The sequence below is a fragment of the Rhipicephalus microplus genome, chromosome X, assembly GCF_043290135.1.
Source record: "Rhipicephalus microplus isolate Deutch F79 chromosome X, USDA_Rmic, whole genome shotgun sequence".
Lineage (NCBI taxonomy): Eukaryota > Metazoa > Arthropoda > Arachnida > Ixodida > Ixodidae > Rhipicephalus > Rhipicephalus microplus.
The window spans coordinates 411,861,152-412,149,509 of record NC_134710.1 but is presented as its reverse complement, the minus strand read 5'-3'; the positions used below and the strand labels follow the sequence as shown (position 1 = coordinate 412,149,509).

Below are 288,358 nucleotides of genomic sequence, written 5' to 3'. Positions count from 1 at the left end.
CTGTGTGGTCGGTCTGCTTCGCCATCTCGCTAAACAAGCCGACCCGGAGGAATTGCTTGTAGGGACATTGGCTCACGGACCGTCTTCTAATCCTTTTGTCGCTCCCCGCCGCTGGACGCTGGTTCCGAGAGAACTAGGGTTCAATTGTGGGAGCGCTGTTTGGCTACATTTCCCTGCGATAAAATGGCGCCTACTGACGAAGGTCATAACAGCTTCCCCCTCGCCAGATGAGTCACGGAGGGCAGCAGTCACACCTGCTGCTCGAAGGGATGACGAAAGTGTCCGTAGTTGAATGCCAGGAACTCGTCTTCGCTTGTCGCATTGTCTGAGTAATTCCAGAAAACTTCGACAGCGTCTCTTAAACTCGACCACATGCACAAGCAAGCACTCGGCCCCCTTCGAACAAGCGAAGCCAGAAGAGGGATGGCAAATCAGTTTTCCTTACTAGTTTAGACAAGAAGCTCACACTCAAAGTTCTCAGTACTCACTTCTGCTGAGAAACCAGACGTGCTACCTTACACATTCACTTAATACGTTGGGCAAAAAAGAAAACTCAAACATCAATTTTGATACATTGTGAAGAGCACCTCTGAAAAGCTTAGAAAGAGTGGCTGAGCGCGTTTCAGTTTGCTCTGATTACACTTAAGGTCAAAATGATATTTTTGAAGAATCAAGCTCCACCTCACAAGGTGACGGTTTGCAGCCAAGGGGACAATAGTCTGTCTCTACTTTAATATTAGCACCTCTGAGATAACACTGCAACTGATGAGTGGCCTACACAATGCAAGCGCACTCCTTTCCTGAGGCGCAGTATGTTATCTCACGGGAGCTCAATTTCTAGCTCAAGTAAAGCGAAGCTTTGCTTGTTGCCACTGTTGTCCTGACATAGAACGTCACCTAGGCCTCGATCTCCCACGTAACACTGAACCGTTAATTCTCGGTCATGAAAGGGAACTCTTAAACCCGTACGACGATCAGTACGGCCCCTTTGCTTTCAAGAAGGCTGCCTGCTCCTTTAAATCACTGACCACTTTCATCGGTTCTGTCAAGCTGAGAGCATCGGTCAAGTACGCAAGCGCTGAACAAACTTGGATTCAGCGAGCACTACGACTGTCCTAACCTCTGTCTTTGTCTACGGCCGCCAGTAACTATTTACTGCTGAATCATCAGGCTCGCTAGCCTCCCAAAACCTTAACCTACGCTGTGACCTAACGGTTTACCTCAATGTCTAGGGAAAGCTCAATGATCCGCTCAAGTGATCATACGATCAATCAATCTTCAAAAAAACAACAACAAAGCATAGAAGACAAACGCTGCTTTCTAGCAGGTTCAGTGGGTTGAAGTTACCCGTGTATGCTAACACGTTTGATAAAAAAAACCGCTGAGCTCTCCTATGCGTTTTCAATTATTCTCATTTCTACAGCGTTGCAAATTACATGGCACTATTAACGGAATGCATAATCCCTCCCAGTATGTGTAAATGCTCCTTCATACGTAACTTTGTAACCCCCGTGTACGACAACAAAAAAACTAACCCTAGGTCAATGCACATCAAAATGTACCTCGCAACAACTGCAGTCGTTTTATGATAAAACCATTTACTAGAGGTCCCCAATTCCCATAGCGCGTAACAACAACTCTACCGTGTCGCGCCAAGCTTAATCATATTACAAAATCATTCGCTCCATGATAAAATGTTTCCTCAAATGCTTATTACCTCAAAATCCACATGGCATTGAAGGCATAAGATATTACACTAAACCTTAAAAACTCTCGAAAATAACACTTTTTTGTTTTAGGGGCGAAGCTCCTTAGGGCGTGGGCTGTGCGTCCCCTGTAGCCTGTATGTAGCCACCTCTAGTTTAGCTCTTGCAGTGTTCACTAGATGTCGGTACCGTCCCCTGTATGTAGCCACCTCTAGTTTAGTTCTTGCAGTGTTCACTAGATGGCGGTACCGTCTCCTGTATGTAGCCACCTCTCGTTTAGTTCTTGTAGTGTTTACTAGATGGTGGTACTTGTAGCTGATGATGAAAAGATGCAAGATGTTATAAACTAGAAAGCGGTACTTGTAGTTGATGAAAGACGCGAGATCTTATAAAATAGAATGATGTCACATATGGTGCGTGTCATTGGTTGAAGGCAATCGTTCGATTTAGTGCGGCGACGTACGCTAGGGGGAGTGTTGTAATAAAATCCGTTCGCTGTTGGCGCGCGCTCGGAGTCGCCGGATGGATAAGGCTGCACAGCGGAGAGAGCGCAAGGCGTCAGCAGCGCGCGCTCGCAGACAGAATCCCGATGTGCGAGCGCGCGAGGCAAGGGACATCGCAAGCCATCCATCGTCTAAGAACAAATAAAAGTTGATTTGTGTATATACACACACAGCGTTTCTCACGTCTTTACATGATGATTGACTGGGCGAATTACACGGAAAATTCACAGTTTACCGATGAATCCCTCCGGAGCTTCGCCCATTCATCATCATTCACCCCGTGAATATGCCGTAATTTTTTTAACTTCTCGACATATTCCTACTAGTGACCAAAGCACTTCTAGTATGGTGGTTTTTCTCCTGAAAACATTACACCGCAACTCGTACCCTATAAAAATTAAAATGACTCAAATATAATCTCCAATGTTACACTAAATAACCATAGTTACACGCGCGTGCAGCACTTGCTCAAACTGACCACCCCATTTTCTCAACTAGACTCTTTTCTACACCAAACGATGGGGTCACGGTCCCGGCGCTTTTCGAACACGCCAGAGGCTACAAAACGCACGTACACTAGGCTGTGTCCTGCTGTCACGCCTCATTCTGCACTTCGGCCGTCTTTCCTCAGGAATGTGTAAGGGACGCCAGAAACAGGGGGAAGTTGGGGTCATTGTCTCTTTGTGCTCACCCCACCGCGGTTCTTAGCCCCTGTGCTTTTTCGAAGTTCACCCTTCAGACGTCGCTTTCCTGAAGTTGTCAACTCGGGTCTTTCCTTGGGATGACGCACCAAGTTTTCCTCCTCCACACCAGCCTCGCCGCTGGCGGCTCCATGAACGCCACCATGGACGCTTCCTGAAACTGATTGATGGCCTACCCCAATGCCTTTCTCCCGACAAGGTGTGACCTGTCGTGGGCTTAAGCAGTGCCGAACGCTTCCGCTTCTTCTTCCCGTTCCTGCGATGTTCGCGAAGCACCTCGATCGTATCGCTGCACTGCTGAAAGGTGGCGTTCTTGCTCTCATCGGCCACTGCGCTAATTATGCCTACATTTGGCGATCTCTAAACGTCCTCCTGAGGCACGGGGAAGGCTTCCAGCTCCTTACTGAGCACATTAGGGCAGCTGGCACTCTCGTAATCCACGCAAGGAGCGTCTTTTGACATCGTCCCTACATCCAGACCGGCCAAGGCCTCGTTCTCAGCATACTTTACCTTGATGGATTCTAGAATACGCGGGCTTTTCTCTGGTGCGATTTGTTCCTCTCGCGCTTAATGACGCGCCTCAACTTCCGGTGCTTTGCGACGCTCCTCACTTTGAGACTCCGGTCTGAGTCTCTGTTTCTTTTTGATAACAGAAGTTCCGAATCTCCTGATTAGCTCTGCTTTAACTACTTCGTAGTTCGCGTCCTGCTCACTGAGTGGCGCAGCAACATCCGCTGCTGCACAGGGCAGAACCATGAGTAGCTTCTGAGACCAGGTGTCTCAGAAGAGTCTAAGATACAGGCCCATATCCCATGATACCTCCCATGGTTGCATGTACCTAGACATCTCGAAATCTGCCTCATTGTCGAGAAGAGGTCCTCCTCGCTGGGGTCACAACCTCTTACTCAACTCAATATCTTGTTCGAAAAACTTTATCTTGAGGCCTAGTCTTTTGTCTTCTCCCTTTCCTTCCATTTGGGCTGCTCTTAACTTTCTTTCAATGATGAGGTCCCGTTCTTCGCTTAGTTCCTCATCATCGGCCCCCAAATCATGAATCGCTTGTATGATTATGGGTTTTCGTGCCAAACCTTTTGTTTCGATCCCAATTCCTCACACATCAGCAAGAAATGGTGATCATCGATGGGATACGAAGCTACAAGTGACAACAACAGTCGGCCCACGAGAAGCAGCTGTCTTGAGACATGGATAATGTATAGGTGAGTGCTTGGCTTGGTAGCGTGGCGTAATTTCGGGTGGAGGAAACGAACGTTTGACATGCTGGATACAAAAAACAAACAGGTTTATGGCACTATTTACACTTATTTGCAGCATAGAGACGTTAGCAGTTTCACAAACCACAAGCGTGGTGGTTGAACCGTTATATGGTTCAGAGCCACATCCAGCAAACTCTAGCGTCGTTTTAAGCCCTCTCAGGCTCCTCCTCCCTGATTGAAGCACCAATCACACACAAGCACAAGACAGCGCTCTCCAGAGCAACATTCAAATACACGTGGTCCGCCGAATAGTTATTGTATCTCCCAACGCAATGCTCCTCCGGGCAGAGTTTCACTGCGAAGAGGTCGTCACAAAGATCGTCAGTTTCACAGACGACCTTCGACGACAGTGTAGCTCTGACCGACTGGACTTGCTTTACGCCATCTATCGACGCCGACAAGAGCTATCGCAGGTGTGCCCCATCCTCGGACTCCAGTGACCGTGCTCCCATCTTTCCTATCTCTTCTATCTCCTCGGTTTGTTGTTGCTCGCTATGGCTTACCACTTCACGTCTCTTCCTCTTCTTCTTCTTCTTCTTCTTCTTCTTTTGTACACCTTTTACTCCAACTCTTTTATCCCTCCTCACCCCCATCCCTTGTGAGCTACTGTTGAGGTGTCGCTCACTGAAGCAAACAGTTACGGGGCTCACTTTTCTCTTCCTTTCTCTCTTAAGAATCACTTCTCTCTCTCTCGCTAAACAAGCCGACCCGGAAGAATTGCTTGTAGGGACATTGGCTCACGGACCGTCTTCTAATCCTCTTGTCACTCCCCGCCGTTGGACGCTGGTTTCGAGAGAACTAGGGTTCCGGGCGTGGGAGCCCTGCCTGGCTACGTTTCTCAGCGACAGCGTGGCGCCTACTGACGAGGGTCATAACAGTGTGAAATGAAGGGTGTTTTTGTGACACACCCAGTGCACCTCTTCTTGTGTTCATTCCCCTACCTATAAAAACGTTCTGAGTAAGAACATATCGTCACAATATGTAGACCGACATGACCACTTCAGACGGTAATTTTATGTGCCTCGCAACAGTGGCAAAGGCAGGGGGGCTGTCTTATGAGGCTTCAGCACACACCCCCTCTCCGAAAATTTTCCTGCTTTCATGCATCACCTAACCAGCGGAGTTGCAAGGGCGGGCGGCGACTTATATAGCTCTACTCCCCCCCCACCCCTCCCATGCGTTTGAAATTGTTTTTTCGTGCTCTAATACCCTGCCCTCTCAAATAAACACGTTCACTGAAAATCACCTGGCATGACGTATAAAATGAATTTTTTCAAGCTCGACAAACCAATGAAGTTTGAAAAGTTCTAGAAAGGGCCTTTCTGCTAAATTTCTTTCAACCATGCAGCTTGTGAAACGGAGTTTCTGTGACGGAAAGTCACTTCTTCAATCCATGGTCATGTGGAATACCGCGCACCATGCTCCCTCACTGAGCGAAACACCGGCTCCGCCACAAAAGTACTTGTTTTTTAGAAACGCGATTAGCAGTGAAAGGGGGTGTTCTTCCTCGACTGTTGCTGTTAGGGTAGGTTCATTGCCCCGCCGCGGTAGTCTAGTGGCTAAGGTACTCGGCTGCTGACCCGCAGGTCGCGGGTTCAAATCCCGGCTGCGGCAGCTGCATTTCCGATTGAGGCGGAAATGTTGTAGGCCCGTGTACTCAGACTTGGGTGCACGTTAAAGAACCCCAGGTGGTCAAAATTTCCGGAGCCCTCCACTACGGCGTCTCTCATATACATATGGTGGTTTTGGGACGTTAAACCCCACAAATCTAGGGTAGGTTCGTTGTTCTGTATCGCATAATGGCGACAAATGCTTCTGCTGCAAGGGCACAGTGAAAGTTTTGACTGCAAAAAGCTTGGATAAGAACCGAGGCAAGATACCGTTTTCACGCAGGAAGCTGTGCGTGTGCGAGTGACCTACGTGGTCAACTTAAACTGCCTGTCTCTCTTGATTGCTGGAAAATCCTCCCCTAATTACAATGGGGCGTCGGCAATGTTCTCAGAGTAGAGTTTTTTTTTTACATTGACACGTGCATAACTATACCCAAGATCATAGTCTTCTTTTTCACCCAGAAGAGAATGAAGGAACACGAGGGCAATTTCAGCGCAGGATATGGTCCTGTTATTCAGTCTAATTCATTTTACAACAAGGTGTAGTACACCTACAAGAAGCTATAGTGTGGGCTTCGTATTGGCTGGCCACCAAATCTTTGCCGTTCGGGACGCGCAGTGATTTGGCACTTCAGTTGTGCTGTCATGTCGCAGAACAGAATATTGTGATTTTTTTACCTTTACCAAAGCGCCCAAGTCGTGACTCCAAAGCCAACGAAAGTGAGCACATTATATATAAAATGCCGCATTCAACCTGCAGAGGAGAGCTCGCACAGCCAGAGAGGAAGACGAAGCGCTTGCCTGGTCCTCTTTACGAGCACCTTTCATTTTTAATTAAAGTGAGCTCTTCTATATCAAACTCCTGCTGTGTCTGCGTCGTGACACTGGTGGAGGAGCTGGATATATGTTCAGGACACCTTCCAACAGCCCGGGATCTAGTCCATAAAAACTTTCGCTCGTCGAAACACCCGTTCACCGCACCAGCCGCCGCCTGTTAGGCCTGAGCCCAGAGTTCGGTCCTTGGACGGAAAACATCACCGCGTCGAGAAGCAGTTGCCCCACCATGACGAGCCCAAGCACGACACAGGTGACTCTTTTCACCCCTAAAACTCCTGTGGACTTCCATGGCAACACATATGAGGACGCAGATGACTGGCTTGAGGAGTTCGAGCGCACAGCCAACGTTAACGGGTGGAACGCCGCACAGAAGTTGGGGTACGTATATTTTCCTCTTCAAAACGGGGCTCGCACGTGGTTCACGAATCGCGTGTGGTCAACGTGGGACGAGTTCCGGCGGAAGTTCCTGGACACCTTCGCAAACACCGAAAGGCGGAAGAATGCACCTTGAATCACGGATTCAAAAGCCCAACGAGTCTGTTGCTATGTTTGTTGAGGACATGGCTCGTCTCTTTCATCGAGCCGATCCCGATATGTCTGAGAACAGAAAGATCAGCCACCTCATGCGTGGTGTTCAAGAGCAGCTGTTTGCTGGTCTCGTACGAAACCCACCTTCAAGCGTCGACGAGTTTTCGAAGGAGGCGACCGCCATAGAACGCGCGCTACAGCTACGGTACCGCCAGTACGACCGTCCAAACAACAGCGGACAAATCAGCGCAACCGCCGTGACCACCGTGACTTCTGACGAGCGTTCTTTGCGTGACCTGATACGCTAAATTGTGCAAGAAGAGGTGAAGAAGCTCGCCACCACACCGAATGACTGCGCGATTGCGTCGGTCACGGTCACAGAAGTTGTTCGCCAAGAAATAAGGCAAACGCTTTCACTTCCCGAGCCGAACACTGAAATAGTTAGGCCAACATATGCAGATATTCTCCGTCGACAGCCTAGATCTAACGTGCCGCCACCTCAAAAGTACCACCAGCAACAGCCACCGACAGTGCCTTGGTACTACAGGGAAACGTCCACGCCGATGCGACCCCCACTCCACAAAGCCGACATATGGCGTACCCCTGACTACAGGCCCCTGTGCTTCCATTATGGGGAAGCAGGCCACATCGTGCGGTATTGTCTACATCGCGTTGCCGGGTATCAATAATTTTCGTCCACTACCCCTCGGCGCTATTTCGATGGAAGACGTAACGTTGAAAAGAGCGCGACGATCCCGCGAGACGTTTCTCCTGGGTTCCGGTCACGCTCGCCCTCCCCAGGTCATTTTCCTCGATCAAATAGGGGTAGCACCACGGACATGGCGAGAGGAAGATCTCCCAGTCCACGCCGGGGAAACTAAAAGCAGCGACCTTAGGGGGGAAGGTTGCGAATTGCCGAAGATTTGAAAATCCCCCCTTACCGCCGCATGAAGTGCCGCACATTTCGAATGAACCGACGAAAGACGAGATTGTCATCGCCGACATTACACTTTCAATTGACGGTCACGACGTGACCGCACTGGTCGACACTGGTGCGGACTTTTCAATAATGAGTGCGAATCTGGCCGACCAACTCAAGAAGGTAAAAATGAAATGGACGGAGCCGCAAATTAGAGGAGCCGGAGGCCAGCTGCTGACACCTACCGGAAAGTGCACCGCATGAATCAAGATCGGGGATTCATCATTCGTGGCGCCCTTTGTTATTCTTTCTGAGTGTTGTAAACAGGCCATTTTGGGTATGGATTTCCTGCGGGAGTATGGTGCCATTATAAATATACCGGACGGTGTACTGACCTTCTCAGCGGACCATAGCGCAGCGCTGCAGCGCAAGCCCATGCGCGTGATTGACGACGTGACTATGTCACCATTGTCATGCCGCCTCGTCTCTGTCACATGTAACACACAGCATAGTGGAGAAGGTGTCGCGGAACAAATATCGACGCTTTTACTCTCTCGAGGAATCGCTATTGCCAGAAGTCTCGTCAGTGTAGTGTATGGGCAAGCAGAGGTCCTGTTGACAAACGTCATCAACGAGCGTCGACACATTGCAGAGGGTACCTTAGTTGCATACTTCGAAGAAATTGTAGAATTCCGCGAGTGCTTCGCAGTACAACAGGCAGAGACGCCGGCCGCTTCAACACCACTGCCTGTCGACGTGAGCACAGATTTATCGCCAGCGCAGAGGCAGAGTCTTCTAGATATTCTCGGCCAGTTTGAAGATTGTTTTTCGTCGACCGCGAGGGCAAATCAAACGCCACTGACAAAGCACCGAATTATAACGGAAGAGACGGCAAGACCAATTCGACAAAATCCATACCGCGTGGCACCGAAAGAACGCGAAGCAATCCAAGAACAAGTCCAGAAAATGCTCAATGATGACATCATTCAGCCGTCAAAAAGCCCTTGGGCATCACCGGTAGTGCCAGTTAAGAAGAAAGACGGCAGCTTACGCTTCTGTGTGGACTACCGCAAGCTGAACCGCGTGACAAAGAAAGACGTATATCCACTACCGCGTCTTGACGATTCACTTGACTGGCTGAGGCATGCACGCTTCTTCTCGTCGATGGACCTGAAAAGCGGTTATTGGCAAATCAAGGTCAATGAGCGGGACAGAGAAAAGACTGTGTTTGTTACGCCTGACGGGCTTTACGAGTTTAAAGTCTTGCCCTTCGGATTGTGCTCAGCCCCAGCAACATTTCCGAGACTGATGGATACCGTCCTATCAGGTCTTAAGTGGCAGACGTGTCTGGTATACCTCGACGACGTCATTGTTTTCTCACCAACATTCGAGGAACATCTAAGACGGCTGCTATTAGTATTTCGAGCAATACGGTCTGCTGGCTTATCGCTGAAACCTGAGAATTAAATTTCGGTTTCAAGGAACTCCGATTCTTAGGACATGTGGTGAGCCATGAAGGTGTTCGTTCGGACCCCGACAAGATCGACGCCATCCGAAAATTTCCGGTGCCAACAAAAAAGAAGGCCGTAAGACGTTTTCTTGGCCTTTGCGCCTACTACCGCAGATTTATCGCCAATTTCTCGCACATAGCGTCGCCCTTAACACGCATAACGAGAGACGATGTTCCATTTTTATGGAGCCAAGAGGAACAAGCAGCATTTGACGGTCTACGACAGCGCCTGCAGACACCCCCTGTGCTTGCTCACTTTGACGAGGATGCTCCAACCATGATCCACACCGATGCCAGCAACGTAGGTTTAGGCGCTGTACTCGTCCATTGGCAAGACTCAGCCGAGAGAGTGATTGCATATGCAAGTAGGACGCTTTCCCGTGCCGAGTCCCATTATTCCACAACGTAAAGGAATGTCTTGCTGTAGTATGGGCAGTTCTGAAGTTTCGCCCATACCTCTACGGCCGTCCCTTCCACGTAGTCAGCGACCACCACTCTCTTTGCTGGCTGACCAACTTGAAGGACCCATCCGGTCGGCTAGCGCGCTGGAGCTTACGCCTACAAGAATTCGATATGACGGTCGTGTATAAGTCGGGACGACAGCACTCCGATGCTGATTGCTTTTCCAGGTCGCCCATAAAGCAAGATGATGTCTCAGAAGATGATGGCATGGCATTTTTAGGAGTGGTCGCAACGGTCACCATTTCGTCTAAGCAGAAAGAAGACAGTGAGTTGCTCCCTCTTATTAATTTTCTTAACGGCCAGTCTACAAGCGTTCCCAAAATATTTGCAAGGAGCCTGCCATCATTCTGCTTGCGCAGTGGTGTCCTATACAAGAAGAACTTTGCCCCCAGCGGAAATGCCCACTTACTTGTCGTCCCGACATCCATTCGCGATGAGATCCTGAGCGCTTGCCACAATGAGCCAACCTCCGGCCACCTCGGATACACGCGCACATTGGCCAGAATCCAACAAAAGTACTACTGGCCGAAGCTTCCAGGCAATGTAAGGCATTACGTCTGCACGTGCCTCGACTGTCAACAACGAAAATCGCCACCTTTAAAACCAGCCGGATTGTTGCAACCAGTTCAAGTGCCCACCATGCCTTTTGCACAAATCGGAATGGATATCCTTGGACCATTTCCGACTTCGCATACTGGAAATAAGTGGGTAATTGTCGCCACGGACTATCTTAGTCGCTACGCAGAAACAAAGGCTTTATCAAGTGGAACCGCAGAAGAAGCGGCACGATTTTTCATTGAAAATATCGTTCTGAGGCATGGTGCTCCTAGAATTATAATAACAGACAGAGGTACCGCTTTCACTGCCATGCTCCTCAAGTCTGTGCTTGGGTTGAGTGGAACAGCGCATCAAAAAACTACCTCCTACCACCCACAAACCAACGGCTTAACAGAATGCCTCAACAAGACAATTGCTGATATGCTTAGTATGTACATCGACGTGGATCATAAAAATTGGGACAACGTTCTACCATACGTGACGTTTGCCTATAATACGGCGCAGCAGGAAACTTCACGGAGCACGCCATTTAGTCTTCTTTATGGCCGTGAAGTGACGACAATGCTTGATGCCATGCTTCTGCACGACTGCGAGGATACAGACACGGATGTTCAAGCCTTTACCCAACGAGCTGAAGAGGCACGGCAGCTAGCACGCGTGCGAATCGCCCGACAGCAGAGTTACGACGCACAACGTTGTAACCTGCGACACCGACACGTCACTTATCAACCAGGCGAGAAAGTGTGGGTCTGGAGGCCTCTTCACCGACGCGGCCTTTGTGAAAAGTTACTCAAGAAGTACTTTGGTTCCTACAATGTTGTACGGCGCCTAAGTGACGTGAATTATGAGGTCATCCTTGAAAGTTCCTCGCGAGCTCAAAAATCTGAAATCGTACACGTTGTGCGGATGAAGCCATATTGCAGTGAGCCAGTTGCGTAATACGTCAACTACATACACCGCGTATTCTGTAGCTGAGCATCGGGCCGATGCTCTTCCTGGAGGGAGGCGAATGCCGCATTCAACCTGCAGAGGAGAGCTCGCACAGCCAGAGAGGAAGACGAAGCCCTTGCCTGGTCCTCTTTACGAGCACCTTTCATTTTTAATTAAAGTGAGCTCTTTTATATCGAACTCCTGCTGTGTCTGCGTCGTGACAATATGCGTACATAATTTTGTTGCACTGCAACTTTCATTTCTTAGAGCACGTGAACCTCTTCGAATTTCATATGGGAGGGTTATGTAAGATGTTTTTGTAGAAAATAGATTTTTTTCTAAAAGTGCTAACATAGTCCGACTCTTGTCGTCTGCGCAAATTGACCCTGAGTCGAAGCGAAAATACTTAGGTGTGGCTCAGCTATTGTCACGGGATCATGACATTGAAGAAGAAACCACTTGGCGAGTATAGGATGAAACTCTTTATTTAGGTGAACCTTCGCCCGATAAATACCAAAGCCAGACTACAAACGCCACACACTGTGCTTTGAAAATGGCGCACAAATTTGGCCGTCGATAAGCAGATATTTGTGGCGTCGTGCTGTCTTTTATCCAGAACGCATCAAACATTCCAGCCTTATTACTGGTTGTTGCACAACCTCTGGAATAATCTTGGTCGTTTGAGTCATGCGCGCATCCTTAACAAATCGATCTACCACAACCGTGAGGAGCCATCTGCCCCGAGCATGGCGGACACTCTGTGGGTTTTAACCTTCCGTATCAAAATACTACTAAAGCAGAATTAATAAAGTACTTAATCGAAAAAATGGCAGATCCCACGTACCTTAGAATCAACGTTATGCGCAGCATGTGGAGGGGAGGTGAGCGTGTCAAAAGTTTTTTTATTGAGCGCACGTTGTAAAATGACGATAAATATATGTACAAATGTCGCACGCAAAGACATATTTTAAGTGTTGCAGATGTTTATATGACCAGTTGTTTGCACTTCCGCAACAATGCCAACAGGAGCATGCGTATTAGCAACACCAGAAGCTCAAATGAAGCGCTGATGCTCGCGAGGATGCTCGCCCTGGACACTTCTACTTCCATAAACTTCAGGGCATGACACCTAACCACAATTAACGTCAACCCGACGTGACGGTTGTATCAAAGGAGTACATATGTAATGTTTATAAAATTAGATAGGCAGCACTGTGATCACTATTGACGTTTCACGAAGATTAGCGTCCATTTGGAAAGTAGTTCCTAGACCTGGCATAGCTTTGTGGTGAAGTTCTTCCTTGCCACGCAGAATGCTTGGATTCGATTCCAGCTGGGACCCTTACATTTATTCTTTGCATTCATCGGGTCCACACTAATGATGTAGGGTATCTCTTAACGCTCGCGCGTCAAAATTGCCCGTGTGTATTTTTGTCGATTGTCGGTAGATACTAAGTGTCAATGACGTATGGTACATTCACGCATATCAGTGGCACATACTCGCCAGTTGGTATGCGCCAATGTCTGGCGGGAAGTTTTTGATGATGTATGCGATGGGAATGTGTTATTTTTCATATTTTGACTAGTGTGTTATATTCGTCAAACTATCTGACTCTCTCATGCTAATTTTAGTTCACACTATATTCAGAAAAAGATAACGAGAGCCCCCTAACCTAAGCGGCTAGATAGATAGATACGCTCAAAGTGGCCGAAGTTCCCTAAAAATGCTTCAGATGTGAAATCTCAGAGGTAACAAAAACAAATCAGCGAAAAATAGCATTCATTAGCGCGCATCATAACCCTGAGCGATTGCTCTTTATATCTATTTTGTTTCTTTCTGAACGTGCAGCTTACTTTCAGCGTGATCGTGAGCGCCCGCGGGGCACATGGCAGCGTTCAGCAGCGGCCGCAGTAACTGAGCAGACCACGCATCAACCAACGGCCTCCGATTGTATTACGATTCCATGGCGTGGTCATTTCTGTCCATGGCATAATTTGTAGATCGAAGAGGAAACGATTTCTTGCTGACTGAGAGCTAATCGTAAAATTGAAGCCGTGTGTGGGCGATATAACGTTTTGCTCGCTTGTTCTCGAGAGCTTAGACAAGCTATATCGGTAGTGATTTCTGACCACGCTGGAAAGTTGCTGCAAGGCCTTTTCAGGCACAAGCAGGTAAAACAGGGGGTGGGAAATGCTCTTGAAAATTTCTTTCTGGTATGGGTAAAATACATAAGGATAAAAGAAACTTACGTTTAACACTTAACTTCATATCTGTTCTTGAACACTGTGACAGTGGACAGCACCACCTGATATAAACATAGGAATAGGAGCGTCAAATGGATCTTAACAGCTAATAGACAGCTTCACCTCCCTCACTGTGAGGTCATCATTCGCGGCGTTACCAAACGAATTCAGCTATTCGGCATGGTATGTACGTGTCTTTTATCTACGGTTTCTATTCCTCATTTCCTAAACTAAATGCGAAGCCCCTGCTTTTACATTCAGTGCAAAATAATGGTTCGCCCTTTGAAAACAGTCTTTAAATACATTTTGTCTTTACTTCTGTGAAACTTTTTCGTAGTTGTGTCCACGTGGTGCGTCCGTGGCAGCATCTACACCCAAGGACATCACAGTTTTGACATTGTGTATAGTAATCCTTGTTAATTTAGTGACATTGATTTTATATTTAAATGCTCGTTTGCAAGTACTTGTGTAAGCATACAGCAGAGTGTGTTTCCGGTGCCCTATGTTTTGCCCTTGTTTGCAGGGTACTTTGCTATTCTTTTTTTTCTTACCGTAGAATGAGCGAAAAAAAGATTAACATTTTTGTGTAAAGAATCTGCAACAAAGCGGTTGTCCTTGTTACGAATTTTCGTGGGCTGCATTTTTTTCAGGCTCTTCTTGAGTTTAAAACTGATCAGTGTCTTAATTAGCGAGATAATCGGGATACTTTCTGTTCTTTTACTCACAAAAAACACAAGAATTAGAAAATATTAATGACAGCTATTTTTAGAAAGATTTCATGTGCATGCTAATATTATATGTCTTCTGAATAAAAAGCCATTTTTTCTTTCTTGATTTTTCCCAGGATGAAAGAACTGATTTGTAGTGTCGAATACGAATCGGCACTGATAATGCATCTGTTATTCCTGTACTTAGTGTTTCGAAAATTTCAGTGAGACAGCCGCGATGTGACGTGAGCCCCCTTCCTTCCCCTCTTTCACTGAACAGAATTTCTGGCTACGCCTCTACGCCACTGACTCGCAAACCTTTTAAGAGTTTATGAAAGACATGAACTTAGAAAAGACTGATAGCAAACAAGGTATGAAATTCAGAAGGCATGCGCCATAGCAAAAAATTTACATCATGATACCATCATCAGTGTATTCCAAATCACTGTAAAAACCGGCAAGGTCACAGCTGATTGTTTGGCACATGCAGCGCATCAAAAGAGCAATTTATCCAAACCTTTCGCGGCCGAATGTTTCTTGGACAAACCACGTGGTCGATTGCACAGAGAGACTTAGCTCGCAAGCCAAGCACGCAGCTCGCAATTATATATGATTGATCATGGAATGGACTTTCGAAGTACAATAAAAATTTAGCGTTTTGTATTTGATCCATTTCGTCTAGGCACTGCCCACACGAAGGGCTTCCTATACAGGATAAATAATGTAACTGTGCGGCATGCACGTGTGAAAAGGCAGATGAAGATGTGGAACACTTCTGTCTACATTGCGAAAACTACGCTGTTTTCAGGGAAAAAAATTATAGAATCTAAACAGGTTCGATACACCACCGCTATCACAAAGGTTTAGGGTGCATGGCCAACAAAAACACTTCAAAATATTGCTTTGCATGCTCTAGTACAGTTTTTAGAAGAGTCAGAAGTATCAAAAAATATTGATTCACTTTTATAAATATGGTTTGCATTGAGGTGTTTCTGGCCTCGTGTTTCGCGCTGCTTCTCGTATTTCAAGACAACTGTATTTGAAAGTGAGGGTAAGGGCCCAGGGACTGCTGTGTGATTGCATTATATGAAGGACTTTTTCTCAAGGTGCGAACGTTTCTTGAATGTATTGTATGTGAACATTGTTGTTGACACGTAGAAATTCTTCATGATGTAAGGACATATACTTTAAAAGGGCATTTTCGAGCGTGAATTCTACTGTACTGTTATTTGTGCCTCAGTTACACAAAATACTACCTAAGGAAAGAGGAATAGCCGGAGCCATGTATAGGCACTAACCTCTCCTTAAACACAGTCAATGGAAAAAAAACACAACCTCGCCCCACAAACGATTGTAACCAATTGAAACTCAGTGAATAATGTATGGTGCTGGGAGTACCACTGTTATTCACCCCTAATTGCGTTTGTTCAGCTGTTGATGCTGTGGGATGTACAAGGAACAAATTGTGAGAAAATTATTGAAAATTGTGGCTCAAGTGGCCACTGGCTCTAGGACTGTTTGTCGGTGCACAAAACGTTATTCGACACGTTTATAAACTGTGATAGAAATACCATAAAATGATACAGCACTATCATCACGATATTTACAAAAAACAGCATACTGACTGAAATATTCGTGTTTAGAGTTGTCCCACTTATTGTAGACACAGTACATTTGTACTAAGTTCACATAAAGGCTATAAAGAATTATAGACAGATTATGGGACCTCTGACTTTCTATTGCAGCATTAGGTCTCTATATAATTTGAATTTGTGCTGTGTGGTGACAAATAGAGATATTTTAGCTCGCAGCTAGACACCTTTTTAGGCTCTGAAATGTGAACTGCGATGAGCCGTCGCCCTCCCCGCTCAGGAAGAGGAGGGCGAAGATTCAACACGGCCCCTCTCTCTTACCAAGTCAAATTAAGGAGCAGCTTTATCGCCCCTTCTCTTTTCCTACATGACTAAAGGGGTGACTGCCTCCCTGCCAACTTACGCAAGCCAATGTGTGATGCACCAATTCCGTCGCATGTTAACAATATGAAAATACCTAATGTACACAAAATCCTCAGTTGTAGTATAATACCCCTGTAACAATATTGCCAACAGTTTACCTTGTAGAATCACGATTCAATTACTAGGGACGCCATAGTGGAAGGCTTCTGAATAGTTTTCCTACCCAGGGTTGTTTACGATGTGCATACATCCAGGCACACTGGTGTTTTTTGCATTTCTTCCTAACCTAAATGCGCCAGCCACGTCCGAAAATTATTTTTCTGTTTGGAGGGATCGCAAGCTGGCTAACGTTTTCTTTTTTTTTGTGCAGAACAATTCTCTTCAAGGAAAGGCTCAAGATGCGCACGCAAGGGGAATTTCGTGGGCTTTGAGTGCTGCCCGGAGAGATTTGTTTTCCCGACATCCACACCTTAGGCGAGGTATTTTGATAAGAATGAATTCTCAAATCTGTACACTTTTCGCTTTATTTTTAATTAAAAGAAGGCTTCACGCTTTGTAGTGTTTCTCACACCAGTACGCGCAAAAACGATGGAGAGGCAGAGAAATTTCAAGTCGCCACCACTGTTACGCTGGGTTCGTTGACCGCAGCGTCATTTGATTTCTCGCTGCAGAGTGCACCCAGGAGACCGAACCTATTGTGGCCGCTATGTGCGCGTAGTGTCAGCACTTGAATATTTTTACATCGGGTTCATAATGAGCGAGAAAGTGTGTCGAGTATGAAGTTTAAGATGTGGTATCTCTGTTGGAGCCTACCAAAAATGTAACAAACTTTTAAATGCGAAACACTTCTTAGCAAATCTACCTAACCTAACCTAACCTTTTGAGCTCTCTTTCTCTCTTTTTTCTTTACGTATTTCTTCGTTTCTTTTTTTCTTTGTTTCTTTCCTTCTTTCATCTATCTATCGATCTTTCCACCTACATCGGAGTGCTGCTGCGACTGGCCTTCGCCGGCACCAGAATGAAGCATATTAAGAGGAAAAGAACGGCAGGGAGGTTAACCAGCCTATAGGCAGCCGGTTAGCTGCCCTGCGCATGTAAGGGGATGGGTGAGACGAAAGATAGAGAGAAGAGAGGGAAGAGAGATAAACACAGCACATTAGGCACCACACGTGCGCACTCTCAGTCATAGTCCAGTCTTGCCTTTCGTGGTGTGTGACATTGCTGTTACAGCCGCCTGTTCAAATCCGTGTCGCGTAGGAATTTCAACGGTGCTTTTGTCGCCTTCTGTTGCAATGTCTTCTCTCAGGCACTTGAAAAAACAGCGTCCACAGACATTGGGCTGTCGTCAATGTGCGGAAGAATAGACGCCAGTGACTTTCTCTGGATGTCATACAACGGACAGTCGCACAGGATGTGGTGTAGCGTCTCTTCGCAATGGCAGGCATGGCAGAGAGCGTTGTTGGCCATTCCTATGACAAATGAATAAAATTTCATAAATGCCACCCCTAGCCTAAACGATGAAGAAGGGCGGCTTCTCTTCGGCCTAGCACAGTGGACATGCGGAGAGCCATCAAAGAGGACCGGTGGTGTTGACGATACGTCTCGTTGCTTGGTGAGTACCATAGTGAAAACGTGATTCCACGCACAAGTCATCGAAGATTACTGGCAGCATCGGTCCGCAAAAGTGGTATGGTTTATTCTCGTGTTGCTTCAAGAGCTGCTCGAGCGGCAGTATCGGCATGTTCGTCCCCTATGACGCCGCAGTGACTTGGCAGTGTTACGACCGTCGTAATTATTAAAGTTTTTCGGCTTTTGTGAACGGGACAAAAATATTTGACGCATTCCAAACAAGGGTGTGCCGTCAAGACGGATTGATTTCCTCCCGTCAAAACCTGAACGAGGGGTTCGGGACTGGTTCGCGCAAAATAAACACACGAGCCAAGGAAAACCATTGTGAGCTCGACTCAAGAAAGGCCACTGTGTGTGCTGCTGGCAAGGCTTTCGAGGCAGACAAGGAGGCAGCTGGGCCATTTTAAAGGTCACCGAGGATCTGAAAATCTCAGAACCAGCATGGTATTTGCAGTTCAGGCTGCAAGCTAAGGCCAAATTGGTTGTGGCTGCATCTTGCGAGGTCAAGCGGAGCCCCGGGGTATGTGCAGCTAAGCCACAGCTTTAAGCAAACAACCAGGAATGGAATGCGAGGGTGAAGAAAAGGATAATGCGCTATGTGCTGCAGCCCTTGCCGGAGCCCGCCTCGACGACGACGACGAGGGATTAGTCGACCCCTCCTCCTTTCCCCTTTCTCCATAAGATAGGCTGAATGGGGTGGCATATTTTGACGATATGCCGGCCCACCACTACATTGTCCTACCCAAACAGTCAAGCAAGTTTGACACGTGTACTGGCGGCCAATTTTTCGAACCTCACCCAGCTGCCAGAAGAATCTTGGAAACCAAAATCATCGGACGTGCGCGAAACTTGGTGACGTGTACGAAAACGTCGGTGCAGTGCTTTGGTGAGCATATTTGGACATTGTGTGGACTGTGCCCTCTCCACATGAATTGTGTGGTGTCTTTCCTCTCCTTCGTGGGTGGAGCACCTTGACCATGGAGTGCCGTATTGGCTGAAGCCGCGGACAGTGCACCCAGTGTTGGCAACGCGGCACTATAGAAACGGAAGACTCTTGTGTATATTCAAGCTCTGCAGTTCAACAGCTCTCATGTACTGTTCTGATCACTTGATCACCTCTTTTCTAACTCTCAGTTACTAACCATGTAAATAAGTTGTTGTCGTTTTTACGAGCGCCTCATCTGACTTGTTCGACGATGGGTCCTAGGACGGGGGCCCGCTACCAAACTGAGACCCGCGGGACCCGGAGTAGCAACAACTGGTGGCAGCAGTGGGATAGCTTCAACCCAGGTCATCACCACTAGATGGCAGTGGTGGGATAGCGTCAACCGAGGTCGCAACCACTGGATACAGCGGAGAGATGGCGTCAACCCACGTAGCAACGACTCGACGACAGCCGCCAGATGCTACGACCCCATCGACTTAGAGAGGCGATTGGACGACAACGGTCAGATGATCCGAGCTCATCGACTTGAGAGGCAGCCGAATGACACTTCTGGGATGACGCGAGGTCATCGACTGCGAGAGGCAACCGGAAGACTCTGCTGAGATGCACGACGCTGGAGGTACGACTGCGAGCCGGGTGAGTGCCGACTTTCTCTGTTAAACTTTACCAGGCATTTACTAATGGGTGAGTAAAAGCTGGTAGGGAGCATAGCTTATTTGGGTCATTATGTAACTGTCCTCAGACTGATTGTGAGATGGCTTGGTCAAGTCATAGTCTGTGGGTGACGGCAAGGTTAACAGTGACCGAGCTATTTTAATCATCGGGTTAACAGATAACTTACGTCGGGCAGATAATTGTGAGATAGCTTGTTCAAGCTATAGTCTGTGGGTGACGGCAAGGTTAACGGTGACAGGGCTGTTTTAGTCATATGGTTAACAGATAACTTGCGTCGGGCAGATAATTGTGAGATAGCTTGTTCAAGCTATAGAGCTATAGTCTGTGAGTTACGGCAAGGTTAACGGGGACAGGGCTGTTTTAGTCATATGGTTAACAGATAAATTGTGTCGGGCAGATAATTGTGAGATAGCTTGATTAAGCTATAGTCTGTGGGTGACGGCAAGGTTAACAATGATAGAACAGGATTCCGTGTAAGAGCTTAAGGAAGCTTTTGCAGACTAAGTTAACAGGTAACTTGAGGCAAAGCAGAAAACTAGGGCTTTCGTTGTTGCAGGGTTAATTAGGTTGCAAGACAGGAATCATTCGCGGAACAGAGAAAGGTACCGGAAGCAGTCATGAATCTGAAAGCACTGCGAAAACCCATATTGCTAGCGATCGCAGTGGAGTTGACACTGGATGTGTCAGACTCCCCAAGCAGAACAGAACTGATCTAGCGGATCGTCGGGACAGGGACAAGCAATGATGACCTCTCAGAGTATGTCGAGAGCAATCAACAGGCAGAAGCCCGGAGAAAAGAGGCAGAAGAAGCCGAAAGGATACGTATACATGAGGCTAAAATGCGAGCATTAGACGAAGACATTGCAAGGATGAATCGTATAACTAGGGCACAGCATCGGAAGCGTCTTTGGTCGTGTATATGTGAAGTATGTGTAGAGCCCGAAAGGTCTGAAGTGGTGAGTATGGTGCAGTGTGAAGTCACCGAAAAAGCCGCTGTTTGCGAGGTACCACCCGAGAAAGGTTCGCGTCTCTATCAGTGCGACATGCAAAGTGATCTTTCGGCGGAGAGAAAAGAGCAACAGGTCGTTGTTAGTGAAGTTGCGCCTAGGGAAAGTACGCGACTCTCCGAGGGTGCGAAGGTAGTGCATGTAGAGAGCGGGACGGGGGATGGTATGCAAACTGTAGCAAGCCCAAAGAGTGTTCCGTGTGAGACCGAGGCTCGTTCCAGTTGCCCTGATGGGGTCATTAAACAGATTAGTGAGCTGGAGACCATGCTCAAGCCTCAGCAGGGCAATTACTTTTCGGACGTTGAAAGAGAGGACAACGAAGCTAGTCCTAAATGTAGCGAAGACATAACGCTACTATAACTCGACAGTACTGCCAGCGAGGGCGAGCTACTATTGGAAGTATTTTCAACAGATAGCGTGGGAAATGCCTCAGAGGGTGAGAAAGTACATTGCGAAGCTGTCGTAGGTGTACAAACAGGCGCAATTTCGGTGGAGGATCATTTCGAGGAAACGTCTAATCCCAGCAGCATGAACCGAGATTGTGGGTTGTTAGAGACCTGCCTCGTGCTGCGGCACGTAAACGATCGGCCGGACGGTAAAAACTACCCAGAAATTGAGCAGGACGCTACTTTCCAAGAGTTCGGATCTGTGGAGGGCCCAGAGTCTGGTTTTGTGAGGGGTAGCACAGATAAATTAGCCCGTCAGAGCAATGGAGTGGGGAAACCGAAGGGCAAAGGCTGCAGAAAAGGTGGTGCACAGGCACACCTAAACTCTGGGGTTGCCGATGACGCAACCAGAAAAGTTTGTAACAATCAAAGATAGGTTGTACGTAAGCGTAACCGCAAAATAAGGAAGCGGGGACGTGCGGCACCACAAAAGGTGGAGGCAGAGGGCACGCCGCAGCGAAAACGGAAAGGTTGGCCATCGGGCAATTCAATAAACAGTCCTTCGACGCGTAGGGTCAGGCGAGAGAAGAATAGCGGAAAGGGACACGCGTCCTCAAGAAGGAAGGTGTGGTTGAAAGGAACAGGTTTGCATAGACAACAAGGTCGACAGGTTCTTAAAAGAAAGGCTTCTGGTCCTAAATTCAGGGAGGAACAAATTGCCAAAGGACCGTGGCAAGTCTTTCACCCACACTTCGGGAATTTTCGGTGTTACGAAGAAAACCACTCGAAATCACGAATGAGGCGAGATAGCAAAGTTGGGCTAAGAGCTCGCGCTCATTGTGGCCACTGGCGATCACGAAAATGGCAGCGAAAACGACCGCCAGGAGCCAGACTAAAGCATGAACGTCAGTTGCAAGCTTTTCACGGAATGAAACCCATAGTTTGTGGAAAGGAGCTTTTCTAAATATTTTTGTAGTTTTGAACCTTTGAAGTAAAGTTTTCTTTTGTATGTAAGGTTTGATAAGAAAACAAAGACTGGTTTTAAAGGGTTCATGCTAAACGCGGATTGTGTTACGTTGTCAATCAAATGCGCGTTTAGAAGATTTTCAGATGGAACGGAAATGTACATTTGGTCGGGAGATGCTACAACGCTCTATAAGTGCGAATAGAGCTAAAGCATTCGAAAGAACCCAGTGCGCTCTTTACCCAAGTGGCTGGCATGATAATGTAACAATAAACAAACAATACCGTTACGCAAGGTTCAGTTCCGTCCCTTTGCTTTTGATAGGATTCTTAAGTATAATGTGATAGTTTAGGCGGAGCGTTACCGGAAGTCCAGGTAGGAGAGACAATTTTGACAGTTGTAAGATGCAGATGAATCTAATCTGAAATATTTGAGTCTGTAAAGGTGTGTCCTACTAGATACGTGGAGAAACGGTAGCGTTTGAGCTTGGGTTATAGCATGCGCAGAGAGCTGGCACGAAGGCTTAAGCTTTTCTTCGTGTGTAAACGGAACTCAAGCGAGAATTCTTCGTTTTAAGGTTTCATTGTTTTGCAAGTGTCCTGTTTAGGAGGTGGAAAAGCCTAGTGAAGGCAGCTCGAAAACTAGCTTACTAGATACCAAGTAGGTTATTCAGAGGTGGAGCATTGGCCTCTCTCGAAGCTACTGCCTTTGTTCTATAAGAATGGCCGCCTTCTGCGTTAAAGCCTCGTTTTGCAACAGAATACGTTTGACATGTGTTTCAAAAAGAGGGATACCCCATGGCAACGCTGAGTGTTTAAGTCGTCGTCCTTGACGCGAACAGCATTCTCGAGAGTTCTGAAATATTTCTTTCCTGACCCAGCCGAGGACCATTGATTAGGTTTTGTTGTTGTTTTGTTGCGTTTAGAGTTCGTTGAACTCATGGTGAGTACTTTGAAGACACCACTATTCAATGTTTCAGGTGGGGTGTGCTTCCGGCACTGTTATTCTGTTTCACTCAAACGTGGAAGAGGAATGCAGAATAACTAGAGAACTTCTTTTAATTATCTGTAAAAGGGTGAATATTCCTTGTGGGGTTTGACGGAATTGTGGGGCGCTCACTAGGTGAGTGGTTGTGTTTTATATGCGTATGTGATGTCTGTTGAGCCAAAATAAAGCAGGTGGTCACTACTTCATCAAAGACAGTATTCACCAGACCAGACGTCAGCGCTGATATCTCCGAACAGTGGCTGCAAACCTCAGTCCATCGAGATCTTCACCCCACCACGCGAGAGACGGTTACGACAGTCATAATTATTGAAGTTTTTGGGCTTTTGTGAACGGGACGAAAATATTTCGACGCAATCGAAACAAGGGTGTGCCGTCAAGACGGGTTGATTTCCTCCCGGCTAAACCTGAACGATGGGTTCAGGACTGGTTCCCGCAAAAAAAAACGCACGAACCAAGAGAGGCCATTGTGAGCTTGACTCAAGAAAGGCCATTGCGTTCGCTGCGAGCAAGGCTTTCGAGACAGACAAGGAGCCAGCTGGGCCATTTTCAAGCTCACCGAGGATCTGAAAATCTCGGAACCAGCATGGTATTTGCAGTTCAGGCTGCAAGCTAAAGCCAACTTGGTTGTGGCTGCATCTTGCGAGGTCAAGCGGAGCCCCGGGGTATGTGCTGCTAAGCCACAGCTTTAAGCAAACAACCAATAATGGAATGCGGGGGTGAAGAAAAGAATAATGCGCTATGTGCTGCAGCCCTTGCCAGAGCCCGCCTCGACGACGAGGGATTAGTCGACCCCTCCTTCTTTCCCCTTTCTCCAAAGGATAGGCTGAATAGGGTGGCATGTTTTGACGATATGCGGTCCACCACTACATGGTCCTACCCAAACAGTCAAGCAAGTTTGACACGTGTACTGGCGGCCAGTTTTTCGAACCTCACCCAGCTGCCAGAAAAATCTTGGAAACCAAAATCATCGGACGTGCGCGAAACTTGGTGACGTGTGCGAAAACGTCAGTGCAGTGCTTTGGTGACCATATTTGGGCATCGTGGGGACTGTTCCCTCTCCACATGAATTGTGTGGTGTCTTTCCTCTCCTTCGTGGGTGGAGCACCTAGACCATAGAGTGCCGTATTGGCTGAAGCCACGGACAGTGCACCCAGTGTTGGCAACGCGGCACTATAGAAACGGAAAACTCTTGTGCATTTTCAAGCTCTGCAGTTCAACAGCTCTCATGTACTGTTCTGATCACTTGATCACCTCTTTTCTAACTCTCAGTTACTAACCATGTCAATAAATTGTTGTCGTTTTTACGAGCGCCTCATTTGACTTGTTCGACGATGGGTCCTAGGACGGGGGCCCGCTACCAAACTGAGACCCGCGGGACCCGGAGTCGCAACAGCAGCCACTGAAACGTCACATGATGCCCTTTCTCGTGTGAAGTGTGGAGAAGGCATAAAATTTTTAAAAAATGCTCTTCGTACCACTTGCGACGCAGTGCTGAGAGCACAGGTTGTAGGGCAGACATTGTGTCTCTAAAAATCGACCATTGTTGCGGTGATTCCCGATTAACCACACAAAGTGCAGCGCGCATAGCAGCTAGTTCTGCTGCTGTAGAAGCCGTGCAGTGGTCAGTCTTAAAGGTGAAGGTAACACCTCTTGCTAAGAAAACTACTGCACTTGATGAACACTGGCGGTTTGTGGAGCCATCGGTATATATATATATATATATATATATATATATATATATATATATATATATACATATATATATATAGATATATATATATATAGATATATATATATATATATATATATATATATATATATATATATATATATATATATACTGTCTGAATATTTCTAGTGCGAAAGAAGAGGAGACAGTTGTTTCGGCATCGGCGATGAAAGCTCAGACAGATTTCCTCCGGATCCCTGGTACACTAAGATGCACTGTGGGTCGGATAAGTCACCGGGGGGGTATCGATGGTTTAGATGCAGGAGTGCGGCCCGAGGGATGTTTCTCGTTGTGCTTAATCATTTTAGCTAACGAAGCTTGGCGCCTCTCTGAAGGCAACAGTGCAAGGTGATGAGAGTGAGCTCGTGCAAAGTGTCTGATGTGCCTTCTCAGGACTTCTACAGCAATGTGAGTTTTATTAGATAGTCACCAGCAATTGCAATTGTTGCCTATGTTGACGCACATCTGGGCAGACCAAGGCACACTCTCAGTGCTTGGGCTTGCACTGCCTGTGAAACACGAACAATGGTCTTGCAGGTATTGCTCAGCACGGGCAAGCTCTATCTCAGCGAACCAAGAAACATGGCTGTGTAGGGTTCCATCATTGCGTCTACTGACATCCCCGACGTCTTTCCTGCCAGGAACTTGAACAGTTGGGAAATAGCGGTCAGGTGCTTCTTCATATAATCCACATGCGCACTCCAACAGAGTTCCCTATCAATAATGATGCCCAGAAACCGGTGGGTTCGGGCGTAAGAAATGGGTCACCCGCAGATTGAGATGACATAAGGGGTCATTGATTGGCGAGTGAAGGACACCAGCGCGCATTTTTTTGGTAATATGCTGAGACCTTGTTTTAACAAATAGTTGGCAATCATAGTTGCTGCTCTTTGAAGCCGGGAACGTATCTGAGGACGTGTGACTGCCGAAGTCCAGACACAGATGTCATCTGCGTATATTGAAGTCTTAATGGTACTTGGCAAGTATTCAGCAGGGCCAATTAGTGCAAGATTGAATAGAGCCGGGCTAAGAACTCCGCCTGGAGGAACACCCCTGTAAGTATAGCTTCACCTAGTTGGGCCTTCTTCTGATAACACATGGAATGATCTTGCAGCCAGGTAGCTCGAAATCCACCGAAAGACTCGACCACCAAGGCCAACCTGCGCAAGAGCACTTAAAGTAGCTTCATGTAGAACATTATCATACGCGCCTTTCACATCTAGAAACAAAGTTGCAAAGTCGTAGATGGTCGCTTTCGGGATTTTTTGGGCTGAACGTACGAAACTAGATCAACGACATTGTCAATGGAAGAGCAGTCGCGTCGGAAACCAGCTATGAAGTTCGTATAAATTTTGTAGTATTCAAGAAAGCACTTTAGGCGGCCTAGTATCATCCTTTTCATTATCTTTCCTTCGCAGCTGACCAGTGCTATTTGGCGGTATGAGGCGAGTTCGTGTGGGGATTTGCCCTGCTTCAAAATGGTTACCAAGCGGCTTACTTTCCAGTCGTCATAAACATTGCCATGCTGCCACGCGATGTTGTAAAGGCTCAACACTTCTCTCCTTGCTTCCTCCCCAAGGTTGTACAAGGCTCGTTACAAGATGCCATCTGGACCTGGAGAAGTTTAACGCCGGCCGAGAGCTACTGCCACCTCGAGCACCTCCATTGTAAAAGGGAGGTCCATGTGGTAGTGACGGGAACGGGGGCGTCACCTCTCACTGGAGAATCTGGACGAGTGCCTTGGTTGGCGATCTCCGCACAGAAATCTTCTGCGACATCGATGTCTTGCCACCCTTGAGAGAGCGCGAGTGCTTTGAGTGGAATACGCTGTTCCGTAGGGTGACGCAGACCTTGCACCGTTTTCAAAATGTGTGAGAGTTGCTTGCGAGGGTCTAGTGACTGGCAAAATGTTGTCCATTGTTCAGACGCTAATCTATCCGTGCAACGCTAAGTCTTCTTTTGCATCCTATTGGCTGCCCTAAGATCGTGAATTGATTTTGTGCGCCGATACCGATGCTTCACCCGGCGTCGAAGTGCTCGGAGTCGCTACAACTCTATGTCAAAGTCGTTTCATGCGGAAGATATCATCACCGTGCGAGTGGCGTTTTGAACTGTGCTCTTAGTTGTTTGCTTTAACCTAGATCTTACGCCATCGCTGCAAGCATCTTCCATGACAGATTTGAAGTTGGTCCACTGGACTGCTCGAATGGTCGGCCGTGGACCTAAACTATACAAGCCTTTGATGTTAAGGTAGATTGGAATGTGAACACTTCGTCGTGTCTCAACATCTGGAAACCACTTCATGTACCTCGCGAGAGAGTTGGAGGCAAAAGCAAGGTCGAAACAGCCTCTTTATGTCACCCCTCAAAAAAAGTGTGGCTACCGTCGTTCAGGAGAGTAAGGCCATAGTTGTAGGCGACATTTGCTAACCTTCGTCCTCTTGTATTTGTCCGCGTACTTCCCCATGCGAGATGGTGCGCATTAAAATCTCCTATGATGACCCATGGTGCCAGACACATTCTTAAAATATCCGCTGATCTGCTGGAATCGAGAATATTCGAACGCAATATATAGACGCCTATGAGGGTAAACAGGAGTATGTTCCTTTTCACAGTGATGCAGACATACTGATTGTCATCGTGATGCGTAATTGGTTGTACAACATCCGTCAGTTCACAATGAACAAAGACGATGATTTTGCTGCACGCACCGTTTGTTGAAGACATGACAGCTTCGTACCCCAAAAGTCTTAATGTTTTCGACAAATCGGGTTCAGAAATCACGATGAGTGGAAACACGTTGGTATACATAAACTGGCGAAAATCTTAAAGGTGTCATTTTACTGGCGTTCCATCGGATGACAGATGCAGCCTTGACTTCTTTACGAAAGGATGAAGCGTGTGCAGCCATCTTCCTAGTCGAGAGAATCAAGCACTAGGCTTATGGCGTCCAATACTCCAAGTGCGCTTCGAGCAGATGCTGTCTTCATGTCGCGTAATATAGCTCGGATGGCTTCTATGAGAAAACGCAGCACCGAGATCACTTGACAATCTGTTTTAGGCAAATCTTCTATAGCTGGAGACGGCTCTGGTGGGGCCGCAACCTGCGGAGATTCCTTGGCAGAAGAGCAGTTTGGGAGCGTGGGCCATTCCTCCAGATAAGGAGGCTTCTCCACTCCTTTCGTGGCGTTGTTGTGTGGAACCGCAAAAGAGTGAGAACTAGCATTTCGGGAATGAGCCTTCTTTGAACACGTTCGATGATGCCAACGTCGATGCCGACGCCGGACTACTTTGGCTGCCTCCCTGTGTGTCGAGTTGCCTCGGGCCATTTGAGAATCGCGCGCTCCTTTTGGATTCGAGGACAGTCTTTCGACGAAGCAGCGTGAGGACCACTGCACTTGGCGCACTTCATAGTAGTCGCTCAACAGGTGTATTCGGCATGAGTTTCAGCGCAACGAGGCCACAGGCACCAGAGATCCGGGATCAAGATGTAGGAAAGTGAACTTAACAGTGGGTTTATTTACATTTTGCGGCAAGCTCTCTCGTATGAGTTGGCTGGGTCCTCATAAAATGTACGTTTATCCCAGAACTTTAGATTAGAGAAATGGTGCAGATCGCACTGTCCAATGACTTGAGAGGCACAACTTTCGAGGATGACGCCCACACCCACCTAAGTAAACTTCCCCTGTTGGGGCATGATTACGGCACTGCAATGTGGCAGCAGCGTGGCTCTTCCCTCTCATATGAGTGCTGTTCGGTTAGGGTTCCCACACTCAAACGTTCCGTTCCATCGAAAAGGCTCGCCGCAGCAGTGTTGAAAAGCGTCCCCCGAACTTCTCGCTCAATTAGCGGGGTGAGTTGTGGCTTCCGTCGATTTCTCCTCCAAGGAAGATGTTGGGTCCGTGGAAACCATTGTGGTCATCTCGGGGAACTGTTTACAGCAACTGATGGCATGGCACCTCACTTTCCGCATACGAAGGACAATGCATGGCGTACTTGGGCCAGCAGTCCTTCAGCGACATTTTCGACAAAAAAATCACAGCATATTCACGGAGTGAATGATGATGAGTGGTGCGAAGCGCTGGAGAGTTTCATCACTAAACATTGAATCATCCGCGAATATCGCCCACTACATCAACAAAAACGTGGCAAGCACTGTATATATTTACATAAGAAATTTTATTTTTCCTAAATGGTAGCTCTACGTCGCTTCCGTTCTCCATTCATTATAAACGTTTTATAGTTGGTGAAGTGGCGTATTGGTGATGAGGCGCAGTGGGATATTTACAAGGACGAAATAGTAGACAGTTTGCAAAGGTCAAACTATAGGCGGTCACGTACAACAAGGGATAAACACAGTCGGATAATCTGTGGTTGTTTAACACGCACCTGGATACAAGTACACGACCATCATGTATGTCGTATCGGCTACTTCTCAACAGTGTTTGCTTTAGGGGGGGGGGTCGGTGTAGTGGTGGATCGGTGATAAGGCGTAGTGGGATGCTTGCGAGAACGAAGTAGGCAGTTTGCATAGGTGGAACTATAGGTGATCACGTACATACAAGGGATGAACAGACCCACGTCACTAGGAGCTTCACCCCTAAAAATAACGCCCCTCCCTCGTCGGCCCAAGCGCCGGTTGCAACAGTGCTTTCGTGTTCAGCTCCTTAGCCAACTGTTCACCAACAAGTATATCAGAAGGTGTCAGGGTTGCACGAACGGGATTCTCTGCTCATCACATGAATAACATGAAAATTGTCCCACGTGCGTCGCCACTCCCTCTCCTCCAGACAAGGCCAGAAGTACCCTTATACCAGCGGCCGGTGTGCGTGGGTAACCACCAAAATTGATTAACACTTCATATCTTCCCAGAAACGGCCGGAACATACACTGACAGTTTAGGTCGAACAGAATTTTAAAACGTCAATACTGGCAGCGTTAACCCAACGAACTTTGATAATGAAAAATAGTATCGCCACGCGAATCCAACCTAAGCCTTCTGCGTGGCAGTGAAATATTCCCCTACAAAACCACGTCATATCTCGAGACTGCTTGTAAAGTATTTATGGAGGCGTAATATCATTGCAACGACAACTCTGGCCAGACTCTAGCCGTATTTGCCGACACCGTCGTGCACACAATCTTGCCTGCGTTAAACATGGCTCCACTTTCATTCACGGCTCAGAACTGCCTGCCAGCGCATGTACGTTTGCTTTCCACGCTTACCGATGTACAGAAAATACAGGCTGATTTTCTAATATGGCAAAATTCTTATCAGCAACAGACCTATCAAAACCGAGCAAAGCACCGGGACCAGAGGGCATACCTTATGAACTTCACAAAAAACACGGAAGCCAAAGTTCTACTTGTCCTGTTAGTGGTCATAAACAAAGCTTGGGCTACTGGAACCATTCCTGACTCTTGGCGGCATGCAGAAATGGTTGCCATTCCTAAAGCAGGAAAACCTCCAGGAGATATCACACATATGCGTCCGATAGCTCTCACATGAACGTTGGGAAACTGACAGAGCATGTGCTAGCGACACGCATTACGTGGTGGCTTGAGAGATATTCCTAGTATCATTCGTGACAAATTAGGTTCCGCCCGCATCTAGGCACTGAGGATGGCTTTGCCTACCTCTCATTCATATTTCTCGTTGTAGGTCGAGCTGGACGGATTCGCAACATTCTGTCTATGGACACTGTAAAGGATATTATAATGTCAGTTATGATGCTATTGTGGAAATTTTCCACTGGCTCAAATGCCCCAGTAGAGTGTGCGCATTCGTTAAAGCTTTTCTTCATGATCGTAGCTTCCCCATTCGCCTAGCTGGTCAGCCAGTTGGAAAGTTTTTTTCTAGTAGCGGTGTCCGACAAGGATTTGTGCTCGCACCATTTCTTTTTAGAGAGTAGTAGTGCTGGGTACGCATGCTCTTGGGGCGTTGCGGGCTTGGGGGCGCGCGGCGTTGCGTACCCAACTCATACCCAACTGGATTGCTTTGTAGAGACGCGCACGCAAACGCAAGCCGCACGAAGGTCACACGCGCTCGCAGCGCCATAGCGTCTTAATTGTCGCATAAGTATTGTTTAATTATGTTTACGATTTAAAATGTTAAATTAAACTTACATAGTGATATCAAGTAAACTAATTTCAATAAATCATTTTTAAATGATATAACAGTTATCAACACAGAACAAACAAACAAAACTTTTTCGTATTCGCCACACTTGCAACTGAAGCCGTCACCGTCAATGCCAAGCAATCCAGCCGGCTGGTCGTAGTCCGACAAGCGCGACGACAGAGCAACGTTGTAACGTGTAACTCTGTGTAACTTTTAGCTTGTACGTATACTTCTTTACGTTAACGTGTTACCGAATACCAGTTTGCGTTTACCGTCCTACCGGAACGTGCCTCTACCAACGTTTTGAGCTCATCATACGTAAATATCTATGCCTTTACGTTTTCGCAAACCATAAATAATGTAGCTAACTGCATTTAAACTCCATTTACCTTACACAGGAATCAATCACCGTTGCGGCAAAGTCACGAGACCTTTTTACCGCAAAAAATTAAAAAATGCAAGGTTGCTGTAACGATTGTGTCCATATCTTGTGACACTTCGTGCAACCACAGTCATGAACATGTTGGCTTACATGTAATGTTTTTGAGAATAAAATGAATAAAAAGATTACTAATGTGTAACAACCCCGCTGCCTGGTTTTCGCACCAGTCGTAGAATGAACAATGTTTCTACAATAACAATGTTGTGATTGTGTAGTTCACCATGGCCGCGCTAAATGGCGCCACCTATACAGCTTGTAGCAGGGCTCGCATGTTTTTAGTTTTTATGTTCCAGGCCATTCTATCTTTGGTAATCTGGCTGAAAAATGTAATCGCTATTGGTGCTCGCACTTTGGACTATTTTAACTAGAAGGATATAGTATCCGCAGTGCGGATACCGTGAGTTCTTGTGAAGGTGGACCTTACAAGGCAGCCGATCCATGTTTTCTGAGATTTGGTGCTTTTGTGCCATGATACTTGTATAGTGGATATCCACTATAATATTTGTGCTTAAAACTTATAGGTGAAAGTGGTGGCGCTGGCCAGCCTAGGCTTTGCTCACCGTGAAGGTGAGTGACATCACGGGTAACATGATGCGCCAGGGCAGCTTATCTTCGCTAGGAGGCCAGTGGTGGCAGCGTTGTTTATCGCCCCGCGGACGCATCGCCTCATCGCCCCAGCAATCTCGCGACGCATCTGTTTGGAGTTTCGCGCATGCGCAATACCGCCGCCCCAACGTCCTGGGTACGCAAGCCGCTCGGGTACCCAGCACTAAAGCTCCCTTTTAACATGGTCCTCCTCCCACTGTCGTGGAAGCTGGTAGTAACACGCCACGCAAAATACATTGTGTATGCAGGCGACATAATGCTTTAGACAATGCACCCAGAAATCAGCTGCCAAGAAGAGTCATTGCAAGAGACACTCAACATAACCCACAATGGGTGCACCCAGATTGGTCTCAAAATCTCCAAAGAAAAAACGAAGTTCATGTCGGTTGCGAACAAGTATGGACGTCGTAAATTAGAAGTCCGGCCTCTGCAGTTATTTTTGGATAAGCAGCCACTACTCAAACCCTCAGATCTTCGCGTGCTTGGCCTGAAAATTCACGCAACCAGATCTGTAGGATCTTGTGTCAAGATTGCCAAGCAGCAGGCATCAGAAACAATACACCTCATACGAAGGATTGTGAAGAAATCTGGCGGTGCTACCTCCAACATGGCTCGCCTTCTTGTCTGTGTGATAGTGCAGCCAAGGCTCGTTTACCTCACTCAGTTTCGTCACCTCACGCTGGCAGAGTGGGCCCGTCTAGAGGCGATCAAGAACGAAGCCATGCGTGCCATAACTGGACTGCCACGCATTACTCCACTGAGAGTATTTAGACAGGAGTCCCAACTAAACACCGTTGATTAATTAGTGCATCAGCGTCACTGTGCATGCAGCCTCAAGCTATGAACGTTGTGTTCGGCTACTCCATTGGCGTGGTACATCGGCAAAGAAGTTCACCACACACCTTCATAGACGACCACTATTGCCCCGTGGAACAAAATGCAACTGGCTGAAAACAAACCCCTTGGTCGCTTATACAGCCCGGTTCCACGCCAGGTGAACGCCCAAGTATCCCACCTGATTCGTACAGATAACGTAGATGCCGCTAATGTTGTCGCTTATATGGATGCAACTGTGAGCGGCATCACCATTCATACCACACTTGTATGTCCATTAATGCCAGAGGCTGGCCAGACATGCTCAGTTTTTGCGGATCCTACATTACCGGCTCACCTTGCTGAGCTGGCTGCCATACGTGATGTAGTGGCCGCGCTGCTACCTCTTCTACAACCAGGCAGGTGCTCCCATTACATCATTCGTGCAGACTCGACGCAAGCTACTCCCAATATACGGCGAGTGTATCGCTCTACGTCACTCTAGAATACTATTCACGTTCTTGCTGCCTCCACATCTGTGCAAATACGTGTTCAGTGGGTTCCATGGGCAGCTTTGCTGGACCTTGTAAATACTGATTTGGCAACGCACCCTCAAGTTACTCAATACCCGCTACCACATTTTCCTAAGGATGCTCAAGGACAGATGCTCCGGGAAAAAGAAAGCCTCCGACGTACCACACGAGCCCTTATACCTCCGTGTGGGTCAGACTTCCCGGGGGATTCAACCCACCGAGAGGAAGTTAGGTTGCGGAGACTTCGTATTGGGGTTGCTTTTACCCCATCCGTGACCATCCTTTGGGCGCAAAAGTACCGAATCCCGTGTGGCACATCATGCCAATTTTGTGTGCTCCAATTCATGATGTAACTACCAAACACTTACTGTGAACATGCACTGGCCTACAATTAGGTCATCGCCATCACCTCTATGCAACAGGTCTCAGGCTTGGCCAACCACTCCACATTAACCGCTGGCTTCGTGGACCACATCACCGTTCTCTATTATACTCGTAGGTGTATTTTTGAAAATTTATTGTGCTTAGAGGCAGGCTTTCGAAATAAGAAAACTATATTACAGTTCTGACTCTCTTATTTCATAACTAAGACGTAAAAACATTACATGTGGGCTGTTATGTTATAGGTGTCATGTCAGGTTAACGGCAGTTGTGGTTTCAGTATGGGTTGTGCTTCAATAGCAGTTTATTAAACATTTCATTTGAAGTGCTATGACTCAGCAAGCTGCATTGTAGTGCTGTTTGGCCGCGGAGGAATACGCCAGCAAAATTTTCGTGTGAAATTCACATGATCGCCGCCGAAAGTGCCATTTGTTTTGATGATACTGACGTCATTGCTTTAACGTGAATACTGGCGTAATGTCAGATCATTTGTTACCTTTGAAAGGCCAGTCTATTCAACCTTCCAGGTATAGCCACGTGGTGCACACAACTAGTGCTCTGCCAGCAAATTCAACGGCTCCAGCTACCCATGATAAAACCATGTGTGTTCCTATTATTGTGGAGTTATACGTTTCACCGCTTGTCTCCTCGTGGGCCTCTAGATTGATTTGTGCGGGCGTGCATGAGAACTGACCCAGCTGGCTTTGTACAAACAAACCAGCGTCGGAGCGTGGCTTACATAACGTGGAGCAAAACTTTTCGGCAAAGAGTGTGGGGCTCCGAGGTCTTAAGATCTATAATTATGACCCGAGCGCGCGGCATTCAATGTCAACAGAAAGGAAGAAGTGCCTTGCTGCAAAACCAAAACGAGATCTTGTTTTTTCTACGAACACAAAGTCATAACCAAACATAGGAATGCGTACTTCTCTTGTTTTCACACTATGTATCCATTTGGAGCCAGCTTACGGATTTCAAAACAACGAACGTGTCGTTTACTTGAGGAATTGGTTATTCTAAAACAATGATGAAGACCTAGTAAAAGTACAAGAAAATAAATCACGCACTTTATGTCTGGCTGGGGAGATTACTGCTTCGAAAGTGTTAGCTCATCCCTTGTGTCAACAATATGCACCGAAAGCTACTGCGACTGCATTTAGCACATTGATGCAAAGGGTCCTACATAGTTAAAAGTGTGTCAATGTTTTGTATTCTGTTCTAATCATTCACAAAGTACTTTATCGTCTCAAACAACTTTCGGGTAAACCTAAGTGCTCCATAATATACTATTAGTTTGGAATGAATGGAATGAAAAAACTTTATTTCTATTAGTTGGGACGTTGTTTTTTTATCCAGTCATTAACTTGATAAATGATACCTCTCAGCATTGGGTAGCTCCTTGAAATGGAGTCGTGGAGCACTATAAGAAGTTATTATGTTCTACAACATCTTTTTAGGAGTTACAACAACAACAAAGAACATATATTGGAGGCCGAGCTAAAATAAATAAAAGTTGATTTGATATAGATTGATATGTGGGGTTTAGCGTCCCGAAACTATCATATGGTTATGAAAGACGCCGTAGCGGAGGAATCCGATAATTTCGACCATCTGGTGTTCTTTAACATGCACCCAAATCTGAGCACAGGGGCCTACAACTCTTCCGCCTCCATCGGAAATGCAGCCGCCGCAGCCGGGATTCAATCCTGCGACCTGCGGGTCAGCAGCCGAGTACCTTAGCCACTAGACCACCATGGTGGGGCTACATAAAAGTGTAATTTAGAAAAATAGTCAGATCTCACGTACAGTGGGAATCAATGGCATGTGAAGCAAAAATGAGGGAGGTTGATATGCTCCTTTAAAATCAGCACAAAGTTACGAGGCAAACAAACGTAAATTATGCCGTATCATTTGATAAATCAATCAAAACTTTATTTCCAACAATACTTTACATTTTGTTGGGGGTCCTTTAGGCAGAAATCTGTTGCAAACAGCGTGAAAGTGCCTGAAATTTCTTTATGGCAGCGCACACTATACACACCGTACCACTAAATAAAGTAGGTAAGTGCATATGAGTTTTAATAATAACACATAATGAGAACATATAAGCGATGAGTTTTTGTACAACGATGGTCATTTGCAAGAGTTATTTAATAACTAAAGGCAGCGAAACAATGCAACTTCATATGTGATAATTAAAACTAGAAGTGAATACCATAAATATAGTACCACAGAAATGAATACCACGAAATGATGAGAGCGATACTTGTAGCAGTGGTTTTCTAAGTCTACATAATTGTTCTCACGTAAAAGTGTCATGCATCATTGGGACCAAAAATAGACGTTTCATGTCTTTCCGGGTAATGCATGAGCATCAACATTTTCGTTTTCATACTTATTTACAAGTAAAGGGACAGTGTAGACGGTTGATTGCATCGGGTAATTGGTACGCCTTTTCGGTACAAACAATTTGTTTTGTCTACATATGCATTGGTAACTGAACTGCTGTCGTAGTCTAGACACTGATTTTAGAAGTGAAAAGAACTTTTTGGGGGAAAAGAAGTATGAATAGAACAAATGAAACTGATACACCCCAGTAACTCTGAATATGTTAAATTTAGCGAAAAGAGGTAATGTTGCGCGGAGATGTGGAACGTCGGCTATGATTCGAAGTGTAAGTCTCTTAAGAACAAAAACTTTGTGTCTGTTAGTATTAGTAGTAGTTCCCCACACAAGCGTTCAATAGCTGATGTGGGATGCAATAAGTGTCTGATAAATTTGCAATTTCCAGTTTTCAGGAAAGAAAAGGCAACATCAAGACAAGGCACCTGTTGATGATATCAAGAATCTTGACAATATGCCAACATGGGGTATCCAATTCAGCAAATAATTGAAAAGTACACCAAGTACCTTATGCTCGCTAACAATCTCAATCGACACATTATCAAGTAGTAGTTCATTCCATAATAGTACCTGTCTGTCTCTGGGCCTAAAAAGAGTTGCTTTTTACTTTTGTTACTGATTTTAAGGCCGTTGCGGGAGAACCGTTCGGATAATGTGGAAAGGAGCGCGTTTTGTGTTCAGGCGTGTATAAGGCACACATGTCATGATTATCATGTTTGTACGTGTCATCTACCTTCGTCGCCTATACACGTCACGTGATACAAAATTTGGTACATGTGGAGCTAGCCAAATGGCTGCGAGTGTGCTATGAGCGTAGCATGCAGTCATGTTTTACACGGCATGCATTGCATGATTATCATGTTTGAAAGGGTCATTTACCTTCGTCGTCTATTCAAGTCACGTGATAACACATTTGGTAAATGTGAAGCAAGCAAAACGGCCGCGAGCACGCTAGGAGCGTAGCCTGTGTAATCTTTTACATGAGGCGCATATCATGATTATCATGTTTCTAAGTGACAATACTCTTCGTCATCTATTTCCGTCACGTGATACAACATTTGATATATGTTGAGCAAGAGAAACGGCAGCGAGTACGCTATGAGGTTAGCTAGTGGTCACGCTTTGCACGACACGCATGCCAGCATTATCATGTTTTGACGTGTCATTTAGCTTCGTTGCCTATTGAAGTCAGTTAATACCAAGTTTGGTATTTATGAAGCAAGCAAAACTGCCGCGATCTCTTCATGAGCGGGACATGTTACCATATTCTTACGTGACATGCATGTCATGATTATCATGTTTGCACCAGGCGTATAGACGTTTTTTCGTTGGTGCCGCCTTGTTGCTGGCGGGCGGCCGTTTTCTTGTCTGGCAACCTATCTGGCAGGCGAGAACACTGATCTCCACTAGGGTGCTGGATGGCGCTTCGAGCTCTCCGGCGTGCGGCCGCCGGAAGTTCGAGCGCTTGTCCCAGAAGTCGGACAAATGGCCGCCGTTCCAGCATAGCGCGTGCTACGTATGGGCTGGTTTCGCGCGCATTCCGCTAAAAATGCCTGCTTGTTGCGCCGTCAACTTCACCAGCAGACCAGAGAAGTCGTCTGGGAAGACGTTCCACTTGTAAGTATTACAATATTCTGTGCGACGTGCGTGATACGCAGCGAAACGCAAACGTCATATCAGTGTCGTTGTTAAGCTGTGGCTCTTGTTACGCAGGTTCCCACGCTCTAAGCCGGATTTATACCAGCGTTGGGGGGTAAACTTAAGAAGGGACAAATGGACTCCATCCCCAGGTAGCAGACTCTGCAGTGACCACTTTACTGACAACTGTTTTGACAGAACGGGCGCAAGAACTCGGCTACAGCCTGACGCCGTGCCCACCTTGTTTTCTTTCCCGAAGCACCTGGAAAAGGTATAGTACGACATCTCGGCATTTTGGTATAGCGGCCCGGAAAAAAAAGCATACTGTTCGGCCATCGCAGTTCACTCGTTTAGCGTTCGTATAACTACCCCTACAGTTGATGCTACGTTTATTCGACACTGAAATCGCCTGAATGGGCGCTACCTTTTTTCGTAGTTCATCTGCTGAGTCCCTTTAAAAATGACGCCCTACAAATTAGCTCGGAGCACAATAAAATCTACATGTAGCTGTGAGAAGCTGTGGTTGAGGAATTGTTTGGCAGACTTACTCTGAAAACCATGTACTGTAAGCAATGAAACGGAATTGGAAAAACATGTCCATTACGTTACAAAGCGCAAGGTCTTGAATTTTAAGTGCCCAATTTTTTCTTTCAATTTTTGAAATGCTCCTATCTGCGTTATATATCTCAGTGGTGCTACGATAGCTGTCTAAGATGCTAGTGGTATAATTCAGAAACTGCTAGACGGCTATAATATGCTTGACGCCAGCATATTTTTTTGCTTACAACATTTTGCACTCGCAGTAACAAATAGGCATAACTGTGAATGAAACACGGCTGTTTCAGAGGACTGCTGAGAGAAAGCCGCCTAAGCAGAGAACTGCCATTGTGGATGTGACTCCAGTGGAACAGCCAAACGACAACACTCCAACCATGGTGCAAGAGAACTCAGCCCATGCAAGTTGCCTTTTTTTGTACTACGCTGCCCGAGTGCAGCTACTTGGTCCGTCCTCGGTTGAATGTAACTAGTCCGATGTTAGTCAGGCCACTTTCTTGCAATCTCGTGGTAACCAACACGATAACTTTGTATACATTATGCACACCAGGATAGCATCCAATTTGAACCAAGTTAGTAGTCCTGGTATGTTCTGTAGTCATAGCAGAACATTGGTTTTATTCATGGCTGCAGCACCAGTTTTTCTAATCCAGGGAAAATATTGAAATTCCTGTCTGATGTGGCATTTCTCGAGTGCACCGGTAAATGAAGGGGACAAAGTTAATTTCTAAACTCCCCTGTGCACCTGGTTGCTTATTTTCTGCGTTAAACCACGTAAGCTACGAACAGATGCCTGCTTTACAAAGACTGTCATATGATGAGTGGTTTTTGTGAAAGGTGTCTTTTTCAACAGCTTTAACTTTCACTGTTTTGTTTTCAGGTCGCCGAGCACAGCTATGCAGTCCTTGACACGCCAAAAACACTGAAGAGGAAACTGGATGCTTGCACAGATTCAGCGACTACAGTGAAAAGAAAGCTGAAGCTCAGCCTTGAACGAGAACATCGGTTAAGAAGGAAGGTCAGCTCATTTAATGAAATAATTGATGACCTCAAGCACAAGCAGCTCATTTCAGAAGATGCCTTGGCAATGCTTGAAAGGTGCTTCACGGGGATCCCCTTGGAAGTTACGAAACGGTTGCTCAAGCAAACATCCAGTGAAGGCGACAAGTCGTCTGTTAAGTTAAGCCGAGACAAATATTCTCCTGCACTGCGTGCATTTGCACTGACGCTACAGTTTTACTCGACAAAGGCATATAACTATGTCAGAGAAACATTTCAATGTTCCTTGCCACATCCATCGACTATAACTAAATGGTATAGCTCCATTAACGGAGAACCTGGATTCACAAGCGAAGCTATCAATGCCATCCGAGCAAAAGCCAATGAGGCTAAGAAGAACGACAAACAGCTTCTCTGCAACCTTGTTGTTAATGAAATGGCACCTTAGAAAGCACCTTGAATGGGACGGCAAAAAATTTCGAGGCTACGTGGATATTGGCAATGAAGTGGACGATGACAGTAACGCAGTTGCGTCTGAAGCCCTTGTTTTCATGCTCGTATCTCTGGACTCTCACTGGAAGGTACCGTGTGGCTATTGTTTGATCAATGGTCTTTTAGGAAAAGAGCGTGCGAAGATTGTGAAGCTCTGTCTGACAAAGTTGCATGAGACAGGAGTGCACGTGACATCATTGACATGTGATGGTCTCCGTTGTAACTTTACAATGTTCAAAGACCTGGGGGCTTCCGTTGAAGATGCATCAGCGATGTCAACATCATTCCCTCACCCTGTAACACAAGAAAAGGTGTACTGCCTTTTAGACGCATGTCGCATGATCAAGTTAGTTAGAAATGCTCTTTCTGCTCTTGGGTGCCTCAGGGACGCATCAGGCGCATCGGTGAGCTGGGACTACATTGTCCAGCTACAAGAACTTCAAGAAAAAGAAGGCCTGCATGCAGCAACAAAACTACGTACACATGCTGTACACATCCAGTGGCAGAAACAGAAGATGAAAGTCAATTGACCTTCCTGTCCAGACTTTAAGCACTAGTGTGGCTGACGCCATAGATTTTTGTCGTGAAGACTTGCAACTCCCACAGTTCAAAAATTCAGAAGGAACTGTGAGATTTATTCGAATGTTCGATAAACTGTTTGATTTCCTCAATTCACGCAACCCAGTGGCCAATGGTTTCAAAGCGCCGCTCCGACCTAGCAACAAGGGAACCTGGATGAACTTCTTCGAAGAAGTCAAGGAGTACATTCGGGGGCTGACTGACGGATCAGGTGTTCCCATTTTCAGGACGCCCAGAAGAACTCCATTTCTAGGATTTCTGGTGACCATTCAAAGTGTCATCGGTCTGGCATCCGCACTCCTCCTCTCGGACAATGCTCCACTCCGTTACTTTCTTACTTACAAGCTTTCACAAGACCACATTGAACTGTTCTTTGCCACTGTGCGTTCTAAAGAGGGCTGGAATAACAATCCCACAGTCTCACAATTTGTGGCGGCATACAAGCGACTTGTCACACACAACCAGGTGAAGGGTGGGCGAGGGAACTGTGAGTCTCTTGACAATACGCGCATACTGTACGTGAGCAGTCAGTTTTGCTCCAACGATGAGCTCGACATGGCCACAGCAAAGCGAAGCGGCACACAAGACCTCATGCAAGGCATAGACCTACCCGACGAGAGCGAGCTGGATGTCATAGTTGAGGATCTCCCTGCACTGTCTCCGTACCTTGGAAACGTCGTTGGTTACATCGCCGGGTTTGTTTGCCGAATGGTCAAACGTAAAATACCTTGCGCAGTATGCTACTCGGCCGCCATTGCCGAGACATGTGGTTCGGCACTCCTGAACAGAAAAAAACCGTGGAGTTCTTTCCAAGCCGTCGTCATCGACAACGTACATCTGTCAGCTGACTGAAAAAGTTGTTCGACTGCAGGAGAAGGTTCACGACGGAGGCCTTCCAAAAAAGAATGCAGCTGACACTGTGACAGCCAAGGTTATGGCAGAACTTTCGGGAGTGCTGAGCACGAACAAGCTCTATCCGGAGCTGCATGGCCATATGTTCGAATCAGCAGTTGACTCCAACCACTTTGTGCGTCTTGTTAAATGTGTCATCGGCTGCTACGTGAAGATCAGGATGCACCATGCCGCGAAGCAAGCTACTGCAAAGATAACAGGACCAAACATCCGCAAGCGACTTGCAAAGTTGATTATTTTCAGTCACCAGTGAAGTGACGTGACGTGGCATTTCTTAAGTGCTTCAAGCGACTTGCAGAGTTGATTATTTTCAGTCACCAGTGAAGTGACGTGACGTGTCAGTTCTTAAGTGCTTCAAGCGACTTGCAGAGTTGATTATTTTCAGTCACCAGTGAAGTGACGTGACGTGGCAGTTCTTAAGTGCTTCAAGCGACTGGCAGAGTTGATTATTTTCAGTCACCAGTGAAGTGACGTGACGTGGCAGTTCTTAAGTGCTTCGAGTACAATAAACACGTGAAATCCATCTTTGTACATGTATGCCTGTTTTGTTTTCAATGACGAGGCAGGCAGCATACTTAAATATTAACCTGCATGCACTTTTGTCAACCATCTTCAGGCACTGCATTGTCAGTAACAAGGACACGTGCACAAACGTTCTGAGTAAATGAGTTTTTCGTACAATTGCAGGCCTCTCAATTCGAATGAAGCAGTTCCACGTGTCCTCCTTTATCATTCTTTAAGGGTTACACTAAAATGTACAATTGAAGCCGTAACCACTAGGCAAATCTAAATCTAGATAGACCAGTTTGCATTAGGCACTGCGTGTGCGCAATGGGTGGGTGTCCCTGAAAACTAGCAATAAATGTGTTCATAAGCTAGAAATTTTCCTTCAAGAGAAAGGGCGATACCTTTTGTCAGACAATGATGAGAAAGCGCGTTTTAAAAGAATTTACTTTGACCTGCTGGTTACACACATATACTTGAATTCATATTGTGAAGGGTTCCGATGTACTAACCTTCAAAGGTAAAACAGGAGCAAGCTGCGCACAGCCATTTCAGGATTTTTTTTTTTTTGGCCGGCACGTAGCAAACATCAAATCGGTTATTCTGTTTCAGGCAGCTTCCTCCGCGTTGTTATCGAACTCGCTTAGCTAGTTGATTTTCCGATAATCCAAGGCCTTTCACGGCTGTTTATTTATTGTTTTCGACTAATACAAGCCCCTTCATGACTGTTAATTTATTGTAAGACGTGCATCCTAACACGAATCATAAAGTCCACTCGCCAGCATAAATTGCGTTCGAGCTGCGTCGTCTCCTCTCGAACCGATACCTAAGTGACATTTTCGTTCTCCTTCGCAATTATAAACTGCTTCATATTAACGTCGCATGTTTCGGTATAGCATAAGTTGTGATCTGAACGCGATGTGTATCACCAAAATGCAATTAAGTGAGAACAAAATGCAAAATGCGTCAATGGGAACGCTGATCAGCGGTTGAGAAGCGTAGCAGACGCTCAACTTCCGGGACGAGCCATTGAACTTCCGGTGGCCGTGCGCGCGCCAGGCCGCGACAGCGGCGAAGCGCCATCCAGCAGCTCTAGTGGAGATCAGTGGGCGAGAAGCTTGCTGTTTGCATAGAAGATAAGCATGCGGCTGCAGTTTTATCGTTCCCTTCCTGTTTTAACGCGGTGAATTTCAACCTAAGTGGTGCAGCTTCTTCAGTAAATCACTCTATGAGACGATCTGACAAGGTTCAAGACGTTGAGGTTCAATTGTTTTGTTATACAGTACCGGAAACGTGTCTGCCTGTGTTGATGCATTATATTTGCAACACCGATTCTCTGCTCGAAGAATGCGTGTTATTTTGGGGTCTTTCTTTTCGAGAATAAGCAACAACGCTTCAAGAGCATAGTGAATATTTTTTTCAGCTGTAGTCACCCGCTTTTCTAACAAGATTTATTTTTTACGCCACGCCGTCGCATCGGCTACCAATCTTGCATCAAGCCGTACATTGGAGTGTAGTGGTTCTTCTTTATTTCGTGGCATTGACAGTTTGTATTAACTGCACACTAACTGTTGTCCAAATTATTTCTGAACTCTGAAGGAGTGACCGTAGCTTACTCGCTCGTTTGTTTTTTACAGGTGTGCACTTGAAGGCAGTTCTTACATAAAACGACGCTTACGTTTCTTCTTTTAATAGAGATATTTGAGGGACTCTCCATGCCGCGGTATACTCTGACTAGAGATAGAGAATATGTTACGTAGGAATCTTTATCCGGGAAATGTTGTCCTCGTTGAAATAGCTGTAGGCTGCGTACCTCCCGCCCATAGTCGAGGTTAGGCATCAATGTCGAAGTCGTTGCGGATCATTCGCCTGAGAATAAGTACTCTAAACATACCCGAGTACCCACAGAAACACAGTTTTTTCTAATAAAGCTTACAAGTCATGGAAGCAGCTGCTCCTCGTCCACAAAAAAAAACGATGGAACTTGAAGAGCCTACACCCAAAAAAACTCCGCGTCTGGTGAGGCACATGACATATTTCTTCCGACAGCAGTTTCATTTTTCTGTAGTTGGTACTGCACCCAAAAACAGCACAGTGGTTTCTTGATGACCAATTCTCGGCCGTCATTGCAATGAAGAAAAACAAAATCCACAGGTAGGCTTAATACTACGCAAATCGCTTGAAAACTCCACACATACCAGCTTCAACGCACACACACTCCAAGCCGTCGCCCACACGCCAGGGAGGAGGATTGCGTTGATTGCCAGACCAGGCCTCCTCGCCCGATGCAAAGGTCTATACCTACGTCGTCTTTCATGACACGTAACGCCAAATGTGGTATATTTCAAGCTAGCGAAACGGCAGCGAGCTCACTATGAACGCAGCATGTAGCCATATTTGACATGAAACGCATATCACGATTATCATGTTTGGACATGTCATTTACCTTTGTCGTCCATTCTGGTCACGTAACACCAAATTTGGTAAATGTGAAGCCAGCGAAACAGCCGTGAGCGCAGCATGAGCATGGCATGTAGTCATGCTCTTACATAACATGCATCTCATGATTATCATGTTTGCCCCAGCAATATACCTTCATCATCCTTTCACATCCAGTAATACCACATTCGGTATATGTGAAACTAGCGAAACGACCGGGAGTGCGTGGTGCGCAGTCATGACTTACATGACAGGTATGTCATGATTTCCACGTTGGGGTCTGTTGCTTATGTTCGCCATGAAGTCAGGTCACACCAGATCAGTTTGGCTATATGCCATGTGAACAAAATCACTGCACTGCAGCAATATTATGAAATGTAAATCATGATATTCATGAGATACCTTTCATAATTTTCATGTTATGACTAGTCACTCATGTCTCTCTTCATACAGTCATGTGTTACCATTATCGAATAGCCAGGAGAGCTGAAAGTCGTAGATAGATAGATAGATAGATAGATAGATAGATAGATAGATAGATAGATAGATAGATAGATAGATAGATAGATAGATAGATAGATAGATAGATAGATAGATAGATAGATAGATAGATAGATAGATAGATAGATAGATAGATAGATAGATAGATAGATAGATAGATAGATAGATAGATAGATAGATAGATAGATAGATAGATAGATAGATAGATAGATAGATAGATAGATAGATAGATAGATAGATAGATAGATAGATAGATAGATAGATAGATAGATAGATAGATAGATAGATGCGCTTAATATCACCGAAGTTGGCAAAGAAATGGTTCGCATACAAAACCCGAAGAAACCAGTGAAAAGGCTGTATAGGTCAAATGGCACAATAATATGCACGTGGCAAAAGTGCCGTTCAAAATGAAAGTTAAAGGGTATAGAAAGAAGTATTATATATACAATGGTTCTTTATTTTCGCTTCGTTTGAAGAACTTCCATAATCATTTACAAACGTCATAACTAACCATTTAGATCGCATGCATTACTCATCTGTACCAATTAAAGCGCTAATCATTTTAGTCTAAAGGCGCACTTCAGCTCTGTATGATGCAGGCTCAGACATTGTTACAGTGATTTGCTGAGAAAAGGCGAACAGGCAATGCATATTTAAACAAAGAAGAACGACAAATTAAAGATACACTAAAAGAAAGTGTTAAGACGAGGTTTATGGCTGAAATGGTGATGAAAAACCTCGTGCTGCGTTTGTGCCAAGAAAGGGTTTCTTTTAAAATAAAAACGTGTTTTATTGCCGAATTGCGTTAGCACACTTGAAATTACCCGCCTTAAGTGGAAACTGTCATCACAATGTTGCCGTGCAGAACATTACCTGGCTATACTGCGCGGCCCTGACACTAGCAGCAGCAGAGCGAAAGTAGCAGCAATCAGAGCAGCAAGAACGGCCATTCAACAATTTACTGTCATGGCCATCCAGATGGCAGGCGTAAATTGCTCAACTGGGCCCTGCTAAATGGCACGACCTGTCCAGTTTAACCAGGCGAAAATTCAACTAATGAAGCACTCACGTCAGTCCCCACAGTAACGTTCGATGATTATTTTTTCCTAGTATCAAACAGACATGAACAAGCATCATTTTATTTTGTCTCTTGATGCACGGAAGATTTTCCTTTACGAAGATAGTTCGATTACTAGTGATTATTTGAAGGTGGTAATTCTGACGTCATCGGGATCCTTTTCCGAATGACCTACTCGTAGCGCATGGGCTCTTGAGCATTTATAACATTATAATATTTATTGTTTCTTCAATTACAAATACTGCAACATCATTAGGAATTTTCGCAGGTTGGGATACGAAAATCTGGTACAACTAGCAGGGCAAACAAAAACAATAGAAAACAAACTACATGTGGTACAAAATCTATGCAGACATAGATAAATTTGCAACAACACGTCGAGTACAGTTATTCACACAACGAAAAAAAAATAAGCTGGTTACACAATATGGGACATGAACAAATTCAGAGATGGCTGCAGCACCACATCATTGGACAGCTTATTCCATTCATTTAAGACCCTGGGGAAAAATGAGTACTTAAAGCGGTTGTTGCGAGCGGTGAAGAAATTGATTGTTAGCGCATGCAGCTGTCTTGTAGCATAACCTGTAGAAAAGGAGGTGATGTCGGCAATATTAGCGCTGTAGTGTCCCTTAATTTGTTGATAGAAAAATTTCAGTCTGAGAAAACAATTTCTTTGTGTCAAGGTTGGTAGATTGGTTCTTCTTAGCAAGACTATCATTGAAGTGCGTCTAAAGCTGTTGTATATATATCTAACCGCCCACTTTTGGAAGCCTTCTACTTTATTGATGTGTTTTTTGGTGAACGAATACCAGATTATGAATGCTTAATCTACTACAGGCTGCACACTTGCGTAAAATGCAAGGAGAGGAACATCGGGAGTTGTGAATCTCATAGCCTGTCTAAGTAAGAAAAGCTTTTGATTGGCAAAATTATACATCATATTGATATGTGTGTCCCATCTGAGATCTATAAAAATCCAAATACCAAGATATTTTATGTGGTCGACTTCAGAGAGCAAAACACTGCCGAATAATGAAAATGCAGATCGGTACGCTTGTGCGACATTTTCATAAAAAAACTGTTTTGTCAAAGTTGATAGCCATCTGCCAATCATTACACCATTTCACTATTCTAGTAAAGGCGTTATTCTCTGTAAGTTGTGCAGTACTGTTGATGATATTGTCGTTTTAGACGTTGTCATATATCGAACCTTTCCTATTACATAAATTGTTATTTAAATTTAGTGTTCCTTTGATGTTATTTCGCGAGGAATTCAATTTTAACCCTGTTCATGAGTCCAACCACTATGCGTTTTTCGTGAATCATGGTGCTAACAGAACAGTAACGCTAGCGTATTTAGCAATGTACAGACTAACCTTTGCCAATACAAATATTTATTGAGGACTGTTTTACGTCTCTGTAGGTGGTCCGCAGTACAGTTAAACAGAAAGAGACACTTCAAAATTAGGTGCGACTGAATCATTGCGAAGAATCTCCAAGTGAGCAAAGTGCACTTTATTATCTATCTATCTATCTATCTATCTATCTATCTATCTATCTATCTATCTATCTATCTATCTATCTATCTTGTACTCACGTTTACTGAATGCAATGTAAGGCTCGACGAGTAGCTTTTCCAGTGTGTTAGGACCTTTTCTTTTTCTAATATATAATAACGATATTGTTGATCTTATTCACCCTAGTGTAAATGAGACTATCTGAACACGATCGCGTTTTGATGATTTTGGCCGCCCTGAACGCTTACGATCTGCCTATTTAGCCTTTAATCCATCTCAAATTTAAACAATCACCTGTTATTATTATTAATATGTTCCTAAGTTATGTAGTATTAACAGGAAGAACGTAATATTTCTTATATGAAAAATAGCACTACAGCCGCATAGCCAAGAATATTGCTCAGGTCGGGGAGGCGGGGTGGACTCATGTCGCAGTGTGGCTTCGTCGTTGAAATTTTCGAAACATTAAGTCCATGAATAATATATTCATTATCAGTGCCAGTTTGTATTCGATGCGGCAAATTACTTCTTTAATGCTGGTCACGATCGAGAATGACACGAAAATGTGTTTTTTATGGGAAAATTATATTAGCATGCCCGCAAAATCTTTCCAGAAATACCTGTCATCAATAATTTCATATTCTTATGTTTTTGCGTGTAAAATGAATGGACAAGATCACGATGATCACGTAAACTTCAAACTGCATCAGTTTGAAATTTTAGAAGAGCCTGATAACAATGAATTACCCTCACAAAATAACAAGAACAAAGATAACTACTTTATTGCAGATTTTTTATACTAAGATGTTCATCTCTTCCCACTCATGCTGTGGCCAGAAAAAAAAATATAGGGAAAGTACACTTCAAATATGGGTAAAACGGGGTCCACCGAAAGCACAGTGGGAAGTATGCTTACGCGAAAACGTGCGACCGTGCATTTAAATATACAATCAATGTGGATAACTAAGCAAATATCTTAATACACATTGTCCCAAAAAGGCAAAATAACATGCTGCGCAATCACGGAAAGTCTGATGTTCTTGGGTGCAGCTGCTGTCACGGGCGAAGCACGTGAACAGAACTATAAAAGAAAATAGCAGAAACAATCAAAGAAGTATTTCAAAGGTGTTTTAAAAGTGCGAATTTTAACTCTGCAAGAATTTAAATGTAGGAGTGTCACAAATAGTTAAAACAATTCACAGATTTGCCGGAAAGGCGAAGCAATGAACGCAATAGCAATGAATTGAAAGGTCGCGTGCACAATGGAAAGCAGATCGAAGCATACCCCGCGTTCCTCACGCACATATTACGCGCAAAACGTACTCACAGGTACGGATGCACGTGAATAAGCGTCTCATTTGTTACTTTGCTGTGTCTGAAAAGCGCGTGCTTTTCGCAAATGGAGACTGCAATGATTGCAGTAACATTTGTGCGCCCGGTAACTACAGCAGAATTGTTCCAGGTAAAGCGCAAGGCCAGCCAAGGCATACAACCTTCCCCCCCTCACCACCACGAAGCAAGGGCGCGTGAAGGAGCGTCACTTGCTGTCTCTAAGCCGGGCAAAGTACGCGTAGGATATTAGAGCGTGCGCCGTCGCGCGATGTGGCGACATGCGCTCATTGCGACATCTTGCTGGTAATGCTGAAAACACAATCCCTCCTCCCCCCCGAGATGCTTTTGTGCAGTGGTAGTGGTAGATCTAAGTAGGTTGCCATTCGAACGCTCAAGCATGTGCTCCGTGTTGGCTCAGTAGAGGTTCCACGTTCGATTCCGCTCGCAGAAGTGTTTTTCTGAATTTTTTTCTTTCTTGCGTTTTCATATACATAGATATGTATACATATACGGTGAATAACATCGACGCCAAAGCCGAGGCCAGCGGCTAAATCCAGCCGAGAGTGTCCATATAGTTCCTATCGCAATAAAACAAGTAGAAAGTGCACATCACCAGGTTGACCCAGCTAAGAATTTTTTCTACTGATTTCCATTTTGTTCTTGAGTACGTCCGTCGAAAACTTTTTGAGAAATGCAACTTTGTCTTCAAAGAAAGCACTTTTATTGAAATTGACTTTGAGTTGAGAAAGACTCAAAGCACGAAGTACTTTTGAAAGATTATCCCGGTTTTCGACTTTGTCTTCGAATAAAAGATGATGTCGTCAATGTAGTCGTCACAGAATACACCAAAATAGGTTTTCAGAATATCAGTCATAATTTTCTCAAACTATGCTAGAGAATATTTCCTACCAAACTGTAAGCGGTTGTACTCAAATAATTAAAAAGGGGTTTTAAACGCGGTGTACTTTTTCGTTTCATCGGTGAGTGGGATTTGCGAAAAACCCTTTGCAAGGGTCTATTCTTTAAAAACAATGGCAACCGCCAAACTCATCAATATATCGTCGATATTCGGCAATCAATAGAGTGTCAAACAATCAATCAATCAATCAATCATTTTACTTCCTTTAGATAAGGTGGAGGACAGGACTAAAAGCTCAAGAGCTTGACGAGGTCCTGACTCTGTTCACAAGTTGACAAAGCAGCAGGAATGGCAGTCAATCATGCACAAGAAATATGAAATAAACATATAGGTATAACATCACAAAAAAGAAATACAAAAAGTTTATGAAAACAGTGCTAAGATAAAAAAAATTGTTCAAATGTATGGTCATGAAGTGGCATGAACATGAAAAGCAATAATAAAAAGGAAAGAATGGGCATTAATTCTGAGAAATCTATTTGGCAATTAAGAGCCTGCTAATATATGCAGATTCTGAGTGTGTCATTTTATTTTGGGGCAATAGTAATAGAATGGCAATAGTAATAGAATAAGCAAATGTAGAAACAGAAGGGCGGATAACCCACCACCCAACATTCTTGCGACTTTTTTTTCAATCACACCTTTTTATCTCGTGGCGTGCTATGGGGAACTCTGTAGACAATGCCTTTGTCACTCAGGTGGAAAGGGACGCCATTTGATTTCATCACGGGAGGGTAGACGCCCATGCACGTAAGTTCTGGGTACTTAATTTAATGTCCTCCGGGTCGGAAATTATCCTTGTTTTCTTAGGTGCCTCAGGGAGATCCGCCGGTCCGACGTTGTCCTCGACCATTAGTCTGTCATCCCAATAGATATTTATCTAAAGTATCTTCATGTCGGGACGTGACAAAAGAAAATGGATGCTGACATCAGGGTTAGCCAATAGAGAACCTGTGGCACCTACAAGTGGCGCGCTAATGCAGTGCGCCAGCGCGCCGCCAGGGCCTCGAATGGATAATGAGTTGTTAACTGGCATGCGACGAATTCTCCTCTCTCCTTCTGCTGCGCCCACAATAAGCGGACGTGCGTGCGCGCGGTCGTTACTGGTGTTATAAAGCAGGCTGGCTTCAAAAATTGGAGTGAATGGCCTTTCAGAGCCTTGAACGAAGAGAAAGTAGACAAATAATACGGAAGCAGGCACATTTTTTACGTGACTGATGAGACCACAGTCGGAAAGAGTATATTAAAAGGGCGGTGTTTGCGACAAGCCAACGTGAACCAGAAAGCACACGCCGTCATCATCGAAGTATTCTGCGAACGCATTTTCATCTTTTTATCTGCTTGTTAGCGAGAAAACGATGACATTGCCGTGAGACATATGCTGTAGCGTGATGTTGCCTTAAGGTCCATCGAGTGCGATTGGCGCAAGTAGTGCGTACGATCGCCTCCCACCTTGATTTCAGGTACTGCGCTGTGCACCCGACCGGGTCGCAGAAAATAGGTGCCTTTTCTCATCGTCTAACCACTACTACCACCTTGAGTTTAGTGATGCGGTAACGATTGTGCAAATCTTACTGTGCCGCAGTTTTGTTTATGGACGTTGCTCCGGTGGCACGAGTGATTGAGTGAATCTGTTACGTGTCATCTTTGCAAGTGATATCTCACCGTCACGTACCATAAAAGCAGCATGACGTGGCACCACTTGCATGCGCAGTGCTGTTAATGAGAAAATGCCATACAGGTGTAATGAAATATTCGCGTGGTCCCCTGTGCCACGAATTCGGCTCTTGCTCCTAACTGTTGCCGTTTATGAACGGCGATGTGTACTGGTACGTATAGGGCGTGCGAGTAACATTTTGCACTTAAAAATGAGTGCGGTTGAATAACGCTCACCTTTATGCACAAATTTAAAGATCCGGACTGGGCTCCATGTAACAATAACGCACGTACAGAGACGTCCACTTCAACCCTGAAAACCGCGCCAGGCGGTCGGTGCTCCGCGGAGCGCCTTTGCCGGGTGCTTCGGAAACTAGCGCGCAAACAGCTGTAGGCGGAGCTTTCGCCGTTTCGTCTGTTGCTGATGCGCTGTTGCAGCTGCGAAATTTTGGAACCATCTAAACTCCCTAAGAAATGAGACGAGCCTAGAGCAGAGCTTTATATCTACAGCCCAAGGTGCTAGGCTAGAAGGGGACGAAGCTATTGAATATATAAGAACAAGGGTGACAGAAAAATTTCAACAAAGAAGTACTTTATGCACCACAATAGACAAAGACGAATCAAGTGGTGTAATGGCTCCATTTTCACAACAAGAGTGGGAAAGGGCTGAGAAAAGGGTTCCTTGTAGTACATCAACAGGCCCAGATGGCATTCCAATTAGGCTGATGAAAACATTAGGTCTGAAGTCTAGGCAGGCTTTGAGAGAGGCAGTGAGTACAATAATAATCGACGGTGAAGTTCCCGATGGATGGAAACTTAGCAGGATGAGCATGATCTATAAAGGAAAGGGGGACAAAGCTGACATAAACAACTACCGTCCTATAACAGTGACATCAGTGGTCTACAGGCTGGCGATGCAGATTATAAAGGAAAGACTGCAGGCGTGGATAGAGGATGAGGGGGTGCTGGGGGAACTGCAGAATGGGTTTCGAAAACACAGGAGGTTGGAAGACAATCTGTTCTCACTGACGCAGTGCATCAAAATAGCAGAAAAAGAACACAGGCCCCTGTGGCTAGCATTTTTGGATATCAAGGGAGCGTACGATAGCGTGGTTCAAGAGGAATTGGGGGGAATACTGGACACACTAGGCGTGGAACATGTAGTCACTAATCTTTTAAAGTGTGTCTATAAAGGTAACAAGGTAGTTATAAAGTGGGAAAAACAGGTATCCAAGCCTGCAGAGGTAAAACGGGGGCTTAGGCAGGGGTGCCCCCTGTCACCCTTATTATTCATGATTTACCTACAAGGATTAGAGGCAAAATTAGAAGGAAGTGGACTGAGCTTCAACCTCTCTTTAGTCAAACAAGGAAACTTATTGATCAGGCACTACCAGCATTAATGTACGCAGATGATATAATGCTAATGGCCAACAACAAGGAAGATTTGCAGAGATTGATGGACATCTGCGGTAATGAGGGAGATAGGTTAGATTTTAGATTCAGTAGAGAAAAATCAGCAGTCATGATTTTCAATGACAACGAAGGTAGTGAGCTTAGAATACAGGAGGTCACGCTAGAAATAACAGATAAATACAAATATCTGGGCGTATGGATAAGCAATGGGACCGAGTATCTGAGGGAACACGAAATATACGTAACGACTAAAGGTAACAGGAATGCAGCAGTCATGAAAAATAGGGCACTGTGGAATTACAATAGGTATGATGTTGTGAGAGGAATATGGAAAGGGGTCATGGTACCTGGGCTGACGTTCAGCAATGCGGTCTTGTGCATGAGATCAGAAGTTCAAGCAAGATTAGAAATTAAGCAACGTGGAATAGGTAGGCTTGCTTTAGGAGCTCACTGGAATACACCAAATCAGGGAGTACAGGGTGATATGGGATGGACATCATTTGAGGGCAGGGAAGCTAGCAGCAAGATAAAATTTGAGAAGCGATTGAGAGAAATGGAGGAAAAGCGTTGGGCTAGGAAGGTTTTCAGCTACTTGTACATGAAGAATGTCGACACAAAATGGAGAAAGCGAACCAGGAAGTTGACTGGTAAATACTTAGAAAACAGCAGGTGGCCAAACCAAAAAGAACTATCGGTTAAGAAGAAAGTGAAGGAAATGGAGACTGACATGTGGAGAATGGGCATGATTAAGAAGTCCGCACTAGAGATCTATCGAACTTTTAAACAGGAAATTGCCAAGAAAAGGATCTATGATAATACTCGGGGTAGTTCTCTACTGTTTGAGGCCAGGACGGGAGTACTGCGAACCAAGACATATCGGACCGAATACGAAGGGGTCGACACAGTGTACAGTGCGTGTGGAGAGGAAGAAGAAACTGCCGAACACTTGATAATGTTCTGTAAAGGGCTTCACCCTATAGTTCAGGATGATGGCGCAGAGTTTTTCAAAGCACTGGGATTTAGGGACAGCGAGGGCAAAATAGACTTTAAGCGGGTAGACTTAACTAGAAGGAGATTATCTGATTGGTGGCTAAAGTCAAGGCACGAGTGAAAATTAAACCATTCACTGCGAAGTACGAATCCTCAACTTTATTATTTAAATAAAAAAAAGATAAATATAATGGTTAGTTCACTAAGTATTACAGCTAGGTGGCGTTAGCCGCCGCCCGATCTAAAGGGTACAGCCACATCCATCCATTCATCCATCCATCCTGTTAGAGCGCGGCCGCTCGACCGAATAGCGGCTGCTTTGCGGTGAAGCAAGCATCACTCTTGTTATGTGCGCACGCAAATTGAGAAGTTGGTGTGGTTCTCGAGAAGCTCCCAGACTGTGGCTTTTTTGCAAGCGATCGTACAAGTAATAAACCTCGGCCCATACATGAGCAAAACTTTCAAGCCGCGGCCGTGCTGGTACTGTCACAACTAAGCTATTCAGTGTAACAGAAATATCTCGCAGCTCACACGACTGTTTTTGATCAGTGAAAAATTGAGCTCCTCTGAATCGGTGATGTATATATCATGCAAGGCCTGACATAAAATCTTGCAATGTTTGAAGTTTTTGGTTACTTACTAACCTGCAAACAATGGAATGTAATTAGTCCGTTTATTTTAGAGTACTGATAACATAAGGTTTGTGTGTTACCAAAAGCGCTGCTCTCATGTGCTACTAAATTTAACATCCCAATATTTTACCCTTAGTCACTGCTTACCATCCGCCAGGTTTCTTCGTGCCAGTCAAGCAGACAAATTAAAAAAACGCTCTAATTAAGTTTTCAGTAGAACTCCTAAGGGGCAATCAGTGCACCAAACAATCGCCGATGATAAATTTAAGTGCTGTGATTAGGTGCAGAATAAATCTTCAGACTTTTTTATCTCTGGGCGACACAAGGCCCACTTATTGCTTGATATCTTTCTTGGCTCGAAACGTTAGCCCAATGCGGTAATTTTTTGTCAACCTTCCATTCCTAGCACCGTCACACTTTTCTCTTTTTCATCGCCACGTGATGAAAGGACTGCAGATGTTCGTTAGTACTTCATTCCAGTATTGCCTCCCGATTGAAGGACAATGCCGGAATACGGAAGACGTCGCATCGTAGATTTATGCCTGCAAGAATATTCTCAACGCGTTATATCTGCGATGAGAAACCGTCCTCTTGCAAGTGTCATCAGGATCATTCAAGCGTACAGGAATAAAGGACGCATTGAAGACACCCCTCGACAGCCTCGTCCCCGGGTGACTACAAAAGACCAGTACCTGCAAATTGTGGCAGCCGTGGCGGTACAGCGGAAAACTACACTCTGAGAAGTACAGGCTGAGCTTGGACTCAACCACGTTTTGGCTATAACCGTGAAGCGCCGCCTCTACGAAGCAGGACTTAGAAGACAAACGGAAGCCACTCATGCGAGCTGAGAACAAGGCGAAGCGGCTCCAGTTTACTCAACATCACGCCCACTGCACTGCATCTCACTGGAAACTCGTGTTATTCACGGACCAGTCCACGTTCAGGACTCGGTGGGATCAGAGAACACAAGTTTGGCGCCCCATGAAGACGCAGCATGTAAAGCAGTGCTCTTAAGCTTTCAAGAAGCAGTAGTATTAGTGTGAATTTCAGCCGCTACTATTAGCAGCACTACTTACCTGTGATATGACTGTGCAGTTTGCAGTAATACTTTATTGATTCCAAGTTAGCAGCTAAATATTGTCAAAAATCGTCTTCGGGTTACTTAATGCAAGGTGCGAGTGATATCTAAAAAGAAGGTAATTCACTGGAGTTTATTAGACACTGAGATTAGCCCTTCAAATTTTCCTTGTTATCTACAACACTAAACAATGTTATTAAAACACCTTATTGCCTTTTTCAGTACGTGTGATGAAAAGGGTATGTATGGTTATATTGAAATTTTTTCGTAAATCTATTCCAACTCATGAGGTAACCCTCAAAGGCGACTTTCAATTTTAAAGTCAATGCACGTGTGACTCACAGGTTTCGGAAAGCACGCCCACAACCTTTGTAGCCGACCCGCAGGCCAACTGGTCGGCGGCTATGGTATCTCAGGCCTTGCCTGCTAAAGCTCGCTTTCTCTATTTTAATGGGAACCTCATTTTGCCCTCGGAGTCTTTTTCATCATACCCATAACACAATAAAAAATATGAGTAGCTACCACGAATGTTTGGCCCCAGCACCTAATGTCACCAAGGCAACCACAAAAAAATCACCTGTTATTGACTCAGTCGGTACTTTTTGGCGCTCCCATTCTCAGCGTTTAAATTTCAGAGCATCATAAAGCCATCTTTGTCCGGTAATGAACTATACTTCTTCATTTCCTGCAGATATAATCCAGGATACATACGCTAGTTTGTATCCCAGCATATATCGAGTGGATGAAGTTCAGTGGCTGTCTGGAAAGGAGGGGGGAGGCAATCACAAAAGATGGCCTCAATCCTTTCGTCAGGTTGCAGACTATTTCACGGATGAGAGCTACTGCTCCATTCTAGACGATGTGGCGTTGCCAATCCTTTAGGGGAAGCCTTTCCAGGTGGAGACTTCATCCTTCAATAAGACTGCACCTCAGTACACACGTCCAAGCTCACTTCCTTTTCCTGCAAGACCGTAGAGTTGCCGTGCTGAAATGATCCCCACAATCTCCAGACATAAACATCCTTGAGTACATATGAGGAAACATGAAGGCAGCGTTGAGCTCCCACAGCCTACACGGCTTGTCTTCAAACAACCTGCGGTCAGCAGTAGATGACTGCTAGGAGAAAGCCATGGCGAACGGTCAGACATGCGACTCCTTGAACACGTCTCTTTCGGATGGGACAAGAGCGGTGAGGCTCATGGCGATGCCAATCGCCTCTAAATAATCTAATTATCTACAGTTGAGCTAACTGAAAAGCATACGCAAATTTCCCAACATTTTAGTTTTACTTTCAGATAAACTTGAACACAACTGTTTTTTTTTCGTTTCTTGCCCAGATAAGACTAAATCATGGTTATTCACTCTTCTATGAGTTCTTCCATGACAGTGCATTGCAGCAGGTTCATTGCTACAGCGTTCACACTTTATACCTGGTGTAATACATCCAGTTTTATTTTTATTGTAGTTTTTGCGGCAACCATTTTTGGGTGATCATAAAAGTCGCGTGAGCTGGGGGAATATTTTTTCTGTTCCGACGAATCGCTTTGTTTTAGCAGTGGCAGCATGGCTTGAAAGTTTTTCTCATGCATGGGGCGAGTTTTAGTTCTTGTACGACCGCTTGCAGAAAAGGCACATTCGCTTCGCTTCTCGAGAACAGTGCCGGCTTCTCAATTTGCGTGCGCACATAAGAGTGATACTTGCTTCACCGCAAAGCAGGCGCGATTCATTTGAGCGGCCGCACTCTAGCAGACGATGCGGTGAAGGCCCCGCCTACAGCTGTTATGCACTTGTGCATAAGTTTTCGAAGCACCAGCAGAAGCGCTCTGCGGAGCACCGGCCGCACGGCGCGGTGTTTAGGGTAGAAGTGGTCGGCTCTGAACTGCCAAGTGCGACTTCTTCTTCTCTGCGACCGCCAATGTTTTGCAGTACGTTGGCGGAAAAGTAGCACGAGAGTACCAGGGAGAAGCTGAATCCGTGGATGACTTTCCGCCAACAAAATGTGCACTGCAGACTAGAAACCACTTTGCCGGCTGTCACACGATCCTGTTTGCATTGTAAAATAAACCAGTTGACTTGCTTGGGCGTAAATCTAAAGCGAACTAGCTACAACATGTACTCCAGAACCATGCACAGGTTGCCTTACTTCAGACGGCATACGCTGCGAATCAACTGTTCCCGCTGGTGTAACAGGCAGTAAAACCTCAGAAAACGAACGAACTTTGTTCCATGAGGGCATTATTTGTGACTATTAGCGCAGTAAACGACGCAGCAATTCATGCGCGACATCGAAAAGTTCCTCCACCAGCGTGATACGGCCTCGGCACGTGGAGTTGTTGCTGAACGTATCATGCCACTTTGTTTCGTTCTCTCCCGCGGAGCAGCGCCACATTGTCAATGCACGTTCCCCATATGTCAGGCGTTATTGATTGACCTTGAAATTCTGTAGTTAAGGTAATTCATTTGTTATGCGTGCTCACTAACCCATCATAGATTTGTACGCGCGACGCTCTACCAGCATGCAGGTGACCGCCACTCACTCAACTCTTATTTATGATAGCGAAAGAAGCCGCACTATCAACAAGAGCCGTCTGTCTATTCAGTGTCGTGTATACCTCACAAGCTGACGGCTCCGCCAGAACCTATTATCACACTATGCAACAGGCGCAGTCTTCTATCAGATCTCTCCAAACAGGCCGAGTCAACAAAGCATAACGTGCTGGCATATTACAGCTACACACTGAAGCTGATATCAATTATTCTACAGCAGGAAGGAAAGCGCTCGCAGTCTTAAAAGCAGTTCAATAAATCAAAACCTACCTTATGAAGCTCAGTTCGAACTATTCACGGACCATCGTGCACTGACAAAACTTTTGAATATGACAAAACCAAGAGGACCCACTGATACAGAGATGGGTCAACTACCTCTAACGACTTGACTTCACCGTTTCGCACCGTCCTGGTCCACTTCTAACCGATACTGATGCACAATCTAGATTGCTTGTTCATGAGACCCCAAAAAATTCTGAAATTATTGATTATAATAAGGTATGTGAAGATGCAGAAGACCTGCAGTTTATGGATGGAAAGTATCAAGTGCCACCCACCCTTGTTTTAATGATTCTTCAACTTTACCATGGTTCCCCCGATTCAGGTGGACATAATGGTTTCGGGCGCACATACAAAAATTGCTTATGAGGTTCAAATGACCAAGTATGAAAAACGACGCCACTAATCATATCCTGACATACCATCTTTGCCTGGTAAACAGTGTACAGCAGTCAACAGACGTTATCACGAACACCGAATATTCAAAAGTATTGACTTCGCAGATCTTAAAAAGAAGGGGGAAGGATTTAGAAGAAGGAAAGGTTTTTTTGTTTTCCATTGATTAATATACCGGAACTATTGTGTCCAAAGCGGAGAAAAAATATGTGAACAGTGTCATCAATAAACTGAAAGATGCCTCTGTTAAGCCCACCAAGACGATAGTCTACGATAATGGTCCTACTTTTCGTAGTGCCAACCTAGCAAGTTGGGCTAATGACCAAGGAATGGTTAATAAATATTATTCTCCGTATCACCCTGCAGCCAATGAAATAGTGGAACGGGGAATACGAGACATAAAAGAGTTTTTGAAGATAACATTCGAACTTGTCGGGGGCTGTAAGTACTGCCTCGAGGACGCTGTGAAGCACTATAACTAGTCATTTTCCATGGGTTTAGACTGTAGTGCTCAATTTGCTACAACCGGAGTAGCACCAATACTACCAGCAAATCGTCATTTTGGCCTACTAGAAAAAAAAACGTGAGGCCTGCGCGAAAGGCGCACCACAGTCACAGCGAAAGCTAGAAGAGCGGCTTTTCGGAGCCTTTTATAAACCCTTATCGCGTAACTGCTGCAATCACACTTGCTCTGTACACACTACGACATTAATATTAATAAGTTCTGGATAGTAGACCAGCAATCACTATGCTAGTTTTCGTCATTCTTCTGAGAAGCGTTGTATCCGCTAAACACTTGTAAGGAATGTTGTGCCTATTGTTGATGCAGTGGCTGATGGCGATGAGAAATTATGCCTGAAGTTGATTTATAATAATATATATGTGGGGTTTTCCGTTCTAAAACCATTATGTGAATATGAGAGACGCCGTAGTGGAGGGCCCCGGAAATTTCGACCACTTGGAGTTCTTTAACTTGCACTCAAATCTGAGCACACAAGCCTACACTATTTTTGCTTCCATCAGAAATGCAGCCGCCGCAGTCGGATTTGATCCCGTGACCTATGGCTGAAGTTGGTGTGCGCCATCATTATAAGGTGATCAGAAACAAGATTTTGCAATGGGTTGGGGCATAGGACGATCCAGTCGTTATTGTGTGATGCCTCTATTTTCTTTTGCTGTTTTAAAACGCTTTATTACTTGTATTAGGGCGATCTCATTCCCGACATCAAGCCTGTCTAAGGCAATATTGCGAAGAAGTTCCAAGCACCAGCGTGGCTCCGTGGTGGAATGCTGAACTGGCATGCAGCTGACCCAGGTTTGAGCCCCGCTGTTTTCTTGGTACTAGTTTTTCTTTTTCCTATTTCGCGATAGTGGTTAGGTACAGCGGCGGTGTGCGTGACCCGAGTTTTATTCTTATAACAGCTTTCGCATTGAAACTTAAACTTACTGAAGGCGAGTAAAAAACCAAAGGTCAAGAAGTATACAAGTGCCGGATAAAAGGGAATTTTGACAAAAGGCACAAGAGCGGCATACCACCCATCCAGCCTGGAAGTTATATCTTTGTTAGAAAAGCAGTTACACATTCAAATGCCAAATAATATGGGCAGCTCAAAGTTGACCAGACCGCATCTCAGCGCGGCATTCTGAAGAACGTCTAGTACACTGCATCTTCGGGTCAAAAAGACTGTGTTTCCATTCGGAACGTATTTATAATTGATTGATATTTGGTGTTTAACGATCCGAAACCCCTATATGATTATCAGAGATGCCGTAGTAGAGGGCTCCGGAAATTCGGACCACATGGGGTGCTTTAGCGTGCACCCAAATCTGAGTACGCGGGCCTACAACATTGCCGCCTCCATCGAAAATGCAGCTGCCGCAGCCAGGATTCAATCTCGCGATCTGCGGGTCAGCGGCCGAGTACTTTAGCCACTAGACCACCGTGGCGGGGCCGTATTCACGAATTACACCTGGAGGTATCCTCAAAGAAGTCCGGAAGAGTGAAATGATCTGCAATGAGGGCACGAAAGAGGATTATGTGCAATGAGGTGGCAGTGAAAGAAGAAGTTAGAATAAAGTGGCGGATGATGCCCGTCTATCGTAGAGTATGTCAATGTCATGCTTTAGTTCTGAGTTGGAATGCTCCCCTAGACTTTCACCATTTCTGTTGAACTTAATCTCCTCCAGTGCCACAATCAACGATTCAAAAAGGATCACAAAACAAAGCACTGCACCATGCTTCTCGACCAAGGGCGTTTCACATAATCCCAAAAGCCACTGCCTTGTGGACTTCGGACAGTTCAAACTTATTACTTTTCGCAAAAAGTGTGCGCGGCTAGAAGTTTTACGGAACACGACAGACGTTGCATTCAGAGTCTCAAAACAGTTTCTGATATCTGTGATGAAGCTTGTCGCACACAGAACTTGATTAGGGAGTGACTGAAGCAGTCAGTGTGGAGAGCGGTTGGATATTTTTCAAGAACAGCAGCTTGAACCCCATTCGTTTTGCCAGGCAGTGAGCATGCATCATCGTAGCCTTGATCACGAAGATGCTGCATGTTAATAGCCATGTCTAGGAGGATGGTGTCAGCCAAGACCGGCTACTTTGATCGTGAATTGGCAAAAAGCATAAGGACACTTCTTCGATTTTGTTGACATCCTTATTAATGCACCTTGCACAGACACGAAGCTATACTCGATACCAGCAAGAACCGTCGTTTCATCAGCCAGTACGCAAAGGCAGCCTGCAGCGTTCACTTTTGCGACTAAGCCTTCCTTGATGACTGCCGCAGATATTTTATAATCTCGTTTATCACATCTGTTCCTAAATCAGAGGCACTATTTGGGCAACTTTCACAATATTTAATACTATATGCCGCCACAATCCGCATGCATGCGAAGCAGCTTTTTGAAGTTGCCTGTATTTGTAGAGGAGGTTGTGCCCAGATCTATGTGAACACTTTCTCTATGCCCCTGGAGAGCCCGACCTTGCCTCCCGTAAAACAGAACTGTCTCAAGAATAGGCTACAACTTTCTTCGGGTTTCTAGAATTTGATTTTGCCTGCCCTGGTCCAGTTGATCAATAACACTTGGTACACATCTTTATAAAAAGGCTCGAAGAAAATCATCGGCTGCCTGCTGGAAGTCACTGTGATATCTAATGGTTTCATGTGTATTGAAGACATCGAGGGCGTGCTTACATTTTTGAAATGGCTTGGATGATGAAACACGAGGACTGTCACCATTGCTAGGCGCGATCGCGCTTCACGATTGTGATAGATTGTTTTGTTAAGATTGCTGGCATGACCTGAAAAACCAAGCTTATTACAGAGCTTGCGCAACAACCAGTGATAAGGCTAGAAAGTTCAATGCGTGGGGTATAAAGTACAGCACAACCCCGGGATGATCTGCTTATCGATGGCTGACGCTCTTTGCGCCACTCTCAGTGCACAGTGTGCGTCGTTTGTAGTCAGGCTTTGCATTTCTCGGACAAAGATTCAACCAAATAGAAAGCTTGACCTTGAACTCGCTAACTGCTTCCTTCTTCAATCTCATGACCACAGGACAATACCTCAGTGGTGGTTACGTATTTTCGCTTTTACTCAGAGTCAATGTGCGCAGATGACAGGAGCCTGACTATATTAGCATTTTCATTCAAAAATATAATTTCTACAAAAACACCTTCTATAAGCTTGCCCATGTGAAAATTGAAGAGGCTCACATGTTCTAAAGAATGGTATTGAATAATATGTGAGGATTAACGTCCTAAAACCGCCATATGATTATGAGAGACACCGTATAGAGGGCTCCGAAAATTTCAATTACCTGGGGTTCTTTAACGTGCACCCAAATCTGAGCACACGGGCCTACAACGTTTCCGCCTCCACCAGAAATGCAGCCACCACAGCCGGCATTCGATCCCGCGACCTGCGGGTCAGCCGCCGAGTACTTAGCCACTAGACCACTGCGGCGGGGCCTAAGGAATGAGAGTTACAGTAAAACAAACTATATATTGGTTGCATAAATTATAAACACAAATTATATATATTGATTCGGGACCTTCGTTGAAGAGGGGTAGAGGAAAAAGAAAGTGAATGTGTTCTGTGCCAGGCCTCACTTCTGCAACCATCTATCATCCCGCCTGTACAATAAACATATCTCACCCGTAACATAAGTGGGGGAGAGTGCTGGGTAACGCAGTGGAGCAACGGAAGAGTACGGCGGAAGACGTGGCCGGCAGTTTGTAGGCGATGTCGTGGAAGAGTTGATTCGCCGGTCTGCTTCCCAGTTTCTTCACGCAACTTCATATCATCCACAGACCAACGGTTTGACTGAGCGCGTCAACAGGACGTTCACTAACATGCTCGCTATGTTATGTACGTTGATTCCAAGCATAAAAACTGGGATGAAGTTTTACCGTTTATGACCTACGCCTACAACACTGCGCTACAAGAGACCACCGGCTTTAGCCCGTTTTACCTTCTCTACATCCGTGAGCCAAGTACAACCATCGACACAATTCTCCCATTTTCAGAGCAAGAAAACCCATTTCTTGCAGAGACACTCTGCCGCACAGAGGAGGCACGGCGCATCATGCGTCTCTGGACTTTCAAAGCCCAATACCGTTCAAAGGCTCGCTACGATAAACGACATCGACATGTGTCGTACAGCGAAGGTGAAATGGTGTGGCTGTGGACTCCATATCGCTAGAGTGGTTTGTATTAAAAGTTTTTGGCCCGCTATGCAGGTCTTTTCGTCAATTTGACGCGCTTTAGCGACGTTGCGTACGTGACACCACGCCTCACATCTTCTGGCCATAATTCCAGGAAAACTGACGTCGTACATGTCGCCCGGTTGAAGCCATACCTCGCGTGACACTGACAAACTAGCCCAGTGGGGAGCGTCTGCAACAGGGGAAATGATACCAATTTTTTGTTGAAGTGGGATAGAGGAAAAAGAAGTGAATGTCTTCTGTGCCAGACCTGACTTTTGCAACCATCTATCATCCCACATGTACACTAAACATCTCGCACCCGTAAGAATATATATATATATATATATTTATGTATATGGGAAGTTATTAGGCCGAATTGTATTGTAAAATTGTAATGTAAACTAATTGTTATATATATATATATATCTATATATATATATATATGTCTTGCTCACAACAAGTTTACCTTACAATTTTACATTACATTCACATTAAAGTTCGGCCTAATACCTTCTCCTATACATTCCTTGGCATTATTGCCCGTTAGATATCAATATTATTGCGTCAAAATACGGAAAAATCAGCCCTTAAGTATTCACTTTTTTCCTTTATTCCTTACCGAGGGTCTTTTACTGGCAGACTTGTTGCCTTAGGTTGTTTAAGAGGAATGGTTGGTCAGCTGCCAGCTCGCAATAAGTTCACGTGCTACATGACGCCACATAGGCTCATAAAAGATTGTGCCACACTCGCCGCCTTGGCTAACGATGGCGCTGACTGACACTCCCACGTTAAAATTCACATATATACCCAATAAAGTGGCAGGGAGGATAGCCGCCGTGGTAGCTCAGTGGTAGAGCATCGAACGCGTTATTCAGAGGTCGGAGGTTTGGTTCCAGCCCACGGCAAATTGTCTTTTCACACATTTTTCATTCTTCACATTAACATTACAATTCGGTCTAACAACTTCCCCTATACTTTCCTTGACACTATTTTCTGTTTGGTCTCATTGATAATGTGTCAAAACACGGAAAACCGAGCCCTTAAGTGTACACTTCTTTCGCCTATATATATATATATATATATATATATATATATATATATAAATATATATATATATATATATATATATATATATATATATATATATATATATATAATGTGCTCTCGTTCATTGCCTTGAGTTGATTGAATTGTACGTTTTGGTGCAGGTGAAAAAATGATGACAATCTTTTCTCTGACGTGACAGCACAACTTATGTACCGAATCGCTTCGCGTGGCAAATGACTACGATTTGGTGGCCAGTCGATACAAATCGCACAATATAACTTTTTGAAGCGATACTACACCTTGTTGTAAAACCAACCAGACTGTTTAGCAGGGTTATATCCTGCGCTTAAATCCCCATCGTGTCCCCTCGTTTTCTTCTGAGAGAAAAGGTGGACTATCGACGCGGGTGTTGTCATGCACGTGTCATTGTAAAAATACACCGCCCTGAAATATTGATGACGTCCCACTTTTTTATTTACGGGATGGTTCTCCAGTGAACAATAAAGACAGCCCGTTTAAGGTGACTGCGTCGCTCGCACACGTGCAGCTTCTACCGTGGGAAAGGTATCTTGCCTCGGTACTCCGCCGAGGTTTTTGTATTCAAAACTTCCATCGTGCCTTGCAACAAAAACTTTCGTCACCGTGCCACGGTACAGAACAACGAGGCTACCTCAACAACAGCATTTGAACAATAACACCCCCTTCCACTGCTCTTCGCGTTTCTTAAAACAAGTATTTACGTGCACAAGCCGGTGCTCAGGTCAGCGAAGCTAGCACGGCGCGCGCTAATCAGCATGAGTATGGGTCTAAAACGTGGCATTCCGTGACAGAAAGGGTTTGACAAAGTGTGTGGTTGAAAGAAAACTTGCTGAAAAGCCCTCTCTCAGAACTTTTCAAATTCTATTGGCTTGTCAGGCTCGCAAAAATACATTTTTGACGTTATCCTGGGTGGGTGGTTTTCAGCGAACGTGGTTATTTTGGACGGTGGTGCATTAGACCACGAACAACAATCAAACGCGGTGGGAAAGAAGGGGGGGGGGGGGGGGCATTAGCACATTAAGTTCCTCCCACCGGGTGATGCCGCTGTTCGGTGGTGCATAACAATACAAAAAATTCGAGGGGGGTTGAGCTAAAGCTCCGTAAGCCCACCAGCCTGGCTACGCCGCTGTAGCACTGCTAGCGTAAAGCCAATCTAGCCTTTCCCGTCCGTCTGGAACAGCGCACTGGCAGGTCACGGAATCGAATCCCGGCTGTGGTGGCTGCTATTCCGATGGAGGAGGAAATGTTGTAGGCCCGTTTGCTCAGATTTTGTTGCACATTAAAGAACCCCAGGTGGTAGAAATTTCTGGCGCCCTCCTCTACGGCGTCTCTCATAATCATATGGTGGTTTTGGGACGTTAAACCCCACATATCAAGCAACAGCGCACTGATATTTTTGCCGCTTGGGTTTGTTGCATAAAATACAGCAATGTAGTGGCCTTCATTGCGTATTTATTTTATCAGCGGACTATATGTCCCATCACTTTAGGCATGGCTGTGAGGTATGTATAAGCTTTTCTACCGTGTGCGGCAAACGAGTAATATCGGCTTCGTTATCAATCATGTGTTTATCATCAACGTCTCCGTGCGGCAGGAACTACGATTCCACGAGTACTGGTCAGTTGGAAGTATTGCTGGCCTCCTAACAGCAAGTTGATCTGGAAACATCGTTCGCGCAGTGCACTAGTCTGTCAATATACGTCAGCACTGCAAAAAACCAGGAGCGTAATGCTAATCGAAGTCACTGCGTTATTGAAAGCGCGCAAAATATTGACTAGCCCTGCACGAAAGCGTTCATTTTGACAGTAGACCCGGCCACAGATTGCTCTTTTTTTTACTCACTGTATTTCCGTCACCCCCCTTAAAATCAGATACTTTGTTAGAAAACTACAGGCCAACGAAATAGGTCAGTCGTAAAACAAGCACCCTATAAGGCACCAGATGAGCAGTACACTCTCTTACACATCGCATACCGAGAAATGCGATCATACGTTGTACATTTTGTATGAATACAATCATAACAAGATTCTTGACATGTACCATAACTTGTTCTCGAATTTCTAACCATGCGCAATGCAGGAAGATAATACCGAGGCGGCAAAAATGGAAGGATACGTGCAGCCCATAGATCAGTGGCGGATCCAGAGGGGCGTTGGGGGGAATCACCCCTGACCCCCAAACACTGTGTCAGTATTTCCCTTCAGTTCTTGTAGTTCTATACGTAGAGTTTCTCACAATCATGCCTAGAGAGAAATCTGGTGCTAGTGAACTGCTGGTTGCAAGGAAATGACGGGATACGTGAGCTTGGAACTTGACTTGAATTTCTATACCTCGAAGACTCGTCTGGCTTTACGATAAAATGATCAATCTATTTTATAAAAAAGCACGTAATAATCTATTTATTTTTTTCATTGCACAGAAACGCGTTGTATTTAACAGTAGAACCACCTACGTTAATGTACAATTTTACAAAGCGTAAGAAGTAAACAACGGCTGCGAAACTTGGCAGGCAGACGACAAAGCGAGCGTTCTTTTCGCCTCGTTTCTGTCGTCTGTTTCTTTCCTTCGCTGTTTGGTTGTGCCGTCAAGGTGAGTGGACTTTTATTTTAGAATATATTACGCGCGATTGAGATCCACTTATAAATTTTTGCTTTAGATAAGCTTCATTTACGCAGCCGTATTCGCTTTTGAGCCGAAACCTCACTGAACACCAGCCAACACAAGCCTCGCAGACACATATACCATCATTCCCAGTGCTCCAACATCGCCCCTTAAGAAATTCACTTAGACAGTGGCGCCACACCTCCCTCTAGGTATTTGTGAGAAACTCTATGGTTGTAGGCTTGTAGTCCGCCTCCTGTTACCAATTAGGGGAAATGAGTCAAACCACTGTGAGCACAGATTACCAGTATTTGTGCTATGAACAGGTGTTCTTGCTTGTAAAAACAAAAGGTCATGACCACGCCCCTCGGGTAGCCGCCCCCCCCCCCTCTAGAATGAGTGGCTGGATCTGCCCTGCGATGTATGTACAGCTGGATGAAATGAACAAGCATGGAGGAAAGAAAATCTCTTCTTCCTCCGTGTGAACAAGTTTCATTTTCCGCTCGGGGATTCACCTAGCAGGGCAACGCAGAGCTGCTGCTTCGCGCTGCTCAAGACAGATGGCACTACGTTTCCTATTGACTAATAATGTGAAAACGGTCGCATGATGCGAGAATGAAATCGCTTATTTTTTTCTGACTCTGCGGCTGCTTTTATTTCTCGCGCTGTCCCGTGGACACTTTTTGCCATCTAGCGGTGCTTAGGTAGAGTGAGAGCGTTGCGCGAGCTATAATACATATTCGAAGCCGATGTTTTTTGTAAATACCCCTCCTTACCTTTTGTAATATAGATTACTGCCAGGGACTGATATAATATGCTCTTGAAATCCAAACTAGGCTTTATCGTAGTAGAATATTAGTGCTGTTAATATACACAAAATGAAATGCACATGCTAGTATTTCCCTGATTGACTAAATTTGACATAATAACATTAAAGCAAACTATTTCGTAAACCATTAGAGAATCATTAAGTTTCATCATATGACAACAAAAGTCACATTCTCCTGCAATACTAGCTTTAAGGTGAGTGTTTCCCAAGCTCAGCTGGAAATAATTTGTTCTTTCTGTATATTTTACCCTTGAATATAACAAAGTTTTGTTAAAACGCACGTAAGTATTACGCCCCCTGAAAAGTTGTACTGCAATGTAGGTGCACCCTCAATGGGTGCGTCCTGTATCAAAAAAAAAGAAAGACGTATCAACATATGAGCTTCAGCTTGTACAGTACCATTCACTGTAATAGTTAGCCCTCTAATGAGCACCAGCTGTCATATTGTGGGCCCCATAACTTCACCTAGACGTAGCAACATTGTTCGTGGATAGCACTGGTGTATTAAAAAGAATCAGAACCGTCAAGCAGCAATATAGTGTCATCCAAATCTAAGCCACTATACTTTTCCGGGAGAGAAAAAATCCGGAAATAGTGCACACAAAAGTGTTCTCTTTAAGAGTGAACCCGTCCGTAAATTTCAATTTTTGCGCAGATCTAAATTGTTAGTTCAGTGGTTTGTAATATTGAGAAAGTTGTTTAATTTTACAGCGTGAAGGATGTCCTCTTTGGGCCTGATCCCGCTCAGTGAGTGCGATGTGACTCAAGTAAACAAGAGGTTTCACCCGTCATAATAATTCAGCTAGTTCAGGAGAAGAGTTGAGTAGCCCTGAGAATGTGACAAAGAAAAGAGGTGCCGAAAGTTAAAGATTGTGTAAATTGGTAAACAACAAAGAATGTGTTCAAGGTGTCACTTATTGTCCACTGTCCACTAACAGCTGCTTGTGTATTTTTTAATTGCATGATATGATGCAGGAGCCTAGTTCACTATCGCATGATTTGCGGCCCGTTTAGGTAAAATGACACTATGTAGCCCTTGCGACCACTTGCAATTTTACGCATTAAGAACAATGAAAAAAAAAGGCGGATGATAGGCGGCTCGACTAGATTTCAGTCCGATCCACCGCTGTGGAACAGTGGCTACAAGGCTTGCTTGCTGACCCTAAGGTCGCGAGTTTATCCCGGTTTCAGGGGTCGAAATTTGATGGAAGGGATATTGTAGAGGCCTGCGTGCTCTACGATGTCACTGCACGTTAAAGAACACCACATAGTTGAAACTTGCGGAGCGCTGCACTACTGCATCTTTCATAATCATATCAAAGTTTGCGATGTAAACTCCACATGCTGTTGTTTGCTTTGGCCTAGCCTAATGAAGGCCGTGTGGGTAACGTGAATGAAAAAACACTTAAAAGTGTATTAATTCCGCATAGAAGTAGTATACAGTGTCGTAAAGAAGCAAACACCCATTGACAAGATAAAGGACATGGTTCTCCATTCCAAACATGAAACTAAGTTAGGATGATAAGGAAACAGAGAAAGCAAAATTAATTAACTTAGAGGGCTTGATAATGATGACAGAAAATAACACATGCGCTCCATGCCAGTATTTAAACGGGATGTGATAATTTTTTCAACACTGCCTCCATCTCGTTTCAGCAGTGCTCATTTCTTTCTTACTGTTCTATATACCATTTCTCACTTCTTTAAATCTAGAATTGTGAGGATAATAGTATAGTTTGTGAGCAGTTATAAAACAAGTTTTGCGGAAGAAGGATTCATGCAGTCATCAAAACATTGGCTCCTGCATGTTCACATTTTTTTCTGTAAAACTTTAGCTGTGTGTTTGATGACCTTTCCTTCAGTCGACGTCTGAAGTCTTGAAGAGCACGTGTAAACAAATTTGTCTCGGTAGGTGGACTTTTTGCTGACTTTTGAAGGACTTTGTTGCTCGAGCACGCCATGGCTTGCTAGGCCTAACGTTACACTTAGCTAAGCCTAACGCAGGGCGTAGCGCGTTTGAGCTATCAAGATATCTATGCAAGTCACTGTGCAATGAGAGGACGTTTGTCCCGAATTCTAGTGTTGAGGATGGACAACAGCGTTTTCTAAGCGTAAATCAACTAAAGAATTCGTGACGGGTGCTGAAGTTCAAGGCCCACCATATGGCAAGAACAGTGGCACCTAAGCTCCCGCCAACATGAAGAAACGCCTCGCCAATGCATCACGGCTGCCCCAACTACGAAGAGAGCATTTTAGAATCACTGTTAGGCCTCGGGGAGGCCTAGAAGTTAAGAACACCAGTAACGTCCGCATTTCTCAAGCCCTCACGACAGCGGGGCGACTCTCCGCTGAGGATGTCACAGAAGACACCATTTGTCCTAACAATATGCAGAACGTTTTGGGATTAGTACGCCACCGCAAGCCAACGCCAAGGCCTACGCAAGTATAGAGGCCATCACCATAAATAACGCAGGGTACAAGGTTAGCTCATACGTTGCTGCGCCTGACTACACATGCAAGGGCATCATCAGAAACGTCGATATGGAAAGTGACGACGAAGAGCTCAGAAGACTTCTTATTCAGCCGAGGAATGAGACTGTTCTCGAAGCGTGGTGAATCAAGAATTCTATCACAGTCGTTTTCCTTTACGAAGGACTTTGATTCCCAAATTACGTCAAGTGCGGTCCCAGCATAGTCAAGTGCACCTACTAGCGGCGGCAGACGGATGTCTACTATGCATGTGGTAGGCTCTGCCACAGAGCAGACGTGGGCCTTACTCTAGGAAATATTATCTACCGGGGTTGCGGAATGACCTCCCCTGGCTACCAGCACGTTTGCTCGCAGAAGTGTGTCTTCTGTGGAGGGCCTCATCCAACGGCCGACAGAAACTGTACACGAAGATTCGAAATACCTTACATCGTCAGATAGCGCAGAAGAGAGAGACACGACTTTGACAAAGACTTCCCACCGATACATGAGCTGTTCGAATCGGCCAACAAGTCCAGGTCCAAGTCCAGGAGCTCGAGGGGGCGCTCCCGATACAGGAGTGGTCCTCGATCCACAAGTCGTTCCCAGTCCCGGAAATGTTTCCAATTCCGGGGCCCTGCCATTAGCATTCATGTGCCTGCTGCCTCGGCAACCGAGTGGGCTGACTGCGTCAAAGGATCCAGGAAACAGGTAACGGGGGGCGCGCTGCCAGAGCGAAACAATGGTGGAATAATTCAGCTTGAAAGGGAGAACGCTGCGCTAAAAGAAGCAATTTCGCAACTTAGAGTCGGGATGGTCGCACTTGAGAATGCTAATAACAATGAGAGTGAGGCTCTACAACCTCCTTAAGTCACTAGACTCTAAACGCCTGTTTATATGCCCATGAAAACGCCCGTGGAAACACCTGTAAAAACGGCCACGGAAACGCCCGTGGAAAAACCCGCGAGATGCCCGTCGAAACGCCCATGAAAGTGCAGTGTACCATTCATCCAGCCAAAAAGAGGGCTTTGATGAAGCCCGCACTTGATGATGAACTGTATAGATTTGAAACGGAGATCAGAAAAATGTACCTGTCGCTTAGCCAAACAACCGCGTTGGTTCGTGCTAAGGTTGATACCTTGGCGGACTAGTTCAACGCGCTGGATGCTAAGGTCAATACGTTGGAGGCTAACGTCTGTGCATTGGATGCTTAGGTCAACGCGCTCCAACGCAGGCACATATCTTTCGAGCCTTACCATCGCGCGTACGCCTAAAGAGTTCAGGATTTGGCAGTGGAACTGCTGGGGGTTTACCCACAAGAAGGCGGCTTTTCGGCAGTTCATTTGTTCTCACTGTGAGAAGCCGCACGTCATTTTGCTACAGGAGACGCTTTCGGGTTCTGTAATTCTAAAGGGTTACAAATATCACGCTCCTCATGAAGACGGACGAAGGGGCATTTGAACGGGCGATTCTAAAGGATACAGCTATATCTCCCACCGTTTTTCCATCGACAGAAGTAAGGTGGAACACTGATTGGTAGAAATTATTCCGCAGGCTCATTTCAAAAGTAATGTTTTCATCCTTCATATTGATAGTTCACCAGGTGACTCGAGACAAAGGTCTGCGGCGCTTTTAAGTAGGGCTGCCGCCAGGGCCGGTATCTCCCCGCTTGTGGTTCCGGGTGATTTCAGCGCTCCTCATCAGGCTTGGGGTTATCTTGGGTCATCCCGTAAAGGCGAGGATTTGTGGCCAGCAGCGGTGAATTTGAACCTCACCCTAGCCCCAGACCCAGCATTTCCGACCAGGATGGGTAGCTCCTGCATGAGGGAAGCCACGCCAAATTTTGCCTTTAATAAATATGTTGAATCTGCTACTTAGCACAACTTGCATGTGAATCTGGGTAGTGACCATTATGTCCTAGCTACCCCTAGCTACAGTGTAAAGGGCAAGCCCGTAAGAGGGTTTGGTTTCACAGATGGGGATTACTTCTGACATATTTGAAAAGAACGCGCGCAAGCTGACTACTCAACCCCCAGTCTGGATCAATAGGCCAAACAGCTCAAGGGAGATGCTAGTGAGGCGACAAAAAGTATACACACGGATTTGGAAACGGATAGGAGGAACAGCTGCCTTGCGCACCTGTTAGAGGCCAGGAAATCATTACTCAATAGGTGGAAGGGGCAGAGGCTCTATCGTCGGCTCCACAAGAAAATCGCAGAAGTTAACCGAACCATCGAGGACCACTTCCAGACCCTCTCTAGGCAGCAGTGGGATGAGTTGTGCAATGCTGTTGATGGCCTAATGAGAATAGGAGGGACATGAAATTTTTTAAAGCACCTTTTCACGAACCGAATTCCAAGAGTAATCAAAGGCAAGCCATTGCTAAACTCATACATGCCGCCAGACAGTCTTATTCTGAAGACGCTATACTGGATGGTTTGGCTCATATATACTTACCCATTGGCTTCTCGGACTGTTCCGACTATCCGTCTTACACTAGACCACCTCGCACTAAGCTCGGAAAGCCCTTTATTACCAGCGAAGTTTGGGACGCTCTTCAAAACCTCAATGGACAATTGTCTCCGGGGCCAGATAGCATCTCTAACAAGACCCACACAAACCTGGAAGACGAATCCATCAATTTTCTTACCAATGAGGTCAATCGCATATAAAGAGAAGGTTCTGTTCCAGACTCTTGAAAAATGGCATCAGTTGTCTTCAATCCCAAGACGGGGTGACCTGCAGGTTCAGCCAATGTTAGGCTCATATCGCTAACGTCCTGTCTCGGCAAGTTGGCGAAGCACGTCATTCACAACCATGTATCTAAGTGCATCAAGAAGAAAGGTATTTTTCCTTACAATATGGTTGGATTTCGTCCGTATTTGTCCACACAAGTCACAATGAAGTTGCTCAATCAGATCAAAAACATGAACGCAAGGAATTTAAGAGGCATCCTGGGTCTTGACTTGAAAAAAGTGTTTGACAATATCTGTCACGCGCACATCCAAAACTTCATTGCAGAGCTTGGACTGGGTGAAGCCTTCCACAGATACGTCAGCTCCTTTTCGAATCCACGAAGGTCACGCTAAATGTCGGGGACCTCAAGTCCTCTTCCATAGCACTGGGCCCTAAAGACACGCCGCAAGGAGTGGTGATATCCCCGCTTCTCTTTAACATCGCTGTATACAAGTTGTCCACAATGCTGTATAAGGTGAAGGGCATCAGCCATACGCTTTACGCTGATGATATTGATACACAACAGCCGGCACAGCCTGGCTGCAAAAAAGAGAAAGACGACATTGGTGGCTGGTTGTTGATGAACTGTCGCCATCTTGTTCGCCGAGCACGGTGCATCGTATTTAATTTATTAAATATATTACCAGTAACATTATTGTTGGAGGTGGATGACTCCCGTACCTCGATGGAGACGCGCAGCGGTCGCAACACCGGGGACTCTTCGGCTACTTCAACTGCCAGTGCCTCTTCCCCACCAGTCTCTCGATCCGAATCGACAACGTATAGTCACCCTGCCACCCCTGCGGGATCCTGGAACTTTCTCCGCTGATGGTACCATCGGCGTTGACTCCTGGCTGCACCAGTACGAGCGAGTCAGTGCTACCCACCGCTGGAATCCCACGCTCATGCTTGCCAATGTTGTGTTCTACCGCGACGGCACGCCGCGGACATGGTGCGAAACCAACGAAGCCAAAATCACAAGCTGGGACCTTTTCAAATCGAAGATCCGTGATCTTTTCGGCGATTCATCTCGTCGTCAGCTCGCTGCCAAGAAGACTCTCGCCACTCGCGCCCAGACTTCTACTGAATCGTACGTCTCATACATTCTTGACATCTTAGCGCTTTGTAGCAAGGTCGACCAGCGCATGTCAAAAGAAGAAAAAGTTAATGACGTCCTCAAAATGGTTGCTTACGATGCCTTCAGCCTGCTGGCTTTTAATAATGTCACGAGCATCGACACGATCATGACAGAATGCCGCCGTCTAGAACAGGCTAAAGCCCGCCGCGTCACCCACGGCATCACGCGCCTGCCGAACACAGCTGCTATTTCCTCTTGTGATGGCGCCGTCCGCCCAGTTCCCTGATGTGACAACCTCACCCACATCATTCGTCGCGAGGTCGAGGCAGCCCAACCAGTAGCTACTCCATTTCCAACGCCTGATCCTTCACCGACCACAATCTCACTGATACAAGCCGTCGTTCGTCAAGAATTATCGAACGTCAGCCCACTCCTCATTCAACCAGTCTACTCTGCCGAGCCGTTTTATCGTCGTCCCTCCGCTCCTCGATTTGGTTCCAACTACTCTCGACAGCGCAATTTGTCCTAATGGCGTACACTGGACGACAAGCCCATATGCTTCAAGTGCCGACGTGTCGGTCATATTGCTCGCCACTGCCGCAATCACTGGGCTCCGCAGGCACACTATGGGCCTCCTACCCAGGCAACTTCTGTCCACCAGTCATCATCGACATTTGATTTTGATTCCCCTATGCCGACCACATCCTCTGATTCTGCCGCACCTCTGACGAGAACTCGGTACGCCCGCTCACCACCCCCTGCTCGCCGTCAATCTCGTTCGCCCCTAGAACGCCGTCCGGCCTCTCCGACCTATTCGCAGCGCCCCCGACCAGAAAAATAGGCAGCGCAGCTTCTGGAAGTGAGGCTGCCTTGACGACGACCTCTGCAAGAAATCCTCGTGTAACATTACTGACCACCCAGAATCTGTTGAACGTTACTTTAGACAATGGACCTATGCGCGCATTGATCGATACCAGCGCGCATGTGTCCATAATGAGTGCTGCTCTTCGTCGCCGCCTGAAGAAAGTTCTCACACCGGCCTTGAACCGAGCCGTTCGAGTCGCCGACGGGGGAACTGCCGCGATTATTGGCATGTGCTCAGCCCGTGTGACTATCGCCGATAGAAGCACTGCTGTTCTTTTCACCGTTATAGAAAATTGCCCTCATGAAGTATTTGTAGGCATGGATTTTTTAACCGCTCACTCGGCCCTTATAGATTGTTCAGCCGGCTGTCTTGACCTTCAAATGCCTCTACTTTCTAATCTGACCAACCCACCCCAAAGTCGCCTTTGCTGCATTGATTTCGCATGCCTTCCGCCTAATTGTGTCACACATATCGACCTCTTCTCTACACCACCTGTACCTGACGGCGATTGCATGGTGGTCCCAATTCATGCCGTGATGCTTACGCATGGCGTCGCTGTTCCGCACACCATTTTCACAATCGTTGAAAACCGCACATGCCTTCCTATTGTCAATTTTGCCCTCACTGCCCAAATTCTTCCACAAGGTTACTTCCTGGCCAAAATTACTGCTCTACAAGACCATACAGTTGAACCCTTCAGAGTGGATGATTGCTGCACCTCAGACCATGAACCAACTCTATCACGTTCATCGAGCGTCGACGTTGACCACATGGTACCATCAGACCTCGCTCCTGATCGAGCGGAAGCCCTTCGTCATGTCCTGGAGTCCTGTAGTGACATTTTCGACTTCGCCAGCACGGCTTTAAGCCGAACGAGTGTTGTTACTCATCGCATCAATACTGGTGACGTGAGTCCCATTTACCGACGTCCATACCGTGTTTCTGCGCCCGAGCGCACAGTCACATAACAGGAAGTCGAAAATATGCTCGCAAAAGACATAATCAAGCCCTCTTGTAGAGCCCCTCTATGGGCTTCTCCAGTCGTCCTGATAAGAAAGAAGGATTGAACATGGCGCTTTTGTGTAGATGATAGGCATCTCAACAAAATTACAAAGAAAGATGTTTACCCGTTGCCTAGAATCGACGATGCCTTAGACTGCCTTTACGGTGCTACGTATTTTTCCACTATCGACCTTCGATCTGGCTAACGGCAGATCGCTGTGGACGAGATGGACCGTGAGAAAACCGCATTCGTCACTCCTGACGGGCTTCATCACTTCAAAGTTATGGCCTTAGGTCTCTGTAATGCGCCATCCACATTCGAAAGAATGATGGACTCATTGCTCCAAGGGTTTAAATGGTCAACCTGCTTATGTTATTTAGACGACGTTATCGTTTTCTCGCCCACATTCGACTCTCATCTCAAGCGTTTATCGGCGATTCTTGAAGTTTTTCGTCGAGCCGGACTTCAACTGAACTCGTCGAAATGCCACTTTGCCCGTCCCGTCGTCGAATAACCGTACTCGGCCACATCGTCAATACCGCAGGAGTACGCTCGGATCCCGAGAAAATTCACGCCGTCACGGACTTTCCTGTTCCGAAGTCAACAAAGGACGTTCGCAGTTTTGTGGGCTTGTGCTCCTACTTTCGACGGTTTGTTAAGGACTTCGCCATCATTGCATGCCCACTCAAAAACCCCCTGAAGAAGGACACCCCGTTTTTCTGGGGCGCTGATCAAGCCTCATCTTTTTCCCAGCTCACGACGCTCTTTACAACACCGCCGATTTTAGCTCATTTCGATCCATCAGCTCCAACCGAGGTTCGAATTGACGCTAGTGGGCATGTCATCGGGGCAATGCTATTGCAACACCAACGCGGACATGACCGTGTTATAGCATATGCAAGCCGACTGCTATCTACAGCCGAGCGAAACTAGTCAATCACGGAGCGTGAGTGTCTCGCTCTTGTGTGGGCAGTCGCCAAGTTTCGCCCATACTTATAGGGGCGGCCGTTCCGGGTAGTCACCGACCACCATGCGCTCTGCTGGCTGGCCTCACTCAAGGATCCCACAGGACGCCTCGCTCGTTGGTCCCTACGATTACAAGAATACACGTCCACCGTATTGTACAAAACAGGGCGGTCGCATCAAGATGCGGATTGTTTATCACGCTACCCTGTGTAATAGGCTGTCCATACTAACATCTTTCCAGACCTTCTGTCTGTGACGCAGCTACTCAACCTTGGCCACGAACAACGCCGGGATGCTTCCCTGGGAACCATCATTGACAAGCTTGAGTCAATTCCTCGCGACGCATCTCTACAAGTGTTCCTGGTAAAAGATGGCATCCTGTATCGCCGTAACCTCGATCCATATGGCCCTGACTTGCTCCCCATCATACCAACACATCTTCGTGCGACTGTTCTCAACCAACTTCATGACGCTCCTTTGGCGGGCCACTTGGGCGTGTCTTGCACATATGACCATGTACGTCGTCGTTTCTTTTGGCCTGGTCTTGCCCGCTCTGTTCGACGCTACGTCGCCGCTTCTGAGCCCTGCCAGCGCCGCAAAAGATCCATCTTCCCTACCAGCTAGATTCCTTCAGCCGATCGACATTCCCATTGAACCTTTTTTACGAGTTGGCCTCGACCTGCTTGGCCCATTCCCAATCTCCAGCTCAGGCAACAAATGAATCGCTGTCGCCACTGACTATGCGACACGGTACGCTATCACACGAGCACTTCCGACGAGTTGCGCAACTGATGTGGCGGCTTTTCTGGTATATGATATTATTTTAGCACACGGAGCTCCACGCCAACTTCTCACTGACCGGGGCCGGACCTTCCTATCAGCTGTGGTTAATGAAATCCTGCGCTCTTGCTCTGCCAAGCACAAGTTTGCCACTTCGTACCATCCGCAAACGAACGGTCTTACGGAGCGCCTTAACCGCACCATAACCGACATGCTTTCTAAATACGTAGTGGCCGACCACCAGTACTGGGATGTTCATTTGTCATTTGTGACGTTCGCATATAATTCGTCACGTCACGACACTGCCGGCTAATCACCATTCTATCTACTAAACGGCCGAGAACCCGCCCTACCATTTGACACCTTGCTGCCCTCGGTCACTCAGTATACCGGCGAAGCCATCGCGCGAGCCGACCGCGCACGCCAACTCGTCCGCAGCCGCCTACAGGCCTCACAGCAGCACCAAAGACAGCTCTACGATTCCCATCATCGAAACGTGCGCTTTTTCCCGGGTTCCCTTGTTCTCCTCTGGTCCCCCACTCGGCATGTAGGGCTTTCTGAAAAGCTGCTGTCACGCTACGCTGGGACCATACCGCGTCGTTCGCCAGGTGACTGACGTTACATGCGAGATTGTTCCAGCCGATTCAACGTCATCATCGTCATCTTCGAGTGACATCGTGCACATAGCTCGACTCAAGCCTTATCACCCTCCTTATACGGCATCCGAGATGCTCAAGCACCGAGACGGTGCTTCTACCGCCGGGGGGTTATGATACACAACAGCCGGAACAGCCTGGCTGCAAGAAAGAGAAAGACGACGTTGGTGGCTAGTTGTTGATGAACTGTCGCCATCTTGTTCGCCGAGCACGGTGCATCGTATTTAATTTATTAAATAAGTTACCCGTAACATTATTACCATCTGGTGTCCCGAAGGTAGTGAAGGGGAAGTCAAGACTGCACTCCAGGAAGCTGTTGATCAGACGGCGCTCTTCCTTACTGACACAGGGCTGAGGTGCTCCTCAAGTAAATTGGCGCTGATTTTATACAGGCCCAGTAGAAAAGGAGTCAAGACCAAAAACTGGAAGTCTTAATCAGAGGTGGACTTTGTACTTCACACCCAAAGTTGCGCCCCCATTCCGAGAGTGGACGCTATTACAGTGCTGGCCATGATTATAGAGTCGCACGGGTACAACAAAAAAACCATCGCTAAGATTCCAACCAAGACATAGAACATGATCAGGTGGGTTAATAGGGTTTCGAACAGAAGGGGGGGACTCAGAGAGGACAATCTACTTATGCTCCTTCATGCATTCTTCATGAGTCATATAAGAAGCGGTGCTCTCATGCACATTTAGTACGGATTCGAAAAGAAGAAGCTGGAAACTCTGATCAGAAAAAGCAAAAAGAGAGGGTAGGGCATCCCAGTGTGGACAAGCACTCAACGGCTTATGCAGCCAAGAGTTCATAACACCCTAGATGAGATCACTCAAGCCCAAGAGACCACACAGCTAATGCACCTGTCGTCTACACCGGCTGGTACGAAGATCCTGTCCGTTCTAGGCCTCAGTCCGGTGCTCGTAGAGGATCACAGTCTTAAACTGTCGGATGAACAGCATACTGCTGTCCAGGTCTCTTCGTTTCCGCGAAAAGTCCATCCTCAGCACAACGTAGGCAGGCGCCGGGCTAGGGCCATCACACTTCTGGAGAGCATCAGGAACAATCCTCATTCAGTGTGTTTTGTCGATGCCGCTCAGTCGGTCCCTCAGCTAGGTTTTGTTATTTCCGTCAATCACGTGGGTTCTATTATCAATGCTGCGTCAGTTAGAGAATCTACTCTCTCAACAGCCGAACAGTTGGCTATAGTCCTTGCCCTTTGGGATTAGAGTAGCTCGCAAATCTGCACCAACTCAACATCAGTGGTCATGGGTTTTGCCTCTGATTCCGTCTGTGTCGAAGTATTTAAAATACTTGGAAATAGGACACTTTACACACCTGCTTTTCGGCACCTCTCTAATCCCTACTGGACTCTCTAGTAAACTTGAATGACACTGCTCATTCCCGGGCGCGCGCACTAACCCTCCACGCTGGGGAGAACGTAGGTCCGCAGGTTGGCAGTGAGATGTTCAGGGACGCTTTACTTACATTCAGTTAAGTGGCTAAACACTACCAGCTGAGTAGGCAGTCATTTGCTCCTCCGCACAGCAAGTTGTTTAGACCTCAGGCCATCACGTTTCTAATGCTCCAGACAAGGTACTATCCAAGCCTATCTTTCCTCAGCATGGTCTCCTCAGAGGCTTTTGACTCTACTTGTCCGGACTGGGGTGAGTTTAGTGACTTAGCACATATGCTCTGGCAGTGCTTTTCGTTACGGGGCCCAAGTCGGCTCATAGAAGATGATTGGGACTCTGCCTTACGAAGTTCAGAGTTGCTACCACAACAACTGGTTGTCCAGAGAGCCCACGATGTGGCGGTGAGGCTAGGCTTCCCCGTTACTACGTGGGAGCGGCCCGCGACGTTGCTCTAAAGAAGTTTCATTTCTCAGGACACAATAAAGTTCATTGTCTGTGTGTCTGTTGTGGAAGAAGTCTGTGGTTGTAGCGTTGTACCCACCATCGTAAACATTACAAGATATCCTACTGTGCAACGAAACAAAGAATATTTTTGTAGAGTAGAAAATAAAGTTGTACGTAAGGCATGTTGGTAATTGTTAACACACGAGCAGAAAAAAATGTAATCAAATGTTTTAAACTGGAACACCGTATCTGCTCGCAATCTGCGTCAGGTTGTGGGTGCCTTCATGCATATGGGGTATTCTTCCCGGTCTTTTGTGCGTAGTGTTGGCCCTGCTGCACATGTCTTTCAATTTCTTAAACAAGCTCTCCCAAGCTCTAGTTATGATGGAGCAAGTCAAACAGTCCCGGCAGTACAGCGCTTTGCAATAAGTGGTGAGACACTGGAAGGTGTGAAATAATATGTCTTCTTGAACAGGTAGTAACCACGGAGGCTAACCAGGAAAACAAAACCACTAGAAGAATAAAAACGGGCTGATTCACATGCGGCAAGCATTCTGAAATCACGAGTTGTGGTCTATACCACTATTCCTCGAAAGGGAAGTATATTACAACTGTATCTTGCCGGTACTTACATACCTTAGCCGAAACCTGGAGGCTTACAAAAGGGATTCTGCTTAAATTGATGACGACGCAGCGAGCGATAAAAAACAGGTGTAATTTTAAAAGACAGGAAGAGAGCAGAGTAGGTCGGAGAACAAACTAGGGTGAAGGATATCATTATTAAAATAAAAAAATTAAGGAACATGGGCTGAATATTTGTTGCGCTTAGGCAGGATAACCATTGGTCCTTGAGGGTAACTTAGTGAATTCCAAGAGAAGGCCTATATGAGACGAAAAGACAGAAAATTAATTGGACCGATCAGATGAAAAATTTGCAGATATAACGTGGCAGCAGAAAGCACAGTGTTGGGTTTACTAGCTGAACATGGCAGATGCTTTTGCTCTGCACTGGTGCAGTCAGGCTCATAATGATGATAAACTGACACCAGCCGATTTTAGACACGGCACCTGACAATCAACACTGTCAAACATCATGTCTTCGCATGATCTGCTTAGCGCCGTATACAACAGGATTGTCGCAATGCTTCTCTTGGTCAATAACAACACTTGGTCGATAACATCAGTATTTGAGGATTACATTCAAAATCAAATTTATTTGAATGGCATCTTGGTAGGAAGCGCATATGAAATGACATACCAATGGAGGGAACGCAGAGCATTAACGATTCACACTGGTTGAAAAAGTATTATCAAAAGCAAATGGCATCTGTATAGACACGTCACGTACGCAACCTGTAGACACTTTCGTATCAACTGTTTTGTTTTCTTCCTCTTCTCTTTCAATTTTGAAATGCTCACCACATCTAAGTTATAAACGACATGTTGTTTCGTTGTTCTATACTATATATATTCATTGACCCGTGTCCACATGTGGACAAAAACGATGATGGGGGGATTTAGCGGACACCAGGTAGTGGGCCTCTGGCTTGACGCGAGAACGAAGAAGATCTTGTGGCTCAGCTGTTGAGAACACGCTGCTTTCGCTGCCTCAAGGCGTACTTGTGCTTTGTTCGCGTTGTACTGCGACAATATATATGTGTGTGTGTGTGTGTGTTTGTATATCATCATCATCATCATCATCCTGCCTACGTCCACTGCTGCAGGACGTAGTCCTGCAGTGGACAAAGTCAGGCTGATGATGATGCAGGACGATGATAATGATGATGATGATGATGATGTTGATGAAGGTGCAGGACTTGTTTGTATATGAATGTGTGTAAATAGATATGTATCTATATATAGATATGTGCGTGTATGCATTCTATCTGCTATTTCTTATTTTAATATTGAGTATTTCTGTAATTGTCCCTAAATGACGCCAGTACTAGCTTTCGGCTAAGGAGTCATACAGTGTTTGGAAACAAAATGTACTTATTTCATGTGGATAAAACTTAAAACAAACTACTAAAAAAACTATTACACGGAATAGTTGCTCCGCTTCCTACCAAAATGGATTCATACCAACTGGCCCGACCGACACATTGGCTTTTTGAATGACAGTTTCTTATTTTTAGATCAAAAGTCTAAGTTAACACTAATGTGTTTTCATGCGGTATAAACACAGTTAAAGGTTTTTACAATGTAATACTGCAACTCAACCGGTTATTCGTGTTAAAAATCTTGGATAAGTCGACAACGTATTGAAATATTTTGAAATATTTACCGTCAATAGCTTCATTCGAATCTGAGTGAGTGGACGACAAGGAAACGTTAGACAGCCCCTGTGCTCCAGATGAACCAGTGCATATATCTTTTCTGAGTGCAAAAGCTTCTCACTATAAGAATTAGAGGTGCTAGTAAGACAAACTTCCGGAAATGTCCTAAAATCTTCCACAGAAATTTCGCAATTATTTTGAAAAGATAGCACTCTACTACTCTCAGCGCAACTTCTGACACAAAGAAGAAGTTGAGAATGTGGTACAGAATAAAACAGCATGATGATATCAATAGAAACACCGTATCCTACATGGATTTTTTTTTCGTGAAAAAGTGATCCCATATATTGAGTTCAAAACAGGAAACAGGTCGTCAATCGGCTGCCCGTTGCGGGCTAAAAGGAGGCATTTGATGTAGCCACATACCGCTTTGCTTAACAATGACCAAATATACCATTCCCGACTTATCGTTCTTCATGGCAAAAATACTGCTAGAATATTGCCGTAACAATTTTACACTGACATGGCAAGTTTAAGCAAATTTTTGTCACTACACATCTACGATGTTTGTTTAAATAGGCTGAGACTCAGATTTGCGGGAACAAATATTTTAGAAACTACTTATTTCGTCATTTTCTGGAAAGCGACAAGTGGCAACGGCGACAAAATCTGTTTATTGGCCCGCCTAAAGTAGCACAAGGTTTTGCTCTTTGAATTTTTTAACAACTATCTTAGTGTTGGTCCTCCGACGAACCCGACCTTTGTTTTTATTAGGCTATCTACACCTTCCATAAAGCATTCACGGTCCGCTTCCCCACTACTTGCGCCAAGTCTTGTGTTCACACGTAAAAGCTCGTTAGACGAAATAGTCAGTTATAGACTGAAGTATGTAACTTACTTATTACCGACGAAGTGTTGTAGAACATTTAAACGTTTTCGAGGACAGCCAAATTGTTCCGCTACTTCGCACTCGGCGGATTCCTTTTGGAAAAAAGTTGCAACATTTGCATCAGTCAAAAATCTGTGGTTTGAGCTAATATTCTACAAAGACCATGAAACTCAGTCATCCTATTCAAATAGTGCGTTGAACAGAATACACAGAGTAAGCAAAGCAAGAAGAATGCACTGAAAATTCCGTGTTGAAAGTTTTCCAAACTGGCTTTACGTGGCGATATGAAAGAATAACTGGTCTCTAGGGTTCAAACTTGGTGTGTTCGCCGAATACCTCTACATTGTCACCCGCGCCACTGACGGTGAGCCCACGCCATGACGGAAGCGGTGTCAATGAATTGGCGAAATGACGGCTGTCTGTCGGTCATAATGGACGTGAGAACCCACGTCGCCAAGGGGCTTAAGCGCGAGACAAACGTGCAATTTTCCGTGTGATGCGGCGTGCGGCATCGCATGGTGCGGCGTGCCGCATGCGACATTACGGGACACACGAGGGCGATGGAGCTATCAGCGGCAGGCTCCACCCCCTTGCGGCGCCTCGGCATGCAGGGTCAAACGACTTGGTAGCCTCGTAATAACGCTAAAAACAAACAACCCTGCACAGCCACGCGTCGTTCCAGAGAAAAAAAACTAATCATTAAATTGCATTTGTGAACAACAAGCACGTCGCAAAAGCGGCACCAGCTGATTATTCACGACTCCCACAGGTAGGCCTAGCATGGCAGGCCCCGGCCATCGCCTACGCCGTTCACACGTGAGCTTGTCATCGAGCGCTGTTGTTGAGAACACTATTAAGCTTTGTGCTCGTATGTAATGTGTTAGCAAACGCTATTACTTTATCGATGCCATCGATGTGAAGAGCAAAGGTGGGAGCGAAGAAAGCCAGTGCAGAGGCGCCAGTAGCTGCGTTTACCTGCGAATTGACCTTGCATCGCTGCTCACGATCTCTGATCTCACTAACTGTTTAAAAACGGGCGTCGTCGTGCAGAAACGGCACACTTCAAACATCACTTTATTCAGTCCAGAATAATATCACGTCACCAGGAAAATGTACGCGATGTTTGTCACGCAGCCGCAGTCAGCGATGTCAACAAATCCACGCTCGTACCGCTCCATCGACTCGCTTGAATTGGCCTGGTGCCCTGGACCATGGGTGATGAGAGCGATGACAGGCAGACGGCGCCACTAACATCGTGACGCTACTTGTATGCTCGCGCTGTGATTGCCTGCTGCCATGCGGCGGTACGATGCGGCTATGAAAATATCTGGCTGGTTTGATGCTCGCCGCACCGACTTTGCGGCGGTGCGATGCGATGATACGGTCGCTTGCTGGATTCCGTGCCGACCAGTTGTGCGCGCACGCGCGTGCGCTCGCGATCTCCGGCGTCAGCGTAGCTCTGGCCGACTGGGCTCGCCCTACGTCACCTCCTGACACCAATGACCTTCGACGACAGTGTAGCTCTGACCGACTGGACTTGCTCTACGCCATCTACCGACGCCGACAAGAGCTCTCGCAAGTGTGCCCCGTCCTCGGACTCCAGTGACCGTGCTTGCATCTTTCCTATCTCTCCTATCCCCTCAGTTTGTTGTCGCTTCTTCTGGCTTACCATCTCACGTCTCTTCCTCTTTTCTACACCTTTACTCCTACCCCTTTTTATCCCTCCTCACCCCCATTCCTTGTGAGCTACTGTTGAGGTGTCGCTCACTGAAGCAGGCAGTTACGGGGCTCACTTTTCTCTTCCTTTTGCTCTTATGAATCACCCTCATGCGATGATACATCACAAAACGTCACGAAACGCCACCACTCCGGCTGCCGCATCGCCGCACCGCACGCCTCATCACACGGAAAATCGCACGTCTGTCTCGCGATTTATCTGCGGCACCTTTTTGGAGACAAGAGCCGAGTCCGAATGCAAGGGTGGAAGGTGTACTTGCGCTCTGCTGTAGGCAACCGAAACCAGTGACAGCGGCAGCATCAATATACGGGCCAAAGATACTGATGGCCTGTCAGCCCAGCGTTGCAGGTCCTTAACCAGGAGGTGCGTTCCCACGACTCGTCGATGCCAGATGTCGAACGTTCCGGGAACCGAAGTGAAGGAAGTTGTGCCGCGACGAGAGGCTAGGGTACTTAAAGGAAGATCCGAGCAGGAAAGACTTTATGTCTGGCACCTTAAACGGTAGCCAACTGCGAGTCGAGGAGAGAGACATTCCTGTGATCTGTTTGGATTGTAAGAGTGTTTAAATGGGTCTTAGGGGATAAAACCCAGGAGCGCAGAGACAGAAAAAAACGAGAAACAAATAAACGTCTCTATCAAAGTGATGTCCGAGCGGTCCTTTCGTCAAGGTGCCAGCAGATGAAAAATCTCGTCTTTGGCTTCCTTAGCGGACGCAGCAAATGTCGCTCAACCAGCCAGGCGAGTAGAAGAACGAAAACGGAACCTAACTGGCGCAGTCGAGCAGGATCTGCATGGCTGAACTGAGGAGGACAGTGGGCAGCGACATCTGATGAGACCAGTGACAACCTCCTTCAACTGACTACCACGCTGCGGGATCAACGAAGCAAGGCTTGTCCACTGTATTCCAAGAAGGAAGAGCGCACCGCAAGAGTACTTGAGGCGGGTACCTCTTATTTTCAGTTAGACGCAAGCTATGACAAAGCCTTACAACTTGCGAGACAGAGAAAGGGACAACTCGGAAGTGAACGGGGACGAGGCAGGAAACTTTTAAGCGTTATCAGTCACCGACAGCGGCATGGGGGGTTATGGTAGTGCGTCAGATACGGCGTCGGAACAGCAGCTAGCGCTGCTTCAGCTCCAATTAAAACTTGCTGATGCAGAAACGAACATGTAGTGCTTGATGCTAGAAAGCTAGTGGCTACGAGGCCGTGATGGGGCAGAGTCCACCGAGGGCTGTGACAGCGTATCACTTGGCAGAATGTTACAGGAAGACAGGCGACTGAAATTCGCAAGCTTGCTAAAGGGTGTACTGGCACCAATGCCGAACCAAGAGCCACTTGCGCCAATGTGGTTCGAGGATGTTGAGGCTACGCCCAAGTAGTATGAAGTTCTGAGAGAATGGTGGGCTGGGCTAGTTTTACCACAGTTGAACGAAAGGGCACGTGGGCTGCTGTGCAGGCTCACTGCAGACGAGAGAAAAGCTTACGTTAAGCTTAAGTCGAGCAATTTAGAGGGTCTCAGGCTTTCGATGGTGGAGTACAAGAGACTATTTGCAGGATCCAAAAAGAGAGAAAAAGAATCCTGGGATCAGTTTGCCGTGCGCCTTGGGAATTATTTTGATTATTACGTCCAGAGTTTAAAGGTAGGCACGTTCGAGGAACTCAAGCAGCTAGTTGAAGGAATGTTTATGCCCGCGAGCGAGAGCACATGTTGTTTGTGGTCAACAGGAGGAGGCCTTTTAGTTACCCAGTGGGGTGGCTAGGCTCGCGAAGAGATTTGAGAAGAGGGAAAAGTGTAAAGCAGCATAAATAGTTGGAATGTCGAGGAGTGGCACAAGAAAGCTAAAGCATCCGTAGACGCACCTGCGGACGGAAAATGGAAAAGGCGATGTTTTGAGTGCAAGAGAATTGACCACATTGCCAAGAATTAACCCAATAAGGGCTTAGAAGCATGGCAAGGTATTACGCCAGCAGTACAATAAAACAGTCCAGTGGTCGCGAGAGTGACGGCTTTAGCGTTAGAATCAGGAATAACAACAACAGACAGGTTGTGGCAGTGCAAATAGCACAAACAACCCGCACTGGAAACTGTAACACTTAACGGAGCACTGACATCAAATTTCAAGATCAAGATGTGCCCATCATTGGATTACTTGGTATGCTTAGGTCTTCTTGGCCAAGTTTGAATGGCGTCCGTCGTGTCGAAGTTATTTCATTTTGACGTCAAACAGCGTAAAAGAGCTAAGGAGAAAAAAACGAAAAATAGACTGCTCTGCGACATCGACACTAGTGCTACGTGTCTGGTGTGATACATACTACAAATGTCATTCTCAATGACGATACGCCAGTAACGATGACGCCTGAGTGACGATACGCTAGTAATGATGACGTCGATGATCTCTGAGAGTGAGTGGAGCCGACTCTAAGCCATGCTCTCACTAGGCTGTGTTGGCTGTGTTGAAACGTGCGTGCGATTCATCGTGTCGCACCGACTTATTTGTGTTCTGCTCCACTGCGTGGGAGTACGATCGTTCAGAGCGACAATACGTGTGTCGGGGAACCGCTGCGTAGTGAGAACCTGCTCGCCGAGACGCAGAAAAAGCGAGAAGTGCGAGGCGTTTCATGCATTTCCAAGCCACAAACCTCAACGCGGACTGTGGATTGACTTCGTACGCGTCGTTAGACAGAGGGACTGGACACCTGTGAAGAGCCGCCATGTTTGCTTTGCGGTGACCTGCTACAGGATAAATCCTGTATTTGCGAACCAGTTGGGTTTCACCGGCAGTACGAGGCCTCTTCTCGAGGCCGGGACTATTCCTACCATGTGCCTTGCTGCAGTTTAAAGCAGCGAATAACTCGCCAAACGTCCATGACATGAGGTGCGTAGTTGGTGTTCCTGAGCTCCGACAGTACAGCCGGGACTGATAAATACATTTGCGTTTAATGCGGAGCTTGTCAAGCGAGAATTGTCACGAATCGTGGTGAGACCCAATTCCAGGTTGCTGTCATCACCACTTGCCGATGTTGACCACGACGACTGCGAGGACGACAATGTTGGCGACAGAGGCATGTCTACGCCTTCAGAGACGCAGCTGGACTGACTGCACTTGCTCTCCTAGAAGACGAAACGCCAGTGTGACGCCACCATTTTGTGTGAAAGCGGCATCAGCTTTGCAGCGGCCTCAAAGTGGCTGCGAGATAGCGTTGCCAGCACTACAATTTTGTGGGCTTTCCACCCATATTGAGCCGCGTTCAATAGCGAATATATTAATCAATAATCCGATACTCATTTGTCACACAGATGCGTTTTCGGTCGCGAATTGCTAGTAGTGGGTCCATAGGTACTCGTTGAAGCAAAATCTTGACATGAGTAAATTAGATGTCAGTGCTCTTTTAAAAGTTCAGGATGGTCATTAAACGCCATGTTAGACTCAGCAGCAGAAGTTAGCATGATTAGAAAGGCAATCGTACCTAAGTGCATTAGTTGTACAGATAAAGTACAGATAAAGTAGAGATAAAGTTGACGGGAGCATTCGAGGAACAGCTAACTGCAGAGTTGGCTTACGTGACACTCACTGCTCCTGAAAGAAGTCCTACGTGATGTCTGATGCAGTACACTCGGCCGTGCTTTGTGCAATCACAGATAAGCTGCTAGACGGCACAGACATGCTTATCCCGCCTAACAATTACGCACAGTTTCTCAAGGAAAGGGTTAAACGGGACATAGTGTCAGAGGAGTGTACAGCAGTCGAGGAGACCGAAGTTATGGTAGAGCTGTCGGATCTAGTATTCGAGAAGAAACAAGTGATTGCATGCGTAATAACCACTGAGAGGAATAGTGAAAGTTCTGAGCTGGTCAGAAGCAAGCGACAAGAGTTTCGTGAAACTCAGACAGCAGACCCACCTTTGCGAGATGCTTGGACACAGGCAAAAGCCGGAACGCATTGTATGTTCATTCAAGACAAACAATTATATTACCAGGAACACCTCGAGGGTCGCACCTGCAGACAGCCAGTGCTACCATCACACAAGCACAAAGAAGTGCTGAAAATGGCTCACGATTCACCATGGGCAGCTCATTTAGGAGGGCGCAGAACACTACATTGTGTGAAAATCTCATTTTACTGGCCATAGATGTCGCGAGACGTAAAGGAGTACTGTAGATTGTGCCATGAATACCTGGTAAAAGCTCCAATGAGACACAATGATGCAGTTCCGATAACACCCGTGGTCAGGCCCCGTGCGTCGTTCATATAATAAACATGGACTGCATCGGTCCTACGGTACCCCTTCGACTAGAGGTCACCGCTACGCTCTTTGTGTCGTATACTTACACACCAGATGGTCAAAAGTAGTATTCTTCCGTTTACTAACGGCAAGAGCTGCGTGTGACGTGCTACTGCATATATTTTCTCAACATAGGGTGCCAGAGACAATTTACTAAGGTCAGGGCACCAATATTACGTCAAAATTGACACAGGACATGTTGAAAAAACTGGAGGCAACACCGAGGCTTTCTACACCTGATCATCCGCAAAGCAACGGCTTAGTAGAGCGCTGGAATGGCACGTTCAAAAAAAGTGCTTACTCACATAGTCAGCGAACCTGGACACGAGTGCGATAGAATAATTCCATTTTTGTGATATCATGAGGTTTTACATGACTACAGGGTGGTCATCATACGAGCTCACGTACGGGCGGGTGCCAGACGGGCCCCTATTCATTCTCAAAAAGACTTGGTCGAGAGAATGGGAAGCTCCGGAATCACTGGATATGCCAGCAGCGGAATGGTTTGCTAAGCTCCGAAGTAATTTGGAAGGAAGCTAGTGAAGGAGCCACCCGACAGAGTGAAGTCAGTCAGAAAGAGTGCGTAGGACGCTTTAACTTTGGGGCCAAAGACAAACAATTCGTCGCAGGGCACCAAGTCCTATGGCTCGAGAAGAAAGGAGAAGAGAAGCTAGTGGCAAAATGGAAGGAACCGATCACTGTGGTCAAAAACACATGATTAACTTGCAAATCTCGTTGCGTACGTACGTCTTCAACCCTTCTCCACCACACATATGCGGCACATAGCCATATACCCCTTGTGGCGGTATGCGGGTATACGACATGGGTGATTGACAGTTTGTTGACCATGGAGCGGCGGGAACATACATCTGTAATTTAAGTGCAAGAAAAACTAAAAGCGGCAGCTGTAACCCGAATATTGCAAAAGTAATTATTAGGGCCCCAGCACGAAATGACACCATGCATTCTGCGTGGAAATAGAGTACAGTACCACAGCATCGCGTTAGGTCTCCAAAGTGCTTTGGAAAAACACCCTATTGCTGGTGAAACAACAATTGCGGTTGTCTTGCTGGCTTTACGCTTTTATAAACATCACATATGTACTCCTATGACACAGGATTCACGTCGTATTAGTGTGAGTTATAAACTTCATCGACATCCGCTGAAGCTGGTCTACGCATCACTAACCGAAGTTACCATCCTCTCAAGCACAAGCGCTACATATCCATTTACCTCTTCTGTGCAGGTAATACCCATGTTCCTGTTAGCATCGTTGCACAGCTGTAAACATCTGGTTATATAAAGTATACGCGACTGTTCAACATATGTCTGAGCGACGAGATTTATATGTGTTTTTGAAAGGATTTCGTAATGTTTGGCTTAATTTTAAAAAGTACAACGTCACACTCCTTGCGCATGCTTCATATACATTGATCCCCATGTTACATGGGATCTGCACTTTAAATGATGAAATGCCTCTCCTGTCTATGGGATCGGAACGTATGTCAATTCATAGGGCTTCTTCGTAAAGGCCAAAAAATAGCATTCAAGTAAACATATATATTCGTGTTTTTATGTCAGCCGTGTGTTATTGCAATATCAACTATATGGGCACTATCGATAGGTTCTCGGCGTCGCCTTCACCATAACGTTCCGTAAAAAGTCCCCGTCGACTTCATTCTCCTGTGTACCATGTGATCTACGCGCGGGAAAATCGCGTGAACGGCGGGGACGAACACGGCCGATCAAACGTATCGGCCCGTCCTCGTCGATCAGAGGACGCATGCAATAAGAATAACCCGCGGGTGAAGCATGACATCAAATGCTACTGAAGCAAAGGGTAACCGCCATGTTTGCTTTGAGGGTGCATGAAAAGACGCAGAGGTGAAGGAGGGGATGGGGGAGGAGCGTTCGAGCAGTGAAAATACACGTTGACTATGGGGACGCGGTGGCGAATGCTATATTCACAGACATCAGCGGACGGCTTCTATACCCTTCTACGTTCTTCGCTCTCAACGAGAAGCGACTGTGCGGATTTCCCTTCCCTAGCGCGAGCGGCTGTGTTATGTTGCAGCAGCATTTTGTAGAGTTACATACCACTGGATGTAAAATTTTCGCCTTAGTCAATTTGTCGCTAACGCACTCATTACATCACCCTGGCGGTGAAACGGGGAAACTTTTTCCTAGGTTGTCATATCTAAAGTGCTGCGTGAACAGAAAACTACGAGCATGCCTTCTTCCTTACCATCCGCGTCCGAATGCACACTCAAAGAGTCGACGAACAGAAATACTTTACACATTCTTAATTCATAAAAGCGCACTTTATTATGAAGTAAAAAAGCTGCATAGTTTTACAATAGTAAGAAAAAGTCAAGGCACAACGAATAAATATAATAAGAAGAAATATTATAACTATTGCATATACAACTTGCTAATCTTGTGGAGAGGAGAGGAGGTAAATTCTAGCATTTTTCAAGAGTGCGAGGTCAAGGATTTTTGCGTAATTTGAATAGCTTGTGTATATCTGTTGAAAAGAGTTGCAATTAGGTATCTTGGCATTTGTATTCCGTGAAGCCCCTCTTTGACGCGAACTGCTGAAATTCTCTAAGTAAAAGTGTTAAAATTTACCTAATTCAATAGCGCGTAAAGCTAAGAAAAGATTTTTTTGTCTGATATGCTTGATATGAAGTATACCTACGCGTAAATTCTTCTAAATTGTCTTGTTTAAATTACATTATGGTACTTACGAGCATGGCGAGACGTTATCTCTCGAGACCACCGGCGGCGTGAGCGACGTGAGCAAAAACAGGCCATGGTAGCGCACAAATGTAATTCAATCCGCAGGTCAGGCAGAAATGAAACAAGAGTTTACTAGCACAATCTACGCCCACTTCGTCTATTTTCAGTTGCAACTTACTTACCACGTGCAGAGCTTGGCGGCGCTGAAAACCGTTGAATTGAAAAGAACCCCCGCGTCAGACATTTCGCGTAAACCGTGGTGATGGCTGCGGTTACGACATTACAGTTTTTTATCTCGCTAAGAAAAATTATGTTAAAGGTGGTGTGGCCGAAGTTCAGCTTTGACAGCGTATTACAATTTACGCAATAACAGATGAGTTTTGAAAACTTACTGCAACAATACCAACATGCGCCGGCAGAGCTAATTGGATGGCCACATGGGCTAATGAACAGAACTCAGTTTCTTTGATGGCGCAGAATTTAAACTCAATAGGTCTCTTTGAAGCTATCCTCTCCTCATGTGTGAGGTCCAAGGGACGGCTTTCAGCTCTCCCATAGTAGAGTACCGAGTACTCTAAACCGTGAGCCACTTTTTTTCAGCACATCTCTCAAGTTTCTGCACCAGGATGGCTTGCGCCCTCCCACAATAGAGTACATCGTACTCTTCTGCGATAAACCACGGATTACGTACTCAGCTAATGAAGCGGGCCACAACGGACGAATTTACTTGTCCAAGGGCTGGCAAAGCCAGGTCATTAGAGCTGAAGGGGGCTGGGGGATCACAACATCTTTAAAGGAAGTAGACGTTTTACCCATATGAGATGTGGGTGATTTCTAGAGATTAATATACATCCGTGGATACGTAAAACATTCGGATAGCGATCTGCAGAACCATTCGTATCTGGGCGCTAACATAGTTTTTGTTCCACTGCATTGGCTGCTTTTCGAAAAACACGATTGATGGTGTTTATGTTTGCGTAGTGCGTAGCATACTTGAGCAAAGACCTATTAATCAAAAAGGCGAGTAATAATGCGTGTGCACTTTAGGGAAGTCACAAAAAAACTTAATCTCAGAGTCATAAAAAATAATCACAGCATATCCACGGGGTGAATATTAATGAGTGGGGCGAAGCGCACGGACCCATGTATCCGTCGGGTGGATGGATGAATGGACGCACAGACGGCTGAACGTACGGACGCACGGTTCAACGAACGGGCCCACGGATGCTTCACCCGACTCATCATCATTCACTTCGAGGATATGCTGTGAGACCATATTTATTGGCATGCAATGCAACGCAACTGGCTACTACGACGACACGGGACGTACGACCCACGGCGTAAACTGCTTCGCCCCTAAAAAATGTGGGATGAAAACCGTCATCTGCGGCTATGAGTCGCGTGTTTCTGACCCCTGCTCTGAATCATCGAACATATGTTGCGAACAAACTATCATTGAGATTTTCCACATTCATCTTACTGCAGTTGGCAACATCCTCTGCAAATTTTCGTGAAGCAACACTTATTTCCTCATAAAATATGATACTGTAATTTATAAAGCACGCTGGGCTTTTGGCAAAGCTATAGAAAAGTTGGCCTATTACAACAGTAGCAAGCGCCTTAGTGTTTCACCAAAGTAACGCCCAAAACTTTATGGGAACCGAACTTGCGCAGTCATCGACGCTTGAGGAAAGGCTTATCACTGCACATTTCGCAGCACCATTTCGCCCTTTTGTGAAAGGCAGGGCATAACTCCAGCGAAAATCTCTATCGTTCGGTAAACGGACGCCGCCGCTGATAGAGTTGGTATCCTGCAAGCGATCTGGATCAACATACGTTTTAAAAAAGCTGATTGTTTCACTACATCGCAGAAATCAATGCTTGCGATACCGAACACGAAAAAAGCCCGTCTGGCCTTGAAATGTTATTATTTATAATAAAACCTGGTGCCTTTAGGGCCGCAATTATGATAATAATAATAGACACACTGTATTGCCGAACTCCAGACATGCGTTCCTAAACGTGCACCTCCATCGAGGTACACGGGCCTCTGCAATGTTTGTCCCAACAGAAATGCAGCCGCTGGGGCGGGGATTCGATTCCATAAGTTAACGGGCCGCAGTAAAAAAAACTAATAAACATTGTTGCAAGCTGCACGGTAACATGTTTTGTTGATGATCTGGTGACATTTTTTTTATTTGGTGCCGTAGATACAGTGGACTTGGATTTTCGCGGTTTATGCCTTCATAGCAGCGATGTTTTCTCGCTGTATGGTCAGAAAAAATGGGGAAATAAGTGATACAGCACAAGCGCAATATTCTTTCTTAACAAACTGCTTTCTCTAGCACAAGAATGTTTCTCTAGTACAAGAATGTTTTCGCGGAATACCAGTGGTCTGTAATTGCAGCTCCTTATCTCAGACAAAAAGTGTCTTGGACAGGAGAGGAAAAGGCAGATGTGATTTGCCCGACGGGACCCTAATTCTGGAATGCACACGCAAAGCTTCGATGAACAGAAGCAACGTTATAGTACGCTGTTTATACATACAAACCCATTTGAACACAAGGTGAACAAGATGCATAGTTTTACAATAAGAAAGAATAAGAACTGCATAAGAACTTTTTAATCTCGTGGACAGGGGAAAAGGTAAGTTCCAGCATTTTTAAAGAGTATGGCGACTATGAGAGAGAAGGAATATAAGAAAGGTAAGGGGGTTAACTAGACTAATTCAAGTTTGCTACTTTACCCGGTGGGAGAGGTGAATGAGGGAGTAAAATTGAGAGATAGGAGGAGATGAACTTGGCACGCCACACAAACACTGCACACACAGTGCAGGGCAGTGATGTTGCCTTCAATATTTGTAGAACGGCTCGTGTGGCATTCTGGGATGACGCACTGGAAGGGCAAGCACCCAAGATCTTCTCCAAAATAAACGGTCGAACATCCAATCTTCTTAAGGCACACTGGAGAGTCCGGTATTCAAAGTCTCAACAATGGCAGAAGACATGGTTGAGAGTTTCGGCGCAGTTGCAGTTATGAAAGTTGAAGCAGTGAGTCACAATGATGCGATAACAGAAGGAATTGGTAAACGCTAGCCGACCCACAATCGACCAAGCATGTAGCCTCACGTCGCGAAGTCTTTGATGGCAGCTGTAATTGGAGCATCAAACCAAGGCTCTATGGGCGTCCAGTGGACTTCAGTGGAAGATTCCAATGTTTAAGTTTGACATTTTTCACGGTGTTGTGAATTTCTCTTGCAGCGTCAACTCTTGTCGGGGTTTGAGCATTGTGGGCGCTCCGTCGTGGGCACATCGAGAAGCGTTGTCGGCGAGATGTTTACCGCTGATTTCACACTGACCTGGCAGCCATAGAAAGGCTATGTCATATCTTTTATTATGAGCGCGATGAATGATTTCATTGATTTGAGACACAAACTGATGGTAGTTCCCACGTCATATGCTTCGCACACATTAAAAAGCCGCCTTTGTGTCGCAGAATATAGCCACTTACCGGGGCATTCTTGCAAAACAAATTTCATTGCGTCTAGAAGGGTGGTGAGCTCGGAGCCCGTAGATGTCGTTGCATGTGTAGTCTTCAGGTTGACGGTGATTGACTCAGATGGAAACCCAAAGGCACCCATCAAAATTCCCAAAGGCTGAACTGGTCGTGGAAAAATTAGTTTAATTAGCATGCGATAGATGAAAAAGATTCAGAGAGATCTGTTTGAGGACTGCAGAAAACAGCCCTGCCTCTTTGTACATCCCCAGTACTTCAGTGAGCACAAGCGGTCTTTGCAGACACCACTTCAGAGCATAGCGGTATGGTTGCGGGTGAGAACCTCCAGGAGAGGGAATGCTGGTCACCCGCAACAACTCTGGAGAACTCTGATTCGATGTTTCTAGGGAATGGATAGTGAGGTGGCGGCTAGGCAGTCTAGATATAAGGCTAATATGCGCCCCGAGTTTGTTGACAGTAACGTATGTCATAATCGGGTGGCCTTTGGCAATGACAATTGTTGCGAACGTGTTAGCACAACTAGGTAATTCAAAGCATGTGCTGAAAACTTGGCCTTGAATGCTTTTCAGTACTCGAATTTTGTTTTTCCCAGCATTCAAAAGCACGGTTGGGCTACACCACGAATACCCTAACAGCAGCGTAACAGGGACACTTTTATTCGCGATTAGGGTGATCCGGATGAAATTTTTTTATCGTGATCAACTTTATGACCGCTGCTACACAGCCAAAGCCAATCCGGTGCGAGCTTGTGTCAGATTAAATGCAGCAGGTGGCGCTTGCGTTCGGTAAAGCTTGTCACTGACCAAACTCGGCGTACGATATTTCTAGAGCCTTTTATCAGCAATGTTATTCGTGCAAGAACCGCTGGAACGTCAAAAACATTGCGTGCCACTACAAAAGTAATTTCATAAATCAATCATTGATAGACTTTTTGTTGCACTTACTTGTAGTGTTGTGTGCGATCCTTCACCTTCGCTTTCAGTGCTGATGGCGCCTACTCGCAGCCCTCCATTCGCCGCGAAACTTCAATCTATCGTTACGCGCCAGCTTTTCGTTTCCGGCGCCTCAAGTCTTCCAGTCACTCCTGACCATGGTCAATTAGGTTAAAGATCTCTTCACTCGACCACGAAGGGCACGTACGTTGCCACAAAGTCGAAAAGCTGGCGACACTCATAATAAGTTTGCTTCAAGGTGCTCCAATAGCTCCGACGGTGCGCGAGAGTGGAACTAAGCGCAGAAGGCAATGGTCGTCTGCTTGTAGCCTGCTTGATTCTCCCATACCTACATGCAGTCAATACGAATCTTAACATATGCAATATTTCAGATATTTTTCCAATATAAACAGCTTATAATTTGCTTTTTTATAAACAATAAGCTGTTTCAAAGCCTTTTTATTGAACAATGCTCGATTTTCTTGCTTATTGTGAGTTAAGTTCCTTCTCCTCGACTATCTTCTACACTATAGCTAAGGAGGTAAGGTGTTTGAGGTTCGTAATAGGCTTTCTCGATGACTCGAGTGGTCGGTGGCAGCGCGAAGAAAATTAACTGGCGCTGTCGATGTGAATTGGAGAGCCCGCAGCAAGGAAGGCGCTCATGTCCGGAGGAGCTGACAAGACGCCCACCGCTTTAGGGACCTGCTATGCGCTGCCAGAAATAGTGTCAAGACGCTCGCTGCTTTAGAACCTGATGGCACGCTGCGACAAGTAGTATTAGAATTCAGCACGAGCCTGCTGGTCAAGGTTGGAGCCAGGAGCTGGGTAGCGCAAGAGCACTGCGCATCGGTAAACGAGAGCCGAGCAGCAGAGACAGTCGCGGCAGCTGACTTCAGACAACGACAGGGGGGTCTGAGGTCAAAAAACACTACGTAGTAAACCACCGAGAAAAGAAAAATCCTTGTACATGTAGCTCGAGGGTGAAAGGTGAGGACCAGTAAAGAAAAGATGCTCGTAAACAGGATTTTAAAGAGCTAGGAAGTGACTTTAGAAAGTTGCGTGTAACACGGGCTGAAAGAGGAAGAGAGGTAGTAAGGAAGATGCTTAGTTGTTCCCGTACTGTTCGAATGTGCCACATTTTGTGGATGGTACTGCGATGAGAGTCAGTAGAAGCTCCAGAGAGATTTTCCACATCGTTTTTATTCTCATAATTTTTATTCCAAAGATTTTTTATTTCTTCAAACCATTATTCTTATGTTTTGCTCCCCGGCTAATAATTCAAAGTTTGTTTCCAAGGGCGTGATGTTGGGCATACAGGTGTGCCACATTGAGAAAAACAAAGTACAGATGCATCTCCTATGAAAGGTACTTTCTTTCGTATTCATGTACATGCTGTTCCAGCCTTATTTTTTTCGGAAAAAACTAGTGTTGGAAGTTCTGTTATGCAGATTTCACAAATGGCTGGGTATATAACTTGCCTGGGCTTTGGGAACCAACGCGAACACGAGTGAAACAAACAGGACGAGCGCTGGTTCTTTTTGTGGTGTGTTTGCGTCGTGTTCACGTGGTTTGTCTAGTGTGCATCGTTTCAAACTCACTCACCTCTCTAGTTTACCACAACTTGCCGAGAATGCTTGTCTTAAAAACAATTCTTTTTGCGTTTTTCCGGTTGCCGATGGTTATTAGGAGATTGGGGACGTAGCGTGTAGTTGTGGGAAAACATCTGGCTGAAAATATAAACGGTGTCGTATGTAAAGCTCTGCGCCTACGTTGGTTAAAATTGAAAAGTGGGTCAATTGGTGCAGATTCATTGTGGATAAGAGCGCGAAACCCCATATATGGACAATAACTAGACTCGGAAACATGGCACATCACACTCCATCAATCATTCCACGTTTTCTATCCACCCAAGTCGAAACAAGTAGGGCACATAGAATATTTCAAAAACCACACCAAGAAAATACCACAGAGGTGCGTACTCCAGGGTCACCAAACCAGCAATGTTGAAGCGGAAGTGTTCGTAGGTCCAGTAGCACGCACCGAGTGGCTTAAGTATACAGCCAGAGGTGAACTCGCACAAATACATGCAGCACATGTGAGCGAATGCAACGGCGGCCAGAGGATATCCGCGAGGCTTTAGCACATCGCGGATCTTCTCCATAATGACGGCGGCCACCGAATAGATAATCAGGGCCCACATGCTGCTCCAGCCACGCAGTGTGATGTTTCCTGACGCAAACAGGTCAACAGCAGCTGCAAAGTTGACTTCGATGAAGTAAGCCTGAAGAGCGTAAAAAAACATCCGCCATGGTAGAGACAACGGCTGCCATTTCCTCGCCTGGCAAACACTTCCGACATTCGTCGCGGGCATGCCCAATCAGCAGAAACCTGCGTAACAGAAAAACATCGATAAGGAGAGGGTGCGCCATCGCCACACTGATAACCATTAAAATTTTGAAATAATGCATCATCTATATTATTACTTTAAAACTAACACTGAAACTATAGTGCGCAATCTACCTTAATTTAAGTGATTTTTTATCATTTATATGATAAGTAATCATAAGTATGGGTGTTTTACGTTGTAAAATCACAATATGGTTCAAATAATATTATATGCGGTTAAACGTTCCACGACCACGATATGACTACGAAAGACGCCATAGGGAAGGGCTCCGGAAGTTGTGACAATCTGCGTTCTTTAACGGGAACTGACATCGCACAGTGAGCGAACGTCTACCATTTCGCCTCTGTGAAAAGGTGACTGCCACGGCCGGGATCGAACACGCGGTCGCGAGCGAACGCGCAACGCCGGAGCGCGCCAGCCACGCGCTCGCGTGTTCTCTTTCATAAAAACTGACAGTGCACATAAAATTTCATTGTTATTTCATAACGTGTCGCTTAATATAAAAATAAAACGCGGTCACCTTCCCTCCACATGCTTTGCATAACTTCGATTCCCAACATACATGAGATCTTCCGTATTTTTGTTATTTCCTACTATGCAACTCATTATTAAAACACAAAAAAACAAGGGTTTCCTCTTAGGTAACTGAAGCCTCAATAAGGAAACCCACAATAAATTTGAAGAGAGTACAAAAATGCTCCAGAAAATCAGTATGCATGTTCTCTACTAGTTGTAAAAAAGAAGTTCTCAAAAAAAACAGTAGCCATGCTATACAGTGTTCACCAGACAAGTCTTCGCGACGGCTATCACTCAAGAGCAGATTGCAAAATGTTACAGCAACTTTACCTTCTCTATTACATTTCATGCCTTTAGAGAGGCTCCTGATTGGTTTTCATGCAAAAGAAAACAAAGGATATTCACATCACAATATGAAACACTACTACTCAAGCCGTCATGTTCTCATCATGACCTGTATACCTCAAAAGATGCAGTGGCAACCGCTCCAACTTTTCAAGCACAATTTAAAAGTGGTCATTACAGAATACGGAGGTTTTGTAAAATTCCTCTAGGTAGCTTTCTCAACTGCTGTGGAAAGAAGACTACGTAAAGGATGGCGTAAGCAGCCTTCTTGAAAACACGTCATCTGAGTGAGTGTGCTTTTGTGTGCGCTTTGGGTGCAGCTGCCACAGGGGTATACTTGTGAGAGAGGCTGTACTCTTTTCTGCGAACGTACCCTCGAATATAATACAGTCACATTGTGTTACTGGTAAACTAGGCTGCACCTGAAAGAATGGACACCGACATGTGCAAAAAACCGTTAACTGTTGTAAGGTTGAAAAGTGGAAACGCTGCGATTTGAAAAAGTATCTACTGTTGGAATATGAAGCAAATGTACCAAAACATGGTCCCGACTAAAAGATGAGCGCGTATATACGATTCTGTTGGTTCATAAGGAAAGTATCCACTTCTTTCAAACAACATTCGCTGCTTTCATGAAACCTGCCGAGAATAAATGATAAAGAGCTTCAATACGACTAGTAACATAACCGAGACTCTCTGCGTAGCGATCAGGCGTTCTACCACAAAGGCATGCCAATGGTTGAGTAGCATGGATAATTGGGCTAGTTGGTATTGGCTCATGTTTTTTTTTTTACTGAATAAGGACGCACACTCAGGCGTGGACACCAGAACAGGAAATCCCACACACCAAGAGCGCCTACTCGCAACTAAAATTTGCTCAAAGAAAGGTAAGTACATATATATCATTTCTGTCACATGACCTGGCAGGTGAAACAGCAAAAAGCAAAAATGGGGCTCTAAAACACGTGGCTCAGATCAGATCCTCCGAGTGCTGATGAGGTATGAAATTCTATTTCTGTACACGTCATGGAGGATGCGCTTACGCATTTATTCCCACTTCTCCTAATGTGCAACGCCTCTATCAGCTCTCTGGCGGTCCGATTTGGGTGTTTTGATAAAACAATAGCATCACAAAAAAGAGGTCGCAACCACACGAGCGGCAATATTTAGGCAAGTGTGAACTATCTTTTGTGTTCCACTATCTCCCATGTTCTTACAACCTTGTGCTGGCACATCTTTCCGTTTCTCTGTGTAGATGTGACCATCACAAGACGAAGAGGATGCAACGTCAATCATAGGCAGTCGTATGTTAAATGTGAAATAGGGGTTTATATTTGGTACCATTTTTATGTGGTCACAGAGGCATCAATTCAAAGGATTATATATCAGGAGTGGTTTTTCGTGCAGTTTCAGTGCGTAATGTGGAGTGACTCTTATCTCAGGTATGCCTATCCATGCCAATGTTGCCGATTTTTGTGCTAGTAAAGCTACTTGAAATATATTGCATCTGACAAATAAAAGATTATACTTAACTTGAATGCCCATGGTATAGAGCCCATTTTTTGCTCATTTATACGTCCTCCTTCATCTTTGTTATCTTCGTCAGTAATTCAGAAGTGTACTAACTTATCAAGGCGCAATCGCATGACACTCAAGAACGTGTAAGCGCTCTCACGGCGGAAGTGTGTATAAGGTCAAAGGAAGATGGCGAGTCTGATGAGGATTCGCTGCTGTACCCTTTGTAATACGGAGGTGTGCTGTCGTGGCTGTATCGAAACATTTTACTGCAAAAGCGTCTAAAGGCTCCAGTGACACCTCATGTGAAGGAATTTTACACTGAAAGCTGTTATGAGATCAAAACATGGGTCCCTGTGGCGCCGTAGTTGTCCGCCGCCGCCGCAGCCGGTGTCCGTAACCAGTATCGCAAGAAATAGGAAAAAACTCAGTAGTTAGGAAACACTAAGGATAGAATGGGAATCGAACTTGGGTCCGCTGCGTGCCAGCCCAGTCATCTGCCATTGAACCTTACGTTGCTTGGAACTCGTTTTTAAACTGGCCTTAGGCAGGCCTGCAGTCGGGAAAAGAATAACGTTAATATGAGTTATGAAACGTTTTAGAACAACAACGGGACAACCAGCCATCACACAATGCGAATAGCGTAACGAGTGGGTCGTGCAATGCATAAATTCATCTGAAAACGTGTTCTTGGTAACGAACAACTGTGGCGCATACCAACTTCATGCATAACTTTAACGTGTTGGAAGTGCGGTTCAGGGGAAGCTAAAAAGAAAAAGAGCAATTTATCTGAAGATCTTAGTGGTGTATATCGATTTACTGTTTCCGATCTCAAACTGTGCAGTATAACGCTAGCAAGTGACTACGTTACTACAAAAAGTTAGGTTAAGCATGTAGGCTACGTCATCTCCCCCTCCTATGTTTTGCCTCAGTGTGACGTGCAATGTAATATTACTGCCACATCACTACTGTGTAATGCCATATCAACTGTGTGTGTAACCTATCTTGCTGTTCATAATCAGACTTTACTGCCACAGGTAACCATTGTGCGTGCTTATATATGTTGCATGTGAGTGACCATGTTTTTATTTGTCATTAGTAATATCGATAACCTCCGCGAAGATTTCTCATTTAGGCGTGCTTATGAAGACACCTACCTCATTGTATTTCTGACTTTGACAAAGTCTGGTCCACCACACGAAACGTTAGTGAAAATATACAATGCCCAACCAACGAAAGTTTTTATTTCCAATTTCTTATTCTATAGGGGTACACGCAATTTTTTTCCACTACAATTTCCCGCCATGGCCCCCGCTATGACTGCGGTGTGTCACATGAGCTTGAAGTATCCCACGACAAAACATTCAACAGTCGTCATCGGCGACTCCCTGGCGAGGCACCTGCATCAGTACTTTTATCCCAGTGTGCAAGCAACTCCGGCCTTCGTTTCCCGACTACGCGCTATCACTGAAGACGTCCGGTCACTGCTAAATTTTGTACAAGAAACGGCAAAATACCTCACGCTTCTTGTCGGTACTAATGCGATATCATCAAGCAGTGGTTCGGCAACTTACTGATTGATTGATATGTGGGGTTTAACGTCCCAAAACCACCATATCATTATGAGAGACGCCGTAGTGGAGGGCTCCGGAAAATTCGACCACCTGGGGTTCTTTAACGTGCACCAACATCTGAGCACACCGGCCTACAGCATTTTCACATCCATCGGAAATGCAGCCGCCGCAGCCGGGATTACATCCCGCGATCTGCGGGTCTGCAGCCGAGTACCTTAGCCATTAGACCATCGCGGCGGAGCAGCAGCAACTTTTGACAGATATCGCTCTCTGCTTGAACTAATTATGAATTGCAGCTACTCAAGAAAAGTCTTCTTCATGGAACACGAATTTCAGTACCTGCCCCCGCACCTTGTATAGCCGCCGATGGCCTCCACCCAAGTTTGAAGGCGTCACGCTCATGGCCAGCCATATTCGAGAACTTTTCTTTAAACATACTAACAGTGATGTAGCATTGTGGCGTGAGTTCACATCATGTGAGCCCGAGAGCAGTGCCACTCAGACTTCTAAAACATGGTCCACTCGGCCTTCCTGAGACGCCAGCCACTGGCGTCCATTCACAAACCACCATGACCTTCCCAATGCCACCCATATGTTTAGAATGTGCGCAGCAAACGTCAATAACTGACTTCCGGTCTCGAGCTACCACGACCTTCGTAATGCCAACCGCATATCTCCAAGTAAGAACGTTTCTCTAACTTCTCTGGGCATCAGCTGCGACTCTCCAACGAGTCGCCACCTTCCCGAGGGAGGCCCACAAGCCACTCCGTCTTTGGGCTGCCGCTACCCTTCACGTAAGAACACCACTCGTGGCAAAGCTGTCAATTGACTACTGACTCTAGGTGACTCTGTACAATGCCTCCCTTCTAGGACATTCTACAAAACCAGAGTGATTGCTGAAAAAAAATGGCAGCATATCCACAGAGTGAATGATGGAGAGTGGGGTGAAGCACCCGTCGATCCATTCGTTCTTGCTTCCGTCCGTCCATGCGTCCATCTGTATGACCATCCGTGCGTCCATTCGCCCGTCCGTGTGTGCGTCTGTTCGTGCGCCCGCACGTCCATCTGTGCGTCCGTCCCGGCGTTCGTTCATGCATTCGCCCCTGCGTCCGTCCATGCGTCCATTCGTCGGTGCGGCCATCCGTGAGTCCGCCCATGCATCTGTATGTCTGTCCGTACGTCCATCTATTCAACACTCCAAGTACCACCATCTCGCATCTTTTCATCATATATTCCCGAAATAGAAGCACCGCCATCCAGCGGACATTCCAAGGACTAAACAATATGTGACACATGCACACTTTCTTACGGCTTGCACTTCGTGTCTACTTCCCACCTTTAACCACCTCGACTTCATGGTAAATACTAGTTCACTGTATTCATGGCACTGCGGCCCAACGCTCGCTAAACCTTTCTAAAAAGAAGGAGGTTACGCCCAGCGAGTATAACGTAGCAACCCTTTCTTGTCAGATAGTGCTCAATGTACATGCCAATGGCTGATAATGGGGAATGAGAGACAGGAGAATTCGGCTTTTAGTCAACGCGCACGCTACGAATTTTTATTGTTCAACTACACACAGAAGAAATCTCCCACCGGCACCACCTTGCAAGTCAAAACGTAAGACTCGTTACACACTACGACTAGGTCAAACAAACTCAATTTACAAAGAAAATTAAGCAATGCCTCTTTGTAATTACTACGTTTAGTTGTTGATCATTACAAGTTATGTAGGATGCGTCTACATAACGAAGAAAAACGCTTTATGGCACAGCTAACCACAAGTGAGTTAAAATGCCTGACAGCGTTTAAAGAAACAAGGATAAGAACTTACGCATGCTCAAAGACAATAGGTTCATTCGCGATGGCTTAGCCCCTTCAAAATGTATATCTGGCATACTATAGATACTGTTCCAATTAACTCACCACTAAGAAAAAGACCAATTCGACCAAGTGACAATGTTATTCACCTATCAAAGAGTGTACTTTCTGGTGTTCACATATCGGCCTTACCTTTTTCCCAGCCTCTGGTGCATTCAATGAATTCCAGCTTTTAAAAGACTTAGACAGTTTCGCTTGAACCATGCGCCTAAAAGAGTACCTCTTTAACCGTGAAAATCCTAGTGGTGCCGAACTACCTCGGCCGTCATACAAGCACTGGACCCAACCGTCACAACGCAATAAATGTCTAGATTTGTATATAAGTGCAGTACAACTAGAAATACTCGAGGCGTACAAGACGTGTGTTCGTTACCGACAGAATATGACGAAGGACGAAAACCAGCGCTTGTAGGACTTTTTAACAATCAAAATGTAATAAACCCGCGCATAAGGTAGGAGCAATTGTTGTTCTTAATAAGAGTGATTATATCATGAAAGCGACCAGACAACTCTCGGATACCACTTTTTATAAACGCCTTCTTAGCGATACAACTGATAATTTTAGGAGAATTTTGATAGATTAGCTCACAAAGTTACTAAAGCAAAAAAATAAACAAAAAAATTGTTAGGCCTTTCATACCATTTAGTCCTGTTGCTGGTAGGCTTTATTTGCTACCAAAGATTCACAAACAAGATCCCCCAGGCCGCCCGATCATTTCTGTTGTGAACGGGAAACCTTTCGTGCTATGTATGTACTCCCTTATCAACAGAATTCCGAGAACATATCCGTCATTCATAAAAGATACCATTAGTTTTCTCCAAGATATATTAAACCGGACCATTCCAGATAATTTAATCTTCGTAACGCTCGACGTCCCCTCACATTACACTAACATACCCCATGCCGATGGGATTTCAGCAGTTTTTAAAGCGTAAAAAGAAGGTCATTGGGAACATTCTGCAGAATAAATACCCTGGAATCTCTACTGAAGCTCATTTTTGAACTCAATAACTTCAAATTCAATAATAGCCTTTAGATTCAGGTTAGCAGTACTCCTATGAGAACTCGAATAGGCCCTTCTTATGTTAATATATTTATGGGTATTTTGGAGAATGATTTCTTATCTAGCACTTACTAAAGCATTTCTTTTAAAGCGATTCATTGATAATATCTTCTTGAATTGCACCGATGGGGCGGAAAGCCCTTTGTAATTTATGAATGCGTTTAACAACTTTTATCCTTCAATCAAGCTGTCGACTAACTACTCGTCGCTCTCGGTAAACTTTCTAGACGTCACTGCGTCAATATGGCTAGAAAAACTGCTTAATAACTATACCGCAAATGTACTGATAAAAACCCGCTTCTACATTTCAAGAGCAGTCATGTGCGACATTGCAAGACCTGGATTCTTTACGGTCAGGCCAACCGCTTCAAGCGATTGTGCTCCGACCACGAAGAGTTCACTGCTATTTGCGAACAACCTAAACTTATCTCACAAAGTGACAATATCCAACGCATGTAATTGATGACGCTATGAATAGAGCAGATAATTTTGACAGAGTGTAAATTGTCAGGAGGATGCGTTTGGCCGAAATACATATTATCACCACTCCTGTACTGAGCACGCAGCCTCGGCACATAAGGTACATTTCATATTAACACGCCATTATAATATCTTTGCGCAAAGTGAACGTCTAAACAGTATTTTTCCTGAACCACCTCGCGTGGTATACCACCAATCTGAGAATCTCCATGATTTATTAACGTCACAGAAAATAAATGAGCGCATTATAACTGGCTGTACAACTTGCAACAAAGCACGTTGCAAAGTGTGCGCACATATGCAAACAACAAAGAAACCCATTAGCACGTTTTCCGACTTGACCCTTAACATTCGAGATATGTTCAATGTTCTAACAATATATATATATATATATATATATATATATATATATATATATATATATATATATATATATATATATATATATATATATATATATATATATATATATATATATATATATATATATATATATATATATATATATATATGTGACGCTACGATGAATGGGTGACGTGGCCTGGCTCATACCCTATGTTTATTCCATACTGTGACTTCTTCCTTCTCTGCTTCTACCAACCATCACTTCATACGTCACACGATTCCCCCTCCCCCCGAAAGCTGGCACTGGTTACAAACTACAACAAATTGAAAACAAAATAAACAAAATAATGGCCAAATTCGCAGTTTCACGTCCCGACGGAGTTACACAATCTCACTAAATCTTCAAGGCCGAGGGAGCAGTCCGGTGATTTTTATGACGACTCGGGTGGACGAGCTTGACTGTTGCGTTCCGGACAGAGTGGGCTACACATGAACACTGACAATACTGCTTGAACTGTTCTGTGGACTGAGCAAGGTTGGAACGCATTGTTGCATCGGCAGCTCGGATGTCGTTGGGGTTGTATTTTTTGTCGTGAATGGTGCAATCCCAGTGCTTCTTGCTTTCGTGCTTTTTGACCGACTGTGATGAAGTGCCTGAGTGCTTGCGGTGCGCAAGCAGTGCTTCCGCGTCTTTCTTGGCGTTTTTTGTGGTGGTGCAGTCGATGTAATAGCTGAGGCAGGGAGTGTCTCTGGTGACTTTTCTTTGTACGAAACTGTCTGACATCTTTAATTGGTCCTTGTTTTTGAGATCTCATTTTCCGATGTTCTTTTATTGGTGAGTACGCTTCCGTTGAATTTTGCGTTCTTCGAGGTCCTCGTTGCAGTCTCTCCCGTTGTAGCATGAGTTTATAAACTTGGCTTTGCTTGCTTTCCTGAGGCTGCTCAAGAGATGGCTGTAGTGGCGCTCTTTCCGGAATGGGGCATTTATTTCCTTCAGTGTTTGACACGTCCTGTAGACATCTGATGAATGGTAAACTGGTGTCTTGCTTGTCTGGCATAGTTGGTAATGCGACATCATTGCTAGCATGCTCTTCAGAGGCTTCGGTGACGGGGTTCATTACGGGCGCTTCCGAAAGACAATTGTGTGCAAGGTTTGATGTATCATGCTCTTCTGAATTTGTTCGATTCCCGAATTGGTGAGCTTTGCATGTGGGCACCACAGGTGTCATGGCATTATTAGGTTTGAACTGCAGATTTTGGCAAGTCTGTGGTGCCGTAGAAATGACACGAAGCTCTTAAGGGGCTTCTTTTTCGCTGTTCACTGCGATTAGTTCTTGCGCCTGGTAGCGTGAGACGTTCGATGCGTTTGAGCCTTCTGTTTTGTTTCGACTCTCGGGGGTGTGTGCACTGGACGGTGATACATGAAACCATACGGAAGAAGAATGGCTTGGCAGAGTATTTTTTCGATGCACCAGGTCATCTGCCATGAATACGGCGTCCTTATAAGGCAAGTGGTGAGCGTTAGGAGTGCTTGAAGAACCGCGTGACGAAAACCCAGGTGGTGGATCACGTATGCGAGACGAAGAGTGCAGGGCATCAGGTGGTTCAGCAACGTCTCGTGCCATATGCTGAAGCGATGACTTCGGAAATGCCGACTTTCGTGTACAAGGGAGGCGCGCTTGACGGTTGGGTTTTTCCCAATGTATGCATGGCCTTCTGTAAGTAAATGAATGTGCCACTTCGTCTTGAGGCACTTGTCAATTCGCGCTTGACTTTCGAATGTTTGAAGACTGATTAGGAAATTGGCGATAGTGTGCAGTTTTCTCTAGATGGTTGGCAATGAGTAAGTCTTGGTCATAGTAATTAAAACGGGTAATCATCTCCTCTTTAATTTTTTGCCATGACTCGTCGTTCTCGAATATATGAATAAGGTAAAATTTAAATGCCTCACCGGTGACGTAGTCGCTGAAGTTCGTAACCATCTCCCGTTCCGACCAAGATGCAGCGGTAGCGTGGAGTTCGAACAGGTTGAACCAGTCCTGTACGGGTCCGTCGTCCGCTGATCCGGTGTACTTGGGGATGTCGAGGTCAGCCGATGGTTCTGTCATGGTGCTGGTCGTTGTCCTCCTAGGCGATTATTCGGTAGTCAATGTACGGTCAGGGAGTCTTCTGGGGAACTGCGTCGATGCTGAGCGACTGATGAAGGGGCAGGCAGGTCTCCATCCTGTCGACTCGTGTGACGCTACGATGAATGGGTGACGTGGCCTGGCTCGTACCCTATGTTTATTCCATACTGTGACTTCTTCCTTCTCTGCTTCTACCAACCATCACTTCATACGTCACACACACACACATATATATATATATATATATATATATATATATATATATATATATATATATATATATATATATATATATATATATATATATATATATATATATATGCTTGAATCTGCCATCTGCAAATAACAGTACATTGATCACACGGAAACTTCATTTTGATTCCGCTTCAATAACCATAGATTGCATGATAATAAGCTTCCTATTCTACCATTGTTAAAACACATTCAGTTACTTGGACATACTTTTGTAAATATTCAGGCCCCTACACTTGAGTCAGGCTTTCGTTCGCCTCACGATCGGGAGGCCCACGAGTCTTACCTAATATTTTGGTTTAATACCATTTTATCTGGTATCAACAAAAACACAGGATCACTTGGAGCGTTCCCACTAAGCACAATCAATCATAATCTGTTCTTCTTGGAACAGGCTGGTTTGGTTCTAATATCGTACATGTTTTCTCTGAGGTTACTTTGGTAATCGCCCATTATCTTCCATATCCATCCTACTAGACTACGTGCTGATGTACTGCGTTGTATCATGATTATTGGCTGTGCTCTGTAGTTCCGATAGATTTTTACGACTTGTTCTTGAGCGTCTTGCTGTATAAAGCTTAACATGTTTGAACAGCAGCTGAGGGGAAGATAAAAAGTGAAAAGGAATTGATCTGAAGATACGATCTCAGAGATATGTGCCGATTTATTCTTTGAAATTTCAAACTTTGTGCAGTATAACGCAAGAATGTATGCAACGTTACTACAAAAAGTTAGATTAGGCGTATATGCTCTGTCATCTCCACCACCCTTTTTGCCTCAATGTGACGTGCACTCTAAGATAATGCCATATCAACTGTGTGTGCAACCTATCTTACTGTTTATATTTTACTTTACTGCCACAAGTCACAAATGTGTGAGCATGAATCTATGTTGCATGTGAGTGACCATGTTTTTATTTGTCAATTTTGCAATAGATAACCCCCGCCAACATATCTCATTTAGGCGCGTGGTCTCATTTAAACTACCTCACTGTACTTGTTACTTTCAGAAACTCTGGTCCATATATATATATATATATATATATATATATATATATATATATATATATATATATATTTATATATATATATATGTATATGTATGTGTATTGTATATATATATATATATATATATATATATATATATATATATATATATATATATTGATACATAACAGTCGCTAAACATGGCTGCATTAAAGAGGAGGATGAAGTGAGTTTTCGTTTGATGCTGGTCTGGCGCCATCTTGCTCGTCGAGTTCTGTGCGCTGTAAATAGATCTTTAAGCAAGTTACTCGTAACATTATTGGTGGAGGTGGACGACCCCCGTACCTCGATGGAGACGCGCAGCGGTCGCACCATCGGCGACCTTTCGATTCCTTCGACTGCTGGTGGTACTTCCTCTACGCCACCCTCATCAGTCCAAGCCACCACCTACGTCACACTCCCGCACCTCCGGGATCCTGGCACTTTCTCCGGTGATGGTACGATCGATCTTGACACTTGGCTGAACTGGTACGAGTGCGTCAGTACTACTCACCGCTGGGATCCCACGCTCATGCTCACCAACGTGCTTTTCTACCTAGACGGCACTCCCCGAACATGCTTTGAAAGCCACGAAGCCGACATAACGAGCTAGGATCTCTTCAAAGAAAAGATACGTGACCTGTTTGAAGATTTACCTGGTCGTCAGCTCGCTGCGAAGAAGACACTTGCCACACGGGCCCAGTCTTAATACCGAATCGTACGTCTCCTACATTCTTGGCGTCTTGGCCCTTTGTTCCAAGGCCGACCAGTGCATGTCGAAAGACGAAAAGGTTAACCACGTCTTGAAAGGCATTTCTGACGATGCTTTCAACCTGCTGGTTTTTAACAACGTCTCGAGCATCGACACAATCCTTAAAGAATGCCGACGTCTCAAACAAGCTAAAACCCGCCGTGTAGCCCAAAGCATCGTACGCCTTCCGAACACAGCGGCCACTTCTTCGTGTGACGACGCCTTCCACCAGGCCCCTCGATGGGACAACCTTACACGCATCATTCGTCGAGAGGTCGAGGCAGCACAACCGGTAGCCACGCCATTACCGACGCCTGCGCCTTCCCCGACCACGATCTCTTTAATACAAGCGGTCGTTCGTCAAGAGCTATCGAATGTCGGCCTACATCCTGTTCCTGCCGTGTACTCTGCTGAGCCTTCTTATCATACCCCTTCTGCTTCTCGCATACAACGCAATCCGTCCGAATGACGTACTCTTGATGACAGGCCAATATGTTTTAACTGTCGACGCGTTGGTCATATCGCTCGTCACTGCCGCAGCCGCTGTGCTCCACCGTCCCATTATGCACCTCAGTATCACGCCACTTCTGTTCGTCAGTCGTCTCCATCACTTTCTCCATCAACGCCGACCACATTTTCCGCTCCTGCAGCACCTCTGAGCAGACCTCGTTATGACCGGTCACCGTCCCCTGCTCGCCGTCAGTCCCGGTCACCCCCACAACGCCGTGCTGCCTCCCCCACCTATTCGCAGCACCTCCGACCGGAAAACTAGGCCGTGCAGCTTCTGGAGATGGAGCTGCATTGACCACCTTCGTAGCAAATTCTCGATGAACGTTAACAACGAACCGGAACCTTTTGGACGTTACTGTCGACAATGTTCGTGTCAGTGCATTGATAGATACTGGCGCGCATGTATCCATTATGTGTGCTAACCATCGCCGCCGACTTAGAAAAGTTGGCACGCCCACCCTTAACCGAGCTGTACGAGTAGCCGATGGAGGAACGGCCGCAATTCTTGGCATGTGCTCTGCGCGAGTGTCTATTGGGGAAAGAAGCACTGTCGTTCTTTTCGCCATTATCGAACATTGCCCTCATGAACTCATTCTCGGTATGGATTTTCTAGCCACGCACTCTGCCCTCATAGACTGTTCAGCTGGCTCTCTCCATCTCGATTTACCCCTCTTTTCCGACCCGAGCAGCCCACCGCAAACCAGCCTCTGCTGCACTGATTTCACGCGCCTCCCGCCTAACTCTGTCACACATGTTGACTTATCCTCCACGCCGCCAGTACCTGATGGTGATTACATGGTGGCCCCATTTCCTGCCGTGATGCTTACGCATAGGGTTGCTGTGGCGCATATGATTTTGACGATTACGAGAAACCCCACCTTTCTTCCACTGGTCAACTTTTCACTCACCACCCAAGTTCTGCCACAGGGTATCTCTCTGGCCAAAATTACCGCTCTCCAAGATGACCATGTCGAGCCCTTCAGAATTGATGATCGCTGGTGCTCAGTCAGTGGTTCCACTCTATCACGTTCTTGGGGCTCCGACATCGAGCGAATGGTGTCATCGGACCTCACGTCTGAGCAATCTGCTGCGCTTTGCCACATTCTTGGGGGCTGTCGTAGCATTTTCGACTTTGCCAGTAACTCTTTAGGCCAAACGGCCATTGTCACCCATCGCATAAATACTGGCCATACAACTCCCATTCACCGACGCCCCTACCGTGTGTCTACGTCCGAGCGTGCAATATTACAACATGAAGTCGGCAAAAAGCTTGCGAAAATCATTATCAAGCCTTCATACAGCCCCTGGGCTTCTCCAGTCGTCCTTTTTAAAAAGAAAGATGGAACATGGCGCTTTTGGGTCGATTACCGTCACCTTAACAAAACTACCAAAAAAGACGTTTATCCTTTACCTCGCATCGACGACGCCTTAGACTGCCTGTACGGTGCCACTTATTTTTCAACTATTGACCTTCGGTCAGGGTACTGGCAGATAGCCGTCGACGAGATGGACCGCGAGAAAACCGCATTCATCACTCCTGATGGTCGTTATCAGTTTAAGGTGATGCCTTTTGATCTCTGCAATTCACCAGCCACATTTGAAAGAATGATGGACTCATTGCTCCAAGGTTTGAAATGGTCCACCTGCTTGTGTTACCTTGACGATCTTATTGTCTTCTCGCCCACATTCGACTCGCATCTTGATTGTTTGGGAGCTATTCTGGACGTTTTTCGTCGAGCCGGACTCCAGCTTAACGCCTCTAAATGCCACTTCGCTCGTCGTCAAATTTCCGTGCTCGGTTGCCTTGTCGATGCCCAAGGCGTGCGTCCAGACCCAGACAAAAGTCGCGCAGTCGCGAACTTTCCCGTTCCGAAGACCACAAAGGATGTCCGCAGTTTTGTGGGGTTGTGCTCATATTTCAGACGCTTTGTTAAGGACTTTGCGACCATTGCACGCCCCCTCACAGACCTCTTGAAGTAAGACACCTCGTTTATCTGGGCCCATGGCCAAGCGTAATCGTTTCCGCAACTTACGACACTGCTTACAACGCCACCAATCTTGGCTCACTTGGAACCATTAGCCCGAACCGAAGTTCACACGGACGCCAGTGGACACGGCATAGGAGCTGTTCTATTGCAGCAACAACGGGGACACCACCGTGTTATAGCCTACACAAGTCGACTGCTATCTCCAGCCGAGCGCAACTATTCCATCACGGAGCGCGAGTGCCTCGCCCTTGTATGGGCAGTCGCCATGTTTCGTCCATACCTCTACGGTCGCTCATTCCGTGTTGTCACGGATCATCACGTGCTCTGCTGGCTAGCCTCCCTGAAGGACCCCACGGGACGTCTTGCTCGTCGGACTCTACGCCTTCAAGAGTACACGTTCTCTGTAATGTACAAAACAGGGTGATTACATCAGGATGCGGATTGTTTATCCCGCTGCCCTGTTGACGAAGCAACCGATACTGACGCTATCACGGACGTTTTTTCCGTGTCGCAGTTGTTGAACATTGGATGCTTCTTTACGAGACATCATTGACAAACTGGAGTCAATGCCTCGCGACTCATCCCTACGAATATTTTTGGTGAAAGACGGAATCCTATATCGCCGTAACCTTGATTCCTTCGGATCAGGCTTACTTCCCGTCATCCCAGCGCACCTGCGTTCCACTGTCCTGCATCAACTTCTTGACGCTCCCATGACGGGCCATTCGGGCGTTTTTCGCACATACGATCGGGTACGACGTCGGTTTTTTTGGCCCTGACTTGCCCACTCTGTTCGACGCTATGTCGCCGCTTGTGAGCCCTGTCAGCGTCGCGAAACGCCGTCTGCCCTCCCAGCCGGCTACCTTCAGTCGATGGACGTTCCCACCGAGCCTTTCTTTCGAGTTGGTCTCAACCTGTTGGGCCCTTTTCCACTCTCAACAGCTGGAAATAAATGGATTGCTATTGCCACGGGCTACACGACGCGGTACGCAATCACACGAGCACTCCCGACCAGCTGCGCTACCGATGTTGCGGACTTTCTCCTGTACGACATAATATTAGTGCACGGTGCTCCCCGTCAACTTCTCACCGACCGTGGCCGCACGTTCTTATCAGCTGTCGTTCATGAAATCCTGAGGTATTGCCATACCAATCACAAATTTACTATTTCGTACCATCCCCAGTCAAATAGCTTCACGGAGCGCCTTAAAAGGACCCTAACCGATATGCTTGCCAAATACGTAGCGCCAGACCACCAGGATTGGGACATTCATTTGCCGTATGTGACGTTCGACTACAATTCATCTCGTCAGAACACCGCCGGCTATTCACTCTTCTATCTACTATATGGCCGGGACCCAACTCCACCCTTAGACACTTTACTACCTGCGGCCACTGAATATGCTGAGGAAGCCATTGCCCGCGCCGACCACGCGTGACAACTCGCCCGTAACCGTCTACAGGCTTCACAGGCGCGCCAACAACAGCTCTACAATTCTCACCATAGGGACGTGCACTTTTCTCCGGGTTCTCTCGTGCTCCTCTGGTCACCTACTCGTGTGTGGGGCTGTCTGAAAAACTGTTGTCGCCTTACACTGGACCACTCCGTATCGTTTGCCAAGTGACAGACGTCACGTACGAGATTGTTCCAACCGATCCAACAAAGTCATCATCAGCTCCGAGCGGCACCGCTCACGTGGCTCGGCTAAAGCCCTATTACTTCTCTTCGGCATCATCTGTGAAAACTTAGCACCGGGACGGTGCTTCTACCGCCGGGGGTTATGATACATAACAGCCGCTAAACACGGCTGCATGAAAGAGGAGGATGAAGTGAGTTTTCGTTTGATGCTGGCCTGGCGCCATCTTGCTCGCTGAGTTCTATGCGCTGTAAATAGATCATTAAACAAGTTGGTACTCGTAACAATATATATATATATATATATAGTGGGAGTAATAATTCAATGGGCCAGTTAGTCTTCGTGAAGGTATGGGATATGGCACACCGGGAGCGTTGTCAACAAGGATAAATATATTTATTTCCCAACAGTTTCGGGAGGGGACCTCCCTTCATCAGGGGATGAGTTATATATATATATATATATATATATATATATATATATATATTATAGTGATTTGATTGCTGCAAGTGTACCCATGGCCTTTCATTTATTCTTTTTCGAGAGTGTTAAATCGGCATATGAGGTATGATTCTCGTTGTTCACGTTCCCAGTTCAATATAAATCTTGAATTTAAAAGTGCGACTGAAAATTTGTCGAATGAGTGGCCGGGAAAGTTAGGGTGTTTTTTTAAGGTAGATTCGGGACTCTCTTTGCGTGGGCTCTGTGATTGTTCAAACGAATGCTAAAGGGCGTTTCTGTTAGTTCGATGTATTGCATGCCGCACGTACTTGTTGCATTCAAGTACATATACCCGATTAGAGGAATCGCGTGTTAGATTTCCTCGTATGCTAATTGAAAACTTGCATTGTGTGCCGGTTGCCTTGATTGACTCTCGCATCGCTTTGCATACAAGACATCGAGGCCTTAGACAAGGTCTGCATGAACTGTTGGAAGTTGAAGTATCGATTTGGGAGTTTACAAATGTGTCTTTGAGGCTGCGTGTTCGTGAGTACACGACGCCAGGAGCCGATGGGAGTGCGCGTTTCAGATGTTCCTTTGTTCCAGTATGTTGTAATGTCGTTTAAGGATCTTGTTAACGTTGGGGAAGTCCATGCAATGAGTTAAACACAGGTGTATCTGTTGCAGGTTGTGTTGGGTTGGCTGCTTCATTAGAAGGTCATCACGCTTAAGTTTTCTAGCTTTTTGAGTAGCGTCATCATTACATGTGGAGGATATTTCTGTTCATCTAGCACAAGTTTTAGACTTTGTGAGCTCGCTTGGAAGTTTGTGTCTTTTGAGCAAATTCGCTTTAAACGGTGAGCCTGGCCGTATGGAATGCTGTTTTTACAATGGCGTGGATGATCACTTTCGTAATCGAGGTACTGTTGTCGCTCCGTTGATTTGCGGTAGAGAGTTGTGAAGAGTTTGTCATCTTCTATTTTTATGGCAACATCGAGAAAATTTACGGTTACTTGTGAGTAGGTGTCTGTGAAGTGTTTGTTTGGATGCACAGTATTGTAAGTATCGATAAAACTTAGCAGTTCAACCTCGTTGTGAGTCCAAATAAGAAAAATGTCGTCAATGAATCTCCTGTAGAGGAGTAGTCTCAAGGGAGTTCGGGGCGAAAATTTGATTTTTACTGTTCCCATGAAAATGTTAGTATACATTGGTGTGAGCTTGGCACCCAAGAAAGTTATTCTGATTTGTCAAAAGTACTCTTGGTTGAACTCATTTGAGTTCAACCAAGAATTTGAAACACAATTCCAAAACTAACATTGTGAGGCTTGTGATGACAGGAAAATCTGGGTTGTTAGGTTGTCTATGGTGTGTGTATGTGTTTTTAATGCCGCTATTTCATTGTTGTGGGAAATATTTGTATACAATAAGGACACATCAAAAGTAACTGAGTGCGAACAAACAGAGTTCAAACAGAATAATTACCAAGAGATCATGAAAACTAAAATACACAAACGTAAAAGAGACACTGTGCCTAACCCCACCATACCAGACGTTATACCATATGACTACAACACATCCACTTTCGAGGCCACTTACGGCATGAACGAGAACACACCTATCAAAAATCACAGCGACGCTGCGATTCTAAACCTATCGGACACGAGTTGGACAACCGACACGAGTCGGTTGACAAGAGTCATCTAACATGCTTTCCCCCCCCCCCCCTGCGAATTCACTCTCCAGACAACCCAGTATATGACATAGTCGATCCCTACGATAAAATTTGAAAAAGAACATTCATTATTTTTTTATACATTCTTGAATCACAGACCGGAGATCGTAGCTGCTTGGCATGTTCCTATCCTACACGTTTCTCCATTTGTGTAGAGCTTTGAAGCGCAAGATCCTTTTTTGTTTTTTTTTCTGCTTTTTAAGCATTTACCACATCGTTCCTAAGTGGCCCTCCTTCCCAGGCTTCAAGAACAACTAAGGAGGTGGTTGGGAGAACCGGTGGAAAGTACATGTGGAAAGTACGGTGGAACCGGTGGAAAGTACGGTGTTCTATTGAAGCTACGGGGTGAAGTTGATGAGGGGTGAGCCTGAGGAGTGAAACTTCACGATGTATCACTGAAAGCTGCTTTATTTAGCCACCTGGACCATTTAGCCACGTGTATACGATGGGTTGTTTGGCCAATCGTATATGTGTGCACTTTTATTTTGCACAAATACACGTGTTATGCGTATGTAGGGGTACGCGCACACAGACGTGGTTGTTTGACCACTTATTAGTATGTACTAATTATCAGCATATCATGAGTTGTTTGGCCACTAGTTTATGTGTGCACTTTCTTTCTGTCTCTCTCGGCTAGAAGATGACACAAAAGCGCATCGGAGCCTAGTATATTTTGTCTGATGAAGATCGGTTTGCGATCAAAACGTCACCAATAAACGGTTCTTTAGAAGCGTACATTTATTTTCCCTTCTTATTTTTACGGCAAAAAAAGCAGGACTCTTCATAATCTACACACACACACACACACACACATACATAAATATATATTTATATATATATACATATATTTATATATATATATGTGTGTGTGTGTTTGTGTGTGTGTGTGTGTGTGTGTAGGAGGAAAGAAGTGTATACTTAACGGCTCGTTTTTCCGTGTGTTACACAATATGAATGAGATCTAACAGACAAACAATAAGGCCATGGAAAGGACAAGGGAAGATATTAGACCGATTTGTCATGTATATGAAGAAAGAAAAGGGGGTGAAAAGATAAAGTGCCGAGGGCGGGAACCGAACCTGTGACCTCGGAATCATGTGTTTGATGCCCTACCACTGAGCTACCACAGCGGCTATCCTCCGACCCACTTTATTTGGTATACATGTGAATTTAAACGTGGGAGTGTCAGTGAGCGCCACTAGTAGCCATGGCGGCGAGTGTGGCACACTCTTTTATGAGCCTGTGTGGTGTCACGTAGCACGTCAACTTATTACCAGCTGGAAGCTAACCAATAGTCCCTCGTATACAACCTGAGGCACCAAGTCTGCCAGTACGAGACCCTCGTTAATGAATAAGGGAAAGGAGTGGATACTTAATGGCTCGTTTTTCCTTATTTTGACACAATATTCAAATGTATACCCAATAAAGTGGCTGGGTAAATAGCCACCGTGGTAGCTCAGTAGTAGAGCTTCGAACGCGTTATTCGAAGGTCGCAGGTGCGGTTCCTGCCCACGGTAAGTTATCGTTTCACCCACTTTTTTTTCTTCACATTTACCTTACAATTTGGTCAAATGACCTCCCCTATACTTTCGTTGGAATTATTGCCTGTTGGATTTCATTATATATATATATATATATATATATATATATATATATATATAAGGGAAACAAGTGTATACCTAAGGGCTTGTTTTTTCGTGTTTTAACACAATATTAATGAGATCTAACAGACAGTAATGCCAAGGAGTGTACAGGGGAAGTTATTAGAACCAATGAATTGTAAATAAGAAGAAAGAAAAGTGGATGAAAAAATAACCAGCCTTGAGCAGGAATCGAACCTACGACCTTCGGTATACACTTCTTTCCCTTATTTCATTGAACGAGGGTCTCGTAATGGCAGACTTGGTGTGTTTATGTTGTATAAGAAGGACAATAATCAGCTGCCCGCTCATAGTAAGTTCACGTGCTACGTGACGCCAAACATGCGCATAAGAGTGTTTTCACACTCGTCGTTTGGCTTATAGATGGCGCTGACTGTCACTCCTACTTCTAAATTCACATATAAACCCAAAAAAGTGGATAGAGGGAAGGCCGCTGTGGTAGCTCAGTGGTTAGAGCATCGAACGCGTTATTCGAAGGTCGTAGGTTTGATTCCTGTTCCCGGCTGGTTATTTTTTCATCCACTTTTCTTCCTTCTTACTTACATTCCATTGGTTCTAATACCTTCCCCTGTACATTCCTTGACATTACTGTCTGTTAGATCTCATGATATATATATATATATATATATATATATATATATATATATATATATATATATATATATGTGCTTGAGTGTGCTTGAGTGTGCTTGAGAATAAGTGTGCTTGAGAATAAACATGGGGTATGAGCCACGCCACATCCCCCATTCATTATAGCGTCACACGAGTCGACAGGATGAAGACCTCCCAGCCACTTCATCAGTGTCTCATCATCAACGCAGTTCTCCACAAGACGCCCTGACCATACATCGACTACGGAATCATCTCCTGGCCGCACACAGCGACCAGCCATCATCTTCTAACGTCTCAGCAAGACGCAGTGACCGAACGTGGACCACGAAAGTACATCCCAACACTACACCAAGACCAGCATCATGACAGCACAATCAGACGACCTTGACATCCCCAAGTACACCGGATCAGCGGACGACGGACCCGTACAGGACTGGTTCAACCTTTTCGAGCTCCACGCCGCCGCTGCATCCTGGTCGGAACGGGAGATGATCATCAACTTTACTGACTACATCTCAGGTGAGGCATTCAAATTTCACCTCACCCACATCTTCGAGAACGATGAGTCTTGGAAAAAGATCAAAGAAGAAATGATCACCCATTTCAAAGAATACTATGAAGACCTGTCCATACCTCATCAGCGGAAGGCTTTTCAACTCGCCCATCAGAGTTACGCGAAGTCTTCCCGCAGTAAGCCTATTTTCCAAACGAGACCTCAGAGAAAATATACCACCATTGTACCATCATATGACTCTTCCGAAAAAACGTCACGCATTCGAACACTGACTAGTAACTTGCACGTCGCAACAGACAAGGTAAAGCCTCCATATACCGAAAGGAATTTAGACCATTTCGGCAAAAGACCAAACCTAAAGCCGGCTTGGCCAAGAACAATGAAATCGGCATTTTCAACGTGTTCACTGCACCACAACACTTCACATTTTACTGAACCACCCGAATTCCTTGATGCTTCGTGTCACACACAGGGCCCAGACGGTTTCGAGCATGCGACGGAATTCACGCGTGACGAGCTAGTGAATCCTCACAATACCAGCCCCTACCCTGACGTTCCGGACCAGGGTCGTTCGACAGACATTGTCAGCCTAACTACGCTGCAAAAAGAAAAACATACGCCATCAGAACCACCTGAAGCCATGTCTGTTGTGCTCTCATCGTCAAGTGACAACACACATGTGAGTCAAAGCACTGCAGGAATTTCAAATCCACCAACGCCGGCGCATTTTCAACTGACAGAAGCATTTACAATCAATGATGACTCACAGCCATCTTGGAAGATTTCTCATCAGTTTGTCACACTGCTTTTATCGCAAGACAAGCCCAGCAGTACAGTATCGACTACCGACTATCTACTGATCACATCACCATGCAAAGAAAAGTTGACTCATGTTCCTGCAACATGCCCATTTGACCAACTTTCGCAACAAAACGAGCAATTTCAACAAAGACAACTCCATGAACTCCAGGAACTGCAACGGCTACTCCAACAAGAACAACAATCAAGTGAAACCTCCTCACGAGTACACTTGTGGCTTAAAGGTCACCAGAGACAACAGCAATTAAAGAAGCAAAGACAAAGTCAATGCCTAAGCCATATTCGCAGAAGGCTACCAAAGGGATATGCAGCTACAACGTGTACAACGAAGGAACACAGGCATAGCTTCGGTTCTCGCACATGCAAGCTGCAAGCACTCGTTCTGTCTCAGCCACGACACAGAAAGCAGCGTCTACGACGGAGAACTCGGTGCCTACAACATCCGACCCTCGAATGCTACAAGGACTTCCACCCTTGTTCATTGCTCACAAGAATTGCTGTGTCATCAGTAATTTCTACATTCCGACCGTGCTTCTGTTGGCCAGAACGCAACAGTCAACCTCGCCCACCAGAGTTGTTATAGAATTCACGGAACAGATCCCTCGTCCTTGAAGATTTAGTGAGATTGTGGAACTCCTTCTGAACGTGAAACTGAATTTGGCCATTATTTTGTACTTGTTCTACTTTGTACTTTGTAACCAGTACCGTATTTCGCGGGAAGGGAGAATCATGTGACGTATGAAGGCATAGTAGAAGCCGATGAAGAAGTGTGCTTGAGAATAAACATGAGGTATGAGCCACGCCACGTCGCCCATTCATCATAGCGTCACATATATATATATACATATATATATATATATATATACATATATATATATATATATATATATATATATATATATACATTGTTACGAATGTGAAGGGTTTATTTACACTGAAAAATGTCAGCGCTCCACCGTCACTTTCGAATCACCATCGCTCGAGAGCGTCCGATCTCTTCTTTCTCGCTTTTTCAGTCCGCATTACATTTCCCTCCTGTCCAGACGAAGCTCACCGAGCGAGTAGAAGCAATCGGTTGTTGTAGGGCTTCAATCGGGCAATGTGCACAATTTGCGTCTTGAGCAAATGCCGGTTTTGAGCTGTCACTTTCGCAACAGCGTAAGTGATGTCACTTAAGCACTGAATATTGACGAGTGGTCCTGAGTACTTAGTAAGACACTTCTGCCAAAGTCCCTTCTTTCGAACAGGCGTCCACAGCCAGACCAAATCAGCTGTAGCGAAAGTCACGGGTGGGTGTTTTGCGTCGTAACGGTCTTTAGCGCGAGCATGGGCAGTAAAAGTTCGGAGCCGAGCAAGTCGACGAGCTTCTTCGGCGCGACACAAAGTCTGCACGACACTGGCGTTTTCGTTCGCCGAAAATGGAAACATGGTGTCAAGGAAACTTTGGGGATGACGAGCATGGAGAAGAAAGTAAAGGCGTATAACCCGTGACTTCGTGTTCCGCGGTATTAAAGGCGTATGTAACAAAAGGTAATACGGCATCCCAGTTCTTGTGATCCGCTGCGACGTACATTGAAAGCATGTTGATGATGGTACGATTGGTGCGCTCAGTGAGGCCGTTGGTCTGAAAGTGGTATGGCGTGGAATGGCGATACTGACACCCACAAAGCCGTAGCAACTCTTCGACAACGTCAGCAGTAAACTGCCGGCCGCGATCACTTATCACCACACGAGGGGCCCCGTGACGAAGTATGATCGAGTGTAGAAGAAACCATGACACATCAGAAGATGTGGCTGAAGCAACCGCCATCGTTTCAGTATACAGCGTCAGGTAATCTACGCACACAATAATCCAGTGGCGGCCGGTGGTAGACTTGGGGAAAGGGCCCAGTAAATCTATGCCGACTTTTTCGAATGGTGATGTCGGTGGCTTAACCGGCTGCAGTGGGCCGGCCAATGGTGTGGTAGGTTGTTTGTGGCGATGGCAGACATCACAACTTGCGACGTAGTGCTTGGTGGTCTTCCAGAGTCGAGGCCAGTAAAAACGTTGTCGGATACGGTGAAGCGTTCGGGCAAATCTAAGGTGCCCAGATGTGATCTCATCGTGCATGGCTTGGAATACCACAAGACGCAGGCATTCTGGTGCGACGAGGAGTAGTGTGGAACCATGGCTGGAGTAATTCTTGCGATATAGTAGGGCGTCATGAATCTCGAATGGCGTGGCGCGTTTAGAGCTACGAGCCACATCAATCATTGGTTTCAGGGAAGGGTCACGCTGTTGCTCGTGACGGAAGACGTCCAAATTTGGGAAGTTGGATGAGATTGCGGCCAGGTAGTTGTCGAAAGCATCATCAGCAGCATCCACAGTCGGATATGGAAGACGAGATAAGCAGTCGGCATCTGCGTGACATCGACCGCTCTTGTAGACACAGAATAATTATATTCTTGAAGCCGTAAGGCCCAGCGAGCCAACCGACCAGCTGGGTCACGTAGTCCGACAAGCCAACAAAGCGAACGATGATCTGTGACGATCTTGAACCGCCGGCCGTACAAATAAGGTTTGAACTTTTGGACGGCGAAAACAACTGCAAGACATTCCAGTTCGGTGACCGTATAATTTCCTCCGCCTTAGTCAAAGTACGACTTGCATACGCCACGACGTGCTGGCGGCTGTCGTGATACTGAACTAGCACGCCACCAACTCCGATACCACTAGCATCTGTATGCAGTTTCGTGAGTGCCTCCGGGTCGAAATGGCGCAAGAGGGGCCCGGAAGTAAGCAAATACTTCAGCTGCTTGAAAGACGCCTCACACTCAATGGTCCATAGGAATGAAGCGTTTTTGCGGAGCAACTCTGTCAGGAGATGAGCAAGCTGGGCGAAGTCTTTGATAAACCGACGAAAATAAGAACACAGGCCCATGAAGCTACGGAGATCCTTCACAGACGTCGGTTGCTTGAAGTCTTGGACACCACAGATTTTGTACGGGTCTGGTCGTATACCGTCCCTGTCGACTATATATCCAAGCACAAAGGCCTGACGCTAACCAAAATGACACTTCTTTGCGTTTAAAACATTCTTCTTGATGGCGTTTGCATGATCAGGCTCCACAAGTCCAGTGCAGGGTCCTGAGCGGACATGAGAAGAGCCTGCGTGTACAAACACTGCTGTCCGACCAGGGATCGTCACATCTTCAGACAACGAAAGAGCATCGATGGGCAGAGTTAGAAAATCGTCAACTATTGCAGCGGGCCACGTAATTTGTAGAAGAATCTCTCCAGTTCCACAGTCAAGCGTAGCGCCGCATTCATGAAGACGGTCTATCCCTAAAATAGTGTCATGAGTTGTGCGAGCCAGTGCAGTGAATTCAACTCGGAAATTTTGTCCACCAATTATGAGTACAACTGAACAAATACCAACAGGGCATAACGCTTCGCCTCCAACTCCACAAAAAGTTTCTTTACGATTCCACACGAACATAACTTTGTGACCCAAAAAACGATATTTCAAACAAAGGCTCATAACCGAAACAGCAGCACCAGTGTCTACAAGAGCAAGAGTATCTACACCGTCTATACCCACACGCACTTTGTTTATCAACATCACAGCAGAAGGAGGAATTGGCGAAACTGACCGTCCCGCGACCGCACCTCCATCGGTCGCACCAGTTAGTTTCCCAGCTGATGCGGGGAAGGTGACCGACGACGCGGAGACGGCGACCGGTGGGACCGTATCGGAGGCGGCGTCAGGCTTCGCTCGGAGGCGGGGAACTCGCTGCGAAATTCCTTAGGCCATTGCTGTCGGTGACGGTGGTCGGCCGGGTGAGAGGTCCAGGTTTTGTGCATACGAGGCGAGTGCGTCGAAAAACGTGGTGGCACAGGCGTTTCGTACATATGAGCCGGATAGGTCGAAAAACGTGGCGGTGCAGGCGGCCGTCTGGGACAGAAGTGCGAAATATGCCCTGGGAGACCATATGTGTAGCCAACGGGGACTTGTCGGCTTACATTAGCAGGAGCAGAGGTGGCAGAAGTACGCGAAGACGGGTCGTGCTCCGCAGGAACATTTTGTGATGACGCAAAGTAATCTTCTGGTAGTGGCTTGGTTGACGATAGTCGGAGGTCTACAGCGGCACGTCGAGATGATGACATCCGGTGGTGGCCACGACCCGTCGGCAAAAACAGAAGCCGTGGGGTAAAATCTGCAGTTTCTGTGCACGGTCGGTTTTCGACGTGGCGCTCTCGCATCCAGTAGGGAGGTGGTTCGGGGCACGCGGCGAACGAGCATTAATGGTGAACGTCAACTGCTTGAAGTCGTACGAGTTCTTTCATTTCATTTCATTTCATTTATTCCACCTTAAAGGCCCGGAGGCATTACATAAGGGGGGGCGGCGTACAAGGTATGTCGAACAACTCAACAAAACTCGAAGGGTTCCAAAACGTAAACATTCAAAGAACAATGAAAAAAAAAAAGGTACAATATGCAAAGTAAAACGCCAATATTACCAAATGCAAATAAAAAAGTAATGGTACAAAGGTAAGCTTCCAGAGAAAAGTGACGACAGTTTATACATTAGTTAAAAAAAAGTATTTAAACATTGGCAGGGAAAACAGCACATTCAGTTAGATTGCGACATGTGACATTTTAGCTTACTGCGGAAAATTTGGCGGTTATTACACGTGACTATATTATCAGGTAGTTTATTCCACAGTGTTATCCCATTGGGAAAGAAGGAAGTAATCATTGCAGAAGTGTGTCCATTTATTGGTGCGATAGGGTGACTGTGGTTTATGCGGGATGAAGTTCTGTGTGATGGTTGAAGGAGGACGTGCCGTGATTGAGGGTGATAATAGAAAGCATGCATCAGACACAATCGAGAAATGATACGACGAGATTCGAGGGACGGCAGTTTCAATGATTCTTTTAGTGCAGTAACGCTGATATCGTTAGAGTATTGGGAGTAAATAAAACGGGCAGCGCGGTTCTGAATCCTTTCTAAATCGTTAGTTAGATATGTTTGTGAGGGTTGCCAAATTGAGCAAGCATATTCTAGTTTCGGTCGGACGTACGTTTCATAAGCTAATTTTTTAATGTCTGGTGAGGCTAATTTTAGGTTGCGGCGCAGGTATCCGAGAGTGCGTGAAGCTTCTGAACAGATTATTTGAATATGGGTTGACCAGGATAGCGACGATGACAGATGCACTCCTAGGTATCTGTATGATAGAGTAGGGCTAATGGGAACAGACTTTATGCTATAGGTAAATTTTTCTGGGCTCTTTTTGCGGGTGAATGACATAATTTTACACTTAGTTAGGTTTAACGGCATTAGTGACTTATCACACCAAGTTACAATTAAATTTAAATCATGTTGAAGTTTAATGCTGTCGTCTGGTGTACAGATTGGAGAGTATAAAACGCAGTCATCGGCAAAAAGTCTTAATTTGGTTAGCACATTGGTGGGTAAGTCATTTATGTATATTAGAAAAAGGAGCGGGGAGAGACAGGCACCTTGGGGGACGCCGGACGTTACGTCGGAAAGAGGTGAGTCGTGGTCATTAGCGCTGGTGAACTGCTTACGGTTTTTTAGAAAATTTTCTATCCAGAAAATTATGTTGGGAGGGATTCCAAGGTTGCATAGTTTAGAGAGTAAGAGGTTATGAGGAACACGGTCGAATGCTTTAGAGAAATCTAAAAATATGGCGTCAGTTTGAAGATTTACATCCATGAAGTGAAGAATATCATGTGTGAATTCGGCCAGTTGTGTTTCGCATGATAGTTGTTTCCGGAAACCATGTTGGTGATCGAAGAAAAATTTGATGGATTCCAGATATGTCATTAGGTTTGAAGCTATAATATGTTCGAGCATTTTAGATGGGATGCTGGTTAAGGAAATAGGTCGGTAGTTAGCTGGGATTGCGCGGTTGCCTGATTTAAAGATGGGAATAACCTGAGCTTTCTTCCAATCGTCTGGGACGTTTCCTGTTTGTAATGATTGTGTGAAGATTAGGCAAAGTATTTGGCTTGAGACAGAAACGGTATTTTTTAGTAATTTACTGTTAATACTGTCGCAGCCCGCCGAGGATGAAACTTTAAGATTGTTAATGAGTAGGAATATTCCTTCTGGGGTAATTTCAATTTCTGGCATCGCTACAGCTGCAGATTCGGGCAGTGTTACGGTATCAGTGGTGTTGGCAGAGGAAAACACAGACGTAAAGTGGTCATTTAAAGCAGAAGCGCACTGGTCAGCGTGTATTGGTTCTCCGTCAGCGTTAGTGAGGCTTATTCGATTAGATTGTGACTTGGGGGACAGCATGCGCCAAAATTTGCTGGGATTTGATTGAAGAATTGATAGTAGGTCATGGGAAAAGAATTTGATTTTTGCAGCTTTTAGTTCGGTTAAGTACTGATTAGCGCACGCGCGGTAGCGCTCCCACGCAGTTGAACTTTGGCTTAGGCGGGCCGTTCTGTACAAGCGTTTCTTTCGGTTACAGAGTAATTTTAGCTGTTTGTTAAACCATTGGCAGTTTGAATCTGATTTAATGAGGGTAGAAGGAATGTATTTGTTTTTGAGGTTAAGCATTGTAGTCTTAAAAAGTTCCCAGTTACAGTTGACACTTCGTTTTAGGTGCGTATTCCTAAAGTTTTCTAAGAAGTTGGCGAGTTCGTGATTAATCGCATCAAAATTTGCTCTCTTGTAATCCGTGATTACCTTCCGTGTGGGTGATTTCTTTTTAAGCGGGGAGGCGATGCAAATATGGATTAGGTTGTGGTCACTAAGACCAGGGAGCGTATTAATGGTTTTTATGTCGTCAGGGCTCGAAGTTAGCAGGAGGTCTAGTATGTTATTGCCCCTGGTAGGGCACGTAATAGCCTGGTGAAGGTTAAAATCAAGGGCAGTGTTTAAAAATTGTTGCTCTTTAGATGATGTCCCATTCGACGCTGAAAGCAACGACCAACTGATTGAAGGATAATTGAAGTCCCCAAACAAAAATATAGGTGCATTAGAATGTTTATTTGTAATGGTGTGGAGGGATTGATGAAGTAGGTCGCAGAAGTCGGGGTGGCTGTCTGGCGGCCTATAGCAGACGCCAAAAACAAATTTCGAGGCTCCGTTGGAGACAAGAACCCAGATTAATTCTATTTTATCGTCATGGAAAATAAGTGAGGATACTAGAGTGTTTTTAATAGCTATGAGCACGCCACCTCCTTTCTTACTTTTGCGATCCCGGCGAAAAATTGTAAAATTTAAATTGGATGGAAACACTTCCGTATCTGTGACGTCATCATGCAACCATGTTTCAGTTAGTATCACCATGTCAGCACTGATATCATTTATGAAACTGCAAAGTTCGTCGCGTTTAGGAATTATGCTTCGTATGTTAGTAAATGCAATGTTTATGTTTAGAAATGCCATAGGACGGATACACGTGTTACACGAGGCGGAATGATTGCAAACCCGTCATGTTCTGCCAACAGAGGTGGCTTCCGATGATGCGCTGTTTTCAAATGTAATGACGGGTGAGTTCCGAAGTTCTGTGACTTTATCAGTTTTCGCGTCATAGAAGTATGATTTATTTCCAACAATAAGTTTGTCAACCCTCAGCTTAAATGCACACTTTTGTGGCCGAATGAATTTGAGTAATTTAGAGCGTGCAAGGCGAGTGGCTGCTGCAAAGTCTTCTCTTACGGCGAAGGTCGTATCTTTGAGCTTAATTCCGCAGCTCAAAATCTTTTCTTTTGTTTTAAAGTGAGCGAGCTTTATCATGATTGGCCTATTCTTGTCTGGGGCAAATTTTCCGATCCGATGAGCACGTTCTATGGCTCTTGGTTCGAGCGTAATATCTAGTTGGGCGGAACAAAAGTTTATGACGTTAAGCTCTGATTCTTCCCAAGTTTCTTTAACAGAGTCCTCAATACCTAAAAAGAGAAGGTTATTGCGGCGCAGTCGATTACTAGCGTCGGTGTTAGCAGCTTTTAGCGTTTCAATTTCATGTTTTATTTTGGCGGTGTCATCGGGTACGGCGCCCGATGAGGGTTCGATTTGGACTGTTTCTAGCGCTGAGATTCGGTTTGTTAGTGCTGAGAGAACTGTTTCATGGTTAGTTTGTACTGCCTTGAGCTGATTAATATCTTCACGAATGGTTAAAACGGTTTGCTCGATCTTCTTGATAGCGTCTGATAGAGGTTCTATCTGTGCTTTAGTTGGACCGGGGTTTAGTTCCACATCCCCTGATAGTAAGAGTATCAACTGTGACAACAATTGTAGGGTGAACACATTGTAACAAGTACATAGCCAGTTGCGCAATTTCAAGTCGTAGGGGCACGACACCGTGACAAGGAAGTAGTTATTGGTATAGTATTGTTTAGAATGGGTAAGGTAACCAACCTGGAAGGTGAGCAGCGGCGTGAACATTTTGCGCCAACCGGTGTCGTGCCCCGAGCTTTTGGTGATGTTGTGAAGATTATGTAGGCCGCATTGGCCCCACGTGGTTGGTGACGTCGACGATGAGAAGCGTTGCCAGGCGTAGCTGCAGGCGCGGGCTGGTATCAGCGGGCTGACGATTGGTGACGAAATCCGTGGTTGATCCAGATGGCTTGAGGGCGCTATGGGCACGGGTAGGTCACCGGGTGGTGACCAAGCGCAGTCGCCCAGGCCAACGGTGTCTGCAACCCAACAGGCCACGATCTGGAAGGTGAGCAGCGGCGTGAACATTTTGCGCCAACCGGTGTCGTGCCCCGAGCTTTTGGTGATGTTGTGAAGATTATGTAGGCCGCATTGGCCCCACGTGGTTGGTGACGTCGACGATGAGAAGCGTTGCCAGGCGTAGCTGCAGGCGCGGGCTGGTATCAGCGGGCTGACGATTGGTGACGAAATTCGTGGTTGATCCAGATGGCTTGAGGGCGCTATGGGCACGGGTAGGTCACCGGGTGGTGACCAAGCGCAGTCGCCCAGGCCAACGGTGTCTGCAACCCAACAGGCCACGATCTGGAAGGTGAGCAGCGGCGTGAACATTTTGCGCCAACCGGTGTCGTGCCAACCGGTGTCTCGAACTAACCGACGTACGAGGAAGGGAATGTCTTCGCAGGTGGCGACGTCCATACTTGCGACAGTGGGAACATTGTCCAAGCGCCCGAACTTGGGTAGAATTCTCCGAGTCTTCAACGCCTCGAATGCGCGACACTGCTGCCTGAAAATTGAAGGAGTGTTCAAGTTTTCTTTTGTTATCAAAAATTGTACATGTCCTCAGCGATGCCTTTTACCAAATGACCGACTTTGTCTTCGTCAGACCTATTTGCGTTGACAATCCAGCAAAGCTTCAACACTTCTTCAATGTAGGTTGTGCACGTCTCGCCGGGCAACTGAGCCCTACGTGACAGCGTTTGCTCAGCTTTCTTTTTCATGGAACTCGTGTCCTCAAAGCAGGCCCTCAGTTCCTTAACAAATACATCCCAAGTGGGGAGGACATGTTCATGGTTCTCAAACGAAAGCAAGGCTGTCCCGGCAAGGAAGAATACTACGTTCACGAGCTTCGCCGGTTCGCCCCATTCGTAGAAGCGGCTCACTCTGTCGAAGTGTTTTAACCAAGCGTGCACGTCTTCGTCAGTTTTACCTGAGAAAATTCATGGCTCAGGTGCCCAGTAGTCTGGTTGTCGAGGTCGATGACCACCTTGTGCCGTGTCGGTGGCACTGGTGGATGCAGCAGCGTAAAACGTCAATGGTATTGCTGTGTCGTCGTTCATGCCGATGTTGTCCGGGGGTAGGCCAGCTAAGCGTCTGCTTCTTCGAAGAACTTCTGCTTCGGGGTCCAGGATGGCAAGTTACCCAGCACCGCTCCACCAAAGCTCTTACGGATGTGAAGGGTTTATTTACAGTGAAAAATGTCACTGCTCTACCGTCACTGCTGAATCACCATCGCTCGAGATCGTCCGATCTCTTCTTCCTCGCTCTTTCAGTCCGCGTTACAATATATATATATATATATATATATATATATATATATATATATATATATATATATATATATATATACATTGAAATAACTTGCAGATAGCACATAAGAAAAGGATAGTATCTACTAACGTTTCGGCCGTGGCACGGCCTTCGTCAGAGTATTTACTAACCTGTCGTGCCTTCCCTTCAAGTATATATATATATATATATATATATATATATATATATATATATATATATATATAAATATATATATATATATATATATATATATATTTATATATATATATATATATATATATATATATATATATATATATATATATATATATATATATATATATATATATATATATATATATATATATATATATATATATATATATTGTTACGGAAAAGAAGAGACGCCGTAACGACGAGGCTGGGGATTATATATATTCAAGACCAGCGGTAATGGCCTGACCGGTTCAACAGCGATCGAGCGGAGACAACTCTTCGTCTTTCTCGTCAGGCACACACGCGCGTCGCCCCCTAGAATATCAATATACATGAATGTAGCATAACCCCCGGCGCATCTAAATGTCAACGTCACTAGGACAGTTGTAGGGCTTCAAGCGTGCAACATGTACAACCGATAGGTTGCCTGTTAAGCACATGAAGGCGATGGGGTGGCAGGACCAATTTCATATCTACAGGAGTAACCACACGAAGGACTCGGTATGGGCCTGTGTAGCGAGTAAGCAGTTTTTCTGACAAGCCAACTTGCCGGGTCGGAGACCAGAGCAGGACCAAAGAACCGGGCGGAAAGTATACGTCGCAGTGTCGTTGGTCATACAAGCGCCGTTGCTTCTCTTGAGAGGTCAAAAGGCGAGTACGGGTGATTATATTGTGACGCCGAATACTGATGTTCTCCTGGCGCGTGACATTACTATCTACACTCCGTCGTAAGCATGGCCTCTAACCGAACATATTTACCTGTTATCAATTTCAGTTTTATAAAACAAGTGCTACCCCAAAGAATTTCGGTCGCCACGCTAAGGCCCTTAATTGACGACCGCGTCACCTGTTTTACGGCAAACGTATGTCTCGAGCACCCACATCACTCGCAGGATGCCACGTGCCTCAATGCGACCTTACGCTCCATGATCGCCCCGGAACTCAAACCTCCGAAGTCAACCGCGCTATGCCGCCTTCTGGCTTCATACCACGACATATTCGACATAGACAGCCGTCCACTCGGCCAGACTTCACTCGTCAAGCACCGCATTAACACAGGTGATTCTCATCCCATTCATCAGCGACCATACCGGGTGTCTGCCAACGAGCGTAAAGTAATTCAGCAAGAAGTCACCAAGATGTTAGCCAAAGGAATTATAGAATCCTCTTCGAGCCCTTGGGCGTCCCCCGTTGTGCTCGTTAAAAAGAAAGATGGCACGTGGCGCTTGTGCGTGGATTGCCATCAACTGAATAGAATCACGAAAAAGGAAGTTTATCCTTTACCCTGCACCTCCACCAAATATGTTACGGAAAAGAAGAGACGCCGTAACGACGAGGCTGGTGATTAGATATATTCAAAACCAGCGGTAATGGCGTGATCGGTTCACCAGCCTACAAGCGGAGACAACTCTTCTTCTTCCTCGTCAGGCACACACGCACGTCACCCCTAGAATATCAATATACATGCATGTAGCAATATATATATATATCTATATATATATATATATATATATATATATAATCATGACACTTCAAGATTTCGCGGCCCTGTAACAGTGCGGATAATTACAAACATCATACCGTGTTTCAGTGTAATTACCCTTCCTAATGCACCACTGTCGTCGTCCATTTCTATTTCTCTTACTAACGTATCAATGGCTGTAAAACCAACATGTCGAACAGCCACCGCATACACAACTAAATAACCTCCAACGCGGATTCTCTGAACAGAGTTGTATTCACTTTAAACGCCTATCCCCGTATTTCGGCATTACTGCTTTGTACCCTTTTAAACCGAGACAGCGCCCTAAGAAACCTTATCTTTCGTGCCGCCTCTCTGAAGCCTCGGGACACCGTCTCCAACGCCTGATTAGTGACAGTCAATGAAAAAAAAACCTTCGGCGACACGCAAGCCCCTCACCTTAGCCAGCCACTGTCCACAATAGGGGGACAGCCACTCAGCTACACTGAATGCAATACTTCTAAGATAATACGCACTCATTACGCCACTCACATAGCACAGTGAACCCTGGAACGCTCTCGATTTTCGTCCCTCTAATATTGTAAGTTTTTCTTTCTTTTTTTGTGTCTGAGCCATTCCTTCCCTCTCATTTTTTACTCAAAATGCTATAAATTTGAGCGTGAACAGCATGTACCCTCATTCCTGCCGAAGGCCAGACTCTCGTCGAAACTGTCGAATGAAACGCTTCCGTTGTTACCGTCCTCACGGAGGATCTACATGACTATTTGCAGGGCTCCTAAGCTTCACAGGGTAAGGATCAACATGCTTAAAAACTTCTTTGCTAACTGAGTGGAGATTAGCAGACCTTATTGCAGCGATCATTGTCATTCAGACGCGCTACCAGTGCTTCTTTGGACTCAACAAGACTTATCATGAGTTCTGCATGACATCCGCTTAGTAAGCTATTACACTTCATTTGCAGGGAAATTTTCACAATAGGTTTGAGAGATGTTCAGGCATCCCGCCTTTCACAAAAGATTCAAATGATGCGGCGAAACGTGTGGTGATATGCTTTGCATGAAATGTCGATGATTTCACAAGTTCTCTGCCAAGAAACCTTTAGGGCTACTTTGGCGATGACCTAGCGTGCTGGCTACTGTTGTAGTAATCCAAATTTTCTATAGCCATGCTAAGAAGGCAGTGTAATTTCTAAATCACAGTATCATATTTTATGAAGAAATAAATGCAACTTGACGAAAATTCGCAGAGTATGTTGGCTACTATTGTAAGATGAACGTGGAAAATCTCAATGAAGTGTGTTGACAACATTGAGAGCAGGGGTCAGAAACATGTGACCGCACATGTTGGTTTACATCTCATATTTTTTTCTGACTCTGGTGCTTAAGTTTTGTGACCTCACTAAAGTTCACCCGGATTATTCCTCGCCTTTTTCGAATAATAAACCTTTGTTCAAGTATGCTATATGCACTACGACAACACGAGGGGCCTCAAGCGTGTTTTTCGAGAAGCACCCAACTCAGTGGAACAAAAACTATATTAGCGCCTAAATTCGAATATTTCTGCAAAATTCTATCCATAGGTTGTACGAAACCTCGGATGCCGAATTGCCTAGAGAAATGACCCACGTCGTATGTGTGGAAAACATATAGTATTTTCAATTATGTTGTGGTCCCCCACCCTCTCAGCTATGATCGACTCGCTTTGCTAGCCCTTTGTCAATTATATTTGTTTCTTGTGGCTTGCTTCCTTAGCTGAGTACCAAATCCGTGATTCAGCGCTTAGTAGTACGAAGTACTCCACTAAAGGAGAGCACTGGAAAAAACGGACTTTTTACAGTCCGTTTTTACACGGACAGCCACGCATGCTCAGTTGCGGTCATATGACTCTGATAGCCTTATGCCAGAAGTGGAAATCACTGAGGATGGAGTCCTTTGCCTTTTACACAAACTAGATGTAAAGAAATCACCTGGTCCGGACGAACTATCTAATACTTTTTTGAGTAGATATGCTGTTTGGGTGGCAAAATATTTACATCGCATTTACACTGCATCGTTAGGCGCTGCAGTTATTCCTGATGACTGGCGCTCGGCAAAAATAATTCCGGTACATAAATCGGGCTCCACTTTGGAAGTTAACAATTACAGGCATGTTTCCTTAACTAGTACTTGCTGTAAATTATTTGAGCACAATATATTTAAGGCCATGATCACTTACTTAGAAAATAACAAACTACTGTATGCCCAGCAGCATGGATTTAGGTCTGGTTTGTTGATCGTCACCCAACTGGCTGAAATAACTGATGATTTAATTAGAACGCTTAATTTGAAAGGTCAAACCGATGCCATCTTTTTGGATTTTTCTAAGGCCTTTGACGTCGTACCCCATCAGAAATTAATAACAAACTTATTAGCAATAGGCATTGAGCAGAATGTTGTAGCATCGATCGCGAGCTACTTGAGTAACAGAAGACAGTGTGTTACCATAAATGGCTGTCTCTCAAAAGAGTTGGCAGTGCATTCGGGAGTTCCGCAGGGCTCAGTCCTCAGACCTCTTCTTTTTTTGGTTTATATTAATGATATTTATTTTTGTGTCGAGCCACCGATCCAGATTAAACTATTTGCGGATGACTGCGTAGTGTACACATTCATAAATAACCAGGAAGACCAAATTAAACTTAATGATGCCTTGCGCTCAATTAAAGAATGGTGTATAAGGTTGGGACTAAAAATAAATCGTTCAAAAACAAATTCCGTTACGTTTACCAACAAAACGTTACCCCTTCATTTCACATATTCCATAGGAAATGCTGCAATCACGAGAGCTGATCGGGTTAATTATCTGGGAGTTACACTTACCAGTAACCTCAGTTGGGAAACGCACGTTGAAAATGTGTGTTCGGGTGCACTGAATAAATTATCCTTTTTGAAAAGAAAACTGCGTAACATTCCTCCCACGTTAAAACTAAAAGCGTATAAAGCACTCGTGCGACCAAAATTGTAGTATGCCGACATTATTTTGAGCCCTTGGCAACAATATTTGATTAAGAAAATAGAAAGAGTCCAAAATTTAGCTCTGCGCTTTATATATTCCGCTTACTCCCGACAACATAGTGTAACTAATCTACGTAATAGGGCAAGCCTACAAATACTAGAAAAGCGCAGGATAATATCCAGATTAAAATTCGTCTACCAACTTGATCACGGGTACTTTAAATTATCACGGGAACGATAGCTTCAGCAGCCTTCTAAACTTTCAGCTAGGGCAAATCACAACAAAACGTTTAGGCAGCCACCCAGCCACATTAATGCCCACAAGTTCGCTCTCTTTCCTTGCGCAATTTTTCATTGGAACGCATTACCTGCGGAAGTAGTGAATGCTGCCTCGATGGCTTCATTCACTCAACAGATAGAAAAGATTAATTTCACTATATAAGTGATGTATGCTGAAAATAGTGTCATTTGAGTGCAAATCATCCGGCTACAAATGTTGAAAACATTCTTAGTTGAGCGCAGTTCTCTTGAACAGCGAGAAAATATATTTGACTTTTCTGTACTTGATAGTTATGTATTCTTTCATTTATGCCCTGAACTCCAGTGTATTACTAGTTATTGCTTGAATGTATTGTTTGTATCCCACTCCTGCATGGGCCCGGGTAGGGCCTGCAGTATCTGTAAATAAATAAATATTAAAAAATAATAATAGGCTGTGATGGTTGATAATGTCGGAAAAGTGTGTATAGAAAAAATGGTTAACGATATTGAGTGCTTGGTACTCTACTGTGGGAGAACTGGAAGCCGTTCCTTGGGCCTCACACTTGATTAGGAACCTCAGGATATGGTCCTGAAAAGAAATTAATGGTTTAAGTTCGGCGCTACCCAAGAAAACAAGCTCTTGTTATTTGCCCGTGTGCCCAGCCCGTTTTCCCTGCCTACGCATGAACACACTGTTACAGTGGTTTTTTTTAACGCATCTATTTTCCCTAATTAGTCAGATGCTTCTTGAACATAGCTTCGAGCAGACTGCCTTTAACCTAATTATTATAGCGAGGAAAAAATGGAATATCTCACGCACAGCCGTCACCACGCTTAACACGAAAGATCCGACGCATGGACACTTCTCACTTCGACTGATGTCAGTACCGCCAAGCGCTGGATGTGATACGTATTCGCAACTAACGATGCAACTAACAACTAACGATAGATGAATCCCGCGTTGATTGTACTATTAAATTTGTTTTTCATTTCTGCCTCACCTGCGGGCTGAAAACAGCTGGGTGCTGCTCCTGCTTGTTTTTGCTCTTGTCACTGCTGCCGCCGGTGAAGTCTGGGGAGATAACGTTTTGCTATTGCGGTAGGTTCCATACCGTAATTTATAATCGACAATTAAGAAGAATTATTCATATGTATTCTTCATATGAAACATAACAGACAAAAAATGCGTCTTAAGTTTACGTCCTAATAATAGGTTTTTGAAAGACTTTTTTAGTAACCACGGAATGAGTTCACTGGAAAAGCGTTTTACCTCACAAATTGAACGCCTCAAAAATTTCAAGAATCTGTCCAGTACGAGCGGAGTTACAAGAATTTGTCACACGCTGCAATTACATTCTCTCATCTCTCATCCTGATGAACGCGCTGGAAGCTAAGCAGGGAGGAATAGGAGGGGCAAACAAAAACCGTCGCACGTGCCTCGTGACCTTGAGCTTTTTTTTTGAATACGCGGCTTTCTCAGTGCGATCACGCGCGCACGCGTGGACAAGTGACGGCCTCTCATGGTGACCTCTGTAACAACCGAGCGTGCCATGTTCAAATTAGTCAATGGCTAATGAATGGGTTTGCTGGGCTCATTTTCTGTGATTTGTCGACAGAAGAGAAAGCTACTTTTAGCTGACTTTGGCAATTTATAGTGAATTTCAGGCCGTGTGCTGCGCTACATTTTTCGGCTCGCGTGTTGTCGGGAGCCTCTGCTTCCAATAGGCAGCGCTTTCTAACCATGCTGAAAAAGTGTTGCAGGGCCCCTTTAGGTAAATTTGAGCACTGTTACATAGAGAATTTGAAAAGGTTAGCACTTTGCTTTACAGACAGGCCTTAGGATAACAAATGCTAAAATACCTAATTGCACATCTTCTTAACACATATACAGTGACCATAAAAGTTACGCCAACTTATTTGTCACCGTACGCTTTCAAAAATGCTAAAAATTACCTTCTTTCCTGTCAAAAAGAATAACCAGTTGTGTATGCAATATTTGTGTCTTCCTTTAGTATCATTAGCTGTTGGGTTTTGACTTTTCTTTATTCTTGTAAAACTCAGCATCTTGTTCACCTTGTAATGAAATGCGCTTTTATGTAATAGCAATGTATAACGCTATTTCTGTTCATCGATTGTCTGAGTATGCATTCGAACGCTACGGTTCCGTCAAGCAGAGCACATCTGCCTTCTGCTCTTTCATCCATGACACTTTTTGTCTGAGACAAGGAGCTACATTCACAGACCATTAGTATTTCACGAAAACATTCTTTTTCAACAAAATTGCTTGCAAAAGCAGTTTGGTGAAAAGGAAGATGAGCTTGTGTTGTATAACCGATTTCTCATTTCCCCCATTTTACATCATATTGCTGTGCCTACAGAAACCACAAAAATTTAAGAAGTCTGTATCTACGACCCGAAAGTTAAAAAAATAAGACATCATCAAAAAATTATGCATCCGTGTAGCTTGCAAGAGTGTTTAATTATTTTTCAACTGTGGCCCCTTCAGTTCATGTGATCAAACCTCGCCCCATCGGCTGCAATTCAGTAGAGATGAACATTGCCGTGGCCAATGCACTTCGATCAAGGTGCACGTTAAGGAATGGGTGTCTGTAGCCCAGCAAGACGGCGTGCCTATTAATAATATCGTAGTTTAGGCACGTAAACCCGCCGCTTTCTTTAAAAAATTGTTAATAGTGCAGGGCCAGACTGCCTTATTTTGGGTTCGGGATCGCGATGATTATTTTAGTGTAATAATAAAACAATCAATTTTTTAAGCCATGCCAATTCAATTCCACGAGGGCAGTATCACGAACTCGACAACAGCCCGGACGACGGTAGCTGAAGGGGCAGAGCAAGTGGCGATTGCGGTGGCCTTGCTGGATAACAGGAGGTCCACAAATTTACAGCGACTCAAGATCGGCACTCCGAGCAATCGCCATGGGCACAACATCGGAACCAGCTTCGTGAATTCTTCGCGACAAAGACATCGAGCCACACACACTCATTTCGTTTCCAGCTCATGTAAGACGCATTGATGGAGCCCCGCCCAATTGCAATGAGTCAGCCCACATATCTGGCGAGGACTAGTAAACCGCGTAGCTATATCGGGGGGCGCGTTGGTGACGTTTTCGAGAACTGGAACCCTTTCATCTCGTATAATAAACTGACAAAATACTTTTACCTTGCGCGTGGACAATACCTTCCACCACACAGAAAACTAAGCAGACCTCAGGCTCTGACACTCAGCCTTCTTCAGGTCGGGGCGTACCCTCCTCCCGCGCTATTGAACTAAGTTTATTCCGATATACAGCCGACTAATACATGTTACTTTTGCAACAATACAGCTAACATGAACACATGCTCTGGCGGTGCCCCGCATTACGCTCTGAAGAAGTCATCACGCCGTCCAAATGGGAGGGTGCTATTACAAGCCCCGTACTCGAACGACAGTTATGGGCAGTCCACCAGGCTCGCGACGCAGCAGAGGGACTTGGTTTTTCTGTTCCGACGAGGGAGCGGCCCGCTAAAGCCTGTTCCAGAGGACCAAACAAAGTTCATCCATCTATCTACCTATCCATCCATCCATCCATGACAATCAAATTCACTTGCAGGATACCAGCTCTATCAGTGGCGCGTCCGTTTACCGAACGATAGATATTTTTGCTTGATAAGTGAGCGCTTCTTTTAACGTTTACTGCAAACGCATGTACACCTGCTCGTGCTTCTAGCTGGACACATGGACAAACGCTACAAATCAGCCGCCGCATCGGTGCGTGCCCGGAGCAGTACGCTAAAGGCCCTCTACTTTATTCTATACTAATCAGTGCGGGATACGAAGTGCCAATACTTCCGCATGCCCCAGAATACCGAAGGCGAGATAAGCAGTCATATGCGAATCTTTGCCTCAGAACGATTGCAGACTGAGCTAGTGGGTACTGAAAGATCAGAATTGTAATAGCACGGAATCAGCTCAAGGGCCAAGAGGGAACGCATACCTGCACCAGTTCCTTTCAACTAAATTTTATTGTTGATGATATGTGGGGTTTAACATCCCAAAAAGACCATATGACTATGAGAGATGCTGTAGTGGACGACTCCGGAAATTTTGACGACCTGGGGCTCTTTAACGTTCACCCAAATCTGAGCACATGGGCTTACAACATTTCCGCCTCCATCAGGGAATGCACCCGCCGCAGCCGGGATTTGAGCCCGCGACCTGCGGGTCAGCAGCCGAGTACCTTTGCCACTAGACCACTGCGGCGGGGCATTTTTATTGTTAAATGACAAGCATACAGTCAGTGGTTGCAGTGACTAACAGAAAGAGCAAAAGCCAACACGTGTCAATCAAGCATCAAGGCAATGAATAGCGCGTGTTACGGCGTTTATAACATGTCGTGCACGAAAACAAAACAGCAAAAATACCACAAGAACCCCGAAACAGCGCGTATGATTTTCTTTTATTGCGAATACATTTCTTAGTCGGGCTATGTCAGGCGTTCGGCGTTGTCCGCAATATCCGTGGCACTCCCTCTCTCGTAGCAACAGCTGCGGGTGCACGCGCTTATCCTCGCCCCTAGCAACAAGGGCATGTCGTGCGAAGTGGTGTGCGAAGGAATAGGTGCAGTGCTTCACCGCTCCTTCTATCACCGATAGCTCTTTCTCCTCCGTGCGCCCCACATCCTCGTCCAGTCGCACCTCACTCTCGACCGTTCGCTGCTGGGCACCTCTAAAGAATATCCGGCAATGTGTGCTCGAGACGCCACTGTCAAACGCCGACGCTGAGCCGAAAACGCTATTTGTTTTGTTCACTTCATAGTATCTTTAACCGTGCCTGCTAGTTAAATGATCTGCAACGCGTACTGCGTTTCTGGCGACAAAAAAAAAAACGCCACGTGCGGTGAACCACACTATTGGCTACATGCCGTAAAAAAAAAGAAGAAAACTTTATTCTTCTAACGCTGGATTTAACGTGCGAAACGCCATTATGGACGCTACGCAATGCCTTCGCATTTCGCCACGATCTCTTCGAGGAGATTGGGGCATTTTTTCTGGAGGTGCTTTTTGACACAATAAGTGAGAACGCCCGGGATATATTCTGCTTTTTTTTGTTGGGGGGCATGGTGTTACCACTGCATATATACATGTCATTTAACAATTGAACTTCGTTGAAAAGAATGGCCGCGTGTATGCGTTCCTTCTTGGACATTGTGTTGCTTCCGTGCATATTACTAATCTGACCTTTGCCCCAGCTTTGACTGAAGACACTGCTCCATTACATCAGCCACTTGCCGTGACGCATATGATTTTAAAAAACTCACTCGCGAAAAGCGCTTGCAGGTTGTCCATGTGATGTTATCAAAAGTGCGATATATATATATATATATATATATATATATATATATATATATATATATATATATATATATATATATATATATATATATATATATATATATATATTTATATATATATATATATATTTATATATATATATATGTATATATATATAATTATTTATATCGCACTTTTGCGATATATATGTGCGTTATATATTGATAAGTGCAATATATATGTATATATATCGCAATTTTGATAACATCACATGGACAACCTGCAAGCGCTTTTCGCGAGTGAGTTTTTTAAAATCATATGCGTGACGGCAAGTGGCCGATGTAATGGAGCAGCTTCTTCAGTCAAAGCTGGAGCAAAGGTCAGAATCGCAATATGCACGGAAGCAACACAATGTCCAAGAAGGGACGCATACACGCGGCCATTCTTTTCAACGAAGTTCAATTGTTAAATGACATGTATATAGGCAGTGGTTGCCTTGACTAACAGAGAAAGTAAAAAGCGACACACACACACACACACACATATATATATATATATATATATATATATATATATATATATATATATATATATATATATATATATATATATATATATATATATGTATATATATATATATATTTATTTATATATATAGATATAGATATAGATATATATATATATATATATATATGCGTCCGTGGTAGCAATGGGATTTATTGCATTATATTGAAATCGTGAGAGACGCGCTTCTTTGAATGGATGCACGAGTGAGAAAGAAAATGGCTTAGGCGACAGGAAAGTCCACCTGAGCTAATGAGTTTTTGTTTGCTACTCGGCGCAAAGAAGCAGGAAAGGGAAAAAAGATTGATGAAGGATTATTATGGGGAGATGTAAGATGGCCTGGAATAGAGGCATTGTCGTAGTTGAGGAAGCTGCTACCATGTTACACTAAATAAGCTAAAATAGCACGCCGCTTGCAGCACGAATGATGATGGAGATTCAATAAACAATTACAGCTCCCTATTCGCCTAGCTCTCTAGTGCGCGCTTCCTCGGGCACTTTGCTCAAAATTTTGCTCAGCACTTCAAGTTGTTTCGACTAACTAAAATACAATAAATTCGAAGATGTGCGCTTCGAAAACAAAAATAATACATCCAAGATAAACGAGGAAGTCACATGTCACTAGCTATAATCGCAACAAAATAGAATACCAAATTAAAGAGTGCCTCGCAGCCAACATAAAACAGGCAGTCGTTTGTGAAACCGCTTTTACCAGCATTGCAATTGAAGCTGAAATGGGGGAAAATGCGTGGGAATGGTGGCAGATCGCTTCGTCGATGCGGTGAAATATTCAGGTAAAAGTGGGTGATTTGTGGCAAGTTATTAGAAATATGCCTAAAATATTCACGTGGTTCTCTAGTATCTGACGCTAGGACTTAGTTTCAAAATCATATGTCCTTTGTGAGTTTTTTTTTTTGTGCTTCTTGATCAGTTACGGTGAGGCACCCAGCCACCGAGAGATATCATGTGTACACATCTTTAAGTCACGTCTGTAACCACGGCCTTTGGGGGACTCTTTAGTGGTTCTTTTATGACGGATAACGTCCCGCAAAACAAACTGGGTGACATCAGCTGCACAGCTTGTAAAGAGCAAACGCTTCATGTGAGATAGTGTGTCGAAAAATCTTTCGTGGTGGCCATCAGCTTATTGCCAGGCTACCTCCTTCAGCACAACATAATTACAGAGAAGTTGGTGCCAATAAATGACGAAAAACCGATTACGTTTTTTCTTCTGCATGTTGCTGCTAATGCGTTTCAGGAACACTATACTACTTAAAAAAGAACCTAAAGACAGACGTGCCCTAACTGACAGTTTCAGTAATACAATATAAACATTCAAGAAAATATTCCTAGGATAGAAACGTTCACACGACCATATACCAGAAAACATAAATGTTTGAGAAATTTTGGCAGTCGCAAATACAATCCTTTTTTATTGCCGCACCCTAAACACAACTGGATTCTCAGTATACTGCGCATTGTTTTCGCCGAAAGGTCTCCTATCCTCTTTTTGAAGAGGTCTTTCACAATGCTATTGATATGGTCGTCAAGTATCTCGTTTTTGTTTTCTGGATGCCATGTGTGATAAGGCTATTCCAGCCACTGCGGTCATCGAAGTCTGCTCATTGACTTTGTAGAGAACCCGGCCCTTAAGCCCATGCAGAGCGGGGCAAATATACTTCAAAGTCGTTTCATATTATAATAAAAATACTCAGGCAATTTTAATGAAGATACAGATACAACATACTGCCGCAATACCTGTATTCAATACGACACTTGCCACTAGTGTTTACTCTAGTGCGATACACTCGTAAATTTCTCTTCATAGACACTACAATCTAGTAGCGAACGCGTATGCACAAATAATACTGCTTGAAATTTAATGAAATGTGCGCAACGTAGTTTATTTGAAATGTTTGTTGGTATCTAAAAAAAGTTTGTCCTAAAGTAAAGTAATTTACTTCCGATGAAATTATTAGGGTTTGTTTTAGCAGCTTAACAGAACAGTTCCGCAGATACTTCACTGAAAATTGTTCTTGCTTCTCATTTCTGCCATTGATCGTAGTCGCTAGTGAGCTTGCCGACCAGCCAGCGGGTTGCCATCTAGTTGCACTTGCTTCAATAAAAAGCCTTTGGAGCAGCAGCCCGACTATGCCACTACAGGAGAATGGCCTCTCTTATGTTCCGACAGTCAACTCGGTCCTGTGCCAGCTGCTGCCACCATCATACTTCGTCATCTCATCTGCCCACCTAATTACCTGTCTCCTCCTCACCCACATGGCTTCTCTTAGAATACAGTCTGTGATCTTTAACGAACAGCACTTATCTCGCCTTCACGCTACGTGCCTCGCCCACGACAATTTCTTCTCCTTGATTTCGACTATGAAGCCCTTAACACCCGTTTGGTTTCCTGATAGACTCTGCTCTCTTCTTGTCTCTTAGGGCTATGCCAATCACATTCCTTTTGATAGCTCGGTGCGTCGTCCTCATTTTGGTTTGAACAGTCTTTGTAATACTGAAGGTTTCTCCAGGTTGAAATAAATTGAGGAAGGCCCTGCACTATTGCGCAATTACGGGGTGGTGTGCGGTTTGGGGTTGTCCATAAAACATCATTTTGAAATACCGAATCACTGGTGTACGACGCGCTGAATAAAAGAGCTTTTTTTATTGTTTTATGATATATTATTTTCACTTTTGTTGGCAACTCCACCCGGTAACTTGATGTTAACCTTATCTCCATCAAAGTAAAGTGTCTGGCTAGTATATTCGAGATGATCTTGAACTCCACTATGATCAAATTTAAAATTACGCTTCGCTTGAAAATACGTCTTGGAACAAACGTAGAATGACACATAGACAAGGGTTACTCATGGAAGAGAAGTCGGCAAATAGTAAAACATATAGCCCAATAGCTACAGTAAAATTGGTTTTCTATGTTTGCCACCTATGAAATTGACGGTACTTGTCCATACTTGGTCACTCCCTGATGCCCGTGCCCTAGCCGCCATTCGATTGACTAGTGTGTTCACAGAAACCTTTTAGTACATTACGTAGGACAATTCTGCTTGGTTCTTCAATTCACGTCACCTTATAAACTGCTAACCACTGGCTAGAAACAGTGCTCACCCAAGCCTTCGCTCCTGTAGTAATAGGTGCAAGTGTAAAAGGATGGTAGAGGTAAACACGTCAGGCATTCCGTTTATCACATTATACTGGCAATCAGCTCTTGATATGTGTCACTGCAAAACGTGGTCCTACCAAAGATGCTTTGATCGATTATTGCTCAATCTTCAATCTTAATATCCGACTGCATCGATTAGTGCATAAAAAGAAAGGAGAATGGTTTCATCCTGGTGGCACCCTAATCTGCGTTTGTTCATTACATGGTGATCTCCTCCAAGCACGCGAGATATACTTCCTTGCCTTATATCTATGTTGCTGAACTTTCGTTTGAAGGTTATGTCACAGTGCAGCCGTGTGGTTCCACTGCCGAAGGGGTGCAGTTTGCCAGCCTGGCGGATGCAAAGGACGTACAAACTCTGTGCTGGATGGTGTCACAACCGGTGAATGAAGTTAGCGTAAATTCATATTCCATATAAACGCTGAAGATATAAGCGGCATAAAATATTTTCCCCCTTATCTTGGGTTATTCACATTACGGCCCTAGGAGATTGCTCGGGAGCCTTTAAGGAGCCCACGTTTGCCTGGCTGCGTGCGAAACTCCGCTTGCTATTGTAAGTGTTGACTGGAATTTGCGCTACAGGTAGAATTACGAGACTAATACCTTTTGTACATTAGCCTAAGAATTGTTTTATTTTAATGAATGTCCAGTATTTTAGCAGGGAGGATATTCTTAGCCGAAGCTTTCAAGCCCAGGGGTTGCCGTAGACCATAGTCGCATTTATCCGCCGAAAGTTGCTAAGTACCACAACAGATATGTGTCCCTCCTACCACCACTACCACTATACCCGCGACCCCTCACTAATGCTTTTACTCCATCCACCCACTTAATTCACCTCCTTCAATAAACCTCATTGCATGACACCACCTTCGTTGGTTTATCAGTGTCCGAAGAGTGGACTGGCTGCATTTCTTTTACCTAACATTTTTTCCGTGTTTTCTTCGTTCACACTGATCTTCTGACCACTCACTAGCTTTTTTCATCACTGTTCCCACATAGAAGTACAGTTTCGGAGCACGCCCAAAGTTACGTGAAGTACCCCATGCATGTTACTCCTGTGAAGTTACGAAGCCAGCCCAGGCAATTAAAGAGATGACAGACGTCACGCTGCGCCGGTTCCCGTTGATATGCGAAAGAAGATGTGGATATTGTTACAGGCAGCCTGCATGCAGCCCACGACCTGCCACCTGCGCGCCGTGGCAAAAACCTGCCCCGTCATAGGGCTCGCCTACGTATGAAGGCCGCGTGGTGAGCTTCACGGTGAGGATAACTACAGAACCTAATTTGCAGGGAAGCCTTGGCTCATTGGCCTAAGGCTTGCGGTATCCGATGACGGGGCTTCCGATCAATCCTATTTCATACTTCAATACAAGGCCGATGGAGGCGGAAATGTTGTATGCCCATGTGACCAGATTTGGGCGCACGGTGAAGAACCCCAGGTGGTTGAAATTTCCGGAGCCCTCCATTACGGTGTCTCTCATAATCGTGTCGTGGTTTTGGGACGTTAAACCCCACAAATCAATCAATTACTTTATTAGAAGGAAAGAAACAAACACACAACAAAAGAAATTAACTGTTTTTGCATAAACAGCATTCATTGAGGAGTAAAGCCCTTTGAAAGCTTCGTCGATTGTATCGGGGCCTGTACATTTATCTGAAATAATAAATTCAAGCAACCATTTTTGTATTGATAAAATTACACAAAGGGAGTGAGAGTGTGACGTCCTGGCAGCGATGTGGCCAACAGCCATTATTGTGTGGGTTCGAAGTAACAGAAGTCATTAGTCACAAGTAATAATTTTTACAATATCCAGCTGAGATCCCCATGTCTAGTGACACTGAATAGGAGTTGCAACGTGTCGGCCATAGTTGAAAGCCTCAACGTCGACTTTAGCAAAGGTTAAATTGGTTTAGAGAGTACTAGTAAATGACAGTTATTTCCACCACTCAATTTTTCTATATCGGCGCCGCCATGCATTACTGGCGCCACGCATATAGCGTTGATACCATGCTGCAACTGGTATTGGGTGCGACTATAGTAGACGTCTGTCGAGGCAATTTGAGCAATTTCTTCTTGTTTAGAAAGATTGTATTGTAAAGAAGAAGAAGTACTCCGGCGCAAAGACAGCAGCATCGAGTGTGCAGCAGCGGCTCGAGCTCGGAAATTGCGGCTGGTGCATCGCCTTCCAAGCCTTCCATGCATCAACCTTTCTGCTTGAGAAATCTCCTTTATAATTGGTGGAGCCGCGAGGCCAGGATTTCGGCTCACGAGGGGCTAGTTTCTTTAACGTCCACCACGTGCCGCATGAAGTTGAACCCTTCCCCCCGCTCGCTTTTTTCTCCTCTCACCACGACGCTGACGAGTTCCCTACGGAAATGGTTTCGCTCTTCAACCTGTTCTCGCCCGCCCCTCATTGTGGGAACCAAAGAATAGCGCCCCGCTGCCAGCGCATTCCTACCCGCACCGTTTAAACGCCGGCTGGTGTGGAGTACGCGAACATGCTCCGGACCGGCCATGAACGGTTTTTTAGACTGAGATCTTCTGTGTTTCTTTGGCTTGGTTGAATTCGAGTCCTCACAGTTTTAATATATAGTCATAGATAATTTATATATGAAGAAGCTACGACCAACTGCATTAAATTCTTTAGTTTGTTTCTCGTCGTAGGTATTCTATAGTATTCATATTATTAGGTTCAATACTTAATTTATGGCTAAGTCATATTCTTTGCTGACCCGAACTTCTTCTAGGGCAGAACAAAGTGTTTAATCTTCTTTTTTTTTAGCTAATACGCTATTGAAAAGCATGCAAAAATTAAGAAAGATGTTAGTACAACGATTTTCACAGGAGAACTATGTCCACTATACTGGACACTGGGATTCATTTGTTGAATATATTGGTTTTTACATTCTGCCATTCTCTTTGAAAGCGCGCTGCTTTTGGCCCTGTTAGGTTAATAGCCTTATAAAATACAAGCGAGGTTTGTTTTGACCCGAGAACAAGTTTTTCAAGGTTGGCTGTAGCACATAGCGTTCAGCACCACAAAGGAAACAATACGTAAAAGAGAGCGTGTCTATTTTGTCCACAATTCAACTTCATCAGACGCCGATACCCTCGTGCTTCATGCTGTTGATAGATTGCCAGCATGTCCCAGTTTAATTTTTTTATGACGGCGCTTGAAGAGTGTCACGTCAAGCCACCTCTTGTTTTCTTTCTTCCTTCTATATTGAGCACGATGTGCACCAATTGCATCTTGTGTCGTGTGTACTGGACGTAAGTAATTCTCGCATTGTCAGCAAAGTTTTGATTACAAAGGCTACATTTTTTTCTACGATGTATCGAAAAGGCATAACAGAGCTCGTAGAATTTAAATGATTTCAATGGTGCAAAGATATCTCCTGAAATACTTTTGTATACTTGACCGCATCGTGCGCACGTATTTTCGCGTAGATTATGCAGGTAATTCTGGTGGCCAATAAATAGATTGATATATATGTGGGGTTTCACGTCTCAAAACCATGAGAGATGCCGTAGTGGAGGGCTCTGGAAATTTCCACCACCTGAGGTTCTTGAACGTGCACCCAAATCTGAGCACACGGGCCTACAAGATTTCCGCCTCCATCGAAAATGCAGCCGCCGCAGCCGGGATTCGATCCCGCGACCTGTGATTTAGCAGCCGAGTACCTTAGCCACTAGACCACTGTGGTGGGGCGGTCAATAAATTGGTGGGGCTGAAGGATGAACAACTCTTAAAAACGTATTACTCGACTCTTACAGAAGCTACCAAAGTAGTTTCAGTTCCGACTGTAGCTCTGCTTACTTTTCTGCATCAGTTTTTTGTCATGTTTTTGTCAATACTAGGTATATGTACCACCCTGCTGAAATCACCAAATGTTGATTGCAGTAACTGTAAATAATAAGTAATAATAAATAATATGTTCAATACACTAGTCATGGTGTAGGAAAGGAATATGCTTGGCAACCACATAGTAAAAGCTCCGAAATTGTACTGTCCAGATTTCTCTTGTGGAAGCTCTTTCGCTTTCCTAATTCTTTGTAGCGCTTCTTCTTGGCGTAAATGTACATAAGGAGCTGAGTATAGTTCCACAGAAAAAAAAACACCAGACGCTCGGAACGGACAGCACAGTTACAGCGTAAGCTGGAGGAGTGGCTTTTGTAGACCTTTTTGTAATTTAGTATTAGCATCTAATTTTCTGGCATCTCATTGCAGGCGTCTTATTTTATAGGATACCCAGCATAGTTCCGTAAACTCTTCTTCAAACAATGGCAGCTTCAAGAGACAGCGTGCCCTGGTTGTTTTTTGCTCTACTACCTGGCAATTATTAATTCATGAGGTTCACAACTTCAGATTATGCAGCATCGCCTGTTTTACAAAAAATTTGATACACCTAAAACTATTGAGTATTTATCTGTGTTTTCGGCACATTTCAATTGCCTTGATATATTAAAAATAGCAATAGATAAATTATTTCTGTAACACTTCATCTGGTGAGATTTTATTGCGACATGTGAAAGTAAATTTCATAGTTTTATTGCGCACGTTACAAGTGCTTTATGCAAGAGATCTTGCTTTATGCAACGATCTCCGCGTAGTTCATATATGTGTCGAAGGCCTGTGCACCAATAAATCAGCTATCGAATGGGGTCGTTGGCGTATCATGTAAGGGCTAAAAAGCAATTTTAAACCTTAAACCTTAAAACCTTAAAAGCAATTTTAAACCCACACTGTTTATTTACGTGTACATCTCAAGTATGTAGTGCTTCCTCTCACGCCCGGATATTGTCAGAATTCAGAGCTTGATTTTGCGATTGACGAGTGAATGCACCATAATTATTACCTATATTAGATAGGAAAATCTTGATGATAGTCCACCTTTTTACTCAATGGTCTCGCTGATGTATGTGTAAACATGGCAACGGCAAGAACACTAATCATGCTGTAGCCAAGAAAAAAAAGTTATGCAGAACATTTTGTATCAGTCTTTAAAGCAGTTATTGATTGATAATATTCTATTAGTTGCTAACGTGAGGTCATTACTGGCAGCGATATCCTTTCATTTTTCCTTCCAGGAAAAAGAATGCTGATGTTCGCGTTTGGTGTCATCGTATAGTGTTACACCCATCGTATAGTGTTACAACTACTGGAGCAACAGCTGAGTTTTAGTGCCGGAAAGCAACACAGTAACACAATATTTACCTACGGTATTTTTTCAATTATGGTGAACGACAGCATAAATTACTCCTAACATTTTTTTTTCAGTTGGCTTACCAGTTTTAATACATCTCAGCAACCAGGTTTTACATTTATCAACGGAAATGTTCACTTTTTACACTTTTGTGAAGCCCCCTCGAGAAGTAAAGACTGACAAAAATATTACCCAGTGTTGTGTATTTAGATGGCTTTTATTTTCTTTCCGTTTGTGCCTGCATTTTTTGTTATTATAAGTGGGCGTCAGGACGTGTATTGAGAGAACGACCACTGTACCGTTTAGAGGGACCCTTGAGAGACACACTACGCGACAACCTTCCCTCTCTGGTCACCCACTGGCGAAAAATAATTGAAGCCAGCCAAGCGCATTGTCATCCCATAAGTGCCAGGCGCCAGTGAAGATCTATCCGCGATTCTCGGAAAATCAGGGTTAGAGGTGGTTCGCAAGCCTGCTTCGATGCCCACCCGCTTGCTACCACGGCCGAAGGAAAAAAAGCAACACCAGCGAGTAGTCTGCAAGTTGCCTTGTTCAGAGTGTCCAACCAGCTACTTAGGCAAAAGCGAATGTTTCCGTTCAGAAAGCCCGTGGAACGGCCGACAGGCTTGGATTGACGTTCCCGACATGGGAGTCAGCCGCTGAGCGCTAACGTGCATCTTGCCGGGAAGCAATAAACTTTCGCGCCCACTCGTTAAGATAACGCCAGCTTAAGAACGACGTCAGGAAGGCAGAAGTGCAACACGGCGCTTTTGCAGAGCTCTTGAACATCCCGACCATATGATCAATTTCTACAGCTTTTGTGTTTTGGAAACCGAGAGAAATTTCGGAAGGAGGTCTTTGCGCGAGTCCTGACACATTTTTAACACGCCAACAAACTTGAACCGCTCTCTAGGAACAATCTCCTCAGTAAACGTTCACGGCTTTTGAAACGTGTTGGAAACGGAAAGCCACAGTTTTGGCAAAACAAGACACGGATATGTTTTGTGACAAAAACAGACAGATCCTGAGGAAGTTACGAAGTCGTTCCTAACACCTCAGACCCTCTATGAACTTCCCAACTTCTTAAATCTAGCGAGCCCAACAGATTTCAGTCAAAATGCTTACATTTAAGCGTATAGAATTCACACTCCCAAATTACCGACCTCCAAAAGAAGCAAGAATAAATAAAAAAAATTTCTGTGTAGTGAAGTTGACCACAATTTTCACAATTGATTTATATATATATATATATATATATATATATATATATATATATATATATATATGTTGGGTGTTTGTGCGTGCGTGTGTATTTTGATTTACTAATAAGCACCTGAAGTAGCAGATTTAACATATGTGTGATCGAATTGCTGCTTTGATCTGCGTTCGTGCCATCATCATTCATGGAGCGTGCTTCTCTAAAAAGTTGATACTACGAAAAAATAATTGAAAGCATTCAAGCAATCCCACCTGTGCTTGTGTAAATCGGCTAACTTTGGCAACGGTGGTCGATGTGAAGGCGTGGAGATATTTTTGTCTCACCCGAAAAAGCTACAGCATAACAAAAAATCTGGTGGGGGTCAGAACCCCCTCATCCGCATATAGTTACCATCCTGAACGTCACCAAATTGCACATTGAAGGCCTCGATGCATCCACTAGAGCACAATGTACTTAGTAAAACTCTTAGCCCACACAAAATATCCTAGGTGTGAAGGTGTCATCACTCGACGTATAAATGCAGTTAATCTAAACTATGTATCCTTCTTTTACGGACATTGTCCAAATCCCGTCCCTCTGAGGCTATGCTTCTGAATTAGGGTGCAGTGTATGATTCTGTGCAAACACTTATACTCGAGTAAATATAGGAATGAGAAAAGCAGTGATGTCGTCATTCGTATATTTCCATGAGTCTTTCTGTCGTTGAAATTTTATAGCTGCCCACCCAAACCAAATCACAGTAACCCAACTTGTAGTACTGATTGAGTCACGTAAAATATTCCGAAAATATTGAGCCTGTAAACTATTCCGAGCAAAGTGAAATATTTCTGTCATTGAAAGAGTGGTGGCCTATAGCAAGAAGCATACCTGCAAAATACGACATAATTTATTTGTAATCAAACATGCGCTGCAAATGAATATTATGATATATTTTGTAATGTGTTTAAAATATACGCATCTTTAGATACTTATTGTGTGCTATTACGGAATTAATAAAGGAAAAGTTTTTAATAACACAAACACCTCCATAGAATGTGTAAAACGTATGTGTGTGTCCCGATTCAAATGTTCAAAATTATGCTGTGCATACCTGCAAACTTTACCTGCAAACTAATGCAGATGTCAAGATCATAACAATGCAAGGCACGTATATGCATTCACAATATAAAGTTACATTCACTGTGGAGATATTCAAAACAAAGAACGAAAAAAAATGAAATAATTACACTCCAAGTACTTTTTTTTTTGGCCTTATTCAGCCTCAACAACAATTATCTTGGTGTGAGAAAGATCCTATCACCGTTTCGGGACCATAGATTAATAAAGCTACATCTTTCAGTTCTCTTAAGCATAGAACCATGATAGTGCTATAAACACCTCATTACTATTATAACTAACTACAGCTGCCAAAATTGTGCGGAGGACCCCTGGCCAATGCAGGAGTGCGTGGATACATGTGTTTATGCACACGCACACATACAAACTACACGCACGAACATAATGAAGTATGATTAAACACCTGCTCCCCCCTCCCCCTCTAGAAAAGAAAGTTCCGTTCATTGTGCTGCCCCAGAAAAATTTTAAAAAATCAAACTATAAAAAACACGAACAATTACATATAAGCAGACGATTACGGCTACGGCATAAGTACCAATATGATAAAAGAAAGTGTCATCAGCAATACTTATATTCGTAGTAGCCTGGGCTACATAACAGTTTATTACATGCTTCTAAACGATCCCACAACCACCGTATGCCTCAAGAAAAGCAAGGAAATCATGATCAGTAATGCGCCCAGTAAAAGTCAGAATCTCTTAAATTGGATTCGCGGCACTTTCATAACAGTAAAGAACTAGAACGAAAACAAAATAATAAGGCCTAACGTATACCATCTTTGTTATTTCAGTTTTGCGGACAATATCGCGCTTTTTAGTAATGCCGGCGATGATTCACGAAAGAAAATCTGGAGATGTAAAAAAAGACATGTTAAAGTATGAATAAAGAGAGGCCCGAAGAAAACAAAAATAATGTTAGACGGCCCGGTGAAAACGCGGAACTAAGGGTACTAAAAGTAAAGCCACCCCTCCCCCTATGTTTCGGGCATTCACCAAGAAAATAAGGTCAAATTGATTCGAAAATAAACGTTAGTCATTTGCAACACATGCCCGGCAATTGCCGATAAGCCCGACACATGCCCGACATTGCCGATAAGCTTCAAGCAGAAATTCAAAATATTTCAGTAATAACTTACGGGCCTAAAACATGAATAAACTACTACACGCGGCCTGAAAAACATCACGAGGCTTGAGGGGTAACACACAATCCAATAAACTTTACATATAGAAAGGGTAGACACGCACGCACGCACGCATTGCTCATCTCATGATATTATTGTAATGTAATAAATCATGTAGGAAAACCTCTCCCGTGTGCCCATTTCATCAGTAAGAACACGAGTGAATAGAACATCCAGGCACACCATAGAAAGAGAATACACAAAAAATAATGTTCAATAGCGAATGCGCAGTAAAACCAGAACCGAAATATGATGAGACGTAGAGCAGCCAGCATAAGGTCTTATGTGAAGCGAGCAAGGACAAAATGGAAGCACTGGGTCACTGGCTGCATGCTGTGGTTATCTCTGCCGAAAGCAGTACCGCAATCATGCCGCGTATCCGACTCGGACACGATTTTGACTCCTCCGCACTTGTCCACACACCGGCACTTCGGCAAGAAAAAACCTGCTCCCGCAGTAATGATTATCCCTCCGGCAAGTCGACTACTGAGAGAAAAAAAAAATGGGGGAGGGGGGGGGGTAGACCTTGCAGGCAGAAAAATGTTCATTCTCCTTCGTTGGGAGCTCGACCGAGCCTCCGACCATGGTTGGCGTCCATACTAACCCCCTCCCCCAGCGTGTCGTTGGTGTTTGTGGGAATGTGGTTTGAGGAAGGCGTTCGCCGAGTTTTCATTGTGTGGACGACGACGCCAGAGGACCATGCTAGGGTGGCTTGCTGCCTCCACAGTACGCCTACCTCGAGGTGAACCTTTGCCCGCGTTCAACGAGATAACAAAAAATTCCTGTCTGTCAAGATGGGTATTCCCATCCTACACCCTGGCTTGAGTAGGGCGCTGGGCAGTCACCATTGCACTATTACAAGCCCATGCGTATAGTAAGATTGAATGTGATAAGAATTACTAAGTATTTTACGAGGTTACTTGATCTCAAGGGTGAATATTTAGGTAGTATACCCGAGAAGAGTTAGGTGACCTATGTATATGCTTAACTTTACATTTGTTAATATTTAGTTCCATTAGCCACAAGCTGCACCAGTTACATATTATATTTAAATCAAAGTGTAGGTGATAACAATAGTCGTCTGAAGTAATTTCTGTAAAAGTATCGCAATCATCAGCAAAAAAGATGATATTAGAAGTTACTTGAGGTCAATAATGTATATTAGAAACAACAAAGGACCGAGGACCCACTCTTGGGGCACTCCTGAGGTAACATGGCACATTTATGAATTGTAGCCGTTGGCGGTAACGTACTGTAAGCGATTAGCAAGAAAGCATCCAACCTATTTTAATAGGTTATTGTCAAGATTTAAGTCCTGTAACTTGTGGATGAGAAGTTTATGACGTACTTTATCCAACGCTTTTGCAAAATCTACAACAAATGCTGTCAGCGGATGATGAACGATCAAGAATTACATCAGTGAAAGGTAGGAGTTGAGCCTCACATGATTATGACTTCCTGAAACCATGTTGTGAAGGCGAAAATGAGGTGTTATTTTCAAGAAAATTGAGGATGCTTCTGAATACGAAATGATATATAGTAGTTTGAAGCACGTGCTGGCAAGAGAAATGGGGCGATAGTTGGTTGTAAAGTTTTTCTAAGCTGATTTCAGAAGTAGAACTACCTCCTCTACCTTCCACTGATAAGGTAAAGTACCTATGTGAAGCGATAGGCTCGACAAAGTTGTGGCCTGTAGTAAAAAATTGCACATGCAAAATACAACGCAGCTTGTTTGTTATAAAAATATGTTGTAAAATCGCATTATAATCTATTTCCACAATGTGCCTAACAAATACAAAGATTGTTAGCATTCATTGTGCACACATTTGAAATGAATGCGCGAAAAACGAAACACAACAGCCACCACAAAATGTGTGCAACCTATATACATATCCCGATACAAATATAAAAAATCATGGCGCGCACAAATTTGCAAATTATGCCTATAAACAGATACCAATGCTAAGATCATAACACAAGACAGGTACATATGTTCAAGCACAGTATTCAGAAATAAATGCATATAGTATACATTCAAACGAAAGATAAAGAATAAAGTATTCACAAGTACTTTCATTTCTTGTCCTTATCAAGTCTGGGCAACACTTTTCTATTATGAGATATAGCCCATCACCGACCAAACATTACCACTGCAGAAACTTCCTTCAAGCATAAAACCATAGAAGTGCTCAATTTGGGCGTCCTATTGGTGGCAGAACTCACTTCAGCTGCCGAAATCACACAGACCCCTTGCGTAGTGCTGCGGTGAGGGGGGGGGGGGTGCTCGTGTGCACGTACACATACAAAGAGATGCACCAGCATGCATAAGGAACGGTAAAGCCTCAACTTGAAAGAAGTTTCTGACTACGCTGCTCGCACAGCCAAGAAATAAAAAGAAACCGATAAATAAATATGAACCATTTTGAAATAAATGCTTACGGCAGCAACAATATGATGAAAGCTTCATGAACATTACTTTTGTTTGCGAAATCCTAGGCTATGTTACAAAAATTATTTAGAAAAACTTTCAAGAACTTAAGAGAACAATTTGACACAATGTGAAATGAGAATGTACATTTGTCAGGAAACTGGAATATTATTTTTTTTCTAAAGAAGACAATCAGCTATTATCGCCCACATGTAGTCACTGGTAAAGTGATTATCCCAGGAGGCAGCGGCATTCCTAGTCACTGGTTCGTTCACAAATTTTGCACTGCTGTCCTTTTCTTGTGAAGCATCTGGCGCAGTTTTGATAGTGATTTGACTTTGGTTGAGTACCATTTGCCAGTAGTTCTGTCCGCCGTTCAGCGGCATCCGTGCCTTCGATGTCAGTTGGTGATGTAACCTTTCGCTCCATGTCCTGGCCGCGGCGAGGCCTCTTCATGCGACTTTCTTGTATGATACATTCGTTCTAATACTGCAGATTGAGTTTTCTGTGAACACGGCTGGCTTTCTCATGCACAGCAACTTCAAGTCGTTTCGCGCAGCGCAAGTCGTCATCGTGCTGAAATGACCTCCTGAGGAGCATCGTGCAATATTTCTGCGATCTGAGATCGGTCAGCACTTGCTCCCTCGTGTCACAGAAGTCCAAGTGTGCATCCCTGCTAAGACGCTCCTTGGCATGACAGTGTGAGGCGAGACACTGGCCTTTGCTTCTGGCGTGTGACGCTTCACGCTACGACCTCGGTGCAGTGCTTTCCCAGATTGACGATCAAGGCAGAGAAGCAGCGATAGCTCAGTGTCGCAACGGAACGAAAACGAAAAAAAATGTTGTTTTTGACCAGAACAAAAACGTAATTGAAACGTCATTATTTATTTCGTTCCGGAGCAAAAACGGAATATTTTTATTGATTTTTGTTTCACGGGAAAACTTAGCGATCCGGAACAACTGAGGTCATGCAACGTGAGCAACATCCTGCATAACTGAGGGCACAGAATCAGTGCGTATCTATAGGGCAGGCATTCCTAAGTTAAGGTATGTCCAAATATTGTGGAAAAAGAAAGTGTCATACATAGACATTTGCATTTATTCAAGTGGGCTTTCGTATGCCTTTCCCACAGGCCGCCCAGAACTTTGCTTGATCAGAACAGTAGTCGCGCATATATGAGAATACCCTCAATGACGGGCTGCTTCTGAGATCATGCTCCCACTATTCACACACGCATACACAAAAAAAAGATTTAGCCTGTTCAGAATATTTCTAATTCACTCTTCAGAGAATCAAGTACGATAACTTCGAAAAGCACTTGTTTGCGTTATTTTGTTACGAACTCACGGTAAAGCTACTTGCGCTTCCCTTAGGAACGTTGTAATTTATTTTAGTCCGGTCCCAGGTTCTTAAAGGAAAAATCTTATGTTTTTATAGTTAACTTTAATGTTTTGCAGAAAAATAAAAGCCATTACGAACCGTTAGGGAACATTTTTTTTCGCTCTGGAACACAAACAGAACTTTTTGCGGTGGAACAAAACTAAAACCAAACTGGAAAACTCTGCGCTAGCATTCGCTTCCCGCACGCTAACCCCTGTGGAACTAAATTATTCTCATGTTTATCAGGAAGGACTGGCCGTCGTCTGCGGAGCCACGCATTTTCATCAGTACATCGCGGGCAGACATGTGACTGTTCTCACTGATCACAGGCCACTCCTGAGTATCCTAGAGCACCAGAAGCAGATTCCACAGCCATTTCCGCCTCGTTTATCTGATGGTGCATTAAGATGTCAGCATAAGACTACGACGTAGTGTACTGTCTAACACCGACGCATTGAGCCACTTACCCCTCAGCGAAACCATTGAGAATACACCTCAAATTGGCTGCGTGCTCATGTTCGAAACGCTACCAAGGCCCCCCACTAACACTCGACGAAGTCACAAAGGTCACGCAAGAAAACCCAACATCGTTCAGACTGTACAACGCCCCAAATGGAGGGCAGAGTTCAAAACTTCAAGAATGAGAACTTCAACGCTTTTAACAAGAGAGCAATGGAGCTCAAATGTCATCGTGGTTGTATCAAATTGGGATCACGAGTTGTCAATCATGGCCCACTTTGACAACGAGCAATGGCTCTCACTCATGCCGGACACCGAGGCGTGATCACAATGAAGTACGCCCACAGCTACATGTGGTGGCCGGGAATCAGCAAGGGCACCGAGATAGCTGCAGAGTGCACAGCCCGCCACTTAAATCAACGTTCTCCAATGCGAGCTCCAGCACCGGACTGGGGCAGACCGATCACACCTTGGCACGCATTCTTGGTAATTCCGAATGCCTACAGTAAATGGGTTGAAATTCACCAAGTGAACAAAACAACATCGACAGATGCCATCGATTTCTTGCGCTTGTTGTTCGAAACTTTCGAATTACCCCACAAGGTGGGTAAACAACGGAATCGCATTCATGTCAGTCAAAATACAGAAACCCTACGAGTGACAACTGCATCACAGAGGTGAAATCTGCTCCGAACCACCCAGCCACAAACGGACAGGTCAAACGCTACGTGGTAGAGCTAAAACGTGCTCTTGTAAGTACGGGGTCATTACAGCCGTGCATTGCACGCTTTTTTAAGCAACTTGCAATGAGTCAGACGGGCCAGGTACCGGAGAATATCATGTTTTCATGCGAGCTGCGGACGCACATCTCAGCCATCCTGCCAGAAGCACCTTGAAAGGTCACACCACATAAGGAAGATGCCTCGCGTTGCCGACAACTCCACAAAGGACAACCAGTGGTCGCCCGCCAGTTTCATAGAATGCCCGAACGAACGGCGCCCATCGTAAAAAAAAATCGGCTGGAGATTATGGCTTGTTGAAGTTAAAGCCCCTTCATCGCGTCTTCTACCGAAAAACGCATGGAGGGGCTTTAGACCGTGCATTCCCGCTTCCAGCCAACTGCAGGGATGCGCCCTGCCCTCCACCTGACCTCCCCCCCACGATACTTGACGCCGCGCGCCCGGGGACTGACTAGTGACTGTCGGGGCAATCAGTGGGCCCGCACACTGGTTGCTTCTCCTTTGTGCTCTTCATCCCTTTTATGGCTCACAGCGGACTCGAAAGCCAGCACTCGGACCATTTGGACCATGCTGCGCACAAATGCCTTTCTTGAAAGTAATAAAATCAGTTCCCTGTTACGTACACTTGTTATTCCGGCTACCGTGGACATAACACAGTGCAAATAAGGTTATTTGTTCTTAAAAAGTTTAACCACCTCGCCTTTCAGCATTATATCTGTCTCTTTTACCTTACCTCCATTAACATTTTATTACATCGTTAAAATTGGAGAGTCACGTAATAAAAAAGAGGAAGGGGAGTTATTTATTTAGAGATTTGTTATTTATTTAAGAGAAAAACTGTCAGTCAAGTGCCGGACTTTGGGCAGGGGTGTGTGGCGCAGTGCACGCAACAATGTGTAGGAGATACAGCAGTATAGATAGTTTTGAACGAAAGCGCGATGATTAAAAAAAAACGGCATGAAATATGGTCCACAATCTCAAGCGCAAAACAAAAACTATGAAAACAGTGCCCACTAGGTTATGTTGTTTGGGTAAAATGTAAAAAGAACTCAAATACCAACTGTAGCAAAAATAAAGTCGGCAACAATAAAAAGCAAGACTTTGCAGAATCGAAGCGTTGAAGAATCGTGCAGAAGCGAGGCTTTGAACCTCAAGCAATCAGTCTGATGAAGACGGGTATTAAAATGAAGCGCACTGTAATATATATGAAGGTGTAGTTATGAGTCATGTGAAAGAGCTAACACACGAAGGAACTAGTTGGGATTGACACTTTCAAGAATCTCTGGTGGCAAATTGTTCCACTTTCTGCTTGTGCGGAAAAAAAAATATACCTGTATATAGGGGCGCAGTCACACTTTCAAGATTGGAGGCACGCGTTTCGTAGCGCAAGATTGGTTCGATAGAATTAGTTTTTTGTATTACCAGCTCATTATTATATATAAGATAGAACAGCTTCGTTATTTCGTGATAATGTCTCCATTCCAGGGTTTCAAGTTTAGCGCTTTCCAAAAGAACTGACGGATATGTGTTACTTTTGGGCATTGAAAATAAATTTTACAGCTTTTCGCTGTATTGATTCAATTTTGTCTGTGTTAGCTTGCGTGTGCGCATCCCAGACAGCCAATGAATATTCTAGTATTGGTATTACGTACGTTTCACATGAGGTCATTTAGGTTCGCTTTATGCCTTAGCGAGTGCCCGTCTTAGGTAGCCTAGTATTTTCAAAGCCTTTATCTCACGTGTTCGTTCCATCTTAAACACGTGTTCGTTCCATCTTAAATTAGATGTGATGACAAGACCAAGGTGCGTATACTGCGAGACAAAGGACAAGAATTGATTGCCTAGGTTGTATTAAATTTTTAACGGATCTTTTTTGCGGGTTATGGTTATCACCAAAGTTTTTCTCGCGTTAAAGGTCATCTGTCATTTCGTGCACCAATCTTGAATCTTAGATAAAGAGTTATTTAAAAGAACCTGGTTGCTGGAAGCGTTAACTACTTTAAAGCACGCAGGCATCTGCAAAGAGCTTTAGATTTGCTGGAATGTCACGGGTGGAATGATTGACATGTAAACCGGAAAGAAAAGAGACCCGAGGACGGATCCCTAAGGTATACCGGATTTAAGCGGCGCAGACGGTGTGTTGGTACCACCGTCCATAATATCGCGCCCGGTGAATATTACTTTCAATTTGAAAGCCTGGCCATGGATGCGTTAGTTAATTAGCACTAATGAACCAATCAGTACATAACTGTAACTACCATGTAAGCTGTAAAACTCCAGAATGGGCTGTCAATTCAGGGGTCTATGTGGTACATACACTGAATGTTCGGAAACGCGCACTTCGTCTTTTTTAAAATACCCTATTGATGTGCTATACTATCGATCTTTACCTCAACAAACCCTAAATATTGTTTCACGAGGTCATGAATGTGCCTTTCATAAGAATCCTCTTTTTTTTCACGTAACCAATTTTAATATTTACGAGGCACCATAGAGTACATCATCTCAACGCTAGGTGGAGCTACGAGGGCTTGACGGCTGTCGCACCCTGAACAAAACTGCCCAGGGAACTTTTTTTTTACCACGCGATTCAAACATGCATTTACTATCATAAACTAGACATATGCCAGTACCTAAATCGCAGAAAGCAATTGGATATCTTCAAGCACGTCTCCAGCGCAGCGATTCAAGTGCGGTAAAACAGCCGATATTTCTGAGAGCGCCCATAGGCGCTGTGCATTATCTTTCAATCAGCTAGGGAACTCGCACTATTGCAACTACGATACTGTAACTCCAGCAGAAGAAAGGTTCATACAGTTGCTACTTGAAACTGTGAAAGCAATGAGAAAATCAGAAAGGGAGAGGAGTTATTATCGTTTTTCTCTCCAGTCCCGTAGAGTGACGCGGGGCCCCGCCCCCACCGTGCGGAAAAGCGCACCTCCTGCTCGTGGGCCAGAACCTGGGGACGTGCCGGGTACCGTCCCTTACACCTTCCCGCTACCATCCTGGAACTCCGTTCTCGACGGCTACCTTCTGATATGCCGGACGCCGATCAGCAGACGCTTCCATCTCTTCCGGCCACCTGTCCAGGCAGTGTTCCTCAGCGGGAGCTTCCAATCTTCAGTGGAACAGAGGACAACGACGTTGAAGATTGGCTCTTGACTTTCGAAGGGGTGAGCGCTTTAAACAGATGGACGGACGCGGACAAGTTGACACGCGTGTCGTTCTACCTCGTGGGTGTAGCCAGCCTTTGGCTTAGAAACCACGAGGCAGACGTCCGAACGTGGCCGCAATTTCAAACGTCGATTGTATCAGTCTTCGATCAACCAGCCGTCCGAAAACTTTGTGCCGAGCAACGTTTACGCACACGCGCACAAGAAATGGGTGAAACCTTCACAAGTTACATAGAAGACGTCGTCGATTTGTGCAGACGCGTGAACGCCGAAATGACGGAAGCTGAAAAATGTAAGCACATCCTCAAAGGGATTGACGACGACGCTTTTCAAATGCTCTTGGCGAAAAGCCCGACCACTGTTAACGACGTAATTAGCCTCTGCCAAAGCTACGATGAATTGCGGAAGCAGCGAGCTCTGACAAGACGTCCTCCAGCGCACGATTTGGCATCGCTGTCTAGTGTGATCAGTGGTCATGACCAAGCGTCACTAATAGCCGAAATAAAAGCATTAGTCCGCAAAGAAGTTGCACGACAGCTTTCCTTGGTGCCTTTCACACCAGAAGCTACCACAACTTTACCATCGTCTCTAGGTGACGTCATTCAAGGAGAGGTCGCCGAGGCCTTACCAGCTGCTCGTGAGCCTAATCTTGTGGCTGCTCCTCTCACCTACGCCGCGGCTGCAGGCATGCCAACTCGCAAGGCGCCTGCGCCTCCGTTCCAGCTTCGCGCGAGCTATCCCCCAGCTCCAGTTCACTGGACCAGCGCTAACACCGCCAACCCGTGGCGCACCCTCGACAATCGCCCGATATGTTACGCTTGTTGATACCCCAGACACGTCGCAAGGTATTGCCGCCGCCGGACGCATATCACCAATGAAAACCGCCGTGAGCCTTTCTTCCCGCTTGACTTCAACGCGCGATACGGTTCCTCCACTCCAATGCCAGCCCGCTACCAGGACGACCACCGCCCTCGGTCGGGACGTCTTCGCTCACCCTCTCCACGCCACCGGTCGCCTTCTCCTATGCATCGACTGCCCGCGCCTAATGAGGAGGAAAACTAAACGACGCAGTTCCTGAGGCAAGAACTGCGCAAGTTTCGGTTTGCCCAAGTCCTCATTTGTCACCTACCAATGTTATTGATGTGTTCGTCGAAAATATCCCTACTGTCGCTCTTGTAGATACTGGTGAAGCTGTTTCTGTTATAAATGCTGGATTTTGCCGCTCAATTTGTAAGGTTACGACGCCTTTCTCCGGATTATCGCTTCGCACAGCCAGTGCTCAGCCTGTTCAACCGACCGCAGTATGTACAGCCCGGCGTGACAATTCAGGAAGTTCTGTGTACGATAGAGTTCGTGGTTCTTTCATTGTGCTCCCATAATATTATTTTGGGATGGGACTTTTTGTCTCGTCATAAAGCCGTAATCGACTGTGCTAGGGCTGAGGTTGAATTTTGCTCACTGGATGACCAAGCGTCTATCGACACCCAGTCTGCCGCTAAACTTGTCGTTAGCGATGACACCTAGATCTCTCCATGCTCTTTTGCGTTCGTGCAGCTTCATGCAGCGCCATAACCGACGGCACGCTCTTCTTCACACCATCTCCAATATTCGTCGCCCGAAGAGCCCTCCCCCTGCCTTTTGCTGCTCTCGATCTTGTAGAAGGCTCAACCACAATGCCAATTTATAATCATGAGTCGTCGTGTTTATCCATACTTTGTCACGAGTACCTTGGCCACGTCAAGACAATCAGTTCTTCCAGAATTATATCTGTCCCCGATGAGGTGCCTTCTACCTCCGTCTGTGAACTGGCTGTCGTCTCAGCGCCTGACTCAACGTCGGCAAACATATTTCAACCATTCATCGCTGCAGATTTGACACCTTCGCAGCGTTCACCCCTCCTCACCATTCTTGAGAGCTACCGCCATTCTTTCGACGTTGAACAAACATCTCTCGGCCGTGCCTTAGCATTAGAACACCGCATCGACACTGGGTCTCACTCACCGCTGCGACAACGACCATATCGCGTGTCCGCTACAGAACGCCGCGTCATTGCTGACCAAGTAGACGACATGCTTCGCAGAGGCGTCATTCGACCTTCACAGAGCTCATGGGCGTCTCCGGTGGTTCTTGTCAAAACAAAAGACGGTTCTATACGTTTCTGTGTCGATTTCCGGCGATTGAACAAGATCGCGCTGAAGAATTTCTATTCACTACCGCGCATTGACGATGCTTTGGACAGTTTGCAGGAAGCCGACTTCTTTTCCTTGTTAGACTTGCGGTCAGGCTACTGGCAGGTGCCTATGGCGGAGGCCGATCGCCCCAAAACCGCTTTTGTCATGCCAGATGGCTTATATAAATTCACCATCATGACCTTCGGACTTTTCAATGCACCTGCAACGTTCGAACGAATGATGGACAACATCCTGCGTGGACTAAAATGGAAGATATGCTTGTGTTACCTCGATGATATTGTGGTCTTCGCCCCTAACTTTGACACACACTTACGTCGCCTTCAGCACGTCCTTACTTGCTTAACTAACGCCGGTTTGCAATTAAACCTAAAAAATGTCGATTTGCCATGCGTCAACTGAACATTTTGGGCCAAGTTGTTTCCAAGGAAGGCATCCTCCCGGATCCCGAGAAATTGCGAGCTGTTACGGCGTTTCCTAAAACCTGTCACCATCAAAGAACTTCGAAGTTTGATCGGCTTGTGTTCGTATTTCAGTTGTAGCTGAAGCTCCAACTGAAATCCACACCGACGCCAGTGGTGTAGGCCTGGGTGCTGTGCTCGCACAGCGTAAACCGGAGCATCAGGAATACGTCATGGCATACGCAAGTCGCACACTTACCAAGGCTGAGAGCAACTACACCGTCACAGAAAAGGAGTGCTTGGCCATTGTGTTGGCCCTTGGAAAGTTTTGCCCATATCTATATGGTCGTTCTTTTGACGTCGTGACCGACCACCACGCGCTGTGCTGGCTTTCGACGTTAAAAGACCCATCTGGCCAGCTCGCTCGCTGGGCGTGGAAAATTCCAGATTACGACATACGCGTGGTTTATTGGTCAGGACGGAAGCATGCTGACGCCAACGCCCTTTCCCGTTCCCCCCTGTCCCAGAATGCCACAGCTGACTCCGCTTGCGATTCCACATTGTCATCGCTTGACTTTGACACCATTGTTATTGAACAACGCAATGACCCGTGGACTGCGTTTCTCCTCAATCATCTCTCCGACACTTCTGAACTCCCAAAGACGCGAACGCTTCGGCGCCAAGTTCCACACTTCTCGATACGTGACACGCTTCTCTATCGACGCAACTACGCACCAGAGGAACGCAAGTGGCTGCTCGTCGTTCCACGAACCCTGAGGTCGCAGATTTGTTCGTCTTTCCACGCTGACCCTCAATCTGGCCACGCAGGAGTCTTCAAGACCTACGAAAGGCTTCGACATCGCTACTACTGGCGTGGTATGTATACCTTCGTGCGCAACTTCGTCCGCTCTTGTGCCGAATGTCAGCGCCGAAAATCTCCACCACACGCCTCCGCCGGTGAACTGCAGCCTTTACCATGCCGTTCCCGACCCTTCGAACGGGTTGGAATAGATATTTATGGGCCACTTTTATTGACTCCGACTGGCAACAGGTGGATAATAGTTGCTATCGACCACCTAACGCGCTATGCTGAGACCGCTGCTCTTCAAATGGCTACAGCACAGGAGGTTGCAACTTTCCTACTGCGTCATTTTGTGTTGCGTCATGGAGGCCCTCAAGAACTCCTCAGTGACCGTGGCTGTGCCTTCTTGTCCGAGGTCATTGAAAATTGCTCGCTGAGTGTGCTATTGTACATCGCACATGTACCGCGTACCACCCTCAAACCAATGGGGCTACCGAGCGGTTTAATCGTACTCTCGGTGACATGCTATCTATGTATGTGACACCTGACCACTCTAACTGGGACTTAGTCCTCCCATTCATTACATACCCCTATAATACGGCAACGCAAGCGACAACAGGCTTCTCCCCTTTTTACCTCCTCTACGGCCGTCACCCCTCCCACACCATCGACACCATTTTGCCCTATCGACCGGAGGCGTCCAAGTGCCTACCGATCTTGGACGCCGCCAGACACGCAGAAAAATGCCGCCAGTTAGCTCGTCGCTTTACCTGCGATGACCAAAACAGGCAAAAAGCAATTCATGATGCCCAGACCTCAACTCCCGTTTTTCTTCCGGGTGCTCTTGTATGGCTGTCAGTGCCGTATCGCACAGCTGGGCTCTCTTCCAAACTTCTGCCAAAGTACGATGGGCCATATCGTATTCTCGAACAAACTTCGCCAGTAAACTACCTTATTAAGCCTCTTACGCCACCATCAGACTTGCGACGTCGCAACCGCGAGGTTGTACACGTCCAGAGGCTCAAGCAGTACCACGGCTCAACGCTGCCTGCACAGGACTAAGTCACCAAGATGGCTCCTTTTTTTCTCCGTGGGGCCATTGTAAAGAAGAGGAAGTACTCCGGCGCAGAGGCAGCATCATCGAGTGTGCAGCAGCGACTCGAGCTCGGAAATTGCAGCTGGTGCATCACCTTCCAAGCCTTCCAAGCATCAAACTTTCTGCTTAATAAATCTCCTTTATAGTATTTGGGATTTTCCAAACATTTATGTTTGCTGGTAACTTATGCCTAGTGAACTCCTTATCCGAGGAATATTCTCTGCCTTGAACGTTCGTATTATAGTACTGAGAATGTCAGTAAGTGCGCGTTTGCCCTTGTGTTCCGTTTTGAGTAGTATGGTTCCTAAAAAAATACTTTATGAGCAGCGTGCAGAAGAAAAGTGGCAGGCTACGCGTCATTTATGGGCACCAACTTCTGCGTAATTATGTTGTCATGAAGCAGTTAGCCTGAGAATAAGCTGGTCACCATCACGAAAAAATTTTTAGACTCTACGATGTAGGAAGTTTTTGCTCCCCGTAAGCGGTGCAGCTGTCGTCACCCGCTTTGTGTTGCCTGACGTCATCCATCATCACCGTACCCAGAAAAATTCTCACAGTCAGTGTCCTCCAGTTTCTTTCAAAGTGATTGTGGACAATATCACGCACAACTCGACAAAAGCTTATCACTTTCTGACTACTGGCTTGAGGGGAAGAAAAAGAAGAAATTGCTTGAATTGCCTGCTTGAGACGTCCACTAGTCACACCCAATATCAGTTGCAGCGCTAAACAAGTGGCGCCAGTACAGCATGGCGGCGCCGATATTGAAAAATCGGTGCAGGAAATAAATTTCACTTACTAGTACTCTCTGAACCAATTTAACATTTGCTGGAGTCGACGTTGAGGCTTTCAGTCATGGCCGCCACGTTGAAACTCCTATTGAGCGCCACTGGCCAAGCGGACGTCAGCTGGATATTGTAAAAATGTTTACTTGCCACTGATGACTTCTATTACTTGAAACACACACAATGATGGTTGTAGGGCATATCGCTGCTACGACGCCACACTTTCAGTCCCACTACGTAATTTTATAAATACATAAATGCTTGCTTGAGTTTATATATTGCCGATAAACGAACAGCCCCCGAAACCATCGACGAAGCTTTCAAATAGGTTTACTTCTCAATGGCTTCTCTTTCGGAGAAAACTGCATTTATTTCATTGTGTTTTTGTGTGTTTCCTTGTTATAAATTACAAACGAGGATTGATCGGGAGCACCGTCATTGTATACCACGAGCCTTAGGCCATTAAGCCAGGGTTTCCCTGCCGATTAGGTTCTGTAGTTATCCTCATCGTGAGCTTCGCCACGCGTCCTTCATACGTAGGCGAGCCCACGCCGGGGCACATTTTTTCCGCAGTGAGCAGCTAGCAGGTCGTGGGCTGCATGCAGGCTGCCTGTAACAATATCCACATCTTTTTTCGCACATGAACAGGAACTGGCACAGCGTGACGTCTGTCATCTTTTTAATTGCCTGGGAAAATAAAAACTTAACGTTAAACGGAACTTCACAGCAGTACCATGGATTGGCTACTTCACGTAACTGTGGCGTGCTCCGAAAATGTACTTCTATATGTGAACAGTGATGAAATATAATCTAGTGAGTGGTCGGGAGATCAGTGTGAACAAAGAAAACACGGGAAACATATTAGGTTTCACCAAAAACTTCAGCCAGTCTAGTCAGCGGACACTGATGAAGACAGCGAACGTGGTTTAATGAAGTGGGGTTTAATGAAGTGCTTTGAATGAAGGAGGTGAATGAAGTGTGTAAATGGGGTGGAAGTATCAACAGCGAGTTACGGGAATGGTCGGAGTGGTGGTACGAGTGACAGATATCTCTCAAAAGTTAATTCGAGCGCGAAAACACGACACGATCACTCACACATGCACACACCCATGCATCAAACACACACAGCGCTCTTTGCCACAGGTCAAGGGCATGGGTTGGTGCATGGGTGTGTGCGTGTGTGAGTGATCGTGTCGTGTTTTCGCGCTCGAATTAACTTTTAAAAATGCTCTACCAACTAGCCCAACAACAAGTTCTTTTACAGATAACTCTGGTGGGACTTAGCTTCTTTTGTCGGGTAAATCCCACTATGGTCTACGACGGTACCTGCACATGAAGGTCTCCGCTAAGAATAGCTTCCCTTTTAAAACACGGCACATTCATACACAATAAAATATTCTTAGGCAATCGTACAAGAAGTATAAGGCTCGTGGGTCTACCGGTAGGGTAAATTCCAGCAAACCTTTGAAAGATAGCAAGCGCAGTGTCACGCGCGCTCAAACAAGCACGGCTTCAATAAATAATTCCAAGCATGCCCCAATGGTGATAGTATGTATATCTCAAAACAAGGGAGATAAAATATTTTGTGATGTCGCTTCAATCTTCAACTTTTCTCCTGAGTATAAATTTATGCACGCTTTAAAACCGGTCATGACGCCATTTAGCACTTTCACATCTCCAGCCTATGCTTCCGCCAGGATGGCAGACTGTGTAGTCACCCTCGACTGTGTAACCACACAGCTATACTGCGAAAATGCCAATAGAGACGAAGGTTCAGCAACAGAGGTATAAGGCAAGGAGGTTAACCCGAATTCTTGGAGGAGATCACCATGTAAATAACGAACGGTCATCAAAGTGCTACAAGGAGACAGCCATATGCTTTGTCTTTCTATGCACTAATCTATTCATCCTATAATAAGAGCTCAAATTACGCAAGAATGAATCAATGTGTCTTCGATAGGAAAATGCTTTTCAGTTTCTCACATCACATACTGACTGCCAATGCAATGTAATTAACAGAACGACCTGGAAAATGAAGAAAAGCGGAGTGTCCATCGAGTCTTGCGTGGCACCATTTTACGTGACCTTTATGTAGCGATTTGAGAGTACTGTGTGTACAATTTTAAACGATGACGTGGTCTCCTGTATGTATACGTAGGGGACTTTTTTACTCTTTTAAATATTATACCCAATGAATGCCTCACCAGCGCCATTCGAGACGTATTACGGGTGTTACAGTTCTGCTCTACTCAACTATTTTTCACTAAAGAGGAAACACTTATTATTTCCATCAGGTTTCGAGATTTGTCACGAGATGTTTGTCCCAACATGACATCTGCTGGATGTTTACAGACCTAGGACTAAACAATGCTCCTCCCGTACGAGTCATTACACTCGAGCTCGTGAAACGTGAGTTGCATGCGTCAAATGCTAAGCAGTTTTCATCATCAGGTTGAGGGGCTGTTGAATGCTGGCTACTCTCTGGTTACAATTGAGACGGTGGCAAAACCCCTGCACAAGAAAAAGAAACAGCTTTCCAGACAACATGAGGATTCTGAAGAGCAGAAGCAAGCAGTTGTCGTGTCATACTTACATGATATCTCATATAGTCTTAAGAATGCTGCGAGGAGAAACGCCGTAAAGCTTGCTTTTTTCTGCGCTCTACATTTTAGGTAACATAAGTAAGCGCATTGCGAAGTATGAGGTTAGCCTCAGTAAGCGCAACGCTGCGCATTACAAAAGATTCAGTAGGTATCAAACGTGCACTGTGTGTAGCGTTTCCTTGACCTATGGCAAAGAATATATTGGCAATCGGCGAGGTGTGTCAATCATATATATGATGCGCCGGCACGCCACTTTACTTCCTACGTGCACAGGTGGAAATCTTCCCTTTCATTGGAAGGCGTGTCTTTGTGACCCTCTCCCCGCCGTGGTGGCCTAGTGGCTAAGGTACTCGGCTGCTGACCCGCAGGTCGCGGGTTCGAATCCCAGCTGCGGCGGCTGCCTTTCTGATGGAGGCAGAAATGTTGTAGGCCCGTGTGTTCAGATTTGGGTGCACGTTAAAGAACCCCAGGTGATGGAAATTTCCGGAGTCCTCCACTACGGCGTCTCTCGTAATCATATGGTGGTTTTGGGACGTTAAAACCCCACATATCAATCAATCAATCAATTTGTGACCCTCTTTTCAGCAAAGTTTTGGTCGCTGGAAGGGATGATACGCAGAAGAAGAGCGAAATTATTCAAGCCTTTCAGATCTACAAACTCTGTCCTGATAAGTGTATGAGCTCGCCATCTGTGTTCCTGAATAAAACAAAAAAGTGCAAGTATCTTGAGAGTACTTCTACCATGTCGTGATAGAAACCTTTCTGTTTGATTGCTCTGTCCGCACATCGGTATCGCTTCACGTTTTCAACAAAATAAACTCAGTTGATAGTCCAGCATGCTTCATTTACCTCTCTCTTTTTTGTGTGTTGGTTTCTTCAGCTTGATTTGGTGGTGCTGGTATTACTACAAAAACGATGTACCAACTTGCCCAACAAACCACCCTAATGAATTTACGTCATTTATAGGCACCAGCTCCTCCGTAAATATGCAGTGATGAAACAGTTAGCCCACCAATAAGCTGATCGCCATTGCGCAAGCTTTTCACACAAACTATGACGCACGACGCGTTCACTCCTCACAAGCTGTGCAGTGATCGTGACCGACATTTAGTTGCGTAACGTTATACATCATCTCTAAACCCTTTACTCCTCCAAAGGCGGCAGCTACGGACGTGACTTCAGAAAATGTACATACATACTGACATCTCTCCGCGGCCGGGCGCTTCGCCGTAAGTGAATGGGTAGCACATACGCACTCAAAACTACCTCACAAAAGAAATGCATTGAAAACAAGTCCTGGTTTCAGATAGTAGGAAACATACGTGAACATTTTAGGCGCAATTAAACAAACACGCTATTTTGCGGTATTTGCTGCTGCCGCCAACGAAGCTAAAGACGAGATTTTTCATCTGCTGGCACCTTGAGGAAAAAACCACTCGGACATCATTTTGATGGAGACGTTTTTTTTCGTTTCTCTTCTCTCCCCTCTCTCTGCCCCCCTAGTTTTATAAATTAACTCCCCATTCAAACACTCCACAATACAACACAGGAACACCTCTTTCCTCGACTCCCGGTTGGCTGCCGTTGAAGGTGGCAGGCACGGAGTCCTCCCTCCTCGGATCTTTCTCGAAGAACCACCGCCTCTCGTCGCCGTTGAACTTCGCGCCCTCCTCGACGTCCGGCGTCCCTGAGCCGTGCGAGCGCACCTCCCGGGTACGTGCCTGCAACGCTGGGTTGACAGGCCGTCAGTATATTTGGTCCGTGTATCGATGCCACCGCAGCTGCTCGGTTTGGTTGCTACGATGGAGCGCAAGTGCACCTTCCACGCTTGCAGCGCCGGACGCGGCTCTTGTCTGCCGTAGGCGGCACCACTGAACCACTTTGACGACGTGGGTCTTTGCGTCCTTTGTGACCAACAGACAGCCGCCATTCCGCCAATTCAGTGCCACCGCTTCCGTAATGGCGTGGGCTCACCGTCAGCGGGGCGGGTAACAATATGAAGGTATTCGGCGAACGCACCATGTTCGAACCCAACACCTCCCCTCCAACTGTGTTGTACTGTATCTATGACATGTCACACAAACACAACCACACATTCACACACGTTTGCTGGCTCAGTACGTGAGGTACAAATCGTCACTAGTTCCCTTTTGACTCTGTCGTGCGCATGCACTCACAAAGCATACACCCCCCTTACCTCGCTGTCCCTTTTATGCGTCCTCGTTGGCAGTCACCAACCGCGACATTGTGTCTGCATTAGCATTAAGAGACCCTTTTTTGTGTTAAATTTCCAGGTTATACTTCTGCAGTGCTAACGCACAGCGTGTCAGGCTTGCGCTCTGCGTAGTGGCTACAGTCAGAAATTCGAGCGGGTTATGATCGGTAATCACCTTGACTTTAGCGCCAAACAGCCCATCGTCCAACTTTCTCAGTGCCAAAACGATTGCATAAGCCTCATTTTTCTATAGTGGCCCATAGGGCCTGAGCCGGGCTAAGCTTCTTGCTCAGAAAAGCGATAGGGTGTTCCTTTCCCTCCAGATGCTGCTGTGCCCGGCACTCACCAACGGCTTAATCACGTGCATCAGTGGCAAGGATAAACTCCTTCCTCAGATCTGGAGCCTCCACTGCCAATGCCTGCACTAGACTGTTTTTCACTTTTCCAAAAGCTTCTTGTATCTCTGTATTCCACGGTAATTTATGCGGTATACGTCGACTAGTTAGGTTAGTCAGAGGCATAACGACTTAGGAGTACTCGGGCACGTAGTTCCTATAATAGTTAACTAGACCTAGAAAACTGCGAAGTTGTCTCTTTATTTCGGGAGCCGGAATCTCCTTTATCGCCCAGACCTTCTCTGGGTCAGCCCATGCTTGCCTGATCCTAAAATGTGCCCCAAGAATTCGACTTCTTGATGTGTAAAACGACACTTGCTTACGTTGAGCGTCAAACCTACCTTCGCAAGTGACGCAAGCACCTTGTACAAATGTTGCAGGTACTCGTCCCAGCTCTCAGAATGTATCGCGACATTGTCAAAGTAAGCGCAAGCGTAATGTCTATGCGGAGCCAGTACAACATTGATGACCCTCTGATAGGTGCTGGCGGCATTCTTTATTCCAAACGGCATCACTTTCTATGCGTCCTGACTAGAGGGAGTGGCAAGAGCCGTGCAAACCTGTGCGTCCTCGTCAATATGTACTTGCCAGTAACTCCTGAATATGCCTAGCAGAGTTAAGTGCTTGGCCTTAGCTACATGGTATAACAGATCAGTCGCCACGCTCATGGGAAATGTGTCGGTCTCTGTTATTTCGTTCAGTCTCCTGTAATCGCAACAGATGCCATCATCCTTCTTTGATAGACAGGCCAGTGAATACACGTGCGGGCTTTCAACAGGGCACACAAATCCCCACTGCTCTAACTCAGTTACCTGCCTCTCTACTTCGTGCACCAGTGCCACTGGCACCCTGTAGGGGTATGCACGTATCGGTTGTTCTCCTTTTTTATTTTGTGCATTCCCACTTTGCAGCTGCTTCCTTGTCTCGCAGCTGTTTCCTTTGTGTGGGCTCCAGATGTGCTACTTCAACAAGCTTCTGCGTCACCTGCGCCTGGGGCCCACATGGTAGGACCGGGACACCTCAAAATTTCTGATCGCCTTGGAATACCCCTCCTGCTGCACTTACTCGCGTGTGATATGGGCGAAGCTTGTTAACATGAATGATTCTGCGTGAACCGTCATCTAGCTCAACAAAATAACTGTACGGTTGCATTTTTTCGACCACAGTGATCGGTCCCTTGAATTTTTTCACTAGCTTCACCTCTCCTTCCTTCTCGAACCATAGTACTTGGTCTCCTGCGACGAACTGTTAGTATGTAGCCCTCAAGTTATAGCGTCCTATGTACTCCTTCTGATTGACTTCACTTTCTTGGGTGGCTCCTCCACTAGCTTCTTCCAACCTACTTCGGAGCTTCGCAATATATTCCGCTGCTAGCATACCCAGTGATTCCGGAATTTTCCAGTCTCACTCTTTTTGAGAATAGATATGGTTCCGTTTGACACCCACCAGTACATGAGCTCGTACGGTGACCGCCCTGTGGTCGCAAGTGGAAGCACCCATAACAAAAACGGAATCATTACACCCCACTCGCGTTCATGTTCGCGGACTATGTGAGAAAGCATTCTTTTGAACGTGCCATTGCAGTGCTCCACTAAACCGTTGCTTTGCGCATAATCAGGTGCGAAAAACCTTCGTGTTGCTCCCAGTTTTCCAACATTCTTGTGTCAATTTTGACGTAAAAGCGGTGTCCTGATCTGAGCAAATTGTCTCTGGTACCCCATGGTGAGAAAATATCTGCAGTGTCGTGTCACATGCAGCCCTTGCCGTTACTGAACAGAGGCATACTACTTCTGGATATCTGGTGTGGAAGTCTACAACACAAAGAGCGTAGTGGTGACTTCTAGCCGAAGGGGGTATCATAAGACCAATTGAGTCCATGTTTATTATCTGAAATGGTACGCTGGGCCTGGCCAGGGGCGTTATCGGAACCTTATCTATCTGCCTCGTCATATATATAATCTGGCATTCATGGCACTATCTACAGTACTCTTTTACGTTTCACGACATCTGCGACCTGTAAAATGAGATTTTCACCCATTGTAGTGTTTCCCACCCTCCTAAATGACCTGGCCGTTGTGAATCGTGAGCCATTTTCAGCAAATCTTTGTGCTTGTGCAACAGAAGCACTAGCTATTTGAATGTGCAACCCGTGAGGTGTTCCTGATATTATGATAGTTCGTCTTGCACGAGCATACCATGCGTTCCGGCTTGTGTCTGCGCCCAAGCATCCGAGCTTCTTGAGTTTCACGTAACTCCTGTCATTTGCTTCTGACCAGCTCAGAACCTTCACTGTTGCTCTCCGCGGTTATGACGAATGCAATCACATGTTGCTCCTCGCATGCCTGATTCGATAGCTCTACCACAGCTTCGGTCTCCTCGACTGCTGAACACTTCTCTGACACTATGTCCCATTTAACGCTTTCCTCGAGAAACTGTGCGTAATCGTTAGGCGTGATCAGCGCGTCTGTGCTGTATAGAAGCTTATCTTTGATTGCACAAAGCACTGCCAACTGTACCACCTCGGACATCACGGAAAAACTTCCTTCAGTAGCTGTGAGTGGCACGTAAGCCAACTCTGCGGTTACCCGTTGCCCGAACGCTCTCGTCAACTACTGTACTGAGGTACGACTGCCTTTATAATCACGCTAACTTCTCCTCCTGAGTCTATTACGGCGTATATAGAGCGACCTGAGCTCTTCAGTGTTACCATTTCAAATGCGGGTTGCTTCTGCTTATTGCCCTGCCCCAACCTGTTTGTTGTTGCTATTCCTGATTCGAATGCAGAAGCCGTCACTCTCGAGACCGCTGGGCGTGTTTGTTGTCGTACTGCTGGCCTAGTGGCTTGCCCTGCTCATAAGTCCTTATTGGGGCGATTCCTGGCAACGTGGTCAGTTCCCTTGCACTCAAAACATCACCTTTTCCATTTTCCGTCCGCCGGTGTTTCTACGGGTGCTTTAGCCTTCTCCTGTCACTCCTCAACCTTCCCTTTCTTTTTTGTTGCCTTAAACTTTTCACTCGCTTCGAAACTCTCCGCGAGCCTAGCCAGCTCACTGGGTAACAAGAAAGCTTCCTGTTGGCCAAAAACAATATGCGCTCTCGCTTCTAGGCTCAAACATTCTTTTAAGCGATCCGCGATAACTAGCTGCTTGAGTTCCTCGAACGTGGCTACCTTTGAATCCTGAACAGATTAGTCGAAATAATTACCAAGGCCCACGACAAACTGATCCCAGGACTCCTTTTCTCCCCTTTTTGATCTTGTGAATAGCCTTTCGTACTCCACCGCCCAAAGCCTGAAATCCTCCAAAATGATCGACTTGAGCCTAACACAACTTTTTCGCTCGTCTGCAGTCAGCCTGCACAGCAGCCCACGTGGCTTTCGCCCAACTCCGGTAAAACTAGCCTGGCCCACCATTCACTCGAAACTTCGTAGGACTCGAGCGTTGCCTTAACAATCTCGAACCACATTGGCAAGAGTGCCTCTTGGTTTAGCATTGGTGCCAGTACACCCTTTAATAAGCTTGCAAATTTCAGTCGCTGGTCTTCCTGTAACATTCCGCCAGCTATACGCTGTCCCCGCCCTCGTTGGACTCTGCCCCAGCACGGGCTCGTAGCCACTGAATTTCTAGCATCAAGCGCTCCTTCTCCGTTTTCGCCTCAAAAAATTTCAATTGCCACTGAAGGAGCGCTAGGTGCTGTTCCAACGCCGTGTTTGGCGTACCAGCATGACCTCCGTGCCACTGTCAGCGATTCCCAACGCTTGCAGGTTTCCTGTCCCGATCCTGTTCATTTCCGAGTTTTTCCTTGTCTCGCAAGTTGTAACGCTTTGTCATAGCCTGCGCCTAACCGAAAATCAAGAGGTACCCGCCTGAAGTACTCTTGCGGTGCGCTCTTCCTCCTCGGAATCCAGTGGACTAGCCTTGCTTCGTCGATCCCGCAGGGTGGTAGTCAGTTGAAGGTGGTTGTCGTTAGTCTCGGCTGATGTCGCCTCTGCTGTCCTCCACAATTGAGCCATGCACAACCTGCTAGACTGCGCCAGTTAGGTTCCGTTTTCGTTCTTCTACTCGCTTCGCTGGTTGCGCAACATTTGTGGCTGCCACCAAGGAAGCCAAAGACGAGATTTTTCATCTGCTGGCACCTTGAGAAAAAAAAACGCTCGGACATCATTTTGATAGAGACGTTTTTTTCGCTTCTCTTCTCTCCCCTCTTTCTGCACCCCTGGTTTTATACCCTAACTCTCCATTCAAACGATCCACAATACAACACAGAAAGGTTTTCTCCTCGACTCCCGGTTGGCTGCTGTTGAAGGTGGCAGGCACGTAGTCCTCCCTCCTCGGATCTTTCTCGAAGAACCGCCGCCTCTCGCCGCCGTTGAACTTCGAGCCCTCCAGTTCCCGAAGTGTTCGACGTCCGGTATCCCTGAGCCGTGGGAACGCACCTTCCGGGCACGTGCCTGCGACGCTGGGCTGACAGGCCGTCAGTATATTTGGTCCATGTATCGATGCCGTCGCGGCCGCTGGGTTCGGTTTCTACGGCGGAGCGCAAGTGCGCCTTCCACGCTTGCAGCGCCGGACGCGGCTCTTGTCTGCCGTAGGCGCCACCACTAAGCCACTTTGGCGACGTGGGTCTTTGCGTCCTTTGTGACCGACAGACAGCTACCGTTTCCCCACCGCTTCCGTCATGGCTTGAGCTCACAGTCAGAGGGGCGGGTAACAATATCAAGGTTATCAAGGTATTTGGTAAACTCACCAAGTTCATACCCAACACACTCTTTCGATTGATATTCTATTTTATTGTGTATAATAGCTAGAACTATGTAACTTTTCATTTTTATGGCCATATTTTGGTTGTTTTTGGAGCCCACATCTCCTTCTTTATTCTGTGGGAGTGAGTCGCAGGAACTCGCAGTACTGAGAAAGTTTTCGCGCACAATGCCCGGAAGCGCGTGCGGTAAAAAGTGGCGAAGAGGTTGCTGAATTGTTTTATTGAGTCTTCATTGCAACTTGTGTGGGAGGTCGCACGCTATTCTATCTTATTTAGTGTCACCTTCTGTAGCGTGGCAGCTACCTCAACTGCGTATGTGCAAAGTTCCAAGCCATCCTTCCTCTCCCCATCATAATCCTCCATCACTGATTTTCTCCTTTCACGCTCCTCTGTGTAAGGATCAAGCAAGAGTGCAACAGCTCAGGCCGCACTTTTTATCGCCTAAGCCAATATTTCCACTGTTGCCTCTGCACAACGAAACGTGTTTCTTCCCAATTTCAAAGCACCGAAATGTGAGTGCTACCGCAGATGCCCATAAGAGAAGCATATAGCCTCTTCAATGGCGTCAATGACCATTCCAGGTTCTGCACGCGCTTTTTGTGAGAGCGTTTTGAAAATCACGTGATCACAAAATCACAAAAGTCCTGAGCAACATTTCAGTTGCTCAGGACTTTTGTAAGGCAACGCGCGCTGTACGTAAAAAGTTGCTGGAATTCGCGAAGGCCACCAGTCGGCCATTTTCTCTGAAGTACAACAAAGTTGTAATCGACAAAAAGAGCTATGTGTATTGCAGCATTACCGATCGTGTTGTTGAAATTGGACTAAAGGATGGGCGCTTTCAAAACTGCCGAAGTAATCATAATAGTCTGGACCAAGCCGGATCGTGTTTCCCAAACAAAAATGAAGGTCAGTCTTCAACGTAGCTAGATGTGCGCACACAAGCTGATGCTATTGAGCGGGAAATTTCCTTTCTCCTTTGTATTGTAAGGAGCGTAATGAACAAGCGTGACGAATTATTATCCCTTGTTCATGCGTGCCTGGCGGATGTAATCATACTGATGGAAACTTGGTTGTCAGCGAAAATTGATAGCAGGGAAGTTTTGCATGGTGCAAAAAACTACGTTCTTTATCGGTACGACCGGGGTAGCCGTTCTGGCGGAGGTGTCTTAATTGCGGTATCAAATGAATTTGTGTCTTTCAAAGTTAATGTCGCTTCTGAACTTGAATTAGTTTGTGTGTGCATTCGCCTGCACCACAAAGACTACATTCTTTGTGCCTGCTATCGGCCTCAAAATTCTTCTTCAGGCTTTTCCGAGATATTTCATGATGTTTTAAATAAGATGAATATTAGATTTCCTGCTGCAGTGTTCTTTGTTCTGGGAGACTTCAATCTGCCCGATATTTCTTGGTGTTTACCCCAACCAAGTGCTAGCTCCAGCTCGTCTGAAAGCGCATCTTTTGTCAGTGTGTGCTGAGATTTCAATCTAATGCAACTTGTCAATTACCCGACCCGTGTTACTACTACCAGCTCAACTATTCTAGACTTAGTCCTCACAACTCACCCAGATCTTGTTACATCCCTTTCTGTGATACCTGGTCTCAGTGACCATTCAGCAATCCACTTTACTATTCCCAACAGGAATCCCAGACGACAGAAAACCTCCAAAACATTCAGAGACTACAAACGTGCAGACTATGCTGCAATAAATAGGGAGCTTGAAATATTCACCGAAGAACTGTTTCAAAATTTTGATCAGCGTTCTGTAGACGAAAACTGGCATCGGTTCAAATCCAAGGTGTCTGAGTTAATAGACCACTATGTACCTCTGCGTAGAATAACGAATACTGTTCAATCCCCGTGGTTCACACCGACCCTAAAGCGACTACGCAATAAAAAGCAGCGCCTTTTTCGGAAAGCCAAATGCTCGAGGTCAACTGACCGATGGGCTGCGTACAATGAATCAGCCGATGAATATGCGCACGCGCTTGCCGTGGCTAAGCGTTCTTTCTTTGAAGTTACCCTCCCCTCTATGCTTAGAACTAATCCCCGTAGATTTTGGCTAACCATCAACGGAAAAAGTGAAAAGAAAATTGAACTGATGTCTGAAGACGACTGTATGATCCCAAGTGAAATGTGCTGCGAAGCCTTAAATACGGTATTTTCGTCGGTATTTGTAACCTGTACGCCATACTGTTCGCCCCCTTTCCCTGCCTGCAATTATTTACCCATGGATCCATTAATCATAGACTGGGTGGGTGTTGCCAAATTGATAAGGAATCTGAAACCTTCCTCCCCCGGAGATGATGGTATTAACCCCAAATTCTTAAAAAATACTGAAATGTTATCCGCTATAATTCTATCTAAGATTTTTTCACAGTCTCTGGAAACTTCTGCAATACCACAGGATTGGAAGGTCGGGAAGGTGGTTCCTTTGCCCAAAACAGGTAACACTCGCAATCCCATCAATTACAGACCCATATCGCTCATCAGTGCACCATGTAAAATTGTTGAGCACATTATCTACAGCCATTTAGTCCGCTTTCTCGAAAACAATTCCTTTTTTAGCGAATTCCAACATGGTTTCAGAAAAAATTACTCCTGTGAAACTCAGTTACTTAGCCTCACTAACGACCTATTTTGCGCCGCTGACCGTTCTTCAGTTATCGACTGCGTATTTATCGACTTCGCGAAGGCATTCGATACCGTTTGTCATAAACAACTGCTTTCTGAATTAAACTCAATCAATCTAGATGTAAATATTCTCAAATGGTTGGAGTGTTTTTTAAGTAACCGCACACAATACGTAGTTGCTAATGGCTTTATTTCCACGCACTGCTCTGTTGCGTCTGGTGTGCCGCAAGGTTCTGTCTTAGGTCCCCTATTATTCTTAATTTATATTATTGACTTGCCGAATACACTATCATCAACTATTAGACTCTTCGCGGACGACTGCGTAATTTACAGAGAAATTTTGGATTCCGCCGACCAAAGTGCGCTACAATCTGACCTTAATAAGATTTCTACCTGGTGCGATACATGGTTAATGAAACTGAACACAAATAAGTGCAAAGTAATGTGAGTAACCCGTCAAAAACTTAATACTACAGCGTGCACCTACATACTCAACCACGACCCCCTAACCAAAGTGTCATGTTACAAATATCTTGGCGTGTACATCTCGGATAACCTTTCTTGGCAAACACACATCGATTATATCACAAGTGACGCTAACCGCATGCTCGGTTTTTTACGACGAAACTTTGCTCTAGCACCAGCAGATATAAAACTCGTTTTATACAAAGCTTTAGTTCGGCCAAAGCTGGAGTATGCGTCGTCGATCTGGGACCCGCATATCAACTCGTTACTCCATGATATCGAAGCTGTCCAGAATCGTTCCGCACGCTTCATCTTATCAAAAAATTTTCGTACGGCTAGCGTCTCATCCTTGAAATCTTCCCTTAACCTACTTGATCTGTCTGTTCGCAGGAAAATATCACGACTTTGTCTTTTTCATAAAATTTATCACGCCAATTCAACGCTCAAAGATTCGATGCTTTTTCCTCCCACTTATCATTCGACAAGAAACGACCATCAGTTCAAGGTTGGCGTACCCAGCAGCCGGACAAACTATTATTTCAACTCATTTATTCCTAAAACCAGCTCGGACTGGAACCACCTCCCCACCTTCATTGCTTCAATAATTAATCCAGCCAATTTCAAGGTGGCTATTAGTGGCCTTATTACCTGAATTTTTTTTCCGCGAATTCCGCGGTTTTGTGTAAATCCTGCTCGGTTGTTCCCGTGTACGGCAAATGTTTTTTTTGCGCTTTTTGATTTCTCCTTTCTGTTGTTTGTTTATTTTTCCAGTTTATGCGGATATTTCAAATATGTTTCATATGTGTAACCACACTCCTGCTGCATTGTATACCTGTAGAGTGTTTTACCCCCCACTCCTCTCTGTAATGCCCTTGGGCACTGAGAGTAAATAAATAAATAAATACGTAACGGTGAGCGGCCCCGTAATGGCAAGCGCAGCATGTTCTCCGGCCGCAGCTGAGGCAAAGGTCCTAATCGTAATAGCGGTGATGCAACACACGGTAAATGAAGGGACGCAGACCAGCGGTAATTACTTTCCACAAAACTTCATTGTGAAATGACAGGCATACTGGCAGTGGTTGCAGCGACTAATAAAACGAGTAAAAGCCTTCACGTGTCAATCTATCGTCAACACAATGAGCAGTGATTGTACGAACATGACAAGTGCACAGAAACAATGCAACAAAAACAAAAGAGCAACCCATCCCGAAGATAGAAACCGCCTGCGGTGTGGTCGCATGCGTGAACCCACACCTTCATAAAAAACCTTCCTCGAGTTTTTTTTTTTTTTTTGGGTGGAGGGGGGGGGGAGATGGTTTTGTGTTGTTTTGTTCTTGGTATTTTTTCTGCGCACTTCGAATGTTCGTACACGCAGTGTTCATTGTGTTGATGCCTGATTGACACGTGTCGGTTTTTACTCTTTGTTATACACTGCAACCGCGGCCTTTATGCCTGTCATTTCACAATGAAGCTTGGTGGAAAATAATTGACGCATGTCTGGGTCCCTTCTTGGTCCTTGTGCTGCTTCCACGCTATTACTGATTCTGATCTTAGTACACTCTAGCCCGGTCTGCTACACTTGAGAGGCCAAGCTTTGTATACGACTGCTCATCTTGCCTTCGGGTTTTTAGGGCATGCATAAGTATCATTTTACTGTAAGACTCAGCTGGCAACATTAACTAATGACTTGCACGTGTATCCTGATAACAATTTTTTTACTTGCCGTATTTTTTGGACTTTTCAAAAGCATTGGACAGGGTTAAACTTGTATTGCTTCTACAAAAACGAAGCGCACTAAACGTTGACCGAAGAGTACTTGGCTGAACACAAAGTTTTCAGTCTTCCCGTTCTCAATTTCTTGTTAATGACTCCACATAGGACTCGGCTGCTCTTGAATCAGTTGTTCCTCAAGGGTCTGTTCTAGGCCATGTTTTATAATTATTATATAATAAAGAAACATTAAAATTCAGTAACAATTTACGTCAGAGAGAAAGCTCAATGTTTGAAAACATATAAAACGACAATATTATCAACAGTGGTGCCCTACTTTTTACGAAATTAAGGTAAATGCACAAAATTACTTGCACCGCAGTAGGACATTTTTAAAATGATACCGAGCACGTCAGACGAACCGCCTACAACTAATCACTAGTAATCGATCTAGCTGCACTAAATAAAGAACCTTCCGTGCATAAAGAGACGCAATAAGAGGCCACTTGTTCGTTTCTGTTTGATTCATAGAAAAAAAACGCCGGACGTTACTACGGAGAATGGCACCAGCAAGCCCCAGAAATTCTCAAGTTCCCGCGATGGCCGTAGAGGGCGAAAAAATTGCTTGCGTCGAGTTTCGTCATGTGCGCGTATAGTGGAACTATCAACTCCTCTTTTAGCGGTCGGATAAGTTCGTGCGCATTTTCCCTGTTAGGGGCGCTGAACGCGGCTAAAATTTTTATTTCCGGTTGTGTAAAAAACTGTTGAAAAAGTAGTTCTCTTGTCTTATTTCATAAAAAATAAATAAAGTATTTTTTTATTATTTCACTATTATTGCAAGAGCGGTGACTGTTTGAATTCAAATATTGAGATTATCTTGACGCTCGAAAAACAGCATCCTTTCTGTCGGTTAATTTGTTCAAATTGTACCACATTTAGCCACAGTACATTTTGTTGATCGGCATTACGAAGCCAGTTTTAATTCAGCTTTGATATATCAATTCGAGCTTGTGTGTCAGACTTTACAGGCCGGTACGACGAAGCGAACGTGTCTAAACGCTGTGAACCATGTCAGCGGCTCTGCTTCACCGACGTCCGGCTGCGCAGCCTCCAGCATGAAACTTCTACCTTTTTCTGCTCAAAATGAGTCCTCTGCAATATGCTCATAAATTCAATGTATGGTAGAGACAAATGAACCTTAAGTATGTGTACGCGTTCATACATTTTTCGTAAGTTTACAATGAAGCCTATTACATTTGCATAAATCATATAGTCCATCTGGTAGGGCAATTACCTAGCTTTGTCCTCTGAAGAACGTCACAAAAAAATTCAATATAATGCCATCCACAAGAAAAATTCACAAAAACAGCAATGTTACGTCCACACTACCTTTCTCATATGCAGTGTTCTCATATACATTCTCCTTATTCATAGACCACAAATCCGTTTACGCTTCTACAGTAGTAACTAGGACTGCTTTTTTCTCTTACAACCCAACCGCAGCCTCCAAGGAACTGCTCATATCAATGTACGCTTTGATGCTTTATCGCTGAACCTACCTGAAGTCAGCGAAAAGGTGTCATCATAGAAAGCAAGCTCATGGGCTGAAATTATCGCAAGGTATGGTTGAAGACACTTTACCTATTAAACATATTTTGTTCAACCATATCTGTCTTAGCCTGCTCATGGCTCTGTTTTTTTTTTCTCTGAAAACTGGACTAAAGAGAGACCATTGATTTCCAAGCTACTCACATCCATTTGTAAGCTCAAAAGTTGCCATAGTGACAACCCCATGCGCCACCAATATACCAGGTGCACAAATGGATGCCTTATAATGAAAAGCAGTGATAGTGTGCGGAATGCTCAAGCTGTCCGAAATAGGGTGCACAGATTGTTGTTGTCTGCTTTTGAATTACTCAGTTTACAGAAAATGTGCAAATTTCAAATTTCTTGCACAGTGCATGTGATGAGGGGCACACATTGTACTTCACTCTACGTGTTAAACTTTGCATAGAGTATCACTTATAACATGTAACATATGGGCTTATAGTACTGAATATTTATCAGCACTTCGTTTTCATATTGTGTATTCATTGCTGTGAATGTGCCCCGCCGCAGTGGTCTAGTGGCTAAGGTACTCGGCTGCTGACCCGCAGGGCGCGGGTTTGAATCCCGGCTGCGGCGGCTGCATTTCCGATGGAGGCGGAAATGTTGTAGGCCCGTGTGCTCAGATTTGGGTGCACGTTAAAGAACCCCAGGTGGTCTAAATTTCCGGAGCCCTCCACTACGGCGTCTCTCATAATCATATAGTGGTTTTGGGACGTTAAACCCCACATATCAATCATTGCTGTGAATGTGAATACTGTTACAAGGCAGTGGTAGGTACAACTATAGTAGTCTTGAAACAAAGTTACTGATACCGCGTGCGTGCTGGGAGTGACATTGTTTAAGTTCTAAAACAAAGAAGCTGTGCATGAACTCGTCCTCTTATTAAGCGAGGCATATCTTGCAGAGGTACCAATCGCGGAGCTGAACCATGAGAGTAAAATAACGAGAAGAATAAGGATGAGTGGATCACATTTGGCAAGCATTTACGAATCATGGATGATAATCTCTCACTAACCCTCAAGAGTAAGGTATGCAACAGCGGCATCTTGCCAGTACTTACCTACGAAGCAGAAACCTGAAGAGGGTTCACGTTGAATTGAGCACGACGCAACGAGCGATGGAAAGGAAAATGATAGGTGTAACCTTAAGGCAATGAAGAGAGTAAAGGGGTCAGGGAACAAATCGCTGTTAAAGATATCATAGTTGAAATCAAGAAAAAGAAATGGACATGGGCCGGGCTCGTAGTCAAGGCAGGATAACCGCTGGTCAGAAAGGGTAACTGACTGTATTCACACAGAAGGAAAACGCACGAGGTGAAGACAGATGGTTAGATGGACCGATGAGATTAAAAAGTTTGTACGAATAACGTGGTAGCAGCAAGCACAAGACAGGAAGCACAATTTGATTGGCCGATTATGGCAGAGGCCTTTGTTCTGCAGTAGGTGTAATTAGGCTAATGATACACGAAAAACGAGCACTGACATACACACAAGCAGTGAACCCTACTGTTGAAACATATGTCAATATTTGTGCTTCGAAACATGTTGTTTACAAGACAGAGTTAACGCAATCAAAATAAGAAGTAATCAGTAATTTGCATTCGCTTGCATTTCTTCCACTGTGACTCCATGACCATCATTCGTAGCTTGTCCAAGGACTCCAGTTCAACATGCGAAATCTCATCTGCTGAGAAATGCTGCTCTTTGGTTGTTTTCCACCTCAAGTAAATTTAGTTTGGTTTGATTTTGCAAAATGTTGTGATCCCTCAGGACAGACTTGTGCGAGCAGCAATAAAAACAAGGGGCTCCCAGTTTGACTTAGCTCTTGTGGACACCAATGTGTTCAAAGTGTCGAGAGATTTCCCCCCATTAAAATACCCAGGCTGGGCGGTTTTAATTAACCGAGTTGAAATAACAATCTTTACGTCCGGCCGCGGTGGTCTAGTGGCTAAGGTACTCGGCTGCTGACCCGCAGGTCGCAGGTTCGGATCCCGGCTGCGGTGGCTGCATATCCGATGGAGGCGGAAATGTTGTAGACACGTGTGCTCAGATTTGGGTGCACGTTAAAGAGCCCAGGTTGTCGAAATTTCCGGAGCCCTCCAATACGACGTCTCTCATAATCATATAGTGGTTTTGGGACGTTAAACCACACATATCAATCAACTCAATCAAATAATGATCTTTACTGTAATAATATATGTTCTATGTAAAATATCTCACACATGACAAGGCATTTTTAAACGTATGATAATTTTTAACGGAACAATGACTGAGTGCACTCACTAGGTATACATAATCAGAGTTGGCCAGTATTTGAACATCTTCATGATTAGAATATCAACTAACAGCTATTTCTTTGATATTCCTGTGAAATAAGTAGCCAAAAGGACTAATTTTGTATGATACCCGTGGTAAGAGTGAGGCAGACAGTTAGGAAGTAGTGAAGAATAAAAATGTGAATTCTGCTACTGCCGTAGCTCATCGTTTGAGCAGTGTCTTTGATAACTATGCGCTATTGGTACAAAAAACTCATTTATTCATCCGTCAATCCAAAGCATAACAATTTATGTGGGCTATTCAAAAAGCAAGTGCCCTTTGGTTCCAAGAGAGCAAATATTTATTAGCTAAGTTTATATTGGTGGGCTTAGTTTAGCGAAAACGTACTTCAGTTTTCTAAAGAATCACCGCTAACTTGTTTGCACCTTTCGTACCGTCACACTACTTTCCTTAGTCAATCTGCATAAAAGATACCCACCTGGTGATTGAACCTGTTGAGAACGCTGTTTTTGAATTTTTTACTGTTCAAATCGTACCCCGAGCCACTGCTTCTTGTGAAGCAAGAGGAAATTTTCGCATGATGCTAGATTAGGACACTAGGGCGAGCAATCAGTGTTCTCTAACAAAATATTTGGTCTTCCCATTGGTTCTGATTGTGGTGCAAGGATGCACATTGTCATGTAGGAGGCCGCTTCCGGATGAGAATTTGTGACGTCATCAATGTTTATCGTACCTACTACTGTGGTGAGTGTTTCACAGTATATGTCAGCTCTAAGTATGTCCCACTTTTTATGAAACTAAACACTAAAAATGGCTTAGAAAATGGCAGCCATCTTTTTTCAAACTGGAGTAAGCTAATTGCTTGAATGTTTTTCGGTTTTTGTGAAAAGAAGTAGTGGCAACACTGCTTAGTTTCCAAAATTGCGTGCACTGTGTAGCGTCCTCACCTGTACGATAGCGTGTGAAAACAAATTATTCCTGATTTATAGAAGCAGTCCAAAAATACTCATTCATTTGATATCTTTGATGTTTGAGTTGGTCGGTAAGCATTTTTGGAACCTAGCTTTCTGATATCTGGGCTTATCAGCTACAACTGTGCAAAAAATTGTAGGGAGGCCAACAAGGGGAACCGTTTGTCTTACAGACCACTAACTGTTAGTCCTCAATTTATTGCAATATCCTGTCCACAAGAAGAGTTTTGTTGGTCTAGATGCTTGGCATGGTGCTCCACGCTTTCTCGTATACATTTGTGCTGTCATTTCGGAAGTCTCCACATCGTGTTCTGACACATGTGTCACTCCTTTCAGTTGGTCCATCAACAATGCACAACTCCCCGTAAATTTGAAAAGCTAGTTATTCTTTTGCATGCAAACATGTAAATACAGTGTGCGCTTCACAACAGGCGGGAGCGACAATGTTCGCAAACAATGTTGTCTGTACTCTCTGGCAAGCAGATGACTACTGAGCCGGCACAATCACTTCAGTACTTTCACTGAGAAGTAGTAGATTGTTCTGTCCACATAACCCTTCAGTCGGCCGTGCAAATACTGAAAGATTAGGAAATAGCCTTTACTTTGTGAATAAACATCGTAGAAAATTTTATTGTGCCAATTTGATTGCAATGATTATTCACTGCCTATTTTTGTAACATTGCTACCGTGACTTCCAGCACTTCTATGCTGTCTAGAGTTACTAGTATTCCATATGTCCCTATTGCATGCGTATATGTCGTGTGCAGTGAACTGCGAGTGCTGTCTACTGGTGCATAATTTCTTTTTGACCAATGAGTGCTTTTGGGAACACCTACAGGCATGCTCTATCTCGTGTGTCAGCTGATCAACAATAGGCTAGCAAGGGCTAGGGTAGCTCATTTTCTTAAGTTGTCATCCGTGCCAACTTTCACAAGAATGTTTACTTGCTGAAATGTGTGACTCAGGCGTTCATTATTTGCCAACTGTTACTGCAACCCTTTTACCTTTCTTGAAGAGTAAACTAAGTTTCCTTTTCAACATGAACCTGTCAATGATGTTTTCTCATGATGCACATGCGTACCACAAATGGAAGTTGATCTAGTTAGTAATAAAAAGATCGGACGCCCTGGTAAGAACACAGATTCTAAACACAATATCGAGAACAATGTTATATGCAGGCATACTTAGCACAACAGCGTGGGGTCATTTATTTTTATTCAATGCAATGTGCTTTTCACCGATGTGTTGTCAAATATCATATTGCAGCTCAGACTAATCGTACTGACCCTGCAGCTTTTGAGGGCATGTGTGGTGAGAAAGACAACGGGCAGCACTGTACCAAGTACTGCGCAAGAGGTGTCCAGTGTGAATATAATTGTCTGACTGAATGAGACAACAGACAAAGTTGCACAACTTCAGCGGGTAACTTTATTAAACAGATGGTTATTCACATAAAAAACAGCGCCAATAACGAGGAACAAAAAAGAAGAAGACAGACAGTGGCATTGTCAGTGCCGCTGTCTGTGTTCTTTATTTCTTGTCCCTCGTTATTGGCGCTCTTTTTTTATGTGAATCATGGCGTACCAACTCGCCCAAGCAACCACGCTAGATGGCTATTACCGCTTTTTTGTTGCATGTACTGTTGTACTCTGTGAGTGACAATGTTCCTTGTTTACATGTATACTGCTAAATTCATGATTGTCAATAAAAATGTAAGCTTACTTATTTGGCGTGTTTTTTTGCCAGTTGAGGCATCTCAGTCACCTGGCGACAAAGCGAAGATATTTATAGTAACGTTAGGGTGCCATGCGCGGGAATACCACCCCTCAATAGCAGCGAATAAACGCCCATAAACCTGCGGACGCGCACCGCGACCACCCGTACCCACCACCAAAGCAGCCGCCGTAGCGCCCCAACGCAATGATGATAATAACTTTAGCAGCGTCATCTCTCGGTGGGATAAGTTAGTTCAGAACGCCACCGCTACCCTTATTTTCATTGCACTGTCAAAGGTACAGTTTCCCTTCTCTTGATGGTAGTAGGTAGGTGTTCTGTGGTGCGAGTGATTCAAAAACTCAATTTTTGCATGGTCACACTAGACAGGCCATGCCATCTAGCGTGACGCAGTTAAACCAAAACGCTTCAGCAATCTCGGAGTGACAGGAAATTGATAAAACGGCAGTGTTGCTGCTGCTGCTCCCGCTGTTTTCTTCTGTCTACTACGGTCGGCGACCGCGCAGTAAAACCGGGCAACGTGTGGACGGCACCAGTAACATAAGTTAGAGGGTACTGCACGGAGGAAGGAAAGATAGGAGAGGGCATGCCCAGCCGGCGCGCCACGTGAAAAGTGTGGAGGACAAGGACATCATGGCGGCCATATTCACTGGACACAATGGGGGCATTGCTATGGTTACTTGTTGCGCAGTGTAGCTCGTCTAGCAGTGAGCGGCCGCGGCTGGCGGCGGCATGTGTGCCTCCTCAGGTCTCGTGCTGAGCCGTGGCTGACAATATCCGTGCTCTGCGCTGCATTATTGGTTACGCAGTGTTCTCCAGGCAGTTGCTGTACTCTTAGCAACGTTTACAAAACCTTTCGCCCACCACGGGGCCTAAACATTTCGTAGGACGAGCGCATATCCATGTGTCGTGCGGCGGATGACGCGGATGAAGCATTTGAAGTGTTCAGCGAGGTTTCGTTAGGCACCATGACGACGTGGAACGACGACGAACGCCTTGCAGGTCAGTGACGGTTGGGCAATGCTTCTGCTTGTGGCAACAGATGAAACTGTTGTACCCAGCAAGACGAAACGATGACCATGTGCACATACGTAGTTTCGCGTTTGGTATTTGGTACAGTAACAACTTGCATGTGCGTAATAAAACACCTTTTCTGTTCAGCTTGTTATTCTCGCCCCCAGCATTGTAATCTCAACGTTGGAGCAACCATGTCCAAGTGTCACTTGCACCATGCTCAAAGTCACAGTCACCACGGTCGCAGAATGCTGACGCCGGTGAGTTTCACATGAAACACGGGCACAGTGGCCGGGCGCTGCGTCGGCCTCGTGTCAGAATGCAACCGTAGAAGAAGGTGCACGAGTGATCGTGTTGTCTTTACTTTTACTAAATTATATGTTCCATAATGAAAGAGCATGAGGGAATAATAAGTACTGATGAACGTTCAGATGACTGAATGATTGTCTAACTGTTTTATTATGATGAATACGGTCAAAGCGCACGGACGCGCCTCGCCGTTGTCACTCGCCGTTGTCAGTCCCGTTGTCAGCCCATCACTCACCGTTGTCAAACACTCGCCGTTGTCAGTCCATCTCGTGCGCGTTCTCTTCTACTTGCTTCATTGTCAGCGAGCTGTTACTCGCTAATTGCAGTCGGTTGAAATGATTTCGCCTAAGGTGTTGCGCATGCTCAGAGTGTTCAGCCCCGTTCTATTAGCTTCGGATAGTCACGACACGTGCGCTTCGCAGCCCACGTGCTTTCCGAGTCGGATAGAAAGTCGCACCTTCTGCTCTACATTCGGATGTAAACAAGAGAGGAGAATTCACCGAGTTAATATGGCCGACTTCCGGCTTCACCACGGCTACACAACGAGTGACGCCAGGGCCTCTCCTAAGTTTGTTTTCCTTCCTCCATGGTGTACTAAAAGTGTTGAGTGGCGTGACCGCACCTCGCCGCCTGATACCTTCCGCGTTGCCCGTAGCGGCGGCGCTGCAGTCGAATAGTACTGAAATAGCAGCGCGCGGCGTGCAGAAACTGCTCTGCGCATCGGCTCTTCCGTCACTATATATATAAATATATATATATATATATATATATGTATATATATATATATATATATATATATATATATATATATATATATCACAACGGCCGTCCCTCCATCCACTTTTTTGGGGTTTATATGTGAATTTAGAAGTAGGAGTGACAGTCAGCGCCATCTATAAGCCAAACAACGAGTGTGAAAACACTCTTATTCGCATGTTTGGCGTCACGTAGCACGTGAACTTATTATGAGCGGGCAGCTGATTAATTGTCCCTCTTATACAACCTAAACACACCAAGTCTGCCAGTACGAGACCCTCGTTCAATGAAATAAGGGAGAGAAGTGTATACCTAAGGGCTCGTGTTTCCGTGTTTTTAACACAATATTAATGAGATATAACAGACAGTAATGCCAAGGAATGTATATTAGAACCAATGGAATGTAAACAACAAGAAAGAAGAAAGAAAAGTGGATGAAAAAATTACCAGCTGTGAGCAGGAATCGAACCCACGACCTTCGAACGAACGCGTTATTCGAAGGTCGTGGGTTCGATTCCTGCTCACAGCTGGTAATTTTTTCATCCACTTTTCTTTCTTCTTTCTTCTTATTTACATTCCATTGGTTCTAATAACTTCCCCTGTACATTCCTTGGCATTACTGTCTGTTATATCTCATTATTATTGTGTTAAAAACACGGAAATACGAGCCCTTAGGCATACACTTCTCTCCCTTATATATATATATATATATATATATATATATATATATATATATATATATATATATATATATATATATATATATATATATATATATATTATGAAGCTTTGGTAGTCTTGGTTGCGACAGCGTTTATTTGAGGAATGACCTCGCAAAACGAACGGGCAGGGCCAGTACACAGACGATGACGATGATGATGACACAGAGTGGCAATGAGGACAAAGAGACAGGTGAATGATGGTGATTATGATCATGCAGGAATGAGAACGATGTAAGTAACAAATGCCCACACTCATTCCCTCCACTTGGAAGCAGACACCTTGGCCATCGTAAGTCAAAGTGACGGGGAACGTCGCGTGAAAGGTTTTATGCGAGAAACGGGGACAATCTCGGTGCTGCAGCAACGGCGGTCTGTTGGGGCGACAAGTGGTGTCACACAACAATTGACCGGCGAAGTCTGTTCTAAAGCTATGTATGGTTCGATGAAGTGCGGTTGGAATTTCTCACAGAGACCAGGAGTGCCAATAGTTGTCAAAATAAGCACCTCGTCACCAGGTTGGAAATACACAACGTGATTGGATTCGTCATAGATAATCTTCCACTTGTGCTGTCTCACTTCAGTATTGATGCGAGCCTGATATGGCGAGACTGGACCAGGCGGGAAATGTGGCTATGGCTGTTAAAGAAGAAGACGTCGAGAAAGGTTGTCGGGGTGCGTCCGTACACGAGGTAAAATGGTGAGTAGCAAGTTGCTCGCTGAACGGCGGTGTTACTTGCGAAGGTCAGGAATGGTGAAAAGTATCTAAGTTTTTGCGGTCGGGTTGTACGTAAACGGCTATCATGTCAGCAAGGGTTCAATGAAATATTTCTGTGATACCATTTGTCTGAGAGTGGTAGCTTTTTATTTTATTTATTTTCAGTGTTGCTGCAACGCCATCGTGGCATTACTGCAGGGAGGTTTACACACAAAGTTCAATGTGGTTACTAACATTTCTGTAATAGTGACGCTTTGAACATTCTGGAAAATAAAGCAACACATAATATTACAGCATGCAATCAAAAATATTTTGGTTTAATATGACATGTGGCAAACGGATACTAAAAGTGAGTAGACTTGTCACGATGTCACAACGATGAAAGAAAAGCGCGGCTATCACTCAAGTTTACGACATCTTCGGGAAGTTCGTTCCAGGCTCTAATTGTTTTTAAAACGAAGGAGTTAGCAAACGTTGTAGCTTTGAATGCGAATTCTCGTATTTTATGTGTGTGTTGGCACATAAAACTCACAAGATGTCTTGTGAGTAGTTCCAGAAGCGCGCAGTACTTCATTTACCATTTGTAACAGGAACACTTTGCCATGGTCACTAAGCAGTAAACGAAGAGCCCCATGACGCAGAATTATGGCATGAAGAATAAAGTCTGCAACTTTCACAGCTGAGCCTGTAATAACAAAGGACGTCTCAGCGTAGCGTGTCAGGTGGTCCACCGTGATCACTATCCATCGTTTGCCAGCAGATTTGACGGGGAGAGGCCCGTAGAAGTCTACACCTACAACCTCGAACGGCATTGAAGGGCACTGAAGTGGGTGTAGAGGTCCAGCAGGTGCAGACGTAGGGAGTTTACAACGCTGACATGAGTAGCAGAAACCAACGTACCGCGCTACGCCATAAGAAAGGCCAGGCCATAAAGAACGACTTCGAATGCGGTAAAGAGTTTTTTTTGAAAACCAAGATGACCAGCATCCAAGTCATCGTGTAAGGCCTCGAGAACTTGTAGTCGAAGAGAGCGTGGCACACGAACCCAGTGCTGACCATCAGGATGGTAAATGTGGCGGTAGCGAACCCCATTGTCCAGCTTAAAGTGCAGGAGTTGACGATGAAGTCGCGCGTTTGGTGGATTAGAAGCTCCCGAAAGGTGGTCTATCATGCATCTGCAGTATGATTCGCACCGTTGGCGGGAAATAAATGTTGGCTGGTCGTCCGAAAAGGCTTGCCCTAGTGATGCGAGCCTATGAACTTTGGTAGATGCGCCGGTTGAGTTCTCAGCAACGCCGATATGGGTAGTTGGAAGCGGGCAACGAGATAAAGCGTCAGCGTCTTGATCTTTTCTACCTGGCTTGTAAGTTATGTCAAAGTCGTACTCCTGCAAGTGTAGTATCCACCGACTTAGGCGTCCTCACAAGTTTTTCAGTATAGAAAGCCAGCATAAGGCGTGGTGGTTCGTGACGTTTGTTCAGTGACTTCTATGGAGATAGGGACGGAACTTCTACACCGACAAAACCACAGCCAAACACTTTTTCTCAGTTATCGTGTAGTTCTTTCCGGTAAGGTGAGTACGCGACTAGCATATGCAACAACTTTCTCTAGGGAAGGCTTGTGTTGTAGAAGAACGGCTCCTATAACAGGCTGCTAGCGTCGGTATGAAGGATGGTCGGTGCAGCTTCATGAAAGTGGCAGAGCCGAAATTCCGGCGAGACGGCCCCCTTCAACAGGTCGAATGCCGTTTGACATTCTTGACACCACAGAAAGTGGACGTTGGAAGCAAGTAGCTAATGTAATGGAGCAGCTATAGAGGCGAAGTTCTGGATAAACCGGTGAAAATGGAAGGCGAGGCCAAGGAAACTGGAACGCTTATTTGGCCTTTTGGGGACGCAGAAAGTGAAGGACTGCAGAAATCTTGTCAGAGTCAGGCCGAATGACATCTTTGCTAATGACGTGTCCCAAGACCTTGATATATTTGCTAGCGAAAGAGCATTTCTTAGGGTTTATTTGGAGACCGGCGCCGGCAAGGCACGTCAGGGCTTGATCCAATTGTTCTAGGTGCTCAGGAAACGTTGACGAAAAGATAACAATTTTGTCCGGGTAGCAAAGGCAACTTTTCAATATCAGGCCACGCAGCACAGTGTATATCATGCGCTCAAACGTGGCCGGTGTGTTTCCGAGCCCGAAAGGCACCACGTTAACTTCGTATAGCCCATCGGGCTAAACGAATTTTTCTTCTTATCACCTTCATGCATGGGAATTGGCCAGTACCCAGAACGCAAGTCGATGCTTGAAAATAATTCCGCGCCTTCTAGTGGATCAAGGGCGTCACCAATGAGTGGCATAGGGTACACGTCCTTGCGTGTGATCTTATTCAGCACTCGGTAGTCCACGCAAAAACGCACAGATCCACTTTTTTACGGACCAAAACAATGGGAGACGACCAAGGGCTCAATGAGGAACGGATGACTTCCCGTTTAAGCATGGCAGCAACGTTTTCTTCTATAATTTTTTTCAGCTAGAGATACGCGGTAGAGTCGGCAGTGTCGGCAGTGTTCCAACTGTTTGAATTCAATGTGCGGTAGTAGTTGTGCGGCCCGCCTTAGACGAGCAAATATCGAAAGAATTTGCATGTTTCTGTAACCATGCGAGCAGCTGCTGCATCTGTGAATTTGTCAAGTCGCTGCTGATAGCGGTAGTAAAGGTAGAGGAAAAAACATGATCACCAAACGAAGGGTCCTTGGATGCGATGGCCTGAAGTGGCATGACAAAGACAGGCTTGAAGTCGGCAACATGGGCCACAGTAGTGTCCTGTGTCAGTAGGATCTTCTGCGGGGTGAAGTTTACGGTGGTGACAAGTGCAGAGCCATTGCAAAGACGAACGAAACTGGATGTAAAACTATGCCTTTACGAAAGCAAATTAGTGACGAGGAGACCAATACATCACCGTGATAGATGTCCTTGGACGTAATGCTGAAAATTTGCTCTTGTAGTGGCGGCAGTTTGATGTCTTTCGCAGCGACCAGACGAAGTGGCTTCTGATTGTTGTCGTCAAGCCTGTATTCGGCGTCACTAAGGTGAATGACGCGTTGTCCACAACAAATAGGCGCGGAAGCAGACGATAGAAAATCCCACCCTAAAATTAGTTGGTGAGAGCAGCGGGACAGGACAGCTAACTGGATGCATGATGGCAGATGCCGTCGATAAAAACACGCACAGTACGAAACGCGGAAGGGCGAATGACGTTCCCCTGGGCAGCAACTAACGTGGGACCATCTTAAGGTGTCATTACTTCTTTAAATGTTCACACGTATTATCAAGTATGACTGAAAATGTCACACCTGTGTCCACCAAACCATCGACTCGCACTCCTTCCACTTTCAAGAAAACCACGTTACACAGGCCTGATGGAGGAATTTCAGTTTTAATTTAGTATGCCGTTTTTTCCTCCACAAACTGCATCATTTAGTTTTCCGAATGAATATCAGAGGAGAATGAGGTGGACCGAAGGAGAGAAGTAGAACGGGGGAAGGGGGAAGGCTAGCCGCGCCTCGCGCTTCGGCTGTTCCGCTGTGCAGTGGATGCCAGAGGAGATGGAGACCAGTGCGGGGGAGACGAATAACACGTAACTTAATAAGAAGGTGGGGTGATTTTAATTGAAAAGCAGAGGAAAGGGAGCCCCGTAACTGTCTCTCAGGGGGAGGACACCTCAACAGTAGCTCACGAGGGGTGGGAGTGAAGGAGGGATTAAAAGGTAAGGAGATAGAGAGAAAGAGAGAGGAAAAAGAGAGAAAGGCGCAGGGACAGCGAACGATGGAAGTAAGGAGAACATAGGAAAGATGGAGACGGTCACAGGAGTACGAGGATGGGGCACCACTGGCGAGAGCTCTTGTCGGCGTCTGGAGATCGCGTAGGGTGAGCCCAGGCGGCCAGAGCTACGCTGTCGTCAAACATCGGCGCCAAGAAAGGGCCTAGGGCCAGCCCAGTCGGCCGGAGTTACGCTGTTGTCGGAAATCACAGGAGCACAACCGGTCGGCACAAAATCCAGCGAGCAAGTTGATAAGAGGCCCCAGTGTGTACGAATCCCGTTCGCGCATGTCGTTCCGACGCTTATCTTCCTGGCACTTTTGGCAGAAACGAGACATGTGGCCGCAACAGCCACAGTAGTAGCAGACACAAAGGGACGAGCGCCAGGGTGGGGAGTAGAGGGCGTTCGGGTCTCCTGGAGATAGCGTGGTCAGGTGGGCCGAAAAAGGGTCAGCGGGCATCAAACGTTAGTTCACCGGGGGAGTAGCAGCAGCCGACGCGTAGGATGGCAGCGGAAATGTCGCGTGTACGTCGCCGGGAGGCACGGAAGCAACTTGAGGGTATGTGGATATGGGTGAGAAGCAGATGGCTGTATGGGTGCAGAGCCAGTCAGGGATGTAAGTTCCTCCCGGATGATGTCACGCAAAGGCACTCCCGAAGACTGCGTAGGACGCGGTGTGGGAGGTGTGAAGCCCCTAGACCACTATTTCTCGCGTATGATGTCCCGGATGAGGTCACGCAGATAGCCATGAGACGTGGAGTGGTGGTCGTCAATGTCCGGTTGGAGACGAACGGGGTCCAGCGCATCTCGGCGCTGGCATGCCGTCACGACATCAACAATGGTAGCTGGGTTTTGCACAGCGAGGGCAATAAAGGCGGCAGGTTCATTGCCTTTCAATATGTGGCACACTTTGTCCGATTCCGGCATGGAATGGTTGACACGCCGGCACAGTGCGAGGACATTTTTTTATGTATGAAGTGTACGATTCCACGAGATGTTGTCGGCGAGTACGGAGTGTCGTCTTCGAGTTGGTGGATCAAACAGCCGGTATCCCCGAAACGTGTCGCAGCTGCTGCTGGAAGGTAACCCAGTCGGGTAAGTCAATGATGTGGTTAAAATATCATGTCTTCGCGACTCCGGTCAGATGAAAAAGGACGTAACGCAATTTGGCGGCCTCGTTACACCGATTAGCGGCACTTACGCAGTCGTAGTCATCGAGGCAGTCTTCTACGTCTTCTCCACGAAGACCAGCGAAGAGGGGGGTTCCCGCTGATGTCCGTCTATGTAAATACGAGGGCACCTTGCAATGGTGCGTGGTTGATGACATCAGCGCCGGCAGGCTCGGTCTAGGACATGCTGCCTGACAGTGAGCGCAAGCGGCGGCCTGGACGAAGCTCCAGGGGCCGTGGGAGGAGAGAAGACCGAAAATTTACCTCCACCACGTATGAAGTCTTGGTAGTCTTCGTTGCGACTGCGTGTATTTGAGGAAAGCCCTCGCAAAACTAACGGGCAGAGCCACAGGCGATGACGATGATGATGACACAGAGTGGCCATGAGGACAAAGAGACAAGCGGATGATGGTGATTAGATCATCCAGGGTGAGAACGATGTAAAAAACGCCCACAATATATATATATTTACCTATCCTATCCATATTGGTAGTTATTTTGCCTTCTTTGTTCCTTAGTGCATACATCCGACTTTTGCCTATCCCAAGTTTCCTCTTCACTGCTTTGACGCGTCCTCCGTTTTTTCAGAGCGTGTTCAATTCTCTCCATGTTATACCTTCTTACATCGTATACCTTACGCCTATTATTATTTAAAATGGCGGAGAAGTTTTACAGAGCTCTGTACAGTAGCCGAGACAACCATGACCTTAATACTATAAGAACTAGTAGTAACCCAGATGACACCCCACCAGTAATGATAGAAGAAGTCAGAAAAGCTTTGGAGAGCATGCAAAGAGGCAAAGCTGCTGGTGAGGATAAGTAACATCAGATCTGCTGAAAGATGGAGGACAGATTGTGTTAGAAAAACTAGCCACCCTGTTTACGAGGTGTCTCCTGACGGGAAGAGTACCAGAGTCTTGGAAGAACGCTAACGTCATCTTAATACATAAGAAAGGAGATGACAATGACTTGAAGAATTACAGGCCGATCAGCTTGCTCTCTGTAGTATACAAGCTATTTACAAAGGTAATTGCTAACAGAGTAAAGAAAACATTAGAATTCAATCAACCAAAGGAACAAGCAGGATTTCGAACAGGCTACTCAACAATTGACCACATTCATACTATCAACCAGGTAATAAAGAAATGCTCAGAGTATAACCAACCACTATACATAGCCTTCATAGATTACGAAAAGACGTTTGATTCAGTAGAAATATCAGCCGTCATGCAGACACTGCGGAAACAGGGCGTAGATGAAGTATTTATAAACATTCTGGAAGAATCTACATGGGATAAACTGCTACCATAGTTCATCATAAAGAAAGCAACAGAATACCAATCAAGAAGGGTGTAAGGCAAGGGGACACAATCTTCCCAATGCTATTTACCGCGTGCTTACAGGAGGTTTTCAGAAGCCTAGAATGGGAACAGTTAGGGATAAGAGTTAACGGAACATACCTTAGTAACCTGCGCTTCGCCGATGACAATGCATTGCTGAGTAACTCAGGGGACGAATTGCAACTCATGATTACGGAGTTAGACAGGGAGAGCAGAAAAGTGGGTCTTAAAATTATTCTGCAGAAAACGAAAGTAATGTACAACAACCTCGGAAACAAGCAGCGCTTCGAGATAGGTAATAGTGCACTTGAAGTTGTAAAGACTATGTCTACTTAGGGCAGGTAATAACCACAGAGCCGAACCACGAGATTGAAGTAACTAGAAGAATAAGAATGGGGTGGAGCACATTCGGCAAGCACTCTCAAATTATGACAGGTAGATTGCCACTATCCCTCAAGAGGAAGGTATATAACAGCTGTATCTTGCCGGTACTTAGCCACGGGGCAGAAACCTGGAGACTTACAAAGAGGGTTCAGCTTAAATTGAGGACGACGCAGCAAGCAATGGAAAGGAAAATGGTAGGTGTAACCTCAAGAGACAAGAAGATAGCAGAGTGGATTAGGGAACAAACGGGGGTTAAGGATATTATAGCGGAAATCAAGAAGAAGAAATGGACATGGGCCGGGCATGTAGGGCGTAGACAGAATAACCGCTGTTCGTTAAGGGTAACTAACTGCATTTCCAGAGAAGGCAAGCGGGTTAGGGGGAGACAGAAGGTTAGGTGGGCAGATGAGATTAAGAAGCTTGCGGGTATAAATTGGCAGCAGCAAGCACAGGACCGGGTTAACTGGTGGAACATGGGAGAGGCTTTTTCGTTGCAATGAACGTAGTCAGGCTAATGATGATGAACGAGTATTTCAAGATAAAGAACGGCCATTTACAACGCGCGCCACTGGCTTCCTGCTGCACAACAACGGATGGCCACTGTCTAGTGAGCGGGAACAAAACGGGGCCGTGCATCTATGACAGCCGCTGTGGGAGTTTGAGAACTGGCAGGATCAAGTAACGTTGACCGGAACAGTGGCTGATTTGGAGCTTTTGTTATTGCCACGTGTCCAGCTGGAAGCACGAGCAGGCGTACGCCCATGCGTTTGTAGTAAGCGTAAGAATAAGCGCTCACTTACCTTGCAAAAATCTCTATCGCTTGGTAAACGGACAACACGCTATTAGACCTGGTATCGTACAAGCGATTTCGATTGTCATAAGTTAAAAAAAACTCATTGTCTTTTGCTGGATCACAGAAATCAATTTTCGTGATACCAATTTTGGAAGAAGCCCGCCTGGCCTTGAAATATTAGTAATTTATGATGAAGCCTGAAAGCTTATCTGCTAAAACTACGATAATAATGAAAAGTGTGCCGTAATGCAGGACCCTGTACACGCATAAACCTTCTGGCGTTCCTGAACGTGCACCTCAATCGAGGTACACTGGCCTCTGCAATGTTCATCTCCAATGAAATGCAGTATTTTCGGTGGGGATAAAGGGAACACAATAAAAAAATATTGTTGCAGCTGCACTCTCGGTGATATGTTTCGTATATGCTGTCTTCTCATGTCTTTTTTTTAACGTTTGGGCCGCAGATGGAATTTTCACGGCTTCTGTCTTCAAAACAATGCTACTTTCTTGCTGGGTGGTGAAAAAAAAGAGAAAATAAGAAATACGCGATACAACACAACCACAATCTTCTTTTACATAAAACTGATTTAAGAAGCATTTTTGTGGCAAAAAATTGTTTTTGCTGAATTGCAGTGGCCGACATGTGCAGCTCCTTGTCTTAGAAAAAAGTGTCTTGGATACAATGACAAAAGGCATGTGTGCTCTGCCTGACGGAGCCGTAGCATCCGCGTCCGAATGCACCCTCAGAAAGTCGACGAACCGAAATACGTCACACATGCTTAATTCATAAATGCGCATTTTAATACGACGTAAAAAAGCTGCATACCGTTACAATAGAAGGAAATGTTAAGGCACAACAAATAAATATAATAATAAGGAACATTATAACTATTGCATACACAACTTGCTAATCTTGTGGAGAGGAGAGGAGGTAAATTATAGCATTTTTTAAGAGTGCCGTGACAACGATTTTTGCGCAATTTGGATAGCGTCTGTATGTCGTAATGCAGGACTCCGTACACGCACTTGAGAGCTTCTCGAACAAACGAGCAGCTAACAAAACAGGTTTCTGAATTGCAGCAATGTTCACGCATGAACAATGTTGAAATTAAAGGTGTTCCGGAAACAAAAGGCGAAAGCTGTGAAGCAATTCTGCAACATATCTCAAATAGGATTGGTTGTCTTGTGAGCCCTGCTGAGATAGATCTGGTGCATAGGGTCCCCGCTAAAAGTGGCTCGAATATTATTGCGCATTTTTGTTCACGACAAAAAAAGATTGAATTTGCTTCAAAGGCCAGAAAAGCGCGTCTGACAACCCGGTCTATTGCCATGATGAATCAGGATAAGCCCATATTTGTCAACGACCACCTAACACCAGAGAACAAGCGGCTCTTTGCTCAGGCATTGGCACTTAAGAAAGAAAAGCAGTGGCAGTTCCTATGGGTTGACAACTGCCGCATCAAAGCAAGAAAGTCCACGGACAGCTGACTGTACCGAATTTCTGGTGTTAGTGATCTGGCCGTTTTTTCCAAATAGCATTTAAGCATTTAAGCATGATGATTGTGAACCATCATGGCGACACACACTGTACTCGAACTGAAGCAACTTCTTAGTTTGTTTGTTTCTCATATTTCAATCATGCACTTTAACACCCGAAGCTTACCGAAAAACTTTGATGATATGGTTAATTTCCTTTCTTTAACCGATCATCACTTTTCGCTCATATGTCTATCAGAAACATGGCTATCTGCAGCTGATGATAACATGTTTTCCATTCCGGGCTATCGTGCTGAATTTTTTCATCACTTCGGTGACTATCATGGTGGATCAGCCATGTTCATTTCTAACGCATTGTCATATAAACTACGTACTGATATTGCGTTTTCTGTGTCGAAATGTGAATCAGTCTGGCTCAAATTTGACCGTGATTTCCTTCCGTCTAACAAAAGAACTATCATTGGTTCAATTTATCGGTCCCCATCATCATCTTACAATGACTTGTGTTGAGCTTGATAATATACTAAGCTCGTTTATTTCCGAAAATTATAACGTGATTATTTTAGGCGACATTAACATTGACAATACAAATATTAACGATGGTTCTTGTGCTCAATACTCTAACTGCTTCATGGGTCATGGGTTGACATCTCTGCTGGATTCTCCGACACGATGTGCTCCTTCTGGTAGGAAGACGCTTATTGACCATATACTCAGTAACGTTATGTCAGTTCAGGAGGCCGGTGTGGTCAATTTTGATCTAACAGATCAATATCCAATTTTTCTGTTATTAAAAACACAAACTAATTGTAAAAATAAAATGGTCAATGGGTGTCGTTTTGATTCTGCGAAATTCGTTGATTTGGTATCCCGCTTAGACTGGGGGAAACTATCGCAAGAACCTTGTGTTAATAAAGCGTTTAGTACCTTGACTGAGAAACTAACAGGTATCATAAACTCGTCTACATCTGTATCCACCATATCGCGTTGGTACTCATCCCCTAGAAACCCGTGGATTACTAGAGGACTGTTGCGTAGCATAAATAAAAAGATAACCTTTACAAAAAAGTAAAACTTCAGCCGTTAAACCTGTCCCTCAATACCCGCTTTAAACTCTATTCACAAACTGTTACTGTCCTACTCAAAAAAGCCAAACGAACCTACTATCACAATAAAGTGCTCAAAAACGGGAATGACAGTAGGAAAAATTGGAACGTAAATAAGGAATTCTTACATCTTCATCAGCCAGATGCACTTGAGACCGAATTTTTGGATGGCACCACCGTTCTAACTTGCCCTGTCACTATCGCCAATTATTTTAATGAATCATTTTTCAGCAACTCAGTATCGACTGTCACTAACTTACCTTCGTTGTCTCGCTTGCCTCAGTCTTTTTTCTTAAAACACACGTCACCTGCTGAGGTTCTTAGCACTATAACAAGTTTGAAGATGACAGGATGTGGCCTCGATTCAATTTATCCAGCTAAAATCAAACTTGTTGCTCGTGAGTTATCTGCTGTGCTCTCAGAGCTTATTAACACCGCATTTCGTTCAGGCATTTTTCCTACAATCTTCGAACAAGGAAAAGTACTATCTGTATTCAAAAAGGGAGACCGAAAAGTTTTTTTCTAATTATCGCCGTATAACCATCCTCCCATTCTTTATTAAGGTAATTGAAAGCTCATTGTGAATCGCCTAATGGACTACCTAACAACATTTAACCTTTTGTCACATAAGCAATTTGGTTTTGGTGACAAGTTTTCTACCGAATTAGCATTGATTAAACTAACAGATAGCATAAAACGGTCCATCGATAAGGGGCTCTGGGCAGGGGCGTTATTTATAGATTTAACTAAAGCCTTCGACACTACAAACCACTCTATTTTACATGCTAAATTTAATTCCTTAGGAATTTATGGGCTTACTTTAGCCCTTTTACAAAGCTACGTCGCTAACAGAACCCAGGTTGTCAATTATGGCGGTGTTTTATCCTCACCAATAATAACTAACCAGGGGTCCCACAAGGTTCAATTCTGGGACCTCACATGTTTCTTATCTACATTAAGGACTTACCATCATCACTTAACTCATCTGACTGCATCCTTTATGCTGACGGTACCACGATAATTTCTAGCGACAAAGATCTTAACAATCTACTAGCAAAAATAAACACTGATGTCGCGAAACTTGTTTCATGGTGCAAAAATAACTTATTGAAAATCCACCCTGTTAAAACAACTTCTATGGTATTTCACTCATCCCAAAAAAGCGTTACGATTTCACCCGAAATATACATTGATAACTGCGTCATCGCCCCATAAAACTTCACTACTGTTCTAGGTGTCACATTAGACCCTCAACTCAAATATAACATTCACATGATTTCTGTCGTCAAGCAGACTGCTTTTGGCATTCGCATACTCATTCGTACAAGGCATTGTTTTCAGCAACACATTTTAAAATCACTTTACTATGCTTTCATTAACAGTCACCTAACCCACTGCATTTCATCCTGGGCCAATACCTACGCCACACACATCTCTCATTCATCTTCAGAAAAGAGCAGTCCGAATTATCACACACAGTTCCTACACAGCATCAGCAGCACCCCTCTTTAGCACTCTCGAAATTCTACCATTCACTTCAACCTTTCAACTCAAACTTGGAATTTTGTTATTCAGAAGTAGAGTCGCTGAATTTCTCACTGAAATACTTCCCCTCACACATCTCCACGATACTAATATCACACGGTTTTCTGAAAATAGTAACCTTCTGCTTCCAAAAGTAAGTACAAACTACGGCAAAATGACAGCCTTGTTTTCTGCAATTTTTTTCTGGAACTCACTACCATCAATTAATCAATCAAGCCCCTCATTACATTCTTTCCGGGGGCATCTAAAACAGTTCGTACTAACAACAAGCGACACCTGAATATATATATATATATATATATATATATATATATATATATATATATATATTTATATATATATATATATATATATATATATGTGTGTGTGTGTGTGTGTGTGTGTGTGTGTGTGTGTGTGTGTGTGTGTGTGTGTGTGTGTGTGTGTGTGTGTGTGTGTGTGTGTGTGTGTGTGCTTAAGTACGGTTGTATGCATTTATGTGTACGTGTATAGGTTCTGAAGTGACACTGCATTAGTTAGTGATATGTATGTGTTATGTTATAGTCATTTAATCCAATTAGTTATCTCCTGTTTTATCACTTACATGTAAATATTTTGAACTACCATAAGTTTCAATAATAATTTTCATTACGTTCATTTTGTTTTATTCGCTTGCTGTTTTTTCCTTAGTTGCCAATCTTCGTTCTATATTTTTATACATGAATTCACAGGAGGTCCCCCTGACAGTTTTAACTTTGGGACCTCCTTCTGTATTGTATCAACTTTTTACTTGCACTGTATTGTACTGAATAAAAGAGCTTTATATCTATTAAGAAGAGTTGCAATTAAGTGTTTTGGCAGTTGTATTCTGTAGAGCCTCTCTGTGACGCGAACTGCCGAAATTCTCTATGTAAGAGTGTTAACATTTACCTAATACAATAGCGCGTAAACCTAAGAAGAGATTATTTTGTCTGATATGCTTGATATGAAGTATACCTACGCGTAAATTCTTTTAAATTGTCTTGTATAAATTACAATATGGTACTTAAGAGCATGGCGAGACGTTATCTCTGGGGACCACCGGTGGCGCGAGACCGCCGGATGGCTGGATGGGCGCACAGACGAATTAATGGACGGACGCATGGTTGGACGGATGGGCACACGAAAGCACGGAAGAACTGAAGAACTGATGGACGCTTCGCCCGACTCATCATCATTCACTTCGCGGATATGCTGTGACACCATATTTATTGGCATGGAATGCAACGCAACTGGCTACTACGACGACACGGGACGTACGACCTACGGCGTAAGCTGCTTCGCCACTAAAAAATATGGGATGAAAACTGTCATCTACGGCCGTGGGTCACGTGGTTCTGACCCCTGTTCTGAAATGTCAAACATATGTTGTGAACGCACTACCATTGAGATTTTCCACATTCATCTTACTGCAGTAGGCAACATCTGCATATTTTCGTGAAGTTACATTTCTTTCTTCATAAAATATGATACTGTAATTTAGAAAGAACGCTGGGCTCTGGTCATAGCTATAGAAAAATTGGCTTTTTACAACAGTAGCAAGCACCCTAGGGTTTCGTCAAAGTAACCCCAAAACTTTTTTGGCACAGAACTTGCGCAGTCATCGACGCTTGAAGAAAAGCTTATCGCCACACATTTCGCAGCACCATTTCAAACTTTTGTGAAGGGTAGGGCACAAATCCTGCAGAAATCTCTATCGTTCGGTAAACGGACGCCGCCGCTGATAGAGCTGATATCTAGCAAGCGATCTCGATCGACATGCGTTAAACAAAAAACTGATTGTTTCACTATATCGCAGAAATCCATGCTCGCGAACCCGAACACGAAAGAAACCCGTCTGGCTTTGAAATAATAGTAATTTATAATGAGGTCTGACGCCTTCAGTGGCGCAATCACAATGATATTAATGGACACTCTGCATTAGAGGGCTCCAGACACGCGTTCCTTAACATGCACTTCGATCGAGGTACACGGGCCTCTGCAATGTTCGTCTCAACAGAAATGCAGCCGCTGGGGCGGGGATTCGGTCACATACGATAATGAAGAAAAAATAAATGAAATGAAAAAAAAAAATAAACATTGTTGCAAGCTGCACATTTAGATGTTTTATTGATGAGGTTGTGTCATTTTTTTTTAATCTGTGCCGCAGATACAGCAGACTTGAATTTTCGCGGTTTCTGCCTTCAGAGCAGTGATATTTTTTCACTGGATGGTCAGAAAACTGGAAAAATAAGTGATAGCGCACAAGCTCCTTTCTCACAAAACTGCCTTAGAAGCATTTCTCTTGTAAAAAATTTTTTCAACAAAATACCAGTGGTCAGCCAATGCAACTTCTTATCTCAGACAAAAAGTGTCTTGTAGACAAGAGGAAAAGGCAGATGTGATCTGCCAGACGGGACCCTAATACCCAAATGCACACCCCAAGCTTCGACAAACAGAAGCAACGTTATAGTACGTTGTTCATACATACAAACCCATTTGAACACAAGTTCAACAAGATGCATAGTTTTAAAATAACAAATAATAAAGAACGATACCTAAGGAACATGTACTAGTGTATAAGAACTTGTTAATCTTGTGGACAGGGGAGAAGGTAAGTTCTAGCATTTTTAAAGATTATGGCGACAGTGAGAAAGAAGGAATATAAAAAGGTGAGGAGGTTAACTAGACTTATTCAACTTTGCTACCCTACACCGGAGAGAGGGGAATGAGGAAGTTAAATTGAGAGAGAGGGGCAGATGAACTTGGCACATCACACAAACACCGCGCACACAGTTCAGGGTTTCAAAGGCGGTTGCTCAGTGATGTTGCCCTCAAAATTTGTAGAACGGCTCGTGTGGCATTCCGGGATGATGCACTGGAAGGGCAAGCACCCAAGATCTTCTTCAGAGTAAATGTTCGAGCATCCGATCTTCTTAAGGCACACTGGAGAGTCCGGTATTAAAAGTCTGAACAGTGGCACAAGACATGGTGGAGAGTTTCTGCGCATTTGCAGTTATCAAAGTTGCATCAGTGAGTCACAACGATGCGGTAACAGAATGAATTAGTAAACCCTAGTCGACCCAATATCTACCAAGCATTGTAGCCTCACTTCGCGAAGTCTTTCATGGCAGCTGTAATTGGACCATCAAACCGAGGCTGTATGGGCGTCGAGAGGAGTTCAGTGAAAGATTCCAATGTTTAGGTTTCACATTATTAACGATGCGGTGAAGTTCTCTTGCAGCGTCAACTCTTGACGGGGTATGAGCATTGTGGGTGCTCCGTCGTGGGCACATCGGGCAGCGTTGTCGGCGAGATTCTTACCACTGATTTCACACTGACCTTGCAACCATTCAAAGGCTATGTCATGTCATTTATTATGAGCGCGATGAATGATTTCATTGATTTGAGACACAAACTGATGATAGTTCCTGCGTCATATACTTCGCACATATTGAAGAGCCGCTTTGGTGTCACAGAAAATAGCCCACTTACTGGGGGATTCTCACATATAAAATTTCATTGCGACTAGAAGGGAGGTGAGCTTTGGAGCCCGTAGATGTCGTTACATGTGAAGTCTTCAGGTTGACGGTGATTGACCCAGATGGGATCACAAAGGCACCCGTCGAAATTCCCAAACACTGAACTGGGCGTGTATATACGAGTTTAATTAGCGTGCGATAGATGAAAAAGGTTCAGTGAGATCTGTTTGAGGACTGCAGAAGATAGGCCAACCTTTTTGTACATCCCGGTTCTTTAGTGTGCACCAGCGGTATTTTCAGGCACCACTTCCGGGCATAGCGGTATGGTTACGGAAGAGAACCTCCAGGAGATGGAATGCTGGTCACCCGCAACAACTCTGGAGAACTCTGCTTCGATGTTTCTAGGGGATGGATAGCGAGGTGGCGGCTAGGCCGTCAAGATATAAGGCTAATATGCGCCCCGAGTTTGTTGACAGTAATGTGTGTCGTAATCGGGTGGCCTTTCGCAATGGCAATTGTTGCGACCGTGTTAGCGTACCTAGGTAATCCAAAGCATGCGCCAAGAACTTGACCTGAATACTTTTCAGGACTCGAATGTTAATTTTCCCGGCATTCTAAAGCACGGTTGGGCTATACCACGAATACCCGAACAGCGGTGTAACACGGGCACTTTTAATCGCGATTAGGGTGATCTGGATCAGTTTTCTTTGTCGTGATCAACTTTATGACCGTTGCTACACGGAGCAAGCCAATCTGGTTCGAGCCTGTGTCAGATGAAATGCAGCAGGTAGCGCTTGCGCGCGGTAAAACTTGTCACTGACAAAACTCGGTGCACGATATTTCTGGAGCCTTTTATCAGCAATGTTATTCGTGCAAGACCCGCTGGAACGTCTAAAACATTGCGTGCAACTACAACAGTAATTTCATAAATCAATCATTGATAGAGCTTTCGTTGCACTTACTTGTGTTGCTGTGCGAAATTCTTAACCTTCGCTTTCAGTGCTGATGGCCCCTGCTCGCAGTCATCCATTCGCAGCGAAACGTCAATCTTTCGTTACGCGCCCGCCTTTCGTTTCCGGCACCCCAAGTCTTCCAGTCACTCCTGCCAGTGGTCAATTTTTGTAAAGATCAGTTCCCTCGACCCCGAAGGGCGCGTAAGTTGCGACAAAGTCGAAAAGCTGGCGGCACTTACAATAAATTTGCTTCGAGGTGCTCCAATAGTTCCGACGGGGTCCGAGAGTGGAACTAAGCGCAGAAGTCTGCTTGTAGTCTGCATGCTTCTCCCATAACTACATGCAGTCAATACGAATCTTAACATATGCAATATTTCAGATATTTTTCAATATAAACAGCTTTTAATTGGCTTTTTATAAACATCTAGCTGTTTCTCAGTGTTTTTGTTGAACTATGCTCAATTTTCTTGTTTATTGTGACTTAATTTTCTTCTCTTCGACTAGCTTCTACACTAGCTAAGGAGGTAAGGTGTTTGAGGTTGGGCTGCTTCGATGACTTGTGTGCTCAGTGGCAGCGCGAAGATAATTAACTGGCGCAGCCGACATGGAGGAGAGAGCCTGCAGTGAGGAAGGCGCTGAAGTTCGGAGAATCTGACAAGACGCTTACCGCTTTTAGGGACCTGCTGGTGAGCTGTAAGAAATAGCGTCAAGGCGCTCGCTGCTTTAGAACCTGATGGCACGCTGCGACAAGTAGTATTAGAATTCAGCACGAGCCTGCTGGTCAAGGTTGGAGCCAGGAGCTGGGTAGCGCAAGAGCACTGCGCGTCGGTAAACGAGAGCCGAGCAGCAGAGACAGTCGCGGCGGCTGACTTCAGAGAATGACAGGGGGGTCTGGTCGAGCACCCGGAGCATGAAAGGATTCGTCGTTACCAGCGTTGGCGATGAGACTGACGCCGTTTCTACCAACGTGATCATGGGGCGACGCATCACTGCATGATGAGGCCAGCTTTGTGCTCTCTCGGGGCCCTAAATTTTTTTTCACTGAACTCTCTTGCGTTCGGGCCCACTGAGGAAGATGGCGGGCTCAAATAGAGATGTGATAGAAGGGGACAATGTTACTGAATCGGATCGCACCAGCGAGTTGCAGCTTGAGATTGAAGTGTTAAAGCTCAAGCTTGAGCTACAGAGAAAATGAAGTCGTCGTGTGCCTTGTCAAAGGAGCCGGAAAACCGAAATTAGCTTTCTAGTCTCGCACGGTAAGCGAAAGGGCTGAAAGCAGTCCTAGCACCCATGCCCACTAATGACCCGATAATTCCAGCCTGATTCAAGAATGTGGAAGTTGTTTTGCGGCATTGGGCATACCCGAGGATATTCAGGGCACGATTCTGTTGACATTCTTAAGTGACAAGATGCGCACGTTCATTGCCAATCAAGTAGAAGCTTGGGTAATACCATACGCAGATGCAAAATTGAGAGTGCTAAGGGAGCTGCGTGTGACTCCGAACGTGTACCACCGTATATTTGTGGAAATCAAAGAGAAGCAGGCGAGTCTTGGAGCCAAGTGATGGCACGCCTGGACACTATGTTCACCTACTACTTGAGAAGTAGAGAGGTGAAATCGTTTGAAGATCTTAGGGAGTTGCTAATCGCTGATAGGCTAAAGCAGATAATACCAAGTGAGCTCCGCTCACTGGTTGCTTCAGCAAGAAGTGAAGGGCTGGTTGAAGGCTAAGGATATAGCGGAGCTAGCCGTTAACTTTGAAGACAGCCTCGATAGTTTCAGGCAGTGCGGCACTGGGAAATTGAAATTATAGGCCGCAATTCAAACCCTTTGCTAGAGCAAATTTCAGCCCAAAATGAGGAGCGTGTTTTGGCTGCGGAAAACAGGGTCACTTCCAGAGATATTGCGAGTTCTCCCGAGAAACTGCTGCATACAGCCGAAGTTTTATGCATGGCTTCCCAAAAGAAGCGATCGTTTGAAGCGTGGCTTCCCAAAAGAAGCGATCATTTGAAAGCCGAGCCACACCGTCACGACACTCTGTGATTATGAAAAACCTGCCGGTGAGGGATCTGCAGACTGAGATTCTCGTGTGAAGCAAGCCCTGTTTCGCACGCGTTGATTCAGGTGCGGATATAACGGTGGTACGAGCGAGTGAAGTGTCCGCTGAAAGTTTGGATCAGAGTTGTCGCACAATAAGACCAACAGACGCTTTTGGACATAGTGTTACCTTGCGTTTGCTATATGTGCTTTTGTGTCTCCCCATTTTGTCAGGGAGCGCTGCTCAGCCGGTGATATTACGATACGCCGTGGCACATCAGCTAACTCCGAGTGTACCCGTTTTACTTACTTTGGCAGATTGCGAGTGTCTGCGCAATCACCAGCAAAAGCTACTGAATCGTCTAAACGAGTGTGATACGAGGGTGATGTAAGACAAGAGACTAGACAGGAGCAGTATCCATCGATGCGGGAGCCAGAACATGCGCTCGAAGTTCAAGCCCTAACGCTGTGCAGTGCACAATTGAGAAACAGGACGGCCGAGCAAGAGAGCCGCGAACTACAAATTTCACGTCACTTGTAGAGCAGGGGCAGTTCAAAAGTTGCAATTCTGCTGCTGATTGTACTAATGCGGACAGCGAGCGGCTTTTTCTATTCGATGGAAATACTCTCGGTGGAGAGAATGAACGCGATGAACCCCTTGTTGCTGTGCAGCATCACGTGAAAGAGGTACTGAACGTCTAAGTAACTGACCAACAGTTACTGTATCACAGGGTGAAATTAGACGGGAAACAGTCCCGCCGGTCAGTGGTGTCAGAGTCGTGCCGAGAGAAAGTGTTAGCGCACGAAAACTCTTGCGGTGGTAACTTCTCAGATAGGAAGACGAGAAGGAGCATTCAATAGCGGCTAGCATTGGGGTTCTGTGGTCGAACGATTGGGTTCTACGTCTCGCGTATTCCCTGTTCAAAAATAAAAGTCCCAAGGACGGGATGGCGCCAAGTTCGATGGCACCAAGTTGGCTGCCCGAGAAAACCTAGTGGTCGTGGTGCCCAACTATAGGCTGGGCCTTATCAGCTTCTTTACTGACAACACGACCAACGCTCCCCAGAAGCATAACTGTGAAAACTTCTTGCTGTGTATACACTGTAAACGCCCTCTTATGGGGCACATACAAAGTTACATGTATCACTCACTCGCCTATCTTTATGCGACGTTTAGCTTGATTTTCTGGGCCCGAATTTATAAAAAAAGATAACTAAAAATAAAGTGTCTGTAGGAGAAAAATTTCAGTCAATCCTGATGCGAAAAACACTATTCCCCAAGTCACTGCACAACGTAATAAGTGAGAAAAAGTATACGAAGGATAAATCGAAGGGACGCCGACTTGTGCTAACTTCCAACTAAAACTATATCACAGAGTTGCTTTTTTACTACCGTGCCTGCCGTGGTCACCACAGTCTTTCCGAATCTCTGTGGTAGGTTATAGCGACCAAGGTGTTATGCTGTCAAGCCAGAGGATGTGGCTTCAGTTAACGGCGCAAGCTAGTTTCGGCATTTTGATGGCATCGAAAATTAAAACGCTACAACGATTTCCAAGACTTACGTGACAAAGCCACGAAAAGATTATGAGGCACAGCGTAGTGAAGGGCTCCGGAAATTTTCATCACGTGGGTTTTTAAACATGTTCCTAAATCTGAGTGCACAAACCTGTGGCATTTTCGCTGTGATCAAAAAGTGCCACCACTGCGGATGGATCAACTTCGTGTCATTCGGCTCAGCAGCCGAGCATCCCAACCCACTAACCCACTGAATAGGTGCAGAAGTACCATTGTGGATGAATGCATAAGATAAAATGAAGCAATTGTGAAAATGAACATTCTCAAACTCAATGAATAGCTGAATGCAAATAAAACCCTATGCGCGGCGCTACAGTTGGTTTCTACCTCGACATAATAAAGTTTGATCGCGTTGAAGCTACACGTCACTGGCTAATATTTTCAGTACAATAATGTTTAGGCCTTGAACGTTTCACTTGAGAAAAAGCTCGACTGTCTCTACTGAAGCAGATATCAATAATCCTTTTTGTGACTTTTTTTCTAACCAGTTCCTCATCTACAAGCGTGCGCATAAGTGTGTAGACCACGGGATCACGGGACCGAAGGCATCGATGCGCTATCTGGCGATGAGACGCCTGCTGTGGTGCGCATGCGCGTCTCGCCGTATCTGTTGACCTCTCATGTAGCTCTCCCCGACGCGCTCGTAGCCAAAACGACAACTCGGTGCCGCTATCTTTGCTATAACAAATTTACGCCGTTGTTTTTAAAGACGATAGTCTTTCTTGGGGACCTTCGACTGAAAAATTTTGGTCCCTCTGTGTGTCTATTTGTCTCTGTCTGTACATTTGTCTGTTTGTCCACCCTTAGCAATACCTCAAACGGCCGACCCCATCCGCAGCGCCCACCAATAGTGCTCAAAATTCAGCATTCCATCTTGTGCGTTTGTCAATTGACAAGCAATCATTGCGCATATCTGAGGAACCAAAGCAACGCGTCGATGTTTTTTATATGTTCCTTTATTCCGAAGAAGGCACACACAAGTAATTCCAAGGACCGTAACGTTTATCACGCTGCGCTCGAAACGCGATGCTCAAAAAGGCAAGTGCTGCCAATGCATTGCTAAAACGACACGGCGGTGGCACGTGCCCGTCGCTTTACTTTCTACACCTCATCGCCTCCGAGAATGGCGCGCATCTTTCTTCGCAGGCGCGCACGCCTACCTTCGTTTTCGAAGATAACAGCCAGATGGCGCTCGTGTCTAACGCGTCTCGATGGGCTCGTTCGCTTCCATTGCACGCTCGAGGCACTCTAACGCAGCGCCTCCAGACTATTATTCACCGATTTTCTTGCGCAGAACATCAAATAAACGTCTTCTTTTTTCACTTTCTCCAGACGCAAAACTATCATCTTTCGATGACGTTTGCAGTTGGACTTGCAGATCCGGGGCCAATTTTTTTCTTGTCTTTTCTTACGTATTGACTGCAACGTCAGCGGTTCCAGCACCGAGCTCACTCGGGATTTATACCTGTTTATAAGCATAAATGAGCGTACCTAGTCTCCCAAAACGTGATGAAGCCAAGCACACAAAATTAACTTTTCTCAGCTCAGGATATTATCGCTGCGTTAGGCCAAGTTGAACCTAATTGAGCCTACGTATGATGAAGAGGCGCAAGAAGTACTAATACGTAATCAAACCTATTTTCAGGGGAATGATATTTAATTTGCCTAATGTGGCTAGAATAGGTATTAGTAATCAGTATCTTTCCCAGCTTGAACTCTCTGAGCTCATAAAAAATAACTTTTATTACTTTATTAGGTTTAATAAAACGTCTTTAATTGAACCTAATTATAATCACACAAGTCTGATGATGCCATGATCGACCACACTTGATCAGATTTTTCTATGCTTACCTTGGCACTGCCTCATTATTTAGATATGCATAAGTACCCAGGAATAAAAAATGTCAGAAACACCGACTGCTGGTCTTAAGCATTTCACATTGTCGTATATTGACTATACGTACGGATATACAGTACACATTTTTGCAGATGGCTCTGTCACGCAGACGTCCTCAGCAGCAGCTTTCACTGTGCCTCAAATAGGAATCACTCAACACTTCAAAATAGCACAACACTTCAAATAGCACTGCCACCGAGCTGACCGGCATCCGACAAGCTCCTACATTTTACAGCAGAGTCCAGCGAAATGAACATTATTTTGCGACTCCAAGCCGGCGCTTCAGCTAATTAGAAACTACATGAAACAAGACGCTGCATACAGTCCTCTGGTGAGTGACATAATGAATATGTTGAATGAGGCATTCAATCCGGACATACCGTTGCGTTCCAATAAATTCCCAGTCATTGTGGATGTCACAAACGAGCACTCAAAAAAGGGCGCGCTGCCGAATTCTGGGGACCAACGCTAGAGAGGTGCCTCAAGGTCAACGATAAAGAAGAAAACAAGCATTCAAAGACTCCCCGGGCGCGCCGTCTCTCCCCCCCCCCCCCTCCGAGGCCTAGTTTCGCCGACCAACCTCCTCACATCGGCGGCTGAGCAAGCCCTGGAAGGTTCTCTGGATGAAAGGGGCGTGGTGATGCAGAGTTGCGTCACGTGTCGCGGACGGTCCTCGAAACGTCTCGCTCTTTCCCCAGCCTTGGCTCTGCATCGCACCGAAGAAACGGCTAGAAGTTTCCAGAATCTAGCACGGACGCTATTTAAGCGAGCAGCGGAGAAAGGAGATTAGAAGAAGAAGGAATGTTGCGCTAGTGTGCGTAGGGTCTTTCCGTCGCGTGGGCGAAGCCTTTTGTCCTCAGTGACAAAGGAGGAGAAGAAGAGAATTTCCACCTCAGGGGTGAAGCCTCGTACTACAAGCAGAAGAATGTGTCTACCGCCAGCGAGCGAAAACGCGCTGCAACAAATGCGCGTGGGGAAGCCGACGTGTTACCGGCGAAGTTTGGTGCTTGAAGAGCGGCCATTTGAAGACGCGAGGTATCCTGGAAGAAAAACTTCGGGCGCAGCGTATCGACAACAGCGCTTTTGAGTGAGTGATTCTCGAAAGAGTGTCGTTCGGACTTTTGTTGCAAGGACTTTGGACTGAATAAGTTTTTCGAACTCTTTAGTCTTTAAGTGTCTTGGATGTTTGGTGCATGTGATTGCATTGTAGCGCATATTGTTGTTTTTGTCCGTTGCTTCGAGTGTAGCTGATTGTTCTGTGGAGTACATTGTGTGATTACTGACATATCGTATTCATTTAGTGTCGAGTGTGCATATCCGGGCATCGTTTTATCTGCCATATTTGAGAATATAATTTTGTTTTGTTTATCAACTCACGGCTCTGACTCGTTCTTTGGACCACAGGCGGCGCCCGCTGGCGCGCCAAACAGGACCACTTCTAAATTGTCTGCGCTTTCGTGGTACAGTCCGGGGGGCCGATACTTCAGCCTTTGGAGTTAGCCCGGCGGTCGCCTCCCTAATTAACGGGACCTGTGACAGTGCCATAGCTGGGAATGAAAAAGCTGATGCAAAAGCGAAAATGGCGCACACTAGTGGCGAAGTGATACTGATTCACTTTTCTCGATGCGACATCAACGCCTTGCTGTCTAAAGGTATGAAGACATCTATGCAAGGACTATGGAATGATCCGGACACGACTCTTGTCGTGTTTTTCGCATTCCGTTCCAACCAAGGAGAGACCAAGAAACGCTACTGCATAGACTGCGACTGGGTGTTGCATACACGCGACGATACTTATGCATGCTGGGACAAGAGCAAAATCCTAACTGCAACTTTAAAACACACCAGAAGCTATTAATCACATTCTGCGTGTGTGCCCTTTATATGCAGTTGAAAGACAATCTCTTAAGTGCCTCACAGATGACCTAAACTGCCGACCCTTTTCGAAAGAGAAACTTTTGGGTGCTTGGGAACGTGTCGATCACGCTCAACGCAGTTAAAGGGCCTGCTCGCCTTTCTAAGCAAGAAAGGTTTAGATTCCTGTCTTTAGAAATTCTGACAATGTAAAGACTTTTGTGTGTTTACTACACCGAACGAGACATTGTGTGGAGTGACTCATTGTGCTATACCCCAATCACACCTCATCATACCCTCCTCTTTCTTTCCCTTTTCTCCTTACCCCCGTATGGAGGAGCAGGCCAGAAACCCGCTTTCAAGGCCGACCTCTCCTCCTTTTTCTCAATAAAGAAGCCTAATTATGCCATGTGAAACTCCAGCATGTTTCGTGCGTCACTGGATATCAGAGTATTCAACCATAACTTGTACACACCTTAATTAACAATATTTAAACATGAATTAGCTTGATCGGTATAATGTCAGTAAGAAGTAATTAGTATATTCCAGGGTTTCATGGCTCTAGACTCGTTGGGAAGTCGACTTGTACCGATTTGGCCGGAAAAGGGTTTGTCTTGTCTTGACTAATTTTGCTGGGCTAAATGAAATGAGAGGATTGTTAACTATGTATAATCGAATTTGGCTGTACGCGTACTTTTCTCGACCCATCTGGGCGCATTGAAGTTTTACTACGCTTAACATGAAGACAGCAACCTGGACTAGGTTTGAGCTTACATACGCCCGAATTTATCAGGTGATACCACGCTTAAATAGACTGAATTGAATTCGGCTACACTTGCATTCACTTCACTAGGCTCATTTAAGTTGAACTTGGCCAAACGTGACAAAAGCAAGCTGAGCTGAGCAAATTTAATTTTGTGTGCTTGGCATCATCAGGTGTTGCAAGGCTGGCTACGCTTAATTGGGAATCAACCGGCATGAATAATTATGTGATAAATAACTATGAATCAGCCGGCATAAATAACCGGCACCATCGAAGCTTCTACGTTAAAAGTACGGCTTGATGGAGCAAGGACAGCGACACACAGGTGTCATTTTCGCTACTAACTCATCGGAAAGAGTTTCATGAGAGGCGAACTGGTACGACGGGATGCGCATGCGCACCAGATAAAGCGTCTCGTCACTAGATAGCGCGTCGATGCCTTCGGACACGCGTTCTCGTGATCTGCACAGTTATCCTCACGCCTGTACCTATGGTATGCGGTCTTGTTATTTAAGCAAGGGTTCGTAATAAATGTTTAATTGAACAGCCAAAGTCGGTCCTCTGCGGTTCTCTCTTTTGGTCTCTCGTTTTTTTCACGCTGTGTATTACTATGCATTCATACCAACTAGCTCAGCAGGGTGCGCCTGTGAGTATACTACTTCACTGGTAACCCGAAGCGACGCTGCAAGGCTGAGCAGACCCGAAAGCTGCTGCTGCAGAGCCGTTCTACACTGAAATCTTTCAAGAGGGACACCTTAAACATGCGCGACCACGTCGCTGCACTCAAGGACGAATTGAGATGCAAGTCCGGCATGAGGGCGAATAAACGTGCGCCATTCCTTCTTGCTTCGCCGTAATTAATGACATGTTGCGTGCCTCTTTGCAATACCTGCGCGATGAAAACAATCGACAAAGATTTGGGCATTTTTGTTCGTGTAAATTTTTGCAATGAAATTAAAGCGTTGAGCTTTGAGCCTTTAGGGATCGCGTAGTCTAGACCCTCATGGATTGCTTATTTCGCACTTTCATTACATACCATTATTTGAGGAAAGAGTGGATCACTTTGGGGTATTATGCCACTGACATTAAAGGGATTCCGCACAACTTTTCCAGCATGGTCGAAAAATGCTGCCGATTGGTAGACGAGGCTCCTTTGAGCCAAACGTTACTGCGCCTCACGCGGCAGATAATTTCCATTTATATATAAATATTGGCTATAGAATTCACTTGATCTTCTCTCGACAAAAAATGTCGAACAATCACACAACTGCGTCACATACCTGACGGTATGACCACTGGCTGATTTGAACATCGTGAGCAGCGTAGTTACAGCAGCCGCCATGATGTGCCTCGACATACCCGCGTTGCTGCACGTCAAGGCGTGGTCAAGTAAACCGCGCATTACGTTTATACCTTGGGCTGGAGCACGTAAAAAAACAAAATAAAAAGGGTACTCCCTTTCAATATGTCCTGGCCTGTGTAGCGTTCAACGTGCTCGCTGGCACGTAAGGAGGGATAAAACTCCCAGAGCGCGCGACAAGACCGTGTTACTCCACTCGTATTTCACGGATTCTAAAATGTTTCCGGCAGTCGATTTGCGAGGCAACAAACTCCGATGGTGATGCCACTTATAGCTTACTTGGAAAGTTGCCGAATGGCACTTTTACCACACTCCATGTACTAAAGCACCAAACCAACCTGCTTTATCTTTTAAAGGCATCCACAAAACTAAACGCTTGCTGCATTTCAGAGGTAGACAGCCACAAAAACACTTTAGAGCAATGTCCTTTTCCGGCGTGTATTTATGAAGAAAGAAAATTATCCGCATTCTGACTCCAGCGCGAAAGTGCAAAAGGGAGTGATTATGAACTGCCACCTAAGGCGAGCCTTGAATAGTTGGCCATCGCTTCTTGTACGAACACCGTATGGAAATAAAAAAACACGATTCATTCAGGTTAACCGATACAAAATTTCCATTGTACATAAGTGCTTACTCGTATGGATAGAGAACCTTTAAACGCAGAATGCTTTGAGTCGATATCATCGAGTGCCAGCTGATATTCGCAATTTCCTAATGACAACAGCGTTCAATAACATCCAGTTTTATAGTAGAAATTTCGTGTCCCAACTGTTTCATCAATGATTTTCAGATACGTTCGTTCCATATTTCCTATTTAATTATTCACTGAAGAGCTATAGCGTAGGGCACTAGAGTGGTCACTGATGGCATGCCACCATAGAAATATATACCAGTGATGCATGTGCAGTTGTGCGTAGTATCAGTGGTGTATTCATTTATTTATTCCGTTATTTTTTATTATTGTGGCAGCAATTATATGGACACTCTCGGATAGATTTCGCCGCTGGTATCGGCGTCGACGCCGACGTATACGTTCTATGTATACGTATCTATACATGGTGTTTAAGCTAAAAACACCAAGGTATAAAAAATTAAACATAAGCGCTATTCGTCTCCAATTACTCCAGTATTGTTGTCAGCCACATAGAACACGTCAGAATATTTTTTGCGGTCTGCAATCTCGGCAAATAAAAAAAAATTCCTAAGGAATTTTTATGCAGCGACTCTAACTAAAGTCTTTAATAAAAGATTTGCAGCGCTAATCCCGACATAATAAAATTTTCTATCTTCAGTAAGATAGCTGCACTGCTAAATTTTCAGCCTTTGTGTAAAGTGCGCGAAAATGAAAAAAAACACGTGATTACCGCGAAGCGCGTGGCATTTTTATTTCCCTCAAATATAAGTTCGTGGAATTGTCAAAGACCTCTCAAGTAGGAAGGTAGCTTGAACAGGCCACCGGTGACTACTATGGACGTTGAGCGATGGTGGGATGATACCGTTAAAAAATAAAGAGTAAAAAAAGAAGATAAAAAAAGCTTCTACGAAAAAGCGACCCGCTCGTGAAAATTGGATACGAGACCATAGGTAGCATTTGAGATAGCGCCGGCATTTTTTTTTTCTTTTGTTTTCAGGCTAAAGTTGAACATGACGGAAAGAGAGAGGGTAAACTTGTTATGAAGGAAGAATATAAAAAGCATGACTGGAATGCGCAGCGCGCAGTTCTTTTTCGGGCACGCTTCGACAAGGGAAATTCAGGGTCTGGAACAATGCGTTTGACTAAAGGAAAACTTGCGAATATGATTTTCTCTCTCGGTCGAGCAAACGAAAACAGGAGAGAAGCGGCAAGATTATTTCACACTCAAGAGACAGTGGGATTGGGCGTGTTGGTATAACATCAACATCACCAGAGTCGGTCGAACAGGTCGTTATATAAATGAGAGGCTGAGGGAACATAAGTACAATGTGGATCACTATAAACAAGGATGGCCTGTCCGTTCACTGCAGCACATGTGGCTTCGGCCAATATTTTCAGATTGTTCTATTGTTTCTAGATGCAGGGATCGTACCACACGCGAGATCATAGAGGCAGAAAAGATTTGCTCATTGAAAGATGCTTGTGTTAGCACCCCTTCTGTCGCGCTCACCGATAAGAAAAAGTTGTTCTTTTGCTTGTCAATGTGATGTACTTATGCATTGTCATTGTGTTTCGCGCATGACTAGTGTGACTGGTAACTGTATAAAAGCGAATACCTTCACAAGAAATAAATTGTTTGCAGTTCAGCGCTCTGTCTCGTCTCTTCTCCTGTCCCCTCCTGCCCTGTCGTTCGCGCTGGTAAACACCCTTTATGATTATTTCACAGCTGTCCCCGTGGAACTTCCTGGAACTTGGGTAAATAGTTCGACATTCGTGCGAAATTACGAAACTCACAAGGTGACAGGCTCGTTCGGAAAGCCACGTGAGTGCACAAAAGGTGTGAAATAGTCGCTTAGAACAGACGTTCTCGCTTTCATGGCAGCCCATCCCCAGGCAAGCGTGTGCGACATGTGAGGTGAAACTGGTGTTTCCAGCAGTAGTGTTTGGCGTATACTCAAAAGTGGAGGACTACACTGTTACCACGTTCACTCGCTTCAGCAGTTGGGAGAGAGAGATTTTCAAAGACGTTTTTACTTCCGTAACTGGATATTAATACAGCCAGAAGATAATCCCGGCTTCCTGAATTCTTAACGTAGCTTAGGGCACGAAAATACACGAGACAAGGGCAAGCGCATTCCGACGATGAGATGCGGCAAATCAGTCTTGAGTGTGACGGTGAGAGTTCAAGCCATTCATAAAGCAATGCTACGTCGGGCGGGCACTTTTAGTAACAGCTAAGCCACGAAGCCGTCCTAGCACTAGCACGGCACATGCACACCGCATAGAAGGCCACAAAGACTGCCGGATTAGTTAACGAGAGGTTTAAACACTGAAAAGAGCCCAAAGAAATAGTATTGTATTTCAGCATGGTTACTTGTTGGGTGAGTTGCTTCATTCTTAACGTAGCTTGGGGCGCGAAAAAACACTTGAGAAAGACAAGTGCTTGTCCTTCTCTTGTTTTTTTTTTCGCGCCCTAAGCTACGTTACGAATGAACCAACTCGCCCAACAAGTCCCTCTGCTTTCTAAATAGCATAATCTGCTCCGACGAACCCCTCTTCTTGCGCAATCGTCAAGTCAACTTTCACAACGGCCATTACTGGAGCGCTACAAATCCTAATTGGCTGTTGCAGTCACAACACCAAGTGCAGTGGTCTGTGAGTGTTTGGTGCGGCATTTAGGACAAGCAAAATTATTGGCCCGGTCTTTTTCGACGGAACACTAACCGGAAAACGCTACCTCGGAGAAATACTAAACTGACCACTGAGTGGCTTCACCTGCAACCTTCCTCTAGCGCATCTTCGGAATATCTGGTTCCAGCAAGACGAGGCTCCTACGCACAGATGCGGGCGGGCATGAACGTGGCTTGATCGGAACTTTTCTGAAAAATGCATCGGCCGTCTTGGACAAGTAGATTGGCCAGCTAGGTCCCCAGATTTGACTTTGTTAGAGTTTTTCTATGGGGATACATTAAATACCATGTCTACACCGATGCTACAATAACGCCAGACAGACTGAAGTCTAAAATAGCAGATGAGTGCCGCCTAATTACTTTAGAAGTACTGCGACACGCAACACAAAATTGTGTTGACTCGGTGTAAGTTGTGCATAGGGGCCGACGGAGGGCTGTTTGGGCACGCTATGTAAATGCCCATGACGTCTCAATAAAACCACTTTGGATTTTAATTAGGCTGCTATTGTTCTGATACCTAGCTTTTCTGTTATTCATGAAATAGCTCTAAGAGCACTGAACGCGCTTGTTATTCGTTCTGCTTATTTGTATGCATTGAGCTCTAACAGACAACTACTAAACTTGCAATTCGAAATGGAGACAAAATACGAGCAATTAACTTTTGAACCTACAGCCAATCGTGCCTTCTCGCTTGCAAGTATCCAAAGCAGAAATTGCACGTAATACCATGAAAATATGACAAAATATCCCTGTATTAATTCCCATCGTGCTTTCTGATATAGTCTTCCTTCATGGCAATGTGACCTTCTCCCCCTCTATCATGTTTATTGTTAGACCGAAAAAAAAGAAGAAAAATACCGGCGCTGCGTCGAATACTGCCCACAGTCTCGTATCGCATTTACACGTGGCAGCCGCTTTTTCTTCGAACTTTTTTGTCTTTTTAACGGTACCATCCTTCCATTGCTTAGCGTCCACCGTGGTCACCGATAGCCTTTTCAAGCGACCTTCGTGTGTGAGCAGTCTTTCATAATTCCTCAAACTTATATTGGAGGGTACTGGAAACTCCATGCGTTAGGTGACAATCTCATGGTATGTTGTGAATTCTTGTGCACGGTAAACAAAGGCTGAAAAAATGAAGCATCGCAGTGATTTCACTGCGGATAAAATTACTATTTCTGAATGAGTGCTACAAGTTTTGTATTGAAGATGTTTATCTAGAGTGACTATATAAAATGTTTATTAATTATTTTTATTATTTGTCTAGCTTGGTGGATGGGAAAAAATATTCTGACGTGCTCTATATGGTTTAGAAAAATACTTCGTTAATTTACGATGCGAAGCGCTCAAGTTTATTTTTATTACTTGGTTCTATTTACCTAAAGGAACATGTATATTTCAAAACCCAAGAAACAAAAATAATCCAGAAAAAATGCTCCGCTGCGCAGACTTGAACGTGGGACCTCTGAAGTGGGAGTACGAGTCGTCATTCACGGAGCAATGAAAGAGCACCTCCTTCAACGTTCAAACGGCAAGCTATTTATATCTACCACTTACGACTGGTGACGGGCATCTTGGGGGGAACTAAACTATCGTGTTTTCTGCATTACCAGTAAGATGGCGCAATGAGCCCGCGTCACCACATTGTCACGACGTGGCGGCACGCGCTGATATCTCACACGCGTACTTTGCCCCGTGGAAGGTAAGAGTGTTGACACTCACTCGCGCAGCCTCATTTCGTGGTTGGGAGGATCATACGTGTTGGCTGGCCTTGGGCTTTCAACGGAACGATTCTTTTGTAGCTACCGGGCGCACAAAGGTCACTGCGATCGTTGCACAGTCTTCATTTTTTTAAAAGGGCGCGCTTTTCAGACACAGTGAAGTAGCAACTGAGGCACTTAGTCGCGTTCATTCATACCTGTGAGTAGGTTTCGTGCGTCATTAGTGCGTAAGAGACGCGGTGCACGTTACAATCTGCTTGAAATCTTCGAGTGACCTCCCCATTTGTTACTATCGCTTTCAATGCTTCGCATAAGCGGCAAAGCTGTGACTTATTTATTATTTATTTATTTATTTATTTATTTATGTATTTGTTTATTTATTTATTTATTTATTTATTTATTTATTTATTTATTTATTTATTTATTTATTTATTTATTTGCACCTTACATGCCTCTAAGGGCATTGCTCAAAGGGATTAATACAAGAAAATGAAATCCCTAAAAAGGTTAAAGTGCACTAAAGGAACGGAAATACGTACATAAGGAAGGGAAAAAAAAGCACAAGAAATGTTACTTTAACATGAGGCGGACGTATACGTATAGTGAGCATTGCTTGATGCAATATACAACAAAGAGAGGCAAGGAAAAATATATTTTGAATATCCACAGCTCACTTTCACAATCAAACTTGGCACACTAAAACACAAGCAATGTAATAACGAAAAGAACGAGACAGAAGTTGGCTGTTACAAAAGTTACGTAACGTTAAATTGCACACAAACAGCAATGAAAGCTATTAAAAGAACGTAATAATTATTGCATGAAGCGTTACTTAGAGATACGCCTGTTTAGGTTTTCTTGCTTGAGGTTCTCTTGCTTGAGCTTCTCTTGCTTACTTTCGGAAGCAATGATGTTAGGAAGGCTGTTCTAAACGAGAATGGCTCTCGGAAGAGTGCAATAGTTACATGAATCAGTCTTTCCGTAAATGCGCTTGGAAATAAAGGGCTCAACGTGATTGTCTTCAGTGTGATTGTGTGTGTAGATGTAACCTTCAAGCAATCTCATCATGTTCGTTGTTACGTATTAGAAAATACATGAGGGTATTCTTTTTCTAATTCCCTTTTGTTACGTTAGTATATTCAGTAAGAGGAATGTTCCTAATTGAGTGTTTCCACGCACTCTAGCCCTGCCATGCAGTGTTTTAAACTGTGCTAAGAAGTAGTGTAACTCTTGCAAAGAGTGTACGCACTCCATTTCAGACGCCTGGCATTACTCCGGTGAGGGAGCTTGTTCACTCTTCTTAAGGTATGATGTCAAGCGGAAAATTGACATTTACTGTCAAAATGCTAATTTTGGCTATTTTTCAAGTTAAATGCGCCAATATTTTCCTATAATTTTGCTGCTGCATAACGTTTCTGTCTACGTCGTTTCTTCCAAAAGACAGAGGCAAAAATGTTAGAGCACCCATCATTTATGAAATCGAAACTAAAAGTGCCACTTTTCTGTGCCTCATAAGAATAGCTGGGTATGTTTTTTTCTCTGCCTCTTGCATATGTACTCCTATATATAATACAGCCGTCCGGTCTCGTTCATGTCAATTGTAGCTTAGCGCCATCTTCTGAAGTTTATTCATGTAGTTGTGTACTAGGCTACCCTCTTCGTGAGCCCAAGCGTTACATATCCACTCAGAGATCCTGGTGTTGCTAATACCCATGCTGCTGTTGGTATCATTATGGACTGTAAACAACTGGTTATATAAAACGTATGTGACTTTTCAATATATGTTTGTGTTCACAACATTGAGATATCTTGTACAAACGTGCTGCTCAATAAAAAAAATAGAACACAGTCACCTTCCCTCTGCATGCTTCTCATAACAGTTACTGCCATGGTACGTCAAATCTGACAAATTTTTTTACTGGTCATTTCAAAACAACTTCAGGCGGGAATGTGTAAAGGTGCTTGCATTGCCAGCTTATCAATTTTTCATTCATACAATGAAATATAGGCCAGCAAAAATGGTGGAGCTACCTCCGACTCACTTATAAATTATACTTTGCACTTAGGGCTCATACTCACCAAAATTTTCCTGATCCGGAATGGCTTGGACTCACACTCACAAAAATTTTCTTCGAGATTAATCACCCGGACTCACAATCACGGCTCGCTCTGAGTGTGAGTGAGCCCGAGTTAGTCGAATCTTGAGTCCGTTAATGCACAATAACCTTTCTTTAACATGGTGTCATTGCTCTTTAACATCAATATCTCAGGTCATTCATGTGTGTTTTTTTTTGGGGGGGGGCATTTTGACATGATACTTTTGTATACGAGTTATGAAGGGCCACAAATCCGTAAGGACACTTTTATTGAGATGACAATTCGAGGTATATTTATCAAGAACTTCCCTGCAACAGGAGTGGTTGGAGTGAGAGGCACACCCATAACGTAATTAACGTCTCTTATCAATAAATATTGAAATGGCTCATGAACAATACTGCTTTACAACACGTGTGAGTTTACGTTAGTATAAATGCGAATCCACAGAAGGCTCATAGTAATGCTAAAAATGATTACATAGGATTCGTAATAAGCTTTACAGCAGGTGAACGTGCAACGTAGTTGCTGTGTTGTTCACACTGAAGGACACTTATGTGAGCCTGTAAATAATAAACTTGCTTTGTATGACACTGTTTCTCATTTCAGTTATCACAACAGAAGCACATTTGGTATTTCCACCGTTTTGAAGTTTTCATCAAGCCTAGCATCTAGACTGCAAAAGCTTGCCTCGCTAATGATCAGTGCCATATCACGAAAACCATTTGTAACAGCTTTGATACGAAGAAGCAAGATAGTAAGAAAAATTGAGGGAAAGTGCTCGCACAAGGGCACACGACGGTACGGTTTAGATTGAACTGGCTACAAACATCGATAATTTCAGCACTCCTGATCACCTTGTGTACGCGCTACAAATGTTTCAGTGTTTTTTTTTCTTTTTTGCTATTTGTTGTTTGTTGATTCCCTCAATTTTCTGGTAATGTATTTCAGGTATTTTATCTGTATGGAACACTAATGATTTTTTCCAAATGAAATTTAGCATAAAAACTTTGCACACTTCCTGATCACATTAGGGAACGTGCAATGAATCTCAAAAAGCAAAATCATTCCTCGCAATTTATTATTGCTACTTGTTATACGAAGGTGCCTCTAGAGTTAGCGCATATTTTACAGCGGAAGCTGTTATCAGAGCACAACGGTCTCGTGTGCCATAGTTTTACGCTGCTACCGCTAATGTCCATAAAGACTATTGCACGAAAAAAAAAGAAACCTAGTAAGTAAAAACACCAAGGATATAGCAGTGTTTGAACCCAAGTCCCCTGCGTGCCAGCCCGATACTGTACTGCAGAGTCATGCCAGTGCTTCAAAATTACATCCAAACTTGCCTTAGGCAGCCTTGACGTCGGGAAAGGAAGTATGAGTAATAAGGCGTTTTAGAACAGCAAAGGAACAACCACGCATCACGCAATGTGAATTGTGTGCCGAGCTGTCTTCCAATGCTTCAAACCCTTACAAAATCTAATTCTTGTTTACCTGTTAACTGTGAGGCTTATTCACTTCAGGCATAATTTTTTTATCGTCGTCAGCCATTGTATAAAACATTTCACAGAATTACTTGCAATTGTGTAGTGGATGCCACGCTTCTCCGAATAATGACGAAGGATAGCATCGTCAACGCCCATTTACACTACACAAAAATCGTGATTATTTATTGCATAGTGGGTACCCTGCTAGTATGATTGTAGCAGTTACTCAAACAGTTTTTTGAAAAGCATCTGAAAAGCTGCTCTTTCAGCTTTACCTGTGACTTTGCTGCGCGTTCCACGCAGGCCTGTCAGTTTTCGTTTGTTTTTTTTTGGTTATTTAATAACTATGTTTTCAATTTCTATCTGATCAGATTCATATTAGTTAACTGCACTGGCTTAACCTTCTTTTATGCCCTTACAGAAAAGAGGATTTTTAATGAGTGGGATTTTTGTTTGAAGTCTCCGCGTAAGGTCCACTTCAATCAAAACAAAATTATATAAGAAATAAAGATTACGAGTATTTTGCTTTGTAATACCTAAAACGGTGTGCTTTATGATGTGAAGGAATATTATCTGATGCTCATCGCTTTTACTTTTTTTCTACATTTGGCCTCATACCTTAAATTAAGTCAGAGTAGGAGAACTCCGTCACTTACTAACGCGAAGAGAGCTGATAGCACTCTCTTACTGCTATAATTGCAAATATCAAACTCGAACTGTACATTTCTATGAATTTTCACTTCAACGTCTCCCCAATGCTCCCCTCAATAATATGTCACCTTCAAAAGAAAGACGATGTTTACAAGACGGCGTTAAAAGGCCCAAATTTCAAAAGCGATGGGCGTAGCACGAAAAAAAAACACATGAAACAATTTTATAATAAACAAATTTATAATATAAAAACAAAAATAAAGAAACTTTGTTTACTCCCAGGTGTTTTCCACGAGAACCTGCGACTGTTCGAATGACTGCGCCATGTCTTTTTTTTTACAGCTAAAGCTCTTACGAGATGGCAACAAGGGTCAATTTTGGTTCCGTAGTTGTTCGCCTCCACTGGTGCCCGTAACCTCGAATTAAGAAAAAAACTATGTATATATAAAATACCGGGGACCACAATGGTTCAAACCCGGGTAGCCTTCGTGCCAGCCCTGCATTCTACCTCTGAACTATGGCAGTGCTTGAAGCTCCTTTCAAAACTTATCCTCAGCAGGCCTAATATCGGGAAAGGAATTGCGTTACATAACATGTATATTAAAGCCTTTTAGAACTGAAAAGTCACGGCCAGACGTCACACAAGGCGAATTGCCTAGCGAGTGGGTCAGCGAACGCAACAACTCAGTAAAACCTCAGGCATAATTCTTCATTGTCGTCAGCCACAGCTTCGACAATGTGCATATGATGCCTTACAAGTGGGTAGTGGGTAAAACAGTACTTCGAAAGCTGATGAATATTGGTGTTGTGAATGTTTCCCCACTACCGAAAAATTTTGATTATTTATGCCTTAGTGAGTACCCTGCAAGAGTTTGTGAATCAGTTATTTAAAGAGTGTTTATTAATGCTCCAGAAACGTTGCTCTTCCAGCTTTCGCTGTGACTGTGCCGTGCGTCTGGCACAGGCGTGGCCTTTTTTGTGTGTGATTTCACTTCTTCGTCTTCTTTTATTTTATTGCTTTTTTTGCATGTGGCGTGACATCGTATTACCCGCTGGCACGATCATCGGGCGCGCGGCTGGAGCTCGAGCTGCGCGTTCTTCTGGTGGTAAAAACTGTGAAGGCAGCTACGACAACCAGCACTTTTGTACTGCGAAGTATTTGAGAGGACGTCGCCCGCTTGCAGCTATAAAATTCGTAGTTACTCCACAGCGCCGCAGGAGAGGACCTCCAGGCGAAAGCCGCCAGAGAGTGTGAGATATACTCCCCCGAATCAATATGGACCAGAAGAACAACATAGACGAACAGCACTTCGACGTGGCCGATAACCCCAGTGCTACTTCGAAAGGTGAGCGCAATGCAACACCAGTGACACCACCAGATGCACAATGCAAGGATGGGAGGCCATTTAAAAAACAATCTAAGGCAACCACTGGAGAATTTAAGACGCCAGCAGACTTCGTCGAAGAGAAACACGCGGTTGCCGGCGAAACGCAAGTATTTGATTGTCTCCCACAGGTAGAGGCACTCACTACTGAGATTCAGTTACGGAATACTATGAAAGACAAACGCACTACCCGAGTACGGTACGCTAGAAACACTCAGCTCTTCTCAGTCTCAGCGAATGCTCACGGCACATGGTGCACTCAAACATCTCAGCTGTGATGACTCCGTTTGGTTCAGAGCCACCGTTACTCCAACGCCATACTCTTCTAACGAAAATGAACATTTGTGTGCCAATGACCACGCATTTCGCGATGCTGAAAACGAGTGCGCCGTCAGTGAAGACGATGGTGAACAAGAAAACTGCCGATTGAAGGAGTGCTCGATCCAGGTGACTTCACCAACCCGCCGTAAAGCGCGAGGACTAGAGATGGCAGACGATATGACTAGTTCTTCAGTCCGCGCTAAAATAATGGACATGATCCAGGTAGAATAGCTGCAGGATATGTTTAGAAATCGAAACGCTCAAATTGCGGAATTCCAGAAGAAGTTTGGAGGTGTCTGTGAGGCCATACAACGTCAGCTGCTTAACATAAAAATCGCGACTGTGCCTAAAACGTCTTCGACGGGCCCACCCACATGCACAAGCCAGACGAAAAACCCAATCAAGGAGCCCACCTACCCAGGTACATCGCAGCCGCGGCAACCACAGCTTCGGAAGTTTCGGCTTCTTCGCCCTACTCAGCCTGACGTGAAGCCACGGTTGCCTCCGGTCATCGCAATGAACCAGGCTGGCAACAACTTCAGGAAACAAGAAAGCCGTCAGCCCGGGCCTCACTTCTCCGAAGGTGCGGGCAGCAAGAAGCAAGTGGTGGCACCATTCCTTAACCCCAAGACTAAGGAAACAAGCCTGCCAGAACGCAAGAAGCTGGTTGGTGCTCCTGACTGTAACGTCGAGTCTGCAGAATCTTGCCTAGCCATTCACAAGGAGCAGATGGCGGCTCTAGTACGCAACCTGAAGCCTGTGCAAACGGACAGCGTGAAACAGGGGGCTGCTCTGGTTCGCAAGAGGGAGTCCATGCAGCACAGCCTCTTGAAGCCACGCTTGCCTCCGGTCGTCGCAATGAACCAGGCTGGCAACGACTTCAGGAAATAAGAAAGCTGGTAGCCAGGGCCTCAGTTCTCCGATGGTGCAGGCAGCAAGAAGCAAGTGGCTGCATCATTCCTTACCACAAATACTAAGGAAACACGCCTGCCAGAACACAAGAAGCCGATTGGTGCTCCAGACTGTAACGTCGACTCTGCGAATTCTCGCCTGGCCACTCAGAAGAAGCAGATGGCAGCTTCATTCCGCAACGTGAAGCCTGTGCAACCGGACCACGTGAAACAGGGGGCTGCTCCAGTTCACAAGAGAGAATCTACGCAGCGCAGCCTTTTGAATCGTAAAAAGCCTATTGCCGGTGCAGTCCGCCACGTGGACTCTTCGCATCATCGGCTGCCAGATAACAAAAAACAGCCTGTTGCTCCAGTTTGCAACGTGGAGCCTGCACATTCTCGTGCCGAATCGCAAGCTGCTCCAGTCTGCAACGTGGAGCCCACGGATTCTCATCTGCCTAACCACAAGAAGTAGTTTCCTATTCCAGTCAGCAACCTGGAGAATACTGCTCCACTTGCACGAGCCTCTACAATATGGCATGTATAGACATAATCATTCCCCTGCTATTCTCTTTCTCTCTGACTTTTTTTTTCTGGTGAAACCACGTTAGATGCTAAATAAAAGGTTGTTTGTACATTGCTTGTCTTTTTTTTTTCCTGTTGATCTACGTTATGTTTTCTTATGCTCTCCGATGCACTATGTAAGTGATTTCATGGCAGTAATAATATGAGTATGTATTATTCATATTCTGGAGTCATATTAGGATAGTCAAATTAGAGCGCTGAATGAGGGGACACTTGCATTGAAAACGTCTGTGCTAGCCATACTCCGACTGACAGGGCGATATTGCACTGACTTTCTAGTAAATTCTGCAGAAGTGCGTTAGAAGAAGCAGGTGTGTTTACGGCGCCAATTCGTGTTTGCAGAATTTTCTGTTAAGGAAAAGTGATTTCTTCTGCTCCTCAGGTTTGTTTGTTTCTTTGTTTGTTTGTTTGTTTGTTTGTTTGTTTGTTTGTTTGTTTGTTTGTTTGTTTGTTTGTTTGTGCTTGCTTAGAATCTAAGGCTCATACCCACTCTGGGGGATTGGCCAAGAAAACATATAGTCTCAAATGGACCATAACTGCACTGTTGCTTACAATAAAAAGAAAAAAGTAGAAGGAAGACAGTATATTAAAGAAACAAAGATTCAGAATTTGAGAATAAAAACTACAAGAAAACAGACACTATTATAATAACCATACCTTGATTTTGGAAGCCAACCAGACACGCTGAGTTCGCTAAACCCAAAAGTTTGGTATATATGTCTCATATTTATCCGCATTTCGAAAATTACTTCTCGACCTGCTTCCTTTTTGGTATTTGCTAAATTGGGCCTTATGTTGAAACACGTTTAGAGTTTTGAATGAAATTACAGACCGCATCGAATACATCTCTGTGGCAATTTCCCAAAAAGGAGGCACCAAAATTTAGAACAACTTCTGTGGTTATATTTATACCTAGCTTTGCAAACGAAATATCTAAAAGTCTTTTCTTAATTACGGCATAGTTTCGACATGCGACAAAATAGTGTTCAATAGTTTCTTATTCTTCGCAGAAAAAAAAGAGGGGACAGTGTCAGACCAGCTCTGTGTAAATAAAAATTTAATGGGGGAACACGGCACCGGAATCTGGAGATCATAACTTCAAGTTTTTTTGACAAACTCCACTGATATTTCCATGCAAATTTGAGGTGCTGATAATCTGTCCATCTTGTGATATTTTCCACACTACCTGTAAAAATAGCGAATTTTCTATATCTAACCCGTGCTAAGTATTCCAACTAGGAAAGTACTGAAATTGATTGATATGTAGGGTTTATCATTCCAAAACCACCATATGATTATGAGAGACGCCGTAGTGGAGGGCTCCGGAAATTTCGACTACCTGGGGTTCTTTAACGTGCACCCAAGACTGAGCACGTAGGCCTACAACATTTCCACCTCCATCGGATATGCAGCCGCCGCAGCCAGGATTCCTTCTCGCGACGTGCGGGTCAGCAGCCGAGTACCTCAGCCACAAGACCACCGCGGCGGGGCAAGTACCGAAATTCATTAATTTCGGTACTTCTAGTGATGCTCACGCCAAGACATCTGCCAATTCATTTAATTGTAATCGGCAGTGACCATGGACCCACACTAATTTCAGGAGTTTTAAATGTGGCGGTGCTAATGAGCGAAACGCTGCGAGGGCACGAGTATGGTTTGAGGTTTTCAGAGCTGCACACACCGAAACTGAATCTGTTAGGATGATTTCACTGGTTTCGGTCATAGTAAGTTTTCGAAGTACTAAAATAATAGCTACTAGATCGGCTTCAAATAAAGGAGTGAAATATAGAAGCCTCACTGAGAATGACCAGCCGAGCAAATCGGAGGCGATTCCTACGCCTTTTTTATTGTTAACAGAAGCGTCTGTAGCTATTATATTATTTGTTTCTGCATGTACCAGGTAATCTTTTAATGTATTGGTCAAAAATTTAAGAGATTGCAACTTGACTGGGGGGGGAGGAGATTTCATTATAATGTATCCTAAAGTTGAGGGTTGAAGAATTAGTTTCAATTACCGTTTTAATGTCTACATTTATGCAATCTAGTTTCTTTTTAACAAAAATTATCTGAGGTGTATGATATTGGGGCCAATACGAAAGAAAGGAGTCAAGGTCACTGATAAATGCGTACTCTGATTTTCGCGCCGGTAAACTATAGAGTTTTAAGAAAGTTTGAACCATTAGAAGGTGGAATCGAAAGAGGTGGGTTGGCAATCTCGCTTCCTGATACGATACGTTATTCGCCACGAACCTGGGAAGTCCCAGGCATATTCGCAGGGCTTTTCGCTCTAACATTACTAGAGATTTAATTTTATAAACAGCGGCCCCCGAGAATAATACACACCCAAATTCCAATATTGGTCGCATGTACAATTTATATCTTTAACATCGTGTCTATGCGCAGCCCGTTTTTTTCTGTAGCTTAGCCTGTGTATTAGGCTTAACGCTCGTTGCGCCTTTGCTGTTATATATTCTATGTATGGGCTCCAATTAAGCTTTTCATTATAACTCAAAAACTTACTTGACTGAATACACTGGTGGAATAAGTTCCTAATTCTATAATAAATAAACGAAAATTGAATCTGCTATGAAAAACATCAAGAGCACACTTTTGTTTAACGATAATTAAATTGATTGCAACAAAATTTTCAGAGTATTGTTAGATATTTGCAGTTTTCGGTGCAATGAGTAAATGTCACTGTCTGCGGCGAAGAACGCGATATCATGTGCATAAAGCTAGACACTGGCATCTTGATAAATTGAAATAAAGCTCATCAGTGTATTGAATGATACTGGAGATAGGACAGCCCCTTGGAGAACTGCACCTTTCTGTTTGAATTTATGCGAGCAACATCCAATCTTCACGCAATAGAATTCCGTCGATTTTAAAAATTCAGCTATCCACTCAATAATATAATAAGCAAAATTTAGGCTCTGCAGGGTGTTCACTAGATTAGAGTGCTCGAGACAGTCATACGCTTTAGCTATGTCGAGAGTTACTAACACGGCGTATTGTTTCCATTCAAGAACAAGCTTTATTCGACTATATAAAGCCAAATGGGCGCATAAAATTGAGCATTCACTGCTAAAATCAATTTGGTTTGGCTTTAATATTAACTCATTTGTCATCTAGACGTTTATTCGGCTATTTAGGACCCTCTCTATGAGTTTCATCATGTTAGAAGTTAACGAGTCGGTCTAATATTTCCTATGCTGAAACCTCATCGTCGCTTCTTTATTGGTAGAATAACCTCAGCTATTTTCTAGTCATACAGTATGCAGGCGTTCTTTAAAGAGTAGTTATTAAGATTGAGGACGTCACCGGGCGATAGCTTGAATAAAACTTTAATCATAGAAACTGTGATTCTATCATGACCAGGAGCTGACAGGGTATATCTCGAATAACTTTTGATGCTTCAGACAGCCTTACGCTTTCGAAGTCAGTGCTTATGGCAGACTTTTGCCAGTTGAAAGCCATAGTCGAAAAAAACCTAGTTTCTAGACCTCTGCCAAATGACACTAAAAAGTTCGTCGTTTCTTCCAATGATAGTCCTCCGTAATCAGTATTTAATGTAGACAGCAGGATTTTGCGAGATCACATATACCGAAAGCTTTCTTATTTTAAGGTTTTGAAAGAAAATCGAAATGCCTTTTATCATATTCCTCTTTAGCTTGGGCCACCATGCGTTTAAATACAGCGGCAAGAATTTTATAATCTGACCAGTTCTTAGGAGACTGATTATGTATTAGCTTCTTTCAAGCTGCCGGTCGTCATCTCTGATCTCGTGAACAGTCGTAACTTTACCAGGGGCTATAGGATACTCTCTTCGCCAATTGAACAGCGGATTCAGCTTTTTATAAGCCCTTTTCATTACGGCGCTTAATTTCATAGCTTTAATGTCATCGCCATCTTGAGAGGGAGAGTCTAAAGCAGATTTTAGGTCGTGTTTAGATTTTGAATAATTTATAAAGATCCGGGCATGGGAACATGCAGTTTTAACGGGGCAAGCAATCTCGAGCATTTTAGGAAAGTGGTCACTGTTGGAGGCGCAATCAAGGGCTGACCATGATGTACGAGCAATAGCCGAGCTTACAAAGCTTAAATCTAAGACGGAACGTGAACGACCTCAAATAAATGTAGGAGTTCTGGCGTTAAGGCACCATAAATTGTTGCCTACCGATCAGTCCATCAATCGTTGGCCACATTGATCCGTTCTCAAACCCCAGCATGTGTGGTGATAATTGAAGCCGCCAACTGGGATTTTTTTTAAGCCTGAGCTAGCAGTCATATCTAACAATCTCGTGTATTGTACGCCCACAGGAAAGTCTACGTTTATTAGCGAAAAAGGCAAGTATCCTGCGCGAAAATTTTGCTTACATAAGACATACACTTTTATGACATTTTAACTTTTAAACTAATTTTATTGTTTATAAAAAACACTAAACCTCCACTTTTGGATGGACGGTCTAGTCGAAAAGATTGAAAGTTAGGTAGTTGAAACAAGTGATGTGTGGAAAGCCAAGTTTCTTGTAATGCAATAATAGCCGGATCGAATTGGGAAGACAGGTATAGCAGATCTGTTATGGCTGAATGAATAGATTGGCAAATCCAATGTGTAACTTTAAGAGACCCTATGGTTTTGTGAGAATAGTTTCGGCAACTATCTTATCTAAAATACATTCTTTTGGAAAATAAGTTTTTTTTTGTTTTTTGAAAGGTTGTCCTTCTGGTATTTTTTTTTTGCTTTTTACATGATTCAGCGAGTCAGGCGTTTTCGATACAGGGGATATAGAACGCTTTAGACATCTGAGGTCTATGTCGATATCTTCTGTATCCTGGGAAACTTTCTGTGTGCCCTCGACTTGCTTCTGAATGCCTTCTCCAGAGGGCCCTGCAGATTGTACATCCGACGGAGTTATGTTAGATTCTGACTCCCTTGTCGGTGTTGCAGACTCAGCATTTTGTGAAGCCGTACTTATATCTATTTGTGCCCCATAGACTAGTGCCATTTGGCTATTTATATTATGCGTCAGAGACTGACACTGGGTGGTATCAAAGCGTCGCAAAGCCTTATCCACAGCTTTTTCGATCATGTCCACAATTGATAGTGACAGTAATGCTTCCATTTCTATGTTATGGCGGGCTGCTGCACCGGCGTACCCTTGATTTTTGGTCGGAACTTCAGCAATGGCATCCTTTCGGGAGCACTCTCTTCTGTCTACAATTTCAAGAATTTGAATTTCACGTACCTTGGCTGAGCGATTCGTGTTATCAGCACAGTGTGCTTCATGGCAAAGACAGCACTTTTCTTCATTACTTTTACAGTAATTCGAGTTGTGCGTCTCACCGCAAATTTTGCATCTGGGTACTGACCTACATCCATTCACTGTGTGTCCATAACGCCAACACTTAATACCTTGTAGGGGACGAGGTTATAGCGGCTCCACTCTTTATAATAAAGGCCCCGCCTTGATTTCAGCGGGGCGATTCGACCCGGCGAATGTAACAATGGCGGACTCAGTCGGGACATTGTTCTTATTCTCCACTCGACTACAGTTATAAACCGCTATCGCACCGGCTTCTGAAAACATATATAGTTGGAGTCTAAATAGTTGGAGTCAAGTTGACATCGACGCCCCGAACGAGGTCGTTGACGCAAGCTAGGTGAGGTGGAATGAATGCGCTCACCGGATCGGTAGGAAACACCGATCATTTTAGTAGGTCTCGAACACAGAGCTGGTCAGACGAGCAGCAAAGAATGCCTCCCTTGGCGAACTTTCGGACCTCTGTGATGCTTTGGTAGTGGGTTGTAGCCGCTCTTGGCTTCGTCTAAATCATTTTTGGATTCTTCATCCGTATGATACCGTCTTTACTTGGGACTAATGACACAGGCATGCATGAGATGCCATTGCGTAGAAACAAGTCGACTGATAATTTCTGCGGAGAAAGACAAGCACACCAGAGGAAAGCCCCTAGTCCAGGTGAGGAAAACGGCATGTGTCTGGTCTTACTATCCAAAAACACACTCGCTAATCAAATAGGACGCTATCGGAACGCCTATCAAAAGTAAATTCAATAACAGCTACTAAATCCTTGGTTAAACGCTCAGAGCAGGCAAACGCCAGGCGTATGAACCCCAGGCTCTTCTTCCTTCTTACCGCCCACTTTGTCAACAGGACGTATAGGTATAACATTGAAATTGTTTCTTCGTATACCATTATTCATCTGAACAAGCCCGTGTAGCTATGCTTTTCTGTTGGCTGAATTCTCATAAACTTTGGGGGGGGGGGGGGGGACCTGAGATTGCACATTCTTGATAGGCCTTCATGTCGAAGCAACCTTGCATCATTAAAAATGAACCGCAGTGTGCAGTGGCTGGACATCACTGTATCGTGGCCGTGAAAGCCATCACTCGTGGAGTTAAAGTGCATCGAACCGAAGTAAACATTATTCGGGGGAAATGACCTCGAGAGATTATGAGGTTCATTTAGCCTGTGCGAGAGCTGTTGTATTTCTTCCCCGGTTTGACCATGAATTAAGGGAGCAAAAACACTTTTGGCGACGTATGATCACAGTGAGTGCCATGAACATATTTTAATAGCTAGAAAATTGTTTGGCATTTCTATTACCTTCGTATAGTTATGAAGGTAGGTGACCTGGATGTAATTCGGCTTGGATCACGATGACATCTAAACCAAGAAAATGATTATGCGAGGCCCCTCCACAGGATTGACCCCGACGACTCATTGCAGCGCAATCCATAAATGCCGCTTTTGTTCCGAAGAACGCGATGTGTTACTTACTGTGTATACTTCTACATATGGTGAAAATAACGAGACACGGGGGAGTTGGGGGACGTCGTGTTATGCTGTTATAGTAAAGTGACCTGAATTTCCTGCGCCACTGGTGTGACGGACCATAGCATCGTTATGGAGCATGTTCTTGCGACGGCTCCCACTTATAACATCAGCCGACTACGACAGAGACAACGTGTAAAGTTATGCAGGCTTCAAAACAAATGCATCCGGCCGCATTCGAAGCCAACGATTATGAGGCTGCATTAGAAGCCGCTGTATAGCTCAGTTTTCTTCTGTAATTGTGCTGTTCAAATATAATGAAAACTTGTGAACGATAATCGTGGAGCACTTCTCGTCCTAGGCAACCAGCTAATTTCAAAGGCATGTGTCATTTCCGGCTACTCGATCGACGCGCTCGCGCGTCGCCTGCTAGGCCGATACCAGAGAGCACTTGTCAGTGATGCGCGGAACATTTTTTGTCACCATTATGTCCGCTTGAGAGTCAGTTTGTATAGGGACTGAAAGTAAATTTTTTAAAGCAGCATTTCAAACAGCCAATACAAAAAGTTTGATGATTAAGGTTCCCTCATGCACGCTACCGTCTTATAGACTTAATACGAGAAGCCTAGAGTTCATGTGCTAAATAGCACGAAATCTCAGTCAACTGCTTCTAGAATCACCCTTTATCATCCGTTTTCTCCCTAAAGCTTTTTAAAAATTACATGTGTTGCCACCAAAAGAAAACAAAAGCCAGAAAATGAGGAATTATAACAGGTGATTCCACCAATTCAGGGCCCAAGAAAATTTAACTATGGCAGTACAAAGGCAAACAAAGGCAGCTAAATATGCGGCACCATTCTTGCAGTCATGGCCAACGTTGTGAACAAGCACTGTTGTTCCTGTCTACAATCTAATGGCGACTAGAAATTTGAACCAACGTGATTGGTGTGGAAGATGCACCTGTCATGCAGTTGCAGTTATCATGCAGTTGCTCGAGCGCATCTTTTTATTTGTCGACAGATTGTTGCAGCCACAGTATCAAGCTCCCACGTTCCGTTTCTTTTTTCTTCCTTTCGACATTTTCGGTAGAAACCAAAGTAAGTGCCAAATGGCTGTCAACCTGAACGCTTTTCGCGCGTAGGGCAGCCTGCTCAGCCTTGTAAACGCATGCTTTAACTCTCTACATGATAATTGTCAGTTGTTTCACCGATAACTTATGTGGTGTCTATGGGCTCCTATTTTTTCAGCTTCGGGGCTCAATGTTGGTGTTGCACAGGGCAGTGATCCCGAGGCAGCGTTGCTATTGATCGACTCCTTCGTTGGCTGATGGGACAAAGTGGGGTCACGTTGAGTGGTACACTCTTAGTTGAAATTCGACAAAGTTCGACTAACCGAAGTAGTTGAACCAATGGACGAACGGTTCGTCCTACAGAAAATAAATGCACGACAGTGAGCGTCGTGCACAAATGCCCGGCGAAGGGGACCAACGGGGAGAGTAACTGCGCCGCGGTCGCCTTCTGCCGATGCTGCTCTGCAATGCTAGACCCGGTCAGCTATCACAAAAAAAAAGTTATATCGGCTATACGCCACTGCGAAAGCGAAACACTATCAAACGAACAGAAGCTGTTATGAGAGACAAGTTCAGCACGCAGTCAGTACGCAGGAGCGCGCCGCCTATGTACCATTCGTTATTCGACACCTGACTAAGAGTGCATGCCCAAATATTTGTAATAATCCACTATTTCTAGCGTGACTTCCTGTATCTTATGCTCACTTCCTTTGTTATCATTAAAAATTATGATTGCCGATTTTTCCCTGCTGAACTTCAAATTCAACCAATATCCTTCATTACCACAGATGTCTATCACTACCTGCAGAGCTTCCTTGTTGTCGGCTATAATTCCTATATCATCTGCATGCATCAATGCTGGTAATGACTGTTCAATGTGTTTTCTTTGCTTGACAAAATCGAGGCTGAATTCGAGTCGACTCTCCTCTAATTTGACTTCTTGTCTCTGGAAATATTGAATAAATAACAAAGGTGACAAAGGACATCTTTGTCAAAGCCCACACTGCATCTCTCAAGGTTCAGATACCTGTTCTTCCCATTTGATAACTACCTTGTTACTTTTATAGATATCCTTTAGAAGATTAGTTATTCCATCCTCCACACCTCGTGTACCCAGTAGTCCCCACAAGTCGTCTTGAATCACACTCTCGTAAGCTCCCTTAATATCTAGAAATGCCAGCCACAGGTGCCTGTGTTCTTTTTCCGCTATTTCAATACACTGCATCAATGAAAAGAGATCGTCCTCCAACCTCCTTCGTTTACGAAACCCATTTTGTAGTTTTCCCAGCTCCCCCCTCATTCTCCACCCATGCCTGTCGTCTTTCCTTTACTATCTGCATCACCAGCCTCTAAATTACTGTTGTCACTGTTCCAGGACGGTAGTAGTTTAGATCGGCTTTGTCCCCCTTTCCTTTATAGATCATGCTCATCCTGCTTAGTTTCCACTCATTGGGAGCTTCACCATTCATTATTTCTTTGCTCGCTGCCCCAATGTTTGCATAGAGTTTGGTCCTAGTTTCTTTATTAGCGTGATTGGGATGCTGTCAGAGCCTGTTTATGTGCATTAGGAACTCTTTTCTCTATTCTTTCCCAGTCTCGTTGTTCCAGTGGAGCCACTGAGCTAATTGGTCCATCCTCATCTGGCACGGTGCATGCAGCACTTTCTTGGTGTTTAACTTTTTCTGTCATCATTGTTTTTATATATTCTACTGCCTTATCTCCTTCTAGTCTGACCCCTTGAACTGTAGTTACAATCGTCTGTGTCATGTTTATCTTATTACTCGGAGAATTGAGATGGTTCCAAAGCTTTGCAGCTGCCTTTCTATTCTTTTTTTTACTGCCGTCATCCATTGGACCCCCTTTCTTCAAATCTTTTCACTGATCAAATCGGACGCTTCCCTTCTGCAGCTCAAAAAGTTATCCCATTTTCTGTTGACATCATATTCCGGTTCACCCCTCTGTTTACCATACATGTGTTCCCTAGATGTTTCCTGACGTCTTACTATGACTCTCTTGACTTCCTCATCCCACCAGCTCTTGGGTTTGTGTCTGCATTTCCCGGTTGATTTGACTCGTACCTTAGCAAGTTCTAACTCAAACAATCGAGTTATAATTGTGTATGTTCAATCTGTTTTAGCATCCTCAGTGATTATCTTCTCAACCTGTTTAGTTGCTATTTCTATTTGCCTTTCTGAATAAATATGAACCTGTGGTTGCTTGTAAAGCCACATTTCCAATTTTATTTCTCTTCCAAAACTCAGCTTAATACGTTTGTGATCACTACCTAAGCTTCTGGACCCATATCAATTTAGGTTCATCACCCTTAGCCAATCATACATCCTATGTGACATTATTGCGTAATCTATCGTCGACTACAGTCTTCCCACCTCCCATGCTATCTGCCATTTGCATTTCTCGGTGCTAGTGCAGATGATTAAATTATGCCTTTCACACATAACCATTAGCATTCTGCCAGTTGGGTCAGTATATCCATCAATATCTTCTATGTGCGCATTCATATCTCCTAATATAGTTACCTCGCACACTTTTTCAAGTTCGTCAATGTCATTTCCTATGCACTGAATCATTTGTTGATTTTTCTCTCTGGCTTTTGCCCCTATCTAGAAGTATACAAAACCCAGGAGCGTCATTTGCCCTGCCACTTTCTTTTTTAGTCATAAATGTTCCTTGCACTTCGCTTGACCCTTTGCCAGTCTGTACTTTTATAAATGAATGCCCCAACAGCCACCACGCTTTCTGCTGCCTACTGTTCTGTTACAATATTCCCACGCGTAGTCCGGATTGTTAGGAGGTGGTTCCATGTTCCTAAGATTTGTTTTTACAAAATCATACACCATAGGCCTCTCCTCCCTTAGCTGTTCTTCTATATCTTTCCACTTCAGCCTATTCCTGTCACCCTGCATGTTAATATACCCTACGTCTGAATTGTCTCGGCCATCGTGAATACGTCGATTTTTGCCCCGGGCTCTAGGTGTCTTAGATATTGGTGCCACTTTGGAATCGCATCTGTCTATACCACCTGTCAAAGAGTCCCCCTGGTTGTTTTCCTCTTTACTAGCTATTCTGCACCCCGAAAGGCCCGCGTGCCCCCCAAAAAAAGATACTGCGCGTCCTGCAAGTCGCCAACCCACCTCACGACCTATCCTTTCATTGAAGTGAATTCTGTCTCGTTGAAAACCACCCCACCTATGCACTCTCTATTTCGACCACCTCAAAGCCTTTCTCTCGTCTCATCCGCCATATCTCTTGGTTTGTCTTGACAAGCGCTCTTTGCAGGTTGCTGTCATGCACCGGTACCTCCGTTATTGTGCATATCACTACCTGTACCTGGGGAGAAACGGTACGCATGTCATGGACCCTTTTCGGCAGTGTGATCGCTAGTCCTGCCATATCTTTATTTAAGACATGGTTTAAACCGCCTGTAATTATCAGGAGGTTTCGTCCTTCAGCTGTAGTTTTGAGTTTTGTGCTCGCTTTCCTCATGACTGCTTCCAGCTTGCGTCCTGGGAACGTCCCTACTGCAACTCTCTTGTCACCTCTTACCCTCCATTCGTTTGCTTCTGTGCATCGATTTAAACTCGAGTCCCCGGCGATTATCACGTGCTGTGACTTTTCAGCCATAGTGTCCTGCCCCTGGGGGTTACTTGCACCTGTGACGCCGGCTGCTTTGTCCCCTTCCAGCCCACCACTATTTCGCTGAAGCTGGGTCTTGCGACCGTTACACCGGCTGAACCTATTTATTCCAAACTTGATTGCTCTGACTTCTCTGCCGTTCTGGTTGACGGTGGCCTACCGTTCTCTCCATCAGCCGCTCCTTTGCTCACCTCCGCTAATGCCTCCTCGGCGGACTTGAGTCTTTCTCCTATAGCCCACGTTTTCTCTTGCTCTGTCGCCAACGCAGTCTGCAGCTCGCTGATTCTCATTAGCAGTGCACTCTGGGCAACTATGAATATCTCCATTTTTTTCTAGACGTCACATTACCTACATTTGGCGTTAGTTTCCTCTCCATTCGCGTCTGCACAGGGGTCTATTTTGAAACCCACCCCGCATCCAGAACATTCTACAGCCACCATGTCTTTTTGACACCAATTGTCTTCATGCATTCTCTCACTCGATACTTACAAAGCACGGCGTACGACGAACCCTGCCTGACTACAAAAAATTCCGTGTTCGATGTACGTGCACCTCCCCCATGGGGTGGCAAGAGAAAAAAGCACAAACATACAAACACACCCACAATCCAGCAAATACCTGGTGACTGATCCCTGAAAAGCCGTACAATGTAATAAGTGCTACAAAGGTTTCAACTGCTGCCCTATTTATTATAAAAGCAAGCTTGAAACGTGCAAAACCACTTATCCGTGCAGTCAATCGGGACCGCTCAAAAGCACGCCCAACCACTGTGCTAGTCCTTCATAAGCGCCGCTTCTATCTTTGTGTTTGCGGAATCGTGCACCAGCAATGGGGATGCAAGTTCGGCCGACACGATAGAATACCAGCTGATAATTCATATTATTCGACTGGAGAGATGTTGGAGATGAGATGGATACAAATTAAAAGATCGGTGTGCTTCGGTGCTACAAATTAGTCTACGTAATTTCCACGTTACAGTGTCAATGTTTATTTTTTTCAAACCAAGCACAAGTCACCGGCACTACATGGAAGGTCAAAATACTGTGCTATATATATCCACTTGTTAGTACTCGGCGGTGCAGCACGGATGGTCAGTGTTTGTGGTGTGTTACTTGAAACTGAAGTGCACATTTATATATATGTGTGTGTGTTACGTGACCAATATACTGCGTTCTTCTGTATGACTAAGTGGAAATGAACATAAAATATACTCCACAAGTGCAGGGTCCCCGTTTCTTTTATTCGTCCAGACGGTTCAACTATTAGTGTTACTGGAGCATTCTAGAAGAACCAAAATTGAAACGAATTGGAGTAAGGGCTAGGGGTAACAGTGGAACACTTGCAGTTGCTACCACTGTTAGTTCAAAGTGTATTCAAAATCTATGGCAGCCCATTTAGTCCACCAAAGGATCCATGGCACACCCAACTTTAGTCTTTTTCGGCTTAGAGACTTGTCGTAATTGGTTCCTCACGAGTGATGTACGAATTCATCACTGAAGGACGTCCTCATATAACGTCACAGATAATCGAAAATTGGGACATCATCATAAGGTCACATGACGTGACGTCATTCTAGTGCATTGTCGTGTGGTCAAAATGGGCCGATCATGTGGGCAGCTGGGGGGCAAAAAGCTAGCAGTGTATGCAGTCCCTGAGGCAGCGAGAAAACCACGTTAGAGGCAAAAGTATCTCAAAGCGAAACAGCGGGTGTTCAGTATTGTGGCTTGGGAGAACGAGGTTTGCGAAAGTATTTTTGTTAGGATGAAAATCGGGGTAAGGGCTTGGATAGAAAAGCGTAAATTTCGAAAAAAAAACTCCCCGAAAGGAGGGGGCGTGGAGACCAAAAACAGATTGGGTGAACACTCCATGAATGTTACACATGGATCACTACGTAATTTTTGTACAGCAGCACATACATCGATGTCTCTTGCCAGGCTCTAACGCTTACCTAACGTGTTAAAACCAACTTTTCTCAAAACTTACTGTTAATAAAACCATGAATGACTAGGGTGTGTCGGTCATGCCTCAGCATCTGGAACGCTTTATTACCACATTCTCCCGTAAAGCAAGAAATATGACACACCATTTCACTGGCAAACATATTATTCACTAGCCGATGAGGCTCATTTCTGTGCGAAAACAATTTTTTGTTAAAATATTAAATAGCCACTGAAAACACTTCAATTGAAGAACACTTCAAAAAGGTTTGCGAACTCGTAAGTTTCAAAGATCAGGTGAGGCGACGTTGTTGAAAGTTGTATTATTATTTGTGGTCTCACACGGAGATGTCCCCTTGCGATCTTCTTTGAAGTAATGTGAGAAAGCTCTACAGTAAACAGAATCTAACAATTCGTAAAGATGCCTACGTGCTCATCCACTTTACTCCTTTACCCAGCATATTCTAGGTTAGCCCATGTCTTTGAAGCAATGTGGAGCCGCATCGAGGATGCCATGAGGCTGAAATAATTGTTTTTGAAGCAGCTCTAGTTTCGAGTTCACTAATGCTGCATGCAGTGGCGAATATTTCTGCCTATGCGTGGTGACCTGCTACATAATGTTCCAATGCTTACCATTCCGTCGCATTTTTCAACAAGATAACGACGCTTTTGCGGCTGATCTTTGACAACTTGTTCTGTCTTCGTCTGCACTTTAACTTTATGCAATATCTGGCTCTGGCCACATGGTTTTGTATGTATTATCTATTTACAGTGTATATTTATTTTTGCTTTTTCGTCTCATCGTCTAGGTTAGTTGATCCCTATGTAACTAATGTTCTTTGGTAACAACATAAGCCACTATTGATCCTTAAAAATGATGGTTCTAATTCTGTTTTTTATCTACCAATGTTCCTAAATGTATGGTGTACAGTTTCTCTCTGTAAACATCCAACCACCTGAAATGCCTGAATGGCCCTGTGCGTATTAAAGTAAATAAAAAACGCAGTTGTGGTTGCCGTTCAAGTAGCGGCACACTGTGGCACCAAACAATAATAATCATAAAGCTCGACAATAACTATCCTCTTATCAGAGCATGCACCAAAAGCTGCTGCTTGCACGATACACAATCACACACAGAATGTTGAGACGTTCTTCGAGGCACACAATGGATTACGCGTAGTTCGTAGTCCGAATTCAGGGTTCAGTCATTTCTTTTCTAATTGGCGCCGTATCTTCTGTTGCATTTTGAAAAAAACAAAACGTAGGACCATATGAGGAGCTTTTCTTCAATATGAGCCGAAATCCGAACCAAAACTAGCTTAATCAAGGCTTTATTTGCACACACATACTAACACCATTCCTCGAAGAAAACAGTATCCTTTAGGTAATGATTAGTAACATATATGATTAGGATTTTAGAGGAAAGTTGAGACTACCTGCATGCCAATAGGGTTTTATTTGAGATGAAGTTATGGTCCTGAATTCAGCCCATTTCGAAAAAAAAGCCCTCATGTAATCCGCCTGTCTGGTGACTTATCTCCCGGAATCTATAAAGAGGTCTCAATTAACCCAGTAATATCATCAATAATATGTACATATAAAAGACCACGTGTTCTGAGCCAGCATTCCACCACGTCTGGGGGAAGACGAAGAAGATGCTGTCCGCTTAGTGTTATCTCGCTATTGGGCAAAGAACCGCCAGGTTCTTGGCCAATCCCCCTTTGTGGGTGTGCGCCAGAATATCAAGGATCATAATCATAATCAGAATCAGTTGCGCCCCATCTCATCCAATTAAAAGTGTGACTCGAGATCCTTGCCTCATTGGTGGAAATTACCACCAAAGAGGTTAATGGGAGCACATTCTTTGCACGCTATTGGAAATAAAAACGAGAGGAAGTTTTCAGTGAGTGGTTCATAAAGTTTGTGTTCTAGTGTACTTTCATTGGCTCTAACTGTCCAATGGTTGCGATCTCTGAAACACAGCTGTCGATACACTTTGGGACGATCTGGAACAAAGCGTACTTTGTAAACCAAAGCCTATTAGGGGTGCGCGTGATTACGCATGGAACTACAAACAAATCATGCATCTTCATCCTCACTGTTCATACACCGATATGGACCATGATAATATGGCAAGCAATCGGAATAAAATGACCCTAGTAACTTTGTATGACACCGAAAATATGCAAACCCTCACGATTCTGGAGCAAACCTTGGCTGAATTCATCCCTGCATCAATTACCAGCCATTTAACTTGGCGCACCAACATCATTCAAAGGTAGAGCGAGCCACTGACATGTATTTTGTGCGACGCAGCGGCCACTTGACCTGAGAATAATAGCGTTGCGAAGGCGAATCCCCTGTCGCATGCTCTGATCGAAGCAGACGACAAACGCGAGCAGACGACGGCTTGGCCGACAGGCACAGCTTGTGATTGGTTGGGAAGCAATACCCTCTACATCAGCTCACTCCGTGACGTTGCCAAAACCATGACCTACTACACTCCTGACCTGTTCAGATAGCGGGGTTCCTATGGGAGCGCGTGTCCCCGCTCTCGTTCAATCGCTCGCCGTAGGTGGCGCTACCTATAACCTGTTCGTCTGCTACTGTGCGGCCGGCAGGAGGGCGACGGACTGATACCATGCGTCTGCTTCTGTGACAAACTGCCTATACGTGCACGAAGGACTTCAATTATGTCATTATACCCGACCGCCTGCCAGCCCTATATAGAGTGAACAGTTAATCGCCACATTTCGTTACCGGCGTAACGTTTCTAATTACCTTAAGTAAGCTTATACAGAAACGAACAAAGCTGTATGGGAAGATAGAGGTTTGAGATGAGAAATACATTTGACCAAATTCGGTCGCTAACTTCAGTGACACCCAGTGTTCAAGAGTTGTCCATCGCTAAACACACACACACACACACACACACACACACACACACACACACACACACACACACACACACACACACACACAGAGAGACAAACTGTGGAGGCAGCACGTAAATATTTCATATCATTAATTTTTTTATGGATTTCGGCGGCATTTGTTGAGGCAGCCTTCGGGAAGGGTGCTCGAACCCCTCGCAACCCACCGCTACGCATTTTTACATAATTTACAGATTTCGTATATTTACTTTTTTCTTGTGTGCTATATTTAAATTTCTTGGCACTATTTGTGGAGCCTGCCATATTAGCCGCGGTACTTTAAAAAAGCTTTCATGTTTTTTAGCTCAGTGAATTAGCATAACACACGGAAATAAAGTTTACTAAAGCACCCTGGTGCTTCTTGCTAGCTTGCAACTCGTTCTGAATTGAAACGACTCTCAAAAACACAAGACTCACCTTTTCTTCCAATTGCCTCGATCCATTCTTCCCGTATGTCTGTGGCAGGAAACTCGTGAAAACTTACTTTACTTTGTTTGCCTTGTTCCGATTTGCAATATGGCACGCAGCAATACACCATACTTACATTTGAGGTGTCAGCTCATCTAAAAAAAAAAAACTGCACGCGGCCACTATTAGAGCTGACTACTGCAGCTATCTGCCGTCTGCAAGTTTCTGCACACGACCTACTGTGTTTCGATCTGCGTATCTTCTGCAATTTGTGTATGCGTATCGTCTGGAACCATCGTGATTCAGTGTGAACAATGAATGCCTAACAATAGTTTTTTTATCTCGTTGGACTACGTTTTCATTCAAGAAATATTTTCATAATAAATTTTCCTTCATTTGTAGAAAAGTTCCCGTCTGCTTGCCACTGTGACCCTTTGTGTGCTTTTTTTACGGTTCTATTTCTGCTTCAAACGTCCACACGAATGCAGCCAACTCTGACGAGGAATCATATCGCTTTATTTGCCATATTTTACACATTCATACACAATTCATGCACAATAAGAACGATTTGCACTGCCACAGCGATGGCTGAAGCAGACGACAGCGAACAGGTGCTGCCTAGCGCCACGCCGCTCGTAGGTGACGGCCCTAGCGGCAGAAGGTATGAACTAGAACGTGGGCGCTGGAAGAGGTGCTCTCTGGGCAGGTCAGGAGTGTAGTAGGTCATGGCCAAAACACTTCTTTCATCTGGCACGCCTCTCCTGTTCGTCATATCACCCCCCTCGCACATAAGAGAAAACTTTTTCATGCCGTGAAAATAGTGTAAGTACTTTCTAAGCGCCCTCTTATGTGCTGCGCAGTTGTCGAAAACAACATGGCGTCGTAAACAGCATATCGGTTGGTGCGACTTTCAGCAAACGCTTCTCGCACGAGTTACTTCAGCGTTTGACCGGATGTGTTGTGATTACAGCAGCTCTTTCGGTGCGTGTAAGCAGTGCGGAAAGCTGTGGCAGTGCAATGGTGTACGGTGAAACGCAGCGAAGCCTGTGCGTCGGTGTGGTTATCAAGCGGGGATCGGCGTCGATGTATCGACGGCAACTAGCACTCGAGAAGCCTGCAATGTGTGTTTGTGTGCCGGTAACAGTTCGTTCGCTTGACTTTCCAGTCTCTCAGTTGGGTGCTGTGCGACATTTTGGATTGACAGCGTTTTGACAAGTTACCTGAGTGACCCCAAGTACGTACGGAAACGTATAAACTACGAGCTCGGTTCTTGCTTCGCCACTAGTTAGCCCGTACGCTTCTATTTACTTGAGAGCAATGTACTGTTCGGGAGTGAAACGATCTTCGTTGTGAACAGTGGTGCTGTGCTGACGTTTCAAGACTTGTGAACAAGCTGTGCTCGTGTGACCGAAAATTGAAAGACAGCGTTGATAACTGTTTTGCCCTGCGAAGTGGTGGTGGGGCAGCTTGGCGCTTTTGTTTGTTAAGTCGTCACTTGACCTTTTTGTGATAACCATAGTCCTAGCGCTGTGATGTGATCAACCAAAACTGCGAGATGCTACATTCTGTTGTGGATCGTGTTACTTTGGAAGCACGCCTAGACTGTTCTTCGGTAACAGCTGGAGAGTTCTATGTGGCAGCGAGAGCCCGTGAACGTCAAGCTTCCCTCCGGCCCCCAGACCTATCGCTGTGATGTGATCAACCAAAGCTACGAGATGCTACATTCTGTTCTGGATCGTGTTACTTTGGAAGCGCGCCTAGACTGTTCTTTGGTAACACCTTGAGAGTTCTATGTGGCAGCGAGAGCCTGTGAACGTCAAGCTTCCCTCCGGCCCCCAGAAAAAGCAAAGAGTTCACCTGTGAACGTCAAGCTTCCCTCCGGCCCCCAGAAAAAGCAAAGAGTTCACCGGTGCCTTGCTTTGGATGAAGTTGTAGGCCAATATCGCCTAACTACAGGTTTCCGAGTTCGTCTGGCCATCGTTTTGCACGGTACTAGAGCCTTTACAACAGCCGGTCATGGCCAGTTCTTACACTTTATCAATGGACGTGCACGCCTGGCCAACCCTTCATTGCTGTCATTGGCAGCTTCCAGTCTGCAGATACCCTTTGCCTGTTGGCCGTACTTGGTTCCTCATGACACCGACGGCTACTGCTGCCATCGGTGAGCTCACCTTGCAGAACTAAATTTCACCGGTACTATAATTCACGCAGTTCTATAACGTGTGCAAGTTTTTAAGCCCATCAGATGTAATGTTTCTCTATGGTAAGTTCAAGCATGAAAAATTTACTACTACTGTTATATACATACATATATTATGGAGCAAATACATAAAAAGTTTTTTGTGATTTCATACAAGTGAGCTCTTGTTTGATTATCAGTTTGGGCCTGTCGATTGACCACGTTTGATAGTTGGATAGTTAATGTGAATTTATTTTTCAGGAGCCAGGTTGCACTTAAAAATTTTATGTTATTTTGGAAAATTAGTTCTATAGACGATTACCACTGTGGTAGTACTATACTTCAGTAGGACATATATATTGCGGTACGTAAATTTCACATGAGGCTTCAGTTTATTTCAAAGTGATTATAGCAGATTTTGGTCACTTTAACGAAGTGATTGCTTCCTCAAATAAGTATTAGAAGTGAGTGCTTTTAATTATTCTTTTTAAATACCTCGTTTTCGGCTCTTCACAGATCGCAGAGATTGGTTTGTTAAGGTCCTGTGATGCATCGGTTGCACATTCTGGCACATCAATCCTCATCATTACTTGGAGCACCTGTACAAAAATAGGAAGGACACGTTCTCCCTAACTGTGCAAGCCTATGTCACTGCTGGCACTTTTATCACTCAGCGGATGTGGCGTGGAAGCATGCATGGCAGCCTCATCTGGAAGGACTGCGATCTGCTTGGGAGCTTCGAGGGCACAAAACTGCCTAACGGCTGGCTGCAAGGTTAGTTTTTCTTTAATACATACGATTACGTGAACACCACTTACTGTGCACAAATTTAAAACCCAAGCATGGTTGCTTTCAGTGGATACCTGTAATATTCTTACACATAATTCTTATTCAACATTTATAGAACTAAATTGCTAGATAATTGAGAATGTTGAAAGCTGAAAGCCTGAGGCTTATGAATGAAACTCCAATAATCTGAGACTCAAAAGCTTGTGCTTTGAAACGAGCACAAATACTTTGATTCCTTATTGAGCTCTCGAGCTTGTGACTCCCTCTGTGGATCAAGTGCTCTGGAAGGAAGTAGCAAGTGGGTGAAAATTGCCTGGCTATTCACAACTTGAAAGGAGAAAGACCTATTGAAGAAGCCTCAGATGACATAGGGCCAGTAACTGCATCTTTTACCTAAAGTAGCTTTTTCTCTCTCAGTGCTGTTGCTTGTGTTTCAGCCGAACATGTTCACCACGATTGCATAGTGATATATATTTTCTACAAATTGTACCTGACCTAAGTATGCATTGTTGATCTCTAAAGGTGACGTTCAGTGTGTTTCGAAGCCATGGCTTCTCATTTCTCTGTCTGTGGCTAGCCTATTTCAGCAGCAGAGCGATGCAGCTAGCACACATGCAATCCAAGTCATGGAGTGCTCCTTTGGTGTTCTGTGCAGGACGCAGCATATCCATCCGGCAAGACACTGGTATCAACAATAATGGCGAGTGTTGGTGGCACCTGTAGGAGCCCGTTGTGTTTGTTGCGTATGATTATTTCCCCTGATAAAGTGCATTTTTGAAAGGTTTTCTTCATTCAGAATAATATATGTCAGCAACAAGCACACTCATAATCCACAAGTTATTTGTGTCTTCTAGACTGCCCATTTGCTCCTATATGCGGTATGGTGAGCTGGCTATGTTAGACAGCCTTAAAGTTATGAACATTGGCTGTTGTATTGTAATGCAGTCTAGCTTGTGTTTCTTAGTGAACTTATTTGTGGTCTACTTCTCGCACCTAGTGTAAAGTCGAAATAGAAGAAACTCTATTGGCTCTTTATGCCTGTCAGAAGTTTCATGCCTTCATCTATAACATTGTAGTTCTTGCTCTTGAATCATAATAAATATATTTTCAATCTTCACTGTTTGTGCGTGTGTGTGTTGAGGCTTGTCATTTGCTTCTGAAAATACAATATCTGTAAATATGAGCACATAATTGACAACTATACACTCTTGCATGTAGCATGGTTGTAACAATGATCTGTATTTTTCTAAGTTCCAGCAGTAACAAGGGGTTCGGTGCTCCACGGTCTTGTACAGTGTATCAAGAACAGAGCACAGAAGACCAGCAAGTATAAATGGACTTCCAGTGACTGTTCTCCTGCTCAAAGTTTACAACAGCAGAAAGAGCACATTGTGATGTCAGGAGCAGCTGCTGCTTAACTTCTTAGCAGTACGTTATTCAGCAGTTCATTTGCTTGCATTCGAAATTATTTAAATTTTGCATGGAAGATATCAAACTATGACACTAATTTAAAGGCTGCTGTAGTGTTAGTGGGCAAATATTTTTGAGCTGAAGTTTTTAACATGTGTGTTAAGTGCCTGCGTGCCTCGACATTTACATGCCAGAAATCACAGCATCCATGGTCGCCAATGGTAACTGTGTTTGCATTTTTTGTAGTACAAGAAGTAAAGCCATGGATGCAGTAATCATGTACTTAGTCGATGTAATCCTTCAGTGTATACTCGTTTGTACAGCACCAATGATGCCATGAGTGTATAAGCTCTGGGAAGGGAATCTATGTGGATTATTTTATTTGGAAGGAAGAGGATCATCACTACTCCTAGTATATCTTAACAGTAGATTTTAGTGCTTGGGTATTATCCCACTGCCTGTCCGTCCTTCAACAGTCTACTTATGTACTATGTAAGTGTAACTTTTTAAATGTATACTTTGCTCGGATAGGTTTGTTCATAATGTAATGCAAGTGACTTATCATCTATGCAGCTCTACTCAGACTAGAAATAAAAGTATTTACTTTTATATGTAGCTATAGCATGCATTCACTTGTGTTTTTCTAGGTGCCTGTACAATTGCTTAGCCCTACAAAAGTGCTGGTATACTGTAATATTGAATCTGGCATCTTAAAACAGTTTGTTAGTGGAAGTAAGAATCTGTTTACAATCAATATTACTATCCTCAGATGAACTGTGAAAACTCTGTGGAAATTTATTTACATTTTTTAAACTTTGTGAAGGCAAATGTTATAACGTTCTTTTATTGTGGTCCCTGTTTCATGCAAATGACACATAACTACTTTGCAGTGGCATAGTATTGGTTGTTATTTTACACATATGTGCTGAGCAACATCGCAGTTGAGGCCAGCAGCAAGACATACATGCAGTGCACTGGAGCATCACCTCACATAGTGTAAAGTCTTTGCCCACCAGTAAACTCAATATTTTTCAAGCAGACTAATGGACAGCTGTATGAAAACTGTGTTGATGTGCAAACTTTGAAGTCTTCTTGAGGAGTGTTTTTCATTATTTTTGTCCAAGTGAAGTAGCTACCCAAGGCCACAACTGGTGGGAATGTGGTGGTTTCCTCTCTCCAAAAGCACTCCTACCAGCTGCCTCAATGTTAGCATGGGATGAATTCACGAACTAGAAAAAATAATTGGTCTTTGTTTTCTTGGCTGAAAGAGTCACTTCCACCGTTGAGCCACCATGACGCGCCAGAATAAAAACTTTTAGCTAAATAAAGTTGATTCTACTTTTGAGAAGTGTTTTGGGGAAACGAAATGGCACCTATAGCTGTCAGTATAAACACTGTTTGCACTAAGGAACTTAGTAGCTTATAATTGTATTATTCATGCATTGTCTAGAATTTACTCGCGCTGTGCCAACTTTCAGCCCAAGTGTCCTAACATGCTTTGTTAGTGGGTTGTGAATGAGCCAAGCTATGTAAATAAACAGAGTGATATTGCAGATATGTACAAAATATTGATGCACAGCCCTTTTCTTTAGCATGACATTGTCAAGGGCTTTACTCTTGTGTTTTTTATAAAAACTGCTTGTCACTGGGCAGCAGCGAAAAACTATGCATCAAGCTTTTGCGAAATGGTCCGAGAAACACCGTAATCAGACATAACAGTGCCGGTGGATTTCTCTCGTAAGTTACTTTCTGTAGTATATTCAAAATGAGTGTATTAGAATTGTTGTTTTCTGGCCATTCATTTTAATATTTACAGCTGAGTGTATGTATGTATGTATGGGTGTACATATGTATATGTGTGTGTATATGTATGTATTATGTATCTTTTAAATGAGAATCCGTTTATCATTGGTGAGTAAGTATGGTAATGATTTGGCTGAATTTGTTTCTAGTTATTTCTCTATTGAGCCAATATACTTTTCAATTTGTTTTGTTCTGCATAAAAATAAAAGTAACCTTACACAGAATATGTGTGTTCAAAGAAGTTGTTTCATTTACCAACCTACAGTCATGGGCGAGAAATTGGGTAAAATGGAACGAACCTGCGAAGATTAGTTTAGAGCATAGCTACTCTACATGGCAAATCTCGTACACATTGTGTTGGTTGAATATGTCGATTTCAATCTTTCAATTTTAATCAGAATAAGCAAGCTATCACCGTGGTTGTATATGTGTGTGATATTTATGCATACTGTGATACCGGTTCGCAATTACAATTAAGGTCACAAACCTAGTCAAGCTGAATACACGAGTTTTGTCCATGCACCTTTCATCTGCACTGGAACTGTTGTTAATAAAAAATAAACTTCAGTTTAAAAATTTATTCTAGTAACCAAAAGCAGGGTATCTCTTTATCACACAAATCAAATTGCCATTGTTTTGTTCCATTCTGGACAATAGAGGACCCTCTCAGCAGAACTTGATTAACTGCTATAGTTAATTTTAACCATTGACAGCGACATTACACTGAAGCGTGCAGCATGACAAATAGCGGGAGAGAAGACACAAACTAATCACTCTGTTTGCATCAGCTCTAACTGTCCGTGCTCTTTGGTCTTGCTGCATGTGATGATGCCCACCAAATTAGCACGAAAGCGTGTCCCTACAAAGTCAGTCAACTTGGCTGCAAGCAGTTAGCTCACTGCATGTGTAGATTTTCTTCAAAACATTGTGAAGACTGATTGCTGGTCGAATATCCAAACACGTGAAAAGTAATATACCAGGTATGATCTAGGTATTTCAGTACTGGACACTTTTGCGATAAGAGAGGATGGAGGAGAAAATTATGAACCCTGAATTGTTTACTTTTTGAAGGAGCGCAGTACAGCGCTTTTGGAACAAAAGGGGAGTGAAAGAAGCAAGTGCAAAAGCCTACTTCTCAAAAAATTAGTACCCGCCACCACGCATAATGTCAGGCCGGGCAACTTCTTGAAAAAAAAAGTGCTCAGTGATTTTGCGAATCGAACCAAGTACCTCCTAGATGGCAGTTGAGCGCTGTAACCGCTCGTCCACTGCAGCAGTGCTTGCATTCGCCCTATTGCTGATATATCGTCATTCCTTCGAATGAAGGCAAATGCAAAAACGTCTGGTGAAACTTTGTCAAAAATAGAAAAAATAGAATGCGTTTGCCGAAGGTTACTAGAAGATAGAAACCGCCACTTGTGAATGTATAACTGTGCGCTATTTATTCTTGTACATTACTATCATGACTTTGGGGTAGCCGGCTCTAACGTAGGCTACCTTCTCATAGTTTGCCAAATTTAAATAAGAAAATAAAAATATATATCGGCCTGTGACAACGCTAATCAACTATTATGAGTTCACTGTCACTAGTGTCACTTTCACTAGATGAATGCTCAGTTTGCTTCCATTATCGTTATTTAGAAAAGTTTTGGCTCATTAACTCAACTCTCCTAATTAGCATTGATTCTCACATTTAAGGACAGTCACACTTCATCTTGCTTTCTGAGTGGCTGTCACTCTCATATAAAGCGTACTCCACTTTTTTATGCTCTCCGAGCATCTGACACTGCTTTGCGGAGACTTTCCCTGACGTCTGCTGGGCCAGAAAATTGTCTTTATTATCTATCAATTTCAAGCTTTCGCGAAGCCGAAACGAGAGTCTCTCTCTCTCTCTCTCTCTCTCTCTCTCTCTTTTCATTCTTTTCGCACGTGTGATAACGTCTCTCGACCTCAACACTCGTATACACGTCCCTTTCTTTGTTTGCGCACTCAAACAACGCTGGACGAAATATTTAGACCGTGTTTCGGGAAAAGCATTAGCACTGAGACACCTCCCGACGAGTCTCCCTAATTTTACGTAGACATATACCTAAACGTAAGCGTATGCACGTTCTCGCATTCCAGGTTTATAAAAATGCTGTGGTGCATGGAACCAGCGAAATTGCGCTCACAATTTCATTTGATTACTGCTGTTATCTATTTACGCACAATTCGTCTGCTAGCACCAAAGTCGCTCATGTGTCTTGTAATAAGATTATTGTAACAAAGGCTACCTTTGACTATAGGTACAAAACACCCTTACGTTCACCACTATACCGTGATTGATTGCACCGAATTAGTTAAGTAGCAGCGTAGCTTCAATGAAATGTAAGGTAACTGGTCGCGTTAAATAGGGAAGACATTCATTCCAGGCACATTTTCAAACATTGCATGCATCGATTTATGTGTGGTTCCATTTATGTGGTGCACATGAAGTGTTATTTACTTGTACTTGGCGAGATAGTGCATGGATTGCTCGGTGGCTTAAGGTCATCGAGAAATGATTTTTTTTAGCAACAGTCGTTGATTAAAGGCGAGTGCTTGGCTTTGCACAGCCCACCAAAACGTCTATTACAACGTACGCGGCATCCCGTAAGCGCTGTAGCAGACGCTCGCAGAACTGGAACTTAGATGCAGCAAATCATTGGCTATCATCGTATACTCTCGATGCTAGACGCTTTGCGTGCTACCTTGATATTATCGGCACACACTTCTTTCTTTGCTTGTCGTTTCATCGGCTATCGTGTGTCCTACTTGCTCTCTTAAGTGCCGAATAAGTTAAATTCATACCCACGCTATAGTAGTCCCTCCAGATAAGAGAATTTTTGGCTAAGAAAATGCGTAGCCAAAGAGAAAGCTTTGTGAATTCGGCCCCAGGAGTTTCCACGATATTCCCCGCTACTTCGACGCAAAGTTTTTTGTGGCATCCATGGACATGCTGCTCGTAAGCAAGTACACGTGTACTGTAGTGTGTCAAATGAATACTGCGAAAATTTCACTAATATTTACCAGGAGCTGACCTTCGACTACTTCACCTACAGCTACGTTACTGAGGCGAGAAGGCACCAGCCACCGTCGCTGAATAAGCCTTTAGGTTCAACGGGTAGTGGTTCATTCTTGTTGAACGTATTATTTGAATTACGTGCTTCCAAATACGACAAAGCAATCCAACAACGCGATCACTTCAGAAACTTCAATTGAAGACAATGATTTAACTTTATTGGTTTTTTCTAATTTTCTTTGATACGGTTGTATATTCCTGATGATTTCAAAGTGGGGTGAATGTGTTCATAAACGCCACTTTGTTATTATGATGCCTTAAAAATAAAATACTCTCGCCTTTGCTAGGGGCAGATTTGACGGGAGGTTTTTACTACTAGCCGCAGACGACCAAAACATAACATTACATTATTTCTCTCCTTTATTAAGAACAGGTTCGCGAAACTCATGGGTGCTCTGATGCATTGTAGCACGAAGTAAATGCTAACCGAACCACGCGCATTATTTTCTTGAACTGGTTGAAAAAAAATATAACTGAGAAGTCCTGGAGGTTCTGTTTAACGCGAACCTGATGCTTTTTTTTGCAATTTTTCTTACAGACAACTTAACTTCAAGCACTTTGGATCTCCTCACCTTCACTCTTATTGCCTAGAAAGGTCTTGGGCTCCAGTGACTAGAGTTTGGCAGATTTCCTGCCTTGTATTTTTTGGATGCTTTGGTTTATGTTATTTCCCAAATTAAACAATTTTTCATGCAACCATCTAATTGCTTCACTAATGGAGTTATCGCCTCACAAATCGACAGACGCGCCTACCTGTGAAATCTGTCAAGTAGGAGTGGTTGGCAGGGATTTGTCGCAAGCTGTAAATTCCTTCTCTCGTCTCTCGTACCGACAAGCGCGCCAAAAGCTAAGCAGGAAAGAATTACATGGGGTAAATTAAAAAGCCAAGGAGGTTCTATAGAACCTCTGGAGTGGCAGTCCCGGCCGCCGCCAACGGGAGCAAGTGAAGCCGCCGGCCGCCATGTTGCTAGAAGAAAAACAGGGCAGACCCGCCATAGACCACAATGGAATACGCGCGTTGCGCACGTCGGTTTGCAGTTCTACGACAAAAAATAAAATGGAAACCACTTTTAGGTTGCACCAACGAATAAATGCCTCTTCTTGTTTATGAAACAAATTATTTCATGCACCCTGTTGTCAGCTGCACGCTTTCAGATCAATCAGTTGTCGAGGGATGCTTCGCATATCGACCTTGCTGGCGCACTATGGCGGTACAATAGGGTTGTAGTATATATTGGGTGTTTTAAGAAGTGTGCCTGCAGATAGATACTCGAGATCAAGGGGAACGCGACATTTGCTTGCCTCTTCCATATATGTGCTTGTGTGTGTGTCGGCAGATTACCAGAGAATATACATAAGTAAGTAAGTAAGTAATTAAACCTAAATTAAGAAAATACAGGTAATTAGGTAAACTGGGAGTCACCAGCAAATTTTCTAGTACTATGAAATTCCAAACAATTTACAGGTGGAACCAAAACTGAAGCACCGGTGTCGCCTGCAACCGACAAACTCCAAGAGACGTACTTCAAATGAACCGTTTATAAGAACGATTGTAGTGGCGTTAGTTATGCATAATATTGTTACGAAGTAAAGGAAGATGGACAGAATCAGCTGAAAGGCGCGCGAGTGTGCCAATCAGCTATTGTGATTCTCGCCTGAGGTTGTTCCTCTGTAATTGCATTTATACAGAAATCACTGACCCCGTAAAATATTGGTGGAGGTCCTGGGTACGAAGTAAAGGAAGATGGACAGAATCACAATGGCTGATTGGCACACTCGCGCGCCTGTCAGCTGATTTTGTCCATCTTCCTTTACTTCGTAACAATAGTTATTAACTTCCGTTGGCGACGTCGGTTGTCATCGCAAGCGCAGCCTTCAGAGCCTAGAAATGAGGTAGCTCGATGTTTGATATAACGCCACTCACTCATTTTGGAAACTTTGTCTATCGGCATTTTAATTTCGGTTTCGTCAGCAAGATAGAACGGAAAGATGTCTCATCTTGTTTAAGTCGCAATTGCTTACTTTTGTGACTTTATTCTATTGAAGCTACGTCAAGGACGTAGAAACTAACAGGTTTTTGCAGATGCGCTTGGAAAACAGGAAAAATCAAAGGTGCACTGCTAGGCCGCAGTGTAGTTATTGTCTGCCCCATTCTGTCAAAACAGCATTCTTCGAAGTGAATAGAACAGAGGTGGTCACCGTCCGTAGCACTCCAACTATTTCTTCGAACCGCACGTTCTCAGGCAGGACGCAGCGCACTGTCTTCGGAAACCTAGACGGATAATCACGTAGGCATGGAATTATTCTATTATTCTCTACGTTTGCGAGTTCCACGATGAACATGCACCAAATTCAATATTCTCTCGCCAAAAAATATGCATGCATGCCGTCAGTCTTGCCTTGTAAGACAACACCAGAAAACTTGGAATTCGAAGGGCATTCAGACGTCCTATACTCATTCCAATGTTTGATACGTACAGCCGTAGACTGCAAGTGCAGCGTCCATAAACTTAAAACTATGGAAAACGTAGTGTCAGCGAGCATTTAAAGCTTCAAGTTACCTTCCATAGAGCTTTACGTATATATTACACGCATGCACACCTTTCATATTGTTTTGAATTTAACAGCATACGTGAAAAAACAGGCGATCATCAGCGAACGAAGCGAGAATATTTACTTGTGAGAATTGAACCCAGGCGACTTCCTGATGCGATTTGTGCAGCCATAAGCGACGCACGAAGTCACCATGGCCTTGTAAAATCTTTAACTGCTTTACAAAAGCATGTCACAGTCTCCAAAGGCCACTGCGAGGGTGGAGCTACGAAGCGCACTTTGTCGTCTGCTTCCGAGTCTTTCCTTTTTCAATATGGCGGTGACCGGAGTCACTTATCTGGGCGCACCTCCACACCAGAAGACATAGTATACAACCTCCTTGGAAAAAATTGGCCCGAATCTACATGTTACACTGTGAATGCCGTCGAAAGACAATAGTCTTGCATCTGGAGAGAGTAAAGAAAACGTTTATTTGATGTTCTGCGCAAGAACATCGGTGAATGGTATTCTGAAGGCACTGCGTTAGAGTACCTCGAGCGTGTAGCGGAGGCGAACAAGCGCATCTAGGCACGTTAGACACGAGTGCCATCTGGCAGTTATATTCGAAAATGAAGGCGTGCGCGACCGCGGAAAAAGATGCGTGCCAGTCTCGGAGGTGATAAGGTGCAGAATGCAAAGCGACGGGCAGGTGCCACAACCGTGTCGTCGTAGCAAAGCGTTGACAACACCTTCTTGGGCATCGCGTTGCACTATCAGCGCCGCGCGATAAAAGCTACAGTCCTTAGAGTTACTTGTGTGTGCCTCTTCTAGTATATAGGCTGACATGCAAAACATAGACATGCTGTTATGGCGCCTCAGACATACGAAATGTTGGCTTTTTAATTGACAATTGCACAACTACGAGCGCTAAACTTTGAGCAATATTGGGGGGCGCTGCGGATGGGGTTGGCCATTCGATGCCGTTTGAGGTATCATTAGGGCGGACAAACAGACAAATGTACAGACAGACAGACCAAAATTTTTCCGTCGAAGGTCCCAAGAAAGACTATCGTCTTCAAAAATGTCCCTCGCACGTACCTAGAGATTTTTTTTCTGTACACTCGCGACTTTCAGTGCGATTGCGAACACGTGCGCTGGTACTTGGCGCCCAACTGTGGCGGCCACAGTAACTATGCATCTCATGATCAACGAATAAGTCAATGGCCATGAACTTTAACATTTGTGCGGTGTATATGGCGTCGCTTGCAGGAATAAAAGGGAACAATTTTTTTCTGGCTGAGAAATATTTTAAAAATTTCAGGCCGCATACTGCACTACAGTGATTGACTAGCGTGTCCAAAGAAGCCTCGACTACAGACGGGCGAAGGTTTCTGTTCATGTAGAAAACGTGTTTCAGGACCCCTCTAAGAAATTATAAGAGTACTTGTCCATTAGCAAAATAATAAAAACAAGCTTCCCTTTAGCCAACACTGTAGTGAACATGTCATTTGTTGTCTCGGCTTCCAATGGTTTATACTCTACAGTGTATGCCCCGCCGCGGTGGTCTAGTGGCTAAGGTACTCGGCTGCTGACCCACAGGTTGCGGAACCGAATCCCTGCTGCGGCGGCTGAATTTCCGATGGAGGTGGAAAGGTTGCAGGCCCGTGTGCTCAGATTTGGGTGCATGTTAAAGAACCCCAGGTGGTCGATATTTCCGAAGGCCTCCACTACGGCGTCTCTCATAATCATCCGGTGGTTTTCGGACATTAAACCCCACATATCAATCAATCAACATATACCGAATTCGGTATACATGATGTGAACGCAGGACTGAGCACAAACTCCAGGCGCAAGCTCGATAACCACAAAAGAGAAGTCATGTACGGCATAATTTACGTCCTCCAGGTAAAATTCTACTGATTTTAATGTGACAAATCAACATTCCTCATTCGTGCTTCGCATATGATCGATTTACACTGTACATGGGATCTACCAATTTTCTGCTCTGTTTCGAGCTTTTATCTATATGGTAGTCACACGGCGTCCTTTTTATATTTCAATAAAGATATACCAACTAGCCTAAGAACCTAGTTAGAACGAGTTACCTTCCTTTTAAGGGAAACATTATACTTGAGAGATCTGTTTGTTAAAGTAGTGCATTGATTCACACCAATGATATTCTAATAGGATAATTTGCGTCCGTACGTAGAATATAATGAGCTGATTAGAACACACAACTTTTTGTACAATACATTTTTATCAAATCCTTATGACAGCGTTTATCTTGTGGTTCTCATCCAAAAACTTCCCATTGAGGCGGAAAGACTTTGCCGCAGTTAACATGAAACTGATGTGACTGCTTAACAAAAACTCCTTAGTTAACGTTTTAATTTTTCCTTCGGACAGGTGAAATAATTTTCGCACAATTTTATTGCTTGAGAAACACAATATAGGCTGCAAATGCAAACAATAAGCTGTTGACCTAAATATTTCTTTAAGCTTGCCAATGTTCCTGAAAATATTCTGCCTCAGCATTCCTTGATTTTAATTTTCGTTTTTTCCTCGTTCTAGGTAGATGCGTTTTAACATAACAGAGTCCTTGAATTTCTTGTGCGTCGGGCGTGTTTTGTTTTATTTTACTTACATTTCACCTACATCGCCGTAAGGCATTACGTAGGGGAGGTACACATAATAATTGACTATATAGTTTTCAATCAATTTCTTTGTTGTTTCGGTATCAGCCTTGAAATGCGATGATTGAAAGGACACTAAAAGCAAACTGTTAAGTAGACGTTGATTGTTGAAATAGCAGTCCGCGAACCTGGTAGTGTTACTCGCGTGCCAAGGAAGTGCTTATTTTGAAATAAAAGTCACGCTTTAGTGGTCCGCATTGCCTTAGAGCACTTCAAAATAACCGCCTAAAGCGGAACGGGCCACGTCACTGTTGCCGTGTACAACGTTTCCCGCCTTTACTGTGCGGCCTTCAACACTATTAACAGAAGTACGAAACTAGCGGGAGCCAAAGGAGCAACAATGGCCATTGAACAATTTACTGCCATAGCGTGCGAGATGACGGACGTGCTTTGTTCAGCTGAGGCCCACTAGAGGGCATGACCTGTCAAGTTTAAGCAGGCAAAAGTTGAACTTTTGAACCACTCGCCTCGTGTCATTCCCCGAAGTAACAGCATGCGCTTTTTTTATGAATCAAACAGAAACAAGCAAGCAGCATTTTAATATGTCTCTTGATGCACGGAAGGTTCTTCATTTAGTGCCGCTAGTTCGATCATTAGTTATTGATTTTAGGCGGTACCTCGGACGTAATCGAGATCATGAGTCTTATCGCAGCCCTTTTGTTTTCTTGCATTTACTTTAATTTCTCGGTAAGTAGGTAACTGCTGTTGATAATATTTCGTTTAGACGTTGTCTGACGCTGAGCTTTCACTCTGTCATAAATTGTCATTTGACATTAGCGTTCGTTCAAGATATTTAACTATGTCCAACTTTGGTTATTTCAAAAAATTGGGAATGGAATGAATTCACATGCCCTACAATTCTCTAACATAAACAATTGCCCTCAAGTCAATAATTTAAATATAATGAATATTTTGTGTTATTAAGCCGCATGAATAATATTTTTGTCTTGGACAAGTATTTAGGTTCATGTAGGAGAACGTTGAGAATATTAAGTTCATGTGCAAAAACGAAATGACCCTTAGCGTGACAAAACTTTTATAAAAATTATGTATTGCCTAAAAAAAGCACCCTGTATATAATTCCACGCACTAAAAAAATTCGAGTAAAGAGAAGCCCCTATCCAAATGCAGAAAAAAACTGTTCATCCTGGTCTAAATTTGCGAAGCCCTCCTCTGGCTATTGTTGTTGTTGAGACGTGGTTTTGAGACGTTGAAAGTGAGATATTAAAAAACAACTAATTAGTCGTGTTCATCTTTCAGCAGATTACCTTTAAAGGGGATTGCAGGGAGCGCAATTTGTCAGATATGACGAGAAAAATGCGAATCGGCATTCTTTTTTACCATGCAATGCGATGATGCGACACACTTGACTTTTATTTTGACTGAATAGAAATTGATGGTTTAGTTAAATAACCTTTCTTTCAAAAGTTTTTTCTCCGTCAGACTGATGCAGTGTTTGCTGGATGGCGGTGCTTTCTACTTTTAATCACGACCGGGCTAAACTGCACCTGGACGCTCGCTTCTTACCGCCTTCGCATCGGGTGTTTTGAGGGGGTGCTGCGACCCTGGCCCTCCTCCGCCGCTCTGTGCAGCGCACAGAACGCTAGGACATAAGTTCAGGCGTGCTTCTTCACTCACCGTATGTTAAAAAAGAAGTTGCCTAATTCTTGAAGATGCACAAATATTATTCGAACGCTGTTTCTTCTTCTTTCACCAATTGCTGTTGCTGCACCTTCTCACATTTTGAACGATGCTAGGATATTTGGGAGCAAAATCTTTCTATCATAGCGAGGTATCGACCCGTGCTATGAGCGTCGCTGTTCATTGTTTACGTGCAAACGCTTACTGTATCTCGTCCAGTGAAAGCTACTTGTCAGGTCTGGTTCGATGGTCTTGACTTTTCGCTTTCTTAATATTTCACGTAGGGGTGAAGCTCGTGAAACAGGATCTATGCGAACTTTTTTCGCACTTGAAATCAAGTGCTATTGCCCGAAAAGAGCAGGCGTAAAGTTGGGAAGAAGTGTCCTGATATGGCGCGAGGGCACATAGTCTTCATCGCGGAAATGCCTGCTGCATACGACAGTCGACGAAGACTTATCGTTGGTGATAAGATTGTCTCTAGCAATACTCTTTTCCCATTTAGCGCACATTTCAGCATTGATTGGATATTGGTGAAAAGATACACTGAGTGTTTTCCCCGAACGGAACTTGCAATAAAAAACACAGCAATGCACCATCACACAGCTAATATACATCCGTGTACGTACTGCGCGTACTGAATGTTCTAAAACCATCTTCTCGAGTCGGAAACTCACTGCATACTGAACACACAAAAACACCGAAAAAAATTCAGTCATGGGGGCAAATCTCAGAATAAAGCAAGCCACGCTGAAAAAAAAGGGGAAATTAGCAACCACTTGCTTTTAGCACTAAGTCAGAAGGTAATTTATACGGACTTCATAGAAGCTCACTTGCCGGGCAGTTGGAACGTTGGCAGTTTCTCTTTCAACGTTTGTGTTTTTCCGCGATCTCGAAGGATAGCGCAGAACTGCTTTGTACTCCAGAGCTTTAGCCGCGGTGGTCTAGTGGCTAAGGCACTCGGCCACTGACACTCAGGTCACGGGATCGAATTGCTGCGGCTGCATTTCCGATGGACGTGGAATTGTTGTAGGCCCGTGTGCTCAGATTTGGGTGCATGTTAAAAAACCCCAGGTGGTCGAAATTTCCGCAGCCCTCCACTACGGCGTTTCTCATAATCAAGTGGTGGTTTCGGGACGTTAAACCCCACATATCAATCAATCAATCATAGTTTTAGTTCTAGGCAAAGCAGCTGGTGAGCGTAAGCAGTGACGTTATATGCTTTTTTCATGGGTCTTATTTGCAGTACAAAAGGACACCAAAGAGCTTGGGGTCTCCAGAATTATTGTTTTCAGGTGGTGCTAACACTTTGACATTACACGCCGCCATTCTCAGGGCGGGCCGTCCAAAGGGGTTGCTCAGCTACAAGTGTCATCTCTTTTTTTTTTTAGTTTCTGTCCCTATACGCAGTTATTTTTAACCATTTGAGATACAACTCACGTGCGTGTTTTAAAGAGCTGTCAAGAGGTTGACCACTGCTTTTAGCTCTCAAAGACACTCCGAGTGTATTTGTAAAATTGAAGAAATAGAAAATAGCTAGCCAAGAGAAGGCGTGTTCGTCATTTCTGTGAGTGGCCTCTCTCGATTGCGGCATTGTTGTCCAGCGAGACCATGGGCCGAATCTCTTTGATGGTCTCTCTTTGTAGAACAGTTGCAGCGTTGTTTATCTCTCTCACTCTCTCCAATCATTGCCAGTGTTTTATGCCTCCTGCATGATACCTCGTTAACCAATTTTTTCGCAATGTGACTAAGTTTCAGCTGGTATTATCAATGAGCACATAAGATACAAACATTAGACGGTGAGCAGTCTGATCACATTAGCCTTTTTGTTTTAAAGGAGACTATCTCCCCTCACTTTTTGAATAATCATCTCCCCGCTCTTCGTCGAGAACCCCCATTCTACGGTTTAACTTTGAACACCCTTGGGCCGTGCGCACGGCACAGGAGATGCAAGGTCATGTTTACAGCCCCTCTACCGCTGACGGGCTGGGAAATATACTCATAATTTTTTTCATTGCTTTAGCGACTAATAAGAAGGCCGTAAGAAGCACGCGCAAGTGCGGTCTTGGCCGGCCGTGTTCTAGTATACCCAATAAAACTGGTTGCATTTTGCTGACTTCTGTCGAAATCGGCCTCATGGGCTAATGCGCGTGCGACTGCTTCTGTAATAATCATAAGCTTAGGTACGCATGGTATAGACACTTCATAACAACTCACTCGCATAGATATATAAAATAAACTGACTTTTCGTTAAGTCCCTTCAACAAATGTCTCAAATGCATGTGCAAATATTTGAACGTCCTCTACGTACAACAGACCTAATGTTATTGCGTTGTTGAATCGTGGCTGCAAACTTACAATTGCTCGCCCTCCGTGAAACACAGTGCATTGATTTTCAGTCATGACTACACTTACGGTAGAATGTACTCGTGACATTGCTTCAGGCAAATGTACTAAGATTTAGGTGCATGTTATAGAACCTCAGCTGGTCGAACTTTCCGGAGCCCTCTACTATGCGGCATCTCTCAAGATTATACGTGAATTTGGGACGTTACGCCGCAACACTTATTCGCGACATGCATTTCACCGAATACTTTATAATAGCGCCTTATTTGCAACTATGGTTAGGAGATGAAAATCAGTTGTCTCATGTAGATTCTATATGAGTTATAGACTGCCATAAATTCATTAAAAATAATTGAAATCGCACCATTTTCTCTCCAGGCTTTCAAGCAAGATATACATTCATGCGGAAGACGGTTGCGAAAATTTGATGTTGAATTTGGTGGGCCGGATGAATCTCTTCGCAGCCCAGTAAATACCTTCCTTCGAAGACACCGGGAACTTCACAGGCTAATCGTGTCATGCGTCTTGCCACGATCCACAAACAGGCACCTGCAACGTTCCAACGAAAAATTCTTCTACCGTTTCAACAGAGAAGCTCGTAACTTCAATGAGACAATCAAGTCGAACTGCCGGAAACTGGGCAAGGTATCGTACGTTGACTATGAATTCGACCAACTACCAGCGACACGTTTCCTTGCCGTGGACGGACTGCATCCGAGCTTCAGGGGGGGGCAGCGCTGATTGCCCAAACTTTCTATCGCGGGAACCTCGAGGCTGTCGCGGGTGGTCGTCCCAACCTACCACTCTCATCCAAGTGCGACCACAACAATATCACCAGGGAACCAGCAGTCACCAACACGTCCCGGAGCACTACAGGCTTCTGACAGCACGACAGAGCTCCCGACGATTGTCGAAAGTGTAACACCTCGACGCCCGATGCAGCCCACCGTCATCGACAGTGGCACGGCACCAACCCAGGAGGTAAGACCTGCCGACACACACAGGCGTATTCCTCTATTACCGACCACAACAAAAGTAACAATGAGCAACGTGGACAACCTGTCCTCAACGCTCGCTTAGAGCTCCACGCAGCCCATCAGCTCGACGCCCGGATTTTCTTTACAACAACGAAGGCCTGCACAACACACCTACAACATGCGGACTTCAGCAGTTCCGTACCTGCGCTCAAAGGAAGACTGACTTCCAACGTGTAAGTCCAGCTTTCCACTCTCCTGTTACAGTGCCACTTTTTTTTAAGTAACAAAGCTCACGGATAAACGCATCAGACATGAAATGCATAGATCGACGCTGCAAGTGTACCTAAGGGCTAAAATAGCCCCCAAAGAAATGACACTCTTCATCACCTCAGCTGCCACAAATCTCGACGAAAACAACCAGGTAGCAAGGCAAGACGTTCTTCTAGAGGCATCACTCAAGCTAGCAGAAATTGCAATCAACCACAGTGGAAAACAAGTAAAGAAACTGACCACCATGACCAACGTCATTCTGCGCGACAACAACCACTTATCAAACGAGGAAGTCACCCTACTAACAGATTTCGAACAGAATAAACACCAAGAGATCATTAAAACTAAAATACACAAAGATACAACAGACAATGTACCTAACCCCACACTACCAGATGTTATACCTTATGACTACAACACTTCCGCTCTTGAGGCCATTCAGGGCCCGAACGAGAACACACCTATCAACATTGACTACGACGCTATGATCGTAAACCTATCGGACACGAGTTTGTCAACCAATGAAGTGAAACTATTATTGAAAGGACTAAACTTCTGCCCAACTAGAAAATATTTTGACGAGTTTCACTTATTCCGAGTCCTCGACAACTTCGCTAAAAAATTGAGGCTGCGCGAACACTTCTTAGACTTCCCACCCCAAAACAAGCGACCGGACACCAAGAAGCCACCAAGATAAGTGTCTGGACTTACATAATAACGTGTTTCAGAAAGATATATTACAGCAGTACCACAGACAAAAGAGAAAGCGGGAAAACATGACGAATTGCGAAAAAAAGAGTATGCAAAACCTAATATCTAGGACTGACATAATAATAATAAATAGCACTAACAAAAGAGGGGCTATTGTTGTTTTGAATACAGCCGACTACTTACAAGAAGCATACAGTCAACTAAACGACTAAATATTCTACGAACGCCTCCCAGGGAATCCGACAGAGAAATACACGTGTATTGTAGCAACAGAAATGCAGTGAGCACAGAGTAATGCGAACAGTTCACCCTCATCCAGGTCGTTTCAACATATTCCCGAAAATTCATAAATCCGAAAACCTAGACCGATCAATCGTTTCAGGCATAGGCAGAGTAACGAGCCCATATCGGGGTACGTAGACAGATTAATAGGCCACATTCTTGCGCTCCCGCATCGTATGTAAAAGACACCTCACATTTTCTTCGAGATATTGCAGACCTGCGCGTTCCGAAATAATCGTACCTATAGTTACTCTTGATGTGTCCTCACTGTATACAAATATTTCCCACGATGATAACATCGCGGCATTAAAAACGTACACACACACCGTACACAACTTGACACCTCTTTTCCTGCCATCACAAGGCTCACAAGGCTAGTATTGGAGTTGAGCTCACTTGAGGTCAACCAAGCGTACTTCTCACAAAACAGCAGAACCGCCATGGGTACCAAGTTCACACCAAACTATGCAGACATTCTGATGCGAAAACTAGAAACCGAATTTAAGTCCCAACTTCCCTTGAAACCACTCCTATCCAGGAGGTACATAGACGACATTTTTTTTTATTGGGACACATAGTGTTAATGAACTGCTAAGCTTTATCGATACTTCCAATACTGTGCATGCAAACATACACTTCACACACACCTACTCACAAGTAACCGTAAATTTCCTTGATGTTACCATAACAATAGAAGATAACAAACTCTTCACAACCCTCTATTGCAAACCAACGGATCAACAACAGTACCTCAATTACCAAAGTGATCATCCACGCCATTGTAAAAAGAGCATTGCATATGACCAGGCCAACCGTTTTAAGCGAATTTGCTCAAAAGACACTAACTTCCACGCGAGCTCACAAAGGCTAAAACTTATGCTAGATGAAAAGAAATATCCTCCACATGTAATGACGACGCTATTCAAAAAGCTCGAAAACTTAAGCGTGATCACCTTCTAATGAAGCAGCCAACCCAACACAACCTGCAACAAACACACCTGTGTTTAACTTATTGTATGGACTTCCCCAACGTTAACAAAATACTTAAACGACATTACAACATACTGGAACATAGGAACGTTTGAAACGCGCACTCCTATCGGCTCCTGGCGTCGTTGACTCACGAACACGCAGCCTCAAAGACACACTTGTAAACTCCCAAATCAATCCTTCAACTTCCAACAGTTCATGCTGACCTTGTCTAAAGCCTCAATGTCTTGTATGGAAAACGATGCGAGAGTCAATCAAGGCAACCAGCACACAATGTAAGTTTTCAATTAGCATACGAGGAAATCTAACACGCGATTCCTCTAATCTGGTATATCTACTTGAATGAAACGTGTGCGGCATGCAATATATACATCGGACTAACGGAAACGCCTTTTAGCACTCGTTTCAATACTCAAAGAGCCCACGCAAAATCAGCCCCGAATCTACCTTTATAAAAACACCTTAACCTTCCCGGCAACTCATTTCACAAATTGTCAGTCGCACTTTTAGAAACAGGATTTAAATAAAACTGCGAACGTGAACAACATGAGTCACACCTTATGCACCAATTTACACCCTCAAAAAAGGCATAAATGACAAACTTGCAAACTTGCAGCAATGAAAGCACTATAATATATATATATATATATATATATATATATGTGTGTGTGTGTGTGTGTGTGTGTGTGTGTGTGTGTGTGTGTGTGTGTGTGTGTGTGTGTGTGTGTGTGTGTGTGTGTGTGTGTGTGTGTGTGTGTGTGTGTGTGTGTGTGTGTGTGTGTGTGTGTGTGTGTGTGTGTGTGTGTGTGTGTGTGTGTGTGTGTGTGTGTGTGTGTGTGTGTGTGTGTGTGTGTGTGTGTGTGTGTGTGTGTGTGTGTGTGTGTGTGTGTGTGTGTGTGTGTGTGTGTGTGTGTGTGTGTGTGTGTGTGTGTGTGTGTGTGTGTGTGTGTGTGTGTGTGTGTGTGTGTGTGTGTTATTATGACATTTTAAGATTTCGCGGCACTGTAACGGCGACGAGGACTGGACAACTTCAAATACCTTTCCGTGTTTGAGTGTAACTACCCTTTCTGATGTACAACTGTCGTTCATCTCTCTTACTGACTGATCAATGGTTGTAAGCCCGAAATGACGAACAGCCACCACATACACAACAAGAAGCCCCCAAACGCGGATTCTCAGAACAAAATAGTATTCACGTTAAACGTCCATTCGCGTATTTCGGCAACACTGCTTGGTACTAGTGCTGTTAACTTTTTCGGAGGTGAAGCTGCCAGAAGTCGCCAAATTCAGCCAAAAGTTGCTAAGCATGATGATGATGATTATGGTGATATTTTTCCTGAGATTTTAGTTTTCGACTAGATAAAGCACGTGAAGGGATGATTTCTGAAACAATCTTTTTAATATACTTCTGCTGTGGTGAATCAAGTGAACAGTCAGTAAAAATAATCTTTCTAGTGTTGAACTAGAATAATTATTGGTCTGGACAAGCAACTCTAGGTTCACCACGAAACGCGGAAGGCGCGGAATAAACTTCTAAGTCCGAATCACCGGTCAGAATCCAGCGCAGCACTCTGCCGGAAATTAATAAAGTTTTTTCTGTCTCTCCGCAAAGCAGATGAATGCGTGGTGTGCATAAATTTCATGCATGCATGCCACGAACGCTTTTTCAGCCTCATGATCGTACCGCAATTTTATCAAAGAGCCCATACTTCGTCAATTCGCTTTCAGCAATAACCTACTCGTACACAGCTGCTATCTAACGTTTGATGTAATATATTACCACAATGTTGGAACGAGTACAACCTAAAATTATTTCATTGGACACATTTCAGTCAAGTAGATCGTACAACGAAGTATCGTTGCCTAAAAGATATTTTACTGAGTTTTAAAGCGAAGGTGAGTGCTCATCCGAGTATTCCGGTAAAATCGACATTTTCCATGGTTTTACGTAGACGGAGGCTTGCCTCATGACGTCGCAGAGGTCAAGCAAGTATTTTTGGCTTCGGAGAACGTTTTCGGGGTGAGCACAATACCCCGACTGGCACCCGGCGAGGACTATTGTTCGTCAACCCTCTTGCTCTATTGTCGGGCTGCTCTCGAGGTGGTTTTCGCTGCTCACGCCAGAAATGGTTTTCTTTTTCCTGAGGGGAACGCGCTCAACGCACCCACATCGATTTATTCTTCACCACCCTCGGGTCACCCTATTTGGAAACGGCGCGCTCAGCGTCGCCGAAGTTTGAGCGCATGTAGTCTCAGGCGCTGACCCGCTGAGCGGCGCTAGTTTCTTATGGTATTTAGGCAGCCGTTTCGAACTGAAGAAATTGTCCTGAATTAACGACGCTAGCATCAATTATGCGATGCGTTCGGGCATTTACGATTGACTTTTGGCATTACATGACGGAAATCTACAGATTACCGTAAAAAAGACGCAAACAAAACTTTTGCTCTCGGGGGTCTTTTAAACACTAAACTTGAACTTTTCAAAGTCACTAAAACTCCAAAGTGATAGAATTGTCGCTAGCATGACTGAAAAGGCGCTAAATTTATCGACTTTCTCGCTAAGTTAACAACACTGCTTGGTACCCCTTCAAAGCGAGACAGACAGCGCTTTAAGAAACCTCTTCTTCGGCGCCACCTCCCTGGATTCTTGGGACACCATCTCCGACGCCTGATTAGTGATGGTCGAGAGACAGAGGAAAAAAACTTCTGCGACAATCAAGCCCTTACCTTAGTCTGACCACGTTTACAATAAAGTGACCACCACCCAACTACACTGACCGCAATACTTCTAAGAAAATACACATTAACGATGCCACTCGCTCAGCACAGTAAACCCTGGAACGTTCTCGAATTTTTCCCCAACCAATTTTTTCATTTTTTCTTTCTCTTTTTTTGTCTTAGCCGTTCTTTCCTTCTCCTTTTTCACTCAAAACACGTAAACGTGAGTGCGAACAGAACGCACCCTCATTCCTGACTAAGGCCAGATTCTGGTCGAAACTGTCGAATTCAACACTTTCGTTGTTACCATTATAGCAGAGGATCTACTTGACTTATATATAGTGAAGAAGTTTTTCCAATGGGCCAAACATACTTGGGAAGCACAGCTTGCGGTTGTCTTAGTTTTATTTCCAATGGTTTCGGCCGGTGGACCGGTCTTCCTCAGGGTTTGTGAATAAGTGCGATGCTATGCAAACATGCCACATCGACATGGTGGCGCAAGAAAGTACGCGAGAGAGCGACAAATTAGTAATGTTTTACAGTGGTGACATGTGCTGTGCCAAACAGTTTTCGTCTCATTGGCTGGAGCTAGCAAAAAAGAGAAGGGTGAGAAAGGTCTCGTTTAGAGTGGGGCACGTGTGGTACGTTTGGGCAGACCATAAATAATAGAGGCAGCAGAAGCCAAATAAATCAACTAAAATTTCAAAGGAGAACCAAAAAGAACAAAAGAAGGAAAGAAGGAGAGAGAAAGAAAGAAGAGGGGGATAGGGCGGCTTACGCGACGCACCTGTTGATGGTCATGAAGTGATATTGTTGGTGAGCTTAGGTGGCAGGCAATTCTAGCGAAAGGGGCGCCACCGGCAGACGGAGCCTTTGATGCGGCCCCTTCTGTGGTCATTTAGGTAAAAGCGGAAGTATGTGTTTCGCGGAGACCACAAGAACACGTTGCATATGTGTGTGGGGGGAGGGGGTAAATTTTGGGGCAAAGATGGTGAAACACACAAGGCCGTTTGAAAAGTACAGGCTAAATTTTCGGCCAGAAGGCACATGCTGTTAATATGACAGCGTGCATGTATCCAACCCGAAGCGCTTGTGATTAAAACCGGCTGGCACTGGTTGGCTTCTCCCACTTACAAATAAAAAGACAAACATAAGTAAACAAAATGGCCTAAAATAGAAAGAAATGTGAAATGTGAAAATGAAAGAAATATTAACAAGAAATAATAGAACCGGTGATGTTGTGCGAGAGATATGTGCACAACTCTTGAAACTTATGAAAATGCAAACCGATAAAACTGTAATACACATTAAAATAATAATAAGAATAGTAAAAAAATTGAATGAAAATAAAAATGAAACAGTGATAAAACAAAAATACACATGCGAACAGGACATGGAAAAATGTTCGGTTGGTCCATTCCCGCGGATAACTATTGGGCACTTCCTTTCAGCATGTCGAGGAATAATATATTGATGATGCCAGACTCAATTCGTGTCCCATCTCACCTCTGCACGTCTTAAGTAACGATAGGTTACCGATGATTTTATTGATGACATGTGTTAAGGTTTCAAATCTGTGGATGAAGTATGACTCCCTTCGTGCCCGTTTTTGAGTCCCGCGGACGCCTCACTGGAGGAGGGTGGCTCGTATTTTATCGAATGAGTGTTCTGGCATATATATATATATATATATATATATATATATATATATATATATATACTTGCTTATTTATTTATTTATTTATTTGTATTGCTACGGTATGAGCCGGCCTGTGGTATGTGCCGGTGTGATGTGAAAGTGGAAGACGACGTTGTCAGGTGCAGTCTGAGGACTTCATCTTTACTTCTAATAGCCGAATGTCATCCTCACCTTGTAAATAAAATAAGTCATCTTCTATTCAACCTAACAATACATTTGTTGCCCTCTTGGCGAATGATGGTGCCGCAAAATCTCTCAAGGTGGATACGCTCAGCGGGCAAAAGCATGTACAAATTAATTTACTAATAGTTTGGTTATTAGGTCAATAATGTAATCGGACTGTGCCACAAGTACTCTCTGCCAATTAAAGCAATCGAGCTTAAGACCACAGGTATAATGTACCTCACTGTCTCTCAGGTAATGTATTTGACTTTTAAAGAAAACACACTCGTGTTTATATTGTTACATGGAAATAACACTAATTCACTCGTGAACCACACTAGGGTTCAGGCCAGAATGTGAACTTCTTCGACTCCCTTCTCTAGGCCTTTTTTAGATCTGTCCCTATATAACTGAGAATGTTAGTTAAAATCACTCAACAATAACTTTTATGGCAGCTTAAATAAATGCACGTTGTTTTACTATGATCATTTGGCAACCAAGGCCGGCCCAATGTGTTGCCGACTGGTCACCCCTAGTCATTGGCACGATCGGCGTTCACTCGGCCGCCGACGTAGGCCCGAACCACGCCGCCGACCACCTGCGGGTGTAACCGGCAGCTCACCTCGGGCCGGCCCTTTTCGAATGTCGGGGGGCTGGCGAGGTCCGGTGCCGAGTACATGCCAGTCATTCGTTTGATGGTCGGCAGTCGGCCAAGGTTTCTTGGATAATCTCTTATAAATCAGTAACAAAGAAAAAATAGTCGTACAATTTACCCACACGAAGCACCACTTCCAAAAAGGTAATCTCTGGCGTTGGTCGAATGGGTGCCATAATGCTAAATGTTGGACCTCTCAGTCTCACTTCTGCGATACGGCTCACACTGAGGAAAGAACACGTCTTTGAAGACGAAAGGCTTTAATGGAACTGAAGAAGAAAGAAAAAGAAAAGGATAAGACGGCGTTGCCCCGAGGCCACACGTCAGTTCGTGAGGAGCGAGAGAGAGAGAGATAGAGATGCAAGAAAAGGCAGGGAGGTTAACCAGACGCACATCTGGTTTGCTACTCTGCACTGGGGAAGGGATGAAGGGGAGAAAAGAGGTTGCAGAGAGATGAGAAGGTACACACAATCACGAGCACACTCGGAGAGCACACACAGTCTACAGGTGGTCGCTCAGGTTTGTTGACTTTAAGTAAAGCAGCAGTGCTTTAGTCGCTTTCTGCGCAACTGAGGCAGATGCCCAAGGTCCTAGTATCTTCTGCACACAAAATGGTCTGGGGTCAAGTTGATTCAAAACCATCTGGAGCTGGCATCGCTGTGTGTCGTAGCAAGCGCAGCTGCACAGGACGTGTTCGATGGTCTCTTCAGCTCCGCAGTAGTCGCATGTAGGAGTGTCTGCCATACCAATGCGAAAGGAGTATACCTTTGTAAATGCAACACCCAACCAAAGGCGACATAACAGTGTCGCATCGGAGCGGGAAAGTTGTGATGGTAGCTTTATCTTGAGCGAAGGATCCAGTTCATAAAATTGACACCTTTGGAAGCTGGTAGACGACCAGAACGTGCGTGTGAGATCTCGAGCCAGCAGGTAAAGTTGTCTTGCTGCATCATTCCTTGATAGAGGAATCGGGACTACGCGGGTTTTTTTTTTCATTTCATTTATTTTACCCTCAATTGCACATAGCTTTACAGAGGGGAGTGGGGTACAGAAAAAAACTATAACCAAGAGCAAACATAGTAACATCAAAATAATAAAAATTACAAAACATAAAAATTCGATGTTAGGCAGTACAATGAATGTACGTGTAAGTATCATCAGAATGGGGCAAACAGAGTACAAAAATATATATGTACAATATACACTTCACGTGGCATCACGTAAGTAATTCTGTACTGTAGATGAAAACAAGTCGTGACTTGAAATGGAAACCATGTCTGAGGGAAGGTGGTTCCAGTCGTTGGATGTGCGTGGGACGAAGGAATGATGAAAAGTGTTAGTGCGGCAGCTAATGACGTGTACCTTATGTTGATGATCTAAACGAGCTGAGTAATAGGCAGGAGTGGTAATGAACTGAGCTTTCAAAAGTGGATGATTGAATATCTTGTGAAAAAGTATTAGACGAGATGCTTTGCGACGTGATTCAAGTGACTGTAGTGAAAAACTGTGTTGACGTAATACCGCTAGTGCGAGGGTAGTTAGATAGAATGAAGCGTGCTGCGTTATTCTGTACCATTTCAAGCGAGTGAGTCAAGTTCAGTTGAAAATGATCCCAAATGAAGCATGCCTATTCAAGTTTTGGACGAACTAGTGTTTTATACATGGTTAGTTTCACGGCTTGAGGGGCACGGCTAAAGTTGCGTCGTTGGTACCCTAGCATACGGTTGCTATTGTTAATAACATAGGTAATATGATGATTCCAGTTCAAGTCAGATGTTATATGAATCCCCAAGTATTTATACGAAGTTACAAACTCTAGATCAACGTCATTTAAGATGTAGTTAACAGGGTGTCCGGTAGTTCGTGAGATACGTAAAACTTTACAGTTGTTAGTGTTGAGGTCCATGTGCCAAGTTCTACACCAGCTGGCAATAATATTAATGTCACTTTGCAAACAACTAGCGTCAGAGTTAGATGAAATTTCTCGGTAAACAACGCAGTCATCGGCGAAAAGGTGAATCGAAAAAGTTACAACATCAGGTAAATTGTTAATATAAATAAGGAATAGTAAAGTTCCTTCATGTGCTGAGCGGGCTGTATCATCGGCTAATTGATTTCCGGTAATACCGATATGTCCAGGCAGCCATTGATATATAATATCATGGCCTCGTGCTAGAGCTTCATGATGGCAATGTCTTATTTCTTGTACTGATTGTTCATGACTCCTCCTACGCATGGCAGACTGCAAACTCTGAAGTGCTGCCTTCGAATCACAGAATATGACCCATTTTCCTGGACGTTCTTGAACGAGATATTGTAAACCAGCCCTTATAGCAGCAAGCTCTGATGCCGTAAATGTAGTCATATGCGACAACTTAAACTTGATTGTTGTTGCTGCAGCCGGAATTACAGCGGCACCTGATGAGCTGCTGGACGAGAAGGACCGATCAGTGTATATCTGTGTTCGGTCCAAGTACAACTCATGTAATAATAAGAGCAGTGTTGCTTGCTTCAATGCTACTCTGGAGTGATAGCTTTTCTTTTTGATACCCGGAATTTCCAGACGTACTTGCGGCTGGTCGAGGCACCACAAAGGACATGCCATTCTCGCAGCTGGCGTATATCCTGATGGAATGCTGTTTAGGTGCTTGGCTATGACATCTGAAAACGTAGCACGTGGTCTTCCGGAGGGTAGAAGGGCCAAGTGGTGGTCGGGGACACGGCTAGCATGTCGAATGTGCGCTCTGAGGCAATCCACAACTCTATATGTCTTGACCGGATGGTCTTTGGCATGCATGATTGTGGCATAAGTAGAAGCGCATCGGAGCAGTCCTAGGCAGATACCCAGAGCCTGACCCTGCAAACTCTCCAATGAATTAGTATTGGATTTGCAAGTGTTAGTCAGTACCGGCAAGCTGTAGCGCAATAGACCCAGAAATAGGGCCCTGTACAGCTGTAGCATGGAGGCCACAGAAGTTACCCATGCTTTCACGCACAGGAATTTCATTATATGCACAATAGATAGCAGTCTCTTCTTCAAGTACGCACAATGCGGGCTCCATGAAAGACTTCTGTCGATTATTGTGCCCAGGAAATGATGCATCCGTGCATATTTGACACTCTGCCCATTGATGTAAAGAGGGTATGGCGTCATTGGTTTGCGTGTAAACGCCATCAACGCGCACTTCACAGCTGATATAGTTAGGCCTTGTTTCTGAAGGTAAGCTGTTGTGAGGGTTGCTGCCCGCTGTTTTCGTGCACGCACCTGAGGGCGAGTAACTGCAGCACTCCAGAGGCAAATATCATCGGCGTATATGGATAGGCACACCGACTTTGGCAGAACCTTCAACAGACCAATGAGGGCAACATTGAACAATGTGGGGCGAATGGGTGCCATAAGGCTAAATGTTGGACCTCTGTCTTACTGCTGTGATACGGCTCACACCGAGCAAAGAACACGTCTTGGAAGACGAAAGGCTTTAATGGAACTGAAGAAAAAAGAAAAAGAACAGGATAAGACGGCGTTGCCCCGAGGCCACGCGTCAGTTCGTGAGGAGGCTCAATTATTATTATGGCTACTCTTCTGCTGCGAGGGATGAAAAAAAGGAAGTCACAACAGTCTCCCGCGCCGATATATGATGCTAGGTGGCTTCCAATGGGCACAGTAGCTGCACAGGACGCTTCACCATAGTGCCGTCGGGCGAGCGTAGAGAGCAAGTACTGAAGATGTCGTCCCGCCCAACGATAAGTTCTTCTATGCGAACAAAGCTCCACAAATGCCTTGCATGCTGTTTTTCTCCGATTAGAACTATAGTGCCTTTATTTACTATATGATTTCTTTTTGCTCATACATATATATGATCATACATATGTGAATGTGATTTGATCATGTGATTATGTCGTCAGTTCCCTATAAGTATGTTGCTTTGCTGCACACTTGCCCCAGTAAAGTTAGAAGGCGTAATTAAGAGCAATAATAATTTACAAGGGCCATGTCAATTCGTTTTTACCTTTACTTTTCTAATAGAGTCTGATACGGCCATGCACACAAACGTTTAACAAAGTAGGCGTAAACCTCTATTTGCGGGGGGTTACTAACAATTTATTAATGATATAACCACTCGAGTCAGCACTATTCGCTTACTAACTAGGAAGTAATTTTATCTACACAACGACGCAGTGCTTTTACCCAGCCATCTAGTATTTGGGCTAGTATTCGTTACGAGCCCAACGAGGTAGTGCCTTTCGCTAGGGTTATTTTTACTAGCTGCATTTACTAGCTGGTTAGTGGATTCTGTGACAAATAACGGGCTAGTACTTAGTGATTATATCATCTTTTTTTTCCAAGACTATTCAATAGCCCGTGGCGTCAGAAACGCACGCGAGATATTTGCAGTGGTTATCAAACAAACTACGCGTGATAACACAGCAGCGCCGCGACTCAGTCAACCTTTCAACAGCGCAGCATTCTCACGTCCCGTCACCGAATTTTACCCGCACATGTCTGTCTTTGCAAAATATGATTTTTCAATGAAATGACGCAAATGAAAAAATATCATAAAAACTCACAAGTTTCTGGAAGATATGTCTTTATAGGAAAAGAAGGCACAGCTTTGCCTCAAAGGCGAAGCAATGAACGCGGTAGCAACAACTCAAAAGGTCACGCGCAGAATGAAAAGCAGATCTAATCGTGCCCCGCGTTTCTCACGCACAAATTACGCCCGAAACGTATTCACAGGTACGGATGCACGAGAATAAGCGTCTCATTTGTTGCTTCGCGGAGTCTGAAAAGCACGCGCTTTTCGCGAACGGAGACTGCAATGATTGCAGTAATTTTTGTGCGCCCGGTAACTACAGCAGAATTGTTCAACCTAAAGCTCGAGGCCAGCCAAGGTGTGCGATCCTCCCCTCCTCGTCACCGTGAGATAAGGGCGCGCGACGGGGCGTCGCTCCCCTTCTCTAAGCCGGGCAAAGTACGCGTAGGAGATTGGAATGGGCGCCGCGGCGCGATGTGGTGACGTGCGCTCATTGCCCCATCTTTCTGGTAATGCTGAAAACACAGCAGTGGTATGTGGTAGATATAAATAGCTTGCCGTTTGAACGGTGTAGAACGCACTGTGGGGTGGCTGAGTGGCTAACGCCTCGCTTTCATGACGCAGGGGGCCCACGTTCTATTCCGCGTGCCTTCTTTCTGCGTATATATATATATATAGTGAAGGTATGGGATATGGCACAACGGGAGCGTTGTCAACAAGGATAAATATATTCATTTCCCAACAGTTTCGGGAGGGGTCCTCACTTCATCAGGGGATGACATCAGGATCAGGGGATAACTCATCCCCTAATGAAGGGAGGACCCCTCCCGAAACTGCTGGGAAATAAATATATTTATCCTTGTTGACAACGCTCCCGTTTTGCCATATCCCATACCTTCACGAAGACTAACTGGCCCATTGAATTATTACTCCCACTATATATATATATATATATATATATATATATATATATATATATATATATATATATATATATATATATATATATATATATATATATACGGTGCATGACATTGACGCCAGCGGCAAAATCCAGCCGAGAGTGTCCGAGTGTCCTTATGATTGCTATCGCAATAGAAGCTTCACGAATAAACCATTTGATTTATCCGAAGTGTTCAGTAGTATAAAGTGCCGTTTATGTACCGTGTCAGTGGCCGTTGGTTACTCTTGAACGTGCGGCACATCTCTCTCTATGGGATGTGAAGCAATAGGTGCAACATTACAGCTTCGAATTTTCGCACACAGAATCGGGATCAAATCTCGGCTGTGGCGGCTGCATTTCCGATGGAGGCGGAAATGTTGTAGGCCCGTGTGCTCAGATTTCGGTGCACGTTAAAGAACCCCAGGTGGTCAAAATTTCCGGAGCCCTCCACTACGGCGTCTCTCATAAGCATATGGTGATTTTGGGACGTTAAACCCCACAAATTAATCAAATCAATCGCACACAGAATTGTAAAATCAGTCTTCGACATTGACATGCTTACTACGATTTCATGCTTTAAAAAAATCTGGGAGCAGAACTTACAAGTTTCCTCGGCGGCAATATGCGTGGGTCGACAGCGGCTCGTGGGACCTTTATGCAACGACGCCGGCTCGATCACTGAGTTCCACTATCACCGGCCCCTGAAGCAAACGCGAATAAACATAAAGTACTAGCGTACTATCATGAGCAATATGAGCTGGAAGAAAGTAGCGCGTGGCGATAGCCCCGAAACCGAGATAGCGTGATACACGCGGATGGCACTGCCGAAACCGAGGGGGAAAAATGGCCGCTCTTCCACTGACTGCTGGCACCCCACTTCGCTGCCTTTGCTGGCTTGGTGTGAAACGGCAGCTGATTGCATGCCATCAGCCGCTTGCAACGATAACGCAGGGAAAAAAACCGCACGAAAAAGAAAATGGGTAAAATAGGCGAATCAAAATATTCACCCAACAGCACCTAGATATAATACGAGCATTACCTCTGCATCCCGTTCTGCAGGTTACGTCACAGCCGGTATGTCAGCGGCTACGTAGCTTGATGGGTAGTTAGGTGTGACTGTGTGCGTTGAAGTGAATTCATATCGCCGCTGGTGGCTACTCAAACGCTATAAGCGGCCGTTTCACATCAACGATATTGATACGGGGCTGTGATTTGCTTGCGATAAAGCCCTTAAATTTTGAAAGGAGCGACACTCTTCTCCGCGCGCACGTTATCCTCCTCGATTCACTTCGGATTTCTACCCTCTCCTGGCCGGCGCAGCCATGAACCCTCAACTTGCTCCTTGTAGCTGCATTAGAATCAATGCGCGTGCTTGTTTATTCCGCTCCTTCACGAATTATGCGAGGTTCTGTCACTTGAAAATACAACTTGAACTAAAGCAGGATTCTTGTAGAACACAGTGGCTGATATATTTTTGGTGCGCTTCAATAAATACAAGCAGAAGCACTTATTAAAAGTTATGTTATATATTTATTTATTTATTTATTTACTTATTTATTTATTTATTTATTTATTTGCAATACTGCCAGTCTCTACTGATACCATACCAAGTGTGCACTCTGTACAGATGCCATGATTGCTCACCATAGTAAAAAAAGCTGTAATACAGAACATAAAAGCAACATCAACCTGGCACTTTGTACATTAGCAATATTTACACAACATAATAAACAAAATACAAGTGCATACACAAATAGCAAGTTTAACAATAAGGCCGCTTACATGGTTGTTTACAGAACATACAAGTAGTACATACTGGTTTCATTACCATTGTCACTGGGTATTTAAAGAAGCTAAGAATTGTTTTCAACTTCTAACTCAAACTGCGACAGTGACTCACGCCCGTATTCACAAATGCTCCTCGACTCGACTTTCACCCTTCACTTGACAAAGTTGAGCACTGCAGCACTGCTCGGCTGAAAATGACGCTGAGCTGCTCGAGAATCGCACCACATTATCGCTGATATGCAGTGACTTGCCTGGCCTAGCGAGGGCACTTTCATCGGCTTTGTCAAGTGAAGGTGAAGCGCTGAGTGAAGGGACGTTCTAGAATACGTGGGTTAGGGTTGGTGATGTGAGTGGCCAACATGTTCCTGTCGCAAATAGCAACCGGAAAAAAGAATATTTGAACTAATCAGTGTTGCATTTGTCTTGTACTAATGGTTGTGTATGTTTGTGTGTTGTGGCTCGTGTTTGTGAATAGGACGCGTAATTTGAAATGTTAATTTCAAAATAATTGTGCAGGAGTTGATAAAGAAATTTTAGACCAGCCTGTTTTGCTCGTACTTCTAGCGTAGGAAGTTCAGAAAGAGTTAGCAGACGAGTGGGTGAGGGTTCACGTTTATATTTGTTGTGGATGAATCTTATGGCTGTCATCTGTACTGCTTCAATTTTCTTTATGCTTTTGCGGGTGTGAGGAAACCACACTGTACTTCCGTATTTGAGGATAGGCCTGACGAATGTTTTGTAGCTGGGAGCTTTGTTGGCAAAGTTGCCATTTGAAGTGATCTGTGAAGAAAAAATTATTTTTGCATGGCAGATGAAGTAATGTTTCTAATGTGCTCGTCCCACCTTAAGTTGGACGTAATAGTTAAGCCTAGGTTTTTATGTTTGTGTACTCTGCTCAGAGCAGTGCGATTTAGAGTGTAGCAAAAGTTTGATGTCTCTCTTTTCCTCGTTATCGTCATGCAAGCTCATTTTTTTTTACATTAATTGTCATCTCCCACTTTGAACACCATTGAGAAATATCAAAGAGTGATTTGTTGTGCGAATAGTGATCTTGGTCATTTCTAATTTCTCTATGAAGGATACAGTCATCTGCGAATAACTTTATTTTACAGCCTCTATTAGTAGATATGTCATTAATATACACAAGAAATAACAAGGGCCCGAGCAGGGAACGCTGGGACACTCCTGACGTAAACGGTACAATATTTTATGCAATGTTTTTGACAACAAACTGAGACCTATTAGACAAAAGCTCACGCACCAAAGCAACACTTTCTTCGTTCCCGATAATGTTTTGTAGTTTAGCGATTAGCATGGTGTGACAAACGCTATCAAACGCTTTTGAAAAGTCAAGTAAGATTATGTCCGTTTTGCTGTGTTTGTCAATACCTAGCGCAAGATCGTGTGTGACCTCAGTCAGCTGCGTCATGGTCAATAAAACCCTACGAGTCCATGCTGGTTGGGGGACAGGATGTCGTCTTTTTCGAAAAAAATTGTTAAATGTTGTAGGACTATATGCTCGAATAGTTTGCATACCATGCTCGTTAAAGTTATCGGTCTGAAATTGGATTCAATGGATTTATCTCCAGATTTATAAATTGGAATAATTTTAGCTATTTTCATATCTCCTGGTAGTCTTGATGTTGAAAGTGATTTACGGAAATTACTGCCGAGATATCTGCTACACCATTCTGCGTACCTTTTCAGAAAGTGTTAGGTATATTATCAGGACCACACGCTTTCTTAGTATCTAGAGCAAGCAGAAGATTAAGAACACCAGTACCTGTGATAACGAGAGGTTTCATCACAGACACCACGCGTGGAAGTGATTCCAGCATGGCGCCATTATCTCTTGTAAAAACTGAATGAAAGAACGTGTTATATCTGTTGGCTTTATCCAATTTTTCAAGTGACGATAGTTGAGTGGTGAGCGTGTTTCTTCGGTGAAAGTGTTTTCAAAATCTTTGTGGATTACTTTTGAGAAAGCTAGGGAGTACAGTATATAAAAAATGAGTACCAACTATCAGTTGCACAGTTTACGCCATCTAGGCTTTTGCTGTTTGTAACCCGGAAGCTTGATAAGCGCTATAATAGAAGCGCATAAGGTTTACATCGAATTTTTATCATTTATTGTGATCTTTCCGAGTTCAAAGAATGTAGCCTAGAAAGAATGTGGCGATTTACCTAATGAATTCAACGGTGAACCCGACGCCTTTGTGTAATGAAACCAACGCGGAAAATTCATGTCGTGTAACACCACATGAGATGATTCAGACTCCAACCAAAAGTTTTCAAAAAACCCGACGTTTCGGAACAGACTTGGTTCCTTCCTCACAGCCCATAGTATCAATCGCTCTCTAGGAACCCATCACCCCGTTTATTCACACGGACTGCACTCCACGGCAAAACGAGAAAGAGAGAAAGGTCATTAGCCACCCCGCGTGTGCTTTGAAGACGACGCTGCTAGTAGACTCCGCAGCCACCCCTGAACACGACGCTGCTAGTAGCCTCCGCAGTCACCCCTGAGGAAGAAACCAAGTTGGTTCCAAAACGTCTGGTGTCTTCAAAACTTTTGGTTGGAGTCTAAATTCTCTCCCAGTTCATCACCCAACCAGACAGACTTCTGTCAAATGTTTACTTTCAACACCACATGAAAATTTCACATGAAGCCCAAGTGGATTAATGCGTGTGCCTATATTCCATCCCAATGAAACGACGACATATTGTATTCTACTACATCTGCGACTTACCTCATTCTCCTAAAAAGAAGAAAAAAATCGCAACGAGTCCACGGAGTGAATAATGATGAGAGGGGCGAAACGTTCGTCCGTGTGTCACTCCATTCGTATGGACGAACAGAGGCACGGACGGAGGGAAGCATGGACGTACGCACGGACGAATGGGCAAACAGATGGACAGACGAATGCTTCGCACACTCATCATCATTCACTCCGTGGATATGCTTTGTTTGGTTATAATATTCCCAAGGACATATACACACAACGTCGTCTATTGAGCAAGTCAAAAACTGGAGGTGGCTACATGCATACGTACGGGGAAGGGAACGACACATGGCCTAAGAAGTTTGGCCCCAAAAAGAAGATGTCTGCACATCAAAAAGCTCATAATGATATGGCACCTTATATACAGAGTGTAGACATACACCAACGCATGCATGCGCTGACGTATACATACACCCCACAAATATGTGTGCACGCTCACGTGCAAGATAGCATGCGAAAGAATGCACAAGGGCACGCAGGCGCTCACACACACACACACACACATACACACACACGCACACACACGCACGCACACACACACACACACACATACGCACGCTCGAATTCAGACATACACAAACGAACGCACTCGCAGGCATACACATACGCAGACATATGTGAGAGCGCACAAGGACTGACTTAAACACACACAAAGCCTCGCACACGCACACACACCGGCTCAAACACTGACGGCAAACGCAGGCGCACACGTGCACACTCAAACGCACGCACACGCAGGCGCACACGTACGTACGGGTACACAAACTAGCTCCAGCACGCACACACACATACACACACGCGTGCGCGCGCCTTCAGAACTACAGGTTAGAAATACACACGTCAGCTTACAAAGCGAATGCTTTGACAATTAACGCACACGCAAAAACCCAACAAAGCTTTGTCAAGGCACAGAGAAATCATGCAAAGCTTCGTGACTAACTCAGCAAAAGCTAAATCCACCTTTATATGTGCTTGTTATGGAACTTAACGGACAGCCCGGTTATGCAACGAGCATTATAGCCTCCATACAACTTCATCCATATATACAGCTATATACTTATAAAGAAATTGCCAACAATTACCTCGCTACGAACGACGTGCTTGGAAGTGGCGAAATTCTTTTTCCCGATGTTTTAAGTGCACTGCTTCCCACACTCGGCATTTTTTCGTTTCGGTGAACATGAAAGGAATCTACTTCTTTCTCTGGCGTGCTGCTGCACTGAAACGTGCAGCAGCCATGCATCGCTATGAAGAACAAAACTCAGAATTCACGTTCGCAGTAGAGCACGTTCGCAGTAGAGTGCGAGGGTTCATCGCGTGCGTGGTGAATGAAAAGCGTGCGAAGTTCGAAGTTCATGACTCTCATGACGTCGCCAGATATTCAGGAGACGTCAGCGTCACCTGACTATCTGGAGCGCACGTCCCAGCCATTCAGCGTTGCGGATGCGCCAGTTCCGCCAGTTGGAGGTCGACTGCATGGCGAGATTGAGACCGCTGTTAAGGGTAGGAAGGTCTCGATGGCTAGGCTCAAAGGTGTTGCGCCTTCTTTTACCCACGCAGTACCTTCTTTCTCTCTCGCGGCTTTCCGACGTCTCCTGCGTCTGTGCCGCTTCTTGCGACTCGTCTCGGAGCCTCCCGCTCGGATCTCAAACTCGTCAGCCCTGTCGCAGCTTTCGTCGGCTGTCGAACCCGCACAGTCTAAATGATTTTCGACAAAATCGTCTCTTTCACATTCTAGACTGAAACAGAGCACTAGACTAGAACAGTGCCACAGTTTTTATTCAAAAAATCTACCCCGAATGGGCGGGAGCTGTCGGCAACTGTAATGTTATTCTCCCTCTTTACTTTCGCTGCTTCTCCTGAGCTTTCTGCGGTGTCCTTGACAACTTCAGCATTGTTTGCAAGAACCACCGTCACGACAAACACAGTTGAGGTCTGTACCAGCTTTTCTACAGCTATCCTAGCCGGTTCGCTAGCATTTAACTGGCACAGCTCCTCGTCGCATTCGCTCTGACCTTTAGTGGCCTCTCTCATTAGAGTAGCATCTTTCGCACCTCACTGCTGCAGGCATGTCGTGCGCACCTAGCAAATCGGAATATTTGCAAATAAGACCCCCACGCACTCGGTCCAACCGTGCACCCGCGCTGCAGCTAGAAATTGCCGGACAGATCATCAACAGGACCCAAGTAGCTCGAATATTAGGCATGCACGTGCAAGAAAACAACAGCGTAAAGACTGCAATAGGCAAACTCAAACACACCGTAAAGAGTATTGCATCCCTTATAGCTAGAATTGCGCGAAGTAATGATGGGATGACAGAGGCCGACACGGTACGCCTTGTACATGCCTTCGTTCTCAGCCGAGTCACGTTCGCTCTTCCCTTTCAATCAACACGCAAGCCCGAAATAGAGCAGATTGACAGACTCATCAGAATTGCGTACAAAGCAGCCTTGCGACTTCCGAACAGCACAAGCACAGAAAAACTCATGGGACTCGGCATGCATAATACGTATGAAGAATTGGCCGCCGCCACGCTAATCGCACAGCGAGAACGACTCACCACTACGCTCCAGGGAAGAACACTGCTACAGAGGCTGGGATACCCTCTCACCCCTCGATATTGTGGCGATGAGACAGTCATTGTACCCAAGCAAATACGTGATCAAATAATCGTGGAACCAGTTCCAAAAAACATGCACCCGCTCTACAACAAAAAGCGCCGTCAAGCGCGAGCACGAAAATTTCTGCAGAGAAGTAGCGATCCAGACACTTACTTTACCGACGTCAGTCTTTATTCCGCGCATTCACAAGGCTCCAGAAAACAAGCATATGCATTGGCAGTGACTAACCAAAGCAAAGTCGTGGCCTGCGCGTCCCTACGCACCAGATCAAGTGCCACCGCAGAGGCAGCAGCCATAGCCTTGGCAATCAGAGAAGCCGAAAGAAGGGGGCGCTCAGCGTATATTTTGACAGACTCACAAGCTGCATGTCGCTTATACCTGAGAGGCACACTTCCAAGGTGCGTCACTGATATTTTGGGGTCCATGTTGATGGAGGCACATGGCGTCACTTGGTGCCCAGGGCATGACGGCCTGGGGGGGGAACGAGGAGGCAAACTGCGTAGCTCGCGGACTTACTGGCCGAGACGCAGGACTCTCCTCAGGACACCTCACAGGGCATCATGAAGAGCAAAGTGTAACAAGCAGGCAGATATTGGAAAACCAACGCCTTACAAGACGCACGTACGCCCCTCCACATCCGAACTTGAGCAGCCAACAAGCCCGGGATTGGCGCCGCCTCCAAACGAACACATACCCCCACATATCAAAACTACACGCAATTTTTTTCACAGATATACACAACAGGGGTATGCCCATGGTGTAGTAACCACACAGCCACGCTTACACACATAACCTACCAATGTACCGAGCGGCCAGCCAATGCAGTATCTAGGTTGGTGCGCTCACTACAAACACTCACAACGTAGTCTTGGGAGGCACGGCTTTCCGAGCTGGCACTGGGGAGCCAACTGGTGACCCTAGACCAGGCCCGGCGAGCCGCTGTGGCCAGTGGGGCTCTACAAGAGGGCTCCACCCGGGATTAGTCACGTAGTTTTAATTCTTCAATAAAGTTTATTCTCTCTCGCAGCTCTCACAATTTGTTCAACTTCGAGCCTGCTGCGCTCTTCACACTTGCTAGCCTTCTCTAAAGCTCAGGGCTGCACCTCACTTATTTGATCATCGCACTTCTCGTGCGCTACACTTGCGGATCGCTGAATGTTCCGTCTCATTGCCTCGACTTTCTGTTCCAATTGTTCAATCTCCAAGTCGCGTGCTTGATCACGCTCTTTTCTATCCCTTCTTTCTATTTCTTCTCTTTCTTTTCTATCCCTTCTTTCCTTTCCTTCTCTTTCCCGTTCTTTTTCTCTCTCCTCCAACCTTTTTAAAGCTTTCAACGAGTATCCAGTATCCTCCTCACTGGCGTTTTGCAAAATTAGCTCTAAAATTTGAGACCTGCCCATTCCTTCCTCAACCTTAATACCTAGGTCTTCACAAATGTACAAAAGACTATCTCTTAGCAGTGTCCTCGCCTCCATGATTGCTGGCTTACTTTGGTCCTGCATCTCACATTAATGTTATGGATCCCTCCAACACACAAATAGGTGATCTCCCTAACTCACACACAATGCAGCTTCTATTCAAATTGCACTCACAAAATGAAGCCTGGAAAGTCAAAGCAAAGACCAAGTACTCACCGCAACAAAGCACCATGTCGTGAAGTTCATCCCACCGCTGCCACCAGTTGTAAAGGGTTGAAGGAAGTAGATGATGGCATCCCACCGTCGTCCGCATAGCCGATCTTCGCCAGTGAAGGGACGCATTTAGGAGATAGGTAGAACGAAAGATTTATTTACAATATAGGAACAAGGAAGGAACTGTACAGGGATCCAGATGATCCCGCATTATGTACACAGAGGTTCAGTTCATGATTCCGAACAAGATTAAGCTCACAGGATTCAGCACAAGATACTTTGGCTTTTATCGCCCCGTCACCGCTGTCCGAAGGAGGCGCTGACCGCTCTTTCAACAAAGCAGGGGACGAAGTCTTTGTGGTTCACCCACCAGAAAGGGTGCAGATATTGCACCACTCGGCTGGGCGAAATGGTCCAATGGTAACCGGAACGCACCACACAAACAGGCACCTGACCCACGCATTGAAGGCACCGCAGGGCGAGGAGGTAGAGTCCGGAGGGC

General features: G+C 44.8%; 2 long non-coding RNA genes across 3 annotated transcripts; one reads left to right on the top strand and one right to left on the bottom strand.

Annotated features, from left to right (window-relative positions):
• Positions 1 to 97,738: 97,738 nt before the first annotated feature.
• Positions 97,739 to 279,851, bottom strand: LOC119160986 (uncharacterized). Its single transcript, XR_005108389.2, has 2 exons — positions 279,637 to 279,851; positions 97,739 to 98,946 (listed from the first exon to the last, which is right to left on the bottom strand). It is a non-coding gene; the product is annotated as an uncharacterized LOC119160986 (long non-coding RNA).
• On the top strand, positions 247,465 to 253,006 carry LOC142776494 (uncharacterized). Of its 2 annotated transcripts, XR_012887579.1 has the most exons (3): positions 247,465 to 248,762; positions 249,297 to 249,554; positions 250,225 to 253,006. It is a non-coding gene; the product is annotated as an uncharacterized LOC142776494 (long non-coding RNA). The 2 variants fall into 2 exon arrangements; XR_012887578.1 differs by having other exon boundaries at positions 249,297 to 253,006.
• Positions 279,852 to 288,358: the final 8,507 nt, after the last annotated feature.